General features: G+C 51.0%; 4 protein-coding genes and 1 long non-coding RNA gene across 7 annotated transcripts; 3 read left to right on the top strand and 2 right to left on the bottom strand.

Annotated features, from left to right (window-relative positions):
* Positions 1-1,200: 1,200 nt before the first annotated feature.
* On the bottom strand, positions 1,201-19,006 carry MEIOC (meiosis specific with coiled-coil domain). Of its 2 annotated transcripts, XM_039565663.1 has the most exons (8): positions 18,926-19,006; positions 17,246-17,371; positions 12,513-12,670; positions 12,283-12,387; positions 9,031-10,870; positions 6,952-7,086; positions 4,701-4,881; positions 1,201-2,764 (listed from the first exon to the last, which is right to left on the bottom strand). In XM_039565663.1, exons 1-8 carry the CDS (start codon positions 18,929-18,931, stop codon positions 2,472-2,474), a joined length of 2,844 nt encoding a protein of 947 aa, XP_039421597.1. In that variant the 5' UTR covers positions 18,932-19,006; the 3' UTR covers positions 1,201-2,471. The 2 variants fall into 2 exon arrangements, with proteins under 2 accessions (XP_039421597.1, XP_019135492.2); XM_019279947.2 differs by lacking the exons at positions 17,246-17,371; positions 18,926-19,006 and adding an exon at positions 15,409-17,219.
* A 3,969-nt stretch (positions 19,007-22,975) lies between these two features.
* NSF (N-ethylmaleimide sensitive factor, vesicle fusing ATPase) lies at positions 22,976-97,913 on the top strand. 2 transcript variants are annotated; one of them, XM_039565666.1, is made up of 21 exons: positions 22,976-23,057; positions 35,794-35,879; positions 42,591-42,690; positions 45,496-45,535; positions 49,322-49,488; positions 50,760-50,867; positions 51,477-51,552; positions 56,074-56,229; positions 68,264-68,463; positions 70,257-70,422; positions 70,960-71,034; positions 72,784-72,971; positions 75,924-76,019; positions 76,593-76,749; positions 77,858-77,991; positions 79,407-79,473; positions 79,663-79,742; positions 87,848-87,982; positions 88,796-88,909; positions 95,803-95,858; positions 96,445-97,913. In XM_039565666.1, exons 1-21 carry the CDS (start codon positions 23,046-23,048, stop codon positions 96,497-96,499), a joined length of 2,268 nt encoding a protein of 755 aa, XP_039421600.1. In that variant the 5' UTR covers positions 22,976-23,045; the 3' UTR covers positions 96,500-97,913. The 2 variants fall into 2 exon arrangements, with proteins under 2 accessions (XP_039421600.1, XP_039421601.1); XM_039565667.1 differs by having other exon boundaries at positions 96,249-97,913.
* Positions 97,914-99,750: 1,837 nt separating this feature from the next.
* WNT3 (Wnt family member 3) lies at positions 99,751-144,135 on the bottom strand. Its single transcript, XM_039565682.1, has 4 exons — positions 143,958-144,135; positions 111,458-111,699; positions 103,908-104,173; positions 99,751-102,070 (listed from the first exon to the last, which is right to left on the bottom strand). Exons 1-4 carry the CDS (start codon positions 144,035-144,037, stop codon positions 101,591-101,593), a joined length of 1,068 nt encoding a protein of 355 aa, XP_039421616.1. The 5' UTR covers positions 144,038-144,135; the 3' UTR covers positions 99,751-101,590.
* Positions 144,136-144,416: 281 nt separating this feature from the next.
* LOC104698516 lies at positions 144,417-149,348 on the top strand. The gene is made up of 2 exons (XR_753332.2): positions 144,417-144,566; positions 147,987-149,348. It is a non-coding gene; the product is annotated as an uncharacterized LOC104698516 (long non-coding RNA).
* Positions 149,349-165,795: 16,447 nt separating this feature from the next.
* Positions 165,796-185,760, top strand: WNT9B (Wnt family member 9B). Its single transcript, XM_039565681.1, has 4 exons — positions 165,796-165,886; positions 174,350-174,606; positions 180,215-180,480; positions 181,364-185,760. Exons 1-4 carry the CDS (start codon positions 165,807-165,809, stop codon positions 181,838-181,840), a joined length of 1,080 nt encoding a protein of 359 aa, XP_039421615.1. The 5' UTR covers positions 165,796-165,806; the 3' UTR covers positions 181,841-185,760.
* The last annotated feature ends 27,196 nt before the right edge of the window (positions 185,761-212,956 follow it).

Here is a 212,956-nt window from a genome sequence, read left to right as displayed (position 1 = left end):
AGTGCCCTGGAGCCCTTTGCACCAGCCCTGGGCTGGGGCTGGGCAAGGCACTGGCTCTGCCTGGGCCCAAGGCAGCCCTGGCCACCCACAGGGCTCAGGAGGCTGGCGTGGGCGATCTCACCTCCCGCTGGCACCCCACTTGCTCTGGCAGCAGCTGCTGCCCATCCTTGTCAGCTGATGTGGCTTTTCCCGGAGCTCTGTGACTGCCCAGCCCTTGGCTTCCAAGGAAAATGCAAGCTGAGAGCTGGAGCTGCCCACCAGCACGGGCACAGCCCACCTCAGCCTGTCACGGCTTCCTGAGAGCTTTGGTTGTGAGGCTCCAGGGAAGGGCAGCATTCACCTCCTCGGGAGAGGAGGCACTGAGCCACTCTGCCCACTGCTGTGCTCCAGAGCCTGTCCAGGAACAACAGGCTACACGTGTGCACATTCCATAGGAGTCTGTATGGATGTGAGAAGGGCACAGTCACACACACAGACGGTGGCAACTGGCTCCCACAGCCCTGCGGATCCCTCTGCAGGTGCCACTGTCCCCTGCACTCCCAGCCAGGCACAGGGCTGGGCTGTTGTGTTTGTCTGGCCAAACCTTGCTCTGCCACTGGGAAAGGCCCTGTCAGGAGCAAGGGAAGTCCAGCCCTTTGGCTTCCAGTAGCTGTCCTGGGGCAGAGTGGAACCATGGCCACAAGCAGCACCATAGCAGCAGCCAGTGGTGCTGTACACCTGAAGTGAGCTGATGCTTCCCAGCCCATGAGGCTGCAGGGCTGTGCCCACCCCACAGTACTGCCCCTGACCCCAGGACTGTGGGCCCACCCCTTCCCATGCCAGTAGTTTGTGCCATGGATCAGGTGCTCAGGCAGGCAGCAACTCGGCCTCTGGAGCTCCAAGCGCTGCCGCTCCATTCAGGACAGTTATTTACAGAGCAGGAATACTCTGAACTCACCTCTAAGATTCCCAGAATTGCTGCATCAGCCTTCCCTGGCAATGCAGAGCTTGGAGACAATGAGACATTTGCAGGGAAGAAACATTTCCTACTCTGGCTCCCCTTGGTGTGTCTGATGTTACGGTCATGGCTCTCTCCAGAGGGATTTCAGGATCCCCTTTGCTTTATCCTGAACACAATTCCTTCATGGACTGAACGCCTCCCCCCGGTACTGGCTGAGGCTCGAGGAGCCCAGCCTGGAAACACACTTGCAGAACAAAAGCTCTTCAACAAAAATGAATTTATTTCTTATAGACAACTCCAGTCAGCAGTCAGTTTTGCTTTAACATCAACACAGCCTGGGTCAAACTGAACAACCCCCAGTGCAGTGACTCTTATGAAGCTGTGCTCGTTCTGCCCCGCTCACCCGGCAGCGCTTCTGCCATTGCCGTGATCACACCCCACCTTCTGCTGAGCCTTCCCCAGCCCTTTCCGCACATCATCTAACGACAATTTATCTGATGCCATCACCCCTTCTGCACATCAGCATTCCCAGCAGCAGGAGGAACAGAGCCATGTCAGTACCACGGTGTGCAGGCATGGTCAGCTCAGTAACTTTAACCCACTGGTTGTGGGTTTCCCAGGGTCACTCTGTCCCAAGCACCAGCACCGGGTGCTGGTGAATCCATCACTCCTGCTCCTAAAGACTGAGAGCTGCAAGCAAACACCAGTGCTGGGAGCTGCCCAAATGCAGAAGGGAACTAAGAAGTCTAGAAGTCGACAATCAAATTTCAAACCAAACTAGTAACTTTAAGAGAATCCAAATTTCAGAACTTGGCACTACCTTTTCTGAAGTTAAATTAAAAACAATGCTCATTATTGAAGCTCCTTCACAGCTCTGCAGGACAATCCTGTCTGCCTGTCGTAGTTTGATTATGCTTAAATACTTTACAACAGTAGTTCCTTTGTTCCCAAGAGCATTCCAAATATCTGAACACATTCACTAAATTCATGGTTTCACACAGCAATTCTGCTCTACTGGTAATTTAGTGGAACCTGGTGCATATTGCCTTTCCCAAACGTAGACTTTAAAATCTCAAATTCATAAATATTTGTATTTTAAATATCTAGTTTTACATGAATATTGGGTATTCCTAGCCTTTTCTCTTCTTGTTTCCAGGTTTTAGTTCAATAAGGAAACCATTTTACATCACAATCTGATCTGACACCAACCTCATACCCTGTCACACCAGTCTTTAAGAATCATTATTTAAAAACTTATTTCCTAAAGCAAAACTAAAAGGAGTTGTGGGGAGAGTTGGACACCAGGCTGCACCTGCAGGAGTTAAATAATATCTTGGCTGTTAATGAATTAGTCTGATTATTTCTTTAAGTTAACATTCACCAGTTTCGCTTTACAACATTCTGACCATGCCCGTCACGTTAACAGCTTAATCTGAGAGCCCTTAAGGCAAATCCCACTTCTCATCAAGACATAGCTTTAAATATGAACTTTAGCAGTTGAAACTTTGAAGTAACTAAAAAGAACCAAAAATTATAAGGAACTCATATCTCCTTTCTCATACACACTGCGGAGCAGGTCCGTGCACGGCCCCAGGGCTCCCTCTGCACCCCCTTCCCTGGGCCCTCGTGGGGCCGCAGCTGCAGCCGGGGGGGTCTCTGCTCGTTTCTCTTCAGGCGCTGTCCCCTCCTGAGGGAGCCTCTCCCGAGCGCGTTTTCCAGCGGAGGGCTTTGGCAGGGTCACCTGGAGCGCGCACCACAGCACGGTGCGGACCTTGCGCGTGGCCAGGCACAGGGCTCGGATCGCCGCAGCCAGAGCCAGCACCACTGCGGGAGGGAGGAAAGGCCCTTTAGTCCTGGAGCACTGCCGGGGCTTCCCTCACCCCACACCTCAGGTCCCCTTAGTGTCTGACCTTGTCTGGCCCTTTACAAGTTTATAAAAGCTGGATCTGAATTTCTCTGCCCTCACACAGTGAGGCAGGTGAGTGGCTTTTAGGTTCTGAGCTTGTTACAGCAACCTTCCTGCTGCAGCTGCACACCAGGGCTAGGGTGCTCCATGCACACACGCACACACACTGATGGCACCTGGGCCCTCCCCTTCTGGGTCACAGGGGGTCCTTCACCTGTCCTGCCAAGAAATCCTTACCATGGGTGAAGAAACAGCTCGTTTGAGGCATTGGATTCAAGCACACAGGTCATGTTCTGTGAATGGCTGTTGAACCACAGAGCTGTAAAGAGTCACCAGGGCTGTGGTCCTGCTATTCTGGCACAGGGTGCCCAGAGAAGCTGTGGATGCCCATCCCTGGAAGTGTCCAAGGCCAGGCTGGACGTGGCTTGGAGCAGCCTGGGACAGTGGAAGGTCCCTGCCCATGGCAGGGGTGGAACTGGATGGGCTTTAAGGTCCCTTCCCACCCAAACTATCCTGTGATTCTGTAACAGATGCTTAATATCAGATCAGATGGAATAGAAAGGTGCTGTGGAAACAGGGTTGGGCTAGGGAAGACCTGCTCCCAAAAAACCCAAACAGCTTCAGGCCTTTCCCTCGAGGTTTTGCCCGACACAGCAAATACAGATACTGCCTCCAATAATTTACTGTTCAAAAAAGTCCTCCCCAGTCGCTGCTCCAGGCTCAACACCCCGAGACAGTGATGGGAGGCAGAGGACCAAGCAGAACCCTCCCAGGTAAGTAATCAGATCCCATTGTGCAGAGCCTCCTCTCCTCTGTCAGCAGCTGCACCAAGAAGCTGCATCTCCAGGTCTGACAACTCTTTCCCAGACTACTCTGTTCCAAGGACCTCACAGATCCGGTAGTGTCAGGTAAAGCCAATTATTTTCATGGGCTTCAACACCCAAAAACCCCCCTTCACCTTAACAAGTCCCATAATCTTCAGTCAAGGTAGAGAGAAACAAGAATGATGGGGAACAGGTGAAAAGAAAAAAATGCTGCAGTGTACCTTCCAAGGTAAACTTGAGAATTACAGAACTGCATGATGGGACACCCCAAAGAAGTAAAATAATCCCTGTAGTAAAATAATCAGACGTAGAAAGAAAGGCAGAAGAGATCAGAAGATTCAGAAATGTAAGACAGCTTCTGACACAAGGCAGGAGGTCAGGGAGCAGGAGTTTACCCTGACTCCCACCTCAGAGACAAGGGATCCTGCCATTCTGGCTGTGCACTGGTGAAAGATTAAGCTGAATATTTGGCTTATTTGGGACACCATTAAGAATGAAAACATTCTGCCCAATGTATTTTTGTGCATCCATCCAAAATATGATTTGTAATTGTGCCAGTCTATGACACAAGATGCTTGAAGAGGAAATCCATTTGTAACCCAAGGGCATCTCGGTCACTTTGGGCAGATTCAGCATGGAGATACCAAGGAAGTTCTAGACAAAGATAGAGTTGGAAGGTTCATAGTAACAGGAATATGAAGGACAGGGAGAAGCAAGAGGCAATACCTTAGTAACATCTTCAATCCCTGAATGTGTTATCAAAAAAACCCACTAATTTTTATATTCCTTGCTAGTTTATTAATTGAATAAACACCTCCAAATTGATTTAAGCTATTTATCTCTAAACCCCAGTTTTAGTGTCTCCTCAAACCCTCATTGAAACCCCACCCAGTCTGCATTTGGCAAAGATCTAACACTGAAAAATAAATTAAAACTTGAATTACAACCCCCCTCACTTATTTTGTACAGCCTTGCAACACGTGTTCAACTTCCCAGCTACCTGATAAATGTACATAAGCACAGCTTGTACCTCTCTCATCCTGGCACCTGGGAGGGCCGTGCCGCTGGCGACTCGAAGCATTTACAATTTCATCCTTCCTCCGTGCCTGCACCACTTGGATCGACTCCAGGTGTTTATCCAGTGCAGTGGAGATGTTTTCGTGGAGTGGAGAACTGCACAGGCGCTCCATCTTCCCCAGTAAAGTCACAACCTAAGGAACAATTCACACCTTACAGGAGCTCACACTGTACTCATCCACACTTACAGGAAAATTAACTAACTAGGGAGAACAGATTAATGATAATCATTACTTTCTTTTGAGAACAGTCCATGAAGTTACAGCTGAGTCAGTCTTAAGTTCTTACCTGGGATTTGTTGATCTCCAAACCCAAAGCTGGGTGTGCAAAGCACAACAGCAAAGCTACAACACCCCAATAAGGACCCCCAGCTTACTGGTTAATAACAGATCTGTACAGCTTAGAGACATCCATGAACAAAAGGTGGTTCCAGGACAACGTGCATTTCCCTGAATTCAGAACACTGGGGTCCTCCCTTCTCACAGCACTGCTGCAATTTCTGGGTGAAAACCCAGACAGGCCCCTTGTGCTGTGCAGGGCAGCCTGGGCCAGTAGCAGTCACAGCTGGACTGGGAAAGGGAAAGCTGCTGTGCAATCACACATGTGGGCTGACTTTTGGGATGAACACTAAGGGAGCTGAGAATAAACATTCAGAATTAATTCAGGTTCGTTTAGTCCACTGAAAATCTGAATCTATGTTGTCTTATCTTACACCAGTCACATCCCTTGTGGGTTTCCCTGTGGTGAGGGCTTCTCAGCCACAGTCACATAATGCTGAGAACCTGGTTACTGGTCTGCAGAGAGAGAGAAAACTAAAAATCCCCAAACTGGGATGTTCCTCCAGCCATGGCTACACTTAATGTCTTAAAGTAATGCATGTGACTGTCAAGAGGATTTAACCAGGTGCTCCAACTACAAAGAGTTAATCCCAGATTCAGCCAACTCAGCTTCCACTCAAACCTTTGTACCAGGATTCCTCTCTGGCCATCCCCAACTTTCTGATGTTAGAATCCAGGTTTAACAGCCCTGCTCTGCTGTTGAACATCCTTAAAAGTACTTTTCAGTTGCTACCTAACAAGGGTTGGAAGTTCTATAACCCTGAAGTTTGGTTCCTCAAATGGCTGGAGAGGCTTAAACCCTATTTTGGACGCAGTTTTAAAGTACAGAACAAGGGCAGGCAAACCTTCTAAACATGGAAAGTAAGGCTGTTCTTTTGGGATTCATAGAGCAGTTCAAAACGTGTACAGTAAGCCCATCCACGTCTTTCAGTTCATCCCTCAGCTGGATGAACAGCACCAGGCACCTTCTGCAGACAGCTCTGTGGATTGTTCCTCCTGTGTGAGGCAGGTAGGACAGGCTGCTGCTTCCCCCTGCTGCTGAGTGGCTGGGCCCAGCACTGCTGCTGCCTCCAAACCCAACATTTCCCAGAACCCTTTCACCTCACAGCCCCTGGCAGGGACAGGTTGGTTTCTGCTTCTCCTCACCCTGCAGCACTGGCACCATGCTCTGCTCTCTGGGCCTCGGGAGGGCCACAGCAGCCCCTCACCATTCTGATGGCAGAGTTTGTGCTCTCTCCTCCTTTCAGCTGTCACCTCTCTATGGACTCTAGGGCTGCCACCAGCACTGCAGTTTGCCCACAGAGCTCAGCAGATCCCAGTTTCCCTTGCCCTACTGGTTATGGCTCTCTGGATTAAACAGCAAACTGGTAACAGAAACTCAGGCTGAAGATGTATCAAATAATCATTCTGCATTAAAACATACCAGACTCTCAAGCAAATGTATGTGTCAACAACTTCCAAACATTAACTAAACCAGTTTGTTCCACAAGTACCTCCTCCAACACCGTGTCTCCAAATCCACAGTGAACATTTCCTTGCTGAACTGCTCTGAATGCAGCACCCCTGAGAGCTGTGCACAGGCCCCAGGACTGGATGCTGCAGCACGTACACGCTCCTGCACCAGAACCACGTCCTCCTGGCACATGGGAATGTAACCGTGAGCCTCAGCCCCTCTGTGGCTCCCTGGAAACAGCACCCTGGAGCTGCAGAAGCTCTAACACAGACTGATGAAATGTTATTCCCAGCACAGCATTGAAGAACAAAGCTATTTTGGGAAAAGCTGCTCTGATCATCTTACCTATCTCACACTGTGCTCTAAGTTCTGTGGGATAAGTTTAATAGATTTTTTTTAGTCCTACAACTCACTCTGGCTTGTTCCCGTAGCTGATCCACAATTAAGCGATCAACCCTTGATGGATTTGATGTCAGCCTTGGAATTGGAATGTTGTTAGTACTGGAAACCTTCTTCCCTTGGAAATTCTTAGCAAGAGCTGATTCAGTCTGCAGGAAAACAAAAGAACAACTCCCTCAGAATGTACATGCAGAGTGTGCTTCATTACAGAAACAAGAAAAAATATCAGATTCAACTTCTTCCCATCAGGGTTTTGGAGTTTTTTAAAGGAGACAATGAGGATTCAGGCATTTGGGATTTAACCCTTTGGTGAGACAATCACCTGCTTTAAGTGAACAACTGCTTTACTCAAAGCAGTTCAACTAAAGCAATCGTGCCAACACACCGTGTTCCAGCAGTGCTATGTCTGCTCACTCTGACTACAGCCTGTACTGGTTTTGCCTGGAAATAAAATGGAGGCAAGTCAGAATTACAGGGAAAAAAAATGACCAAACAGATGTGGCTCTCACACATAAGGTTAAAATAAAACTGTTTCAGTCAGCAATTACCCTAATTTTTGTACAGATTAAACTACAGAAAGACTTCTTCCTAAGCACCCTGGTCTAGTGGAAGGTGTCCCTGCCCATGGCAGGTGGGTGGAACTGGATGGTCTTTAAGGCCCCTTCCATGGGGCCTTCCATGATTCCAAACCATTCCATGATTCTTTATTTTATTTAGCCATCAGAAAATTATTTTGAAAACTGTTTGCAAGATTCCAAATTTCCATCTCTCTCATCCGCTTGTTATGACACTCTGAAACACCCATAACAATTAGGAATTAGCGAAATCTGATTTAAAATTGCAATTCTTGGACAGTTTCATAGTGATCCACTATTAACAAGAGCACGGAGTGCCAAGACAAGGGGGAATGGCTTCACACTGAGAGAGCAGGTTTAGACTAGGTATTAGAAAGAAATTGTTCCCTGTGAGGATGGTGAGGCCCTGGCACAGGGTGCCCAGAGCAGCTGTGGCTGCCCCAGCCCTAGAAGTGTCACAGGCCAGGTTGGATAGCGTTTGGGGCAACCTGGGGATAGTGGAAGGTGTCCCTGCCCATGGCAGGGGGTGGGACTGAGTAAGCTTTAAGGTCCCTTCCAATCCAAACCATTCTGGGATTCTATGATAAAGCTGAATTTCTCCCACCGTGGCCCCTGGCCATGCACACGGCAGCTTTTTCTGTTTCACTTTCCATGCACCCCAGACACCAGCTCCCCTCCTTAAGCTGGGCTCACTCTTCCTCAACCCCTCTATTCAAAGCAACCACTGGCTTTTGTCAGGAAACACTGTCAAAAAATCCCCGTTACCTCTTCTTGGAATTGGTTTCTTTGTGGGGGCTGGCACAGGAGAACTCCCAAAGGCCCCACTATTGCCAGGTGACATTTGGCCCAGCTTCCCCCACAGAGTCCCAGGTACTGAAATTCAAACCCCATCTCAACTGGTGAAATGAAGACAGGTTTTCCTACTGACCAAAAAAGGGAACTGCTTTTAGTAAGGCTTCACACAGCACTATCTGAGCCCCTTACTGTAAGGGTTTTAATTAAATGACCCTTCCTTCAGCTTCTGTTTTTGGGGAAAAAACCAAACCCCTTCAAATACACCTCAGGTTTAAACCTTCAGGGAAACAGGAGGTAGGAATTCAATGTAGCTCCTAAAAAATTGAATTGAAAGAATTAAAGATTAGTTCCAATTCAAAATATATTTACTGGATTTGCTTTCAAAGTTCCAGTGGCACTCTATTTACTGGATTAATAAAAAAGGTATAACACATCTTTGTTCCTCATGAACACATCCTCCCCAACCCTGGGACCAGAAAAGTGCCTGAATTCCTGCTTTTAGTGCAACGTTCCATACAACATTAGTTACACTCCCAGCCAGGCTACAAATCTCCACACCTTTCATTTTCTGTCCCAAAACACACAGAGAAACAAACTTCTAAATTTGAAGTCCCATCAAGCATTTCAACTCCTAACAGCAGAAATACCCATGATCTGTGACTGCACTGAGCAGGGTGAGATCTACATCAAATCTGTGATATTATTCTAGTTTGGTTTTCTTACCTTCTTTCTTTCTTTCTCCAAAGCTCTCCACTGCTCGTAACACTCTTCCAGTCTCACATGCAGCTCGCTGGCAGGCCCACTGTGGCTTTTCACCTGCTTTTGAAATCCAAATGCTGACATGAAACCGGAAAGGGCACTGTCACCGTACATCTTCTCCGTGAAGCAGGGGTAGAGGCGTTTGAGATCATCCTGGGAGAACAAGGTGTGAGGCTCCATCAGAGGCGCCACGGAGCGGCCCAAGACATGAGGAGATCTCATGGGGAAGGTGCTGGGACCCAGCTGCCGGTTCCGCCTGAAGTCGCCCACCATGCAGTTGGGAATGCCTGGAGCCTGCAGGCAGCTCCCAGCACTGATGGCACTGGTGTCCCCGTTCCCTGTCCCGAGATGGAGCTGCCCCTGAGACTCCAGTAACTCCTGGTACATGTCCTGAAACACCCCATCTGCCTGGTTTTGCCCTTCCAGATCACAATGCTCGCTCTGTGGCTTCAGCTGGAAACGCTGTTTGTTCAGACTGTCAATGATCCCCAACTGCTGAGCCAAGTAACTGTCACAGAATCCATTTGGCTGCTTCAGCTTCTTCTCACTGAGGTACTCGATGAGGTTCTCTTCCCCACCCCTAACCAGGGCTTCCATGCACGCAGCCGTCTGAGCTCGTTCTGCAGCGCTGTAGCCAAAGTCAAGGCCGGAGAGGAATGGGTTGTCTTGACAGTACTTGTGAAGTAAATTACTATTTAAAGGCAAATTTGAAGATGGCAACTGAAAAACATCATTAGAATGACGAGAGCTTTTTGGAAAGGCAGCTGACTGATTATTCATTTTCAACAAAGGACTTGGGTTCTGGAAGGGGCCAGAAGCCGTGGGTTTGGTTTGGATGTTCATCCATCCTGGCCTGGCACTAGAGCCTGCCGAGGGGACTGCTGCATTGGGCAACAGTGGGAGTGATTTATAGAATTCAGGATTCTGAAGATCGGCCTTGGAAAACTGCTGCTTTTCCACACCATTATTCCGTGCACAAGCTCCAAAAGATTTCAGTCCATATTCAAATTTTTGCCCAAAATCAGTGCTGAAGGAAGATTCGTTTGCAAGTTGTTTTTCTGATACAAGTCCTACAGACTTGGGAAACGTAAAGTCATGCTGATCTGAAATTGTATCTTCAAATTTTTTCTGAGTTCCTGATTTAACTTGAAATAATTTAGCATAGGGCTCTGCATCCAGAGGCAGTGCCTCAGGGGTTCCATTTACCAGCTTTCTATTTTCTTGGAGGCTACAAGTGGTGCTCTTGTTGGGCTTTGCTTTACCAGCATGAGAATATTCAGTGTACCTGGTATAATCTGTGTTCTCATTGTATCTGTGACACTGTGGAAGGAATGTTTCTGCCCGCTTTGGGTGCACCTGTGCATCTGCTCCTTTGGGACACACCTTCTCCCTTCCATAAGAATAAGCATCAGCTCCTGAGTCTTTGATTGCTTCTGAGTACCCAGCCTGGGCTGCAAAGGTGTTTTTCAGGTAGGGGTAGTTCTGATACACAGGTGTTGTCTTCATACTCTCATTAGCCTGCAAGTTGCAGCCGTTGGCACGATCGCTCCTGGCAGAGTACAAGCTCTGCTCTTCCAGGTCCACGCTGGCAAAGCCGCGGTAACAATTGTCTGCCTTCTGCTGTGCCACCAGAGTGGGACTCTGCAGGAACTGCTTGTCAGCAGCAGGCATGGATTCACTGCTATAGAAACCCTGCTGTGGCACAGTTCCAACAACTGCCCTCCTGGTTTCTGGCAACAGGTCATGGGGGTCCATTCTGGTCGTGTTCACTGGCCACACTGACTTCAGGGGGGGAGGGCAACTCCTTGAAAAACAAGAAACATGGTTAGATACTGATCTGTGCTGCTGCTCTTCATTCCCAAACACAAAACAAGGTCTAAGAAACTAATTCTTCCCAAATGATTTCTCTCAAATGATTCCAAGATGTCTGACTTCAACTCCTACCCACTCCTGTCATCTTCAGTTTCCCTCACCTAGCTGAGAAAACCGATTCTGCCTTGTCTAAAACCACCACCACAGCTCAAGAGCTATGGACAGGCCTTCGAGCTGCAAGGGATGCGTACACACCAAATCCTGGTCCGTCAGTCCTGTCAGGAGATTTACTGTCTATCACCACTGAAATACTCCTGGTTCAACACCAAATTCAGGCACCCAGACTGCCCTCAGTCTTCCAAAGCCATGTCCCAGCACTCCAGAGAAAATGCTTCTCTCTCACCTCACTGGTGCCTTACACTGCTTCCTGCAGGTAAAGCCAGAGGCAGCATCCCAGCACACCTAGTTTCCTTCCACTAAGCAGCATGACTTAACACAGGACAATCGATCCCTGACTGCCAAGAAAAACTGTAAACAGACTAAGTAAACAGGAAATTGTGCTTGGAAGTGATTGCAGGCCAGATCTGGGAGTACTGAACCAGCCCTGCCTGTCCAAAGCAAAGGAATTACTGAGTTATCTTGTGGTATCAAAATCGACTCTGAAGTTTTCCCTCATTTCAGCCACATAACTCAGCACACATATAGAAATCACTGGAATTGTTTGGGAAGACAGAAAGGAAAAGCAGTGCCTGGCTTGGGAACCTGAGAGCTGGGCTCCCTGTCTTGTCTTAGACCTGGAAAAGGAAAAGACAGAGAGCTCTGTAAGTATCTCAGGGATGCTGGACCTGCACCCTTCTGTGCCATGTTATGACTATGGAATTGTCTCTTCTGGTGCAGGAACGTAGGCAAAATAAACCTGACATTTAGATACACGAATATTGCTAGGGTAGCACTAACAGCAAGAAACGTTAATTTTGCATGGAATTTTCTCCTTCCAGTTCAGGCAAATGTGAAGGAGTCTGTACTTTGTGTATTCTTTCTGTGAATTGACATTAATTAAGAAAGAAACCTGAAGTCTGAATTCAGTCTTGACTAAAATAAAAAAACAGACCAAGACATACAGCCAGGGGATTTATCTGAATACAGCATGTCCACAACACTTGTTAAGATCTTATTTAAAAAATGCCAATTAACAAGTTCTGTAAATATCAGAGAGCCAGAAGCTGCCATGCAATCTAGGTGCCTTGAGAAAAGCTTCCAAGTATCCCAAGCAAAATGTTGGAAGATCAGGGGAAGGGAGGGAAAGCTCAACAGAGCAGGAGGCCTGGCCAGAAGCAGACAAAGCTGACTCAGGAGCACAGCGAGATTAGAGAGGGGAGTTTCTGTCTCCTGCACCTCACTCACCCCTCAGCAAAGGACGGCTGTGGTTTGTCTTGTTCTTCCAAGATGTCTGACACGAGTCCATATAAATCAGTTTCACTGCCATAATCGTTCCTTTCGGGCTGAACCCTGAAAACCAATTGTGTATTAATAAAAACAATTCCTTCATTCAAAGTAATTCCTACGTTAAATTAAACAAAAATATATAACCCATCTACTCCTACACGCACACACTCCCTGTCAAGGATGACTACCTGGACTTCAGGTTAACCTGAGGAGCAGCAGGCTGCTTGGTGTCATCTGTACATGTAGACCAAGGGGGGTACAAAAGGGAAGGGTCCACGGGTGCAGAGTACTCTGATGTTGAAAGGGAAGAACTGTAGGCCTGAGGTAACTCCACATTTTCTTCATTCTGCATTTAATGTACAATAAAAACATTCATTTAATATGAAACACATCAAATTGTCATTTTGTCATTCTACATGGTCGTAACTGAGTTCTCTCTCAGAGGAACCAGCATATGAGAAGCAAGCAAGCCACACACTTGGAATACAACAATTTCAGGCCACGTTAATGTCTTTAAGAAGAATTCTCTAAATTTTTAAGCAGAATTCTCTGTCCCTTCCCTTGCTCTCTGTTGCAGATGGAAGCTGATGGTATCATTTTCACCTTTCATCCCTCTTTTGAATACAAACAGATGCTCTCAGGTGTGTTAAACAGGTGTTGCTTAAGGCTTATGGAAAGCTTTTGTATTTTTCATCCTGCTTGGCAATTGTTTTAAGAAGAAGGTGCTGGAGCTGCACATCACAATTTCTTTGTCACACAGCCTCGTGTTCTGTGCATCCTAAGCTGACCTTTGGTGGAAACTGAGTAGGAGGCACCTCCCCAACCACCCACCAGTGATCACCAGAGACCCCCCAAAAAGGCCTAGGCAGGCATAGTAACAAGTACTGGTATTAGACTTGTAAGATGCTTTCTTTCGTATCCACTGGACACCAAAGTCAGAAACTGCATTTGAATGAGAGAATCCACAAATGGGGTGAAAGACTCAATTATGCTGGACTGTTTTACCACAGGGATTTAAGAAGAGCACAACGATTTTTGGAAAACAATGTAAAACTGTGTATCCTTGGAACTGGAATGGGAGGCATCACAAAAAGCATAGTGAAGAGATGTGAACCACAGTGTGCATTGACAGATCCAGCCTCAGCCTCCCCCAGGATAAGCCAAAAAAGGAACACACCAGGAAATTATTGGCAAATAGATTTCTCTCCATTGCCATGGCAGAATGCATATCAATACTTATTGGTAATAGTGGATACATTTCCTGGGGGCCTGAAGTTTTTCCCTGTCAAACCAACCAGGCTGAGGAGGTAGGTGAGGTACTACTGAAAGATCATTTATAGGCACAGGATACCCACAGGTGTGTCAGAAAACTGTCCTGGTTCTGGCCAGGACAGGGTTAATTTTTTGCACTAGGAAGGGGCACAGCCAGCACCCAGAAGTTATTTTACACCACCCAACCTCATTGCCTGGGGTGGGGGAAAGGGACTCTTCCAGGGAGAAGGGGATCTTTCCAGTGGAGAAAATGTGCTGGAGGGAGCCATCCAGTATTATTGGGAAATTTTTCCATGTGAATCATTTCTTGTACCCTCTATCATTAGTGTTGTTGCAGTTACCATTCCTTTTTTTCTCTCATTGCTGCTCCCAGTAATTTGCTCTTATCTCAACCTGTGATCTTTGCCTTCAGTGCCTCCAATTCTCCTCACCACTCTGCCACAGCAGGGAGGGGAAGGGGAAAGCAGGGGAGTGAGAGATGAGGGTGTTGTTTGAGAGTCTCAGAGGGAGAAGTGAATTGGGAAGTGCCATACCCAAACCATGACAGCCTTAGTGGCACCCAATAAACAAGTGTTGAGTTAACAACAGATCTGCCCAGAGTGGGCTGGAAACAAATCTGATCCAAGCATTTGTTGTATTGGGTATGGAGCACCAGGATCTGGGAAGACTGAACAGTACAGTGGACTGTTAAAAACCACACTGAAGCAGTAGGTGGTGGGACCTTCAAACATTGGGATCTACATTTAGCAAAGGCCACCTGGTTAGTGAGCACCTGAGGCTCCACCAGTCGAGCTGGCCCTGCCCAGTCAAAACCTTCACGTACCACAGAATGAATAAAGGACAAAACAGTAAGCCTGGCATGTTGCCACCAGCACTACTGAGGGTCAGAATAACACCTAGATCCAGAGATAAGATCAGTCCTTCTGAAATCTATACAGGAGACCGTATCAGGGAGTCTCTTACAAACCACATTCCATGAATATCTGGGCCAAGAAACTAGTGTAATTATGTTACCTCTCCAGGGAAAGTTTTGTCCTCTATCAACAAGTACCTTCAATGCAGAAATCTGATTGAACTGGACCTTTCTGTTCATGACATCCAGGCAGCAGATTGGGTCTATCTAAGATCATGGAACACTGACCCACCAAAGGAACAGCGGAAAGGACCATACCAGGTTCATTTCACAACATACCCAGCCGTGAAACCTCAAGGACTAGAGCCATGGAACTTCAGGACTGAAGAAAACTACAGGACCAGATAAGTGAGAAACCACCTCCTCTGGACCTTTGAGACTGAAAAAACTAAAAAGTAACTTCATGAACTGTGCCTGGGAAGAAGGCCTGTCTTACATAGAACTTGAATGCCTTCAAGGGGTAGCAGCAATTCTAACTGCAGTAATTATTTTAGACAAACACAATTGCACAGACCAGGATTGCCAAGACAGTGCCAGATGTCAAACTTGCCACAATGTGGGTATAATTTTACATTGGTTAGGACTGTTACTGTGACATGTTTCCCTGAATTGCCTTAACCTTTCTGAATATGAAACTTATATAGGTAATCCTCTTGTTCTTTCTTGCCCAGTCAAAGACTGTAACAAGAAACCAATTGTACAATGGTTTAAGGAGGATGAAAGAGAATTTAAATTATTAATGAATGTTACAACTAGATGGAAATCTGACAACACACACTCTCTAAAATTTCCTTTGATGCTTAAGGAGGATGAAGGTAAATATCATTGCTGAGCTATAGGAGATAAAGTAGTAGCAGGCGGCCACTGGACACAAGTAAAGGTAAAAGGAAACCCCTTACCATTAACACCTCCCAAAGCGTCTCAAACGTGGGAAATCAGCCCGTGCGTAGTGAAGGAGGTAGGGAAACAACAATTACTACTTAACATTGATTATACCTAAAACTATAGTACATGACAGTCATGCTGTTATTGCTCTAGACCTGATCAATAATGGAACCCCAATGTATCCAACAGGACAGAGAGTAGAGGCCCATTAAGAAAGAAGCAGATGACAAACCACAGGTGTCAGCACCTGCATAGCACAGAAACAACAACAGTTGAAGGAAATACAATTGAAATTCAAGATTTTTGCCTAGGTATGGAATAGAACATCTGTAATTTTGAAATTCCACCAGTGATTAATATAAAAACGATACTTAGATACATGGGTAAAAGGTAGGTATGCTTTAGTACTCCTTGTGAAGACCTAGAAATAGATAATCAATTAAATCACATTCTAATTTTTGTGTTTGTAAATTTACCCAGATCACAGGCTGTGATTTTAACTATTCAACCCAGTAGGTTCCTTTGAACTAATAAAAACCCACTACAGCTTAATTTCAACTATACAACCTACCCCTATGAGTATGAGCCCTATGCTAGTAGGGAAATTGCTACAGTGTAAAAATTTGCAAGGGCTGTTAAAAGAAGCTAAAAAGAGTAGCAGAAACACTTTATTACTACCCATCATGACACCAAAGAAACCCATCAGGTAATGGAACGAGCGAAGAAAGATGGAGATCACCACAGGTGGGATATTTTATTTAAGGCTGCATAAGCTCAGTGAGTGCATTAGGCAGGCAGGAACGGTGGATTAGACAGGCAGGTTTATGCAAACTTTAGTGTCTAAATTCTCTCGCTTTTTACTCCTTGGTGTGCTTGATTTGCGGAAAACTTCCCCCTTGCACCCTGCACAGAATAAACAATGTCTCCTTTCTCAACCTGACCTTTTGTATATGTTTAGAGAGCTCTTAAAACCGGCAACAATGTTAGCCTAAAACACCTGCTCCAGTTTCTACTGGTTGATCCCTGACAGGAGTTAGGAGTTAGAGCCCCTTTCTCCCCATCATTACAGGGTATTAAGGTACTGAAGAAGACTTACAGCCAATTCTTTTCTCGAGAAAAGGCATTATATCCTGATTAAGTGAAAAGGAACATCTCCCTGTTTGGTTTAAACCCAATATGCCCTCTTAGTGCTTAGTAAGTGAAACAATAAATGGTGTTTTTGCAGGGTTAAATGTTAAAGACACACAATACACTCCTCTGTGGAGCAGAGTAGTCTGACAAAATACCAAGTCCTGGATGGAGGAAGTAGCAAGGCTGGTCTTGAAGGTACTGGGAATGAATTTTCATTTGAGTCTTTTACCTCAGTGAAAGTTTATGGCTATGATAGGCAAAAATTCCAAGAGAGCTGACATATTTAACTGTCCTGGCACTTTTTGTTGATCAGACTAAGAACTGGTTCATGTGAACGCTTGGACTACAGAAATATCTGAGGCAATAGCTAAGGTTCTCCTTCTTACCCACTTTCCAGTTTTCCTAAAAGAGTTGTTTGCTCTTCACTTTGCCTACAATTGTTTATGCCAACAGAACAGCTACCATGAACATTTCACCAGAATAATGGTGAAATACCATTTTAACAAACACCCCCTACAGCTTCATCAGTGACTGCATTAGAAAAGCCACTGTCCTCTCTGATGAAAGTTACAGCAATGAAGATTTATTACAGTTAAATCAAACACTGGGATTTATGTTCACCAGTATAAGCAATCACTTCAGAAACATGTTCTGACCATTTTGTTCACAAGCAACCCGAACTCTTACAGAGCTATAAAAATAATTGAAAACCAACTGAACCTGTGATTTGTAGCAGCCATAGAGCAAGGAAGAGCCCGGCAGGGTGGTGCTGAACACGTCCGTGGGCCTCCCACCCGCTTCCGCACTGCCCCAGCCGTGGCCACCGCCTCGGAACGCCACGTTGGGCTGTGGGGACACGGAAAACGACAGGGACATCGTTACACACAGTCATAATTACACACAGAGACATAATTATAAACAGAGCTGACAGTTGTGGATTTTATACCAATGTTAACTTCTTCAACACTTCTAACTTACTGGTGGATTCTGTTCCATCTGAGTTGTCAAGGATTTGGTTCTATATATAGATGTAAAACACTTTCATATTTACCCTTAAGGAAAAGCTGAACCTACCAAAGCACAAGAAACTCCAAAGGTGTTCAGAGACAGAGGAGGTGCAGACCAAGAGGAAACCTGCACTCTCCCTCTTTCCACCAGCTGAGCTTCCCAACATCAGAGCCACCACAGAGAAACATCAAACACAGAAGCAGAAGAATGCTCACAGAATCATGGCATGGTTTGGATGAGACCTTAAAGCTCATCCAGTTCCAAACCCTGCCATGGGCAGGGAACCCTTCCTCCAACAGCAGAAGAGGAGTTATTCAGCCTTCCACACATTCCTGGACACCCCTTGTCCTTCCATCACTGCTCCCACTACGCTGTTTAAGTTACATGAAGGCATGGATGTGCATTTCCAGACGTCAGGAGCTGGAAATTTCCTACAATACACACCCTGGGAGCTGTGGTGGAAATCTGCTCTGCTCTGTAACTATGGGAGAAACATCTCCAACTGGAGAGACGCTCCTCCAAGTGCCAGAAATCAGAGACCAGCAGGAGTAAGGAATGAGAACAAACAAAAACTGAGGGCTCTTCTCCTCTTCTCCCAAGGATGAGGCACACAAGGAAAAACTAAACTGGCTAGCTAAAAACCCCTTTAGCCAACAAACAGAAAAGTGAAGTTATTGGCATAATATTACCATAGCAGGTCATTTGGAATTATGAGTAACTTCAGAAAGGTCAATCCCAGGATTAGGGTTCTGAATAAGCTCTGTCCTCTAAAAACACATCCTTCTACAGTTCCCTGAGGATGCACCAAACCTATGCAACCTATAGCGTGATCTTCATTGTAGCTCACACCACTGTTACACCCAAGTATTTTTCAGGTACATTTTCCAAATAAGTGAACACACTGAGTTATTGTGGAGCTCAGCTCTATGTCCTAAGCTTATTGCGCCATGTTTTCCCCTCAGAGATCGCCGTTCACAGGGACACTGACACTCACATAGTTTGTGATCCCACAGAACAAGGGTGAACCTGTAGGGCCCGAGGCAGCCCTAAGACACCTCCAAACCCACACTTTTCACCATTTTCCCCAAACAAGTGTTTTTCTGGACGCTGAGGGATATTTTCCCCACAGGCCTGAGGTCCATATCTGCTCCCACACGGGAGGGCGCCGGGGCCCGGAGGGGGTAGCGGGGCTCGGACAGCCGCCGGGAGTAGGCGCGATGCTGGCCGGGCCTCGATGCCCCCTCAGCGCCGACGGGGCCAAGCCCGAGACAGCTGCGGCGGCTCGCCGGCTGCGTGGCGGGCGGAGGCCCACAGGCGGCCCCTGTACCCACCGCGGTCGCGGTCCCGGTCGCGGTCCCGGTCCCGCTCCCGGTCCCGCTCCCGTCCCCTCACCTCCATGGCTCCCGGGCTGCTCTCGGCGCGGGCGCGCGCGGCACCGCCTGAGGCGAATTCCAGCCGTTGCCCTCGCGCCGGCCCAACGGCCGCCCCACCCCGCGCGCCCCCGCCCATTGGCCAGTGCCCGTGGAGCTCGGCCAATCAGCGCTCGCGCGGCCGCCTCGCGTCTCCCCGCGCAACGTGAGCGGCTGTGTTCGCCACGCGGCGACCGCCGCCGGGCGAACAAAGCACCGCGCCGTGATTGGGCCCGCCCGCCGGCGCGCAGCCAATCGGAAACCAGCACGCTCGTGCCTGCCGCCAATGAGCGGCCGCGGAGCCGCCGCTCGCCCGGAGACAGCGGCCCCGAGCGGCCCCTGCGGGCCCCGTCACCCCCCCGTCCCCGTCACCATCCGACCCTGTCACCATCCGACCCTGTCACCCTCCCCCCCCCCGGTCACCCCCCGACCCCGTCACCCCCGGTCCCCGTCACCCCCCCGTCCATGTCACCCCCCCGTCCCCGTCACCCCCCGACCCTCACCCCTCCTCACTTTGTCACCCCACTCACACCCCATCGCTGCCCCGGGCCCTGTCATCCCTCCAGATCCTTCCACCTCCACACCCTGTCACCCCTCCCGACCCTGTCGCCCCCGGCCCCGTCTCGAGGCTGCCCTCAGCTGCTGCCCTCCCCAGCCCTGACAGCGAATCCATTCAGCCGAGCCGTGGAGCTGCAGGATGAGCTCTGGAGGAGCCTGAGGTCTCGGAAAGCCTTTGCACAACAAAGGGCCCCGGGGACCTGTGGCCCAGTCAGGGGACTGGACACTCAGGACACAGCAGGAGCTGATGACCCCAGACTCTCCTGCACACAGACTGTAAGGGTATATAAGCCCAGGGTTTCCTTTGTTTGGGATCCCTCCTCAGAGGCACCAGCTTGAGCTGTTATTTTGCTATTTAATTATTGCACCAAGATTAGACAATCTCAAGGATTGGGATGGCCGAGACTCTGCTGTGGGAAGCCCGGTCTGCCTGTGATTGTGTGGGGGGTGCAGCTGCCAGGGGGCTTCGGTGCCAGCTCAGGTGGTGACAGTGACTGCCAGAGTGGCTCCTGCATGGTCGGACAGCAGCCCTGAACCAAGTCCCAGCTATCCCAAAGTCTCCAGTCCTGCTCATCTCCCACAGGAGCAAGAGGAGCCCTCTGCCACCCGTCACTGGTGACAGAGCTGTCACCAAGTGCCTGTGGCAGGGTCTGTGTCCTGCTGGGGAGTCCCAGATCCCAAGGGCTGCTTGGCTGGAAGAGAAGCCACGGGGGAGCTGGGACAAGCAGGGGGTCACAGCCTGTGTTTGTTTATACTTTTCATTGTTGCTGCTGCTTTAGATACTCTGCCAGTGCATGAGTATCACTGTTCTCACTGAAAATGACTAAGGAAAACCCAAAAGCTCTGAAGCCAAACCATACTTGTTTTCACTTCTAAAGATAATTTGTTTTGCACTCCTTGAGCTGTTTTTAAGGCATCTGGAGACAGCATTTTTGCTGCCACCCCTATCTGGGCCACTCAGGGCAGTAGGTGCCCACAGAAGCAGATGTTATTTTATGAATTGTGGTCTTTTGTGCTGCAATACATTTCTCACTTCCTCAGTGTGTGCTGCCAGCCCGCAGGATCATGGGGAGGGCAGTGGGGTGAGCCTGGGGGCCCAGGTCTGCCCAGCCCCTTCCTAAACCCACCCAGGGACTCCAGACAAAGATGTGTCTGCTGGAAGCCGGAGGATTCACTCCAGGAGAGGAGGGGGTCATCAGGAGAGTGTGTCCCAGACCCCAGATCCATCCCCTGCTCCCTGCCCCAGGGAAGGGCTGTGGAGCAGAGCTGTGGGACAGGGATTTGGGGTTGGCTCAGGAGCAGCCACGTGTGGGCTGTGGTTCCCCTTAGTTCTGGATCTGCAGAGAAGCTGATGTGACCTTTGTGCTTGGTTTGGGGGAGCTTTGCTTTGTTTTTCTCCCCCTTTTGAAATGGTGAAAAGTGGGGAAGCACGGCCACTGCCTCACTGTCCCCCTCAGCTATTCCCTACAATTTAATACGTTGCGTTTCCTGCGTTTCTTGCTGCAAGAGACTCCTTCAAGGCCACAGAGCAGAGATTTGGGAAGCTGAGAGCAGTGAGAATCCCCCAGAAAACTCATCATTCAGCCAGAGCTCACTGCTGCGGTGCAGCAGCAGCCTCTGCCAGGGCCTGGCTGGACAGCTTCCAGCTGCGCAGGAGAACGGTGTCAGCACACACAGGCTGTCACCTGTCGGGGTCTGGCCGCTGCCAGCCCGGAGCACAGGGCTTGTTTGCAATATTTAACAACCACCTCCCAGAGCTGCGTTGCTGGCACAGTGATTTCTGTCAAGGGACAGTGAAACTGCTCAGCTGCGGGCAGGGGAAACAGGGTGTCACTGCAGGAAACAGAATCCTTGCACTGCTGGGATCAGCCCACGGCAGATTTAGGCAGTGACCCCATTTCTTCTTCTCCCCAGGGCTGTGCTGTGCACTGAGGTACATCCACCGTCTGGGGTGCTGACCACTGGCCACTGTGGTAAAGTCTCCTCAGTGCCAGTTTTCCATGGACCTGGCATTCCCCTCTGGGTCCCAGCTGACTCTGGTACTTGTTCAAGGCAGTAACCAGCGGTTACAATCAGTATTAATATTTTATTATGCTGTCAAACCCCATGCAGGAAGCTGCTGGGACAGGTTGCTAATGCGTTAAAGCTCCCTGGGTTGACTCCCAGGATGCTGGGGTTGGCTTTGCAGACACCACTGAGCTGTGGGGTTGGAGTGTTTGCCACCGCCTCACTCAGAACACAAACCACAGAGTGCAACTGGGATTTCATCTCTGGCTGAACATCACACAGAGGGATGAGCTCTGTGAAGAAGCCATTGTCACCTCTCAGCACCCTTCCTCCAATGTGATCTGCTTCTCCAGAGCAAAGCACTATTTCAAGCGAATCCCATACAGATCCACATCCCGAAATCTGGCTGGAAGCTGTCAGTGCTGAGACAAGACCCAGCTGTGCAGGAGCAGACACCGTGCATGAGTGATGGGCTGGGGATGGGCTGGAGGAGCCCTGAGCGTCCTCCCCCAGGAACGAGTCACATCTGGGTGTGACACCTGCGAGGGGCTCGGTGGCAGCTCTGAGCTCCCTTTATCGGCTCTCAGGCACACACACACCTGGAATTCTTATCACAAATATATAAATAGCCATTAGTGTCAGCCAGATGGTGCTGAACAGGAAGTCCTGTCAGGCAAACAGTTAAGCCATTGGATGTCATCAAAGGAGACCACGATGCCTGGTTTTACAACAGCTGCTGTGCAGCCTCTTTGGAGCAGGAACAGAACCAAAACCAGATTAAAAATTAAATTAAAGCAGAATTAAATTTTTAAAAAATATGTAAAAATTTAAAAAAGATTATTAAATTAATATTATTTTTATATAACATATAAAATTATATCATCATGTATTAATACTACATTATAACATACTATATGCTATACAATATATAATATTATCATTAAAATCACTGCAAAATCATTAACAATTACTATAAAAATTACTAACATTTAATCAAAACTACATTAAGATCGAAATAAATAATTTAAAAGAATTAAAGCAGGGATCGCCTGGCGGCCCGGCCCTGCTCACCCTCACACCGCGGCGCTCGGCCCATCCCGCTGCACCGCGGGACCGGGACCGGGACCGGGACCGGGACCAGCTGAGCCCCGCCGGGCCCCCTCCAGGTTGCCATCGCGTTCCCGGCCGGGCACCGCCCGTGTCCCACCCTGACCCCGCGCACGGCGCCCTCAGAGCCCCGGCAGCACCGGGGGCCGCCCGGGGCCCTCGGCCCCGCCCACCCCGCCTCACCGACCAATCCCCGCAGCGCTCCCGAAGACTGACAGCACAACGCCCCGCCCCTCACCGCCGGGCCGCAGGGCGGGCGGTTCCGTGACGCGACCGTCAGTGCCTTGAGCGGCGGGCAGAGCGGCCAATGGGAAGCCCCAGTCGCGCACGGGGCGTGGCCTCCGAGGCCCCGCCCCGGCGCTCCGCGGCGCCTGCGCTGCGCCGCCCCCTGGCGGCCGTGGGGAGGGCCCGTCGGTCGGCGCTGCGGCAACATGGCGGGGCGGGTAAGTGGGGGGGACGCGGACCGGCCGCTATCGCCCATCCCCTGCCCCCTCCTCCGCTCCTGCTCCTCCCTGCGCGGCCGGGCCTTTGGGAGCTTCTCGCAGCCCCGCTGCCAGGAGGCCGTTCAGTCCTGGGGGGTCCCTCGGGAGTGCTGTGAGGCTGTGGTGACCCCCTCACCCCCAGCGGTGTGGCTGTTCCTGAGGGTCCTGCGAGGCTGTGGAGATCCCCCAGTGGTGTTGGGGACTCCGGGGTGATCCCTCTCTCTGTGTTCCCCAGAGGTTTCGAGAGGCTGAGGTGGCCCCTTGCTGATGTGGCATGTGGGACAGGACTGGGGTTCCTTCAGGAGCCGGGGCAAGGGTGACCCGTCTCCCTGTGGGGCAGGATTTTAGGGTCCCCCAGGAGTGCTGTGAGACCCGGGTGGGACAGGACTGGGGGTTCCCTCAGGAGCACTGTGAGTCCAGGGTCACCCCTCTCCATGCGAGTGTGAGGCAGGTTTTAGGGTTCCCTAAGGGTGCTGTGAGGTTGCAGTGGCCTTGTGGGGTGCAGAGCTGTGTTTGGCGTATACTGGGGGTGCTCTGAGGCTGTGGTGACCCCTCGGTGCTGTGGGATGAGCGTCTAGGGCTCCTTCAGGAGTTGGGGTGCCCCCTCTCCCTGTGGTATGGGGTAGGATTGTGGGGCCCCTGAGGGTGCAGTGAAGCCCAGGGATGTCTTGGTGCTGCTGTCAGGATTTAGGGTGTCCCGGGGTGCTGTGAGACTCTGGTCATCCCACAGTCCTGTGGGGTCAACCCTGTGGGCTGTGGGGCAGGGACCTTTAGGGATGCTGTGACAGGGGGTGATGCCTTGGTGCTCTGGGATGTGGGGCAGAATTTTGGGATGTGGGGCCTCCGTGGGGCTGGGGTGCCCCTGTCTCCATGGGGTGTGCAGCACGGTTTTAGGGTCCCATAAAGGTGCTGTGAGGCCCTGGTGACCCCTTGGTATTGTGGGATAGAGGGAGATTTTTCTCCTGTGGAAACCAGCCAGGTGCTGTTTTATAATGTGGATCCACCTTTTGTTGCGTGGAAACACCTTAAGTGTTGTGCGGTGGTTTTATTCTGTATTAATTAAAAAAATAAAAAAAATCCCTTTTTAGTGATAGATCACATCAGCAAGTGGCCAGGAAGGCTTTAATATGTGAAGAAACAGCCTCGTCTGTGAAATCCCTTCTTGTGGTGCCTGTATATCCCCTCTTTTCAGGTGTCCAGGTGCTGCAGGATGTGTTTGGATTGCTCTGCTCTTTGCCAGGAGCTCAGTCATGCTTTGCTGGGTAGCAGCCTGAGAAAGTCACATTTTTCATTAGTGCTTGCCTTTGGCTGGAATCTTGTCTCTAGGCCAAGTGATTCAGTGTTTGAAATCCTGGGGAATTGGTTTTCCAAGTGTTTTTTGTGTTGTGCTGGGCTGGTGGATGGAGGGCACCTGGTGCAGTGCTGTGGTGCAGAGCAGGGGTGAGGAATGTGGCCTGTGACGTGCTGTGCATCGCAGGTGCTCCAGTGCCACCCCTGAAATGTGCTGAGTAATTGAGAAAAACCCCATGTTTTATGGTCTGTTTCTCGTTAAGAGCTTTTCCTCTGTCCCTGCTCCAGATTCTTGGTCTCACCTCCTTCCTTGCACCTTTTTTCTTCATCTCACCCTTTGCAATAACCCAGGGAGATCTGTGAGCCTTGACTGGCTTTTTTCAGCTTTCTGTTGCCCAGAACAGGAGCCCAGTGCTCTGGCCAGTGGTAAGATTGTTTTACCCACACTGGATGTGGTTCTGAAACTCCCTGGGCCTAAATCAACCCAGCTGCAGTGGTCCTGCCTTGCCCCCTGCTCCCCTGAACCCTCCCAGCTGTGTCCTCAGGGAACACCCTCATGCATGCTCTGAGTGCTGGGACTGGGGTGACTGGGGATGTGGGGAGGAAGGAGAAGGATCAACTTCAACTTTGTTCTTCTGCTTTAAGCTTTTCTGCTACTAAAAACCTGAGAAAATGTGCCTTTATTTGACCAGCTTGGAAGCCTGGTGGAGGAAAAGGGGATTTATGTGAGTTTAAAGGAAAGATTGATGCTTAGTTGCCTCGTAATCTGGCAGTTGGATGGGTGATGCTCTCCTTGGGTTACCAGGAAGCTTCTTAGTATTCAGTGTTTTCATGATTTGCCTACAAATGCAGTTGTTGCAGAGTTATCAGGTTATTTAATGCTGTGAAGAGAGTCCTTAAGCTGAGTGTTCCATCTCCCTCCCCAAGCTGGATCTGATCCTTCGAATGCTTTCCATGTGAGTTACCAAGGGAGCTGCCTGCTCCTTCCAGCTGGCCCGTGGGACAGCAGCAGTGCTGGGGAGGATGGGGAGCAGGGAGAGCAGGCAGCAGCATCCGCTCGGGCTGCGACACCGGAGCTGTGTCGGTGTAAATACGGAGCAGATGGTGGGAGGATGGAGGTGTGTGATATCTCCAGGCGCAACAGGTGAGTCTGATGCTGGAACACTGGTGCTGCTCTGTTGTCGGCGTTTTTAACGGGTGCTTCAACCTGGAGGATGGGAAGAGGAGCTTCAGTGACTCCTCCTGCCCTGAAAATCTGTCCTGCGATGCCATTTAGAGCTTAATCTCTTTTATTGGACTCATGTGATTCGATTTGTGCGTGTGCAGTCTCACAGGGAGAAATGAAGGGCTGTCCTGGTTTACAAGAGAAACAAAATATTTAAACTTCCAGTAACATTTTGAATAATTCAGGTGAATGATAAGCCAAATCTGATTAATTGTGAGATGCTGTTTCAGGTGTGTTACTCTGCTCCCCTAATTGCACTGGGTCTCTCCATGGCAAGGAAGAGACGGTGATTAGTGGTGATTGAGGTTTACAGGAAAAACAGTTTATGATGATTTGGAATAATGACTGTTTCTGTAATGATTTATTCTGTATCTCTGCATGGGAATCATTAGGCACGCAGGCAGAGCAGTGAGGCATCTGCAGGAGAGGGAATGGTGGGAAGCTGCTGTGTCTGTGCCTGGTTATGGATTCCTTGTACCAAGTGGACCCCTGGAAGTTCACTGGCACTGTCTGTAACTAATTGATTTGAGCTACATCAGGAATTAGTTCCCAAAGGGATCTAGAAAGGCCAGATAATTTCTGTGCCTTGTTCCAGTGAGTGTGAAGCTGTAGATTCAGCACAAGCTGCATTTCTGCCTGTGTCTGCACAGGCTGGAGAGCTCCATGGGACTGGGGTGGGATAGGGAGCAGGTCAGGGTGCTGCTGGCTCCTCTGGCAGCAGGGCTGCTGCTCCCCAGGGCAGCTGTGTGGGTAGGGTGCTCATATGGATGTTGGTGAGGATCCCCCAGCAGAGACATTGCTGTGCTTTTCTTTAAGGAATATGAGATTTGTGATGGCTGAACTTGTTAGAAATAATGGCTGTTTCAGGGGGTGTTACTGGTGTAACAGATCCATTTTTGTTCATCTGCTGTTTGGGGCTCCTTTAGGGTGGTATTGCCTTTAGCCCAGTGAGAGCAGACTCTGCCCTGTTGGCTCCTCAGAGGAGACTCCCCTTGTGTTGGGTTGGAAATGGTTTTGGATTCACTCAGGTACTGGATGGTGCCTGACCCTGCAGAGTGGTGCTGTCACTCCTGTCGAGAGCCTGAGACTGAGCACAGGGTCCTGCTGGCATCTGGTGACACCAAGTGTCCAATCCAGAGGTGCAGCAGGAGTGGGAAGGTGGGGAAGGAGAGAGTCCCTTGGTGTTCTGTGCTGCCAAAGGCATTGCTGGCCTAACCCTGCTCTCTTGTGCTTCTTGCAGCCATCACAGAATCGTGGAATGGTTTGGGTTGGAAGGACCTTGAAGTCCACTCAGTGCTATCCCCTGCCACAAGCAGGGACACCTTCCACTATCCCAGGCTGCTCCAAGCCCCATCCAGCCTGGCCTTGGATGCTTCCAGGGATGGGGCAGCCACAGCTGCTCTGGGTACCCTGTGCCGGGGCCTCCCCACCCTCACAGGGAAGAATTCCTTCCTAATATTTAATCTATATAATATACTTGAAACAGCACTTTCAATGAATAACATTTGGCTTATTATTTGCTTGAATTATTTACAAATACTTAAAATCTAGACAGAGTGGTTTTAGGTTGGATAGTTTGGTAGGGACTTTGAAATAATGGGGGCTGGGCTTTATGTTTATGGGTTAAAGCTGTAAGGTGATTTCTGATAACATATGGAACCAGCCTTCAGAGATGCAGGCGTTGTCAGGCAACTAAAGAAACGTTTGTGAATCAACTTAGTTCCTTCTTGCAGCCTGGTACTGATCCTGCTGTCGTCACTTAGTTTTTTTTTAGTATTTCCTAATGCGTAATACGAAGAAATGGGTTTTTAGCAATGTTTCAGGGAAATGGGAGAAAACTCAATCTGAATCTCTGTTTCTCTGATCACTTCTGCAACCTCGTAACTGTCCTGTGAAATCATCACAAATCAACTTGTGGCCTGCTTTCAGGACTTCTGCCTTGCTGAATTATTTAAAATAAAGCCACATAGTTTGTTAAAAACTCTAAAATTGTTTAGAATAAAATTCTAATGGCCATGTGAATGTTTGTGGGCATGGGATATCTGGCCCTGTCATCTTTGATTAATTTGTTGCTTGGCTCAGTGCTGCAGAAGCAGTGTGTCCTAAGCTTGTGCTTAAAGAGTCACTGCCAAAGGGAGATGTCAGTGCTGCCTCTCCATCTCCAGTTTTTGGGGTGCTGGTGTGCCACACCTCTTCTATTATGTGGACCTGCCAGAATAATTAAACTTAGTTAATAGTGGTTTCTTTAGTAGAAAAAAGTATTTTTAAAAAGTCAGAGAATCTTTTTTAGGATCATTTAAATTGTGAATTTCTTAAGTTTTGCTTTTAAATTTTTTTTTCCCCAGAGCACAGCAAGATCTTCTCTTTTCCCCTCCTGTTCTGGGTTCTCTGTCTCAGAGCACAGAGGTCATTCAGGAGGCTCAGGAAAAACCCTGACTGAATTTGGAAGAAGTTCTGTCATTAAATCAGATCTGCTTGAGTCCACAGAAAAGCAGTCCCTAGAAAGTAGTGGCACTTCTGTTTTGCTGAATTACCCACCAGGCAGAACGTGGTTTCAGTGCAATGAAATCACCACTGATTCCTTTTTTTACATGAAAACAACTAAAATGTAGGTCCCCATGTCATGGAGTGATCTTTTTTTGATCCAGGGTTGGTGGACATGTCCAGGTGCCCTTACAAGTGCAGGAGGGGATGAGCTTTAGGGAGAGCTGGTGCAGTGACACCCCTGAGCAGTGGGACAGAGATCTTGGTAACTGCAGTGGCTTTTGGAAGGGATGAGGTTGAGCCTGGGGGCTCTGCAGGATGTGTTCAGGATGCTGTCTCACATCAGGGAGGCTCTCTGGCATAGACCAGAGTTTTGTGATGAAATTCCCATATTGACCATCTCTAGAAGGTTTTGGACCCCCCAGAAATTAGAGAGCTGTGTTGGAGAGGGTCTGTGAACAGAAAAAGCCAAACAAGAAACCCAGTTGCTAAAATTAATGGAAGAGCTTCCGGCGCAGTGCCCTGGAACTGTGTCTGAGCCAGCTGATTGTGCTGCTGCTCATAAACCAAGGCTGGATATCCAGTTCCTCAGGCACTCCTGCCCTGCTGCTCTGCTCCTTCCTGTGCAGGCAGATCCTGCCCTCAGGGAGGTCAGAGGTTTGCAGTATGAAAAGATTTAACACTTTTCTCTGCTCTCCTGGGACACAGTAAAGCAATGACCTTCTATCAAAAAATCTGGAATAATTGATGCCCTGGAGTTGGGTCATGTGCTCTTTCTGTCAAAAATAGAGCAATATTTGCAAGCTGCTGCATCTTAAGCTGCTGGTGACTGGGTGCTGTTTGGTACATCAGAGTCAGGGGAAGTTCAGTGCCGGGTGCTGCCTATGTCAGTGCTGGTGTGAGTTGTAAATCCTCAGGGACAGCAGCATCCTGGGCTTTCACTGGGCAGATTCCAAGGGGGATGTTTTTAACATTGACATATATTCACATTGTCCCTGTTGCCGTTGGGTAACTTTTCTAAATAAATGGATGAAATCTGCATCCGTGAGGTGTCCTCACTGCTCATGTGGCAAAATTCTGTGACCTGCATCCCAGGCCCACAACTTATTCTGGTGGGGTGGTGGTTCATTCCCTTGGCATTTTTTAAAGATGTTTAGATGAAACACAACAAACAACAATTCCCTGTAATTAAATTGGTGATCATCCTGGCTTGAGGAAGGAATGTGAGGCAACATCCACTCAAAAAATGGATGTATTAATTACAAATGCACATATCCTGGGTCATTATTGCTTAATGGGAAGGCGGAGCTGCTGTTCCCACTGAACAGTCAGAGAGCAGCTCCCTGGTTCTGAGGCACAGCAGCTCAGGTACAGGTGTATTTCCTAAAATCTCTTACTGATCATGTTGTAAAGAGCTGATCTGGAGAAGGACATCTTTGGGCAGAGCAACCCGTGCAATTCGGCTGTAGATGCTCTGCTTGAAGAAGCTCTCCTTTAGCACTCCTGATTTTTCTGCTCTGGTGGATCAGGCAAACCCTTGGAACTCTTTGTTCTTGGGACTGTAAATTGTCTTTTTCCTGATGTTGGCAAATATTGGCAATAGCAGAGCCAGATTCCCAAAGCTGTGAGCACCTCCTTAACCGCAGGTGAACAGCGTTGGAGTGACGGAGCTGCCCTTGCAGATCTGAGTTCATCTGAACTTTGCAAACAAAGGGAAGCAGCAGTAAAACCCAGTAATAATTTAATTGTGGGAGACACCCTTCTGCCCTGATAAAGTGGCTCTGGAGTGCCAGGATGGGCAGTAATTTCCGGACTCAGGCCCAGGGAGCACAGGGCTGATCTCAGAGAGAGAAACTGGGAGATGCGTTGAGTGTCTGATAAAGGGTGCCCAGTGAAGAGTGTCTGGTGTCTCCTGCTGCCCGTCTGTGCTGGGGCAGAGCTCTCCTGCCAGGTGAGGACAACACAGGGAAAACATTCCCTGTTTCATTTCCAGCCCTGGGTGATGCAGGAGGTGCTGATGGGAGCTCTTCCCTCTCTCCTCTGAGCTGTTTGGGTTTCTGCGTTGCAGGGGTGGCCGTGGCACAGCACGATCACGATCACGGGAGGTGATTCACAGCGTGGGAGTGGCTCGGGGGGCGTGGGAAGGAGGGATCCATCTCATCCAGAGTTCTCTGGACTCTGCAGTAAAGCTGCCTTGGTGGTGGCTCACTCAGTGTTCCCAGGCTTTGTCAAAAATGTGAATATTAGTTCTGAGATTTTAGCTTCCCAATGTGTTCCTCTTTATTAGGAGAAGAAAAATGATGTTTCTGAGTTTGTTATCGAGAGAGAATGCAGCTCCTTCCTGAGGAGAGTAAAAGCTTCCAGCAAACAAATAGAGGTCAAGTGGAGCAGGTGGAATGGCCAGGCCTGAGCAGGGAGTCAGGGCTGTGTGTTCCAGGGACAGCAGCTTATCCTGCCAGCACAGCCGCTGCAGGTCTGGAAAGGCCTGTCTGGCCAGCCCTGCTGGTCCAAAAAGTTCCTTGTAGGTTGATTTCCTCTTGTGGCTGCAGAAATATGGAAGCTTTATTCAGTATTTTTTGACATGTGCAGGAAAGCCCTGTGCAAGCTACTAAATGTCCTTAGTTAATTTAAAAAATTGTTTAGAACCACAGCATTTAGGACAACTTGTGTTCCTGAGTCTGGTCCCTGATGGTGACAGCATGTTGTCATTCCTTTTACAAATATTACTGAATTGTTCTTTCGAGGAGCCTTGGTTTTGTCTTTACTGTTGCCCTCTGTGACAGAGCCAGCTTCCCCTCCAGGTCAGAAATCCATTCTTACCTGCCAGCCAGGAGCTCTGCTGGTGTTGCTGTTTTATGCCCATTTTTTCTGTCCTTCAGTGTTGAGTTGTTGCTCAGCTCCATGGTGTGTGTGTGGATGTAGAGAGCAGACTCAGTCCTTGGGCTTCCCTGTGCTGGGAGCTTGGTTGGTCTCCTTCTCGCAGGCTGGTGCTGAGCCAGCTCTGCAGCTCCTCCTCCTGCTGCAGCTGCTGGTTGTCACCTGTGTGCAGCCAGAGGTGTTAATGTCCATCTGGGATCTTGGTGTCCCCTGGATCTGTAGATAAAGGCAAAAGGCAGGGCTTTGTGTGTGTCTGGTTTCTGTCAGGAGCTTACTCCTGGATAATGTGTAGGATCTATGATTCATCATCTCAGTTCCCTGTTTATTGTCAGAGCTCCTCTGACATCATAATTCTTCCTGTCAGTATTTATACTTCATTTTATTTGAGACTCGTAGTGGTGAGTGAGTGTTTGACTTGGAGGCAGCCGTGGTTCCTGCAGAGTCGCCTCTGCTCGGGCTCTAGGGAGTGTGGGCTAAACTGCTTCCCAGGAATTACACCTGCACAGGTGGTTCTCTGCCCTCTTTGGGTGATGAGGCTCTGGGCTTGGAGAGACTTTGGTGCCCAACAGCTGTTACAGGAAAGCTTGGGTGCTTTTTGGAGCGGGAGCCCCATCTCAGTGCAGCTGGCAGTGGGCTCTGCTGGGGAAATGGAAATGTCTGGTACCCAGAGTTGTCACATTTCCTAACACTCCTCTGCCAACACCTGTGTGCCAGAAATTCCATCTCTGTGCACCTGCATATACATGGGATTTGTATCTGTGTCTGTTTTACCCAAAGGAGAATTTAAAACATACAATACTTGAACAATATTTGTTCTGTACAAACCATGTGAAAACAGGGCACAGAACAAAACCAGCCTCAGCTTTAGAGGCTGTTTCATAATCTCTTGCTCAGCATTAGGAAATGAAATGAGTTCAGATGTCCTGGATGAGGAGCATCTCCACCTTGGCACTTAATGTTTCAGCTCTTCTCAGTACCAGCTGACAGCAGAGCACTTCAGTCATTGCCACCACCTTATCTCTGTGGGGAGAAACATGTTTTTCCTTGGCTTCCTCTGCCATCAGCCTTCATGATTCACAAGAGGTGAATTGACAAAACACAACAAGTGTGGTTTATGTCTGTATGAAAATATCCAAATAGCAGCACCACTTTCTGGGCTTTGGCAGGGGCTTGGACTGAATGATCTCCAGAGGGTCCTTCCAACCCCAACTATTCTGTGGTTTTGTGAACAAGTGAGTTTCTTATTTTCGGTGGAGGAAAAGGAGTCCTTGCGGCTTTGGAAAAAAAATCTCTGAAAGATCAGATGTTATGGTGATTGTTTCTATTATGTAGCTGTTTGTTCTTCAGGGCAACTTTTCTTTGTAAAAATAAAATATGCCAATGTCATTGAGCCTCCTGGGTTTTGAGGCAATGTTACTGCTTTGTCACAAACCCAGAGGTGGGGTCCTTCACGTTTGTCTCTGAGTGAGATTTATCAGTGTATCGTATGGTCTTGTTTTTCTCTTGGCAAACAGAAGGGATGATGGAGCAGGCCTCTGCCCAGACCTGGGTTTAATAGCAGGTGCTGCCTGGCTGATGCTGGATGATGGATGCTGTAGCTGGGAATGCTTCAGCAGTGTGCAGTCACCTCCTTAGGACTTCACTGTCCTTGGAGTCTCCTCTTTGCGTAAACCAGAACAATACCTGCAGGCAGGGAAGTTCTTTTGCCTAATTTAACCCTAATTTACCTTCTTTAGGCCAAATGTATCTATGTTGTGGACGTGGGTGTAACAGTAACCTGTGAGGGTGTGTGGGTCACCTCCAGCCTGGCAGCGCCAGGGGGTGACTGCGGCACGTCACCCTGCTGTCACCTGCAGGAGCTGCTCTCTGGCTTGTTAGAGCTGTGTCTTGTCTGGTTGCCAGCAGTAATCTGCCAGTTTGCTAAGAATTAGTTTGTGTAAACCTACTTTGAGATTCCTAGGAACACTCACAAGGATTTTTCTGCCCCTGATGTGGTGTGTAAGTGGCGGCAGTGGCGTGGGGTGGCAGAGAAGGGAGAGGGGCAGGTTCTGGGACTCCTTGTGCTGCTGTCCTGGGAAGCTGCAACCCAAAATGCAAGAGCTTGAAGTGTTCCTGACAGTAGCACCACTGCCATATGCCAGCCATGTGTTCCAGCCCTGCACTGCTGCATTTATGCCAGGAAAGCTTCCTCAGGAGCAGCCTGTGCCCCTGTCCTGGCTGTGACAGCTCAGCTGCTTGACAGAGACAGGGATCCATCCCTGTGAGCAGCAGCGCTGGGATATGAGCTCTGTGGGGAGGGCAGGTAAGAGGAAGCCCCTGCAGCTCCCCACAACAGTGTGTTCCTCCTGGGTGATTTCCAGTTTAATCATCACCTCTTCTGTGACCAGATTCCCTCAAGCTGTCCCTTGCACCCCTGTGGAGCTCCATGCCCGGGAGTGACACCCCTGTCTTGCAGCTGTGTGATGTTAAAACTTTTTCAGAATATAGATAATGTTCTGAAGAGCTGCAAAATCTTGGAGCTTGAGGACGGTGTGTACTGGAGGGCTGGGAGCAGAGATGTTGCCTGAAATGTTGGTCATTGCCAGGGAGAAATGGGCTCCTGCCAGACAGCCCAGGAGGAGGAGCTGGGCTCTGGGATGGCTGGCATGGTTGGTGCTGCTGCTGCAACAGCCACGTTATTTCACGTGTCAGACACCCAAGGGTGTTTTGCCATCATCTCTCCTCTGCTGCAGAGCTTGCAAAGGGAGCAGTTGTTGCTGGATTTGGAATGCATTCCTTGCTATTCCTGCATTTCCTAAAGCACAGTGTTCCAAGTGCAGACAGCAACGGCGGCTTGGCCGGGCGCTCGCTGCGTGTAGGAAGCAGTTTGTCACTGAGGATTAAAAATGCAGCTGAGGACTAGTGCTGTAAAAAGGCTTAATCCAGGAGCTCCATGTCCACTTTTCTCCAGAAATATCCCCTGTAATGCGTTTTATCAGGGCGCGTCCTTCCCAAAACCGTGCCCTGCAGATGGGAGAAGTGATAAAATGGTGAATGTTTGCTGTGAAGTGCCCCAGGCCAAGGGGCCTCAGCAGACAGATTGTGTATCTCATAAATCCACCGATGTCATACATTTTATTACAGGAACATTTGAGTCTTTTATCACACTCAGCATTCAGGTAGATAAATCTGCTTCTGGTCTGAAAATGGAATCTTTTTTGGTTGTCACATATGTCAAGGGCAATTGAGCATTATTCAGTAAAAGTAATGAATTGGTCCTTTTCTAGATAGCAAGTACTTGAGACAAATCACATTGTGCCATAAAAGTTGATCTGAGCTTTAGAGCAGGCTGGCTGCAGGGCACACCGGGGGGAATTTCTCTGACTCTTGTCCCAGAGGGGCTGGGGGAGGAAGGCTGAGCAGGACAATAACTCCTGGGAAATGATTTAACTGTGTGTGTTGGGATCAGTGCGTTTCCTGTGCTTGCTGTTGGGATTTAAGGGTGTCTTAAGAGAAAATCCATCCTGAATTGCTTTTAGCAATAGGCTGACAGTGTCAAATAGTTTCTGTTGCGCTACCTGCAAATTTGTATCTGACCGAGGTGGCTGTGCTTTGATTCTGAAAATGACACCTTGGGGGGCAAGTTAAGCTTTTCCCCAAATGAAATTTCTTCAGTCCATAGCTAATGATAGAAACATCCTGCCTTTTCCATCCCTTTCTCCACTTCTGGAGGCATTTTGATCCCAATTTTCATCGTTCAGCCATTGTTTTGTGGTATAATTCTGCAGGAGCAGGTGGGGTGAGGGTGTAGCATGGGGCTGAGGTCCCTCTGCTGTGCTTCCCCCGTGCTCCATCCTGCCTCGTGATGGGGATGGGCAGCCTGGGCTGGGAGTGCTGCTATTTCAGTTTTTAATTGCTGATTGATGAGTAACAGTAGAAGGGACAAAAATGAACAGATACTCTTGAAATAAGATTGGTCCTCTGACATTAGAAAATAGAGGGGGAGAACTCCCCCACAAAATTTGTTGCAGTATTTTTTTTCATAGTGATAGGCTGGAATTAACTATTTTACCTAATTTTCTTCTCTGTGTTACGGATCTGGGATGTTTCCTACAGAGTAGAAAATATTCACATGTGATATTTCTTTTGAGAAGTGGTACAAAGGGGTTGTGGGGTTGGATAGCAGCTGGCTGAGGTTAAACCTTCCTGTGGACTCTTAGTGCTGCCCTGCACTGCACTGGGTGAAGGGGTTTATGCAGAACGGATATGCTGAAATTTCAGTTTTCTGAGTGATGTTCAGGGAACAGGGAAGGTCACGTCTTTATCCCACCCTTTCTCCCTTCATGGTCTCTGACCCCGCCCAGCACGATGAAACAGGGTTACCCAGGGCTGCAGGGGAACTGCTGCTTTCCCTTAGCAGCTTTCAGAATATCCCAGTGTCCTGTCACTGGGCAGGAAATACCTTCCAGGGAATGCAGGTTACTGCTGCCTTGTGGCAACATTCAGGGAAGCTTCAGAGTGCCAGGGTTCACTTGCAAGTTAACAGTGTTTGCCTTGCAAGCTTCCTCCCAGGTAATTTTAACGGATTTATGTAGGTAGGGTGGAAAATACAAAGTACATGATAGGCCCAAAATGCTGAGCTTTAGGATACACGTACCTGTGACCCATGGAAGTGTTTGGAGAAACCTGGAAGAGGAGCTGGTTGATCCCAGTGGGCTCTCAGAGTGTGCCAGGACTCACAAGACCTGTTTTGTGCTTTGTGGTTTTGCAGAAGACTTGAGGCTTGGCTTAGTAAAGGAAAATCAGAATTTTATTTGACTTTTTCCCTCCTCTTTCTTGTAGCCTATGCAAGCAGCGAGATGTCCCACGGATGAGCTGTCCTTAACCAACTGTGCTGTGGTGAACGAGAAGGACTTCCAGTCTGGGCAGTAAGTGTGCACTGTTGCTCTTTCAGCTTTTAACCAAAAAGGAATTGTTTTCAAAATTCGGATGGAGGGGGAATGACATTTCAGGTTTGGAAAGCTGAACACAGCAGTTTGATTAAGAAAACTTGTGTCTTTAGAGATCAGAACTTTAAATGTGGCTCTTTCTGGAAATAGGAGGTGCTGGAAGAAGGGTGACAGTTTCTCTGTAGCGTTTCTTTCTCGGGAACTGCATCTGCTTAACTAATAGAATCATTTTAGTTAAGGACTGCCTGTGATCATTTTTGTTTGTTTTGGTTTTGCTTTTGTTCCTGTTACATAGTGAGAATATTTGAACTATTTCAAAAACGTTTTTATCATTTTGTTGCATTACTCAGGGCATCTTCTCACTTCCACATGATATGGGAGTGCTGAGCAGAGCCAGGAGGACTCTCTCTTGTTCTCGGGGTTTTCATGCACAAGAACAAAAGGGAGAAGCAGCCAGAGTGTGGGCACAACAAGTTGGATTCTTTAATTGCAGTTCTGGGGTGGCTTATAGAACCTGACTCTGGGATTTACTTCTGTTAGGTGGAAAACACATGAATTTTTCAGCTCAGCCCACACAGAAGGGTTTTATATTACAAGAAGCCAATTCACATACTCAGTTTCCTTGCTTTGCTGCAGCTTTAGGGAAGCTCTGGCAGATTTTAGTATGTAGGTTGTAGACAGAAGTCATTAATTTCAGCTGAAAGGGAATATCATGTGCAGCACAAAGCTGAAGGGCTTGGGTTTGAAAAATGGGAAAAAATGTTCAAGGAGATACTGAATCATATGCCCAGGCCTTAGATAAAAATACCTGCCCCAGGTGAACTCTGCTAAGGATGGAGAACACAGTGGTGCTGAACTGCAGGGATGCAGGGATGTGTTTAAGATTTGCCTCTCTGTGCTGTCAGTTAGCTCTGCTGCCCTGGGACCTGTCCTGGCCCTGCAGCGATGAACTGAACTGAGATTTTATGAGCCTAACCTGAGTATAAAATGCCAAAACCAAACAAAACCACCCCCCAGCAAGCAGAACTTTTACGCTCAGAAGCAGGCAAAAGTGTCTGCTTGGTCTTTTTTTGAAAAGACACTGGTCTTTTCAAAGGATGGTTTTCCCCAGGTAGATTTTTTCCCTAAGTAATTGAGTTACAAAAATACCTGAACTGAGCACTGTACCTCATGCATTATAAAAACTTTAATTTCCTCCGGTATGGATGTCCTGGAGGGACCCAGCTGCCAGACCTGCAGCCGGCTGTGTTCCTTTCGCTTCCAGAACCCTCTCTCCTGGCATTTGTGGCAGCTTGCAGGAAGCAATGCCCCGGGATGTGGTTCTGGCTGTTCCCATTCTCCTGGGAGCTGTTTAGTTCTAGCAGTTGGTGCTCACACACCAGCAGCGTGTGTTTGGTTGGGAGCAGATGCTGCAGATGGCTTTGCAGTGTCAGATGGAGCACAGGGAAGCTCCCGGTGTTCGGCAGTGCTGGGCTGGAGTCGGTGCTGCATTGCAGATCCCTGGAGCCCTCCCTGGCTGCAGCTCCTGCCCCTGCCTCGGGTCCCTCACCACGGCTGCCTGCTCAGGGGGGCTTTTGATCACACCTCCACAAAGGGCTCTGCTTTGCCCTTGCATCAAGGAGATGATTTAGCCCCAGGGTGCTGCTGAACATCTTCTCATGCTTCGCTTTCTGCACCCCGTGAGCTGGGCAGGGATGAGTCAGTGCTTGGTGCCGCAGGAGTTCACAGGAGGCCACGCGCTGTGTGATCCCAGTGTATGCTGTGTCGTGGTTTGGGGAGCGGCACCATCTTGAGGTCCTGTGTCCTGCTTCTACCTTGAGGAGGCCCAGTGCAGTTGGGAGAGAGAAACCAGTTCTGAACGCAGCCAGGCTGTGAGGGCACAGCAGTCAGGGCAGGCTGTCTGAATGGCAGGTTTGTGTTCGTGTTAAGAACTGGTTGTGCTTATCTTTCTCATGGGAAGCCCATCCCTCCTAGGCCAGTTTAGTTTCCTGAGGAGCCCTTGCTGAATGATTGCTGTGGATTCCCCAACATGCACTGTATGGGATGAGATCCCTGCTGGCACCTCCGCACAGGTACCTGAGTCATCCCCTCCCTCACAGGAGCCCCGCTCCTGCTTCAGCAACATAAAAACTGATGCACTCGCAGGTTAATTCATGTCTGGTGGAGTTTCTCTTAGTTTGCTCAGCCTGGCCAGCAAACTTACCAGCGGTTTACTGGGCCCAGTTTCCTGGAGCCCCTCCTAAGAGCTGGCATCACACGCATTGGATCTGACAGTTCCAGGCGAGGATTTACACGTGGAGTAGAGCAGCAATTCCGCCTGGGAGAGCTCTGGGAGCTGTCAGGCCCTGGTGATTCGTTGTTCCTTTTGTTCGTGTATAAGCTGAAGCTCTTAATGAGGTTGAGATTTCCCCCATGTGTCTCCATGAGCTCTCTGAGCTCATTCCTGGTGAACATCAGTGTAGGAAAATGCATTTAGTTTTTCTGCTATTGCCTTATTTTGAGCATTTGTGGTACTTAGGTTGCTTACAGCCTGTTGGAAGCTGCCTGCTCCTGCTGTCTTTGAGAAGAGACATGGTTGTCCCTGTGCTTTATGCAGATTTTTCTCACAGAACCTGTCAGGATTTGACCTTTCCTAGTATTTTCTTTCAGAAAGCTGATTTTTTTTTTCATTTTTCCTCTTTGCTTTTTCTTCCTGGCATCTCTTTGTCTGTTGTCAAGCTCTGCTGTCTTTCTGCTTTGCTGGAGATGTTTTTGGTGAATGGAATACTCCAGCACAGTAATTGGTATGAAGTCTTTGTGGATACTCCTCCCCAGTATTTTTACCAAGTATTATCATTTTCCTGCATTTTGGGTCTTTGAAGTGAAGCCCAGCAGTGGTGGAGTTTGTTCTTCCTGCAGAGATGCTGAATCTTTACATGTTGAAGTCACCGTTGTGTGCGCTGGGGCTTTAAAAAGCTTTAATTTTGGGTCTTTTCCTGTCTCATGAGCTGCTTCCTGTCAGGTGTTAGTTCTCATCAAGTGCATTTTGTGATGAAGTATTCCAGAATTGTAGCTGGAACTTGTGTGTTGCCTCCAGGTGTGTTTCTCTCTTGCTCTGCAGTGTCACACCTTCCTTTCCAGTTTGTTGTGTGTCGATACTAATTTGGATTTCTCAGGGTGATTCTGTGCTGGAAAACTCCTGATTTCAGTCCTGGCCTCCTGGACAGTTCTCTGCTTTATCTCTCTCTTTCTCTCAGTTTGAAATGAGCTGTCCTTGGAGCAGTGTTCCATCTGGGGAGGATCACTGCTCGTCCCTGCTGCTGGTGCTCTCCCAAATCATGGAATCATACAATGGTTTGGGCTGCAAGGGGACCTTGAAGACCATCCAGTGCCACCCCCTGCCATGGGCAGGGACACCTTCTACTGTCTCAGGATACTCCAAGTCCCATCCAACCTGGCCTTGGACACTTCCCAGGGATGTGGCAGCCACAGTTTCTGTGGGCAGCCTGTGCCAGTGCAGCCTGTTCCTGGCTAATGCACCTCGAGGGGATGTTACCCACCTTTGCTGCTGGGATGTGTTGCTGGCTCCTGTTGAGCTCATTGTCCACCTGGATTCCAGGGCTTCTTAGCCCCCAGTTGGCCCCCAACCTGCACTGGTGCATGGGATTGTTCCCCTGTGTGGAGGACTTCGCATTTTCCCTTATTGAGCTTGATGGGATCTGTCAAGGTCCCTCTGAGCAGCAGCACACCCAGGTGTGTCCCGTGTGGGCTGGCTGAGGAGCTCTGTCCCTTCAGCTGCTCAGGAATGAAGGGGTTAAATAGTTTTGGCCCCATGTGGACACATGTGTGGTGAGCACAGGCCAGTGCTCTCCAGCAGTGGGATTTGCACACCCAGTGCTCTCCAGCAGTGGGATTTGCACACCCAGTGTTCTCCTGCAGTGGGATTTGCACACCCAGTGTTCTCCTGCAGTGGGATTTGCACACCCAGTGTTCTCCAGCAGTGGGATTTGCACACCCAGTGATCTCCTGCAGTGGGATTTGCACACCCAGTGTTCTCCAGCAGTGGGATTTGCACACCCAGTGTTCTCCTGCAGTGGGATTTGCACACCCAGTGTTCTCCTGCAGTGGGATTTGCACACCCAGTGTTCTCCAGCAGTGGGATTTGGTGCCGTTGGCCGCAGCCCCAAGTGCAGCAGTTCAGCCTCCAGCCCCCCTCCCTGCCCAGTCTGTATCACAGCAGTGTCTGAGGATGGTTGTGCCAGGAGTGTGGAAAGTTTGCTAATGCTGGGATAAATCCAGCTCTCCCTTCAGCCCCAGAGCTCACCATTTCATTGGAGAAAGCCGTTGTGCTGGTCAGGATGGATTTTCCTTTGTAAATCCACGCTGACCACTCCTAAATCCATGCTCAGAGTGACTCCCAGTCACTTTCTTGTGCTTTAATATGCTTGGCTTCCTGGATTAGTTGCTCTGTCACTTCCCTAGGGTGTAAGGTGAGGCTGACCAGCCTGTAATTCCTTGGATCCTCCTACCTGAAGGCAGGAGTGACATCTGCTGTCTTTCAATCTCCATAAATCTTCCCTGGCTGCCATGCAGCACTAATAAATGCCTTGTTCTCCCCTGTAACATTTGTATGGAACTTCACCACCTATACCAGTTTCCTGGATTTATGCCTGGGGCAGAAGGAGGAGGAGAGGGAGGGGTGTCCTGGCAGCTGATGGGTGATTTTGGGTCAGAATCAGTGAGGACTCAGCTCAGTGTCTGCCTGAGCTGGGAGCTCTGTTGTCACTTTGGTGTGTTGAAAATGCTTCTGTCCCTGCCAGGCCACCAAGTGCCAGCAGTGCCTGGGAAGGATTTGCAGGTGGCAGTTGGCCATGGCTCCTGGTTTGGGCTGCCATGGCTCCTGGTTTGGGCTACATTTCCTCTTGTCTCCAAGGGCCATAAGTTCCTTCCTGCCTGTGACTGCAGCTGTTCTGCTCACAGGATGGAGCCAGTGCAGATCCTCACTTGGATGGTGCTGGCTTGGCTGTGCAAATGAAAGTACAGGGAGCATATGTGCACGGAAAACATGGACTGCAGGGAGGGAGGAGGGCCAGGAGTGTGGGCCTTGGCTGCCAGCACAGCTCATCCTGCCCTTCCTGACTGTGGGGTTGGTGAGGGGTAAAATCCCATGGAGCTGGTGCCTTGTGTACCCCAGTGTGTGACAGTGCCAGCAGTGGGAGAGGAAGATGAGGTGAACCCTGATTCCACCATCACCCTGCTGCCAGAGCACACAAATCCCAGCCTCCTTTGGTTTTGCTTTCTCGAGCCAGCAAGCTGTCTGCCTATCACATGATAAGAGCTATCAGGCATAGTCTGAGGAGAGCTAGAAGCAGCTTTTGAGTATCTTTGTTGCTGACAGCTTCAATTCTGAGTGTGACAGACAGGCACATGCCGTGGCTGCTGCTGTGTCTGCTCCTGACTGCTTGTATTGCTCTGGTTTTATAACTGTTCTATAATGGAATCTTAGAATCATTGAGGAAAAGGCCTCCCAGATCATCGAGTCAAGTCTGTGGCCAATCCCCACCTTGTCACCCAGCCCAGAGCACTGAGTGCCATGTCCAGGCATTCCTTGGACCCCTCCAGGGATGGGCACTCCACCACCTCCCCGGGCAGCCCCTTCCATGATGTTCTTCCTGATGTTCAATCCAAACCTCCCCTGGCACAGCTTGAGGCCATTTCCTCTTGTCCTGTCCCTTGTTCCCTGGGAGCAGAGGCCAACCCCGCCCCCAGCTGCTCCCTCCTGTCAGGGAGTTGTGGAGAGTGAGAAGGCTGAGCCCCCCCAGCTCCCTCCTGGTGCTCCAGACCCTTCCACAGCTCCGTTCCCTTCCCTGGACAGGCTCCAGCCCCTCAATGTCTTCCTTGCAGTGAGGAGCCAGAACTGACCCGAGTGCTCAAGGTGTGGCCTCACCACTGCCCAGCACAGGGAACGGTCACTGCCCTGGGCCTGCTGACCACACTCTTTCTGATACAGGCCAGGTGCCCTTGGCCTTTTTGCCCACCTGGGCACACGCCAGCTCCTGTTCAGCTGCTGTCGATCAGCACCCCCAGGTCCTTTCCCACTGGCCCTCCTTCCAACACTGTGATGCTGTTTTTCCAGCCACTCGGATGCTGTCTGAGTTCAAGATCAGTTGGTCACTTGTGCCAGGAGGAACAGCTGCAGGGCCTGTGTGATTTTACTTTTTGTACAGAAATTCCTCCCATTATTTCCTGCTGTCAAACTTCTAAACAATACACTCAGATCCCTGTATGGGCTTTGCATCTACTTCTTGTTGGCATCACAGCTGGGGACAGTGCTTGTTGGGGGTAAGATACTGATGCTTCGGTGTTAATGCTTGAGATGTGAAACCGGTGTTGATTTTTAGCTGTAGCAGCCTCAGTTTGTGGTTGTGGTTTGGTTCTCTCATTTCTACAGTGCAGTCCTGAAGTTAAGGGCTACTGGGGGGGATGTAAATAGTAATTTTTGGTGCAAAGTCTTGCAGTTGGGCTTTGAGATGCCACTGTACCAGCGAGGGTGATGGGCTCTGTCACCCTGCTGCGCGCCTGCGTCGGGCTGTGGTTTTCCTGTGCAGCCCCAGAGATAAGCTGGGTGTTTCTTTTGAGCTCTCACAGCACTGTGAACAATGCAAAACCCTCCTGGTACACACCAGAGTAAAATACTGATCTCTTTTCTAGGCATGTTGTGGTGAAGACCTCTCCCAACCACAAATACATCTTCACACTGAGAACCCACCCCTCGGTCATCCCTGGCAGCATCGCCTTCAGCTTGCCCCAGGTACGGCGTGGTTGGACTTTCTACTCTTCTACAGAATAAGCAAAATCTCTTTTGGGATCAGGATTGAAGATAAGTTCTCTAGTTGGAGTAAATGTATGCTGCAAATTTGATTTCTGCCAGCAAAAGTTCAAGAAGACTTGTACTACAACTGAAGTGACTGTGCTTACATTACTTTGATATATTTTTAGTGCATGGTGGGATAAAGATACCTGAAAAGGTGTAATTTAACCTTTTAAAAATCCACCAGAAATAAACGATTTGAAAAGAAAAGCTGAAGCAATATCTGCCCTTCCCTGTGAATCTTTATTGTTCCCTGTTTTCCCTTGGCTTTACAGGGTTTCTTTGCTGTGTTTTTTAAGACCTGCCAGAAGTTTTATTGACTACATTCAGTCATTGGTAGTGTTTTTAGATGAAAAGTGCAAGGAAATGCATAAAAGAACCTCAAAACCCCTTTGTCTTGGCTTTCTTAATTAAGTCATCATCAGATGTTAAGTGATGGTTAGAATAAATAATGAATATAATTAACTTCTAAATCAAAAAATGAAGCTTGTAGCTTTTAAGTCTCAGCCTGAGTGTCATCCCATGAACCTGCAGCAATCATTGTCTCTGACTCAGTGCTTTCATATCTCCCTGCCACTGACTGCTCCAAAGCCCAGTCTCTGTGCTGCAAATGCAGGAAGGTTTTTTTTTCCTCAGCACGTCTTGGCACAAGCCCCCAGATGACATTTTGCCTTTTGATGTGCTGTTGGAACTGGGTCGGTCTGGAGGAGTGGGTAGGGGATGTTATGTTGACCAGTGTCTGGCTGTGGTTTGTGATGCCCAAACTGCCCAGCAGTGACCTGAGTGCACTGACTTTAACAGCATAAGCATCTCCTGCTGGTCACTGTGTTGATTTTTATATGTTGCAGTTGTTGTTGTGCAGCCAGGAAAGCCCCTCTGCCAAGGGGTGAGGCCTGGTGCTCCCTGTGGAGAAGGGGCTGTGTAGGGAATGTTGCAGTTTTTGGGAGGTGAGTGCTTGATTTGTAGGATTATAGAGCTGTTTGGGTTCGACAGGGCCTTTAAAGGCTGAACGAACAGGGACGTTTCCCACTAGACCAGTTTGTTCACAGCCCTTGTCCAATATGACCTTGAATGTTCCCTGGAACCTCTCTGGGCAACCTGGCCCAGGGTTTTACCATTTTCACCATATGAAATGTCTGAATTCACCCTTTTAGTTTAAAGCCACTTCCCCTTGTACTATTGCTGCAGTCCCTACTTAAAAGTCTGTCCCCAGGTTTAAGTCCTCTTTAGGTATCAAAAGGCCACAATGAGATCCCCCCAGAGCCTTCTCCAGGCTGAACAACCCCCATTCCCTCAGCCTGTCTCCATAGCAGAGCTGTTCCAGCCCTCTGAGCACTGGGGTGTTCCTCATGCTGGGTGTTAATTCCCAGGGTTTCCCAGAGCCTTGGATGGTTGCAGTCAGTCTCACACCAAGCACGTGTTCACTGTTCCTGTTCAGGGATGGTGATGTCTGTGCTCTGAGGCCTCCAGAACATCTGCTTGTTGTTCATTCACTATTCTTGTGGAGTTCTTGACCATCTTTGCTCTGTGGTAATCTTTGGTGTGACAAATTTTGTATCCTGAGAGCTTAAAATCTGAGCTGCTGCACAGTGATGAGAAACCTTTAGCAGAAACCAGCCAAGTGAACATGGGAGTTGAGCTGTATCTCTTGCCTCAGAGAAGATCCTCACTAATCTTCCCCCAGAGGGTGCTGGGCACTGCCCAGGCTCCCCAGGGAATGGTCCCAGCCCCGAGGCTGCCAGAGCTGCAGGAGCATTGGGACAGTGCTGCCAGGGATGCCCAGGGTGGGGCTGTTGGGGTGTCTGTGCAGGGCAGGAGTTGGACTCAATGATCCTTTGTGGTTCCTTCCAACTCAGGAGATTCTGTGGACATTGGAGAGGGTGTAAAGGGGGAAATGTTCACTTTGTGAACAAAGTCATTGTGTTCCTTCTCCCAGACAAAAAGGCAAATACAAATGACCATAAATTACAACTTTTCAAATGTGAGCTCCCTGGAGCTGTGTGTAATGACACCTACACGTGTCCGTGACTGGTGCCCCTATTTGATATCTGAGGGACTGTGAGCGTGGCATAGCCTGTGATGAGGGCTGTGAACACACTGCAGCCAATCTGTAATGCAGCAGCAGCCACTGGGAAAACCCCATTTTTGCAATCATCAAGCCAGAACTGGTGGAATTGTAAAGGTTATAGATTTTTTGTGTCACATAATTTGTAAACCATTTCCCACTTCTGCAGTTCCGTACAGCACGAATCTTTTTAAAGGAATTTGAAGGGACCTAAAGGATTTGAACAGTTTCATTCTTACTGGTTTTCTTGGTTCAGGTAATATTGTAGCTTGGAGCACATTAGAACAAGCTTTTAAAATGCCCACGGGGTGTGTAACAGCCATTCTGGCACCTGTGGAGTGCTCAGAACCTGGGCTTTGCTAGGAAATTAGCAGAAGGACAAAAAGCCCTGTCCAGCAGCACAACTTCTGCCTCCAGGATGGTGGGGAGACCAGTAACCTGAAGGAGGTTGGGCAGAACAACCTTCTGAGGTCACAAGATAGAATTATTTAAAGGGATTATTCAATGTTTTTGACTTGTTTCCTGTTAATTTGGGGGTGTTTGGGATATTCCATTCTGCCCCTTTTTTCTGCTGCTGAAGGTTTTCCCAGGAATCCTGCTCCTCTGGGTGAGGAGGCTGCCTTTGAGAGGACAGATGTTCTGCAGGACAGGTGTTCTGACATTTTTGTCTTGTTTTACAGAGAAAATGGGCCGGCCTTTCCATCGGACAGGAGATCGATGGTGAGTGGACCAGCAGAGGGATTGTGATGTGTTTATAAAGCTGAATTCATGTTTCTATCCTGAGGGGAAACTGAATTGGGAACTCTCAGATCTCCAGCCCTTCTCCAGGTGATGTGAGGCCCTTGTTAGTGAAGGAACTGCTCTCCTCTCTGCAGCCTTTCTGCATTTAATGTTTTCCAGACCTGGAGGACTTTTGGCGGTTTCTCCAGACACCTGTTGGTATCTCAGCCTGGCTCTGTGTCCACATATCAGTGTCCACATGCAGATATGAACATTGAACATGTCCTGGACAGCCTGTTCCTGGGTCTCTGGAGAACACTCCCACTAACTCTTGTCCTTGGGGAACTTCTTGGCATCAGCACTGGAATGAATAAGGACATTTTAGTGCCAGGAGCTGCCAGGAGCAGCAGTGTTCCCTGCAGTGCTGAGCTCTGGGAGCAGCACTGGTGTTTGCACTGATAACTGACCAGAACATTCTGCAGCCAGGTGAGGGGTTGAGGTGAATTTCCTATTTCACGTCTTCCTCGAGCCTTGGCCAATGTTTGGAGGAGACCAGTTGGCTCTTTTGTGACTTGGTGCTGTATGTCACTGTTCCCTCTGCTTTGGATCACTGTCAGGTACAGGTGCAGCTGCTGAACCTGTCTGTAGCTGCTGGAATGTTGACCAGACTCCTGGCAGCAGCTTCTTACAGGAGGGTCTCTGTGTTCTTTGTTACAGCAGGTCCAGGTAATGGATCAGGTTTGTTCTTTGGACCATCAGAAGTCACCTCTGTGCTCCTGGGGAGGGCAGCTCATCCTCTCCCTTGCTGTGACCTGCTCTGTGCTTGGCTGGCTCGTGCTCTCTGCACTGGAGCACGCTGCTCATGAGGCCGCTGCTTTGCCTCTGGAGCTGCTTCCAGTGATTCCAGGGAATTCAATTCCTCCTTGGGGATTGTGGGCAGAGCTGATGGCTGCATCCTGTGTCAGAATGAGGAGGACTGATCCTGGGAAGCGGTGCAGCTGTGGGTGTGAGGTGCTCCTGGGGAGGCTCCCTTCTGGCTGTTTGTTTTCCCAGCGCCTGTGGTCTCTGCAGGTCCATGAGCATGGATCAGTACTCAGATGTGAAGTCTGCTGTGTTTGTAGGGACAGGCTGGAGTGGGTGTCTCTGCCTCTCTGCACAACTGGATATTTCACAGACCTTGCTTGAAAGCCAGGATTTTAACCTGGACACTGAGGGCAGACCTTCCTACTCCATACAATGACCTGGAAGGAGCTTGGTCTCTTCTCCCGGGGAACAAGGGACAGGATGAAAGGAAACAGCCTCAAGTTGTGCCAGAGGAGGTGCAGGTTGGATATTAGGGAAAATTTCTTCACAGAATGGGTTGTAAAGGCTTGGAACAGGCTGCCCAGGGCAGTGGTGGAGTCACCATCCCTGGAAATATTCGAAGAACCAGTGGATGTGGTACTTGAGGACATGGTTTAGTGGTGACCATGGTGGTGGTGCTGGGTTGATGGTTGGACTTGGTGATCTTTGGGGCCTTTTCCAACCTTGGTGATTCTGTTAACCTGTGACTTTTTTGCTAGCTGGTCTTGTTTTAACTGAAAAATGACCTATAATGGGGGGAGACCCCTAAATTAATTTGTTTCTCACCCTTGTTTGCCTGCTGATCGTGTGCCAACTCACTTATAGATCAGTACTCAGGTCTTTTGGGGAAAGAAGCACCAATATTCTGTGTGATCAGCTCTTAGAGCAGTCTGTGGCTGTCCTTGTCCTGGGCTTTACTGTAAACCTCCCAGCTACGTGGGAGCCTGTGTTAACAAAAATAATGCAGTGATTCTGTGCAGAGTGACTAAATGTCATCTGACTCCCTGCTGGGTGGAAGGGATTTGTAAAGGCATTCTGCAGGTAGGGAGAAGTGCTCACAAACGCAGTGATTTACCGGGGTTCGTGCTTTGTCCTGGTCCCCTGATAATGTGGAAGCTGCATTTTAAATATCAGCTGTAACTGCAGCCCACTGCGGAGCAGTGATGTGAGTCCTGCTGAGCCCCTGATGATACACTAAGGGTTTTCCATGTGAGTGGTTTTCCTGGTGGGAAGGGAGAGTGCCCTGGGTGGATGTGTCTGTCCTGCCTTAATGCAGCTCAGCTGCACCAGCTCCGTGTTCCATTAGAGATGCACAACTGGAGCCAGGCGGGCTGTCTCAGGTGCCTTCCCATCCCAGGGAGGTCCCTGCTGCCCTCCTGGAGCCAGGAGGTTCCTGCTGCGTTCCTGGCCTCTCTCTGGGACATTCCAGGCTCTTGGAGCTGGTGCTGTGCACTGCTGGCTGGGCTGCAGCCCCACGCTGGGGGTTCCCCTCTGTCCTGGATGTAAGAGCTGCTCGTGTGCAGCTGACACCTCAGGCCTGTGATGTGACCAAATCCAGACACTGATATTGCAGAAGCTTTTATTTGACAAAGCCGTGAGGTTCAGCAAGAAAAAGGAAACTGCCCAGCGGTGACCTGTAAGGTGAGAGGAGCTCCTGGTGTTTGCTTGCAAGACCAAAGGGATAACCCTGCTGCCACATCCCTTTTGAAAGAACTGGCAGTAGATCAGGAAGTAGTTTGGAGTTTTCATCTTCATCCCTGTTTCCTGGAAGATCTGTCCTTGGCAGCTCATCCCAGGAAGGATGTTTGGTGTGTGTGCTGTGTCTTCTGGTAACTCCTTCAGCAAGAGACAGGCTCTCCTTGGTCCCTTCACGTGAACAAGTCCTGCAGCAGACCATGCTGGGGGCTTGTTCTGCCCTCACACCTTCTCAGCATCTGCAGGTTTATTCTGGAACAGTTCTGCTGCCAAGGGCTGGACAGGAAATCACAGATTGAGTGGAGCACCTTCCCCACATTCCCCTCCTGCTGCTTCATCCTTAGCCATGACCTCTGTAGCAGAGCAGAGCAAACCTTTAATGTTCCTCAGTCTTCTGGAGAGTCACTGGCTTCTGCTGCAGCCTGGTTTGTGGATTGCTGGGCCTGCCTGTTTGTGGGGTCCTGCCCTCTGGTCCCCCATGCTGAGCAGTGTCCCTGGAGTTGTGGATTTTGTTGCTCTTCCCTTTCCATCCTCTTCCCCTCTTTCCACTCCTGTTTCTGACGTGCTGTACCTGTGGGATCAGGTTGGCAGTGACTGTTCAGTGCCTTCCCTGCCCCTTGGCTTTCTGTTCAGGTGATTCTGCATCACTGAAGGTAACCTGGAAATGTCAGGATAGGCCCAAGGGCACCTCTGGGGTGGGGGCTGTTTCCTCAGTGTCAGGGATGAGGGGCAGTTGATGATGTGCTTTGTTTTGGGCTGACAGATTGCATTGCTGCACTTGAATGTGCAGTAATTCACTTTCTGCTGCCTCACCTGGAGAAAAGCTCGGCAGCCTGCTGCCACAGAAGACCAGTGATGGCCTCTTGTCACTGCTTTTGGGCAAGACTACCCTTAATGCTGCTTTTGGGCTTCCCAGAGATGTGTCCAAACCCTTGGGTGGAGATACAGATGCGTGGGACCACAGCATGTCTGGATTTGCTTTCATTGTCCTCATCCCCCAAAGTCTGTGTGGTGTTTTAAAGGTTTATTAAGAGTTTTTATAGCAATGCAGGGATTTTCAGTGGAAAATCTCCTGTATTTTTTACCTTGTAGTTGAACATGGATATAAGAGAAATAAGGGTCTCTATCAGAAATAATATATTCAGTTTTACTCACTCTCAAGGGAAGGATGTGTATTGCCAGACGTGTTTCATACACTGTGGGGACCTTGCTGTCCTGAAGTGTGCTGTTTCTTGTTTTTTCCCACAGTTTCGCTGTACACTTTCGACAAGACCAAGCAGTGCATTGGCACCATGACCATCGAGATTGACTTCCTGCAGAAGAAGAACATCGACTCCAACCCCTACGACACAGATAAGATGGCTGCAGAGTTCATCCAGCAGTTCAACAGCCAGGCCTTCTCCGTGGGCCAGCAGGTGGGCTTTGCTCTGGGGCTTTGAGGCTGAACTGGGCTAAAACACCACGTGTGGGCTTGAGGGGGATATTTGAGGGTGCCAAGGGCTCTGCAAAGGCCGGGTCAGGGGCAGGAATTGTTCTTTGTGTGAAGGGTGTCTTAGTGAAAAGTCAAACCATTGTGATCTGAGAGCATGGGCAGAGGGGTTTAGAATCTGCCCTATCCTAAATCTGTGAGGAAAATCCCAGGGCTTGGGAGAGCTCAGGTCTCTCTTCATTGTGGCCTGGTTGGATGTGGGCATGGCAACTCCTGGAATCTTTTGGGGAGTCACTTTTGCCTCCTTCTCTATAAGATCAAGACAAACACCTTTGATTAATTCTCAGTGGCACCTCCCAAGTACAGGGTATTTTCTTGTTCTGGAAGTGTCCAAGGCCAGGTTGGATGGGGCTGGGAGCAGCCTGGTGTGGTGGAAGGTGTCCCTGCCCATGGCAGAGGTGGAACCTGATGAGCTTTAGGGTCCTTTCCAACCCAAACTGTTCTGGGATTCTCTGATTTATTGCTACTGTATGGACTTAAATAGTGAAACAGGGATGAAGTATTTTCCTTGGGGACCTTGGAAAGCTGATGTCCCTGTGATTGAGCCTGCAGAGGTCTGCAGCACATGGGCTTCAGCCCCTGCAAAGCCCTGTGTGATAACCTCTGCTTTGCCTTGTTCTCAAAACAGGTGGAGGGTGGTCTCTCACAGTATTTACAACTTGCAGGGTCTGAATCTTAAGGCAGTTGGAAATACAAACTCAAGGAAAGGAATTGTGCAGACCCAGCTTGGTTTTCTGTGGATTGGACCCTACCCCTCGTTGCATTCATTCTCTCTCTCGTTAGCACTATTCCTAAAGTGTCCTTGTCAAACTGAAATGCAGAAGGCCTGAAAGTTTTGAGCTAAATTGTTCTCTATGACTAGCACCAATTATTGAAGTGAGAGGAAAATGTCATGAGATGATACAGAACATTGAGCTGGGGAGAAGGGGGAGGGGAAATTGGTGCTTTTCTTGGAAGGAAATTTTTTCTTTGAGTTTCTTCAGCTGACTTCATGTTCTGCAACTTTAGGTCTGTTACTTTTACATTGGGGCAGGGAAAGCACAAGGTCAGCACCCCAGAGCTTTACAGGGAAAAAACTCCAGGGGAGTTGCTGGGTGGTTAACTCAGTCTTCAGGCCTCTTTTCCTTCAAATCTTGGAAGTCTTGTCAGAATCCTTTTTAGCTTTTTTTAATGAGATGTTTTTTCCTCTTTCCACAGCTGGTGTTCAGCTTTAATGACAAGCTTTTTGGGCTCTTGGTGAAGGACATGGAAGCCATGGACCCCAGCATTCTCAAAGGGGAGTCTGGAACAAGCAAAAAGCAGAAGGTGGGCTCCCAGGAACTCCTGTCCATTCCTTGGGGACTGCAGAGCTTCAAGTCTTGACCAGATCATGTACCAGGAGCAGTTTAGGTGTTCTGCCTTTGGAGGAGTCACACATCTGGCTCATCTGGCTGTGTCTGCTGTGTCAGAGAAGACAAAGAGCATCGTTTGCAGTTCAGTGCAGTCTCCACTAAACTACAGAGCTGGGGAGGATGCAAGGAGTAGCTTTTGATCTCTAAGTACTAATTCATGGAAACTGCCTCTCTTGAGCTTTTTTGTCTTCCAGATATGTCCAGTTTTGACTTTCCCTTCTGTAGAAAGGACATGATTTTATTTTCTCCTTTACTTGCTAGATGTTGCTGAAATAAAATACTTGGGTTTGAACTACACCAGTAACTTTTAAAAGCCAGGTTGTTGTACCTGGTGAGCTTCTGCATTCAATGATGTTTGTTTTAGAGGAGGGGTTGGTATTTTTCATTCTTCACAGTGACTTTTGAAGTAGAGCTTTTGCTGCTTTTTCCTGCCTTCTGAGATGTGCTTGGGGCACATCTGGAGCAATCTGAAGCTGAGTCTGATAGTAATTAATGTAATTATTTCTTTGCCTTCCCTTTGCAGATCGAGGTTGGTTTGGTTCTCGGAAACAGTCAAGTTGCCTTTGAGAAAGCTGAGAACTCCTCTCTCAATCTGATTGGTGAGTTCCTGCACCCAAACAGAGAAATAATGCTTGAGATCTGCTGCTTTTCAGGCCTGGGAGACTTCATTGCCTCAAGGTTGTTTCTTTTTTTCTTCACTCCCAGGCTTAGATTAGCAAGGCCAAATGGACCAGCAGACAGCAGCTGGTTGAAATATTTTAACTCTTCAAACATCAGAGAATGACGTTTTCAGAGACAGTAACAAGCCAACAGCTCTCCCATTAAATTTAATTAAAAGAGAAGAGATTAGGAAATGGAGAGCTTTTCTAAATGTGTAGTCAGAATGTCAAAGTCCTGCTCTTGGGAAGGCCATGGTAGCTGCAGAACAGCACAGGGGGCACTGTGTGTGTAACTGCTCACACGAGTTTGTTCGCACAACTGGGAACTTTGATTTGAAGAGACACTTTCTGAAACCTCAACAAAACAAATCTCTATGTACAATATCACACTTGGCTATCAACGAAATTGGGGAATAATTGGCGTGTCCTCCACACATTCCTTTGGAAAGAAAGTGGTGTGGGGGTCGGGCTGGATCTGGAGTGTACCCACAGAGCCACCAGTTTGAATGGTGGGACCTGGGCCCCAGAGTGGGCACTGAAGCCCTTCCCTGCAGTGGCTCTGTGTGCCCTGGGACTGTGGGGGCTTCCTGGGGAGCAGGGACTGTGCTGAATTCTGGGGATCAGGGACACCTGCTATTCCTTTGGCTGTTCCTTTGCTTACCAGTGGGATGAGGTGGGTGACTCTTTCCAAGCTCCAGCTGCAGATCCTTCCCTTGCTGGTGGTGTGGCTCTGGCTGTTCTTTCCTGCCTGTGATTCAAGGCTGAACAGACACTTTTATTTTTCTTTTTTCTTGTTTCTCTTCCCTGTTTTGTTCCTTCCTCCCAGAGTCCATGAGCTAAGGAAGCTCCTCCTTTTGCTGCTGCTCTTGCACAGATCAGGAGTGGCTGGGGCAGCTGCTGGGTGGGGGCTCAGGGAGCCACGAGGTTTATTTTTGCGGGAGGCTTCAAAGCCCAGCTCTGCTTGGCTGGGAGTGCTCAGTGCTGTGAGTACTTCTTACAGGAAAAAACCATCTGAGGGTAGCAGCCACTTAGGAAAGGAGAATTCAGCTCATGCAGCACTGCAGGAGCTTGTGGCAGGGGCTGAGGTCTGGTGCTGCCCTGTAGGGCCACATTCCCTCCCGTGTGGGGCTGGGTCTTTGTGCCACAGTCACTCCAGAGAGAGGGAAGATGTGAGGCTGTTGTGTAACCACACCTTGCACCTCATCAGAGTTTTGATCTGAACACTCAGCCTGTGCTGAAACCCCAACACAGTTCTGTAGGCTGGGTTGTAGATGGCTGTAATTAAGCATCTTAATGAGGATACAGCTGTTAATAGCACCAAATGAAACTTGCAGGGGCAGGGCAGTGAGTTCCCAGCTGTGACTGGGGGATTACACCCGTTCAGGACAGCTGGGGGTGTGTTAAATAACCCTGCTCACTGAGTCACAGCAGCAGGGGGATTGTACCTGGTTAATATTCAGAGTCATACAATGACCTGTGATCTCCCTCCTGGCACGTGTGGGTGTGAGGAGTGGTCCTGTGGGAGAGCTGGTGGGTTGGGAATAGGGGCCCTTCCCCAGGATTTGGTTTCATTGTCTGCAGATAAGACAAAAGAGCTTCTTGTGCCTCGATTTACTTCTGTCAAATTGGTACTTCATTTAATCTCATTGATCTGAGGCAGAGCTGCTTAATGTGCTTTGTTGTCTCTGGGGAATTGTAAAGTTCTGAATAATTGAATTGTGAGAGAGGAGATGAAAGTGAAGTGAGTGTCACTGAGCTCTGCCTTCAGTAAAGGGCCTGCATTGTTTCAATGGAGAAGAATTGTAATAATTTTTTTTAAAAGCCAATTCTGTTTCTTCTGTTTAGCATAAAATTGTGTTATGAAACCAGTGGATGAGGTTTTAATCCAAGCTGCAAGAATTTTACCGTGCTGAGGTGCAGCCAGAAGGGGGGAGTGTAGGCCAAGCTCTGTGGGAGCAGGAACAGCCCTGGCTGAGGGGTCTGACCTAAAAGCTGGAGTGCAGCACTGGGATGATAAACACAGGGGAATTGTGGATTCCCTGCAGGGCTGTAGGCGCTCTGTGTCCCAGGTGCTGCTGGGCTGTCCCTGGCGTGTTACCCAGAGGCACGTTCCTGTTTGTTTGTTTTGCTGCCCTTGGAATTGAAATATTGATTCCAGATGTGTTTAGACCAGCATTAAAGAGTCTGGCTGAGCTCACACAGAGCTGCTGTTTGCTGTGCTTCCTGGACTCTTGGTGCTCATTCATTATCTGGCTGAACTTGAAGCACCTCTTAGAAGAGCTTGTGGAACAGAGCAGCAAAATGCACACTTGTTGTTTGCAGGATTGGGTATTGGGAAGAAATTCCTCCCTGGGAGGGTGGGCAGGCCCTGGCACAGGGTGCCCAGAGCAGCTGGGGCTGCCCCTGGATCCCTGGCAGTGTCCAAGGCCAGGTTGGACAGGGCTTGGAGCAACTTGGGATAGTGGGAGGTGTCCCTGCCATGGCAGGGGGTGGCACTGGGTGACCTTCACCACAGGAGCCTGTGGCTCTGTAATCTCTGTGGTTCTGTGGTGTTCTAGGATGGGAATGGCCCCCACTGGGGAAACCATTAAGGGGCAACCCTTAAAGCACTGGAATTCTAAGGAAACATCCTATTTCTGCAGGAGTTAAAGATACTTGTCAGTGCCTTTGCTTTTTCCCTGGGTTGTCAGATCTCTGTGTGTTTCCCTGGTAGCTGAGGATGCTGGAAGCCCTGTGGAAGGTTGATCTAACTGACAGAAGTGCTTGTTTGTAGGCTCCCTTGAATAAACCCAAGGTGAGACTCCGTGGATTTGCCAGCATCCTTCCAGGAGCATTTGTGTTTGTCTTCTGCTTCCTGAACACTCTGAGTACTTCCAAGCTCCTCTGCAGAGGGAGTGAGGAGCTCTGTGAGGCTGTAACGCCAGTGGCTTGTCAGCAACAGGGAAAGGAGGTGGTTAAAGGGCTGCAAACCTGTGCTCAGGGGTCTGGCTGCACTTGGAGTGCCTCTGGAAGAGGTTATGGAACAGACAGGGAACCGTGGTGGTTTGCCAGGGCTAGCCTTTGTTCTTCTGAGTTGTAAAGTAATTATTTCGTGTAACTTTCCTGCAAATTGCTCCAGTATCTGGGGACCAAGAGTAGTGAGTGTGCTGTTCCTTTCCAAAGGATTCTGGAAAAGGTCTGGAGAGGTGCCGATCTTTGAACCTGAGGTCTGTACAGAAGAAATCAACAGAAACTATAATAAACCATTAAATTAGAGTATACCTTAATGAAAGTGATACACTGGGAAGGGGCAGCCTGTCTTGTCTAAGGGCAGTCCTGCCTCATGATCCCACTGGAGTTCATTACAGGAATCAGAAAGCACTGGCACAGGGGCTGACGTGGGCTGGTGGTTTGTCAAAGCTCCTCCAGCAAAGTTCTTTGTCAAAGTTTCTTAAAAAAGAATCAAAACAGATCGATGAGAGAGAAGGTCCTTGCATGAGTCAGTGAGGGATGAAAGGGAAGGAGGAAATAGCTGATGTCAGTGGAGTTCAGTGGGAATCTCCTCTGGGCCTTTGCTGCTCGCTGTAATTACTGAATAAACGGGGAAAAGCCGGAGCAATGAGGTGCCCAAGCTGGCTCTGGCTGAGCTCAGTGACTGAGGCAGGAAATGGCAGAGGAGATTCAATACAAGTAACTGTGAATGATGTGTGGGAGGAAGAGCTCTCCTGACCTCAGTAAAACTGATGGCTGTGGTGGGCCCAGATCCCAGGTAGGATCAAGGGAATGCTGGACCCAGCTCGTGCAGCCTGGGCCCTGTTAGGAATTGATAAATGTGGCTGTTAAGAGTGATCACATATTGTTATAGAGGGATATGAACAAAGCAGAGCATCCGTCATTCTGTGCCTGTACTGAAGGTACAACCAAGCTGCAGCACCTGCAGGTCCATCTGCCCATCAGAGGGTGTGGGAGGAAGAGAGAAGACAGAGAGGAACAAGGGCTCCAGTGTGGAGCTGCTGCTGTGCAAGGAAGAACAGGTGGGGCCTGGAAAAGGCAGGACTGAGGAGGATGCAGGACAAACCTGTTCTCATCCCAGGTGGCCTGGAAAAGGGTGGATGCTGGTTCTGGGAGCAGCCATGGGAGCTGGGTGCTGAGGGCACTCTTGGTGCTGGGGTTACGTGGGTCCAGGGGCACCTGGGTGAATCTGTGGCAGAGAAATCTACTGTGGATTCTTCAGTACAGGGGAGCAGCAGCTGGCTGGAGAAACCCCTGAAATGGGCTGTTGGAAGGCTGGGATAATCAGTTACTAAGCTGTGTCTCTGGTGTCCTGTCCTCGTGTCCTTGTCACAGTGTGTCCTCCTGGCCAACATTTGGAACTGAGCACGGAGTTCATGGGCTGGGGTCTGACCTGCAGAGCTGTTCTGGTGTCTGTGTGTGCTGGGATTCTGCTGGGCTGTGTTTGAAACCTTTTCTTGGGTTTTGCAGGTAAATCAAAGACCAAGGAGAACCGGCAGTCAATCATCAACCCAGACTGGAATTTTGAGAAAATGGGCATTGGAGGCCTGGACAAAGAATTCTCAGATATTTTCCGAAGAGCTTTTGCTTCCCGGGTTTTCCCACCTGAAATTGTGGAGCAAATGGGTGAGTGTAACCTGGAGAAGTGTGGCTGGGCCACAGGGTGCAGGCCTGGCCCTGGCATGTGAGGGCTGGACACAGCTGACACCCTTGTGGTGCTGCAGTTTCTGGGGGATCCAACAGAGTCTCCTCTTCCCCTGGTGCTCCCAAATGTATTTTGAACTCTTGTCACTTGGCTGGGGAAGGGGGACAAATCCAACAGAAACACTCAACCCTGCACATGGAATGTCTGAAGGAATGGGACACGTGGTTTAACTGGATACTGTTCTGGTGGTGCTGAAACTGGGGCTCTGAGCAGCCTGGTCTGGTGGAAGGTGTCCCTGCTCATGGCAGGGGGTTGGAATGAGATGAGCTTTAAGGTCCCTTCCAACCCAAACCATTCCATGATTCTGTGAAACGCTCCCTCCTTGAATGCTTCATTTACCCCTAGCAGTGACACTGCTCCTCTTCCTGACTGCCTGGCCATGATCGGTCCATACAGCTCAGAGGAAATTCTGTCTTAATGCTCCTGCCATCATCTCTTTTACCTCCCAGTTCTCCTGGCAGCTGCACCATGAGCCCTGTCCTCCCCCAGCCTGAGCCCAGTAAACCCAGCATAGGGTATGAGTTCTGCTGGTCAGGTTGGAAATGCTGGGGAGGATGCACAGGCCGTGGCACGTCCTGGAGTCTGGGAAATAAAAGCACAGATCCTAAATATAACTTCTCTTTTTGGGTCGAGGGAAGGAAAGGCAGTCCTAGTACTTGGCAAACATGTGCTGGCAGGCAGATAAATGGTGCAGGGTTTAATTTTTAGTAAGCAGTGTGCAGCTGCAGGTGTCTGATTCTGTCACAGAACGTGGCTGGGGATGTTCTGGCTGCTCCTTGTTCTCGGAATATAATCTCTGTGGGTTCATATTTGAACTTGAAATCCATAGCTGTATAATTTCTGTATGTTTATGTTTCTGATCCACCTTCCCTCTCCCCACAAATGAAGCAATCAAGATTTTGATTACAAAACAGATTTCCATCAGGAGATACATCCTGTTTGTGCGGGGGTGTGTGGAGCGTGTCTGCTTCCAGGGCCTGTGCAATTGATGCAAAGTAAACTTCCCTGGGATGTGCCTTCAGTCTTGTCTTGGGGACTTGGACACGTATGGAGGAACTGTGGAGAAACCCCAGGGCTGGCTCCAGCCTGTGCCTGATTCTCTCTCTCCTGCCTTTCAATTCCTGTTGATCTGAGAGCTGAGGCCTTTTGGGGGGATGCTCTTGGGTCCTGTGGGTTTTGTGGCTGTGAGCGAGATACAGCTTCTCTGCTTCTGCTCGGGAACATAAAATGCTTAAATTTGTTAAATATTTAATTGCTCTGCAGAGAGGAGAAGTCAGAGAAATGGTGCTGGCTGTGGAAAGAACAGCTTTTACCCAGAGGCACTGGTGTCCAGCTCAGCACTGTTGCTGACAGCCAGCCTCTTGTACTTGAAATATTTTTACCTTTTGAAGCAACTATTGTGTGTATTCATGAAATCTTCCCGTGGAGACAGGCTGGGAGAGCTGGGGCTGTTCAGCCTGGAGAAGAGAAGGCTCTGGGAAGATCTTAGAGCCCCTTCCAGTGCCTAAGGGGGCTTTTATAAAACAGAGGAGAATGATTTTTTTACATGGACAGATAATGATAGAACAAGAATGGGAATGGTTTTAAACTAAAAGAGGAGAGATTTGGGTTAGATATCAGGAAGAAATTCTTCCCTGGGAGGGTGGGGAGGCCCTGGCACAGGGTGCCCAGAGAAGCTGTAGCTGCCCCTGGATCCCTGGCAGTGTCCCAGGCCAGATTGGATGGGGTTTGGGGAAACTTGGGGACAGTGGGAGGTGTCCCTGCCCATGGCAGGGGTGGCACTGGGTGGGCTTTGAGATTCCTTCCAACCCAAACATGGTTCTCTGATTCTGTGGCTGCAGTACAGAGTCCTTGGCTGTTACCACATGTGAAGGTAAAAGATAATTGGTGTTGCTTAATAAAGAAAGACAAAGATTCTGTGAAGGACCAGTGGTATTTGGATTAGCTTGGGCAATGAATTAAAGGTGTGCCCCATTAAATTGCATTAAATATAAATACCCTTACTGTGCATGTTTACACCCAGGCTGCACACAGAGACATTTTTCAAGGAAGAAGTTGGGCTGGGAGCAAGTGCTCCCGAGCTCTGATTAACCCCAGGGCTAAAGAGCTTATCTGAAATTTGAAAAAACAAAAACTTTCTGACATTCATTTTCTTTGCCTTAGTTATAACTTGCTCTTAACTATATTTCAGATCTGAAATGTCAGTGTGACAGCTGTTCACCTTGGTGAATAATTTATTGGGAAAGGAAAAGAAGGAATTTGCTTGCTCCCTGGTGCTGCAGTGCTCACCCAGTTGAGTTCTTTGCCCAGTGCTCCCAGACTGCAGCTTCCACGCCAAACGCAATAAATATTTCTGTCCATAACTACACAGAGCCTCTACAGACCCTTCCAGCATTACTTGCAATTTGTGTGTGGTTTATCTAACTTCCAAGGAATGCTCTGGGTTTGGAGCACATAAATCAATGTTAGTTAACCATATCATCCAAAGGGGGAAATACTGCTCTGATGGTTCAAGCTTTGGTTTATCCAAGAGCAGAAATGTTTCATCAGCCCCAGCTGGGCACTAACCCTGCCTGAGTTCCCTCCTGGAAGGGGCAGTTGGCTTTTCCCATCTGTGGATGTCCCAGCCCTGCTGTGGTGGCTTTGGGCATGCATGGCTCTGTAGGGAGCTAATACAGTTGGAAGCAAAAAATACTATTAATAAAAACAGTTTATAGGGTCAGTATTCAGCTGGATCAGCTCCCTGGTTGGTGTGATGTGACACAGAATCCCAGACTGGTTTGGGTTGGAAGGGACCTTAAAGCCCCTCCAGCCCCACCCCCTGCCATGGGCAGGGACACCTTCCACTGTCCCAGGTTGGTCCAAACCCCATCCAGCCTGGCCTTGGGCACTGCCAGGGATGGGGCAGCCCCAGCTGCTCTGGGCACCCTGTGCCAGGGCCTGCCCACCCTCCCAGGGAAGGTTGACTAATGCCTGACTCCTGATAATCTTGTGGCTGCCAAATGGAATTAAATCCTCACCTGGATGAGGCTTGAGGAAGATCTGTGGAAACATTTTGGTGCCTCACTCGTAGGAATGACACTTCTGAGGAGGGAACTTCACACCTGGGGGCACTGGTGGAGGGAGATACCAGGCACGTTCTCCCTGAGGGACAGCCCTCCAAAGCCCTGTTTCCAGGGAATCCTCCTCCTTTCCAAGCCCTTTCAGGATGCCTGTGCCATCCAGCTGTGTCACTCTGGTCTGAAGGGAGTCTGGCTTTGGTTACTCTCTGCTGCAGTTCAGAGCAGCCTCTTGCTCCAGCTAAAGCTCTTCTGTTTATTTGACAAATGTTGTGTTTTCTTCCCATCCATGGTAAATGCTGGTTTTTCTGCTGAGACTTCAAATCCAGCTCATTCAGCACCTCGTGCTCTTGCCTAGAACAGTGTTCTCTCTTCTTGTTTTTTTTTCTTTCCCCCTCACTCCAACTGGTATTTAGTCACTTGGAGCAATGTTTTTGATATTTGGTGCCTGGAGCTGTAACTTGTAACAAAACTGTGAAGTCCCTTCTCAGACTTGAAAAGAAAACACTCCTGCTGACCTTCTTTTCCTTCACTTTGGTGTCCCCAAGCTTTGAAGCAGAGTCGTGACTTGCAGCAGGGAGGGGATTTCTCTAACTCCTGTGGCACATTATTTGTTGTAGAGGCCTCAAAGAGCAAATTCTGTATGGACACGTTGTTATGGTTTAATAACAGATACAGAAATGTTTGGTGTTACAGGTCACGTTCCTTCTAAGACACTGAGATGGAACCCAAATTTCCCACCCTCTCCTGCTACCACAAATAAACTAAATCAGATTTTTTTGCAGGTGGTTTCTGTTTCCTGGGAACCATCTTAACCTGTGCTCTTGACCTGCCCTCTCGGGATCAGTTGGTCTCAGAGCTCTGTTATTTTGAAGTACAGCTCATGATGGAGGAGTGAAGTATCAACAGAAGACAAAGGGACCACTGAAATGAGCAGACACTCAGATTATTTTGTTCCTCAGATTCTGTCTGAAGTGGAGGCTTGTCTGTTAAGCTGCCTTAAAAAATTAATGCATTAATGTTCTCAAAGTACTCAGATACTGTAAGAGAAGAGTAATGATGGAAATGATCCAGCTGTTCTGAGAATAGGGTAATTTTAATGAAAAATCAATGTCAGGTATGTCTCACCTTACCTGGGGTGCAGGGAATGCCCGGCCCTGCTGGGCAGCGTGTCCCAGTGCTGGGTGCTGCTCTCAGCCTTTGCATCCAGTCTGGTCCTGTCTCTCCAGCATTCTCCAGGCCAGCTCTGGGATTCTGAGGCCATTTCCCATAACCTCTACGTCACTCATCATTATTTCTCCTCCCTTGGCCTCCCGTCCCTGCTCAGGACCGTGGTGACCCACCCCGGAATGGATCCATTCTGGATCAGCCGGCAGGCTCTGGCTGTGCCTTGCGGTCTGGGCCTGCCTGGAATCCTTGCTGGGATGATCTTTTGTGTTTTGCAACATGCAGTTCATTATTCCTCCCCAGTTTAGAAACTTGTGCATCAGGTTGCATAGATTTCAGATGAATTTGATCCTGCCTGTCAGTGTGTTTGTAGCTCTTGGCTTTGCAGTGTGCAGATTTAATTGGAGCATTCTGTTCTGTTCCATCTCCCAGGCACCACATGCCACTAAATTCAGGATGGATCATTTCTTGCTGTGCTTTAAAGTTTGTGGGGTTTAATCTACTTTTCATTCACCTCTAACTTCATTCAGGCTGTGCTTTTCCTGCATGTCTAGGAGGATGTCTAACACCTATTTATAGCTTCAGGAAAGTCTAAAGGTTCCTCTCTTGCTTTCTTTGTTTCCTCAAACTCTCTGTGTGGGACCCCCACGTTTACCTTGAGGGAAGTTGTCTCAGACTGATCTAATAAAGTTGTTCTGGCTACTTCTTGTATTTCTTGTTTTCTTCTACCTACTTAAAAAGACCAGAATTACACCAGAATTTTCAATTTTCCAGCAATCAGGTTAGTGCTAGGTCTGTATCACACCATCAGAAAACAGCTGAGGTTGAAAGGGACCTCTCAATTTAGTACAACCCCACAGTTCCCTCCCTTTTCTGTTTATAACATCAGGGATGACATTCTCCATCTTCACCCACCCTGTTCAGGTTCTCACTGACTCTGAGATGATTTCATGCACCCTGAGTTCCCTTGGGTGAAGTCCATGTCCACGTGATCTGCTGCTATCCAACAGTTGTGGGCTCTTGTGTCCCTTGTTCTTTTTCTGCTTCTGTTTCCTGTTCCTGCCCGTTTGTCACTTCTATTGACATCAGCTGTCACATAGAATGTCAAATCTTCACTGGTGTAAAAAGGTATTTAACAGCTTGAACTCAGCATTTGCTGTTGTTAACTCTTCCTCCTTGCTGAGAATGGACCAGTGCTTTCCTGGTCTTCTCCTCCTGATGGGATTTAACACAAAGTGCTCTGCTCACCCTGAGGCACCTGGATCCGGGGCCAGCCAGGCTGAGTCTGGGCACTGAACTCTTCCTGCACACGTCTAAGGGCTCTGTGCCCTTCCTTTGGGGAGGACAGCGAAGAAGTCCCTGACATCTGTCACTTCTCTCCCCTTCTTAGAACCAGAGATTGACTTAGACCCCCCAGGTGTCCCCCAGGGATGGGGAAGGAAGTGAAGGAGCTGATGTGCAATTTGTTTGTGTGTTGGGTTGCTGGATGCAGCCTTTGTATCAAAAGGGATGCAGTAAAGCTGGAAAAGCTTCCGAGGAGGGCATCAGGGTGGTGAGAAAGGAAAGCTTCTGGACACAGAGGGAACTGCCTTGAAGGACTTCAGTCTTGGGAGGGGTGTGAGAGAGGGGGCTTCTAAATTCTTCTGCCAAAGAAATTGACTCCCTTTTAACACAGGGATGTGGAAATAGGAATGTGGCAGCTGGTTTGGAGGGAAGGGAAGGGGCTCTACACCAAACGTGCAGCAAGGGATTTCTGCAGGGATGGCCAGAGCCATCACTGTGTACTGGGAGGGCTTTGCTCCTGCTCTGGGTGGCTGCAGGGCTGTTGGTTGGTGGCACCACCATGGCCTGGCATCCCCAGTTTCTGTCCAGCTGGGAGCCCGGAGCTGTCCCCGTGCCCCAGGGTGTCCATACATGTTCACAAGGCAGGAAGTGATTCCCAAATGCCATTCCCAAATGCCAGTGTGTTGGCTTTCTAAGCAGGTGGAAATGATCCAGCTTTGTCCCAGAAAGTAGGGAATGCTGGTGGGACTTGTGTTACTGGCATCCAAGAGGGATGGGGCTGTGAACATCCTGGCTGTGCTCAGCCATCCCCCTGGCTTCCCACAGACCCTGCCTCTGGAATTAGGGATGTTTCTGCAGCTCTGTTAGGAGACTTTTACTCTTTGCTACTGTGCTGGCTCCCCTTAGTGCTTGGTTTTGTTTGTTTATACTCTTACCAAAATCCCTTTTCCTGAGTGTCCTGATTCTGTTTTTGTAGCCAAAGGCATTCCGTTGGGAGCATCTCTCAAGCTGATTTATTTTCATTTCTAGCACATCCCCTCAGAAATGGATAAATGCCCTTGTCATAAATCCCATTATTGCCTCCTGATAGATGTGTGCACTGAACTCCTCAGAGCCAGTGGGATGTGATGAGGAATCAGTTTCCAAAGGTCCATGGAGAACTTTACTTTGTTTTCTCTTTCCAGAGGCAAAGGATTTGACAAATCAAAACTCTGGCCATTGAGAAAATAAAAATTCGGTTCAGATGTGACCCTTTCCCTGCCCCAGCTGTGAATTCAGAGCAGACACCAGTTCCTTCAGTCTCACTCCGTGTTGGATTGTCAATCCCATGGGAGGATTAATGGGATGCTGGAGTAACTCTGGGCTTGCAGCATGAGAGGAGAGGGAAATTCCACCCAGCTCTACTTTCAGGGAAATTTTGCCTGTGTGGCAGGTGAAGTCTGGGAACCCTGAACTTCTGTAACCTGCCCCAAGATGAATGTGCAGAGATAAACATCTCCCTGCTGTGCTGGGGCCTTACCATCTATGCAGGTTCCTGGTGGTGCATCTGAGTGATCCAATCACACCAGAATGCTTTGATTTTAATTAAAAGGGGAATTACACTCCCAAGTAGAAAATCCCTGTTACACAAAATCAGTTCTTCCGATCTCTCCAATAAATTGAAGAGGGAGAATTGAACAAATAAACTTTATCTTGTCTTTGGGCAGGTGATGTTCTGGGTCAAAACAGAGTTTGACTTCCATTGGTAACGCCAGTAACTCTCCCATTCTCACCAGTTTTTATGAATTTTCCCTCATATTTTGTTTCCCATATTTGTATGTTTGAGTTCCTGTTAATGTCCCTATTCAGCCTCTAACTGTCATTGAATGGCATAATTTAAGGATCAGGTTACAGCAATGACCTTTTTTTGGAGCCCTAATGATAAGATGAACTGGCTGGAGATGTCTGCACTGCTGTAATTTGTGTTTAGAAAGATTCTCATAAGAGTATTGACATTTGGGCCACATTGGTGAAATCAGCAGAGGGGAGATAAACTTAATCAAAATTCCTGTGTGGTGCAGAGGATCCCACTGTGATTTGAGAGGTAACATTTGTGATTTGTCATCACCTGTCTATTTTAATAAAGTCCTGCTTATGCTTAAAACTTTGATTTTAGCCAGCTGAACGTGGCTGTAAAGGGAAATGTCTGCTGGAGTCGCTTGTGGCAGTTTTATTTGAAGAGAAACTAATTGCTTTGGGTTCAGGAATGTTCTGCCACCTGACTCTCACCCTGCTCTCAATGTTGCCCATTCAGTGGCAACCAAGTCTTGCAGCAGGTGATCAGTGATGGGTTCAGGGAGGGGGAGCACGGATTGTCCAGCACGGGCTGAGCTCATCTGGGTGAGGCTGGGGAATTGTCTCAGGGAACCTGCTGGGCCCAGGGCTGGGATTTCTCTTAGGAAGACTCCAGGACCCGAGGGAGCAGCTGGGGCTGTGCCAGGGCAGGGTTAGGTTGGATCTCAGGGAGAGGTTCTTCCCCCAGAGGGTGCTGGGCATTGCCCAGGCTCCCCAGGGAATGGTGCCGGCCCCGAGGCTGCCAGAGCTGCAGGAGCGCTGGGACAGCGCTGCCAGGGATGCCCAGGGTGGGGTTGTTGGGGTGTCTGTGCAGGGCAGGAGTTGGACTGGGTGATCCTTGTGGGTCCCTTCCCACTCAGAGTATTCTAGGATTCCTTTCCTTTTCCCTTTCCCCTTGAACAGGAAGAGGGTGAACATTCTGGGAGGTTTCTAAGCAGGTTTGTCCAGGCCAGTTTGTCTGTTGCCTTCCAAGCACTGCCACTCTCACTGGGGAGATGAGATTCTGGGTGTGGGGTGTTACAGGCTGAGCCTCTGCTCTGGCTGAGGCAGCTCATGCAGAAGAGGGGAATGTTTGTGCTTTTCAAGAAGTTCAAATATTTTGGGCTGTAGAAGAGAAGCTTCTGGGGGATATAACTCAGTTGTACTCCTTCTGGGAGAGAGATTGGGAATTGCAGGAATCCCAGATTCATTAAGATTGGAAAAGCCCTCCAAGATCCTTGAGTCCAACCTGCTCCCGGTCTCCACCTCTGTCACCAGCCCAGAGCCCTGAGTGCCCCATCTGGGCATTCCTTGGACACCTCCAGGGATGGGGACTCCACCACCTCCCTGGGCAGCCCCTGCCAAGGCCTGACCACCCTTTCCATGGAGAAATTCCTCCTGATGTCCAACCTGACCCTCCCCTGGTACAGCTTGAGGCCGTTCCTCCTTGTCCTGTCCCTGTTCCCTGGGATCAGAGCCCAATTTGTCCCTGGTTGTCCCCTCTTGTCAGGGAGTTGTGGAGAGCCAGGAGGACCCCCTGAGCCTCCTTTGCTCCAGCTGAGCCTCCCCAGCTCCCTCAGACACTTCTCATAGGACTTAGGAGGAAAACAGAAGAACAAACCAGGCCTAGACCATTGGTGCTTGTGTTGTGAACACCCTGGCACAGCCACTCCCTGCGGTACCACAGCCCTGCCTCGCTGGGCTGGGAACAGAGCCCTGACCTGCCAGAGCCCTTTGGTGCCTCTGTAGCCTTGGTGGCCTTGTGCTGGAGCCCAGGAACTGTTGAAGCATTGTTGTGCTGGGGTTTCCCTGCAGAGTTCCCTTGTCAGCACCATCGTGCCTGGTGCTGTTTGGTTACAGAGGGGATCGTGTTCCCCCACGGTAACAATGCCCTCGTGACAGGGATGTGACAGGAAGAGCTTTTAATTTTAATATCTGTGCCTCGCTCCCTCCCTGTGAGATTTGTCTTCACTGACACTTTATATTGTTTATGCTTTTGACTCGCAGATGCCTCAATGCTGACTCGTGAGTTCTTAGCTGCAGCTCTTGATTTCTGTAGTAAGTTTTTTATCTGCACAGAAGCCCAGCAGGATCTCTCAGCTCTACTGCTGTGCTCACCCAGTGCAGCTCGCCAGGGTTTGGGAGGGATCAGCTGCTCCTCGTGGCAGTGTCCTCCTGGAACTTCATTGCAGTGAATGAACAGCCAGAGAGAGAGGGAACAGATCTTGTGGGGTCACAGGAATTAAGTTGTATTGAGCAGTTCTTCAGATTGAAATAAATTCTTTATTGCCATAACATTCAGGAGTAAATGAAATCACAGCAGAGTGTTGGGAAGGTGATAAGGGAGAAGTGTTCGTCCTTTACAGGCAGAATTGCCCTGAGGTCTGAGTGGCCCTGAGGGCTCTGTGGGATGGGGTGAGGTCACCAAGGAGCTGAGACAAGACAGAAACCAGGAGGGGAGTCATCCTGTGGGGTGACAGACAACTCCATGTGCTCAAGCGTCTTAAGCTTAGCGGAAACTGAGCTCAGGTCTCCTCAGTCTGAGCTTAGGGCCATCAGTCTACTACTTGTTTTGGTTTTGCTTTTAATGTGCATCCTGAGCACTGCAGGGCTCGTGTTGGGTGGGTCGCATTCTTGAAGAAGTCAAACTGTAAGAATGGAGTAAAAAATTTTCATCGATCCATTAAAAAATGGAAAAAACCCCCTAAGGTTGAGTCCCACCGTTCCTCCAGCACTCCTGAGGCCACACTAACCTGTGTCCCCTCTCTCCTTCTCTGAGGCTTTCCCTGGGCCTGGTGCTCAGTGTTTAGAACCTGGTGCTGGTACCTGATCTCTGCTCTCCTACTGCAGAGTTTTCCAACAGCAGCTTCCAGGCCAAAGGTTTAAGTCTTGGTGCAGTTCCTTTTCCTCCTGGCCAGATCTGGTCCAAGTGCTGACAGTCCCATTAAAGGAACAAACCAAACCTGATTGTGGACAGGGGCTGGTCCCACAACCTCTCTTGGCACAGTGTGAGGCAGAGCATGGGAAGTTTGGGCATAAGGATATCCAGAGACAGCATATTGATCAAACATGGGTGGGACTCACAAGCTGGATATCCAAAATTCCACGAATCCTTCAGGGAAACTCTTCTTGTTCACACCTGGAGCCTCTCCCAGGAGCTGTGAGCACACCTGGGACACGTGTGCCTGTCACTGACTGGGATGTGTCCAGCCTCAGCAGCAATTGCATCCTCTCTTTCCCTGCAGGAGAGAATTTTGAGTGCTGGTGCTCACACACAGGGTCCAAAGTCCCGTTATTTGAACAAATTAGAGTATTTCAGGTCTTTCTAATTACAGGTCAAGGATTTTGGGCTTGGAAGCTTTTTTGAGTTTTCTCAATATTTACGCTATGAACTTGCAGCCAGAACTGTGTTGCAATGACCGCCACTGACCACTGCCCAGGCTAGCTCCTGTGGTGTGTGACAGGAGTGGGGAGCAGCTGGAGGCTCTCGGCTTTAAAGCTGCTCCTCAGGAGCTCAGCTCTGCCCAGGGGAGCTGAAGCTCCAGGCACGGTGGATGTCAGCAGTCCGGACGAGGGAGAGGATAAAAAGTAGCAAGGAGGCTTGCCACACGGGATAATCCAAGTTTATTGGAGGCAACTCCCAGGAGACAGGCCTCCAGCAGCTCCAGGGAACCCCTTATAAAGGGAGGTGGTACAATGGGGATGGCTTAACTGGGGACCAATAGAAATCTCTAAGGGAGGGATGTGGACGAGGATAGACATTTCCTTGGGCCAATAGCCCCAAGGGGAGGAGGGGAAAGGGATCACATGCTCCAATGGGGCATCGAGGTTTAGGGGATTTCCAAAGGGGGAGGTGTCTAGAGGGGTAGGGTCTCGGGGGATTGATGGGGACCATATAAGGGTAAATTGGGAGGTTTCACATGATGGACACTGGACCTTGGGGAACAACAGGAGGGGTTTGGGTGATTGATAGGGAAAGAGCTAGAACAAGGGGAGGAGAACAACCATGTAGGGAGCAGCAGGGGAGAGGCTTGGCTCTGGGGGAAACCAACTGGGAATAGGAGTGGGGAAGGTAGGGATGAACCTTTGGGGTACAGAAAACTTATATAAACATACAATAAAGGTATTGCATCACCACAAACTGGATGTGTGATATGGGACTCACTAAAGCCCAGTACAGGGGTAAAAAGTTTGGTGTTATCACATGCTATTCCTCATTTTCTCTCTCAAGAACCAGATGAGTGTGTCTGACCTGCGACTGCTTGGTGTGCAGGGTGTGAAAAAGAGGATCTGCAGCCCCTCTCTACCTGGGGATGAGCAGCATCCCCAGGACCTCCTCTTGGTGAGAAGTATATTATTTCCACATTGCCCAAGAGATTTCTGGTGCTCTGTGTTCCTGACCAGGAGTTACAGCTCGGTGTGGCTGATGGATGGAGAGCACTTGTGCTGTTCCAGGGGTTGTTTTTCCTTGGCACATCGTTGGGATGACACAGATCCAATCTGTGTTCGAATTTCTCTGACAGAGGCACCGAGCAGAGCTCAGGCCCATCTCTGCCAGCTCCCTGCAGAAGGGCCTCCCTCAGTGCTCCCTGGCTGTCCCCATCCTCTCTGAGCCTGTTCCCTCTCCTTGCAGGCTGCAAGCACGTGAAGGGCATCCTCCTGTACGGGCCCCCGGGCTGTGGGAAGACTCTGATGGCCCGGCAGATCGGGAAGATGCTCAATGCCAGGGAGCCAAAGGTGGTCAACGGGCCCGAAATCCTCAACAAATACGTGGGAGAGTCCGAGGCCAACATCCGGAAGCTGTTTGCTGATGCAGAGGAGGAGCAGAGGAGGGTAAGGACACACAGGAACGGGGGGGGGGTGGTGGGAATGTGCCTGGGAGAGTCTGGAAAGGGTCTGGAATCTGAAAATTACTGCTCGCATTAAAGGCAGAGTCACTGCTTGGCTTTGGGTTATGGTTATTCCTGGTGAGCCGTGGAATATTGGTGTTGTACAGGCTCACACAATCTCAGTTGTGAAAACAGTCTTGGAAGCTGGAAAGGCAGCTGGGCTCCAGCCAGCTCTGCAGACAGGGACAGTGTGCTGGAATTCCATGCAGTTACTTGGGAGTAATACAGCAGTGCCCACCCTGCTTGTTTTGGGTCATGTGCTGTCACCTGCTCCAAAAGTCCTTAAAAGTCAGACTGTACAAATTTTGCTCTGTTTTTAGTTTCTTTTTTGTTTTTGGTGGGAGAGACATAATTGATCTGTTTGGAGTTTTCTTACTAAATGAAGCTGGCACATAACATAGTACAAATTCCAAATAAGCTTTCAGGATTGCACATGTTTGGGTTGCAGACATATTGGTGTGTTATAGCACTCTAAGTGTTATAATCAATACATGGTTAATTTTTCTCAGTAGAAAACTAATGGATGAGAATAATGTCTCGGAACTAGAGATCTTTGAAAGTGGAAGTGGAGATAAAGGTTCTGGTTTTTTATCCATTGCTTTAGCTGGCTATCAAAACCTCAGTCTTGAGTTTCAAGGTATAAGTACTTATTTCATGTGTGCTGTGGTAATTCTTCTCTGCTGTGGATCACTTGATCTTGACAGATTTTCTGGTAAAGAAAACCACATCAGGCTAAATACAGGGAAGTCTTTTAAGAAGTCATTAGCAAATGATCCCTTAATTTTATTCAGCTCACAAGATGCAGATTTTGGTGGTGGCTTGAAATAATTTCATTTCTTCAGCAGAAGGTTTATTAGTCAGTCAATCAGCTTTGTGGGGTAACACAGCCCCACGTGAGCAATCTCCTGCTCCCTGGTGGTTGCAGTACCTCTGGGAGCTGCTTTCCCTTGGCAATAACACACCTGTTAAAATACACTCGATATTGGCTGCAGGGGCTGGGCCTGATGACAGCTGGGAGATTAAAAAGGTCTCCGAAAGGTTGGCATTGTGCTGCCTGTGTCTGGGGCAGATTGCCAGGGCCAGCACATTCACCCAGTGATAACGTGGTCTGCACTGGCCACAAAAGATGGTTTAGAGGTGGAATTTGAAGGGAAAAAGCTTCATAATGCAGTCACAAAAAGTATCCTGTTCTCTTACCAGCTGCAACTGCCTCAGCCCTGAGTGAACCTGGAAATGGCAGTTCTGGGGCTGACTGGCATGGAGAGGCTGGGCTCCTAAAAAATATTAACAACAAAGCTGCTCTGGCAAGCTGTGTATTTTCTAACTTCAGTGCAGCCTGGGGTGTTCCCACCCTGGAGCATCCCTCCCTCCACAGAGAAGCCTTGTTCCCTGTCCCTGGAGAGCTTTCCCAGGTACCAAGTGCTGGGACCCTTTGAGCTGTGTGTTCCAGCTCTGGGCTTTGCTTTGCTTGCTCAGCCTCGTGCTCTTCCCCAGAACCTGTGTAGCTGCAAAGTCCTGAGTTTGGGCAGAGCCCCCCAAAGCCCCTGGTTTGGAGGGGGGCAGGATGTTCCCCTGGAAAGGGCTGAGATCCGCGCACACACACACACACAAGTGTGATCCTGAGCACACAGGGAGTATCAGCGGTGTGTCTGTGTGGCTGAGCTTGGTCACTGTTGAGTCTGGACTGCTCTCAGCAGTCAGACCGGTGACATTCCTGACACGTCCTCTCTCCCACAGCTCGGAGCCAACAGTGGGGTGCACATCATCATTTTTGATGAGATTGATGCCATTTGCAAGCAGAGGGGCAGCATGGCCGGCAGCACCGGCGTGCACGACACCGTGGTGAACCAGCTGCTCTCCAAAATCGATGGCGTGGAGCAGCTCAACAACATCCTGGTCATCGGTAGGTGGGGCTGCCTTGCTCTGTCCTGGGGGCTGGGTGAACTCTGCTGGTGTTTTCCTCACTGCAGGTCAGCTGAGGAACCATTCCGTAGGGAATGGCTGCTGTTGGAGCAGCATCAGCAGCAGGTTTAAAGGGACATGCTGCTGTGGTTGGCAGATCCTTCTGCTTTCAGCAATTTCCTTTTTGAGTTTTTGATAAGGAGCGTTTCATAGTTAGAGAAAACCTGCAAGGACTGATAGAACTGAGGTATGAGCCTGTGGGGGAGTGGGGCTGCTCCAGCCGTGCTGTGTTGTCCTGCTGCAGGAGCCCTGCAGGTGCAGCACCAGACAGGTAGATACAGCCACAGGCACGGGTTTGATCCCTGTTGCCCTGACTCTCCCTCAGGGCATGGCTTTCCCAACATTCCAGAAGATGAGTATCTTCTGTCTGTTTTCTTGGGACTCTGAGTATCTCCCTGGCTCTGTGCGCTGTATCAGGGGCTGGAAGCCCACTCAGGAAGCTCAGATAACACTTGTTTTGTTTCAACTTTGACTTTAGGAATGACCAACAGACCTGACCTGATTGATGAGGCCCTGCTGAGGCCAGGGAGGCTGGAGGTGAAGATGGAGATTGGTAAGCACGCTGCAGATCCCAGTTCCTCAGCTCCATGAACCTACAGCAGCAAAGCAAATGCAGATCATAAGTGTATAAATGTGAGCAACCCCCAGGATGGCTCAGGTGCTGAACTTCATGCAGCTCCCTCCAGAATATAAATTAAATCAGACCAATAAAATCCCACCTTGGACTTTCCTACTCTGCTAAACCTGATCTCAGTTTCTGCCCAGCAGAGTGGGCAGGGATGGGCAGGCTGGAGCCTGAATCTCTTGTGTGAAGGAAAGGAGGCAAATAATGGTACCAGGTCATTCCTGGGTGCAAATTGCAGGGAGGGCAGGCAAGAGCAGTGGGTGAGCTAAAAGTGGGCTAAGAGCTTGGTTTGCCATTTCATCTGGCAATGGAGAAGCAGCTGTCTGCCAGCAACTAGAAAGGGACCTTTGTAACTGTGCACATCTGCCTCACCCCAATGCAGGGTAAATTAGAGAATATCTGAGCATGTAGGCTTTATTAAGAAATTAAGCCCAGATCATCTCAGATTCGTGAGAACAAATCACTGACTTTGCATTTGAGATCAGAATTTGGTCAGTGAAGATCATGGTGGAGCCTAAAGGGTGGCTGGCCTGGGGGCTCAGTGCTGAGGTAACAATTCACTGAAGAAAGCTGGAATAGAGAACAGCCTGGGACTGGTGAAAAGCTCAGTGATCCTGGAATAAATTATCAGGTGACAGAGGGTGGATTCTCCTGGGAGCTGTGCATGTTTTAAAATGTCTTTTCACATCCCCTCAGCACAAACAGGAGTCAGTGCAAATATCAGATCCTTGGAGTAGAGGCTGGGGTGGCAGGCTGGAAGGAGCTGAGCACAGTGGGGCTTTGCCAGGATGATGTGCCAGACTGACAGGTTACACTTTGTTTTAAGACAAGAATTTCCTGTATCAGCCATTGTGTGTTTCAGAAGGGACTTGCTAAGGTGCAGGCTGGGAAATGATCACCTCAGTCAGTCAAAAGAAAAGACATATATGGGAATGATATGGGCCATGTGAAGAGGGAAAGCTCTGGATTTTGAGAGAGTAAAATTTCAGTTGATTCAGTAATTAGTGGATGTGACCCCCAGGGATAAAGGAGCAGAATGGACTTTACCAGGGCCTGTAGTGACAGGACAAGGAGCAGAGACTTTTAATGGACACAGGACAGGGTCAGATGGGATATAAGGAAGAAATCTGTTATGGAAAGGGTTGGTGGTGAGGCCTTGGCACAGGGTGCCCAGAGCAGCTGTGGCTGCCCCTGGATCCCTGGCAGTGTCCAAGGCCAGGCTGGATGGGGCTTGGAGCACTTTGGGATAGTGGAAGGTGTCCCTGCCCATGGCAGGGAGTGGAACTGGAGGGGCTTTAAGGTCCCTTCCAACCGAAATCATTCCATGATAATTGCAAGGGGGGAGCTGGACTGAGGGATGCCAGGGGACTGCCCAGGTTGTCATTGTGTAATGAGAATTCCTGGGGATGGAAGTCTGAGAGCAACTGACTTGGAAGAACCCTGAGGAAAGAAACTCAGCCTTGTGCTTTTCTCTCTGGTTTGGTGGTGACACTGCTCAGTTTAATGTTAATGAGTTGATGTAACTGAATGTTCTCAGTGAAAAGCATCGTCAAATACCCTCACTGTAAGTGCAAAGTGCTCCTGGTGAGAAGGGGCAGGAAGGGACGCTGAGGGGAGGCACAGGGGATTTGCAGGGCTGTGCTGAGGGGGTTGGGTGTGCTCTGTTCCCCATCCCAGGCCTGCCGGATGAGAAGGGCCGGTTCCAGATCCTGCACATCCACACGGTGAGGATGAGGGAGCACCAGCTGCTCGCTGAGGACGTGGACATTGCAGAGCTGGCAGTGGAGACCAAAAACTTCAGTGGTGCTGAGCTGGAAGGTTTGGTTCGAGCTGCTCAGTCCACTGCCATGAACAGACACATTAAGGTCAGTCCTGTTGTCTCCTACTGGGGTAAAAAAGGGAAAATAATAAAGTTTGGAATCTTGAATGTTTACTTCCAAATGGAAAGTGGCCTATCAGTGTAACTTAGATGAAATTCATGTGGGCATCACCTTTTCCCTGTGCTTTTCCTTTGTTCTGAATTCCCTCTTCCCTTTCCTGCCCTCCAAGTGCCTCTTGCACAGCTTGGTGGGCTGGAAGGAGATGATTTGTGAGGGTGTTTTGATAAAAACTGAAAGTCTTGAGCACAGTTTGTGCATTGGAGCCAGGAGACAAGGTGGGAATCAGAACAGGCAGTTATAGGGAGGCTCTGCTGGAGCCTGTGCAGCTCAGTGTGTTCATAAATGATCTGTAAGGAGGGAAGGTTGCAATCTCAGAGCTGGTTTGGGGGCATAAAGACAAAGGTCACCAGTGGAGATCTGCAGGGGGCATTTGAAATGATGCGAGTGCACAAGATGCCAGTGAATTTTAGGTGTCCACTGGGAGAGAGAATTCAAACAGGTAGAGACAGGATGGGGTCAAGTTCTTGGAGTTGGAGTGGTCTGGAAATCCCAGCTCAGTCCTTGTCAGTAAAAACAGCACAATAACAAGGTTAGAATTTACCAGGAGAGGTAAACAGCAAAAGTGGAGCTGTGATTCCATCATGGATAAAATCCTTGGTGTACTTGGATCGTGCTAGAACCAGGGTATGGAATGGCAGCAGGGGGTCAGAGGTACACAGGAGGGTTTTCTTTGAAACAATGATTAAACTGGGATTCCTCAGCCTGAAGAAAGCATGGTGAAGGGTTATGAAAAGTGTGAGTGTGCTGGGATCAGGGAATGGGGGTGGCTGTTCACTGTTTCCTAATGGAAGAACCCAGAACGGCAGAGGAGATGTGCTTGGTGTGGAGGAGTGTTTCAGCCATGGAAGGAATCCTTGCCTCCAAATCTTGGTTGGGTTCAGAGGGGTTTGTACAAAGCCTTCCATTGCAAATAAGTGCTTACGTGGTGATCACCCCATGTCCACTGCTTCAGGCAACATTCCCAGCTCCCTCTGTTCTCCAGGAACATTTCCTTGCCTTCCCAGCCCCGCTGGCTGGGGGGGTCAGTGTGTCTTCAGGAGGGAGTTCAGGGCCCCGAAATGTCAGGGGGTGTGAAGGCAGATGCAAAGCTCAGTATTCAGTGGTGTTGAAATACGAGATGATGAGGTGGTGAGGAAGGAGCCTGAGGCACAGCCCCTGCTCCCCTGGCCAGGACTGGGGGCAGCTCCTGCAGGGAAAAGCCCTGGACATCAATCCCATAGCACAGGGACTGTAAAAATCTGCTCAGCCTCGAATGTGAGGAGAGCAAATCACACTTCCATTTAAGTGAGAAATCATTTGCTGCTTAGACATTTGTATCTCCTGGGAGTGCTCTTTCTAAAGGAAAAATTACTCTTTCTGCTAATTAGTCTTGTATAACCATAACACTTGACAAGTTATTGTTTCATATAGCAAAAAACCACAAACATCATCACTTCCTCATTTTCTTGTGCTCTGTCTAAAAAAATAATCAGCACCTCTGGAAGTATTTTCATCCCTTTGCAGGCAAAACATTTTCCTTAAATAATTAATTTTGCTTGTAGTTGCTGTTTTCCCAGTGCTTGAGTTTTGGGCGAATTTGGGGAGCGTTGGCGTTTTGATCTATTCCCTGTTGTGCCAGGAAGTCACGTGGGAAAAGGGGAGATGGCAATGTGCAAATGTGAAAGAGCAGTCCCCTCCTCTGGGGTGGTTTGTGATCCACAGCTCAGTGATGTATGGATGTGCTTTCCACATGGGAAGTGGCCACGCATTGTTTTGCTTTTCAGACACTTTGATTTTGGGTAATATTCTTTATTCTGCAGTTGTTTTCAGCCAAAATATGCAGTAAAGTACTTTATTCTTTCTTCCAAGTACTGAAAATTTAAAATATACATCATAGGCCTGACCTAGTTTTCAGAAGCACCTGTGAGAAGCAAGAGCACGAATGGAAAATGAAGGGGCATTGTCTTCTGAGTTGTTTAAACTCTTGTGATTCTCTCTCAAACTGTGTGTGTGAAAAATTAAAACATGAACTCATTAAAGGCTGGGGAGGTAAGAGCCCCCTGGTTTTGAGTGTAAACACAACTTCAGGAGTAAATGAAGTGTTTCAGGTACCTTCACCTGCCTCTGTGGGTAGAAAACTGATCACCTGTACTAAAGATCCCTTCAGTTGTGTATTTGGCATCTGTGTTTCTGCTTGGTGGGTGTTTTTGGGAGAAGGAACTCTCATTTCAGCCATGCTCTGGCTGTAGGTGTGTGCTTGGCACAGGAGGACTGGCCAGGCTGGGTTCCTGTGGTTGCTGTTTAGGGCCTGCATTTGCTGCTCTTCAAGACAAGCACCATGTCATTGTTTTTATTATTTTTCCTTCCCATGCTCAGGTGCACTCCGTTCTTGCAGGTCATCCTGTGGGAGGGGAAGGGCTGAGACACATCTTTGAGGGTTAAAAGTAGTTGATTTGTCTTAGTTCCCAGCTCCAAAGGGTACCTATATAATCCCAGTAAGTTCTAGAAATTTAAACTGGGTCGAGATCAGTCCCACACTGGCACCGGTCTGAACCTCGCTGACACTTGGTTTGCAGCACAGCAGCAGCAGCAGGGATGGGCCAGAGCTTCAGTCCTGTTCTGAGCTGGGGTGGCTTTTCTGAAATGGGGGTCACAGACATCCTCTGCACTTCAGCATCCCCCAGGGGGGTGGGACAGCTGTCCTGAATGGCTCTGTGGGGCTGGGATGTGGCCGTGGCTCTTGGAGGTGGCGATGGCTCCAGTGGTACCCAGCAAATGCCCTGGCAGGAGCATTTTTCTTCCTGACACAGACCAGCCACAGGCCTGGGGCTGTGGAGGGAAGGTGGGGAGGAGCTGTGTGGGACTGCTGGACCTCAGTGTCTTTTATTGCCTTTCTAGGCCAGCAACAAAGTGGAGGTGGACATGGAGAAGGCAGAGAGCCTGCGTGTGACCAGAGGAGACTTCTTTGCATCCTTGGAGAACGATATCAAACCGGTAAGTGGGCACTGTGGGACTCCAGGAACAGCCACCCAGTGCAGCCCAGCTTCCTGCTGGGATCACACACCAGTGGTGCCCCATGGGCAGACATGTCCTGTGCTGTGAAAGTGGGGAGCTCTGAGCTCTCTGTGTGCCTGTGGCTGCCTGGAGAGTCACAAAGAGAATAGAACAGGTAAAGAACAGCTGGAGGTTTCTTCCCCTTGTCACGTCTCTCCCTTGTAGGCCACTTCAGTGCCTGGGTGACAGCTTTACCATGGGCTGTAGGAGGAGGTTTAAGCCTCCTTTTTGAGAATTGTCTCCACTCCACAGTGTGGAGTCAGAACCCACTGGCAACTTGCACTGACTAGAACTGGTTATGAGGGCGTATGAAAAGATGTTTCTGAACGTGCCTGGTCTCCAGCTGTGTTCAGCCCTCTGAGCTGGAATGCTGTGAGTCACCAGGGGGTGTGACTGTCTCACTCCAGCATCTTCCAGAGCGTGGCTCCTGGTCATTTCTGTTTAATTGTTTCATGGTTTTTCTGATGGGATGAAAAATCTTTTGGTAAAAGAAGTTTTCCTTCTTTTCTACAGGCATTTGGAACCAACCAGGAAGACTATGCCAGCTACATCATGAATGGGATCATTAAGTGGGGAGACCCAGTAACGAGGGTGTTGGATGATGGGGAGCTGCTGGTCCAGCAGACCAAGAACAGTGACCGCACTCCCCTGGTCAGCGTCCTGCTGGAAGGTACAGCTCAGGGAAAACATGTGGGAAATCCCCTTCTGGAGACTGCTCCTGTCAGCTGCCCACCTGCTCACCTCTGACATCCTGCACCTGTAGGAAATATGTGGGGGGAGAGCTGGAATTGGGCTCTTTCAGTTTGCTTGGGTGAAATTGCTTTGGATATTAGAACTGCCTCCTCAGCCAGAGGGAATCCTGTGCTTAGAACAAGGGAGAAGGGAATGTACCCAGTTAATAACCAAAATGTACCCAGTTAATAACCTGAATTTGGCTGGTTTACAGTGGAGATGGCTCTAGCTGAGTCAGTTGTCTAATTTCTCCTTGAAGTCACCGGGGAGCTCATCAGTGCAACTAGCTGAGTTCAAACAGCCACATTCAGGTGTCTCTGTCAGGGAAAGGTGGATTTCCCTCTATCCAGACTGCTACTGACTGAGGAGAGTTTCCAGATATTGGAAACTGGTTCCAGTATCTGCATTACAGGTATTGGAGTGGAATTTGTTATATTGGAGTGGAATTTGTTATTTATCTCTTCCCTTTATTTTTTCCCAGAGTTAAAGATGGGTTACCACTATTGCTTGTGGTCTGTAGCTTTGGATTTAACCCTGAATAATTCTGTATTAGTGCCCAGCAATTCCTTCTGTCCCTCCAGACTGATTCATGTTGGGTGCATGGATTCAGGTGTGTCTTTGGTCTCCAAATTATCCTGGTGTGAATTCAGGCCAAAACAAATTGTCTTTGCCAGTGTTTCCCTGGTGTTCCTGCTGCTGACTTGTTTGCCAGGGTACCAGCAGAGATCATTCTGAGATGGGACATAAGCTCAAGAAATTGATCCAAAACACAAACTCACACATTTTGGTGCTGTGGCTGCTCCTACAGAGTATGTAATGTCCTCTTTTGTGTCATGGCAAATCATTCTGCATGTGCTCAAGTAGTTCCATCAATTGCCTTCATGTGGAGGATTGGGTTGCACCAGGAGTTAGTGTGTTCCTTCTGCAGGCTCATTTCACACTGCAGATACCTCTGGATGGAATTCTAAACATACCTCAGTATCCACACAGAGCATTGTCAGAGCTGTTTTCTCCCTTGTTTATTCCTTGTTTGTCCTTTGCTCCAGGTCCCCCCCACAGTGGGAAGACTGCTTTAGCAGCAAAAATAGCTGAAGAATCCAACTTCCCCTTTATCAAGATCTGTTCTCCTGATAAGATGATTGGGTTTTCTGAAACAGCTAAGTGCCAGGCCATGAAGAAGGTACGTGTGTGTCCTCCCCTTTGCCTGCTGACAGCCCAGTTCTGAGTTCTCCTGTGGAGGGAAAGGTGAATTACCCTTGGGATGGTGTTTTCTGCTCTCTCTAGGTCGGGAATTCCTGCATATATTCGTTTATAAAGTTGGGTGTATCACAGCATTGTAGAATGGTTTGGGTTGGAAGGGACCTTAAAGCCCATCCAGTGCCACCCCTGCCATGGGCAGGGACACCTCCCACTATCCCAGGAAGCTCCAAGCCCCGTCCAGCCCAGCTGCTCTGGGCACCCTGTGCCAGGGCCTCCCCACCCTCACAGGGAGGAATTCCTTCCTAATATCCCATCTAACCCTGCCCCCTGTCAGTTTGAAGCCATTCCCTCCTGTCCTGTCACTCCAGACTCTTGTCACAGTGTTTTTGTGGCACTGGCACTGAGGGACTCGGGGGAGGTTTCAAGGCTCCATCCCGGTTGGGTCTGGTGTGTGATCCTGGCAGACAGTGGGGCAGAGCAGAGCTGGGATGAGCAGGGCTGGAGCTCTGCCTGTGGAGGTGGAGGCAGGAAGGGCTTAGGGCTGCCCTTGGGGAGAACAGATCCTGCCTGAGTGGGACTAGGACCAGTTCTGAGGTGGGGTGTTTGGCTAAACAAGAGCTTTAACAGCATGGGGAGCCGAGGAATGTGGACGAGTTGAACATTGTCATTTCCTGAAGCAGCCCAGCTCTTACTCTTCAGGGTGAATGGTACTGAATGGGGCATGGGAGTGGATGTTACTCTGATCAGCTTGGTGCAGGGTTGTAGAGTTTCTAAGGGAGGGAAGGTGCTTAGGAGAAGCAATGCGCTCGTGACTGGGGGTCCAGTTTGTGGCTTGGATTCCAAAAGGAGCCTTTTGGATTCACTGGAATCAGGGTTTGCTGGAGGCAGGGCCACCACTGCTCACACCCAGAGCTGTGCAGGATGCTCTGTGCTGCTCCAGGAATGGTGACTGGAGCTGAGATCCAGACCTGAGTCAGTCCCTTCTCCCTGCAGGGTGCTGTTCTGGACAGTATCCAGTATCCAGCCTGAGGAGAAAAGCTCACAGCTGTGTTACAGTTGTGGAGGTTCTCTGTATGTGTGTATCACATTCTCAGTGTTGCCCCAGCTCCAAAAACAGAGGAATGGTGCTGGTTTGTCCTTGGCTTACAGTGAACCTCAGGGCAGCTGTTTGTTGCTAAGGGTGGGGGGGTAAATGAACCAATAAACTGAGTTTGTGGAGATGGCGGTGTTTTATTGCCTGCAGGGAGCCTGATCTCTCAGTACCTGCCCGTTTCATTCTCAGTTTATTCCTCTCAGTGCTGCTGTGTTCAGCTGAACCCACATCAGCAGGCCCAGCTGTGGCTGTTGTAGTCCTGTGGCTGAGGTTTAACACTGAGATATTTTGCTGTTTTCCAGATCTTTGATGATGCCTACAAGTCCCAGCTCAGCTGTGTTGTCGTGGACGACATTGAGCGACTTTTAGGTGAGTCAGGAAGAGGGAGAGCTGTGCTGGCTGCTGCAGAAATATTGATGTATTTGCAATGCTGAAACATTGCAAACTGGAAATTATCTGGACCCATTTACTTCAGGAGCATTGAGCTGGTTTGGATACAGTGAAGTGGCTTAAGTGTGCATCTGCTCCATGGGTGTTAAAATGCTTTTTTCCTTTCAGATTATGTCCCAATTGGACCTCGGTTCTCCAATCTGGTCTTGCAAGCCCTTCTGGTGCTGCTGAAGAAAGCCCCCCCTCAGGTAAGGCAGGGATGCCCTGTTCCTGCAGGAATTGGGACAGTGGGAGCTTTGTGTCTGGCTGAGAGCTGCCAGGGGTATCGATGCTTTTGTCTGAGTCAGCCACGTTAATCCCAGCCTGCTGCTCTTCATTCACTTGGACATTTCTGGGATAACCACAAGGGATTCAACTTGAAATATCTAATTACTGGGGCCTGAATCTTCTGCAGTTAGTCCTAAAAATACTGGCTAAGGAAACCAGTTTAACCTTCACCATGTAAAGCTGAATTGTGCCAGCTGCCTGCCCTCTGAGGAGCTGTTCAGGCCAGATCCACCCCTGGCTCAGCCACGTGCTCCCTCCCTATTTATAAATCAATTTCTGTGTAATCTGTGATTGTGGCTGTCAGGGGTTTAATTTGTTCTTGACTTGAAATGATCAGGTGTTAATTACAGTGACTGAGGGAAGCTTAAGATCTTGCCTCTCGTGCTGATCCTGTCTGTTTGCACTTTGTGGCTCGATGAGATTTAAGAACATCACAAGTGCTGAGGGTTCTGCAGCTCGTGCTGAGTGAGACAGGCAGGCAGGGACTCCTTTCTTGTTTGGCATTTTCCTGTCGTTCACTGCGTTTCTGCTCCGTGTGTGAGAGTATCTGCATGAATAAATAACATCAGAACAGGAACACCTTGAAAGTTGGTGTCAGGAAAAAGCAGAGAAGCACAGTCTGGGCGGAGTCAGTTTTTTGTCATGTTTAATATCCTGGCCCAGGAGCGTGTGCGTGAGTGTTGTTTTCATTAGAGAGTTTGGTGAAAAGACCTTTCAAATCCAGGACTTTGAACTAAATTGTAATGCTACAGGCCCTGAGTTCCCCGTGTGACTGTCAGCCTAGAGAACAAAGATTTTCCCAGTGAGCTTTCTAGGCCACGTGAAGTCTGTAACACAACAGCATCCAAGTTTTATCACATGCTTGGAACACAACAGCTCCTGTGTGGAGCAGCCCAGCCATTCCTGGTCACATCATCTCCTGTAATCACTGACCTATTGCAGGCTGCTCCACAGTGCCAGGACATGGTTGTTCCCATAAATCAGTAGGGAAAATAGAACTCGATTTGGTTCGGCTTTCAAAGGAACTTAAAGTGTTAAATTGTCCTTTTGCCCATTGCATCCTGAATGTGGGCTGCTGCTGGGCTGCCCTTTGGGTGGCACCTGGGGCTCCCAAGAGCAGGACACGGGCTGGAGCTCACAGATATTTGCCAAGTTTGTGCTTGTTGCAGAGATTTGTACTCAGCAGGGTTTGAAATGCCCTGGGGGCTGGGAGACTCTGGCTTGACAGCCAATATTATGGTGACTTAAGCCATAAATTGTTGGAGGGTAGAGAGTGAGTTTGCTGAGGAAATGTCACTGGTTGATTGATCATGTGGGGTTTTTTTCTTTTTTTTTCTAAGTGTCCACTGTTGGCTGTGTGGGAATCAGGACGTGGGGTGAGCTGGGCCCTTTGGGCTGCCCTGCTGTGGCAGTTCTGGGGACAGGGCTCTTCCTGGTGTGTTTGTAGTGAGTTCCCTGGGATAGCCATGGCGTGTGGGGATCTTTTGCATTTAAAAAACCAAAGCTGTGTGTAAGAAGTAGAGTTGTGCAGGAAAAGGCCTTTTCTGCTGTGACTGTTTACTGTGAAAAAGGTTGGGTTTGGGCACAGAGACTTGGGGTTTTTGAACTCAAGTGAGGAACCCACAATGGGGATAATCCTGAGGGTTAATCAACACCTTCCGAGTTCCCTCTGAGATTACAAATTCCCTCGAGGAGCAGTTTCTTTGGAAGGAATGGTTGATCTCATGCTGTAATTTGAGGTGCAGATACAGGCCCTAAACGCATGAGCAGCATCAGTGGCACTGACCTTCTCCATGGGGTCAAAGCACCATGGAGTTCTGTGGGACTGGGATCATGGTTTAGCATCATTCCTTGTAAAAATGGGATGTCCTGGGACATCCCTGTGCTGAGAGGAGTTCTTGGCAGGATGCTGGGGAGGCAGTACTTGTTCCCCTTTGCTTCAGCGTTTCACTCGTGGGGGGGGCCCTGAAATACTGAGCTGATTTCAAAGAATCATGGGATGGTTTGGGTTGGAAGGGACCTTAAAGCCCATCTCATTCCACCCCTTGCCATGGGCAGGGACACCTTCCACTCTCCCAGGTTGCTCCAAACCCCATCCAGCCTGGCCTTGGACACTTCCAGGGATCCAGGGACAGCCACAGCTTCTCTGGGCACCCTGTGCCAGGGCCTCCCCACCTTCACAGGGAGGTATTTCCTCACAATATCCCATCTGTCCCTGCCCTCTGCCAGTGGGAAGCCATTCCCCCTTGTCCTGTCACTGTATTATCCCCTTGTCCCAAGGCCCTCTCCAGCTCCCTTGGAGACTGGCAGGGCTCAGCGCAGGGAATGACGGAGCAGTGGGAGCGGGGGGGCGGATGCAGCGCGGCCGCTCCCATTGCTGTGGCCCAGATTATGAATTCCCTGGGGTGTCACATCACTTGCAGGGATATTCTTGATGTGCAAGCAGCTTCCTGCAGTCACTGTAGGCTCCGTGTGGAAGAGAAGCGTTTCTGGGATGAAATGTTATTAATTATGCATCGAGGTGCGTGTCTCTCTTGAATTGGCGTAGGGAAGCTGCCTCGCAGGCTCCCCTCTTCCGAGGGAGGCTGGATTATTGGAACGTGGTGTGGGAAGGACAAACACTTGAAGGTTCTGGTTTTCTTTTGAGAGTAAACACTTTAGACTTTAAATAAACTAGAAACCTCTCTGAGCTCGCTTTAAATTGCCAGTCACAGCTCCTGCTTGTGGTTCCACTCAGCAGTGTTAAATAGTGCTATCTGTTACTGTTGCTTCAAGAGGACTGAAAACCATTGCATTTTGTTTAGCATCTTTTTTTTTTTTTAAACCAATTAAAAATCTTTTCTGAAATGCCTTGAAGAGAAGAAAATAAACCATGTTCTCTTGGGTCTTTAATTCAATCAAGTTTGCCTGTGTTGTGCAGGAGCAGGGACTGGGGGATGGAAAGGCTGAAAAGGGCTGTCTCAGCAGGGAGCCGAGCGGGAGAAAAGGACTTCCCTGAGAACTGAGCAGCAGCAGCTCCCAAAGCCGGGGCTGCTTCATCTACATGCAGAGTCACACAGGGCCTGGAGGCGCTCCCCAGCCCCACAGAGGTTCACATGTGCTTCCCTGCTGCTTCCCAACAATCGGCTGGGCGGGAGGGACCCTCGGCATCCCCACGTGGAGCCAGAGCCGGGCACGGGCTGGGCAGGGTCAGGGAATGTCTGCCTGAGCAAGGTGCTCTCCAAGGGACACCCACTCCTGGGGCTGCCCTTCCACGGCTCCCAGAGCTCCCAGCCCCACTTTCAAAGTGAGATTCATGCCTGGGGATGCCCTTCCACTGCTCCCAGAGCCCTCAGCCCCTTTTCTCACTGGGATACCCACTCCTGGGGATGCCCTTCCATGGCTCCCAGAGCCCCCAGCCCCTTTTCTCACTGGGACACCCACTCCTGGGGATGCCCTTCCACAGCTCCCAGAGCCCCCAGCTCCTTTTCTCACTGGGACACTGGAGGCTTTTGCCACTTGATGAAAGTTAAGGGGGAATAATCTCCTTGTTTGATATAATCCCGGATGCATTCCTGATTCCACATCCCTTGGTGTGAACTGGAAGCAATTCCAGTCACCAGTGTTGCTACCTCTGTGTGCATAAACCTGGGGAACTGTGTTTCTCCCTTCACATGTGAGGAATTCCCAAGTCCCCCCACACAAGGATAATGGTGTCCAAGGCTCCTGAGCCCAGTGAGCAACTGGTGAGTGATGGAGGCACCTCAGTGCCACCAGTGCCTGGCTCCAGCAGAGCTCAGGCTTCCCTTGCCTGGGGCTGGCTGCATTTGCTGAAATTCCGTAATTGGAGACTGCACTGATGTGTTGAGGCTCCAGTTACTCACAGCAGAGTCTGTAACTGTGGCATGTTCTAGTTCCCCCTGGGCAGTGATGTGGTGCCTGCTGTGGCAGAGGAATCCATCCCGGTGCTGGAAAATTTGCTTGGTTCAAACGGCTTCTTCAAGTCCCACAGTTCTGTGCATGGCAACATCCTTCAGTCAGGTAAAATCCCTGCAGCAGAGGGGTCAGCTCTGGGGTCATCCCTCTTCTAGAAGGCAGCAGGGCAGGACACACACCTCTGTACTGTCCCTCTGTCAGCACAGAGGGATCTTGGGCTCCAAATTGGGGCACTTTGCCTAAAAATGGACAGGATGAATCCAGGCCTGAGGCTGTGCCTGTGTCTGATCTCTGGTGATGGAAGAACTGGGCTGGGACTGCCCTGGTCATGCATCCGACACCAAATGGTCTTAGGCTGTTCCTCCTTCCTTGGTAATGTACTCGCATGTTCTGCCTGATTTTTGGAAGTTCAGCTTGAATCCTGAGTTTCTATGGGCTGACCATGTGGCTCGTTGCCTTCACTGTGACTGCTGTAGAAGTTAAGGATCAAAAAAGTGCATTTTTCTGAAAATTTGGCCGCTTCAGCAGTACCTGGAACCCTGTGCCATGTGCTCTGGGATGACCCTGCTGGAGCAGGGAGTTGCACCGTGGCCCCTTCCAGCCTGAGCCATTCTGGGATCCTGGGACAAGAACAAATCCCAGGATCTCCTGTGGTGTGTGTCAGTGCAGAGGAGCTGGGTGAGGGCAGCTCTTCCAGTTTGCCTTGATGGCTTTTCCTGCTGCCTTGATAATTCCTGGGCAAACAATGCTGCCCTGGGGGTTCCCATTTGTTTGTTGAGTTCCCTGAAAGTTGGAGGAGCTCAAGGGACTCCTGCCCTGTCGGTGCTGGGGGGTCACAGTGGCTGCTTTCCAGGGGTCAGGTTTAAAGGCAGGGAGTTGAAGGCATGGCTTCTTCTGAGGAAAGCAGGGAAAAATCAGGATCTTTTGGGTGGAGCTGTTAAAAATTTGAAGCACTTTTGCAGAGTAGCCATCTGTTCTGAGGAGCTCCCAACCACGTCAGTGGTTCAGGGACCTGGGAATAGATTTTAACAGAGATATCTAAAAATTCCTGATGGATCTGCCCTCTGGGAACTCATCCTGGTGCTTTTCAACCTTGTTAAGCCTTTCCTTTCTTAGCGCTGTCTTTGCCTGAGTCCAGCCGAGCTGTTGGTGAGAGCAAACCCCCTTTAGTTGAGTTTATCTGATGTTTGATAATTCCATCTTGTGCTCCCTGGTTTCTGTAATGACAAGCAGCAGTTTCCCCCTCATCTCCTCTACACCACCTATGATTTTACAAACCTCTCTGTTTTTACCAAGGATCTATTTAGGGAAGTTATTCCATATTTCTGACCATCCCCAGTGCTTTCTCTGACTTCTCCAACTAAACAGAATCCTAGAATCATGGAATGGGGTTTGGGTTGGAAGGGACCTTAAAGCCCCTCCAGTTCCACCCCTGCCATGGGCAGGGACACCTTTCACTGTCCCAGGGTGCTCCAAGTCCCATCCAACCTGGCCTGGGACACTTCCAGGGCTGGGACAGCCACAGCTGCTCTGGGCACCCTGTGCCAGGGCCTCCCCACCCTCACAGGGAGGAATTCCTTCTTAATACCCAAACTAACCCTCCCCTCTGGCAGTGTGAATCCATTACCCCTTGTCCCAAGTCCCTCCCCAGCTCTCCTGGAGCCCCTTTAGGCACTGGAAGGGGCTCTAAGGTTTCCCCAAACTCTCCTCTTCTCCAAGCTGGACACCACCAGCTCAGAAATGATGGATTTGGAGTTATATTTGAAACAGGAAGGAGCTCCTGGGTTCGCGTGGCAGAATGATGATCCTGCTTTGCTCTTTTCCCATTCCAAAACTGTCCCAGTGGTCACACACTGAGTGAGATTGAGCTGGTGTTCCCACAGAATTCCCACAGGGACCGGTGCCAGTGGTTTTCCTCAGTGGTCACAGGGCTTTGGAGCCATTTCTGTGTGTGCAGCAATCGCCCACTGCCCTGATGAGCAGCGGGTTTGGGTCCAGCTGACTCAGTGTGGCACTGGGTGGGTTTGCCACGACTGACCTGGTCCTTTAGGGAATGTTTGCTGGATGAGTCCACAGCGTGGGCAGCTTTCCTGGGAGGAGGAATGTGTCATCTGGACTCTAATAACTGAGAAGGAAAGGCCGAGAGCAAGATCAGTTGTGGACACCTGAAGTGCCAGGAGGTAAAACTCCCCTCACTGGTGACATTCCTGTGCTGCCTGTGTCCTTTCCTGATGAAACTCCAAGCTAGATTCCATTTTTATTGAAATCAGGCACAGACTTCATTAATGTACGAGGGCAGCATCCCTCAAGCAGCCACTCTGAGGCAGTTATCCCCTTGATTGATGCCTGATCAGTGTGCCAGGCACTGTACACATGCTGGGAGCTATATTTGGGGAACAGACACTGCTTGGGTGCAGCTGAGCAGTTTTTCCCCTCTAAAATGCTCATAGTTCATGGGAAACTGTTATTAACACAGCCCCTTGCCCAAGCTGTTCAGGATTTTGAGAGTTCCATGCAGTAATGAACACGTTTTTAGGAGAATCACTTGTGAAGCAGATGGGTCTGGGTGGTACAGCACTTGCAGGAGGGGTTGTTCTGTGTTTTAGAGGTCTCAGTTCTGGGCAGGGGTTTGTCCTTGGCTTCCTCTGTGCTGTGGTGCCTCCTGAGCTGCAGATGGGGATTCACGCAGGAGGGGCAGCACAGTGTGGCACCCGTGACCTGGGACACGCTCTGGTTCTGCCTGCCAGGTGTTGCTTTTGCTCTCTTGGGCTAAAGCCAAACTTGGAGTGAGCACTTGAGCTCATTCCCAGTTCAGGATCTTTCTCAGTGTCCAGCACCTGGAGCAGGAGCAGAATCTGTTCAGTGAGTGCAGGGGAAGAACAGAGCCCGTGAAGAGGCACTGTCTGCATCAAAGATGTGTTTAAAGAGTTTTCATCCTCTGTCAAGGGAATGCAAAGTAGTTACAGGATTCATTCTGGGAATCATTTTTAGGGTTTTGTTCTGTTTCTATAATGATGAAGTTTTGCATCATGAAGTTGAAATACAGAACTTGCACAGAATCACAGAATATCCTGAGTGGGAAGGGACCCCCAAGGACCATCAAATCCAGCTCCTGGCCCTGCACAAACACCCCAACAATCCCACCGTGTGCCTGGGAGTGTTGTCCAGACTCTGCTGGAGCTCTGGCAGCCTTGGGGCCGTGCCCGTTCCCTGGGGAGCCTGGGCAGTGCCCAGCAGCCTCTAGGTGGGACCTGGAAATTCACTTCACTCTTGGAGCCTCAGCCAAACTTCTTGTACAGCAAAAGAGGAGGGTCCTTGGCCAGCCAGGCCTCTCCCAGCCCATTTGCTCCCTGTGTACTGGGACAGAAGAGGGACTGATAATCCTGCCTGATAATCCCAGCAGCTCCTTCCATCAGCTGGTGTTGATCAGTGTCCAAACCCCTCACAGGGAAATTCAAACAGCAGTGGAAAGGGCTCTGCAAGGTGAACAAACAGCAGTGGATTTGCATTTGCAGCTGATGTTTTCCACAACTTGCTCTATTATTCATAAGCCCTGTTACTGCCTGGGCTGACTTGGGGTTGGTCTGGGCACTCTGGATTGGGAGTTGGAGGCTGCTGGAGTGGGGCTGTCCTGTACAGCTGCAGGGGGAACTCAGGGACTCACAGCAGCCTCTGCTCAAAAGCCTGAGCTGGAAATCCACTGTGCAGGAGCAGGGAATTCACTGTACCCACAGGTTCCTAAAGACAGTCTGCTCCCCTGAGAAGTCATTTGTAATTCAGCTTTTGGGAGTGGGAGTTTGCTCAGGCTTTTAAATTTAATGAGGATCCTGCTATTTATGATGCTGGGTTCAGAAGGAGCTGTGAGTGTGGTGGGGCTTTGTGCACTGCAATTCTTGGACCCTGTTGGTGGCATCGCTCCGAGATCTGATCCTGGTCTCCTGTGGCTGCTGTTGGCTACTTCAATTACTGACAGATTTAATCCTATTAATTTTGTTTGAAGTGGCTTTTTAAATGGCCATTTCCCACTTACCATTTGTAGCTGGCTGAACCTTCCCCAGGCTGGCTCTCTCTAGTTTTTCCTTTCCTGACTCTCGCTCCTTTGCCTGGACAGGGCCGCAAGCTCCTGATCATCGGCACCACGAGCCGCAAAGATGTCCTGCAGGAGATGGAGATGCTGAATGCCTTCAGCACCACCATCCATGTGCCCAACATTGCCACGAGGGAGCAGCTCATGGAGGCTTTAGAGGTGAGGAAAAGTTCAAGGATGACAGAAGACTCAAAATTTGCTGGAAATGAGGGGTTTTGCAGTAGCTGTGTCTGGTAACACCATCCCACTTGACATCATGTCATAACAAAGCAGTTCTGAGGCTTTTCAATTTGCTTTTTCATGAATTAAATTAAGGCAAAATTAGAGAACTGGAGGTCTGGGGAAAGGTTTGTGGTGTGGATTGGAACATTCCAAGGGCATGGAAGTGGGTAGTGAATATAATTGGGACACTTAAACTGAATTTGCCTGGAGGGTGCCGAGCTCTGGTGAATTGGAACAGCATCAGCTGACGGTGTTTGGTGCTGAGGAATTATAAGTTCCTTATAAATTCCTGCCTTTAGTGTCTCCTGATTCTGTGCCTCAGTGGGAATTGTAGTGAGAACTGAAGGCTGTTAACGCAAACTGAACAGGCAAATCTGTGGTGCCATAGGTAAACTTGTCCCAGTGATGGTGTCACCAAAGCCTGAGAGACAGAGATACTCCTGCAACAGGCTTGGAAACTTCCTGTGGCTTGAGCCATTGTTTTGTTGCAGACCCTGATCTGGAGAAAATCTGGAGTGCAGCATAAAAGCACAGCACTAACTGTTGGATAAGGGATGTTATAGAAAAAACCATTATGGAATTCAAGAAATTTTTGTTTTTGTTTTGCCTTGTCCAAGATACATTGGAACAAATCTTCCTTCTCAGCTAGTAAATGCTTCTAGCTTCCCATTCCCTTTCTCCCAAGGTAGGGACCATTATTCCTACTGACAGGCTCCTGTTGTTGACTTTTTAAAATGATTTCCCCCCCAGCTCCTGGGTAACTTCAAAGACAAGGAGCGCAGCACGATCGCACAGAACGTCAAAGGGATGCCTGTCTGGATTGGGATCAAGAAGCTGCTGATGCTGATAGAAATGTCATTACAGGTAGGAATGGTTCTGGGGAGGAAGGACTGGGGTCCTAGAGCAGTCCTGGAGGCTCCCTTCTCTGCAGACCCCTGCTGTCGGTGGGAGCTTTGCAGTGGTTTAATTGGGAAAAGAGCTGCAGTGAGGGGAAATTTTCAGAACAAAGAAATTACCACATCTTGGTCCACAGAGATCTTTAAATTTCCCCCCCCACCCTGCCCCGTGCCCATGGGCTGTTCGGAGCTGCACTTCAGAGCATCTGGCTACGGGAGGGGTTGGATTAACTCACCTTTCATGGAATTTCTTCTCTCCACCCAGCATGTTAAGATTGCAGATAGCAATCACCTCGGGTTTTTTTTAAAGAAGGTGCCTGTGCAGGTGTATGTGCTCTTTCCCTGAAGAAGATAAATCTGTCAGGCTGTTCAGCTGCTCTTCTCTTTATTTTCCACTTTCAGCACTTTAAAGAAAATAATTGCAGAGGGTAGAACTATGCAGCTCTGAGCCCTCCCCCGCAGCAGCACCCATGCCTGGAGCCAGCCAGCAAGCTCGTGCTCATGCTGACACGGGCTGAGGGTGCAGCCCTAATCCTCCCCTGACATCCCAGTGCTCCCCCAGCCCCCCCTCTGCTCACATCAAATGGATTTAGTGCAGCTGAGTGAACTGTCCTCAGATCTTCCTTGCAGAGGCAGGGCAGAAGTGAAGAGACTTGTAGTTCAGTGCAGACAAGTCATGTACCCCTCTGTTCACTCTTCACAATTCTGTTAAAACTTGCTCAGCGCTAAGGATATGCTCTGACTGGATGTCACCTCAGGGAATAAAGTCATTTATCTAGATTACTTTTCCTCTTCTTCCTTGGCTTTTAATTCCATACCTACAGGCAAGTCAGTAAGTCATTGCTCACACGTATTAAATGGATTTAAGGGGTGCTGGCCTTCGGGGACTGCCGGGCTCTGCCACGCTCCTGTTCCCTGAGCCCTGACAATGGGTCCCTTCTTCTGACCCAGGACGTGTTCTTGTGCTGCTTTCACCTGAAGTGCTGCTTGTTTTCAAAGCTGAAGGTGGAGGTTCTGTAAATCCTGGGCAGTTCTGAGTTGGGAGATGGGTGGGAATGCTGACCCCAGCCCTGTTCCCAGCCTGGCCCCTGTGCCCGTTCCACTCCCTGGGGGCAGTTCTGGGCACCACAATATCACAGGGATAGAAAGGAATTAGAGAGTGTCCAACAGAGGGACCTGAAATGGTGAAGGGTGTGGAGGTGAAGCCCTAGGAGGAGCAGCAGAGGTCACTTGTTCAGCTGGAGCAGAGCAGACTGAGGGCAGATCTCAGTGGGGGCTGCAGCTCCTCCCGAGGGGCAGCTCCAATCTCTGCTCCCTGTGAGCAGGAACAGGACCCAGGGAACAGCTGGAGCTGTGTCAGGGGGATTTGGGATGGAGATCAGGGAAAAGTTCTTCCTGCAGTGGGTGTTTGGACATTGCCCAGGCTCCCCAGGGAATGGTCCCAGCCCCGAGGCTGCCAGAGCTGCAGGAGCGCTGGGACAGCGCTGCCAGGGATGCCCAGGGTGGGGCTGTTGGGGGGTCTGTGCCCGGAGTTGGACTGGGTGATCCCTGTGGGTCCCTTCCCACTCCATGATTCCCACTCCATGAGCAGTGATGCTGTGGACAGAGTCCTCACCCCCTGGGCAGGCAAACTGCTCTTGGGCATTGGTTTTGACCATTGCTGTGGTGGTGAGCCCAGGAGCAGCCGGGCTGGGAGGGGACAGGCAGAGCTGGGACTGTGCCCTTTGTGACACACTGAACACAAACTGCTGCCACTGTCCTGAGAGCCACTGAGGGTGTCCCTTTGCTGCTCGTGGAGGGTTGGCAGCAGGGGGGTTCCTGCTCTGGCACTGGGTTCAGGTGGTTGTGTAATAGCAGAGGTAACAGCATATGGCAGCTAAATATGAACCAGCTCTGTTCCAAAAGGTCTGAGGTGTTTCCATGACTCCATCTGCTGAACTGCTATAAATACAGGAGAGCAGTGCAGGCTCTCACTGATCAGAGCTGGGATCTGGTGCACTGGAACCCAGTGAGCTCGGATCTGCCAGGCTCTTAGAGGAAAGCACAGTTGCACCAGATAAGGAGTCCAGCACTGGATCTTGTTTTCACTGAGTTGTACCACAGCTTTATAGAAGGAGATTTCAATCTGAAATCACTTAAGAATTCCAAGTGATGGATGAAATTTCTCAGAACTCAGCTGATTGGATGCCAGGTGAATGAATTCTTTATAAAAAACGTGCACAGTGTCTTCCTCTGAATCTAATGGTGGGTTTTGTTTTGTTAAAGCAGTGACCCCACTCTCTGCTCTCTGCAGGGATTCCTGAGCTGGTCAAATGACTTCCAGTGTGTTTCAGACAAAAGTCACACTGAACCAGACCCTCCATATCAAAATCCTTTCTTGGGGTACCTGAACTGCTCTGGTGCCCTGGGTGAATTGTCACCTTGTTTATGAGCTGTGTAACCCCACATGTTCTGGCAGCCTAATTTCCCCCAAACTCTGTTTATTGCTCTTCCTGGCCTGCTTTAATGCCAGCTGCTGGTGTTTGGTGTTACATACTTTGGTCATTTGTGTACACTGAGTATCCTGGAATATGATTCTGTTCTTGTTCAAATGAAGCCTTTGATCGCTGGATGCACTCAGGATTTGCCATGTGAATCCACAAGTGTTTGCAGTGGCCTTGGCTGCAGTACAGGGCCACCTCCAGGGCTCTTGGGTCCCATGCTGGTTTCACCCTGCCCTGGGTACTGCTGGATACCTGAACCTTCCCTTTCCATGGCTGGGGGCTGGTTCCTCCTGTTTCCTCTCCCTGCCTGTCTTTTTGCTCTTGTACCTTGCTGGCAGCACTCCCAAAGCCAAGGTCTCTCCTCCTTGGAGCAGGAGCCTGGATGAGCCAGGCAGTGTTCCAGAAAGCCCCTTCTGGCACCTCCAGGGTTTCCTGATTTGGTAACTTCTGTTTAGCATAAATAATCAGCATAAATAAAACTTAATCTAAGGTGCTTGTGTTCAATGTATCTTAACTTCCATTGGAACTTATTTTGAAAGATCACCCCACGATCCTGCCTGCTTTATTTTAAACCAAACACTGCACCTGGACATGCTGAGGGTTTGGGTTCATGGCAGGCTTTTGGGAGCACTGAGGGCTTGTCACATCGTGGTGGAGGATCTCCTTCTCTGGACTGGAGATTAACGACCTCCCTTCGGTTCCTTTGTTTCCTGAGGGGTCCTGGATGTCCTGAGGATGCTGCACTAGCCAGGAAGGAACATCCATGTTCCTGCCATCCCTCTGAGCTCTGTCACAGAGTGAGTCCCCATGCTGCTGTTCCAGAAAATCTTCCCCCCAGTTTGGCAGCAACACTTCCCATTTCACAGAGCACCAGAGGGTCTGTCCAGGAGTCCTGAACCTGCTTCCTCTGTGCTCCACTGACTCCATCTTCTGCTCCTTCCCGGGCAGATCAGCTTCTGGGGTTTGTGCCTGCATTTTCAATAAGCAATTTGATCAAGTTTGAGTCTTTGTGGCCTTTCAGCTGCCAGCTGTGGTCTTTTGGACAAGGTGCTGCGTGTGCAGGTAAATGCTGCTCCTCCCCAGGAGCCAGTGCAGGTTATGGACTCGGTGTCCAGGTGGAGAGGGGTAGGAGGCAGTATCTTCCATTTGGGAAGCAGAGCACTGGCCTTGGCAAGTTTGAATTCCAGCTGGTGGCTTTAGAACAGCTTTTCTAAGGACGAAGAGATTTGTTTGTATAAAACTGTCAGATCATGTTGGGTTTTTAGCAGAACTCCCTGGCTGAACCTTTGTTATTTCCCAGTTGGGATGGGTTCCCATGGTTTCCTAAGGTTTCATCTCAGCATCTGCTCTGAAGAAGCCCTTTCAGAAGCAGACACGTTGAGTGTACCTACAAACACACCCTCTGACTGTCTGAGGAGTCCCTTTCCAGGCAGCTGTCTGTACTGGTGGTGGGGCTGTCCCTGCCCAGGTGGAGGAGCCGGCATTTCCCTTGTTGAACTGCATGAGGTGTGTGTGGGGCTGGTCTCCCTCCAGCCGAGGCTGGCTGAGTGGCAGCACCACCAGCGGGTGCAGGACTCCCCTCTCCTGATCCCGTGTCCCCTGCAGGCTCAGGGTGTGCCTGGCCCCAGCCCCGCTGGTTGCTCAGGAGGTTAAGGACTGTTGGCTCCCAGGGGGATGCCTGGCACATGGGCACACGTGGACTTCTGCCCCTGAGCCCAGCTCCTGGGGCCCAGCTGCTTGACTGGTGTTCAGTCCATTGTGTTTGGCCTGGAAATGACACTTTGTTCATGGACCCACCTGGAGCTGGGGTCGGGCTTTATCCAGCACTTGCCATTCCAGGAACATTCAGAAATTCAGAAAGGGAGCTGGAGGTGTCACAGGACTGCAGGATAAACGAGGTCAGAATGCACCTAAAGGTCTCATCTGTTGGCTGTCGGGAAAGGAGGGGAGGGTGTCAGGCACTGCCCAGGCTCCCCAGGGAATGGGCACAGCCCCGAGGCTGCCAGAGCTCCCAGGGATGCACAGGGAGGGATTGTTGGGGTGTCTGTGCAGAGCCAGGAGTTGGACTCCATGATCCTTCCCCATGGGTCCCTTCCCACTCAGGGTGTTCTCTGATCCAGTCCAACCTCCTGCTGCAGCAGGATCAGCCACGGGGGCAGAGCAGAGCCCTTTGGTGGGGAAGGCTCGGGACCCTCTGCCAGGTGAGGGTCCCGTGCTGGGTCTGGTGGTGTGGATTGTACCTGTGGATGCCCCCAGAGAAAGGGGATGTCCAGGTAGTCAGAGCTCAGGGTTCATGTGCATGTGCTCCTGTCCCAGCTGCCTTCAGCGTTTCTGACAGAACCACAGAGTCACTGAGGTGGGGAAAGCCCCCTGAGTGTTCCCTCAGCGCTGCCAAGGCCACCACTGACCATGTCCCCAAGTGCCACATCCCCCACAGAAACGGGAGAGCTGGCACAGTGACAGAGGAGCTTTTCCTGATAGCCAGGTGTCAACTGGGAGAGGTTGTGGAGAAGATTTAGGCTGGAGGGACCCTGCAGAGACCCTCTCTCTGGTCTCCTGTTTGGTGGTACCACAGCCCCTCTCAGTCCCTGGGTATTTCACATTCCAAACTCTGTAGGAGGGGGGTGTTGACCTTTCTTCTCTTCCTGGACCCTGACTATTGCCAGTGTTCTTTGCTGCTTCAACCCCAAATGAAATGCTCAGCGAGTCTCAGGAAGTTCCTCTAAATCTTCTTGTTTCAGTGAATTTATTTTTCTGATCTAAAAGTAGCTCAGCAGTTGGTACTGAGGAACTGGCCTTGCTCTCCTATCTCACAGCCATGGGAAGTTTTACATTTTGAGGCTTTTCTTAGCACAAAGGAGAAATTCTTGCTGGCTCTTTCTCCCCCACATTGCTGGGGACACTGTTGTTGGTTTAGGATTTATTTTCTTCTGAGCTGTTTTTGAAGGCATTTGTGTTGCCCTCTGTTTCAGCAGTCAGAGTTTTAAATAGATGGCTTCTTCACATCTGGAATGGGAAGAAATTTTTCTTTAGGGATGTTAAATGTGAAGGAGGAAATCCAGAGCCCACGTTCAGCCTGGCTGGTGGGAGGCCAGGGCAAAGGCTGACACTGCTTCCCCCCTCCAAGGATGAGTCTCAGGTTTATGTTTTAAGTAGAGACTTGCCTCTATTGCCAAGTGGGTGATGGAGCTGGAAGTTGACTTCATAGATTGATGTACTGGGTGTTCCCAGAATGGACCCCCTCTATTGTCACAGTGAGGTGAAGGTATGGGACGGTGGTGGAGACTGCGGAGGGAACCCAGGTGGGAGCTTCTAGGACACAAGAGCTGTTGGAATACATGACAAAGACTCTGACAACCAGCAGCCTCTGATTTCCAAATGTTTCTAGTCCTCACTCACTGTATTTTGGTGCAAATCTAAGGAAGATTTCCCTGGAGTCATTCCATGAGAGGATCAGCAATGCCATGCACCAGCACAGGGCACAGATCCAGCTACACCTGGTGTCCTCCAGTGGCAGCTTGAGTCTCTCCTGAGCAGCCCTTCCTCCAGCTTCCCTGCTATCCCTGTCCCCTGTCCTGGGGGAGGCAGGGCTGCTCCCTGGGGGCTGTTCCTGGTTGATGGATCCCCAGCACTCGTTGGTGCTGCTCGTTCTGGAGCCTTGTGCTGGCTCAGCTTTGTGCTGCCCCTGCCCTGCCCTGGTGCTGCAGCTCTGGGGGAAAGGAGCACCCAGAACATCCTCAGTGCCTTTTCTCCTGTTCAATTTGCTGCCCCAGTTCTGGGAAGGGGCAGATGGAAGCAGACTGGGAGTGGGCCTGGCTGGAATTGGCAGCAGGGTGTGGGTGTGAGGTGCCATGGAAACAGTGCCTGTGTGTGCTCCCATCTCCTGCCCTGTGAGCACACACAGCTTGTGCCAGTCACCTTTTCTCGTGGTGCAGGGCTGTGCCTGCCCTGGCAGCTCCAGAACGCCTGCAGAGCCAGGCTGGTCCCTGCCCAGCAAAGCAAACACAGCTCCAGCAGCCTTTGTGGCCCCAGTGCTGCTCTCTGTGACAGGGACAGCACCCAGGGAGCAGCTGGGGCTGTGCCAGGGCAGGGTTAGGGTGGATCTCAGGGAGAGGTTCTTCCCCCAGAGGGTGCTGGGCACTGCCCAGGCTCCCCAGGGAATGGTCCCGGCCCCGAGGCTGCCAGAGCTGCAGGAGCGCTGGGACAGCGCTGCCAGGGATGCCCAGGGTGGGGTTGTTGGGGTGTCTGTGCAGGGCAGGAGTTGGACTGGGTGATCCCTGTGGGTCCCTTCCAGCTCAGGATATTCCAGGATTCTGTGCTTTCCTTTTGGGCTGCTTGCAGGATTGCACTAATGGGGCTCTGTTTGTTTGGTGTTTAGATGGATCCTGAGTATCGAGTGAAAAAGTTCTTGGCTCTTCTGAGAGAAGAAGGAACGTAAGTACTTTTATTTTAAAGCAGTGTTTAAATTCTCCTTTCTGCTCAGAAACGAGCTGCTCTGAGGGGAACCTGCAGTGGGGTGTGTCTGCTCTCATTGTTGGCCCCTCTGTATTGTCAGAGCTGCACCAGATCAGTTCTTAACAGGAATTTGGGAGGGAGGAGGTTCTGAAAGTTTGGGAGCCTGCATGCCTGAATTCTCTGCTTTTCTGAATTTACCCTTAACTTTAAAGTGTCCGTGAGATAATGGGCCAAAATTTACCTTTCTTTAACTAAAGTAAATCAAAAGAGATTCTGCTTGAGTTAAAATCCAGCTGTTTATCTGAAATCTGGAATTTGATTTCTTGTGTCTCCTGTCTGAGAGAAGGATGTCCTACTCTTTCCCCATAGGTGCTACAGGGAGTAGTTGAGCCCAGTGGGACAGTGGCATTTCCTAGAGAATGATGTACATGTAGGGCAGTACCTGTGCTGGGGAAACTCACACCACTATCTATCCTGGCTACATGTGAGTGGGTTCCAGTGTGTGCTTGATGCTTTATACATGTGCATGATGCTTTCCTGATGGATTTGGCTTCTTTTGCAAAAGTCCCTACCCTAGACTGACGGTGGACCAAGTGCAAGATCAACAGCTGGAAAAGTGACCAACCTGGAGAACAAACACTGGGATCTTTACTCTTCTGTGCTCAACACACTGGACAAAGTGAAACGCTCCCCTGTTCCCCAGAGCCCCACGTGGAACCTGCATGTGTAGTGCAATAGAGTATCTTTATTCTTTGTCTTTAATATTCTGATGTCATGTGGAAGTGTCTCCTAGAACACTGTGCTTCTGTCTCTGTGCAGCCAGGCTGCATTTTGGGGTGAGCGGGGGGAATGTCCTGTGAGGTCTGGGGCTGACCCTCACTTGTGTCCAGCATTCCTGCGGTCAGAGAGAGATCCTGGCTTCCACTAACCTGCTGGTCTGGTGGAGGGATGTTGAAGCACTGCTCTGTCTTACCCTGGTCAGGTGGAGGCTTTCTTGTGGTGTCATCGCAGCCCTCACTGAGCTCTGAGCCAGACCCACACCCCACAGACAGTGCCCACAGGAGTCCAGCTCCAGGGCTGCTTGGATGCTGCGTCCACTTTATTTATATCCAGGTATTTTGGAGCCTGATGGGACACTGCTGGTGGCACTGGGCACTGGAAGAGGGCAGGGAAGTGTTGATCAGAGTAGAGGAAGTTTCCAAATCCAGTATTTAAGGCATCAAATCTTGTTAATTCAACAACAGTTTTCGAGATGCTGGTTCCAGCCTCCAGCTCTTCCTGAGTTCCTGTAGTTGGCAGCTCTGGTATCCTCCAGCCTCGTTTTATCCCTTTTTCCTGCCATGTTACCAAAGGTTGAAACTCCTCCTTAGAGACAGAGAGGAAGCCAAGCTCTGCAGGTGCACGAGATGTGTGTTGCCATGTTTTTGCACTGAAATAAAGGAATGTATCAAACCTTGCTCCACGGCCCTTCCCAGCTCCCGTGGCCTCAGGGAGACGCTGTCCTGAGGCTGCTCCCCCTGGGCTCCACTCCTTCCATAAAGTTCCTGGAACATACCTCAGTGTGGTGGGGCATGAAATCAAAGCCATTTAGCAGATCTTAGTCAGTGTAGCTTCCTAAACTTGACCAGACCCACTGTAAGGGCTAGCAGTGGTATCCAGAGGGGTGTTCCCAGGGAAGGAGGCTGCCCCACGTCCTTCCAGGCCGAGGTGGAGGTACTGTTGTCCTCAGTGTGTGCTCACAGCAGTCGGAGTGTTTCAGCCACTCCACTCTGCTCCTCTGGCAGTGCTGTTGTGTTGTGATGCTGTTGTGAGTCCCAGTGGTGGTTCCCTCTCATTTTGTGTATGATCTTGTGAATTTATTTGTTCCTCCCTTCCCTCTGCCAGTCCTAGTGACAGCAGCACACAGTAACTTATATTTCAGAGTAAATGATGTAAACCTGATTGTGTCTGTGTCCAGAACTATATTGATGAATAAATATCTGGTTTAATTGCACATTCAATGGATTCAATAAAAAGCACAACTCCTTGTGATGACCTGGGTGCCATCTGTGTCTGGTGCTGGTGTGTGTGAGGAGCAGAGCTGCTCCTGGGCTGCTGCTGCCACAGGGGTGCTCAGTGTGTGCCTGAGCATGGATGGGTTGAATTTACCCCAGCCTGGATAGCTGGCCCCTCTTACTCTTAAAGAAGTTGGTGAGAGGACTCTGGTCCAGCCCCTTCTGGAGCTTTGTGGGCCCTGCAGTGCTGAGGAGGCCCCACGTGTGTCTGTGTGTGGGCATCCCACACCTGGGGAAGGCTGGAAAACCAGGGTGGGCTGCTGGGTGTGCCATCCCACCCATTCCAACCTCTGTTCTAAGATCTCCATCCGAGATATTTCCTGCAGGTGGCACAAGGGAAGGGCAGCACCTTCCCACCGCCTGTGTGCTCTCCATGGCTCCTCCTGGCAGAGTGGCTGTAAACGGATAATAAATGCACAATATTGCTTTCAATGTAAGGGCCAAACTCTTCACCCCCTTCCTTGCCCTGTTTCATCTTGAACCTTCCAGAAACGTGTCCCTGAAATACAGTTGTTGGCCAGAGACAGATTTGAAAGGGTTTTGATGGGGGCACAGTGTGGGGTCAGGAAGGTTTGGGGCAGGTGGGCAGACAGGGAGAGCTTCACCCCGGAGCTGTGAAGCCCAGAGCCCTCCATGGGTCAGGTTCTCTGGTTAGTTGTCAGTGGTGGTGGCACCAGCAGAGACACCCTGTCCGTGCACATGGATCCGTGGGATGGCTTTGCATGTAAATTGGGGATCAGGGCAAGAATCCTGAGTGACTTTGTATTTTATTTTGCCCTTCAGACAGGCATATTTGAGGCCAGTGCAGTGGAAAATCGTGTGCACATAAAAGCATTGCTAATGTGAGGGAGATGCTGCAGAAACACGCTGAGAATTACTCATGGACAGGAGAAGAGGTTTTTATATGAGAAAATTTGGGCCTTGGTCTGTCCAAAGCACTGGAAGGTGATGCAGTGGCAGCCTGTGAGTGCCTGTGGGCAGTGTACCAAGCCTAAAGCCTGCTCTGATCCATTGCTTAATTTGATCTTCTCACCCTCCACAGCTCCCTGACGGGAGGGGGCAGCCGGGGGGGTCGGGCTCTGCTGCCAGGGAACAGGGACAGGAGGAGAGGGAACGGCCTCAGCCGGGGCCAGGGGAGGTTTAGGTTGGGGAATAGGGAAATTTCTTCATGGAAAAGTTGTCCAGCCCTGGCACAGCTGCCCAGGGCAGGGGTGGAGTCCCCATCCCTGGAGGGGTTTAAGAGCGTGTGGATGTGGCACCTGGGGACAGGGGCCAGTGGTGGCCTCGGCAGTGCCGGGAATGGTTGGACTCGATGATCTTAAAGGTCTTTTCCAGCCCCAAGGGTTCCATGATTCTGTGCTGAATCTCAGTTGTGCACACTGTGCTCTGGCACTCCCTCAATCAAAATCTCAGCATTCAGCTGTAAAATATCTTCTTTTTGCCATCACTGTCTTGATTCCTGTAACAGATATCCCTGCCCATGCCCGGGGGTTGGAACTATGTGATCCTTAAGGTCCTTTCCAACCCAAACCATTCCAGGATTCCATGATTCCATGGCTGTCCCTGTCCATAAACAGCTGGATCATGGCCTCTGTAGACGTTCAGCAGCACCCTCAGAGCCAAACCACACAAGCTGGCAAGTGCATATTTTTGAATTTTTACCTTTTCTTTAATGATGTACCACAAAAAATGGAAGTTGAAATATATTTTTCTCCAAATATATATATTTATATAATATATAATCTTAGTTAACTCAAGTATATACATTGTATAATAAATAATGCTTATAAAAAGAGAAATTTTCTGAATATAAAATAAAAAAAAATCGACCTCTACAACTTTATACAAAACTTTGGATACAGCAGATTGATGGAAAAAGATCTTCCCATTCAGTGCTAGAATACCTGGCTACAGTAAAATAATTACAAGGCAATAAATGTTCTATTTAATATTAAATACCTTTTCTTGATTAAAAAACAAACAAACAAAGAAGGGATTTTGTTTAAAGTCGGGTTCTGGGAGTCTTTCCAGACACGGGGTTTAATACATACTTTAAATAGATGCATATCAGAGGACGGCGTGGCTCCGGCCGGGGGAGGCTTTTGGAGCTCTCTGGGATTTCAATTTTCGGGAGCAAGGAGGGTCTGGAGCTCGTCCTGATGCTCTGCCCGGGAGGGCCCCGGGGTTCTGCTCTCACTGAGGGCCCTCCCGTGCTCCCTGCGAGGGGTCTCACCCCTTTATTGCTCTGTGCAGCTCCAGGGGCTGCTCATTCCCTGGGGAAAGGAGTGAGTGGAGCAGCAGCCACAGCCCGAGTGGCCACGGTTCCCTGGAATTCACTGACTGGGGTGTGTTTGAAGGGGGCTGTTGGTCCTGCAGCCCACCAGGACAGGGGGAGTATTTATTTTTTAATTTCACGGGTCAGTAGTCCTGGACAAGGTAAAACCCAGGGAGAGGGGATGTGCTCAGGGAGGCCTGGGGAGCAGGTGGGGGACAAGCACTGGTTCTGCTGCTCTGGGATGGGCTGTGGGATGTGGGGGGGGCCCAAATCCCTGCTCATGGCATGGAGCCTCCGTGCTTGGGGGGACTTCCTGAATGATTGCTGCCAGCTCAGTAAACCCCATGGGAGGGGAAGGGCCTGCCTGGGGTTGTGCTGTGGGACCACAACTGTCTGGTGGGAGGGAGGCTGGGACAGAGATTTCCGCTCTCCCTGGAATCTCTGACATTCAGAGCTGGTGCAGCAGCTCACCTGGCAGGTAACCCATCCCCAGAGAGATCCCTGAGCTCCCTCTGGGGTGTAAAGTCCTGTTAGGGAATGCTTAGTCAATAGGTACTGCCCTGATCCTTCAAGTCCTCTCCTGGGCAGCCGCACAGTGAGGAGGTGGCTGGGGCGATGCTGTGTCCCCTGTAAGAGGTGGCAGCAGTGCCCTGTGCCCTGCTCTTGTCCTGGGCCAGGGCCAGAGGGTCAGCTCTGGGCTCTGGCTTCCTGACGTCCTCCTCAGGGCATTATAGGAGATGTGGGGCTGTGGGGAGCAGAGAGGGAGGGGGAAGGAGAGCCCACCCGTGGGCTCTGTTCGTGTGCCCAGGCAGGTTTGATTCTCCAGCATCACCTCGGAGCAGGAAGGAGGGAGCTGGGCTGGCGTGGGGGCTCCTTTCCTCTCCCCACCACATCTGCTGAGAGCAGGACAGCAGCAGCTGGGGGAGCCCGTGTTTGCCCAGCTTTCACTCTGAAAAATCCATTTCCACCTGACCCTCTGTGCTGGTGCCCGCAGGGGCTGGACCTGTGGTGCAGGACAGAGCTGGGAGCTCGGGGGGCTGCTGTGGCAGCGGCTCTGCCTCGTGTGGCTGTGCCTCGCTGGGACTTTGCTGTCTCTGGTCTCTGCTGTCACCTGGGCAGCCTGTCCTGTCCCTGCTCTCCCTGTCCTGTCCCTGCTCTCCCTGTCCTGCCCCTGCCCGAGGGATCAGCAGTCACACCTTGCGTGGGTGAGGTGCCCAGAGCCTTCCCCGTGCCCTGGGTGTGGCTGCGTGCCCTGGCCGGGGCCATCAGGAGTTTTGTGCCGTCCTCTGCACTGTGAGGCCGCGTGTGGGGCTGACCACGGGGCTGCTGGACCCCTGGGCCCTGCTCTGGAGCCACCTCCACCAGTGCAGACCCACCTGTGCTTACTTGCAGGTGTGGACGTCGTAGACCCGCGTGCACTCCTGGCAGCTGACGTAGCAGCACCAGTGGAAGATGCAGTGACACTTCTCCTTGCGTTTCTCAGTCCGGGTGTTGTGGCCTCGCCCGCAGCACAGGAGGTCGCAGCCGTCGATGCCGTGGGAGGTGACGTTGCACGTTCTGTCCCTCGTCCCAAAGGAGCCCGTCTCCGGGTTGGGCTCACAGAAATTGGGGGAGTTCTCGTAGTAGACCAGGTCCCGCTCTGTGGGCGGCTTGAAAAGCGCGTACTTGGCCCTGAGAGTTTCTACCCAGCCCCGGGACTCCCGGTGCTTTTCCACCACCATCTCCGAGGCGCTGTCGTATTTATCCTTCAGGTAGTCCCCGATGGCCCGGAAATCGGGCTGGGCCCACCAGCAGGTCTTGACCTCGCAGCTCCCCGAGAGCCCGTGGCACTTGCACTTGAGGTGCATGTGATCCAGGATGGTCTGTGCGGGGAAAACAGGGAGTCAGCAGGGTGGAACTCAGTGTTTGCTTTCCATCACCTGCCTGGGCCACCCAGGTTTAAATCAAAGCTCAGGCTGGGAAGCCTCACCTTGAGTTTTGGGGGTAGTTTTAAATTATATTAAAAATACTATTAATTAATATTAAAATAATTTTGAAAGGTAATATTAAAAAGGCATTAAGCCATTAGAGAGTGTCCAAAGGAGGCTGCAAGGATGGGGAAAGGTCTGGAGGGGTCTTATGAGGGCACTTGGTTTGTTCAGCTGGAGAAGAGACTGAGGTCAGACCTCATTGAGGTCTTCAGCATCCTCATGAGGGGCACCAGAGGGTACCAATCTCTTCACTCTCATGACCAGTGACAGGACCCAGGGAATGGCTGGAGCTGTGTCAGGGGAGGTTTAGGCTGGATCTCAAGGAAAGGTTCTTTCCCCAGAGGGTGCTGGACACTGCCCAGGCTCCCCAGGGAATGGTCCCGGCCCCGAGGCTGCCAGAGCTGCAGGAGCGCTGGGACAGCGCTGCCAGGTTTGCCCAGGGTGGGGTTGTTGGGGTCTCTGTGCAGGGCCAGGGGCTGGACTTGATGAGTCTGATGGGTCCCTTCCAGCTCAGCCTGTTTTATGGTTCTGTGATTCTGTGAGCATGGGCCGGTTGGAGATGCTGAGGAGCTTTAATGATCTCCAGACAGAGACATCACACTAGAAAAGCACGGCTGAGGTGGGCAGCTGCTCTGATCATCTACCCCATCTAATCCAATCCAGTCTAATCTAATCCAATCCAGCCCAATCCAGTCCAATCTATTCTAATCCAGTCTAATGTAATCCCAAGGTTTGGTCCTTTTGTGGGGGTCCTTCCTGTGCTGTGTGTGGACAGTCAGAGCCCAGAGGAGCCGAGGGCTGGAGATGTCTCTGAGCCCTGTGGAGGGAGACAGATCCCTGTCCTCTCCTTGCTAATGACCCTTCATTTATGTCCCAAGCCCAACAGTTTGTACTAAAAAGTGTGGGAATTTGGGAATCTACACACAGAACTCTTCACCAAAATCTCCTTTGTGCGGAGCAAAATAATCAGATTTTGAATAAAGTCTGGAGTTTGGTGGGGGTTTTTTGTACTGGAAGCTGCCAGGTTTCTCTCCTTCCACCTCTACCTGCTGTGGTGTGGAAAACCTGTCTCAGTGTTTGCTTCGGGCACTGCTGGAAAGGTCGCACTGGGTTTGCAAATGACCCAGGGCAGGCAGAGGCCCAGATACCTGCTGACTGCAGGAATGGAATGGAATGGAATGGAATGGAATGGAATGGAATATTCCAGTTGGACGGGGCTGCAACTATCATCCACTCCAAGGAATCACAGGGTGGGATAATGTTATAGCAGGGAACATGCAGGAAGGAGGCACTGGGAGGAAAGTCCTCTTCATCCGGTGCTGACCTGGGCTGGGTTCTGTGCCCAGGCTTGGAAGGTGCTCAGGGTGCCCAGAGCAGCTGTGGCTGCCCCTGGATCGCTGGCAGTGTCCAAGGCCAGGTTGGATGGGGCTTGGAGCAGCCTGGGACAGTGGGAGGTGTCCCTGCCCATGGCAGGGGGTGGCACTGGATAGGCTTTAAGGTCCCTCCAACCCAAACCATTCAGGAATTCTGTTTGCACTGGAATTAGGGGGTGTTTCAGCTCTTCTTAACCCCACCTGTCCATTTGGAGGGAGAGGAAATGCCGTGCCCTGGAAAATAATCCTAGAAAGCCCCAGCCTGGGAGTTCCTGTGGTCCTGCTCCATCAGGAGGAGCCGCACTGGGCCATCTATGCAGGACTGGACACTCAGCCTGTCCCCACTGGACACTCACCGTCCGGCCGGCCTCGTTGTTGTGCCTGTTCATGGCCGAGCGCGCGTCCGGCCGGTTCTCCCGCGCGTCTGCGAATTCCCGGGACACCAGAACCCCGAAGTCGGCGTCCTCGCTGCACCCCCCCCATTTCCAGCCGTCCCCCGGGGGTCCCTTGTGGTGGGAGTCACAGCCACAGATGGTGGAGGTGCCCTCGGCGCAGGAGCGGGTGACAGCGAAGGCCACCCCGGCCGAGGCGATGGCGTGGACGAAGGCGGATTCTCGTGTGGCTGTGGAGACACCGAGCCCAGGGGTCACTGGTCAGTGCAACACTGGTGTTTTCCTTCCCAACCCCCCCCAGCAGCACCTAAACCTCACTGAAAAGCAAGAAGTTATTTTAGTAATTTGTTAATGAAGGTTTCCTGGAGCGGGAGTTGCCGACATCGCCCTTGGGTGGAAGGAGGTGGGGCAGGGGGGAGACTCCAGCTCTGGGGGTCACACGTGCAGCATTTCCCAAACACAGGATCCAGGATTTGACCCAGCATGGGTGCTCAGGGGTGAACATGGCATCAGCAGGAGCTTGAGGGGCCTCAGGAGAGAGTTACTGGAGTAATTCCTGGCCTGGGAACACAGAGAGGGGCTCCATGCCAGGGGTTAGAGGGGGAGAAGCTCAGTGGCCTGGGGAGAGGTTCCAGGTGATGCAGGACACACTGTGGGAGAACAGGCCTTTGACCCTTGGCCTCGGGGGCTGTGCTGACCCACGCTCTCCCAAGCACAGTCGCTGTCTCAGAACCCTGGGGTCTCCCTGGGGACACCTTTTGGCTCAGAGCTCTGCACAAGTGCAGCTCCCTGGGCAGTGGCACCGGGGCGCTTCAGCCCGGCTGTAAGGATGGAGATTTTAGGTCTCTAAATCCAGAGCAGATGTTGGAGTCAATCCAACCTCGTGCTGATGTGCAGGAGACTGGCAGGGGCTGGAGGCCGGAGCTCAGGGCTGTGGTGCCTGGACTGGAGGGTTCCAGCTGCCTCGTGGGTGTAGCGTGATCGGATCATCAGGACAATTGTCAGTGAATGTGGGATGAAGCCAGGAATTTCTGCTGAGAAAATCACCTTGGAGCCAGTCCCCTCCTTCCAGAGCAGGAGCCATTAACTATCTCAGCTGTCCCCTGCAGCCCTGCCCTGCTCTCGCCTCGTGTCCCCAGCCTCAGTCTCTCTGCAGAGCTGGGTCTGGCTCCCAAAAGCCAGGCTTTCCAAGCTGAGCTGATGTCAGCCCGTGCAGGCGCTCAGGGGAGGTGGCTGTGGGTGGGTGCCAGCTGCGGGAATGTGCCCGGGGAACTCCCAAGTGGGATCCCCGACCACGGCTGCTCAGTCCTGGCTGTGCCGGCAGCACCCCGCTGAGGTTCGCATCTCCTTTCAGTTCAAACTCTTCCCTCCTTGCCCTTCCCATCTCCTATGAGCCAGCAGGGATCCACTCTCTACCTACCGAGCTTTTCCTTGGGGATCTTTCACCAGCTGTTTTTACTGGGAGCACTGCGGGCTGCGGGCACCGGTTGAAGGTCCCGGCTCGCAGTGAGGTGTTCCAGGCTGACAAAGGCTCTTTGGGTGGCCCGTGATCCAAAGCAGATCAGATTAGAGGAGCCAGCGAGCCCTCCTGGCCCCAGCCCAGGACAGCCCGGGGACAGGGGGAGGACACGAGCCGCTCTCGGGACCGATGTGGCTCCGCTTTCCGCGGGGGTGTGGATGGGCACGGGGAGCAGGGTCACTGCGGGGCCGGGGCCGGGCTGGGACCGAGCCGGGGCTGGCAGTGCCCGCCGGGCAGGGCCGCGATGGACACGGCTCCCGCAGCTGCCCCGTGTCCCTCCCGTGTCCCCCGTGTCCCTCCCGTGTCCCCCCCGTGCCCCCCGTGTCCCCCCGCACGGTGCCGGCGCGGGGGGAGCGAGCTACGGACAAACCCCTCGCCTTGAAATTCTCGCCCGGGTCCGGGCGAGGAGCTGGGAGAATTTCCCAGAGATGAAATGCGGGAGCAGCGTTCCCAGAACCAGGGGAGGGGCTGGCGAGGGAGGATTAGAGCCGCCTTGACAGTGCACCACTGCGACTGTCTCCCAGCCAGGCCCGTTACCTGCTGGGACACTCAATTTGCCATTGTTCCCGCGGTGTCACACTGTATTACCAGCATAATGCGGAATGTTTCCGCCGGCCAGCGTACCCACGGCACAGAGCACTGGCATTCCCCAGGAGCACCTCGTAGCAACGGGGCAATGTTCCCCTGTCCTGCCGTCACCCTCCAATCCCGCCAGCCCGGCTGGGAAATCCCTATTGATGGCGCTCCCCAGCCCCCCAGAATGGCTAAAGGGCGTGTGAATGCGGCAGCGATTTGAAACGACTGCGGCGCTGCGATGGTATCGCTCGCCCTGCCTCACAGTAGGGGAGGAAGCTTAGCTCTTTCTCATCGGTATAAGCTTATTTTTCTCTCTCCCTCTCTCCTTTCCCTCCCCCTCCCTTTAAGCTGCTGAGTTTATATCAAGACGGCCCCTGATCCCACACACCCCTGTTTAGATGCAAATGACTGCGAGTGTCATGGCTGAGAAAAGCCATGGGTTATCGTGGTGCGGGTCTGCCTTTTCACAGCTCGTGGCAGGGGCTTAGCCGAGCTCGCAGGGACCCCCGAAGGCAGCCCGGGCCCAGCTGCCTCCCCTGCACCTGCCCCGGCACGGGATGCGCTGCCCGGGCTCGGGGAGCATCTTCCCGGAGCATCGGCGGCGTCTCCGCGGAGCAGGAGAGGAGCGAAGGGCAGCGCGGGCGGAGGGAACAGGAGCACAGGGAGTGGGGAAAGGTGCGAGCTTGCCAAGGCTCCTGCCAAGCTCCGGCAGATCCAGCCCTGGCTGCAGCTCTGAGACCTCTTCCCCGCGCCAGGAATCGCTCTCCCGATGCCTGCGGGGCCTTCCTGCCTCGTGCACTCACCAACAGCTCTCTCTGGGTGCCAGCTTTGACCAAAATCATGGATTTTATCAGCACCCCAGAGCAGTGTGTGGCTGCTGGCTCAGCCCTGGTTTTGGGCAGGGCGTGGCTGGAGGAGCCACTGGCTTTAGATAAGAGCTGACCTTATTTTACAGAGAAAATGGAAAGGAGGCAGGGGGAAGACAGATTTTTCTTCCCTCCTTATCCCGGTCTGCACACCTGCAGTATAAATCATCTCAGGGAATTTGCTTGTAAAAACATGATCTTACCCCACATTCGGGGGGTGGTTATTGTTGTTTTTTTTTTTTTTTTTTTTCTATGGCCCAGATTAGAAAATGAGACATGGAAAAAAGAAAATGTAGAATCATAGAACTACAGAACAGTTTGGGTTGGGAGGGGCCTTAAAGCCCATCCAGTGCCACCCCTGCCATGGGCAGGGACACCTCCCACTGTCCCAGGATGCTCCAAGCCCCGTCCAGCCTGGCCTGGGCACTGCCAGGGATCCAGGGGCAGCCCCAGCTGCTCTGGGCACCCTGTGCCAGGGCCTCCCCACCCTCACAGGGAGGAATTCCTTCCCAATATCCCATCCATCCCTGCCCTCTGGCACTGGGAAGCCATTCCCCCTTGTCCTGTCACTCTTAGATTCTTGTTCCAAGTCCCTCTCCAGCTCTCTTGGTGATCATTTAGGCACTGGAAGGGGCTCTAAGGTCTCCCTGAAGCCTTCTCCTCTACACGTGAGCACCCCCAGCTCTCCCTTCCTTGCAGGAAGATCATCAGTGGCCTTAGGAAACCAAAGCCTGGGCAGGTACAGCAGCCAAACCCTCGTGAGTCTGAATTTGGAGTGGGAAATATGGAGGAACTGAGGACAGAGCCTCTCCTGGGTCGTTGTTCAGCAGCTCCCAGGTGGGTTCAGTGCCTGGGGTTTCCCTGAGCTGCCCTTGCTGTTCACTGCCCTGCCAGGGGCTGCAGGAGGAGAGGTTGGAGCTGTAGGTGACCCTGGGGAGGGAAGAGATGTGGAGATGGGAGGGGAGGCTGGAGGCAGGAATCCCTTGGGCATTTCAGGGAGGGAAGCCCTGTGCTCCCACAGTGGCACCAGGGCTCACAGCCTGGAGGATGTGCCCAGAAAGAGCAGCCCAGGAGGGCTTGGGCACGTGTGCCATGGCAGGGGCTGCTCAGCTGAGCCCTCCCACGCTGTGCTGCTCTGCAGACTGAGCTCTCCTTCAGTGGAAGTGACCAGGATTAACATTTGCGCAGCTCCTTTAAAATGAAATTACCCTCAGTTTCTTTTCAGGCTCTATTAGAAATGATTTTGTTGTGAGAACTGCACCTTTGAAGCTTTTCCAGAATAGCCTCAATCTACCTGAGGGAGCAGCAGCTGGGATTAACCAGGTTAATACTGAGGGGTGATTTCATCCAGGTGTTTGTCAGAGGGGAAACCCCGACCCTTTGTTGGCCAAATGCAGCATGTGAGCTGTGACAGGGATTGTCTTGGTTTGGGTTTGGGTTTTGGTTTGTAGGGCTGCACCCCTGGGTGTGCTGGAAATCAGGAAAAAGGGAACGTGGCCATGGTGGCCACAGGATCCAGATTATGGGCTCAAAACTCTTGATTTGAGGACCACCTAAAGGGCTCCAAGACAGCTGGAGAGGGGGTTAGGACAAGAGTCTGGAGTGACAGGACACAGGGAATGGCTTCCCAGTGCCAGAGGGCAGGGATGGATGGGATATTGGGAAGGAATTCCTCCCTGGGAGGGTGGGCAGGCCCTGGCACAGGGTGCCCAGAGCAGCTGTGGCTGCCCCTGGATCCCTGGCAGTGTCCCAGGCCAGGCTGGACAGGGCTTGGAGCACCCTGGACAGTGGGAGGTGTCCCTGCCCATGGCAGGGGTGGCACTGGAGGGGCTTTAAGGTCCCTCCAGCCCAAACCAGTCTGTGACTCTTGTTGCTGCATCTAAGGAAGATGCTGAGTTGAACAAGATGATCTTTAAAAGGTCCCTTCCACCTCAAACTATTCCATGATCCTCTGAAGGCCCAGGAGTGTCCAGCAACCCTTGTCAGTGATGAGCAGGGCTGGTCCCAGACCCCTCACAGCTGACAGGATCTCTCAGCTTTATCACCAACGTTATCTCTTCCCTCAGCCGAGGAAGCTGTGGCAGGAAAGGTTCTGGTTTGCTCTGAGACTTTTCTGCTGCAAACTCCAGGAATCTCAAAGGTTCCCTGTGTTACTCAGTGCCACACTTTGACACCAGTCCTATCCTGAATCCACTCGTTAATTTTGAAGGCAGCAGGGAAAAGACACGAGCACAGTTCAAAAATGTGAATAATACCCACGATCAGAGGGGCTGGGCTCTGATGTGTCCTTCTTTGCAGATGATGCTGTTTATTTTTAACTGCTCCACTTTCAGGTTAGTGAGACACCAGGATAAATTCACTCTGGGAGCCTGGCAGTGCTGTCTGGAGATGCGTCACAGTGGCACTGGCAAAGCTGAATCTCCAACGTGCTCACTCCTTTTTCTCCATCTGTCAGAAGAGTTTCAGAGCTCTGGGTGATATTTTACCTTGTCAGCTCGGGGTGCGTGGAGATGCTGAGGCAAGTCCACACACGAGGCTTTGCTCGAGTCCCTGCAGCCGAAAGAATCTTAAAATATTCTCCATAAATTCAAAGTTCAGTTTGCTCATTACAGGGAGGATGGTTCAAATCCAATCTTTAAGTGCTTTCCCGCTGACAGAAATGGTGGTGAGAGATTTTCAGTGGCTCAATGCTTGAACAGTTCTTTCATAACGTGTTTAGAATTTTTATGACAGATTTTTAATGATAGTTTTTAAAGAAACTTTAAACTTTCTGATCTTTTAAGTGCTGAAATTTAGGACAGGCTTTTATTAGGCAGCAAATTAGAGTGTGTTGAGCCCTGCTGACAAGTTATTTGGTGGCAAATACAGCAGTTACCCCAAAATACACCCTGACAAAACAGAGGGGAAATGAATCTCATGGTCCCTATTAGTGCTCTAATAAGACTTTACAATCCTGGTTCCTGCAAAGAATCCCACGTTAACACAAAGGAATGATTTTCACTGAAATATTCGCCTGACATTTCGGGGATCTGAAATGATACCAACCCTTACTGGGAGGCTGAAACCTGGAAAAAATGGTTTCATGAACTGCTTCTCTGCAGAATATTGCAGCTGTGTAAGAAAGATTCACCAGAAGCCCTGCCCTCCCCAGGGGACTGTTGGGAAATAGTCCAAAGTCCTGCTCTCACCCCAATTTCTCCAGTTTCTTGAAGTCTGCACCATAAAATTCCCATTTCCAAAGCATCACTGGAAACAATAATTTCTGTTCAATAAAGAGACTTTGGGCTGCAGGGACCCAGTGATGTCAACACCCAGGAGGATGAGGGGGAAATGTTTTTGGTTGTGTTTATGAAGCTGTGAAACCAAGATATTACCTGTGGCTGTCCCTTGTGCTAAACGTGGCACAGAGTGAACAGAATCCACGGGACAGGATGGAGAAACCGGAGATTTTTATCCACTGGGAGTTTTTAATCCACCATTAAGTTCAGTTTCGTGGGAATCCCTTTTAATCTGGGGTCTGAGACATCTGAGGTGTGGGACAGGTTATCAAGGAGCTGCGTCAGGGGAGGGTTAGGCTGGATCTCAAGGAAAGGTTCTTCCCCAGAGGGTGCTGGGCACTGCCCAGGCTCCCCAGGGAATGGTCCCAGCCCTGAGGCTGCCAGAGCTGCAGGAGCGCTGGGACAGCACTGCCAGGGATGCCCAGGGTGGGGTTGTTGGGGGTGTCTGTGCCTGGGGCTGGAATCCATGATCCCTGTGGGTCCCTTCCAGCTCAAGGTGTTCTGTGATTCTATGATTTGCCCCTCCAGCACCTCCCTCCACGGTGTTTTGGGGCCCTTTCTCCCTTTTTCCAGTGTAATGCCCCACAACTCACAGGGAATCCCAACTTTATGGTGCCTCATCAACATTCCAGTGTGCCTGATCCGTGCCAGTGGGTCTGGAAAGGCAGCTTTCCAGGAGCAGGGGATGGAGAGGAGTTTGGAGAGAGGAGAAGGAAAATGAATTTATAATCTCTCTTTGTGCCCTGCTTTTTGGGCTCATTTGTGAAAAGACTCATTGAAATCCCAACTAAGCCTGATCAGGACCATGGATTTCAACCATGGTTCCTCACTGGTGGGGAAACTTGAGCCCAGGGACCTCCTGGGGTTGGCAGCTTGTGCTTCAGTGGCCCTGCCTTGATCCCAAAGAACTCAGCCAGGTCCCCCCTCCTTGGCTTTTCCCACGGGTCTGCTGGCCCCAGTTGTTTGGAAGGGAGGTGGAGCCCATGATTCCAGAACATGTGAGTGTGCTTGGGGCTAAACCTTCCCCCTCCTGTACTTTATATCCTCCCTGGCCCTTCTGAGCTCCTGGCATGGGAACGGACCCTTCCCTCGTTACTCCTTGTGATGGAACACACCAAAAACTTGGGAAAAAAAGCAATTGGAGAAATCAGGGTTGAAAGCTGGGACATCAGACCCTTTTCCTGACGTGCTCCCAGCGGGACAGTCCTGGTGTATCCAGAGCCCCGTGGAGCTGTGCCAGCTCTGCCCCCCAGCCCAGCTGCCCCCAGGGGTTACCTTTGTCCAGGACGGGCCCGAAGATGGCCAGGCTGTCGTCGATGGTGGTGCAGTTCCAGCGGCGGCCCCGGAACTGGTGCTGGCACTCCTGGATGCCCAACTTCACCCCCTCGGCCACGCTGGGCATGATCTCGATGTAGTTGCGGCAGAAGCGGAGCTGCTTCGGGACGAGGCCGGGGATGGAGCCGCAGAGGATGGGCTGGGACCCCAGGGAGCTGTACTGCTGACCCAGGGCGAGGGACCTGCAGGGGACAGGGCACAGCGTCAGGGCTGGGGAACACCCTCATGCTGACCATGCCTGGTCCTGGTGCCACCAATGACCCCAACCCTGCCCCCACCATCCCCAGGGGGAGTTTGGTGAGCTGAGAGTTCAGGGGGGCAAAGTTCTGACACCGAGGGATTTCCTAAGAGAACAAGAGAAGTGCTGCTGGTAGCTCTGGTGTGAGGACTTTCACACCTGGGGACATCCCGGGCCTTTGGGGGCACAGAGGGACTCAGCTCTGCATGGAGCCAATCCGGGTACTCCAAAGCTCCTGAGACCTCCCCAAGGGGCTGGAGGATCTGACAGGACCTGCCAGGGGCTGGATCCAGGGCAGCAACACCTGGAGGCTGGGGAGCACCCTGGGATCTCTCAGCTGTCAGGAGAACTGATGTGAGAGCTCCTGAACTGTGGCCAAGGTGGAAAGTGCCCTGTCCGATGCCAAGTTCATCAGCAGAGGGATCAGCATTCCTGGGAAGGGGCTGCTTTGGGGTCGGGTGTGTCAGTGCCACTGTCCCAGGCTGGCTGGACACCTGTGCAGGTGGCTCCGGCAGAGACTGAACCACCACAGTTCCACCTGGATGGGCACCAGGCTCAAGGAGCAGCTCTGGGCTGGGAAAGGTGCAAGACAGGTTTGAGAGGATCCTTTCTACTGCTCCGAGGAGCTGCCCAGCATCAAATCGTGGGAACAGTGGGTCAAACTGCTTATTTGGCCAGAAATTGTCACTGAAGGGTGAAGACACAGAGCTTAAAGAAGCACTGAGACACCTGAGACCCTGAGACACATTGCACAGGAGCAGGGACAGCCTGGCCCAGGCTCCAGCCCAGCCAGAGCTGCCCCTGCAGAGGGGGCTCAGACGTGTGAGCAGCAGTTCCGTGCCAGAGTGACCATCATGAACTCAGAGCACAGACCTCACACTGCAGGTACCACTGGGGGCACGTAAGAAAGAGTTTGGACTTAATCCACTCTCAGGCCCATGGTGGGATTGTTGGGGTGTCATGAGCAGGGCCAGGAGCTGGCCTGGATGATCCTTGTTGGGTCCCTTCCAACTCAGGAGGTTCTGTGATCCTTTGATTCAGTTTCTCTTGTACTGCGAGTCCACAGGTGGAGAGAGGAGTTGAGCTGAGGCCCCAGCAGTGGAGAAGGATCTCCTCCCTCCCTGCTGTCCCTCGGGCAGCCCTGGTCACTCTGTGTCCCACGGCTGCTCCACACTCAGGTTTTGGTCCAGCAGCACGCCCAGGTCTTGCTCCACACTCTTTGCTGCTTTGCCCCCGGCCTTCACAGGTGCCCAGGGTTGTTTCTTCCCCGGGTGGTTTTTCCCCTTGGTTGGAGTTTATCACATTCCTGTCTGTCCATTGCAGCACATCCCAACCACCTGTGGTACCAACCACTCCTGCCACTGCATTTCTGTTTCTCCCTCAAGCACCTGGAGACTGTGTGGGAATAAAACAATCATTTGTCGTTTCCAGGCTGGGAGAGCCCTCAGGAGGGCTCAGAGCAGGGCCAGTTTCCAGGTTACATTTGGTTTCTCAGGGCCTTGTCCTTCCACAATTTGAACTCCTCCAAGGACAGAGGCCATGGCTTTGTGGGGGACTGTCCTTACCCCGAGCTGCTCTTCCAGCCTGGAGTCTCAGGCTGGGTGCTGAGCTGGCACCAGCTGGTTGATTTAATTACCCACTAACGGTTTTAAGGATGTAAAGGGAATCCCAGGGTGCCTGCTCAGCAGAAATGTATCTGCTGGATGAGAGGACCTGACTCCCACTCCTGCCCCAGTGCTGTCTTCTGCCACAGTTCCTGCTCCCTGTTTCTCCTGCCCCTCTCTGCCCTCTGGAGCACCTGCCTGAGGCTTCAGGCAATGTTTGGGCCCCACATCTCCCACCCTTGATGGGTCACAGAGGGGCAGCCAGATGTGGCTGGGAGGCAGCAGCACAACGAGCAGTGCACTGGGACTGGCTCCCAGAGCTGCTCTGCGCTTCCAGCTCCTCCCAGTCCCACGGGATGGGGAGCTCAGCACTGCTGGGATGGGTGGTGAGCTCCAAGAACAGCCTCTGCCCCCAGTGATGCAGGGAACAGGCAGCACCTCCTCTCCAGCCAGCACCTCATTTTCATTTCCCTTCTCATGTCAGTGAACCTGTGATCTCCCCACTGCAACTTAGACAGTCATAAAAACTTCATTCCTCCTGTCCCATCATCCGGATCTCCCCAGGAGCGCTGGGAAGACACAGGGGGCAGGAGCTGAGGCCGAGGGGTCCCATGGGCCAGTGGTTTCCCTGTAGAGTGGCTGAGATGTGAAGATGAAACCAAACCTCTTTGAAATCCAGATCTGGGATCCCAAATCTTGTGTCTTACACACGATGTTCAATCTAAAATCTCAATCACAGGAGTTAAATCTCAATCACGAGAGTTCATGGGGATGAAGGAAACACATCAGGGGAGGAAGTGTCACAGGGTGAATTTGAGAGAGAGGGAGGACAAGGACAATTTTTAAGGCAAAACCACAACTCCAAGGCTGGCACCTGCAGGGGTGATAGAGCCCACGCTTCTCTCTCTTGCTCTCAGTGCCCGTCCTGGCTGCCTGAGCCCACATTGCTCTGGCTCCCATCGTGTGAGGGGACAGATGTGCACAGAAGGGTTGGCTTCGTGTGTGTGGGAGAGCAGGGCACAGCACGAGGAGCAGGAGAGCCTGTGGCAGTCGCACGGGAAATCCCTTTGCTCTTCCTCTGCTTGATCCCGAAAGTCTCTCAGGAGTCCTGACACTCTCTCAGGCCAGGGACTCCTCTCGTTCCCCCCGATGGTGCCAGACCCAGCAGGGCCGTGGCTCCAGCAGCTGTGAGCGACTCTCTGTGGCTCCCATGGTCTGGGATGAGCTCTCGAAGCCCTGGCAGTGATGGTCTCGTGCAGCTCCTCTGTCCGTGGCTGCTCGTGGGTGCATCCTTCCATCCTTGCAGAGGTCACTCTGTCTCCTGTTCCTCAGCGTGGAAAGAGCTGTGCCCACGCCCATCTTTATCCTCCCTGCAGAGCTGGCCAGAAACTCATCTTCCATTTGGCCACCTTGTACCCAGAGGGATTGGACGCAGCAGTGTGTGGAAACAGCAGGATTTGGCCAGATCAGAACTGTTCCTGGACGTGTGAAAAGCAGCATTTAGGGCAGGTTTCCTGCCAGGGAGCTCAAAAGGTTCTGGGACATTTCTTCCTCCCTCCCTGGAGGCTGCAGTGCTCAGGGCACTCAGGACTGGACTCGCTGTGTGCCACGGGCTGGGATTTACCGGCCAAAGACAAACCCTGGTGAGCTGCTCCTGCATGGAGCAGGGCTCCAAACCCCCCTGGGGTGATGCCCTGCTCGGCCGCTGCCCTCCAGGACAGCAGCTCCTTGGGAAGGTGTGTGTCCGGTCTCTGCTGTGTGTGCAGGGCGTGGTGAGGGCTGGCCCTCGGGGTGTGCTCACACGAGCTTCACACTCCAGTTCCAGGACAAAAGATGAGGGCCAGGAGGGAGCCCTGCATCCCGGTGGGGTCACCCCTTCTCTTTCTTCTGCAACCCCATAACCTGCTGCTGTCTTTAATGAGCCCTGGGAGCTCTTGGAGTCCTGGAGATGGACAGGAATGTGCTCAGCCCTGGACAATATTGACATTTGTGTGAGGAGTGTGGAACAGCCTCCGTGAGCTCCAGCGTGGGACAGCACCTGAGCTCGGTGCTGCAGCTTTTACTCGAAATGCAGGGAGAACCTTTCTGGGATGTGCTGCTCTGGGAAGGTTTTCTGGCTCTGAACCCAGCAGCTGGAAGCAGATGAATTTGAAGAACCTCCCCACAGCAGGATAGCCCCAGCCCTGTCGCAGGAAGGCTCTGGGCTGCCGGGCTCTGTCACCAAGGGCACATCCCATCCCATGGAGCACTCCCTGCACTGCAGCTCTCCCTTGCCACTCCTGAGGGATCTCCCACGTAAAAGCAAACAAGCTACAGGGATCCTGGGCCCCTCTGTGCCGCCTGCCCTGACAAAGGTGTTAGAATGATTTTACATTTTCCTTGCCAGAGCCTCCAGCACACTTGGAGATTCACGGCCGAGTGTTGCAGAGAGGATGCTGCTGGTCATGGTGGCTCCTGCTCTTCCTCAATTCTTCCAGAGCCACAGCCAGCAGCTCCTCCAGGGCTCCCAGGAACTCCAGTGAAGCTCTTGGAAACCACGATCACAGAATCCCAGCATGGTTTGGGCTGGAGGGACCTTAAAGCCCATCCAGCTCCACCCCCTGCTGTGGGCAGGGATACCTCCCACTATCCCAGGGTGCTCCAAGTCCCGTCCAGCCTGGCCTTGGACACTGCCAGGGATCCAGGGCAGCCACAGCTGCTCTGGACAGGAGGTGTTTCCTCCCACAGCAGCTCAGGTCCCTGGAGCACAAAGTTACAAGGCAAACATTGTCCTGCTTGGCTCCCTAACATTGATCAATGCCTCAGATTGATCCCTGAGCTTCTTATAAAGCACTGGGAAAGTTGGGAACCAGCAGGAAAAAAACCTGCTCACAGCTGGGACCTTATTTGCCACCTGCTGCCTTTGGGAAAACCTGTCTCTGCCTGGAGGGGCTTTTATTGTACAGTTTGAGATGTATTTGGTGTTTTCCAATTCTGGTCAATGTTTGTGCTTCAAGCAGTGGCACTGGTGCCTCCTGGCAGTGCTGGCCTGGGGACACCGTGGTGGGAGCAGCAGTTTCCATCCAGGCTCTTTCTCTGTCTCACAGCTGCTGTAATATTCACCGGTTTTAGCTCTGGCACTGTGCTGAGTGCAGCCCTTCGTGAGCAGAGGAACACACAAACTCTTGGGTTTGCCCAAAGATCAAGAGCAGCAGCAGGAAAAGTTTTGCAAGTCAAAGCATGCTCACATCTGAGTGGGGAAATGCCAGGTCCTGACTGAATGTGGAGAACAGACAAAACATGACAGAATTCCAATGAGGAGAGGGACTGGAAACCAGCTTTTCACTCAGGAATCACCCTCTGAGCGTGTCTGGAGGTTTGAGCTTTTCCATAGAGGTGGCACTTGTGTCACCACAGACTCCCCACCCAACCCTGCAGTCCTTGGGGGGCAATAAAACAGACTGGAAATGCATTTTTTAAAAGGAGGTTCAGCTGCCTGAGCATTGGAGGCCGATGCCCCAGCCAAGGGTAAGCCCCAGGGCAGGAATGGGATGTGGGGTTTTGATGTTTAACTGTCCTGGAAGGTCTCCATAGATTTTACACTCCAGTGTGACCCCTTGAGCCAGAGAGCTCTTTCTGCAGCTGCTGTGTTTGAAAATGACCTCGTTAAGAGTGTCTGTGAATTGTATGATCTGAACAACATTCAGCACCCACAAGGCCAGATTCTGTCCCATTAAAATTCTCCCTTAATGTTGTCACCATAAGGGGCAGAATCCTTTTAAAAGGCAAAAGTCCATCTAGAAATCACTCCCAAACCTGTGGCTGCTTGGAAGTAGTTCAGTCATCACTCTGAGAACTCTCTCAGCTCAGGGTATTTAAATTCCTCTGGGTCCTGGATGGTTTTGGTTTATTGTCCCTGCACATGGTGGTGCCTCTCCAGTGCCACAGGGGGACATTCCCAGGATCCTGCCACGACCAGGGATGGTTGGCCCGTGTTGTTCAGGGGCACACAGCACCAGCTGTGTCAGAAATTTGGCAACCTTGCTCCATTTGCAGAGGAATGTTGGTTATTTCCAGAAGGAAACAAGGAGCAAGCACTTGATGCGATGACGCCCTGAGCAGAACACGAGGGCCGGACATTCGTGCCCTGCCTGCGGTCCCAGAGGAGGGAGGGGTGCTACTGATGCCCCTCTGGTGCTTTTGCTCTGAGGTAGCAGAGTGATGATGGCCCAGGAGTTGCTAAAAAATGAATGTTACAAAGGAGAGCTGAAGAGAGGCAGCTCCAGGCCTGAGGAATTAGAGGCAGGGGCTGGTGCTGTTTTATTTCAGTCTCCAATCAACAGTGATGTTGAACAGCGACTGAAACACAGCCCAGGCTAAATCTGCACCAAGGCAGAGCCCCTTATCTGCACGCAGTTCTTAGTAAAACCAAGATTCTTTTCATGTTGGCAGCGTCCCAAATGCTCTGCCTGTTCCTGAGGGAGCATCTCTGTCCCTGTCACCTGTCCCCCCCTGCACTGCAGGTGCAGAGGCACAAAGAGCAGCAAAGCCACTCTACCATGGGATGGAGCACGACCAGAGGAACCCCTGGGGAGGGGCACTGGGTCAGGGGCTCTCAGATTGGGGCAGTGCAGGACTGTGTCACTCAGGAAGGAATTTTTAGGAGCTCTCTGCGGATCCTGCAGGACGTGAGCGAGTTGGTGCCGCAGTTGATCCACGCCGGGCTCTCCTGGGCTGGCTGTGACTGCTTCCCATCCTCCCCACCCACCGGCTGGCCTGGGAATGGTGTCAAACAATGAAATGTCTTCTGCCAGAGGTGGGGGTTTGGGTGCTGGAGAACTGTCAGGTCCCAGAGAGGCAGCAGTGACTCGTCACCTGCTGATGTTCCGTGGGCAGCTGGAGCTGGGAGAGCCTGGGCTGCAGGACACCAGCCCAGCCCTGGGGTCTGCTGCTGGGGACAGAGGAGGACAAACTCGCTCTGCAGCCTGGGCTGGGTGCTGGGAGTGACCACCACATCTTGGGAAGGGGAGCTGTGTGTAATGGGTGGGAAAAGGGGGTTTGTGAGCAATGCCAGTGTCACAAAAATTGCCTCAAGGTCACCTGAGCCTGGCAGGGCAAGCAGATAAGAAGAGATCAGGACTGGGGAGGGCAGCAAAGGGAGCTGGGGTGTGGGATCTCTGGGATCAGCCCCAGGGTGTGCCTGGCTGCGGGGGCTCGGTGCTGGGCCCACTGCAGAGGGGCCGAGTCGGGGCAGGCAGGTTGCCCTGCCACCCTCAGCTGGGGCGTTTGCAGCTCCCCACGGTGCTGTGGGGCCTTCTGGAAAGCTCCCACTGAATTGTCTGCTCAGATCTGCTGGAAAAAATCAAGGAGTGAGGCTGTCCCAGAGGCCCTGAGCTGGGGAGTGCTCACGGTCCCACAGCTCCGTCGCTGGGGCCGAGGCCAGGACTGTCCAGGCCACCCTCGGGGAGCAGAGACCAACCTCCCCTGATGTCCCCGAGGTGGGGACCCCCCTCCTGTTCCCTGGTGGGTCAACAAACCCCATCCCAGGTTGTTGCTGTCTGGGCACTGGCACAGGGTGTGAGTCCTGCAGAGACACTGCCACAGGGAGCTGAAGCGACAACAAGGGATGGAGGGATGGAGGATTGGAAGGAGGGGTGGAGGGAGGCAGGAAGAGGCTCTCCCTGTAGACAGACTGGCAAGGGATGGATTATGCTCACTCTGAGGGTCTAATCCCAGGGAGACTGACTGGGAAGGAGGTTCAGGGGTGCAGTGATCCAGCAGAAAGGGAAAGCCAGAACAGGGAAAATCCAGGGTGAGGCTCATGGAAGCATCAAGGTGAGTGTTGGGAGGAGGCTGCCCTGCTCAGTGTGAGTGTTTACACTCAGGGAATATTAACATCATTTTATGTCTCATTCTGCTCTATCAATCTTTACAAAAATTGCTGAAGGACACGCATAAGGACAGCTCATCCTGCTAAAGAGGAGCATCCTGGTTGTGCTTTATCTCCTTCCTGCCCTCTAGAAGAACTCACTGCTGTCAGTGGGATGGGGTTTCCCTGGTTCCCTTTGAAAATGCCCCCAGATCCTTCAGATTTAATGAAACTTAGGGGCAAAGAGGGGCACAGGGGAGAGGCATCACTCAAACCCCAAACATTTGTTCAGGGCTTGTATCATCAGGTGGTTTCTCAACTGAAAGTGGAGTCACATGTGGATGGTTGGGGCAGATTTTTGTGTCCAAACCCCAAATGTGTTTTTTTCAGTCTCCCAGTGACCTGCCCAATAATTGGTGTCACTTTTGCCACCTCCAAGGCCTGAGTGCTGCTGATAATCACTGCTGCTCACATGGTAGGAGGGTGCTAAAACCCCCCCAAATCCATCTGCTGGACTGAGTCTCATGTTGAGCAGCCCCAGGACCCTCCAGCACCGAGCACATTTGGGTTGGGATGAGCTCAGGGCACGTGAGAGGTGAGTGCAGCCTGGCTGAATCCCACCTGTGCCAAGGACAGGCAGACAAGGGAGATGTCCTGGGGTGGGACAGTAATTCTGGGGCAGGGCAGTCTCCTGAAGTTGCTGCCAAGCACGGAGGCTTTGGGAGCCAGGGGTTTTCCCCACTGAAGGCTGGTCTGCTCTGCCTGTGGGATGAGGGTTCCTGTTCACACTCACATTCCCTCTCTCAGGTTCAGGACCCATCTTCTGTAAGAAGAACTAACTCCAGAATCTCCATCGAGATCACCCCCAAATCTGGGGCTGGCCCTTGGCGAGCAGTGGCCTGTGTGGCTCCTGGATTTGGAGAACCATTCCCTGGGGTCTGGGCAGAGCAGAAAGTGCTGTGGGAATCCCTGTGCTCAGAAAGAGGCAGGAAGGGATCCCTGAATTCTCGGAGCTCAGCACCCTGGGATCCCCCTCTGCTGTGTCCCAGAGCAGGCAGTGCCTAAAATCCACCTGAGCAGAGAGAGGCTGAGCTCTCCCTCAAAGGCTCGAGGAGTTTTGGGGTTTAGAAGAAGAGCAAATGCAGGAAAGGAGGTGAAGGTGTGGGGCTGCAAGGAGCGTGTTCATCACTGTGGTGAAAATGACTCTGCTCTCGCAGGGTTAAACCCCGCACACGTGCTGCTGTTTCTGGTCCCACAGCCATTCCTGATCCACACAAATCCAAACCCAGCAGCTTTCCATGCCAGTGTGATGCTGCCCAGGAAGTGCCCCCTCCACCTGGCTGTGCTGAGCACGGCTCACTGCAGCCTCCTCAGCGTGTCCCCAACCCAGCCCCACTGACAGCCCCAGCCTTGCCCCACTGACAGCTTTCCTACACCTTTGATCAAATTATGTGAATTTTGGGGGGCTCATTTGTTTCCTCTCACAACCTTCACTCACAGCTCCTATGAGTGAAGGGGCTGGAGGTGCCAAGTTTGAACCCAGATCAGTTTGAAGCCTCCCAACATCACCTCATGGGGCTGGGTCAGTGTGGGGTCAGGGCATCCAGGGATGTCATTGGGAATGCTGCATCCAGAGGGATGTGTAGGAAGGGGACATTATCCAAGAGCTGTGCTCGGGGTTGGGTGGCTGAGGGGTCCCAGGAGAGGAGGAGGGGCTGGGCTGGGTCAGTGGGCAGGAAAGGAGGCTGAGGGGGTCCAACAACAGCCCACAGCCACTTGTGGGGCAGTTCCAGCTGTGGTGGAGCCAAACTCTTCCCAGGAGTGCCAGATGACAGGGGAAACAACTGGAAGTGCAGCCTGGAAATTTAGGTTGGGCATTAGGAAAAATTCCCTTTCCAGGTGCCCAGCAAAGCAGGGGGGGCTCATCCATTGGAGTTTAGCTTGGACACAGCCCCTGCTGCCCTGGGATGGTGCTGGGGATGTCTCTGCCCCAGGGGAGGTTGGACTACAGACCCTAAGGATCCCTTCCCACCAGCACTGCTGTCACTTGGGGTAATGGGCTCTGATTTTAGGGCAGAAGGAGCAGCACCTGACCCTTGGTGGCACGACTGTCACCTCTGGCATCCTGGCACTGAGGAGGAGGCGGAGAAGGGTGGAGGCTGCAGCGCCTGTCCCTCAGCAGAGACAGACAGGAGCTGGGGGATGACTCTGAGACAATCCTGGCACAATCCGTGGGTCAGCACCTGCTGTGCCCCCTGGTCTCTGCCAAGGCAAGGAGCAAACTGCATTCCAGCCCGGAGACGACAGCCCCAGGGTCACTCGCTCAGGGGCTGCTGCTGTTGGACACTGAGGATCCCCACTCTGGCCTGCCTGCAGAGACAGGTTCACACCTGGTGTGCTCCGAGGGGCTGCAGCTGGCTCCTGTCACCTGTGAGAAGCATCTTCCTTCCTTCAGGACCATGGAAAACCCACACCCAGCTCGGAAACGGCCAAATGGTTCAATTAACCTGAGTGTGGCTGAATTCCAGTGCTGCTGTTTGAGTGCTGCTCCTGCCTGGCAGGGACAGCGAGGTCTGCGGGCCCTGGGAGGGATCGGTGCCACCAGAGGAGCTGAAGTTCTTTGACGTGGAAGATTTCAGGGAAATGCAAATGTTGCCAGTGCAAACAGGTGCAGAAGAGTCTTTGTCGGGTGAAGGTTTGTCTGGGGGGTGAAATGGGTGCCAGGACGTGTTGGGTGCATCACGGTTTCAGAGAGCACAGATTTTCTTTCCTCCCAAGCTGACACTGAGCTGAAGGGAGCTCCTGTCCTCCTGTCACTGGGACAGGGTTCATTTCTCTGCATTAAACTCCAGGTGCTGTAACCCAGAGAAAGTTCCCGAGCCACTGGTGGAGAGAAGGAGGCAGCGAGGGGGCTCAGGTAATCTGCTCCCTGCAGAGTTATTGCAGAGGGAGGTGTCACCTTCCAGAAAAGCTCCTCTGACCCCACAGAGAATTAGGGAAGGACTTCTCAGATTAGGTCAGCTGAACCTGCCCTCGAGTCCTGGACAGTGCAGTGCCCATGGGCCTTACTGGGTGAAGGATGACCAAGGACTGACCCCCAGAACATCTGTGGTGAGATTTTTGCCACGTGAACTGAAACAAATCTTGTTGTTTTATTCCATTTTTTCCCTTACCTCCTTTTGCCCTGTAGACATGGCATGAGCTGCTCTCCTGTGAGTGAACCCCCACCCATCACCCATCATCCACATCTCACACATTATTGTGTGGTTTTGCGGTGCAGGGGGAAGCTGGGCTGCAATAAATGAAAATAAAAGAGGCTGTCTCACAAGACCCACGTGTTCCCCTGCCTCTGACTCTGGGCTTGGGGTTGCTGAGTCAGAGTTCTGATGATTTGGGAAGTCAAAGGGATTTTTCCTTTGATTCAAGGAGGTCCCAGAAGCACAGGATGGTTTGGCTTGGAAGGCACCTTAAAGATCATCTGGTTCCCACCTCCTGCCGTGGGAAGGGATGTCACCCATCAGACCTGGTCACCCAGGGCCCCATCCAGCCCGACCTTGAACACTTCCAGGGATGGAGCACCCAGGTGCCGTTCCTGACTCCAGCGAGTGGGTGGGGAATGCTTGGCAGGGAGAACCAAAGGGAGGAGAGCTGGAGCTGCAGCAGTGAGCCCTCCTGAGAGGGTGAATTGTTACCCTGACCTTGCTGCATCAAATCCCTTCTGGGTGCAAATCAGCTGAGTTTGGCTGAAGAAATGTAAAACCCCCAGAGGGCACCTGAACTGCAGAGTTCATCTCTTGGTACTGGAACTGTGCTTGGGACATGGGAAGCTCAGAAATCCCTATGGAAAGGGCAAGAGGAATGGAGGGTGCCAGAGGATGAAGTCCTTCAGGAATGCTCTCCTGCTGGTGTACATGTGGTCTGGGCTCCCCCAGGCCAGGGCAGGACCTCTCTTCTCCCCCAGCACAGGGGCAGGATGAGCTGAGGGGGAAGTGACCAGCTCCGAGATGAGCTGCCAGCCAGAAAAAGCCACTGTGACCCCCTGGCACTGAGCAAAGCCCAGGAAACGCTGACAGAGCTGGGGCCACCTCACCAGAGCACCCTGCTGAGGTGTCTGAGGGTGTGAGCGCAGCCTCTCAGGGCTGCAGCGTCACAGCCTGGGCACAAATGTCACCTCTGAGAGCAGCCAGGACAATGTCACCTCTCAGAGCACACAGGACGTGTCACAGCCCTGGAGCTGGTGCAGGTTGAGTCCCCGCCACCCATCTCCAGGAGAATGCAGCCACCCCTTCACATCCAGCAAAGGCAAGTGAGACATCCAAGGGGCAGGAGGACAGCGTGGTGTTTATGAAATGGGGTTACTCAGCCCTGGGGTTTGCCCACAGCTTCCCTCATGGACGTGTTCAGGACGGTTCTGTCCTTCTGTTTCCCTCATGGAGCTCTGGCTGAGGCTGCGCTGTCTCACCCAGGCAGGAGCTCGGGATGCTGCAGGAACTGGAGTGGTTTAAGCCTCCTCCTTGTTGTAAATGGGATGTTAAACATGGGAAGGGGACAAAGGAGCAATAGCAGCGAGCCGAGGCAGTGGCTTATGCTGACAGTTTGATCAGTCTATTGGAAAGACTTCTGAGAGATTATTTAGTTACAGTGAGAAGAAGGGGAAGATTAAGACTTTCTGTCCAGCAGAAGAGGGCAGGACAATGGCTGTGAGTGGGAATTCGGAGCAGTGGAGTGCAAAGCCTCAAATCTCAAAGCAAAGGACCAATGCCCAACACTTGTTGCAGATCCTCTAACACTGAGTGTCTTCAAATCCAGCCTGTGCCTTTCTGAAAAGAGCTGTTTGAGGCAGGACAAATGAATTCCTCACCCGTGGGGTGAAGGGATTGCACTCGGTGCTCACACAGCCCTGCCTGGCTTTGCAAGGAGGAGTTTTTTCCTGTCCCCTGGGCCCATGAGGAGGGAGAGCCCACTCAGAGGGTGTTGTGCTGCACTGGCAGAGGCAGCAGGGGAGGATGGCACAGGAGCTGGGATCCAGCTGTTGTGTAGGGGAGGATCAATATTATCAATATTCCTGAACATACCAATATTCTCTAACCAAGGCTGAAGCCCTCCAGCAGCATTTGGTGAAATGCCCGAGGTCTCCAGGTGGGGCCCATGGCAGGGCACAGCAGTTCTGCTCTTGATGAGCCTAAGGCAGCTCAGCAATTTCAAACAACACCGTGGTGACTGCAGAGCACACAGGGATCCCAGGCCCCTCGTGCAGGGATGGAGGACAGACAGAGGGTTCCCAGATGGGCTGTGCTGACCCCTCCTGTGCAATGGCTCATGGTGCTGCAGTGTTCCTTGAACCCACAGGCACTGGGGAAAGTTCCTCTGTCTCCTGCTGATTTTTTTCCCCTACTGCTCTCTCTGCTCCTTTGTGACCCAAACAAGCTTTGTAAAGAAATCAGCTTTAAACATTTCCCACGTGCTCTGTCTGCAGCTCACACTGCAGAAACATCCAGAGTCTGCAAACACCAAAACCCTGGGAGCTGCTCCAACCCCCCCAGGTGGGGCTGGTCCCCTCCTCTACCCTGCCCTGTCCATCTTCTTGGCACCTTTTTCAGTCTCTCCTGGGTTTTGAGTCCCGATGGCTCAGGAGCAGAAACAAATTCTGCCCCAGGGCCCAGAGCCCTCCTGTACATCAGAGTGGGCCAGTGTCATCCTCAGAACTCCAAGTTCAGTGTCCCTGGGCCAAACCTGGGTCATTTTTTGATCTTTCACAGGGTTCCTGCCCACCCTTCGCCTCCCTCGGTTCCCCATCCCTACCAGAGGAATTTGCTCTGCAGACACAACCCTGGTTTGGCCTTCCCAGAGCTGTTTTAGAGAATCATGGAATCACAGGATGGTTTGGGCTGGAAAGGAACATTAAAGATCATCTCATCCCACCCCTGCCATGGGCAGGGACACCTCCCACTGTCCCAGGCTGCTCCAAGCCCCAATGTCCAGCCTGGCCTGGGACACTGCCAGGGATCCAGGGGCAGCCACAGCTGCTCTGGGCACCCTGTGCCAGGGCCTGCTCGCCCTCACAGGGAACAATTCCTTCCCAAAATCCGATCAAGCCGTTCCCCTGTCCTGTCACTCCATGCCAGCTGGAGCTTGCCCTGCACACTCTGCTTGCCCTCCTGCTTTCAGATTTTTCCCAGCTGGGCAAAGCCCTTTGAGGAGGTTCGGTGTCTCAGATCAGGACCTTGGTTGTCTCCTTTTGTTTCACACAGCCCGTGAGGAGCCAGGAGTGCTGGCTGAGAATGGCCTTGGCTCCTGTCAGAGCTGTCCAGGCATCTGTGTGTGCTGGAACTCAGCACAGCCCTGCTCTGGTGTAGATCTGAGGAGGATCCATGGATTTTTTGTATTTTTTCTCCTGTCAGAGAAGCTGACACTCATTGCTCACAGGCAGATGGAGATCTCTGGGCACAACAATCGAGAAAGGACTGGGACAAAATTACACCCTTGGCAGGGAACCTGTGCTAAATCCCTGTGGCTTTTTTTTTTTTTTTTTTTTTTTGCATGAGGAGAGCCTTAACTAAAAGAAAATAAATGCCAGATCCTCAGGAATGTTCCTTGTTGCACAAAGAAAAGTCTTTCTCCAGTCACACAGAGTGACTCAGTGGCCAACATCACCCCAGTTTCTCAAGAGTGTGCTGCTTCTTGCAGGGACCTGGCACCAAGGAGCACAAGAGGTGGTCTGGTTGTGGCTGGAAAATGAAGTTGGGTCTCAAAGTCCTGACAGTTAAAGAAATAATGAAATTCAGAGGCTTGCGTGGAGCACAGAAGGAAGAGACAGAAGGAAGATCAAGATATTGGCTGGTTGGTAAATGAGTTGAGCACAGGAATTTCAGTCACAGTGTAATTAGGAGATAATCCCCTCCCCTCCCTGCCAGCAGCTCGCTTTAGAGGCAGAATGAGGATCATGGAACCACAGACTGGCCTGGGTTGGAAAGGACTGTTGAGATCATCTTGTTCTGCCCCCTGACACGGGCAGGGACACCTTCCACTGGACCAGGTGGCTCCAAGTCCCATCCAGCCTGGCCCTCCATGAACCCCATGAACCTCAAGAAAAGCAAAATCAAGGCCTTGAGCCGGGGCTGGGACAGCCCCATGCTGCAGCACAGGCTGGGGCCTGGCTCACTTTGCAGAAAAGGACCTGAGGATCCTGATGGGCAACAGCTGGAACAGGAATCTGTTGTGTCCATGCAGGAAGAAAAGGCCAGCTGCATCCTGAGGCTGCATTGGCAGGATTGGAAAATCAAGGGGTGTGATTTTCCCCCTCTACTTGGCACTTGTGAGACCACAGGTGGAATCCCATGTCCTGTTTGGGGCTCCCTAGGATGGGCAAGACATGGACATAGAGGTGCGAGTCCAGTGGAGGCCACCACGGTGGTCAGGGGGCTGCTCCTCGTGGTAAGAGAGCAGCAGATGATCCTGTCAACCTAAATCATTGCTGTGTGCCACCACATTTCAGTGAGCAGCGGCCCAGAGTGGGGCTGTGTGCTCAGAGGTGGAGGCTTTACTGCAGACTCTGCTCCCTGGGTGTGCTGGCTCCTCCTCCAGCCAGCAGAGCACAGGCACATTCAGGAGGTCACTTCCCATTTTTCCATGGGAAATACTTGAGCCTGGAGGTCACCCACCCACATCAGTGCCTCATTGGCACTGGAAGGGGCTCAGGGAACTCCCCTTTGGGTGTCCCCGTTCTGGTCACCTCCCCCTGAGCTCATCTCCCAGGCTCCCCTTGTAACAAATGGAGAAAATTGGCACTTTCAGGACACGATCCAGTGCCCTGTTCCACCTGTTCCCTCTGAGGGGGTTCTTGCACTGCACTCTGGACATGTGGGCTGGGCACTGGGTGTTTCATTGTCCCCGATGGCACTTCCTGACTGTGCATCCCCACCGGAGCGGGATGAGGCTGCAAGCACCAACCATGGAGCTGCATCACCTTTTGAACAGGGAAACAGGAAAAGCCACAGGGATGTTTCTCCCACAAGCTGGCACAGGAACATGGCCCTCACCCACAGCAGTGCCTGTGAGAGCCTGGAACCTGCCTGGCATTCCCAGAACGTTCCAGAGGAGCTGTTTTGGAAGTTTTGGATGTCATGGCCTGTGCTGGGGTTTGATTCTAACAGAAATGAGGATGCTCAGGGAACAGAGTCCCCAGGGATGGGCTGGGTCTCACTGGCAGTGGTACCACCCTCAGTCCCCCCAGCACCTCCTTCTCTGCACACCCAAACACCGGTGCAGGTGAACTGCGCAGGTAAATGCAGTGGGGTTTACCCTTCTGGGGGCTTTTCTTCTTGGACAGGAGCAGATTCAGAGGATGAGACTGGAGAGAGTGGAGCTGAAGGAGTGCACCAGGTGAGCATTTAGCCCTGCCTTGCAGTCCTGGGTATTGTGGGGCCAGGTAAGAGCCCTAAAGAGCATTGAAATTATCACTCCAGTGGCCTGTGGGGCTGTGAGAGGCTCCACCCCTGCACAGATGGTGGAGGAGCAAAGGTGTTTTGGGGTTTGAGACATACAAGAGGCTGGGAGAGCTGGGACTGTGCAGCCAGGAGAAAAGAAACCCATGGAGAGACCTTGTCAGTGTGCGGAAATAACTGGTGGGGAGGGTGGAGAAGCTGCAGCCAAACTCCTCTGACAGGACAAGGGACAATGAGAACAAACTGAAAACCATGGAATTCTCTCCGAGCGTGTGAAAACTCTTCACTGTGAGGGTCACAGAACAGGTGACCTCGAGAGCCTGTGGAGATTCCATCCTTGGCAATAAAACCCAGCTGGACCCAGCCCCGGGCACCCTGCTCTGTCTGTCCCTGCTTTGAGTGGGGTTGAGCTCCATGATCTCCAGATGTCACTTCCAACCCCGACTGTCCCTTGATTCTGTGATTAAAATTCAGTTCTTTGGCAACACCCCGTGGATTTGATGCTGAAGGACCCAAAGCATTTCTGTGGGGCTTTTAGGACAGATCTGATGATACCATTCTGGGATCCATCACGTTAGGAGGAGAGGATGGAGACACGTGGCAGGGTGGTGGTGGGAAGAGTGGAGAGAGAAAAGGGATGTCCTAGGTGGGTTCAGTGCCACTGTCAAAAAGACAAGGGTTGAAAACACTCCAATCTTTCTGCCTGGTTGAGCCTCCTGGGACAGCTGGGAGCTGGAATTCCCATGACTCTGTCCGGAGCCTGTGTCAGTGCTCGGGCAGCTCCTCTTCCTCCCCTCCCCATCTCTCCTTTCTCCTCTTTCTCTCTTGTGTCCTCCCCGGTCAACACTGAGATGGGAATGATCCCAAATCTCAAACTTCCCAATCTCCTGCTTTTTTAACACCTGGCCCCGAAAGCCTCTCATTTGCAATTTGGGTTCTAACACCAAACATCACTTGTCAAAAATCCCACTCTAAAAGCCATTATCTTTCTGATGGGAGAAAGTCTCACCCCAAAACCATTCACGGCCCCTTTGCTCAGTCACAAATTTCTTTCTCCATAAATCTCCCACCCCTGGATTTTTCTGCTCCACTTTGTTCTGTTGCTCATTGCAACCCTCTCGCCTCATGCTGTAATCTCAACCACCCCTCCTCGTGTCACCCTCGCCTCTGCCCTTCTGTTACCAACCAGCCCCACGGAGCTCCAGGAGTGTTTGGACACGGCTCCCAGGGATGCCCAGGGTGGGATTGTTGGGTGTCTGTGCAGGGCCAGGGGTGGCACTGGATGATCCTGGGTGTCCCTTCCAGCTCAGGACATTCTGTGATTCCCTGGAGTGGGGCAGGACAGGAGGGTGACAGAGAGGGGTCAGTGCTGCAGTGCCGATGGCATTGGAGCCTGGTGGTGACATGAGTGATTGCTGGGGAGGAATTGGGGCCCAAATGCTCCTCAGGTCAGACTGGGTGTGAAGAACAGCCCAGCTGAGATTTTGAGGCCTCAAGTGGCCGTGTGGAGAAGTCAGAAGTCGGCCCAGACAGCAACGGGAGCTCTGTCAAATCCCCTTCCTGCCCAGTTTGTGGCAGTTCGGGGTCAGTCAGAGCTGCCCCAAGCTCTAGCACGGAACCCCTTTGCCTGAGGAGGCCCCACCACAAAGGGCCCCGGGGCAGGGCACGCAGATCCCCGCAGACGAGAGCGATCCGCCCTGCCTGAGCACTGCGGGCTGCATCCCTCGCATTCTCCATCCCTCTGCCCACCGGCGGGTGGATTAGTGTTGCTGCAGCAACAGCACTTTTGTAAGGCGAGCCCATTCTGGGCGCGCTGCTCCGCTTCGGGTGACTCAGGGCTCTGTCATGGGCTTGAAAGTGATTTTGGCATCTGCTGCCAGCGCTTTGTCTGGCACGGCCCGCGGCTGGGCTCGGGGTGATGTGCCAGGAGGGCCGGCAGGATGGGGGCAGGGAGGCAGCGCTGGCCCGGGGCTGCTGCTCGCCACAGCCCAATGGAGCCGCTGACAAGGGACGGGCTGTGCCCGGAGCCGGCTCCCGCATTGTTCCCCGCACCAGAGAGAAATGTTGGTTCGGCAGCGCCTGCTCAAAGCGGTGCCGCTCTCAGCTCGGGAAGCACAATCAACTGATTTGCCATGGGAGAGGATCTATTCTGCGGGGGCGGTGATAATATTATTCGACCCCGAATTTACATAAACGCATATGATTTGCATATGCAAATGTAGGCTTCCAGGCTGTGGCCGCAATAAACACAGCGAGATTTTCAGCGCTGTAAAACCTTTCCTCCAAAGAGAGACGCTGGGATTTGTTTGGGTCCTGGCAGGGCTGACCCTCTGTGTGTGCCCCAGGTCCTGGCAGGGCTGTCCCTCTGTGTGTGCCCCAGGTCCTGGCAGGGCTGACCCTCTGTGTGTGCCCCAGGTCCTGGCAGGGCTGACCCTCTGTGTGTGCACCGGCTGTGAGTGAGGCCATGCCACCTCCCAGGGCTGCTGTCCCCTCTCCTGCCACTGCCAGCCCAGCCTGCCAGCCTTTCCCACCACGACTCACCCTCCTTTCCTGCCTCCTGCCCCAAAGCGGCCACCGGGGGAGGGAAATGTGTCCTGCCAGGGACAAGGGGACAGGACACTCGGACCAGAAAGAGCATCACAGAAATCCAGGGAAGGAAGGGACACATCTCCACTCAGGCCAGTGACGGTGCTGGACATCTCCCACTGGTCAGCCAAGCCCTCTCCACATGCCTCCAGTCTGGGGAGTCCCTTTGGGGAGGCCGTGGTGGTGGGTGGCCTCAAGAAGCGCTTGGTGCCAACTGCCTGGAAATCACCCACGGTGAATCACAGCCTTTGGCACTGGAAAGAGGCTTCCCAATGCTCAGATGTCACGGAAAACACCCCGTGGAGGGGAATTACCACATCCACTCAGCTGTCCCACAGTTCGGGGTGGGATCTAAGGGGGATGCCTGGGCTGCCTCTCTTTGGAGAGTCCTTCCCTGCGCCCTAAGCCCAGGACTGAAGCCCCCAGGCTGGTTCTGCTCCTACAAACAGCCTGAGGTTACCCCAGGAAGGAGGAGCCCTGGCCTAGGAGGGGACAGAGGGTCAGTGGTCACTGGGGGCAGTGGTCAGCTGGGCTGCCCATCCTGGGCACTGTGGCTGAGACGGAGGCACCGGTTCTGTCTCAGCTGGAGGAACTGGATCTTAAAATGTCTTGTGTCAGATCCAACATGGAAAAACCAAATTGAATCATGTGGAAATCAGATCTAGAATTAGTCCTGGTGGTTTCTTGTGGTGAGAAGTGAGGCTGCTTTAGTCCTGGGTAATGCTATTCTCTTTCCATGGAGAGCAGAGCACTTGGAGTGGAGGGTTCTGGGCTCTGGAAAGGTGTGAGGCACAACCTGCCATGAATATTGCAGGAAAGACTGAACCGTGTGCCACTGGCTCTGCTCCAAAGCAGAGAGCTGGTGCTCAGTGCAGCTGGTGCTCTGCCTCCTTCCCAGGGAATCTCAGCTCTGTTGGGAAGCACCACGAGGAGCAAGGCACGGGTAAAAGTTGGCTCTGCCCAGTTCACACAGGTCCCAGCAGGGATGGGATGTGGGCTGGCCTGAGCTGAAGGCTGGCTCTGGACTGTTGTGCTTTAGGACTGCGAGTGAAGTGATGCTGAGGGATTTTCCCAGGCCAGGGTTTGTGTACCCCCACAGGCCTTCCTGGGAACACGTCCCACAATCTAATTACACACTTGTCTCAGTTAATTTTAATCCCAGAGGTCCAATAATTTCACCAGGCAGCAACAATAAGTCTTTGAATAAATGAAATGGTGGCTTTTGGGCCAGTCCAGACAGGACAAGGTGTGAGAAATGTGCTTTACACCCTCCAAATGGGAAAGGGATACCAGCAGCATCCGAGGGGTTTGAGACACTGCAGAAGGGGTTGGTCCTGGAGCACAGCTCCTCTGGGCACCTCGATCCATGTGCTGGGCTGGATGTTGGAGGGGAGGGGAATATTTGGGACCATCACCAGGGGAGGTGACTCGTGCTAAAGAGGCTCCTGGGTGATAAATTTCCATCTAACCAAAAATCTGGGGAAGAAGGAGGAGGGGGGGGATGTTTGGAGTTGTGGAATTTGCCTTCCCAGGTAACCCCCATGGGTGATGGAGCTCTGGAGGAGGCTGAACCCCTGCCTGGGATGGGAAGGACTAAAGGAGCTCCTCACTTGGCTTTGCTTGTGTGTGCAGCAGCTTTTCTTTCCCTATTAAACTGCCTTCAGCTCAAGCCATGAGTTTTTACACTTCCACCCTTCTGATTCTTTTCCCCATCCCCCTGGCAGGGAAAAGCAGCCCCTGTGTGGGGCTTGGGTGCCCGCCTGACCTGACCCACAGCAGGTTCTTCTGGCTGAGCAATGAACTCCTGTTCCTCACCACACTCTTGCCATCATTTGTGATCTGCAGGATCTGTTTTGTATTCACCTGGAACTGCCTCTGTCCAAGCAGCAAATCCAAATATTGTGTCCTCACCTGAAGGAATTCAGCCCTTCCAGTCCCTTGCTGGGTTTTTGGTGTGCTTTCCTCATTTTATAGGAAATGCAAAGATCAGGCTGCAAACAGAGCCTGGGGTGCAATAATGAGATAAATAATGACTGAAATATTGTCATGTTGGTATTTTCTGTTCTGAGAGCAAATCCAACAACAGCTCCTAAGAGGCCTTTCCTATCACCCATCAACCAACACGGCCCCAAAAATCTGGGCAAGAGGAGGAACAGCGAAGTGAATTCCTGTAGATTTTGGACAGCTTCACTTCTGGATTAGTGAGCACTGGAGCACCGACTGCAGAGACCATTCCATAACAATGTCTGTCAAAGTGGCCCTAACAGAAAACCTGACCTGTATCGGTGCTGTGCAGATTTGGGGGCCCTTTCCCAATTTGCATTATTTCATGGCCATTTGCAATTAATTTTATCATCCACTGAGTGCCATCCACTCCTGTCTTCTGTGGCTTCCTTTGTGCTTTACCACCCTGAGCAGTGTGGTCATGATCAAACTTCATCATGGAATCCTCACAAAACCATGGAATGGTCTGAGTTGAAGGGACCTTAAAGCTGATCCCATCCCTACCCCCTACCAATGGCAGGGACACCTTCCCCCAGCCCAGGTTTGTCCACATCACTGATCTCTGCTCCCCCACCCCAGCCCTTCTCAGTGTTGGACATTCCTTGCAAAACTCTGCTGTTGACTCCTCACCCAGGTGAAAAATCCCCTTTTTTGTGTTTTGTAACAAATAATCTGATCTGGAGTTATGGGAAATATCCTTTACTCCCAGAGTTTTTGGTCAGGGATAGAGATGAATCGATCTGAAAACTGAAATCTTTTCTTACAGGTTTATCATTGCTGAGACATTTCTTCTTTTTAATCATGGGGGATATGGCTTTTTTTTTCCTGCCCCATACCAGCTACAGTAAAGTTTAACTGAGTTCAAAGCTGGGGAGTTGGGTGAAGGGATGGGGACCCTCTCGTAGGTGATATTGGGTGTAAGGCCAGGGAACTGAGGAGTTACTGGAGCCTGATCTGACTCAAGGAACTGAAATCCCAACCCCAAAGCAAATGTTCTTTGAGTATCTACACCCTTTCCTACAGAACACTTGTCTAATGTAATTCATTCCAGCACCCAGGGGAGGATTTTTACACCCAGTTGTTCATTCCTCAGGTGTTACCAGCAACCCTTGAATTCACAGCCTTCAGAACCACACCAGAAATCTGATTTTCCAGTTTGTGTGTGGTTTCCACCCAAGCACAGAAGTCAATGCACACCTTGAGCCAGGGTCTCGAGGCTTGAGGTGGAACCCAAGTGTTTCCTCCTCCAAGCCCTGATCCATGGACCAGCCCCAGGAGCTTCTCTGGCTGCTGCATTCCAGGGCTGAGGGGATTGAGGGGGAAGCACAGCTGAACCTCAGGCTGGGTTGGACACCAAAGACCAAGACTCCTGTCCCACGAGGACCATGGACACTGTCAGGACTGAAACTACAACCCCTTGAGCCAGGACTCCTGGGCTGGGCTGGACAAAGGCAGCTCCTGCAGAGCAGGGCTGTGGTGGGAGGCACATTGGCCTCAGCCTGGAAATATCTGCACTCGGTGGGGTCACAGCATTTCTGAGCAGCTGGGAGGACTCATCTGAGTCCTCTGGGCACCAAAGGCTGATTTTCAACAACTTCAAGAGCCTCTGAGTGTGTCCATGGTGGTGCTGTCACCAGGGTGTCCCTCTTGTCCGGCTCTTCCCAATCCTCCTGGCAGTGCCTTTGGGCAGAGGTTGGATAAGGGATGTCACAAAGGTGTCACTGTTCCCAAAAGTATGTGACAATAACAGCCCCAGCCCCAGTGCACAAGGGGAGGGTCTCCCTTGGGGGTTTGGGTAGAGCTTCAGCCTCCAAAACTGTGATCCTGAGCATTGCACCACAGCTTGAGGCAAAGAGTCTCTTTTATATCAACTCCCAACTCCTTTTAAGTTCTCACTTAGGAGCAGCAGCCTATGCCCCACCAAACCCACAAACAGGGACTTTGTTTCCAGAGATCTTATATTCAGATTTATAGGGGAAAAATGAGCAAACTGAAATGAAAAGTAAAAATACAGAGACAGCCACGTTCTGCATAAACCCCTTGTCAAACAGACAGCTGGTGGAGTTCATTAAAAACTCATTAAAGGGGAGTTGGTTGTTACCAAACCTAATCAGGCCAGAGCAGATAACAGGCAATAATCAGAACTTAAAAAGACAATTGAAATACATTGCAACAATTAAAAAAACCCACAAAAAACCAACAAGAAACACCCCCCCCCCCAAAAAAAAAATCCAAGAGACCTCTGCAGGTAAAACCTGCCCTGCAAATGTATCCCTGGCAGCAAGAAACTCCCAAAGTCCATGGGAGGAAGAAGCAAGGAGTAAAGAGCTGAGTGGCACTTGTTAGGACTCCACCAGCGCTGTGAAAAGCTCCTGTGACATTTTTCAAGGACCACTGCAAATTTCTTAGTTATAAATCTCCACAATTTCTAGAAAGTAACTGCAGGAAAATCGGGTGACTCTGCGACACAGAAATGGGATCAGAATAAAAAACCCCTCGAGATTTCATCGCCCAACACCAACCCCTCCTGCCTCAAACAGGGGCTGTTTGTTGAGAAGGTGGAGGAAGATCTGGAGCCTGAGCCAGGGTGGTGCTAGAGGGCAGCAGGGAAAGTGCTTCTCATTCAAAAGTGTGAGGACTGGGAAAGGTGCCAGTTAGACTTGATTAGATTTGTAAGATTAATTAAAAGCAGACAGGTTCAGTGAATTGTGAAAAAGACAAATTAGCAAATTAGCAAATCAGGAAAGCTATCTTCAGAAAAGGAATTAGAGACTTCGGCTCCTTTATCAGGGCAAATTTGCTCTTCAAAGCGTGGTTCTTTCATCTTCCAGGGGTGGCAAAGCAGCTCCACTGACAGTCCTGGGGATCAACAGGCACTTCCCAGGCCTGGCAGTGAAGCCCTTCCAGCCAAGGCTCCCAGTTCCTTGCTCAGGTGGCCGTGGATGTTTGGTTGCCTCAGCAGCAGCCTCTGTGTCTGCCGATGTGTGACTGGAGAGGGGAATCCCAGGGAATCCCCTGGCCAGGGCACAGTCAGACAGGGCAGGTGAGGAGCGCTTGTAAAGGACCCCCTGCTTTGCAAACACCTGTTTTGGGGTTAGTTTGGGATTTCTGAGGAGGCCTGGATATGGTCCCAGGGATAGGGAAGAGAGGGTTCCTGGCGTGGGAGAGCTGGGGGTCTCGAGACACCTCTGTCCTAAGGAAAAGCTTATCCCAGGAAAAGCTGCAAATCAACAGTCAGGGCACGGGTGGTGTTAAAGGGCACCGAGTGTTAATCACAGCACGACCAACACAGAAATCTCAGCCTGTGTCCCATCCAGACATTGCCTTTATCCTGAAAACTTCACCCCAACTACCTTAAAAGATACAGCCTGATATGGAAAACTTCTCACCACATCCAGCATCGCTGGGACTTTTCTACAAACTTCAGGATCATTGAACCCTTTCCATTTGTACATACAAAAGGGACCTCAGATCAGGTCAGCAAAAATGAGATTGCACTGCCAACAGGAGGCTAAAACTCAGCTTCAGGTAAGTGAAGGAGCATGAGCTGTAACTGTGTAAATGATATGTAAATTTTATAGCTGAGCTCCTGACAAATCCTCCCCATTTCAGGTCCTTTAGGAAAATCCCTGATAGATGCACTGAGGGGTGTTGGGAACTGGATGAGGCTGTGGGCATGAGCAGGACATCAAATTTATCTTGTCCCAGCAACAGCCAGTGAAAAACAGGTGTCGAGTCTGGAGCCACTGGGCTGCTCCATCTGCCAGCAAAGGAGAGACCAGGAGGCTCCATCCCTCCCAAGATCAGGGCTGGGAACAGAATTTCTGGACCTTCCAGAGGGGCAGCAGCAGCAGCAGAGGGTGCCTCGGTGACTTCACAGAGCACAGTTGGGTCAGACATCCCACCACAATTCCCTTGCTGTAGATCAGTATCCTGAGGTGCAGCTCAGAGCTCTTTAGAGAACAATTCCATCCCAAGCTCCATTTAGAGCTGCTGCCTTCAGGGAACTGAGAGGAGGAGTGGGATTAAGCACAGAAGGGGTGTCAGACCACTGGATTTGAGTCTGCAGGTTCCAGTCTATCTGCTGGGACATGATCACAACCATATGGACACAAAGATAATCCACAAATCCACCTTCAAGAGGCCTTTGGAATGAGCTCCATAATGTTGTAAAAATGATAATGACTACTCAGTGTTTATGGAATGACTTTCATCCAGGACCGTGATGTGTCCACACTGGGAATGGTTGGGCTCTGAATCCAGAGTTCTTTCTACCTTAATGCTCACAAATGTTCCATATTTGATAGGGTGTCTCATGTTGAACCAGCCAGACCCCAGTTCGTGAGACCAGTTAGTTTCAGCAGCTGCTTAAAACTCCTGCTAGACAAGCCAAGGATGCTTCACTGAGGCCTGGCACAAATCAGAGGACAGGCTCAGGCTGAGCAAGATTGCCACAGACACAACTTTGGCTCAAGGCAAGGCTGACAATGGCAGGGAGGGTCAGCAGTGGGGCAGAGCTGCAAACTCCAGTGGCCCAGCCCAGCAGCACTGCCAGATGTACTGGGGGTGCTGAGCTGCTGCTCACACCGAGGGTTCTGTCACCAGCAGCCCCTGTGCCTGAGCAGCACCCCAGGGGTATTTCTAGAGGGCTGCCCGAGGTGATGCTGAGCCTTGGAAACTGAGATGGGAAGGGCAGGGCAGATGAACCTCAGTTAAACCATAAAGTGCTGTGCCTTACACCTGCATGTTTTAACAGGCAGCTCAATTGTTCAGTCTTTATTATTTCCTAGTTAAGGTTTGGAGATTTTTTATTTCAAACTGGCTGCTTGGGCATTTTCCTGCCTTTCCATGTAAAATCCAGCGACGTTGAACTGTTTGACCTGGCAGTGGAAGGGTCTGATGAGCATCACTGGGACTTGTATCACCAATGTTGGGGGAAGAGAACCTTCTCCTGCTGCCTACCGCCCTGCTACCCACGGAGAGAATGTCCCTTTGTCCTCCAGGACAGCAGCAGAAATCGGGTGCCCCCTGAGTGCTAGCTAAGGGACGAAGGTGAAATTCAAAGGTCAGGAGAGATTTAGTGACTCAGAGCCCTGTCCCTGGGGCTCAGGCTGCCCTCAGGGAGGGAGGACAGGTTGGAGACACCTCCCCTGGGCTCACACACCCCTCTGAGAGGGATAAGTGAGAACATGAGCTAAAAACCTGTCCTGACCTGGTTGGGGTGGCAGTGCCTCGTACCTGGACACAGAAGTGTTGTGTAGAGCAGGGGGCACAGGAGGGGCCACCAGGTTAGTCCTGTGGATGTGGGGCCACTGGAACACGTGGGTTGGGGTTGCTCAGTTGTGCTGGGGGTCCTGGTGAAGGCACCACCCCCCATTAAATGCGCACTGGGAATGGACTGACCCAGGACCTGTCTGCCAGAAGGAACCTCAAAGATCACCTGTGGCAGCCCTGGCCTCAGCCAAGGCTGCCACAGTCACGGGAGGGGTGCCTGAGAACATCCCTGGAGGTGTCTAGTCCAAGCTCCAGCTCAGAGTGCGACACTCCCAGCTTCAGGCAGGGTGGTGCAGTCTGATACTACAAATATCCCAGGACAGTCCCTCCTCACCTCCCTGAGGCTCAGAGCCTCAGCTCCCCGCAGCGAGGAGGATCCCAATGAATGAACCTTTGGCATTTGGTGGTTGCCCTTTTTTGGATTGCACTGGAGAGGAAAGGTCAGCCCTGTCCTGTTTGTAAGAGCCCTCCACGCAGGCACAGCCTGCACTGAGCAGCCCTCGCCTCCCCCTGGCCACCCTGCACCAGCCCAGCTCCTCCCTTTCCTGGTGATCCTTTCCACCTTCCAGCACCCCCTGGCCGCACTCCAGTTTCTCTCCATCCCTCCTGAGCTGTCACTGGGGTGGGAACTTCTGCCTGACCCCATCAAGGTGAGAGCTGGGGCTGTGGGTCAGCAGGGAGGACAGCTGGCATGGGTCATTTCCAACATTTCCAGCTACAAGGGTCAGGTGGCCAGAAACACCCCCTGAATTCCCAGGGCTCTTCCATGGGGACCCTTCAGCAAGAGCTTCACTTTGGCCAGTGCTGTTTTTAGTGAAGGAGTCAATCAAGGACCAACTGGTTTGCAATTAAACTGCCTCTTGAAAGCTCTTTGTGGCCACTTAAATTTCCTTCCAAGTTCAGTTACAAGACTGGTAACAGAGATTTGTGTCTTACGGGCAGAAATACTCTGGAGTGGGTCAGAGCCCTTCTCCCTGGGCTCCTGTGGCTCCAGGCTGTGCTGGCCCTGCAGGCCAGGGTGGGTCCTGGGGCTGGGGCACTCCAGGAGACAGGAGGGATTCATTTCTGAGGGAATGAAGCTTCCTGATATTCAGGAATGTGGCACTGCTTATTGCTCTGTACTGTCCTGCTCTGGGAGCATTTGGAAGCTGCTGCTGAAGTCAGGACTCCACTGCCCTGTGCCATGGCAGGGCTGGAACAAAACGGCTTCAGGGCTGCTTCCAACCCAAACCACTCTGGGATTCTGTGCAGGGGAGGGAGAAAACCAACAAAAGATGCCACCTGGAACACTCTGCCAAGTCCTGGGGCGTGCTGAGGCTCACGAGGCTGTGCATCCTTGGAAGATCTGCTCTGGCAATGGCTGGGACTGCCCGCGGTCCTGCTGGTCAGGACTCGGGATGAACCCCAATTCCAGCTCCAAAAGCCCTGGTTTTCATGGCATGGATTGACCCACTTGGCAGGGTGGGGATAGGGATTCCCACGGGCTACACCTGGCTGGGAAAAATGCTGAAGAAACCCTGTAAGCCCACAAAGCCCTTCAGAACCGCAAGATCCCAAACACCTGTGGCCAGTGAGGCGCTGGTGGCTGTTTTCATGAACAGCCACAGGTCAGCCCAGCTTTGCCCCTCACTGCCCCAGCCCAGCTTCACTCCTGCCCAGCACCACCCCAGCCCCCCCTGCCCTCCCCAGCAGATGCTCCTGCAGCCCTGGACAATGAGCTGTGACTCTCTGAGGGTCCCCACCAGTTGTGTTCACACTCCTCCAGCAGCACCAGCAGGAGGGGACCTGTGGTTGGTGCATCAGCTCTTACAGCTGGTGGGGCTGCTCTGGTTTGGGGTGCCAGAGCTGCACTCCTGGCCTCCATCACTGACCACCTCCATCATTCCCTCAGTCATTTCCATGGAATATCCTGAGCTGGAGGGACCTCACAGGGATCATTGAGTGATGCTGCACTCAATTTTACTCCTTCAGAATAAAGCTGCAAGGGCCACGTGCCTCTAACAGGACATGGGCTATGGGATAAAAATGTTTTGAATCTTCAGAGGAGGAAAAACTCAGGATTTCCAAGAGCATGAAGTTCCCATTTGTCCCAGCAAGGTGAGGCCCTGACAGTTGAAGGGGACCAGGTAAATGTCACCTCTGGCTTCATCTACATAAAAAGGTTCTCACAGGTTTTTCCTCAGGAGGAAGCTGCTGTGGGATGAGTGAGAAGATGTTTTGAAGTTTCTCTCTGCCTCTTCCTAAGGGCCCAAGGCCACTGGGATCCTCAGCCAGCTGCCAGCATTTCCTGCTTCCTCCCAAAACATTTCTGAGGGGTAGACATAAAATTTAATAACTTTTGATGGACAGAGCCATTCTTGCAGTTGCCAAATCATCTCCTTAGAGACGAGGGAATGCTGGATGGGGAGAGGCACCTGGTGACAGTCACAGTTATGGGCACTGACTCATCACTACCAGATCTTGAGGGATGATGAGATGAGTGAGGCTGAATTTTTTACACCAATGACCCCAAAGCTGACTCCTTTCTCCAGGCTAGTGACACACCAGAGGTTTTCAAGGCTTCTTGGGGAACGCTGCCTATGGAAGAGGAGAGCTTTTGATGTTTCCCTGCAGTTCATGGGTGGAAATGTCTCTCTGATTGAGTTCCTCAGCCCCTGCACATACACTACATCCTGGGAGTGATTCCTGCTTGTTTCCTGGGACACAATCTCTCTGGTGGCCTGCACTGATGCAGCTCTGGCCAGGGGCTGGATTTCCAGCTAAATTCTCCCAGGACAGTACCACAAAGCTCTGGGCCCACCCATCCATCTCCACACTCTGCATGGACCTGTCTTCCATACCTTGATACCCCCAACCCCAATGGCTCAGACATGTCCTGCCATCCGTGGTATTATCCATGCCATCAGGGTATTTGGGATTAAAAAAATGACTGGAGGTGTCTTTGGTGTCACTACCACCCCTTTTGCTTGGCCCTAAAAGGCCTTGGCACGTCCCATGACTGCTGCCCATGGGGCTGGGAATGGCCACAGCCCCGCTGCCCCCTCTGCTCCCATCCACTCATGAAGGGTCAGGAGGAGCAGCAGCCTGGTCTCCATGGCCTCATCGCAGCTCCCCATCTCCTCCTTCTCTTTTAGCAGCAGTAACCAGACAGCCCAAGTGTTGGACACGTCTCTGAGGGAGCTTTGTTGCTCTCAGCTCCTCCTGTCAGCACTCACAGGCAGCATTTCGCTGACCTTTTCCCATCTGTGCCCCATTTGTTCCCTTGCACGGCTGTAATAGGATGGGAGCATGTGAAGAAGGGTTGGACCTGTGTCAAAATCCCTCCCCTGCTTGCTGGAGGTTCCATCCACAGTCTGAGCCACCCCTGGACCTCACTCAGAGCTGCCTGGCTGGGGACAGGGCGATGTCAGGGAGTTTCCAACAACCCAGCTGGGCTGAAACCCCCTCTTGGCTCCTCCATCCTGCTGCCATCAGCGAGCCTGGGCACCGAGCGCTGGGTTTGCAGCTCAGGGACCTTCCCTGTGCTGTGCACTGTGCCCGTGCCCAGAGCTGGGCCAGGACCCCCCCGCAGAGCTCCGGGGCTGCACTTGGGCTCTCCTCTCTCTGGACAATGTGACCTGATGGCCACGTCCTTCTCTGGCCCCTCAGCAAAGCACAACCCACAAACCCTCAGCAGCTCCATCCCTCTGCCTTTATCCCCTGCGCTGTCACTGCTGCCGGGTGCCTGGCATTGTCTGGCTGCACCGTGGAGCAGCAGGATTATTGCAGCCGCCCCCAAACCCATTTCCAAGGTGATCAGACCCTGTTCTCATCACCCTTCTATCCCCTGGGCACATCCAGACCCTTCCTCCGCACCACAGGAATAAACATTGTTCTCCTTTCTGTCCCACAGCAGAAAGGATCCGTTGTGACGCTGCTGCCAAGGCATTCCCTATCCAGCAGGAAAACACCCAGGAAGGTTGTCCCAGCAGCACAGGGGCCCTGCCACATGAACTGTACCCCTGAAAGTCTCGTATTTAGCAGAGATGGCTTTGGCTGGGGATAAGGAAGCCCAGGGGAGCCCTGGTCCAGCCTGGCCTGGGGGTGCAGGACACCAGCACAGGGGACCAGGCTGGGGCTGTGCCCCACCTTTGCTTCCCTTGCCCTGTTTTGGGGTGTGCTGAGCCCTGCAAGTGGGGCTCATCCACCAAAGCCTGCTCTGTGCCTGCCTAAAGATCAGAGGGTCAGGAAGAAAATTGGAAAATGATGTTTTTTTAAGAGCATAGATAATGCCATGCCACTGCATAAACCTCATCTCCACAGAGCAGATACTGAAAGCCTTCAGTGGGACCAAAGGAGACCTCAGTTTGTGTGCTCTGGGAGCATTGTCTGTGCCTGAGCAGCCAGGGAGCCCTGGCCCAGATATTTCTGCCCTCCTGCTCCCTCAGCCTTCAAGAAACCTCTAAAACCCCACAGCATTTGCAGCCTCAACCCTACATGGGGCACCTCCTCACGTCCCTCCAGCACAGCAGAGACTCTCTGGCACTTTGGCATTGCCAGAATCTACAAAAAATATGCAAAACCTGGATCTATGGATGAAATTCCGTGGAGAGTGTGTTCGACTCCCTCCTTTCCCAGGGATGCTGCTTGCCATGCCCCTGGTGTCTGTGCCCTACATCCTCTGTATTGTTCCTCTGGGGTGAACTTGGAGGGGTTTGGGAGAAGGGAGTGGGGCAGATACCTGTCTGCAGCATTTGCTCCTGAAAACAGGGACAGAAGACATTTTGCTCACGGGGACATTTTTGCTTCACAGGGGAAGACGAGACCTTTTTGTCGAGAAGGTTTCGGTTCCTCGCTCTGAGAGTTGAAACCCTCCTTGATTTGGGCATTGAATCCTGATTTATATCAAAGCCTGAGGCAGGTCAGGAGCTGGTGGGATGCTGAGAGCTGATGTCATGGCCAGGTGTCCCTGCCCCATGCAGCTCCTGCCTTCAGATCCAGCCCTGGCATCCTGACCTGTTCCAGCGCCCGCCGCGCGCCCCGTGCCCACACAGCGGTGCCCAGATGGGGGAGAGAAGGGAGGGAAGGAATCAAAGTGCTGCTGTCTGTATTTCAGGAGGCTCCCCTGCCCCGGGCTGAGGGCCTGAAGTTCGGCAGGCACGCTCAGGGCGAGGAAATAATTTAATTCTCCAGGAAAACCTGCTGTGATTTAGCCATTTCATGAACCTTTGAAACGCTTCCTGCGCGGGGACTTCTCATTGTATTCTCAGTCTTTCTCCTCTGGAATGGCACATTCTCATTCCCAAAGTCCACAGTAATAAATGGATTATTAAAAAAAAAAATTGTCTTTTCCCTTCTGAATTGTAAATATTCCCAGACATGGCAGTCCATTCCCAAGTTCACTCCCACCTACTTCTTGCCATCTCCATGTTGGCACTGAAAGGATCTAATTCAGTAATAAAAAAAAAGAGACTTTTCTGGAAAGGCGAGAATAACCCAAGAATCTCAGTAGCACCAAATTCCACCATCTCCCTCTTTTCCCTACGGATCATCAGGCTCACAGCCCCTACCTGGCACATACAGAAACTTAACAAGAGATATTCCAACAAGAAATCCTACATAAAGACAGAAATAAACGGAAATTTTCTGTTATGCAACTCGCTGTCCACTGGATTTAAATGACCTGGAATATTTAATTCTGTGTTTCTTGTTCTAAAGGGCTTCCAATTGCATTTTGTAACTGTATTTATTTGTATAGTGTTAGATTTATTTAAAATAAGTAACTCAGGTTACTTATCAGCCTCATTATAAGATACAACCAATCCTTTTAAAAATTATTTTTCTCGTTGGTGCAAGGAAATTAGTGACATTTCCATAATTAAAATGACCAAAATCCACCTCTGAGCAATTTTACTAACGAATGTTTTCTCAGGTGCCATTTGCGTTATTTGCCGGACTAAATTCACGACAGAATACAACAAAAGAAGGGAAAGAAGTCCAAAAAATGCAGCAACCAAACAGAAAATAGAATTAATTTTTTTTTTGTTTTTTAAAGGATCAATCGCAGTTTCGTGGAAAGGAAGAAAATCCCTGTGGCAGAGTCATGCGAGAGACAAAATTCCCATTGCACAAGGAAATAAAACCGCATCCTTTCACATCTGAACCAAGAGCCCATCGCTACAGTGCCGAAAATGGAGAAATTAAGAGTGGTGGGGAAGCCTCCATTTGCGCAAAGGGAAACCCAGGCATGGCCCTTTCAAAATAACCCCCAAACTTTTCATTGATTTCATTAATTACAGGTCAAATCTGACGAAATTACGCTTCGACTCCACCATGCAGCCGTGGGCAGCTCCGCAGGGCGAGGGGTGAAAAGGAAGGAACACACAGCTCCCATGGCTAATAATTAATGAATTCATTAATCAATCATAGGGAGAGGAAGGGCGAGGGGAGGAAGGAATCTTACCACCAAATTGGGTAACCGGCTAAGACCTTTGTGCCATTGAAGAGAAAAGACAGAATTAGTCCAAGCAGGTGGTAATCCATTAGTCCAGGCTGGTGCAAGGGGAAAATCGCTGCGAAGTTTTCAGAAAAACATGAAGTGCCAAAATGAAGAATCCCCCTCCTCCCAGGAAAAAAAAAAAAAAAAAAAAAAAAAAAAGGAGGGGGGGGGGCAAAAAGAGTGAAACCAAGTCCCTCGTGGCTCGGGTGACTTTCTGGCTTGTCAGAAACACACCTCTCCAAGCCTTTCCCCCGTAGATCATCCAAAAGCGTCTATTAAAAAGTGCAGGGCTCGGGGATGTCAGCAGGCGGCCAATCAGACCGCATGGCCCAAGGTGAGGGATGAGGCTCAGCCCAGGGCTGTCAATCACCCTCTCCTCCCCCTCCACCCCACAACTTTGTTCCGAGCCCTCGCTGCCACGGACAAACCCTCTGTGCACCACACTGCACTGGGGCACTGGGATCTGGGGGGGGAGGATTTTCAATTAAAAATTTCTTTTTTCCATTTTTCTTTTCCCCCCAATTTCACTTGGAGCCCAGGATGTGCTGCCCCTGAACGCCAGGACTCGGCAAGGTAAGGATGAAGGGTGGCTGTGCTGAGGGGTGGCTGTGATCGAGCTTAATCTCACAGCGGGAGTGAGACAGAACTTGTTCTTCAGATGGAGAGGAATGGGGGCACCAAGGGGCAGAAACCCCTCTGGATGTGTTGGTGTGGGCAAAACTGGTGACAAACTTGGAACGAAACCTGCAGTGCCCAGGTTTTCAGAGTGTGGGGGTGATGGATGGAGGGGGGAGCAGAGGCAGCCTGGGCTTCTATTAAGAAAAAAATGCCATGTCATGGTGACAGGGGAGCAGGCAGATGGGGACGTGTCCCACGAATGGATTGCTTGTGAAGTGCATCTCTGGATGCAGGAAGATGAAAATATCAAAACCCCACACATGTAACAAAAAAATCCCCTAATCACTTTCATGATTTGCACATAGACCCAACAAAGATTTTCCATAAAAATCCTTGTTATTGGGTAGAGAGCCTGTTTTAACTGGAGCTGTTGTGCAGTCAGAGGGGATGACTCGACAGAACAGGACAAAGAAATGGGAGAAGCCAAACAAGTTGCTTTTGCTCCTAAAGCATCTCAGCGACCACAGCTCTGGTGCTGCCCTGATGCCTGGGGTGGAACCAGCTTGAGATCAGGTACTTTAGGAGCAGCCAACAAACCAGTTTATTTCAGAGCCATGGCAGTAGTGGAGATTCCAGGTCCTGTCTTGGGCAGCTCAATGCATCTCATGGTTTGAAAGCTCTAGACCTTCTCCTGATCTTAAGGCTCTGGGCTCAGACAAATTCCTTGTTGTTGTTTGATTCCACACTGGCACAGGGTGCCCAGAGCAGCTGTGGCTGCCCCTGGATCCCTGGCACTGTCCCAGGCCAGGCTGGATGGGGCTTGGAGCAGCCTGGGACAGTGGGAGGTGTCCCTGCCCATGGCAGGGGTGGAATGAGATGATCCCTTCCAACCCAAACCATTCCATGATGCTGTGATGCATCTGCCTCTTGCTTCTGCCGTTCTTGATTCCCAGTTCTCACTGATTTTGGTGTGTTTGGATGCTGAGTTAGGGCAGGGCTGCTCTCAGGAGTGTGCTGGTTGTGTCCTGGCCATCCACACCCAAGGGAGGACACTCAGCAGCTACTCACACTTCCCCTCTCCATCACTCCCTGTGCCTGCTGCAAGGACTGGGAGGCCAAATTTCTCCAGGCTTACTCCGATGGGTTTTCCAGCTGACTGTGGATCCCCATAGATATTAAATATTCTTGTTCTCTTGTGGGATTTCAAATCCCAAAGGGGATGTTGGGTGTAGTCTGTCCTGGTGAATCTTCCTGGAACCCAGATGGGTTTTATTGAACTCAGTTGCCTGGATCCAAGAAAGCAGCAATTGTCAAATGACGTTTGGGGACACGTGGATTTAATCTGCTCCAGTAAATTAAACACTATCAATAAATCTTTCCCAGATCTCAAAATTTACTGCCCATGTTTTTAACCACGAAGATGGACCCTGGTGTGGAGCTGGCCCAGACAATTTACCCAGCCCTGAAGAGATTTTAGTCCCAGTTTGGGGTTAGTGTGGGGCAGGAACTATTCCTAGTAACCCCTTAAGATATGACTCACCTGTTCTAGAGCTGAAGGGAGTTCAGCAGGATGGATGAAGGTGCCCCTGTCTGTGTCATTCCAGGGCCAGGGAATGGTCACAGGCAGTCTTCCCTTGCTGCCCAGACAGCCCTGGGCTGTGTGAAACACACTGAGGGGCCTGGGAGCTGCTCTGGCCAAAGCAGAACTGAAGGGCTGCCTAGGTTTGTATTGGTGGATGTTTGGAAGCTGCACAAACAGAATAAGGATTAAAAGTACCAAGGGACAGAATTTCTCTCATTAAAGTGTCACTGCTAGAGAGGCAGCAAACGGAGAGCCTGAAGTGAGATGTCTCAGGTGATGCTGCAGGTGGCTGAGCCCAGGGGAGAGGACAAAAACCTCAGGCACTGTGGAAATCCAGCCGGGGAAAGCTTTTGAAATCTGAATTGAGCTGCTGGTTGGAGACCATCATCAAGGTCTTGGTGGACCTGGCAGTGCTGGGTTAATAGTTGAGCCTGATGTTCTTTAAGGTTTTTTCCAACCTTCATGATTCTGTGGTGGCTGAGATGTCCCTGTCCATTGGACACTGGGGAACACAAAAGGCTCTTTTATCCAATTCTTGGTGCTGGGATTTATAAACCAAGCCAATAATGAGGTACAAAGGGCTTTGTCTGCAGGAACCAGGAGGGAAAGTGACCCCAGACCCAAACTCAGAGGCTTTATTTGCTGTTGTGGTTGGGAAGGGATCTCAGTGTGCCCCGGGAAGGGCTGTGTTACAACAAGGGCGGAGATACAAAGCTCCCACTCCACCCCTGTGCCCACCCAGCACCCAACAGACATGGCCACAGGCAGGCTTTCAAAGATGCACAGTGAAGGGTTGATCCCAAGCACACTGAATTCATGGGAATGCTCTCCATGGCTCCAACAGGTGTCTGAGGGTGTTTCTGGAGTTACTCATCCCCCCACTCCTTTAACTTCTCCATTCCACTGCTCTCTCTGCTCTGAGCATCTGTTTGTCCCAGCATCATTTGTGTTGTCCCACCTTTTGTGAGGAGACTGTGTTTGGAGTGTGTCTGGGGTTGCTTTGGACTGGAGATCGTGGGGGCAGAAGGTCCTTCCCATCCCTAACCTAACTACAAGAGACTCCTGGCTCCGAGTTTCTCCCAGAGAAATGAGCAGAAAAATGAGCAGAAAAACAATGGCAGTTCTCAGCTGTGGCTTTGGTTGTAGCAGCCTTGATCCCCAAAGCCTTGGGATGGCAGGCATGGCTCCCCAGGGAGGAGGACCTGTCTCCCATGGATGAAGACTCCATTGTCTGTGAGGGGAACAGACTCACTTTGAGTCTTCTCTGCTGTGAAACGAAAATCTGATGCGTACATGCTAAAATTATCCTGGGCATATTTCATGCTAGCCTGAACAAATATTTATAAGTTCTACAGCAAACATTAATTTAAAATGTAATTTCTAAGAGCAAATGACAGTTACCCAAAAGAGTACAATTTCAAAATTTCACTCATAGATACCTCCTTGTGCTGCTGAGTGACAGTTTTATTAACTGAGGGTCTTTTCAATCACATCACTCTGTCTAGTTTGGCAATATTGACTCTCATAGTCCAGTTTCAATATGCCCAGAAATGAAAGGAATTGAGGAAGTCAGAGGTTTGGCTGCTCAAGAAAAGCCCTGCTGCCTTTACAATGCCAGCACAGAGGTCCTCGTGTGTTGTGGGACATTGTGGCACTGCAGACTCGGCCAAGGCATCCAAAGGGATCCTTTGGTTTATTCCAACAGCACTCCAGCAAAGGAGCATTGTGATCCTGTTGGAAACGTGCCTCCCCTTGCCCTTGGGCTCTAACTTTGCAACTTTGCCTTCTTTTAGCTTCTCTTCCTTTCTCCATCTGAATCTACAAGCAGCAAGAAACCCAAGTGCCTGGGAAGGTGATGGGACCGTGGAGTCTCCTGGATTTGTTCTCAGCGTGGATTTCAATGTGTGGAACCCCCGAGGAGTGTGAGACTCTGGGAGCTCAGATCCCTCCTGGCAGAGTCAGGCTGATGTGAAGAGGACAAGGCACACCTCACAGCCATGGGCAGGAGATGAGTGACTGGGATGAGCTCTCAGAGGGGGTTTAGACCCCTGGCTCGGAGTTTTGGGGATGGCAGGGGATGTGCAAGGCCTGTGGTGCAGCACTAAGTGGTGAGAGGGTTCAGAGGGCTTCACCTGCAGGTCCACCCCAGGTCACAGGTGAAGGGTGGCATCAGTGGGTGCTAAAAGTGGAATTTCACTTCTGGGCATCGGCAGGAGCAGGAACTGGAGGTGGATCTCTTGGCCAATGGCCTTTAAAGGGGTTTCAAGTCCTAAAACAAGCTGGGTTTGTTGGTTTGAAGACCTAAATTTTGGTCTTAAAGTCTAAAGTGGAGGTAAAATAGGACATTAGTACTCTGATGGCTCTAGTCATCAGTCCTAAAGTAAATAATTACAGAAAATCTGTAAAGAGCTGAGGAAATCCTTCCTCAAAGCTGATGAACTGTCTGACTCCTTCCACCTTAAACTACTGAAATCCTGAGTGTTTCTGGGGGCTCTGTTTGCTGCTAACCTGTGACAGGTAACATTAACATTCCCTCTGAACTTCCCTATTCCTCATTTTTCTCGGCCAAACCTCTCTCCTGGATCCTTGTGTTCCCTCTGGCTCTTGCAGGCTTTGCTCCTCTGCTGTTCCTGGCTCTTCACCTCTGGTGGGGATGCTGTGAGTTGGTGCCTCCTGGGCTCACCCAGGTTCTACCTGGACAGAGCCATCCTGTGATAACACCAGAGCAGGGCGGCCTCAGGAGGGTTCTTGGGGGGTGTTCCTCCCTTTGGACAGGGACACTGTTGTGTGTTCCCATGGATCTTCTCCCTGTTCTCCACACCAGTGGCCATCCCACACCCCACATTCCTCACCCCCCAGTTTGCCCCAGCACAGCTTCAGTGCCACGTCCCAGTGAGCCCAGAGCAGGGTGGGGCCAAGGCTGCCTTTCACCTGTGCCTGCCTGCAGATGATGTGTGGAGTTCTCAGTGCCCACAGGGAAAAGCACCCACAGCTGTAGGGAGCTGAGCACCAGGATGCAGCTTCTACTTTATGGTTTCTTCCCGAAGTTTTCCTTTGCCAAAGATGTGGCTGGAAAGCAGAGGGAAGTCAGGCTTTAAAGGAAGGTCTGGTGGCTGTTGAGGTGATGGCAATAAAAACCTCTGAGTTTAGCAAAACCCTTTGCCACTGCTTTTACTGTTTTAGCAATAACTTTATGGCTCTTTTTTTCTGTAAATAGCCTTTACCTCACTCCATTTATTTACAAACTGTTCTAAGCTGATGACATAGAATTCCTCCACTTGGGATATTTTTTCTTTTCCAGTGATGGTAGAAATTCTTTTCAGCCAATTTCCTGCAATATCCCAGTCTTGTAGCCAAGACACTGGGATTTCTGGTTTGTTTTTTTTTTTTCCTTTAAAAAGGAAATTAAAACAGATAAGTTTTTGTTCAAAATTTGATTTTCTTCAAAAACAAAAGGTATATTTTTATTCAAACCCAAAGGTTGCATTTTAGAAGATCAGCAGTGTAACCTGCTGTAGTACCTGTTCTGAGATCCAAATCAAGAAACTTGTGTTGTGTTCTCAACTTTTCCCAAGAACGCCTCATGGGATTTTGCTGGCCCAGGTTCTTTACCTGTCCCTGGATTTCTTTCTTGTAAACCTGGGGAAATGACGTTTCCTGTGTGTATCCCATTAGCTCCTCCAGGAAGGAGCTGTCTCCCCCTCCGTGCAGCCCTGAGCTGGAACATCAAGGGACAGCCGTGAATCACAGGCTTCATAAATATTGAGAGGAGCAGAACTGGAATCCCAGATTTTGTATTTGAAGGGCAGAAGGAGGATAAATGGTGCTGCCCGAGGTTCAGTTGTTCTCCTCCTTTCTAGTCACAAATATCCTGCTCTGTGGCTGGGGAATCACAGGCAATGAGTGAGATGGAAGCGCTGGCTCCTCCAGCACTGCCAGAAATCCTCCAAGGACACTTCCCCTCAGTGCCTGGGTGCCCATGAACTGGAGCAGTTACAGACTGTCAATAAAAACATCTTTCTTTCACTGTCATCTCCTTCAATTCCTTCTGCTCCTCACACTTCAAACTCCATTCGGTTTTCAGATCTTTCCTCTATTTTGCCAAGGAGAGGTTCAGAAAAAAAAAAAAAAATTCCCTAATGAAGGCCTAACACATGGGTTTTAGTGGCTATGGCAACGTGGAGCACAGAGAGCGAGCAACGAAACCCATCCCAAACTTCAGTAAGTAGAAGGAGTTTATTATGTTGGACTGGCACAGATTTACCTGAAATAGGGTTGGCATCATGTGGGGTCACTGCTCTGGGCTTACAGAGCTCGGGACACAGCTTTGAAATGTTCTCTGTTCACCTTCTGCTCTTCTGTCCATGTCACCCCTGCTCCAAGTCATCCCCACTCTCTTCCGAAGGAAAGGAAAATCCAAGTCTGGTGCAGTAGGACACTTTGCCCATCAGCCATGAGCTCTTAGTGGGAAAATTATTTCCAGATGCCATTTAGGGCTCTGTTCAGTCTTCACCTGAGCCACTTAGGGCGGTCTAAGGTCTCAGAAGGTTTTCTTGCACAAGGATGTGATTTTTTAATCAATTTCAAGCAGTAGCTGGGGATACAGGGGAGGCGTGAGTGGGATGGGCAGAGCCCCAGCTGCCAGGGTGTGTGTGAGGGGTCTGTGGGTGAATGGGATGGAGCAGGGCTGGGTGAGGGTGGGTGAGGATGTGCCAGAGCTGTGGAAGGTCTGGCTGGTGGGGGAGCAGCCTCAGGGATCTCCTGGGAGCAGCTCCATCACACAAAGCACTGTAAGGCCAGTTTGTGTTGTCCCTCTCGAGCTGGAAGTGAAGTTTTCACCTCATGTTTGGGGCAGCCTGGATCCACGGGAGAGGCTGAGCTGCCTCTCAGGGCTGCAGTAAATCTGGCTAATTGGACGAGCTGAGCACATGAAGAAACTACGCCCCAGGTCCTGGGCTTGTTTGAGGCAGCTCTGTCTACCTTGACATCTGCAGGAATGCATCCCAGGGATGGGGGAGGGATGGAGAGCAGACAGAGCAGAGTCATTCCTCCCCTTCCTTCTCTCCTTCCCCAGGACTCCAGCCCAGCAGTATCTGGGAGATTGGTAAAAGAATGAGACCAGCTATTTTTTGCTGCAGGCTGTGATTTTCCACGATGTTGTAGCTGGAAATCGTGAGGCCCTCTGATGTGAGTGAGTGCCTGTGCTGCTGGAGGAAAAGGAGCTTCATGGATTTCCGTCAGTGCCGTGCTTTCCCTGGGCTGTGGCTGGGTGTGAGTGCCCTGCAGCACTGTGAGCGTTGGAGACCTTCTCCCTGCTGGGCCCCTGGCCCTGCCCTGGCTGCTGTGCCCATAGGAAATGTTTCCCTCTGGAATCACAGGATGAGACTCAAAGAATGTCCTGAGCTGGACAGGATCCCCAAGGATCACCCAGTCCAGCTCACAGCCCACCCAGACACCCCCAACAACCCCACCCTGGGCATCCCTGGCAGCGCTGTCCCAGCGCTCCTGCAGCTCTGGCAGCCTCGGGGCCGGGACCATTCCCTGGGGAGCCTGGGCAGTGCCCAGCACCCTCTGGGGGAAGAAGCTTTCCTGATCTCCGTCCTAAATACCCCTGGCCCAGCTCCAGCCATTCCCTGGGTCCTGTCCCTGGTCACAGGGAGCAGAGATGGAGCCTCACACCCCAGAGTCCAGATCTGCTCCCACCCCAGCCCTGGCTGTGCCCCTGGGGAGGTGTCACAGCCTGGCACAGGCAGCACAGCACAGGAGCAGCTCTAATCCATGGTGTTTGCTGGGCTCCAAGCCGCTGCTCTCCTCATGCCACCGGCGCTGCCAGGGAGGGATGGGTGACACAGATCACAGATCTCACATCCTGGGCTGTCCCCTGCTCTCACAGAGGGTGTGAGGTGCTGGATCTGGCATTGCTGTGCTTGCCCAGGACTGGCTGTCCAAGGCAGGGGCTCTGCAGGTCCCCAGCAGCCCCTTCTGTGCCCGAGCACTCGGTGCACGAGGGGCTCTGCTCAGCCCTGGGGCTGCAGAATGGGGGTGCCAGGGCTGGACTGCCCCATGCCCCTCGTGAGACAGCCCAGCCTGAAGGGACTGGAGAATCCCCAGTCTTGTCTGAGCACTCTGAGGATGTTGGGCTGAACTGGAAGAAGCTAAAATACCGTGTGGGGACAACGTGGGACAGGAAAAATATCCCGATGGGAAGCTGAGCTGGGGCTGAGTTTGGACTGGGCTTTGCTGGGCTGGGGCTGAACTTTGCTGGTGTAGGGGATGAGAAAAGGCAAGGGCAGCTGGCTGGAGGCAGGCAGGAGGTCTGGAGAGGGGCCTTCGGAGCAGCCTGGTGGGGATTCAATCCGGGAAGTTTTAATGACACAACAACAACAACAACAAAAGAGGAAGGAGGGGAAAGGAAGAAAAGGCTCCTGCAGGGCTGGTTGCCACGGAGACCCCAAGGAAGTTTGAACCAGTCCTGCTCTTTTCACAGCCGCCTTTGAGCCAAGGAGGGAATTATGGCTGGCGATAAAAGGGGACATGTGGCCCTTTGCTCACAGGGACCGGCCTCTGCAGTTACGAGTCTTCAGTTCATTTTTGCTCTTGTCCCCTCCTGCAATTATACATTCGGATCTCAGAAAGAAAAAAAAGGGGGGAAAAAAAAAATCTAGGACAAGCTGTGCATCCTTTGCCCTGGGAACCCATCCCCACAGGGCAGATCGCTGCCTCTTCCAGCCCATTATTCCCCCCAGCACAACCCTCCCCCCCGGATCCTCTGCACTTGGGGAATGTTTCTGTGTTCGGAGCTGACAAACAGCTCACACTGTCTGTCCTCACACCCTCACCTCCACCCAAACAGGAGCCACGAGGAAGGAGCTGAACGCCTCTTCCAGGGAAGCTGGACAGAGTTTTCTTGCTTGTCACAGCTCTTGGGTTTTCCAGAGGGATCTGCCTGACCAGGTGCCAGGAATTGAAGTGAAAGGGATAAATTCAGCTCTGTGCTGCCTCCCCCGATTTCTCCAGTGACAGTTGCATAACTCAAGGCCCGAAGTTGTGTGGTAGAGCTCAGATTGTGCTCTTGGGTCCTCCTCACCTCGGGGTTCGAGCTGGGGGCTCACACCTGCAGTGGATGTGCTGCAGGAAGTCCTGCTCAGGCCCAGGGGGTGTCACACACGAGGGACACCCAGGCAGAGGGAAGGACGAGGTGCCAGCGAGGGAAATGAGTCTCCTGCAGGGGTAGGACAGCACTGGGAGCACAGCACAGCACCACTTGCCCCAGCCCTGGCCAGCTGGGCTCAGCTGGGTCAGCAGAGCCCAGTTCTCCTTTTCCTGGGTCGTTGGGGGTATTCAGGCCTTCCTGGACCTTTGGTGCTGGGAGGGTTGTGGTGAGCTGTGAGAGAGCACAGCTGGGATGCGGGGTGGTGACCGAGGCGGGGACCTGCCCCCACTCCCTGCCCTCAGGACTTGGCTCCAGAGCCCCTGTCCCTCCTTGTGCTGAGCTCAGGTGTTGGATGCTGTGACCTGAACGTGGCAGAGGGACAGAGGGGGAGGCCAGGCCAGGGACCTGCTCTGGCTCTCACTGCCTGCTGCTGGGAGCAGAGCCAGGTGCTGAGCGGGGCTGGAGGGTCTGAGTGCCAGTGTAGGGTACGACTGTGCAGATCTCAGTTTGTTCCCATCAGCTTCTTGAGTTTCGTTTTAAACCCAGAGCTATGTTTGAAGGGTTCTTGTTACCCAGAGGGTCTGTGGGATCTCCATCCTTGCAGGTTCTGGAGACTTGGGCAGACCAAACCATGGGAACCTTCCAGCCTTAGTCTTGCTTTGATGGATTAGAGACCTCCAAAGGCTCCTTCCCACCAGCACTTCCATGAGAAGAAGATGCTGTATTACTTTATAAGTGTTGATTTAGTCCAGTTTTTGTGTGTGATAACAACACAAAACATGAAAATAGTCCTGAACACCTTCACAGGAATACTCTTCCTGCAAAGCCAGGATCCTGCTCCATCCTCCTCCCGGGCTCCACACAGAGGGTGAGGCAGTGACAGACTGTGCATGGGGCAAGCAGAATTACACCCTCTGAAAAGCTGTCCTGAACGTGGGCACAGCCCTGGCATCCCAGCAGAAATGCAGACACGGACCCTGCCAGCTCAGCAGGAGCTGAATGATGCCCATCAGCCACCCCATTCCCGGTGGAGAACCTCTCTGCTCAGGAAGAACTGACCTTTAATGAAGGCAGGTTAATACCTCTAAATGAAGAGCAGCTGCCTCAATTGACACTCAGTTGGACAAGTGTTTGCAGACAGGTTTTTGCTGCCTTTGACAGATTTCCATGTTCTGGGCAGCTGGATTTCCCGTTCCCACTGTGCTCCGCGGACACACAACCCTGCATCCCACCCTGCCCCCACCCAAACAGCCCTCATTCCTCAGCTCCTGCCACGGTCCTGCTTTGCAGAGCAGCTGATCCTTTCCAGGCTCTGTGCTGGGCACTTCTGCAGGGATTTGCCTGCTGTCTTCAGACAAAAATAAAAGAAACCTGCACCCCTCAGAGTGTCTGAGCATCATCCTGCCCGTCATGTAGCCTGACAAGTGTGCCACCCTTGGAGGACTCATTGCAGGGGGAGCTGGAACTTCGTGGAGCTAAAAAGATACCAGAGCTTCACTTCTGATCCCTGTAAATCCACTTCTGTTCCATAAGAAGGCAAAAAAGCCAACTGGAGCATGCCCCAGTCAGTGTGGTCCTCTCTGTGCCCATCCCAGTGTTCCCAGTGCAGAGAGAGGAGAGGGTTCCTCAGGGGAGGGCTCCTCAGGCTCTCCTTGGTCACTGCTCTGGCTTAAATTTCCCTGTCCTTGTGTCATCACAGCCACATGTCCCCCCCTGGGGTTGCCCCCTCAGCTACCCTGGTGTCCTGTTTGTGGGGCTGAGTGGTGAATCACAGCTGTAAAAATAACCTTTATTGGGGGGAAATCTCTAGTTACATCAGTGCCACCTTTATCTACTGCTCCATTTGTTTTGTCATCACATTTTTGATGGAAAATGTGTTCAGAGGAGAGAGTTCCTATGTGTCGGAGCAGAATCCATGTCTCTGTGATCACAACAGTGTGTGTTTGTGATTCAGAACTGGCACGGGCAGCATCTTGTGTCCTGCTCACACTTTTGCAACCGGTGGCTGACTCACGATCACCTGAGTTTCTCAAAGACCATCTTTATTTGACAGGAAGACTCTCCTAAAACGCGGTGAGGGTGGTGCAGTCCCTCCTGCTGAGCTGCCTCCCACCTGAGCTCCCTGGCCCGGGGAATAAGCTCGGCTGGAGGGGGGCCTTGCCAGGAGAGCTCGGAGAGTGGGACACAAGTGCCATCCAGTGGGCCTGCGACAGCTGCCCCGGCACCACAGAGTCACAGACCCTACAGACCATCCCATCCCACCCCTGCCATGGGCAGGGACACCTTCCATTATCCCAGGTTGCTCCAAGCCCCAACGTCCAACCTGGCCTTGGACATTTCCAGGGATCCAGGGGCAGCCACAGCTGCTTTGGGCAGCCTGTTCTGTGTCCATTTGTGGTGTGGGTTGAAGCCCTGGGTCACTGATTCTCCCCATAGACAAACCTGGGCTGTCCAGCAAAGCACAGGCACAGGTTCTGTCCCCAAAAACACCTTCCCCAAGGCCTTGGGCTCCCGGCAGTGCCCATCACTGGGGTGTCCCAGCTCTGAGGATGCAGGAGGACAGTCAGTCTGGGAGAGCCACACCTGAAGGACAATCCCATTGCGAGCCACCTTCCCCAGCTCTGTGGGATGGAAGTGCTGCAGGTGCCGCGGGGGGAAGCAGAATCCAGCTCACCTGTCAGGTGTGCGCTCAGTGTCACTGCGGAGTGAGGGGGTCCCCGAGAGCAGACCCTCCTCACCTCGGGGATCAGGGTGCCTCGGGCAGAACAGGGTGCTGGGGTGAGTCGGGAAGAGCAGCAAACACCTTTCCCGAGCGTTTGGAAGGATTTCTCCCGGAGAAGCCGGCGATCCTCGGGGGCACAGTACCATCTGCTGGCAGCGCAGCGGCAGCGGAGCCGGGGGTGGGCGCGGGGCAGCCCAGCCCGGCTCTCGGCTTCACCCAGAGTCAGAGCAGGACCCACGTTTGCTGTTAATTCAGGCCAATTTAACACCCTTCGGCTGCAAATTTAGACCTCAAATTCGACGCATCCCTGCAAGGGGGAGATTTCCCTCTCGGGCAGTCGGAGTGGCAAATTCAGGCTGTGATGTTTCTCCATCTGCAGAAGGAAGGAAAGAAAATCCCCAAACAGAGCCCACTTTGCCAAATCTGTGTGGAAGGTTTATAATAATGTTTTCCTCTGTTTCTTACTAATCTGCACCTCAAATATTAATGTCTTCAGCCCCTAACCTCTTCTTTACCGGGTGTGCATTACATCAGCACTCCCTGCTTATTCCTGTTCTGTCCTTTCCTTTTCCTCCCAGTGCTGTGTTTCGCCTCCGAGTCTCCCAGGCTCTACCCCACTTCCATTTATTTGCCGAAGCAATAGCAGATGATCGATTTGAGGCTGTTTGTAGTTCATTCCCGCTCTCAGAACCCTCCAGTCTGGCATCCACATCCACTTGGTTTCCTCTTAATCACTTCCCTGCTCCTGAGTGAGGCTGTTTGTCCTCTCCGTGGCTGTTTCACAGAGCAGTGTCTGGAGGGTGCAGCTCACTGAAGAGGAAGCTCAGAGCACGTAGCCACTGGCCCACACACTGTGGCCAGGAAACTGTGGTTGACAGCAAACCCAGAGGACTCAAAACACAGCTCCCGAAAGCATTTGTGAAGTGATGTGGGTACAAAAATGATCCAGGACTCGGTCCCACTCTTGGAATGTGGCCCCACTGGTTGAGGATGGAGAAGGGGCAAGACAGGCCCTGCCTGGCTGCACTCCCTGGGTTTTGTTCTCCTAAACCTGACTCATCTACCAAAATGCACCTGACTGAGGAGGTGTGTGTTCAGTGCTTTGGAAATCACAGTTTGCTCCTCCCTGCAAAGCGATCAGCTCATCCCAGGGCAGCACCTGGAGCCACAGGCCCAGCTGGGTTCACTGGGGAAAGGACCCAGCTGGAGACCCTGGGGCTGAGCTGGAGACGCTTTGGGTGAGCTCAGCTGAGGGCCTGGCTGGCAGGGCAGGGCTCAGGCTGAGGGGGTTCTCATGCCCAGTCCCTGCTGTGGCTCAGGCTTTGGCCACCAGGACACTTTTGGGACACGATGTCCTCAGGGGAAGCTCCTGAGCTGGTGGGAGCTCAGCTCCAGCCCAGCAGGGGCAGAAGGAGGGGCTGCTCCCCACGTCTCCTCTGCCTCTCCACCAAAGGCTGGGTATCCACCCAAACATCCCACCTGGAACCAGCTGGGGGCCCACAGAGCTCTCCATGGACTAGTTCAGATCCCTGATTATGCAGAATTATGCAGAATATGGTGTGAAACAGTGGTCAGGACTGCAGATGGGAGCAGAGGGGATGAAGAAAGGAGGGGGAGAGCGATTCCTCTTTAGGCAGCACTGAGCTCTTAGACTGGCTCAGTTTGTCATTGATTCTCTTCTTGCAGCCCAGCAGCTCCACGTGGACTGATTGAGTATTAATTGTGATCAACAGTCCCTCTCCATCCAGCCAAGAGACCTCCGTGGAGGCCTCTCTGAGCTGTTGGCCTTTTCCTGACCAGGATGGGTGAGCTCCTCTCTGTTCTCCTGTTTTCTCCAGGGTGAAAGGACTATCCTGACCCTGCTCCTCAATCCTGTCCTGAGCAGTCACTTGAGAGTGGTTTGTGTTGGGAAGAACCTTTAAAGACCATCTATTTTCAACCTCCTGCCACGGGCAGGGTCATCTTCAACAAAACCAGGGTGCTCCAACCCTCATCTGACCTGGCCTTGGACACTTCCAGGGATGGGGCAGCCACAGCTTCTCTGGGGAGCCTGTGTCAGGGCCTTACCATCCTTATTTTTTTCTTTAGATCTGAATGTCCCCTCTTTTGGTTTAAACCCATCACCCCTTTGATCACAACAGGCCCTACTGAGATGCAGCTCTGCAGTCTCTGCTGCCTCCTCATTTTGGCTCTTCATCATAGGACCAGAGAACGGTTTGGGCTGAAGGGGGCCTTGAAGATCATCAAGTTCCAGCCCCATGCTGTGGGCAGGGACCTGTTCATGCCTCACTGTCAGGCTGCAGCCTCACCAACCTTCCTGGGTGGCCCAAGACACCTTTTTATGAGGACAAGTGACACCACCATGGCTCACTTCAAAATATCCTGAGGAGCATCTGATCCCTCCATCTCCCTGTCCTGCCTTGCTGCACAGGCAGGGACCTTTCACTGCCAAAGGAAGTTGGAAACCCAGGATTTCAATTTCTTTCCAGTCCTGACTGGGTTTAGGTTGGAAGCCCCCCTGCAGCATGGTGCAGGTGTGCCCAGTGCAGTTCATGGCACCCCTCACTCAGCTTCTGTTTGTGGTGAGAGGCACACCTTGGGGAACATGTGTAGACTCTCAGTCTTGGACTTCAGGTCCTCTGGAGACTCCTGATGCTTCTCCTTTCATCTCTGTCCACCTCACCTGAGGGCCCTGGGACTCCTCAGCAGCATCCCCTGCCCTGGCTGAGCTGCTCCCCATGGCACAGACAGGAACATGGGGCTACTTCCCACCCCCACTGGAGGCTGTGGACCCAACCCTGACCTGTTGCATCTCCAGACAAAGCTACAACACCAGGAAATCCCCATCAGGCACTTGGATGCTGTCAGGAGCAATGGGCTTTTCCAGAGGAGTCTCATCATGTTCCTTCTGCCTTTCATCTTCCCGAGGTTTGCATGTTTCTGATCCATGACATGTCCCCTGCTTTCATTTTCGCCACCTTTGTAATTTGATTTTTCTTTTGATCTGTTTCACAATTTCCCCAATTTTCTGTTTAGATTTTGAAATTTGGCTCCAGCCCAGCAGCAACACTGTGCAAAAGCAGATTCCTTGGGAAAATCACAGGAACAGAATGTGCACGTAACGAGACTTCTCCTGAAAAATTTCCCAGACAGCAAGAATTTGCAGCTTAGGGACTTCCCCAGCCCAAGGTAGTGTTGATGGCTTTAGTAACAGTGGGGGTTTTTCCTTCCATAAATCTACCTGGTTTCTCCTTCAGCTGCATGTGAACATTTGGCTTCTGTGACTTGGTGTCACCTGCAGTCCCAGAGCTCCTGGTGACAATATCCTGGCTGTGTGAAGGACAGCATCCAGTGGGGGGTTTTATTTACAACACTATCAGTTGGCTTAACTTGATGTCAAAATAATTATAAATTCCTGTTCAGTCTCGATCAGAGTGAGAGGTCTGGACGAGCTCTGTTGTCTCTCATCCAAACGGAGGGATCCCAGCCCTGCAGCTCCTTCTCCAGATCTCTGACCCTGTTGCTGGCTCTCCACATCTTGCCCTGTTCCACAGCACCCCTAGCTAGGTGGGAGGGGGCCCGAGCTGTGCCTGGATCTCCATTAAAGCATCATGAAATCAGGCTGCTCATAGGCAGCAGCTGCTTGCCATTCCCACTGGGATGAGCTGAGGAAAACCCCAAACCGTCTGGGTACAGGGTCACTGAGTGCTGGGGAAGGTGCAGAGCAGAGCTTGGGTGGAGAAGCAGCATTGCTCCAGAGCATTCCCTGTGATGAGCTGAGGGTTGATTCCCTCCCCAGCCTAAGCTGGTGGAATGAGCACCACTGTCACAGGGTAAGGCAGCACAGTGGGACACGGGAGGAGGGATCTGTCTCATGCCTGTGATGGGAACGTTGACATTTGAGCTAATTCATCATCTCTTTATGGACAATGAGTTTCCAACATACAAGAAGTGCTTAAGTAAGCACAGCCTTCTACAAAAACATCATCTCAAACCTCCTGGATGGTCATCAAGGAGAACAGGATATCAGGAGACCAAAACAGGAAAAATAGAGGGAATATCTGCCATTGTGTTCTCCTCATTGCCAATGAAGCCCCAGGAGAACCAGGGCAGGTGCTGGGAACTGTGGTGAAGGGAACCAAAGGTACTGAGTGATGGGATGGCTGAAAGGGGGCTGGGGCCCCAGATGGGGTCTCTCAAAAGGATGAATGCAATTCTTTCTTGGGCTGGCTGTAATTCCTGACAGCCTTGGGAAGGATTCTCCCAGCCTGGGCACTCCAGGCACATTCATGGCACCCCATGGCCTGGAGCCACACTCTGGGGCAGTCCAGGTGTGTCTCTCACACTGCTGGGAGAGAGAATGAGCTCAGCAGAAGCAAGAGGATCATGTCCTGGCCAGAGGTAGCTCAGGAGAAGTCTTTGGGATCAGGCAATGCCATGTGACACCCCAGAGTCTGAGGGTGTTGGGATACCTTAGGCCTTGCTCCTGACTTTTGGTTTTTGTTGCTATGCATGCCCTGTGTGGTGCCTGTGAAGGGCAGTGCCCGGGCAGGGCTGCTGGCATGAGCTGCAGTGGCAGGAAGGAGATTATGAACCACTGCAGCAGATGTGCCCTGTCCCTTGGGATGGACAACTTCTATGAGCATGACAGAAACGTGGAATATTCCTTAGTTCTTGGGGATGGGACCTGTCAGCTCTGTGCTCCACAGGAGCCAAAAGGAAACTGCGTCTGAATTAGAGAGGACAGCTGGATGGTGGTGTCACTTCCCTGTCACCTCCTCCTCTCTGCTCTCTCGTTGGGCAGTCCCTGAGGAAGGGGCTGGAAAGCCTTTTGCTGCCCATCCCAAAGCTTTCCTCTCCTGAGAAGGGAAGGGGCTTTCTTTTTGTGGGCTGTACAAGCCCTGGTGATTCCATGGGGTCCTGGACGCCCTCTCTGGAGCGTGGGACCTGCTGCCCAGCTCTCTGAGCAGGACAGGGCTGTATGGACCAATTCACAACTCAGATCAGGGGAGAGGGGTGGGTTTTGCAAAGCCCTGGGTGGGAACATGTGAGTATTGTGCCCAATACATTTAATCAATACACAAGTATCAGAAATTCCTGTGAAGTCAAATCCAGCATAAAATAAACATTGAGTGGGAAATTTTCTTGGATTTGCATGAATCCCATAAAATGCCTTTTCTCCAAAATCTCACAATATTTGCCTCTTTGTGGTGAATCAAATGAAGCCAGGTGGCAACTGAAATTGGATTAAAATGTCCTTGAAATGCCCTAGATAAAACCCTATGTGAACTGTAGAAATCAATGCTGATACAGGTACCTGCCCAGATGGCCATGGGACAGTGAAGAGAGCAGCAAGCAGCTGGCTCAGAAATGATCTGCTTTAGAGGAAACATGGCCATTGTGCCTTGGGAAATGCTTCTAAAACTGCTTTCAAACCAGCACAGATCAAATCAGCTCTGAAATAAAATAACTGAGCTGGAGATGCATCCACAATGACAAGCCCTGGGGCATGACCCCAGGAACTGAGATGTAGGAACTTGCCAGGACAGAAGACAACTGCTCTTCCTCCAGCCTCTCACGGGTTTTACTGGCTTGGGAGCTCCATGGCAAAGCCTGAGCCTTGGCCTTGCACTGGGCAGTGGAACAGTGAGAGCAGCCTCCCCCATTCGGGGGGACCCCCTCAGGTACCCGGGTTCTTGGGTACTCCTGCTGCCTTCCTATTTTTGTCAGTTTTCCTTTCTCCTGATACTATTACAGCCTTCTTCTGCAGAGTCCTCAGCCCTGCCTCTGGCAAAGCCTTTTCCTTTCGTGCTGTTGGAACGAAGTCCTGAGCCAGCACAGAGCCACTCACATTCCTGCTCTTGGACTTGCTTCATGCCCAGCTCCACCGCCTTGTCCTCCTCCAGCTCTGTCCGGTGTCTCTCCTGGCACCTTCTTTTCTTCAGACACCAACTCATCTTCCCTTCATCCTCCTTCTGACCCAGCTCTTCAGTGGCCAGCCAAACTCCTGAGGTTCATTGCATTTTCCCCAAGAGCAGCTCCAGGACTGTGCTCCTCCCTCCTTGCTCGGACACCTCCCCTCCAACGCTGGGCTCTCTCACACCTCGTGCCAGGCAGGACTTACAGGGACAGGCCCTGCTACAGCAGCTGCCCAATAACCCAAGAAGGAAGAGAGGTCTGGGAACAAGAAGAGCACTCACATTGTCCCACACGCTGTCCCTTGGACACCTCCTGCTGAAGACTTGTCTCCATTGTCCTGCCATGAGCAGAGCAGAAGGCACAGTCAGGGCTGTCCTTCCTCAGCCCAACGCCTCTCCCAGGCTCCCCTTTTCTGGCAGAAGGAACCAGCACCAAGAAGGGCAGGTCACAGACCCCCTCCATGGCCTCAGGGTGTGCTCAGCTTGCCCAGCAGCTCAGCCCCTTCTTCTGGCAGCTCTTCAGTGTAGACACTGCCTGATGGGCACAGCCAGCCCCAGCTGTAACACCAGGGAGTGTGGCTGCTCCTCCACCTGCCCTATAGCTCCCACCTCTACCCAGACACTTCCACACCGTTTGGAATTCCCTCCCTCACCCCAGCCAGAAGGGAAAACGTGTCCTGCCAACCATAACTCTTCGGATATAAACAGATACTGCCAGAGGTGTGAAAATGTGCCCTCCAAACTGGATGGGAAGGCACCTTCCTCACATCAGAGACACTTCCCAGGAGGCACCACAGAGGTGTCCGGGCCCTCTGCCCCACCCCTGCTGAACTGCCTGCCTCAGCAGCCCCCGGTGAGCTGCTCTGTCCTTGGAATTCCCTTTCTGGGACTGAAGGGTTGAAACATCAGCACAAGATTATCCTCTGTGGTCACTTCACCACCTGGGCCCTGGCCAGTCCCTTCCTCAGCAGGTCTGGGTGGAGCTGCACAGCCCTGTGGGGTCCAGTGCTCTTTCCTTCCTCTACGAGGCTTCATGGCTCTCCTGGGAACCTGCCCACCTGAGTTGGGCAGAGCAGCACTGGACTTCCAAGAATTTCCAGAACTACTGGAAGCCCCTCACCTGCCACAGCTTTGCCCAGGAGCCACCACCCCTCCCATTCCCTCTGGTCCCTTGGCAGAGGTGCTGTGGGAACTCTGCCCTGCCCAGCAGTGCTCCCTTCCCCAGGCAGGATGGGGAAAACACATCCAGGCAGCTCCCTGACACACTGAGGTGCTGAGTACCCAGGAGGGGCTTAAGGAAGTCACAGCTTCTCCCAGAGTCTGAGAAAAGGGACCTGGGCTGCTCTAGAACCCGAAGGACTGGGGCTGTGGTGCACCAGAGCATGTGAGTCAGGAGAGCAAGTCCCAGCAGAACTGCAGAGGTGGCACTGTGACCTTCCTTGCCAAAGACACCAAAGCCTGGATGTGACACTGGGGACCATGGCATGGTGCTCTCCACGTGGTTCTACTCTCAGAGCTGGGGGCAGGGGGCTGCACTCTTCCTGAGCTGCTCCCAGGATCTGGCTGGGGACATCTTGGCACTGGGGCTGAAAAATATTCCCTGACGTGCTCTCAGAAAATGCTGATGTCCATAATTCCTTGATGCTCAGGCTTGTATCCTCTGCATAATGCTGTGGATGCAGGAAGTGAGTCAAAAAATGAGAGGGTTATCAAAAACAACCCCCTCTCCCAGTCATTCCTATACAATTTGTGAGGAAATGTGGATGTTTCATCCCTGGAAGTGTCCAAGGCCAGGTTGGACAGGGCTTAGAGCACCCTGGGATAGTGGAAGGTGTCCCTGCATGGATGAGGTGGTCTGTAAGGTCCTTTTCAACCCAAACCATTCTGTGATTCTTTGGAAAATAGCCATAAAAGCATTTCCTGTGCAAACACCTCTGAACAGGGGTGACAAAATCAGCGAGTCTCCGTCTCATCTGATTAGCCCTGCCAAGAGCAGGAAAGAAGAGCTTTTCAGAGGGGCAGGGAGATGGAACTTTGCTGCTCCTTGAATATTTGGGCAACAAGGTTGAGCTGAGGCTGCAGCTGAGCAGTTCATGGGGAGTCAGCAGGGTCCTAGGACAGCACTGGGTGCTGGGGAGCTCTGAAAGGGCTGAAACAGTTACATCGCCCTTCTTCACCCCATTTTCCATGGTATCTGATGCTCCCATCTCACCCCCTTCATGAAGCCACAGACGTCTGTGACACTCAGCCACACACCTTCCTCTGCTTCCCTTCCCAAACCACAGCCCTGCTCAACCTCCTGTGCCACCAGGGCCGGGGGGCATAGCCCAGTTTAGGACAGGGCACGGGAGGAGAGCAGGGCTTCCTCTTCTCGCTGTAGTAGGACTGGTGTGAGATGGCAACTGCTCCTGTCATCCCTACTGAGCTCAATCCCTCTCCTGAAACCACCAGTCCCTGACAGCCCATCTCTGCCAGCCGGGCAGGGACAGAGCTGAGGGATGCTCTGCCCTGGGGAGAAGGGAAACAAAAAGGACAAGCCCAGGTACAGACTGGAGAACAGCACTGGTCCCAGTAGCAGAGAGCAGGCCTTTACCCTCCCCATCCTGAGGCACCTGAGGATCCTGCTGGGATTCTTTGTCTCTAGGAAGTGCTGGGTTTCTCAGCCTCACACACACCTCTGTGCTGTTTGCAAAGCACCTCCAAAGGCATTTGGAGGAGGGTGGGACGTGCATCAGGGCACCTCCAGCTCGGCACAGAGCCCTTCATTCATTGCCTGGGGGGGCTGGTTTCATGTGCCTGTCCAGACCCTTCTACACGTGTGGCTCCACAGTCCTGGGAGTGTTCTCAGAGGGCAGGCATTGCACCTTTGTCCCCATGGCCACTCCTGGGTTCTGGAAATTTGCTTCTGAGCTCCTCTGTGAAAGTTTGTGTGATTGCACTTGGGAGGGTCAGGCTGGGTGTTAAACCCCCTTTCCCTGGAGGGATGTGCATCTGTAGGATGAGTGCCTGGAGAGGTGTGGGACAGGCCAAAGACACAGCCGTCCTTGTCTAGATCTGACAGCAGCCTGTCTTGGGACAGGAGGTTGGGCTGGACACCTCCAAAGGGTCCTTCCCCCCAGCATTTCTGGGAGATGTCACCTGTGCAGTGCATGTTTGGTTACACGTGTCTGTGGGAGCTGCTCCGTGCTCCGGGACATCCATGAACAGCAGAGCAGTGAGCCCGAGCAGGAGGAGGGATGTGCTGGGGCTGCTGGGTGCCCCAGCAGGTGCCTCTTCACCTCTTCTCTGATTCTTCCCTGCCCAAACAACTGCCCGAAGGCAGTGCTGAGGCTTGGAAACGATAGGTTCCCCTGCTGCACCCACAGCTATCGTTCCACGGGGCACTGCCGGGCATCCCGGAGCCTGGCGCTGAGCCCCGCTGTGTCCCGCCGCGGTCTGGGAGCGCAGAGCCCCGGGGGTCGCCTTGGGATCCCGCGGGGAAGGAGGCAGCGGGTGGGGATGGAGGGATCCCACGGGGATGGAGGGATCCCACGGGGACAGAGAGGCCCAGCGGGGATGAAGGGATCCCGCCGGGACTGAAGATCTCCGAGGGGATGGAGGGATCCGGCGGGGATGGAGGGACCCGGCGGGGCGCGACTCGGCGCGGTGTCCCCGAGGGCTGGGGGGCGGCGGGTCCCCAGGGAGCCCCGGGGGTGTCCGGCGGCGGTGGGACGGGACGGGACGGGACGGGACGGGACGGGACGGGGCCGCCCCGCCTCCCGCTTAAAGAGCCGCGGCGCCGGGCGGCCCGCAGCGAGCTGGGACCGGCACCGCCCGCACCATGCGCTCCGCCGCCAAACTCAGCCGCATCCTCCTCCTCCTCCTCCTCCTGCCGCCGCCGCCCGCCGCCGCCTACTTCGGGTCAGCACCGCCCGCGGGGTCCGGCCCCGGCGCTGCCTCCGCGCCGGGACCCGGGGGGAGCTCGAGGGTCCGTGGGGCAGCTCGGGGTGTCCGTGGGGCAGTTCGGAGTGTCCGTGGGGCAGCACCGGGACCAGGGGACGAGCGCGAGTGTCCGCAGGCAGCTCGGAGCGTCCCTGGGACAGCGCCGGCACCGTGCGAGCGCCGTTCCCCGCGGATGCTCTGCGGAGGGGCCGCGGGGGCTCCGCGGGGCTGCTCGGTCCCCGGGCACGTCCCCGTGGCTGCGAGGGGGTCCCGGCCGAGCCGCGCACCTGCAGCGCCCCGCGCATCCCCCGCACTGCCCCGGGCAGCGCTGGCGCCGAGGGGACCGTGCCGGCGGGGCGATGCGGGGCAGGGGGTGAGGGAAGGGGACGCCCTGTGCTGGGGTCGCAGGAGCCCCCGCGGGATAGAGGGGACCAGGGGACGATCAACCGTGCAAGAGCGGGATGTGGAAATGGGTGGGAGATTCTGTTGGCTGGGAGCAAGAGGGAGGAAAACTGGATTTATACTCCTGAAGTGTGCTCCGGGTCTCTCGGGGTGCGAATTAGCTCCGGCAGCGGCTGGCATTGATCCCTCCCTGCAGGCTGCTTCCCTGGGGGGACAAGGTGGGAGGACGGGGCTGACACAGGGAGCCAGGGCTCAGCAGGCAGGGATGGGGACAGGAAGGTGCTGCGGGGCTCCATGGCTTAAAGCCAGTCCAGGAACAGAGGGTGTGCTCGGGCACAGAGAGGCAGAGCTGCTGCTCCAGCCCGGGGGGCAGGATCAGGATCACTTGGGCACAGCTGTCCCTGGGTGTGTGTCTTCCCCTCGCGTTTTAGTTTGCTTGGGATAAAGGCAAAGATGGGTTTGGAACAGGTTGGGTCAACGCAGAATTTCCCATGCGGTGTTCTGGGGGTTTCTGTCTGGTTTTCTGTGTGAGCTGCTCCTCAGGAAGGATTTTCAGACCCTTATGGTAACCAGAGCTGTTGGTGCCCATATTAGTGAGGGTAGAACAGACACAAGCATTTGTAAATCAGTGGTTGTAGCACTCAGGACTGGTCTGGGCTGCCTTACCCACGTGGAGGGTCTTGTCCCCTCTCCACTGATCCTTCCACCACATGCCAGATGCTTCTTCCTATGTTTGCTGGGAAGTGTCTGCTGGCTTGCCACTTCTCACCTAGGACATGACTGGTATTTCATTTCTGCTGCGAAGCTTCCTTCAATCATCTGGATTTTAAATTCAGCCTAATTCAGTATCATTCAGCCTAATCCACACCTAAGCCCGTGCTGGGCGGGGGCTCCCCTTTCTCAGTCACTCAGAGCCTGTGTCAGCAGTCACTCCATGAAGGGGCTGGGCTGCACGGACAGTTTGGCTTTCCAGCCACAGGGATGTGCACGTGGCTGTGCCAGGGGAAGTGAATGAATTTGTGCTGCCCTTCCAGATAACAACACAGAGCTGTCACTGACCATTGCTCAAGCTGGACTCTGTTAAAGCGACCTGGGTGATCCTTTGCTCCGTGTCAATGATCTAAGTGGTACGAGCAGCTTTCTGGGCACATGAAATCTGTGTGTGCTGCCTCTGGACCTTGCCCAGCTCAGGATCTCAGGCTGTAGGTTCAGTTTTCAGTGTGGTATTTTTCCTCGAGGGGTCTGACACAGGTGTGTCCTGCGTATTCTCACCTCTTCATCTGAAAGTCAAAAGAAGAAACCCAAGCCTAAGAACTCAGGGAGTTTGGTGGTGATGAGCAGTGTGATACATGGGTGCTTTCAGATACAAAATTGAGTTGATAGACTTGGGAGGAACTTGAATATTTTAGAAGTGAATGTGGTCTGATGTGGCTTGGTTTGGGAGAAAAGCAATCTCACACCTAAATTATTACTGAACTGGAAGGGACTGGGGACCCTGGATCAGTGGTCTAAGTTTAGCCAAATAGGAGAGGCTTAGGCACGAGAGCCAAATCTTGGCTTTCCAAACACTTAATGGAGAAAACCTGCAAAGATGCAAAAAAAAGTGAAGGAGGCTTTTGGGTGGCAACCTGAGCCCTTTCTGCTGTGGAAGTGGCAGAGGTGAATTATTGCTGGTTCAAAGGGTGAAGGAAATGCCAAGTTTGATTCCATCAGGACAAAGGTAAAGCATGAAGTGTATGGGATAGTCCAGCAAAAATGGTCCAAGGGCCTGGCAAAGACGCAGCTCACCTTTAAATACAGAAAACAAAGTTTTGCCAGAGTGAAGACAGCATTACAATGGACAAATTCAGAGAAACCTAGAATGGGCTGGGTTGGAAGGGACCTTTAAAGATCACCCAGTCCCACCCCCTGCAATGGGCAGGGACATCTTCCACTCGACCAGGTTGCTCCAAGCCCTGTCCAGCAGAGCTCTGACCCCATTCCCAGTACCTGGAGCTGTTGGCTCACTGGTGTCTGTGCACTGGCTGTGCTTGAGCAGATCCTGAACTCCTGGTGCTGGGTCCACAGGGGGTAAATTAAAACTTGCTTTTAGGAGAGGCAGCGAAAACAAGCTCTGTGTGAAACGTGGCCTGGCTGTTGTTGGGACTGTGTTGGGCTTGCCTGGCTCTCTGGATGCAGGAATCCAGGAGTGTCCAGTCCTCACCTCCTGACTCCCTTTGTGCTGGTTTTGCTTCCACCTTTGCTTCAATCCTCCCCCACCCTGCAGCCTCCTGTAAAGCTTCCCCTCCTTTTCGTGTTTTTCCTCTCAGGATGTTCTGCTCCTCAGGTGGTGGGAATGTCTCCAGACCTCATTAAAAGCTCTAAGCCTCCTGTTGTCTTCTTGTTCGTGTTTCACAAGGTGAAAAGTCATTTAGGATGTGCTGGAGGGCAAAGAGCTTCTCCCGGGGCAGAATCCAGAACAGACCCACCCCAGGTAGGAGGTCGGTGGGAAGGTGGAAGCACCAAACCTGATCAAAGCCTTCTCCTGGCTTTGTGGAACATGCTGGGACATGTCTCATCCATGGGCCAGGCTGGCCCCTGCTCCATGACTGGGGCTGGTCCCTGCTCCTCATAACTCATCCTGAAATGCCTCTGGTGGCTGCAGAGGTGCCTGGGATCCCACAGGATGTTGCTGGCTGGGCTCACAGCTGCTCTTGATTCAGCCCTACCTGTGCCCTCTGTCTTTAGTGCTGGTTCTGCTCCATCAAAGCCAGAGCCACGATTGTTCATTTTCTCATGGAAGGATTTTTTTGGGGCTGTTAGAGAGTAAAAACAGCATGTGACTTGCAGGGCTATTGAACCTGGGCTTTGCACAGGTTTGGAAACAGAATAATGTGTTAAATGATACCTTAAAGTAAATATGATCATCGTTAAAAAGCTGTCCTCACATCCCCTGTATCCTTCTGGAGAAGTCCAGCAAGCCCAGTTACCCACATTCCATTGCTTTCTTTGGCACTGTTTTATTGCAGCATTTCCCTGATACATCTAATGGACCAAATGCACCTCAAATAGCAACTCTGCTGTCCAGTTCTGAGTGCACCTGGAAAGGTTTCTGAGGATATTTCTCTTCCTGTTGAGCCGATAATTAAATGCTGATATTATTTACAGGCTGCATCGTTGTTCCTCAAAGGACAAATCCTCTTTCAGGAGGGTTTGTTACAGCATCATTTTTGTCATTGTTGGTCACACAGAATACTGGGGTATTAAAAAAGAGAGAGAAAGAGCAGAAATGGAGAGGGAAGGAAACTTTCAGCTGAGATTTGGGAAGACTGAGGATGGAGTCTGTGGTGAAACAGCAGAGGGGCTGTGGGGCTGCAGACGCATTGCAGAGGGAAAAGCTTTTCATGGATGCTTTTTGATTCTCTTCAGCTCCCAGAATCTCTTCAGTCACTATCTCAGTGTATCACAGGTTCTAAAAACCCATCCCACTGGGTGTTGAGTGTTTCATGCCAGGAAGGTTCTGGGGAATGTGGCCAGTCCAGAGTTAGACTGAAAATCTGCTCTCCCCTGTAACAACTGCCCTGTTGCTGCCCTGGGCTGGGGACTTGTCAGCCCTGGAACTGCCCTGGAGTCGGGATCCACATGGAGATATTTCATGTGGTTGAGCTGGGAGGTGGAAGGAGCCAAACCAAGGATGTCCAGACTGTGGGAGCCCAGAGCAGGTGAGGATGGAGAACCCTGTGCAGAAGCCTGACCTGGTTACTGCCTCTCCTCCCAAACTGGCAGCTCTTGTGATGAAGGAATTTTATATCCTGTTCTCTGTGGAGCTTTGTGAGAATTCTTTTTAAAAAATGAGTCTGGATCTGGACACATCATCTGTTACTGCTCCCAGGCAGGGCTGGCAGCAAACAGCAAACAATCCATCTCAAAGGATTCTGACTCACAATGTCATGTGAACTCACCTGAGGTTTTAATTCAAGCTTTTTCTCTTTGTGAGGAGCAGAAACTTGATAGAAAACCTGGAGGATAGCAGGTAGAGAGACACCTGCCCAAGGGGCTGAAATGACAACTCTGATGGAGGAAAGTAAAAAGCTTTGATATCAACTGCTAAATCTCAATATTGATTCTTGAGATTTATAGTTCAGATGTTCTGGGGATTTCTGGCACCTCCTTTGCAGGCAGTGGGGGTACAAAGCAGAGGAACCATCCTGATAAGTCACAACAGCACAGCACTCACAGGCCATCCTTTCATCCAGGGACAAATGGGGAGGATTAAACTGTGCTGTTTGTGAAAGGATGAAAACTCTGTTTCACAGAGCTGCCGGGGACAGAGGAGAGCTGGGGACCTTTGTGCCCTGCACAGGCCTTGGTTCCATCTGTCGTGTCCCACATTCTCTCAGCCTTTCCTGAAGGCTTCTTGCAGCTCTCCGTGGGGTGTAGATATTCCTGTGGAACATGAAAGGCGCCTGAAATCAGATATGGAGTCCTGTTGTGGGCTGCTTTGATTTTTCTCCTTACTTGGGAGAGGTAGGAAAGGCATATTTTTACTGGTTTTTAAGACCTTTCAGATCCAGAGGACATTGGGCATTGCACAGGAACAGGCTCTCATTAAAAGTCTCTTAAGCAGCTGGAATGTGGCTGGAAGGAGATTAAAGGAAATAGATGAATTTAGCAAAGTGCTTAGACAGAAAAGGAGAGAGAAATAAAGTTGGAGATCCTTATTGTTCTTTCAGATTGCGAGCAGGTGTGCATTAATTCAAAGAGTTCACTTTCTTTGCTGTATGATCTGTAGATAATAAACTCTAAATCATCTAAAACGATGCAGTTTGCCTGACTGCAGATATCTGCATATTTATATTTAATCTTGTACAAATGTTTGCGTACTCTGATCTTGATCAGATCCTGTGTTGGCTCTGCCCTGATAAAACACAGTTGTGGTGGGAGCCTGCAGAGCCTCCACTCACACGGGCAATCGCTGTGGCTGTCCTGGCTCAGAGAGTGGCTCCTGCTCCCAGCTGTGCCACTGTCACCTGCATGGCCTTGGGCACCTCCTTGAATTCCTTTCTGCTTGTCTAAATTGAAAGTTGTGTGAGAGAGGAGTTTTGGGAGCTGTGTCTGTGCTCTGACTGTGTGACTCCTGATCCTGGGAGCCTCAAACACAGTGGTGGAATTATTTACATAATTTATGTCATTTATATAATTATTTCCTGCTGACATTGCCCTGCCTCAGGTGACAAGTGTGAGAGTTTGCACGAGGGAGACTATCACAGACAGCTGTGTTCTGGGTACCTTTAGTCACTCGGATTAACCTTGGATTAATTGACTGCTTACTTCATTAACTTTGTTCTCTCCAACTGGTTATTTCTGCCCTCCATTTCTAGAGAAAAAGCAAGATACTCCATATGTTGCAACTTCAGAAATTCAACAACAACAACAGCAATAATAATAAAAATAATAATAAATATTAAGTAAGTTTGCCTGTGCAACCAACTATCTGTGCAGGGTGCTGCATTACCTCTTTCAGAATTTAAAGTGTTGCTGGATCCAGTTTTAGGAAGTGTTTTTCCTGTGAAGCTTTTGCTTTGAATGGTGAAAATGATGAATTAGACTCGGTATCTCTGTGTGTGGTCCCAGGCTGTATTTACACTATTGAGATTGCTCTGGAAGTGGAATCAAATTCTTCAGGGGTTTTTTTGGTGCCTTTCTTCCACAAATATCAACACCCAACATCCTTCAGAGCCTGGAGAATGGCAAAGCCACCTTCTCCCAATTCCCACTGGCCACTGCTGGGCCAAAGGACATCCTTGAGATAATCCCTGTCCAGGACCGTAGAACTCAGGGTTTATGTGGCTTCACCACCTTCACCAGCCCTGGATAATAACAAACGCCAAGGCAAAAGCATAAACAGGAGTAGGGTGGCAGACCAAGATGCTCCCTCAGAATCTTTTCCAGCTTCTGGCAGTCTGCACATCCAGAATTTCCTTTGGCAAAGTATCTTTGTGTTTAATGGTCCCCTTATGACTTGTCTTCCATGGTTTGTATGAATATATGGATATTTTAGCATTCCTGGTGCTCTGCATTGAGAAGGGCTGCAAGTTTAACTACAGCCTCATTTATTTTAAGTCTATCAATTAATAAATTATTGTCATTTCCCCTGGTTCTTTTATAATAGAGGTTGGAATAATCTTTACTCACTTGGAGGCCAGTCCCGCTTCCACAGCCCTGTGTTCTCCTGGTATCCCTTCTTCTCCTGGTGGGAACTGTGGAAGGTATCCAGCCTATGTTCTTAAACAAGCAATTTTGGAAATCTGTCACCTGTACCTGTCCAAGCAGACAGTAACATCTGGCTTGTCCTTGGTCTGCCTGTTCAGTGACTCCTTCAGGTTTAAGAGGCCTGACCACCTTCCACAGAAGTTGTGTTGACTCTTCTCCACAGTTCTGTATTTAACCTTTGCCCACCAATTCCACTCTGGTTTTAGAGTTCCTCTGAGCTTGCCCAGGACAGCTCTTCCCTGGGTCGTGTCATTCATCACATCTCTTGTAAATCTTGAAGATCCCTTTGCCACCTTTTCTCCCTTTCACACAGGTTTCAGCAACACCTTTGCACCACATTCTCCTTCCTGAGTCAGCACCTGGATGTGAATCAGACACCCCTGGGCTACAAAAGAGCTTCACAGTCTTGGCTTTACAGCTGCCACTTGAAATTCATCAACCCCCCCAACAAATCTGGGGGAGCTCAACAGCCTTTAGTGAAACTGTGTCTGCTCAAGGGCTGAATTTCTGACTTCAGTGTTCACCCTACGGCTCCTGCTTTGCTGTTTGCCACTGGACTAAAGCACTGCCTGCTCTCTCTGTCCCCCAGGAGAAGGGATTCATGGATTTTTGGCCAATATCCTGTGCCCTTGGGATATGGAATTGTAACGGCAAGAACAAACAGAGAGCAGTTATCTTGCAGTTCTCTGTTTTTTCCCAGTTGAGGTCATACCCTGGGACTCCTCTGGAGTCAGAGCCAGCGAGCCTCTGCACTGAGCTCCTGCTGCTTCTGAACCCTTGTGAAAGGGAAGGGCTCAGAGCTGATCACACCTTTCCTAGGAAGGAGATGATTGGTCTAAATAGTGAGTGAAGCCACTGCTGCTGTCTCAAATATCTGACAAGGGATGAATGATGGTTTAGCTGGGATGGAGGGCACTAAAATGAGGATGGAGCCTGGAAGGAAGGGATTTTGGGGAGGTAGGATGCCTGGCATGGGTGGCAGGTCTGTTGGCACGTGGACAGTCAGTAGTTTGGTACATGAGTTTGGGAATGTTGCAGTTGTGCTTTCAGTGAGTGATTGGTGTTATTACATCAGGCTCTTAAACTCTTCAGTGCCAGCTCCCACTTCCTTATTTCCTCTCTCTGAGCCAGGAGCTTGGGAAACTTTGGTGCCTGGGAGCACAGACACTGCATGGCAAAGGGAGAGGAATCACATTTCCTGGGATGTCAGTGCTGGAATCCCACTGCCAGGCAAAGTCCAGGTTCTGGGTGAGGGTTGTTATTCTGACATAACAGCAACACTGACCACTGACATAACCAGCACTGTCCCACTGAGCTGGGTGCAGTCTGAACTTCCCTAAGCCAGACTTTTGCTGACCTCTGAGCCACGAATGAGTGTTGTCATGTTCTCTCCATGGAGCCAAGAGAAATTCCCACGGTGCTGCTGATGACAACAGACGTGGGTTTCTCCTCCTCCCCATGGCATCAGTCTGGGACTTTGCCCTGGTGGGTGATGGGAATAGGATACCAGATCTAACCAATCTGTATTGATTAATCTTCTGAGCTGCTAAAATGCCCCGACCTGCAGCTTCCTAAATATCCTTCCCTTCTTCACCTTTTCCATGACTCTGATCTCAGAATCATCACAGAATCCCAAACTGCTGTGGGTTGGAATGGACCTTTAAAGACCACCCTGTGCCATGGGCAGGGACACCTCAGGGTGGCTCAGAGCTCCTGTCCAACGTGACCTTGAATGATCCCAGGGATCTCTTCCATAACTCACCGCTTCTCCTGCTTCTCTCCTTCCAGCTTGACCGGGAAAGAAGCTCTGACCCACTTCCCCTCGCTGGGCGCCCCGGGGGGCTCTGCTCCGGGGAAGGGGCACGTGAAGCAGTGCGAGCTGCTCCAGCTGTCCCGCAAGCAGAAGCGGCTGTGCCGGAGGGAGCCGGGGCTGGCGGAGACGCTGCGGGACGCGATCCGCCTCGGGATCCTGGAGTGCCAGTTCCAGTTCCGCAGCGAGCGCTGGAACTGCAGCCTGGAGGGCCGGCCCAGCCTGCTCAAGAGAGGTACAAGGTAGTTGGTTTGAGGGGAAACTCTCGCTGCAGCCCCCGGGATGTCCCAAATTAAACCTCACGTGGAGCAAAGAGAGGCGGCGAACGGGGAGTGCCGAGATCTCTGTTTCACCCAGCAGTGGGAGCTGGGCAGTTTGGGCTCCTTTACCACAAAATAAGCTTTGTCCTCATCTTCCCAGCACGGTTTGTCACGGATTGGAAAGCGGGAGGAGGGTTTGGAAGGTTGGGAGGAGGTTCACATCCTTGGCTGGTGGCTTCTTCTCTGAGAGCAGAGTTCCTTACCCTGAGCACCCTCCTCAGCTGGGGTGATGCTGTGGGAAAGCAGGGTCAGTGCTTGATGTCAGGGGGCAGCCTAAGAAAGGAATCCTTTTAGTTCCTTGGGTATTCGTGTATGTAAACCTCTGTAATTCTCAAATCCAAAATCTAAACCTATTTACTGTTTGAAAAAGCTATTTATCTGCATGCAGACATCTCAGTGCACGTTGACGAATCTCTCCTCTTTTACATAAATTTGGAGACATTTGGGCAGAGTGGACAGAACACCCACTGGTTTCTTGTTTCCCAAAATGCTTTAGATGAAAGAATTGTCCCATAAGGTCTGGCTTTGAGGTAGAAGGGAACATAATAAATCCTTCCAATGCTTGAGAAAAATACAATGAAGATGGACACCGAAATTATTTCTTAATAAAAGTTCCCAGAGAGTGCATATAGGGTTTGCCAAGCCTGTCCTGCTCCAACCAAAGCCTGACTGTTACAGAGTTTCAGCCCTTCAATAACTTCTATTAGCACTTGCTAAACTTCAGACTTCAGATTTATTGAGTTTCAGTCCTTTGATAATACTTAGCAACTTAATGTTTTTTAAAAAAAGGGCCTGAAGAAGCCAATATTAATTTTGATGAAAATCAATGCTAATTTTAACTAACATTGGGATCGAAACTTTTTAATGTTTCCTTTAAAAATTATCAATTTTATTACATTAAATACCAGCTTAATATTTTATTAAGTCAGCACATACAAGATCAGATTTTCTTCATTGCAAGGCTCAACTGTGAGTTTTTAGCAGGTGGTGGAAGGAGCTGTTCACGATCATTCTGAGTGTCTTTCTGACATCTGCACCTTCATCAACCTCAAAGAACTTGAAAATGACAATTGAATAATCCTCATCTTCAAATAGCTGGAAAACATTTAATTATCTGGCAGTGGCATGCCTTAGCATTTCCATGGGCTCCTGACTGACAAAATAAAATATCACCTGTAATTTCAAACCTGTTTTGGCAGATGGGGATAAGTGTTTGAAAACTTTTATTACAGAATCTTAAGGATCAAGTGATGATTTAATACAGCCAGGTATGCTGTGTGCAGCCCCTGTGTGACAGGACACTTGGCTGGGAGCAATTATCAGTTCTCATTTTCCTTTAGCTTGCAAAGGGGTTTATTTCTTTCATAAAGAACACAAACGCTTTCAGCTGCCACTTTTGATCTGTTTGTGACATTTCTTGGAATTTTCTTGGAGATTGTTGGTCATGCAACTCTCCCCTGTCACCCAGGTAGCGACGAAGCGTTTTCGAAACGTTTAAATCATTTGCTATCTCCATGCTCTGAGAGAAACCATAAAGAAAAATACCCATTTTTAGCAGTCCTAAACGGTCTTAAGAGTGCAAGAGAGCGAAAAAGATCCTTCCCAGTGGGATGGGGCATTTTTGTAAGAGGTGAAAAGCCACACTCAATTTGCAATCACCACTGACAAACTGCTGTGACTGATCTGGATCATCAGTGCTTTTCCTGCTTCTAGAGATGCCAAACAAACAAACAAAAAATGAGCCAAGGGTTTTCTGGTTCTTGAAATGCCAGATTTATTTTACCAGTCTGCACCGTTTGATGCTCTTGATACTTCTCTGGGTACAACTGGGAAACTCCTTTTGCATAACCTGCAACCTTTCTGTGGCCATTGTCACTTATGACAGCTACTACTCCTCAGTGATCCATGCAAAATCCTCCTGCATTCCTTCTCCACGCAAAGTCCTCCTGCATTCCTTCTCCACTTCTTTAAAGATCCATGGAAAGGGTTAGATTTTAAATGATTTCAAGCCACCTTGTTACATGGGGGCACTTGGTGTCTTTATAAAAACATGCAAAGCAGTGATGGCCTTTTGGTGTCCTGGGTGTGCCATTAAGGGCTGCTGGAAGTCAGGTAAAGCAGGATTTCACCCAGCACTCAGTGATCTGGGGAAATAAATACCTTTAGTGAAGAGGTCAGAGCCAGCCACTCTCAAAATGCTTCTTGAGAAATGAGCTCTCTGCTCATTTCCTGCTCAATCCTTCCACCCCGTAATCCATTTCTTTGCCTCCTGCTGGTTGGACTCTGACCTTCCAGCAGTGGTTTCACTGATGTCACGAGGAATCCAGGAATGGTACAACAGAGGAGTGGTGACTCACAGACATGGAATTTCCATGATGGGAGATTTGGAGAAGTCAGTTGGACAAAGCCCTGGGCAGCTGGCATTGGAGCCAGCCCTGCTTTGAGCAGGAGTTTGTTCTAAAGACCTTGGGAGTCCTTCCACCCTAAATCTTTCTATACTTCTATAGCTTTTTTTGGTTGGTTGGTTTTGCTGTTGTTGTTTCCAGAGAGATGCCTCCTCCACCTGCTCTGAAATGCTCACACTCCTTCACTACAGCGTTGAAAAGCCTCTGACCCTGAGCACCTTTCCTTTGGCAGAGTCACCCCATAGCCAAACTCCTCCTGTTACAATTCTCCCTGTGGTCTGGAGCACACCACAGCACACAACAGTGCTGCCATCACAGCTAAAGTCCTCCTGTATTTATAGGCTGCTGAGCTAAGAAATGCTTCTGGAGAGCTCAGGGCAAGGCTTGGACACATAGAAGGTCCTACCAGCAGGAGCTGCTTTGCTGCAGCCTCCTGAAATTCATCTCTGTGCTGGATGTTTGCAGCCAAACTGCCCAGCAGAGACATCTGCACTCAGATGTTCCCCTTGCACTGAGTTTCAGATTCCATTTTGTTCCTCACAACACACTCAGTGGGGTCAGGGGAGTGACCCATCCCCAACCTGGGCCCTGAGAGCCGGGAATCGGCTCCAGGCCTCCCTGCCTGTGGTGATAGGAGCTCTGCTGTCACTGTGGGAGGAGAGATACCAGGGCACAGGGAGAAACCTCTGTTCAGATCCCAAATTGTGCTCCTTGGAGCTGATTGCTGCCATCTGTGGTGTGTCCTCCTGAAAATCCAGCTCCAGCAGCTGCTCTGCCCCACATTCCACAAAGGCTGAAGGACAGCTTTAACTTCCCTCACTTGTTTTGTGAATTAACAATGAAATGGTGATTGAGTCCTCATGATGAAGTAGAGGGAATCATCTTAGACTTTTCAGACAAGCATTTGGCAGCCTGGCGATGTTGAAGCTTTGTTTGAAGGAGAAGGAGACGTTTCAAAGTCTGCTGGGTCTCTGCAGTTGCTGCTGTCTGCAGTGGCCTGACCACAGCAGCGGCCTCCGATTTCCAGTGGGCTGAAAACTGGCCAGGACTTACATGGGGAAACCAAAGCATCAGAAATAGCAGGAGCAGTGTGGTGATCCACAGAGTCAGATTTAGCAGGGGCTGTGGAGCCGCCGGGGCCTGCTGGCTCCTCATGGCATGGGAAAGGGCCTCCGGAATGCCCTCCTCTCTTCTGGGATCAGTGTGTCAGAGGGGATGTTGGGAATCTGGTGAGCATCTGGAGATTGGCTGCTGGAATGATTTAGCAGATTTAGGATCTCAAGTATCAGTTACCCTCTCTTAGCTCCTTTGGAGTAGGTTAGACACTGTTTGAAAATGTGAGCATCGTGCTGCCACCACAGTCTGCACTGACCACGTCCCATACCAGCTTTTACAAAACTTTTGGTGGATTTGGTGATATTCTTCCATTATTTTTAGAGTACCCTGAGAAATTTTATTGAGGATCATCAACCGGAGAGATGAATTGCAAATTATTGCCCCAGTGGTTACAGCAACCAAAATGGTGAGGCAGGAAGCAGTCTGTTGGTCGACCTCCTTGATCCCCTCCATGTTTTCCTGACTCTCCCCTCATGTCCATGCTGCTGGTAGATCTTTACCTAAAATTCTGCAATTCCAAAGAGCTCCTGTGAAGTCTGTTGAAGTTGCTAATGAAGCCTCTCCATTATGTTCATGATTAGTCACATTTTTTGTTCTTCTTGCTGGCAGCCATCAGGAGAACTCTTTGTCCTGCTCTCTGGTCATGTTTATGGTGGACATCACTCAGATCTCAGCACTCAGTGTTGTGGTCTATTATTACAGCTGGATGGGAGTTCTCTGAGGGAACAGAATGATGGAGAGATTTGAGGTTGGACTTGGTGAATTCTAGAGGTGGCTTCCAACCTCTGCTCCAGGCAGGGCTTAGAGCAAATCTAGATCAAGTCTCTCTGGTTGTCTCTTCTGTTACTGGGGGAAACAGATTTTCCTTCTCATGTGGAAGGACATTTGGAATTTTCGCATGTGGAATATTTGTTTGCTTCATTGTGTTTTCTTCCATGCAATGTATAAGTGCTCTCTCTTTCATAAACCAAATTTTTTCTATTTTGGCCAGTCTTGCCCATTCCTGCCCTCAGAGCTATTGATCAGTCACCTGTCCCTCTCTTCCTTGCACTAATTCCTAAATTGTGGACTTGTTAAGCAATTTCCCATTAGTAGTTTGTGTTTTTTTTTCTGCAAATGAACTCTAGAGGAAATATTAAGATTTTCCCCAGGATTGAATAGGAGAGGAGGTAAATATAAATAAATTAAAAAAATATTTTGTGGTTTGGGTCAGGTTTGTGTCAATCAGAGTTTCTGAAACTTCTGTGAATCTCGTGGGTATCAATATTCCTATTCCTGTGTGATCTCATGTCTCCACACTGAATTTTCATTCAGTCACTGTACTTTGTTTCCTGGTTAAAGTGTCAGAGTCACACCATGACCTCAGGGATTGTAGCCAAGCTGGGAATCCTGCTTTGGGGAGGAGAACAGCTTCAGAACACACCCCCACAGTCCCTGGGAGTAGACAATTTCCAGGGAATTCAGAAAACCCACACACATGTGTGAGCTTTCCTTCTTGCCAAGATGTCCTTCAACATGGAACCCTTCCCATTCCAACTACATGTGGTCTTTTCATAGAAAATACTAGTACAGCCCCAATTAAAAACATTTTTAAATAACACCTTGGATTTTAAGACACTTTTTTTGAGTCTCTACTACAGACTTCCTGATTTTATGCCACAACATGATTTCAATGATGGTCTCTAATTGCACCAATCAGCTCCGTGCCAGGCACAAACAGCTTGGTGGCAATCACTTTTTGCAGTTGGGTGTTTTCCCAGGACTGTTTGTCTGTTGCCACCCCCCCTTGTCCATACTGAACCAGTCATGGGTGAGACTGGGGTGTCACTACACCGGTCACTTCAATCTGTGTTCCTCTGCTGGGGATGGTGCGGGAACACCAGAGGAATTTTGTCTCTTTGTACTTCTAATTATTGTGCTTGGGTTTGGTCCATGGGCAGGCAGGAGGGCCAGGGAGGTGCCTTTCCTGCTCCTCCCATCTCCCAATCCTTCTCCTGCGCAGGTTTTAAGGAAACAGCCTTCCTGTACGCCGTGTCCTCGGCCGCGCTGACACACTCCCTGGCGCGGGCGTGCAGCGCGGGGCGCATGGAGCGCTGCACCTGCGACGACTCCCCGGGCCTGGAGAACCGCAAGGCCTGGCAGTGGGGCGTCTGCGGGGACAACCTCAAGTACAGCACCAAGTTCCTGAAAAAGTTCCTGGGGCAGAAGAGGATCGGCAAAGACCTGCGGGCCAAGGTGGACATCCACAACACCAACGTGGGCATCAAGGTAGGAGCTGCACTGGCAGGCTTGGGATGAACTTTGGACTCAGTGCAAGTCTTCCAACCCATCCTGGGTGTGAGAAGGGATTCGCTGCCCTGCTCACAAACCAGACCTGTTCACCTGTGTGTCCTCGGCCTTGTGGCGCTGAGAGTCTCTGGGAAGTCTCCTGAGCTCTGGTGTGAGGAGTTGTGTGTTGAGTGGCAGAGGAGCATCCTGTGTCCTCCAGTGGTCCCAGGGTGGGTGCCAGGGACACACGGCACAGTGATAGCTGTGAAACTCCACAGCTGAATGACTCCAGGGGTTACGCCAGGGCCACAGGGGGTTCTCAAAACAGCTGGAGCTTAGAGCTGGTGGCATGTGTGAAGCAGATTATGGACTGAAACTCTTGAGATCAGTTATGAGTCTGCTGGTGACCTGCTATGGAACGAGTCATGTCACAGCTTTGGGTCAGGGAGACCATCAGATTGAGCATTACATAGCCTGTAGGTTACAGGCTACTGACTTACATTGTCTCCCATTTACTGAGTCCGATTACTGTTTAATTAGAGCACTGTCTTCCTTTGAATATACCAAAAGGAGTCCACCATGCTGGAGATACTCGGTTTTATGGCTGACTGCTCCTACTATGCCAAATAGAATTAATAAGAACTTATTTAAGAACTTACTTGGTGTTCAGCTGGTTATCCTCAGGCTATTCACTCCCTGGCTCACCAGTCAACTCTGTAGCCATTCCTCTGTTTTTTTAAAAATTATTAACACTTTTCCCTCCATGGAATAGAAATAATGCCAATAAAACTGAAGTGCTTGCAGCTGTCTGCGACCTGAGCTGTTGCCTCTACCAGAACTAGGTCCTGGCAGGTAAATAACCACCACTCCTCTTCCTCATCAGGCGGTGAAGAACGGCCTCAAAACCACGTGCAAGTGCCACGGCGTGTCCGGCTCCTGCGCCGTCCGGACGTGCTGGAAGCAGCTCTCGCCTTTCCACGAGATCGGGCGGCTCCTGAAGCTGCGCTACGACGACGCCGTCAAGGTCTTCAGCACCAGCAACGACGCCGTGGGACACTCGGAGCTGGCGGGGCCGCACAGGCACGGCCACTCCGCCAAGCACCCCGCCCTGCCCCGCCCCACGGACCTGGTGTACGTGGAGGACTCCCCCAGCTTCTGCCGGCCCAGCAAATACTCCCTGGGCACCGCGGGGAGGACCTGCTCCCGGGAGGGCAACTGCGACAGCATGTGCTGCGGGAGGGGCTACAACACCCAGAGCCGGCTGGTGACCTTCTCGTGCCACTGCCAGGTGCAGTGGTGCTGCTACGTGGAGTGCCAGCAGTGCATGCAGGAGGAGGTGGTCTACAGCTGCAAGCAGTAGGGACAGCGCCCGAGGGGCGAGGCAAGTGCAGGGAAGCAGCAGGGGGACAGGGACACGACTCTCTGCTGCGGGGAGAGGGCAAAGGCCAGCACCAAACGCGTGCTGTGCTCCTCTCGCCTCGCTGTTGAGATGCTCCAGCCTGGGGAGAGCCCCTGCGTGAGGGGGGAAAAGCAGAGGCTTTGTGGGGTATCGGGTCAGGAAGGAGGGACAGAGAGCAGGGGGAATGTGGGGACAGCAGAAACCCTGATGCAGCCACAAATATCCCTCAAGTTCAAACTTGTACTCACCTCTACAGCAGTATCCTCCTCCTCCATCCCTCAGGTGCAGTCCTGGAAATGCATCAGGGTGGTGACATTGGGAATCTGAGGGCTTGTGCCCTGGCTCCTGGAGAGAAGAGAATTGAGGGACTGGGGAGGCCACAACCAGAGAGAGACTGGCTCCAGACGTAGCAGGGACAGCCGTGCTCCTGCACCAAGGCACAGAAGGACTCTGGCAGTGGGGGATTCCCAGCGCCATTCCCTGGGAGCTGTGAGCTCACAGACACACTGCCGAATAATCTCATTTTGACACAGAAATTGTGCCTCAGAAGTACCAGTTTACAAACAAAGGGAGCTCACGTCCATCACCTCCCAGGTCTGTAGTTCGGATGTTGGACTCCAGGTGCATTTTCACCACGTTTTAACCTTGCTGTGCCAGGTCACATGGAACAGCCTGTTTGAGCCGCAGGAACTCAGCTGAGGGCTGTGAAGTCACCCCTCTGCAGCACGTGGCCTCACAGAGGGGTATTTATGGGTGGTGATCCAGAGTGATGGTGCCAGTTATGCATCTCTCTCCCTCCTTTCCCCCAGTCAATCAATCAATCAATCAATCAATCACCTTTTTGTCCTATGTGCAGCATATTCTACCTGGTGCCCTAGGTGTGTGACATCCCACATCCTGCCCTGTGCCAGTGATAGGTAAAGCTTCTGAAAGGGAATTAAGAACCACGGGAACTGGGCTGTCTGAAATATGTGCAGGTCATGAGTGACAGTCCCTGCCCTGAGGAGCTGGGTATAAGCAGCCCCTGCAGGAGTGAGGGAAGGTCACCTGGGGAAAGAGCACAGGCCACTTTGGAGTCATGAGCCCCTGACTTTGAGCCTTGTTTTTCCAGTGGACTTTTAGCTGAACACGCCAGACACAGCCTGTTTAGTTCCTCTGGCTGTGATTTAGAGAGCAGTTTTGGGAATGGCAGTGAGGCATCCCCTGACCTGGCCACCAGGTAAATGCAGGTGTGTGTGGCACAACCTCTGTGGGTGTTCAGCTCACAGTGTATATGTGACAGTGTATTTTCCTGCTCCAGGGGTTTTCTTGGTTAATCCTGCAGCAGCTCTGGATCGTCCCTGAGGTAAAAAATCTGCTGTATTTACTCAGTCTTGGCAATGGGCACAAACCAGCCAGTGTGGAGATGGGCTGGTGCTGCAAAGAATATGGGAATCCTTAAGCTCAATTCAAAATTCAGTGGCAAGGTACGGGGTGAAGATGCTGGTTTGGGTTGCTAGACAGGCTCATCCACAGGCGGAATTGTGCTGAATTCCAATGGGATGGAGTTCTCCTCAGAGGTGTGGGATGTGCCCTGTGTGCTCAGCTCTGCAGTGTGGATCTGCTGGAGCTGGGCAGCTCAGCCGCTCCTTTCCATCTGCTCCGAGCAATTCCCCCGCAGTGAGGAGTGTCAGCTCATGCTCTCTTTACCCTGACTTTGTTGCCCTTTTGGTTTTTACAACTATTTTTGACTCTTGCTCCCTCCAGGGCTGGCACAGAACAGTCTCAGAGCAGATCAAGCCATTAACTGGCTGTTTGGAGGCCACTCAGAGCTTCCCTCTCACCAGCTACAGGTCTTTTAAAGGGCTTATTCCTTTTCATCCCTTTTCTGGCTCAAATTGACTTGAACTGAATTAAAGAGTTTATGACAGACATAATACTGCAAATAGGCTTAATTAGCCTTATTTTTTTTACCTCCTAAATACCCAAGAGGAGACCATTATTTTTATGTTGCTTCTAATCCTTTTGGAGTTGAAATCTTCCCACGAGTCTCAATTTTGAGCTCTCAATGAAAAAGCTTCCAAATAAGCTAAAATTGGCATCGTGGGTGAAGTGAGCAGGGAACTCACTCTGGCTGAACTATTGATCCCAAAACCTCTGCCCCACTGACCTCCAGCCTTGTCTAGCATCAGAGGGGAAGGGAATACCCCATCCCAGGAGGGTCCTTTGGGTCCCATCCAATTACATGGATCATTCCCATTTAAACAGGGACTGGGGCTCTGTGGAAGGAGGTGGGAGCACAGCTGGATCCCATTCCTTGGGAAGCAAGTGGAGAAGACACCACTGTGTCCTCTTGCTTTTATCAAAGCTGCAGAGGAATTGCTGAATAAGAACTGGACAAAACTGTATTTCAGGGAAAATTAAGTTTCTTCAGGTACCAAAGGGAACTTCTAGAAATCCTTTGTCCTGTGTGGCTCAGAGCTGCTGGAGAAGATCTGAGGAAGGGATGGTTCATTCTCTGGTACCCTGGGGTGGGTTTGGGCTCGGTGGGATGTGGAGGTTTGGCATCGGGCTGGAGTGAATTTGGGTTGTTCACTGTTAAGCCAGGTCTGGACAAGGACATCTGATGTCCCCCAGCTTTGCTCTGGTTAACTCAGAGCCCTTTTCTGCCCCTCCTGACACCACTGCAAACCTTCCTGTCCAACCCCTGCCAGGCAGCACAGCCTCAGGCACTGGAAGCCAAATGATGAACATTGATGGGAAAGAAGTAATTTCAAATGTCTGATTTGAGGACTGGGGGGAAAGACTTGAGCGTAGTTTGAGTTTGAGGCAACACTGATGACAGTCCTTTTGGTGTCCTTCAGCGCCAAGGTTTTTAGAGGTGGTGCTATGGATAAGGGAGGGACAAAGTTTGCTTGGGAGAGATACCTTGGTGGCTTTGGGGTTTTTTTTTCATTCAGTTGCCCAGGGGGGTTTTATTGGGTTGATATTCCAAAATGGGATTTAATTCAACTGACAGCAGTGGGAGCAGGGAGCAAAACCTGTGTTTGGCCCTTGATATTCTTAGGCTTGAATTGTATTTTCCTCTGAACCAAGACCAAGCATCATCTTGAGCAAAGCTCTTCTGCCACCTCCTGGAGATCTGGGCTGTGAGGACCTGGGAGTCCATTTGGACCTGGGAGAGCTTTTTAGTCGTGCCACACATCTTACAATGTACTATAAATCCTGTGGGTTTGGTTAGATGTGTAAATTACTGGAATGACAGGCTGGAGATACAAGGAGATCACATTTAAGTCTTGACAAAGAAATCTTCTCGGCAGCAAAGTTGAAAGCTCATACCCTGCCTATTAAAAAAAACATTTTCCAAGCGCAAATGTACCTCAGTGGCTACTGATGGTCAAAGTCTGAGCTGCACAGGCTTTGCTGGGAGTGGTTTGGTTTGGACTGAATCTTTTCCTCTGCACCTAAAATTCAAATAACCTGGGAATAGCCATAGCTCCAATACCCCTAACCAGGGTCCTCACTGCCCACAGAGGGGCTACAGTGCTCACACAGGTCAGTCCCTGGCCCAGGCCCTGTCCTGCTGTGGACTTCCTAGTCCAGCTTTTATTACCTTTCCTGGTGTGCTGTGGTGCTGGGCTTGGTAGTCATGGGTCCAGCATGCTTGTTGCAGGGGGGAAATAGAAATCCATCATCCATCCATCCATCCATCCATCCATCCATCCATCCATCCATTCATCCATCCATCCTTCCATCCTTCCCTTTTGACAAGGGCATGGAGTGACAGGACAAGGAGGAATGGCTTCCCAGCACCAGAGAGCAAGGTCAGATGGAATACTGGGAAGGAATTCCTCCCTGTGAGGGCGGGGAGGCCCTGGCACAGGGTGCCCAGAGCAGCTCTGGCTGCCCCATCCCTGGGAGTGTCCAAGGCCAGGCTGGATGGGGCTTGGAGCAGCCTGGGATAGTGGAAGGTGTCCCTGCCCATGGCAGGGGGTGGCACTGGATGGGCTTTATGGTCCCTTCCCAGCCAAACCATTCTGGGATTCTAGAAAAAGTTTTACTGAACCATTTCTGATGTTTATGGATCCCACCATCCCTAAGAGAGGAGCTGAACCTGCTTGGGAAGGAATCTCATCTCGGGAGGCTGCCCCATCTAATGGTTATACCCCAGCAATTCCTGGAGGCTGATCCAGGGATCCGTGCAGCTGCTGCTCTGCTGGAAGGGCAGGGCAGGGCAGGGGGGGGGCTTTGTTAGATCAACAAAAAGAGCCATGTAAACCAAAACCCACCAATGAGGGGGGTGACAAACCCCACTCTGCAAGAGTCACTCTACACCCCGTGTCAGACCTGGAGGCCAATTTGCAGCAATATAATAAAGATGTCACTTGGAAAAAAAGTCTGTGCTTTAAGGGAAACAAAACTTTTGTCTACCTCAAGATGTACAATTTGTGTGACAAGAAGTATGGATGTTATTTATATTTCTTGTATTTCCTCTAGAAAGAAAATGGTGCTACGGGGTTTAAGTTGCATTGCAGTCCTGCTTGTACCTTGTGTTAATTTTTAGATATTCCTTTTTATAATGTGCATATTTGTGTTGTCCAGTGTTGCACAAGTGTCTGCTTTGCTGTGTTCTTGTCAGGCAATAAATACCAGCAAAAAACCCATTTTTTTTTCTGCCTTTCAAGGAACACCCCTGGGACATACCTTTGAATAACCCCGTTCCTCCACAGTCACAGTGATGTCATTCCTGTAGTTCTCCTTTCCCCACACCCTGTGCAGGAGATAACTGGGAATGCCCATTCCTGCCCACCCAACCGTAAGGGCTGCCCAGGCAGGCTGAGCTCAGGTGTGTTTGCCCTGAGGAAATGTGACTCCAGTGAACCAAACCTCATCCAGGACATGTCAGTGGCACCTTTCCTGGAGCAGCAAAACAAATGAGGCACCTTTGCCTGGTGACTCTGTGCCACATGTTTGGATGTGACAACTTGTGCAACTTGGGAACTGGGCTGATGGAACTGGGGCAGATTTGTTGAGCCTCAGAGACATGACTGCAAGGTGCCCCGTGCTCTGCAGGGTCTCCCTGGGGAGGTTGGCTCAGGGAAGCTGTGGAGCCCCAGTTCGGTCTTTGCAGGGAGGGATGATGGGCTGGCCTCGTGCTGCAGTGACCATGCCAGACCAGTGGCTCCTTGCCCTTCATCTTGGGCACTCAGGAGCTGCTGGCTCCGGCCGCGGCTGAGAATGACTTTAACCAGGTGGTCCCAAATAGCTCCTCCAGACCTTGGTTTGGCACCAGGCCACCATGGCATGGTGACATCTCACACTGTGGTGCTCAACATCACCACAAGGCCAGAGGAAGGGCCTTGGCCACGGCTGTGGCCGATGCCCAGGCGCAGCTCAGCGTGGTTAAGGGCACATCCACAGCCAACGTGTGCCAGGCCCAGAGCTGCCAATCGCGGCCACACCAGAGCCACTTCACACTGTGGTTTTCCTTCTGGTTGGGATCCTGTTACTCCGTCCCTCTTTCCCCACCACCAGTTGGATCCTCTGCACAGAATTTCACTTCTGGCCTGTTAGAAGGGTGTTGCCAGCCCTAAATGTCAGCACGTGGCTGTCCAGCTCTTTGGCCTGTACTGAGTGAAGTGTGTCAGAATTACCCCTCCAAGTGGTTGGGTTCTCCTGGCTAAAGCATCCCAGTGAACTGGGCATGATCAATATTTCAAAACACGCACAGGTCCTCTCTAACCCTCTTCCCACACCTGACTCTTGAGGCTCTACTCTACTTTTCCCTGTTGTTTTCTAAGGTCTGCCCAGCTTGTCCCCCAGAGTGGTGCAGTTCGTGAAACATCTGCTTCCCTGGTAAGCTAAAGCAGCAGTAGAACTCTCTGGACAGGCTAAGCTGGGTCAGTGGCATTTTCTTGGGGACTGGATGAGGCCAAGGGGAGCAGACCTTGCAGTGTGTGTCTGTCACAGGCACCAGGAATGTTGTCTGTCACAGGCACCAGCACAGCTCAGGCTTGGGTCAGCCTGGGGTCCCCAGGACTGTCCCTTCTCCCCCAAACCATCACAACTGAAATGGGGTCACCTCCATCCCTGGAGGTTCAGGGAAGCCACACAGGTCCTGGGTAACAGTCTCTTCAGCTGCTTCATGGATGAGCATTGGGCTTTTTTTGTATCTTCAGTTATCCCCAGTCAATGCTTCTCCTGCCCCAGTGTGTCAGCGGTACCTACAGGACCTCCTGGGTGGAGGAAGGGTGCTGACTGGGGTGCTTTTTGGGGACAAATGGTGCCAGGGTGCATTAAGAGCCCCCACCCAGCCTGGGTCTGCTGCCCTGGGAAGCAGCAGTGGCTCCAGGCTCTCCTGGGTGTCAGGGCACAGCACGAGGCAAACATGAGCTGGGCTTTGGAGGGACAGGCTTTACTTCCCTGCTTGGGCCCAACTGTCCCAGTGTCACCTTCAGCACAACCTCCCAGGCTATTTTTGCCTCTCAGCTCTTCCAGGGCACCAAAAGGCAGCAGTACTTTAGGTCCAAGGACTAAACAGAAAAGTCAGGTCTTGCTGTGAGAGGGAAAGGTCCTGGAATGAAAGGTGGGGACCTGGGTGGTAGAACATGGGGAGGTGTCCCACCCTTCCTCAGCAGTGCCACAACACAGAGCCTGGGCACACAAGGGGCCAGCCCAGTGTTAGCAGGGGGATAGCTTTCCTGAGATCATCTGTTCCTGGGAGAATGGTGATGTGAGGAATTTGTTTTCTTCACGGTGTTGAGTGGAGGGGTGGTGTGAGCGCTGGGTGGGTGCAGTGAAACCTCCTCGTGCTGCTTGTTACTGTCACAGTGGGATTAAAATGTCATGGGAAAGAGCTCCTGGCAAAGCAGGCCAGTGGGATCCCTGCTCCTTTGTGCGGCCATGCTGAAAATCCCTGGCCTGGCTGGGTGCAGACCTTCAGGTTCGGGTCCTGTGCTGGGCTGGGGCAGACATGCTGTGGCAGCTCCCAGCCATTCCTGGGCAGTGGTGACTCCAGGAAGGTCTTTGAAGTCACAGGAGAGCAGCAGGATCCTGGACACAAAAAGGGTTTTAAGGTCCCTTCCAACCAAAACATTCCTGTGATCCTGTGAGAAAACACAGGGTAGTTTGCAAGTCACACCTTAAATATAGGAAATGCTGGAAATAGCTTTTGTTGACACATCAGTGTCTTCCCAGCCAGGTTCCTTCTCTAAGCAGCATCATGGATGACCAAAGTACCATTGCTTTGGGAGCAAGCAGCTCAATGGAAACATTTAATAAATAGCACAGGTCACAATCCTGTTTATTGTCCAGGGTGGTACCATCACTGGGGACCTCTGGCAATTCCCAGTCAAGCAATTTTCCCCTCTCCTCCACAATTGCATCTAAACAATTGTGTAAATCCAACATCCCCTACAGAGACAGCAGCAAAGTGTGAGCTCTGTGTCCTTCACATGGACTCACCACTGTCCCCATTCTCAACCTGGCTGCTGAAACCCCACCCAAGGCTGTTCAGGGCCAGCGTTTGCTCTGACCCGTGGGGGTGATGGCTGGCTGAGATCCCTGTGCCCACTCAGAGCCTTTGCTCCCTGTACTGCTCCTGCAGAACCTCTTTCTGTGCCCTGGTTTGTGCAGTGGCAAAGCCAGGACATGTCCCTGGCCACGTGTCTGTGTGTGCTCCAGGCTCTACTTTTCTAAAACTGATCACGTCAGTGGCTTCCAGCCTAACTTTGCCTGTCTCAAACTCAAGCTGAAAATCTGAGTGAGTCCAGAAAAAGAAGGAGGCATCTCCCAAGCAGGGCATCTCTGTTAAAGGTTTAGGACAAGTGAACTCCACTCTACTTTTCCCAGCTTATACAGGTTTTAAATCCCACAGCCATGCCTGGGACAGTGGCCTCTGCAGCCTGTGCTGTGTTTGCTAGTGCCTTTCTTTTGCACTTGTCTGAAAGGCTTTGGGGAAAAGTTTCTGCCAGGCCTCATTTTTGAAATGCATGAGACCTTCTGCCAGCTTTGCTGGGCCTGGCCTAGCTCTGACTTCCAGCATGGACCTTGTCCCAAGGTTTGATCAGAGACCTGGGACGTGTGTTTGCAGGGATCACCTCTGCCAGCTCCCAGCCAAATGATCTGTTCCTGTCAGCATCCCCCATGACACAGGAATCTGAACTATTAATGGCTACAGACAAGGCATCTTGGCAGCCACACTAGACAGAAACTACCCATCAAAATATAAATTGCTGAAATCTTTGTATCCCTTTTGTCCACGGATAGAGGCATATCCCAAGATTTCTGTACTTACTGATAATCTTCATTTCCTAGTAAGGTATTTTCCCACTGAAATGACATTTCTCTGCTCTTTTTTAAACCCAGGGTTGCAAATGTTTTCCAGAGAATTTTGGAGATTCTTCTCCCTTTTGTCTTGGTTAGTAGATATCAGGTCTGTAGAATCTGATGCCTTGGATCTACCAGATCTTGATGATGTTGTCAGTACCTGTTGGTGAAATATTTTGGATGCAGAAATAATTCCCAAGACTCCATGGGAAAGGTCCCAAATGGCACATTAGAAGTGCTCAGCCCTGGCCCTGTTCAGAGCCCTTGCAGATATTCTCCTACAGGGATGCTTTTAGCTGAATGTACAACACGGTCCTTAGATTTTGTCACCTTTGCTCCATCTGCTGCCAACTGCTTTCCTGCAGCCCTACAAGCAGCTGGGAATGGATTTTGGCTGTTGGATCCCAGGCCCAGCATGTGCTGAGCCAGAAGACATTTGCTGCAGCACCAGGTGCAGTATCATGTGCTGGGGAATGAGAGTTCTCACATTTCCGCTGCTTGGCACCTCGATAGACCTGTGCTTATGGAGAGAAATTGTAGATGGCTGTGCAGAACTCTGCTGAACAGCTCCGCTGTGTCTCCCCCATCCCACCCCACACCTCCCCAGCTGCATCCACTGCTCCAGGTGTTTCCTCTGCAGAGTTCTCCACCCAACCCTGGTTGGTCTGGAGACACAACTCCATGGATGGGCAGGATGGAGAATTGGGCAAGGCAACCATACGCTGCTGAAATGTCTCCATAAAGAGATCTTGGATTCAGCTCTTGCTCGCTAAATCAGTTATTCTGAGTCACCTGTTGGCCCTTGGAAGGCTCTGCTGGGGATCTGATCCTGCCTGATCCTGTTGTAGAGACACAAATCCATGCCCTGGAGTTGCCTCAATACCACTTTCTCCTTGCCTGCTGCCTGGCCTGATTTGGCTTTCCTCCAATGTCTTTTACCACCCTTTGTTTTTTATCCAGTTTCTGTTCCCTCCCCCACCCCTGACTCAACCCAAATTCTTTATCTTTCCCTCTGTGCTGCTCTTGCCAAAACCCACCTGCCTCTTCCATTTCTCCATCCCCTCTTGCTTTTAGCAGGGAAGTTATTCATGGCATTGCACTGCCCCAGGCAAAATCCAGCACAAAAATACCTTGGGAGCACGGGGGCATGGCTGGGGTGAGCAGGGCAGGCAGGGCCACAGCCAGACCTTGCACACAGGCGGCTGGAAAAAGGCCTCGTGTGGAGACAGAGGACTGCTGGGGGTCTGCCAGCTCCTGGTGTGGCCATACCTATGGTTCACACTCATCTGCAGGGCCCTTCTCTCCATGTTTTGGGACTTGTGCTTGTCGTGAGAAGAGCTGTCAGCAGGGCTGGTGTCAGTACTCACACAGGCACTCTTGTTCCCACCAGAGTCACCTGGTGTCAGAGCTGGGAGATGGAAACAGGTACTTGTCCCCTTCTGAGTATCTCAGCTGCAGTCCAAAATCAAGCTTGTTTTGGTTTTCCTCTCTTTCAGTTCTGGGACAAGTTCTCCTGGTGTTTAATCCACTCCCTGAATACTGCTGGTCATGAGATGGAGAGAAGGAAACAGAGGAAAAGAAAAAGAGCAGCAAGTTCCTCTTGGCTAAGGAACTGCAGCATCACCCAGCTAAGGAGACAAAAGATCCACAGGGAGAGCAGGAGCCAGGGCACAAGTGCAGGTGAGGTGGGAAAGCCTTTCCCAACCACATTTGCCAGGACAGGCTTGCCTGTTTCCCTGGACAAGCCCAGCAGCATGGAAGACACGGAAATAAAGATCAGTAGCTTGTACTGATCCAGGCTGTGACTTTTGTGTTACTGACTTGGAAGAGGGGGAGAAGGATCCCCTGCCTGCTATCCAAAACCACCCTGAGGTCACCTGAAACCAGCACATTTTCTTTTTTTTAAAACCCTCCTTAAGCGCATTTCCCTCCCCTGTGCTGAGCTGCTTCCCACGAGTGCCCAGGGGCTCCGGGAGCCGCAGCCCGCGCAGGTGTTGGGAGGACGGAGGGCTCTGCTCCCAGCCCGGCTCCTGGAGGGATGGGGGGGCTGCTGGAGGGGGTGACACATGTCAGGAACCGGAGCTGCCAGCGCCAGGTCTCACGTTTCGGCTGTGGAGGGAGCTGGGTCAGGTTTGAACAGGAGGTTTAGTCTGGGGCTCGTAGCCCAAGGTCAAATGAGATTTCTGTGAGACAGACAGTGACATGTCCCACCTTTGGACTGCTTTGACAGAGATAGCCCAACGCCCTCCCCGAGCCTCAGCCCCCGGCACCCAAGCAGAGGTTTTGGGGATGGGCAGGATGGGCCACCCTCATGTCCTCTGAGGCAAAACTCCAATGTCACCTCCCCAGCTCTGCTGTTGATGTGTCTGAGACCGCGGGCAGCTCCTCCAGGCCCTGCTGTGTTTTGGGCAGTGCAGCACAAAGGTGTCCCGGCTCATAGGAGGCCTCCAGATGCTCACATAACACAGATATCAATTGCCTTTAGCATTAATAAGTGAGGGCATGTGCATTCCTGTGGAAGTTTTGGAGGATAAGTCTGAATTCCAGCTGAAGGAGTGATGTTGTCCCAGTCTACATCTGTGTGCAGGTGGAATTCAGTTTGGCCTAAGAGCACCCTGGGGCTTGGGAAGGGTAATGAACACTGTAGGAGCACTTGATGCTGGGCTGTCTACAATTGCCATGGAGTGTTTTCCATAATTTCAGTAAGAATTCATGTAAACCTCAAAAAAGCTCAACTTCCACAGTGACTGAAGGGATTCTGAAGGGAAAGGAGACCACCCTCATTGCCTCACCCATCAGCTGTCACTGTGCTCTGAGCCAGCGCCTCAGCTGTGAACCAGGCACAACTTTCCAACCTCATTTGGCCTGGAAGTTTAACTCTGGCTGGTCTGGCTTGGCTGCAGGGCCCACCATGTCATGTCCCCATGGTCCTCCAAGGCAGCCCCTGAGAAGGTAAAACCTGTCACACAGTCGCTTACAGACTGCTCAGGTAACCACCCTGTCCACATCACTCATCCCAAGGGATGAATTTGGTCATTTAAAAAGCAATCAAGTGCAAAAAAAGAAAAACAGAGGTTCTAAAGCACAAGAACAAAGAGGTTTGTAGTGACTGGAAGCAGCTCCTTAATTGTCCTGTACTTAATTTTCTGCTTCTGTGATATGAAGAGAAGTAAATGTAGAGTGACTCTTTTCTCAATTGAAATAACTCCCTGCTAATAATGGAAATACAATAACTTGACAGCCTTCTCTGAGGCCAGAGTTGCAACCAGTGATGTGAAGGTGCAGTTGCCTTCATCTGCAACACCCAGCTCCTCCCAGTCCCTTTGGGCTGCACACAAGATCTCCTGTCTTTTTGTAGTGACTGGGTCAAGTAATTTGCTGCTGTGAAGTTGAAAGGAGATGTCTGGGAAGCTTGGGGTCATTAGCAATGATGTTTAACAAACCTTGGGTTACTGGAAAAGTGGGGAGGAGGGGAAAAGGTCCTGTGGAATCGTGGGCTGGTTTCACTGATGCCCAGGAGATGATTGAAAAGCTGACAGGAGATAGAATATAAATCTGTGTAGCCTCAGCTGCAAACTGCTACCTCACATCGTCCATTCCCTGTTAGAATAAACAGATCTCAGAAGTCTCTTTCTTCCAGGTCTGCCATTTATCTCCCTCTTTGATCAATTCAGAAGGATATGCTGCTTTTTTCTAGGTATGAAGGATACTTTCTGTCATTCATTTGATGAAGTGACAGAATATATTCTGTTTTAAAAATCCAAAACAAAGATTGCCCATTCTGAATCAATATACATGAGACTGATAAAGGAATTGCAAAGGAATTACTTTCTAATAGGGACATTCATGGCAGGGTTTGTTCCTACTGGTGATCGGACTGGTGTAAATTATTATCAGCAAAAGTTGCAGAAGATCCAAATAATCTTGTGTAATTAAATGTGTAATTAAAACTAGAAGCCAGTTTGGATTACATCACAACCAAATTATTTGAATAGCATGGTTGGGGACCATCCATGTCATGCCAGAACCCTGCAGACCCTTCAACATGAGCTTCTTCACCAGGTCCCCAACCAGCACCTCTTGAATGCCACTCCCTTATTTCTCCATCACCTGTAACAAGTATTTAGGAGTGGGTTTTATCCAAGTGCTTGGGCGTGTGGAGTGTGAAGGGTGAGTCCATGCAGTGGACAGTGTTTATCCCCTTCCCATCTGTGGATTCAGCACAGCTCAGCCCAGCTCCCAGAGGGAGCATGACCCACTTGATGCAGTGATGGCACAACCTGCACCCAGATCCTAAACCTGCACACAGGAGAGCGCTGAGCACCGTCAGGAAAAGGGCCCTGTGCTGGTAAAAATCCCACAAAGACATTCTGAAAGGAGTGCCTGCCCCCCTTTTCCCCCTGATCAAAGCGAGAGCACTCAGAGCAGGCTCTGAAGGAAAGCAGATGTGGGACTGGGTGCACTTCAGCCCTGTGTGGTCTCCTATCTCTGTTCCTACCACCGCCTTTGGGGACTGCTGTGTGTCCTCTGGGTGAGAGGCTCTGCAGCCCATCCACAGTGCCCAGAACTACCTGGGAGCCCCCTCCCAACACAATGCCATTTCTTAGATCTCTGAGCAATCTGCTCTGCTCAACCTCTTCTTCCCCAATTAATAACGTTGCTGTCAGGTTGGATTACAGCCCTCTGCCTTCTTTGTCTCAGCTTAAAATACTTGTGGTTTCATATTCTGTCAGAAGAGATATATAAGAGAAGAGCTTTGCTCAAAGTGCAGATGATGATGGAAAAGGAATGTGTTGCTACAGATTCCTGCAGGAGCCTTTATTGGATTCCTGAGGACATAGTGAAAAGCACAAATATAGGGAGGGAGTGAACAGTATGGGGGGAACAGGGAGCTCATAGGAGCTGCGTAGTGTGGTATTGTGGGAGAGATAAGACAAGCCTGTGGCTTGAGCAGAGATAACAGTGAAAGAGTTTCTACGGTTATCTAGGCAATTTCTGTCATTCCAGTTAGAGAAAAGAACCCCCACCCAACACCTAAAACAGAACTGAATGTCCTGCTGAAATTGCTTTATGGAAATGCAAGTCCCTTGCCTCTCACTCTCTTTGTGAGAGGAAGAAATTTCCTGTGATGGGGTGACTGGACATGGGAACAGAAATCCTGATTGACTTCTGCTGGAGGAACACATTTGCTTCTGCCCTGACTTCACAATATCAGCTGCCACTGCAACTCCTGCAGCTCAGAAGCTAATTTCTGAAGAATATAAGACCCCAAACTTGTCTCAACTTGGAGCAGAAGCAGTTGTAAATCATGTATCTGGAGAAGCACCCACGCCACATTTATCTCATGGGATTTATACCTTCTGGCTTTCCTGTGGGAGACAACATGGATGTGGCATTTACTTTGTTAAAACCTCATTTCCTGATTATTTAAAATATTATTTCTGTGTCTCAGACATATTTTCATGTGAAGTGTTGTCTTTCCCTCTAGATGTGTGTTCCCTGTAAATGAGGGGTGTTGGTTGTAACTCCATTTGGGTTTGCTTTGCTGACTGAGACAACAATTGTTCCACTTCTCAGCCTCAGATTTTGATACTGGATTAGGCTGAGCACCTGCATTTTACAGAGCAAGCCCACTCCTGATTTAAGTTGATATCTCTGCATTAATTCTGTTGCAGTCTCTGTGCACTGGAGATTCATTTCTAACTGGGAATTTGACAAGTTGGTAATTCTTTAAAGAAGTTTCAAAAAATTTAGAAGTGTTACATCTAGTAAGGATGAAATACGAAATGTGGATTTGAAGGTGATTGAAGTAGTAGTGGGGTATAAAAGTATCCATCATTGTCCTCAGCAATGCTGGGATGGAGTGAATATCTCCTGCCAAAGCAGGACATACCCAGAGAGAAATGGAGGTGGCCATGAATAGAAGTCCCAGTTCTGGGAAGAAGGGTAAACCACACCAATAAAATCCACAGCTGATTTCAGACTTGATGATGTGAAAATGGTTTTTGGTGCTCCACCCTAAGAGTGCATTTATTGAAAACAGTTTCCTCCCAGTAGATAAACCAAAGTGCAGGGAATCCTTTTGAGCTAAAGCCCAGGGTGACTCGGACAAATGTCAAAACACGCAAGAGATGGAAGAGAAAGTTGGGAGATTCTTGTGTGAACTGCATGGTTGGAAGAGATGGTCAGGTAAAGGAGGATAAAATAATGGATAATTACATCATCTGGACAAGCAGGTGGGGAGAAAAAGAGAATTCCTTGTTGGGGAACAGCCTGGGGCCATGGGCGATGTGGACATCAAGGTATCAGTCCTTCGATCTTCTCTCAGCTGCAGCTGAGCCTCTGCCCTTGCTCCTCCTCACTCCATTGTCTGCATTATTCACATCCTGGAGGGAATTATGGAGCTGTGCTGGTTTGTCGGTGATTGAATGACGGACCCAGACCGGCAGGGAAACGGAATCGTTTATTCCAAGGAGTGAGTTGGTTTTATACACTTCTCCAAGGCACAGTATTGTTCTGTATGGTGTTCTATGTGTTCTATACATCAGCAACACACATTCCAAATGTCCTTCTATGGGATGATCCCTCGCTGTTCACCCGTCCATCAGCTCCCGGCAGGCTCCTCTCCATAGGGGTCTGCCCTGTGACACCTCCTCCCCTCAGGGTCCGGTGGAGACAAGCTTCTCTGTGCCACCATGTGCTCCTTTGTGCTGCCATGTGCCTCTGCAGGCAGGTTTTACAGCTCACAACCCAATTCTATCTTATAATTCCCCATACTGGTTGTCCTACATCAGGCAAACTCTGGGTGGTTGTATCACACTGCCATTCAGCTCCTATCAAAGTGTCCTGCATGCCTTGAGAGGATCGGTGCCTTGGGATAAAAACGAAGAGAAGAAACATGATGTGAGTGGCTGTAGGTTTGGATATTTGATCTCTGTATTTAAGCAAAGGATTTTGATGGAATAGGTCAGTGAAGAAGTGGAATTGGGCTAAAACTGATTTGTAGAAGGACAATTGTCATAGACGAATCAAAGTCTTAGATAAAGCAACTTTTTTCCTAAAAACCCTGAATTCCAAACTAATTTGAAATGAATTTGACCTCTTCTCTTTTAACATGGAGAAGAAGACCCCTTGGCTTCCATCACTTACCGATTCAGAAAAGGAATTCTTTATCTGAGGATCCTAATGATTAACTTGTTCAAATTCTCATAATACCAGAACATGAGGGATGGTGCATGAAGATTTGTAATGAAGCTTCATAATCACTCCCTTGTGATACCTATCAGAGGTAACCTATGTTTTTCTAACCTACTTCAGTCACTCAAGTGAGAACCAGATCTATAAATCCACTTGCTTCTCTCACAGTCACCAGGTAAGAGAGGTAACAAAACCCTCACCCTGGAGCTGAGCAGTTTCGGTGGGATCGCTTCTTGAAAAATCCACGTAGGCTGTATCTTTATATGAATCGCCCAAAGCTGGGAGGCATTGCCAAGACAGAAGCAATAGTGATATCCTGGGGCATCTCTCCATGTCCCTGACAGCGTGTAATAGCAAAGAGCTGTAATTCTGGAGTAGAGGATGCATGATGCACCTTTACAAGCTCCTAACACCCCATTCCGCTGTAAATTTGGAGTCTGTGTCTGGAAAGCATCGGGGGGAAGAAAAGCTTATGAGTCTAGTGAGCTACTGAACAGATCATGCTGCAGCCATGAAATCCAGAAGGGAGATTTTCAGAGGGTGGGAAGAGTAGGGGAGGAGAAAGAAGAGAGGAACCGCACAGATGTAGAAGTTTTGTCACCGTCAGGGTGCTCCAGTCTGGCTGTGCCTTGTGGTCAGTAAGTTTGTTGTCCTTGGTGGGACTGAGGAGGGTAATTTCTTATGTTCTCTGTACAAGGAGAGGACTATAACCCTGAAGGAAGTTTTCTGAACACACTGCTGATAAATATTTTCAATCAAGCATGGCTGACCCTTGGTAATTCTCTGTGTGTTGCTGGATGACAAATAAGGGCCCAGCCATCCCCAGCCATCCTTTTTCACACAGAGGAGGAACAGAGGAGCAGGTGTGACATTGATCTGACCAGAAGCGAGTGTGGAGAACCCCAAGATTATAGAGTAAATCAGAGGCCATGCCCTGCATATCCTCAGGGGCTCAGTCACTGCCCTGGGATGGGCACCCAGCTCGTAGGACATGTCCTCTCCTGGGTCTGACACCTGCTGGAAACGTCCCCCTCCCCATGCCAGGCCTGTCTGCCTGAGGCTGCTTTGGGCAGGACCATTTCCAGGTATTCATTTCTCTTTCAGCAGCCAATTAATTGATTCATGTGTTACTTATCTTGGTTCTGCCGCACACGACTTCAGTAAATCTCTCACAACAAAGTCCCTGTTCCTCCAGGCTCCTGCACTGGAATTTGGAATGATATTTTCAGTTGGGGAATTTCTTCCTGCCATGTTAGTCTATTCTCATATCACCACTGAGGCGTGATCCCTACCCAGAGCAGTACCCCCAGATGGACCCTGGGTAGAGCCTGCACAAAACACATTCTCAGTATTGCTTAACCAGTTGCTTTCCCTCAGGGAAATTATTTCCCTTAGGGGAATTTGCCTTTAACATATTTAGGATGTCATTTAAAAATATAAATTATTTAATATTATAAATAATAATTATTTATTATTATAAAACTTTTTTTTTCAATTATCTAAGGATGAACGAAAAAAAGGGGAAGCCTTTGCCCTGTTGGTGTCCAGCCCATGGAACATGATCACAGTGGAGTTATCCAGTTATCTTTAAGCTCCCTCATCTCTTAATTTTCTTTCTACTTCCTTCTTCTACAGTTGGGTTCTCAATCCCTTCTCTTGTTGTCCCAAATGTTCCTTTTATTCACTGGTAGAAGTTCCCTTATTTCATGTGTTGGCCATAACATCTGTTACTTTTTCTATTTTCTGTTGCCTTTTTTGATTTGAGTTCCCTTACTGTCGTTGTCAACCCCACCTTTTGTCATATATAATGATGCTTGACCTTAGATCTTGGGTTTCTCCAGTTTCGGAGAACTTCCTCTTTGGTGGGGCCATGCCTCTCCTGATCCTTTTCCCTCCCTGTGTGTGTTTCCATTCCAGCACCAAAGCTGAGTGCAGATAGCAGGGGTTGGGTAGTGCAGTGGTCTCCAGGAATCCCTGAGGTGTGGTCCCCACGACAGACCCGCTGTCGATGGGACAGTTCCATCTGTGCTGGCTCCCCTCGGCACAGGACGGGTGGCACAGGGAGAGCAGGACACAGGGACTCATCGCAGGGGCTGCGTGCAGGGCACTCTCCCCAATCCCTCCCCCATCCCTTACTCCAGCAGACACCTCGGAACAGTCCAGCTGAGAGTCAGGGCAGCAGGAACAGGTAGGACGGGTCTGCCGTGCCTGTGGCTTTTCCGTGTGCCTGCACCCAGCAGAGTGAGAGGCACCGCAGGCCCCTCCATTGGGAGCTGCCACTAATGATTCCTCCTGCCCGGAGGACACGGCCGGGATCGATGGAGGGTCAGCAGCATTTCCCAGTGCCCAGCACAGCCCAGGGGTCAGCAGCTAATCATCACTGCTATCTCGCTGTGCTGTCCAGCCCAGGGCGACTGGAGGTGCATTAAAGATTAAACAAGAGCTGGGGGGTCTAGGGAGTGTGCTGGAGTCATTCCAGGGTGGGTGGGCAGTGGTTGGCCCAAGCAAGTGGATTTCTGCTGCAGCGGCCCCGACTTTAGATCTTTCAGCCGAACAAACTGGCGGCATCTCTGTTGAGACAAAAAATGCCTCTAGCTAAAATTCCACTATCTGACCTCAGAAGGGCTCCAGCTGCTTCTGCCACCAACGGAGCAGCTCGAAGAAGTGTTTTTCAGAGGTTGGCCATGCTGAAAGAGAAGCCCATTTCTTCAAAGGGCCTGGCAGGACAGAGCCTTCTTCTTCCTCGCTCCCCCTTCAGCCTAAGTGCTCACACAGTGTGGCAGAGTGTTGGCTCTGTCCCAGGAGTGCCTGTTACCTGCCAGCACCAGGCCACGGAGTTTTACTGTAGGACCTGGACACCTCTTCCAAGATGGGAGGATTAAATGGTCCCCTTGCTTGCCGTGCTCATTCCTAATGTCTCCAGCCTCTAAAATCAGTACACTGCAACTCTGGTCCTCACTGGAATACAAATGGAGTACAGTGCTAGATCAGAGTTACAGCCATGAAGCAAAGGTGGCACTCCCCATTCCTTCTGGTAATAACTTCAAGGATCATCCATTTCAAGACTTGCCATTTAGTCGGGGATCCTTCCCGAGGAGTCCTGACATGAAGCTGTGCCAGGGCAGGCTTAGGCTGGATATCAGGGAAAGGTTCTTCCCCCAGAGGGTGCTGGGCACTGCCCAGGCTCCCCAGGGAATGGTCCCGGCCCCGAGGCTGCCAGAGCTGCAGGAGCGCTGGGACAGCGCTGCCAGGGATGCCCAGGGTGGGGTTGTTGGGGTGTCTGTGCCAGGAGTTGGACTGGATGATCCTTGTGGATCCTGTCCAACTCAGGACATTCTGTGTTTCTGTGATTGTATGACAGAGTGAGGGTTCTTAATCAGAGCTTCCTCAGCTCATTCAATGCCCCACCTGAGCTCTGCGCTCCCTTTCTGGCCAGTGGAAGAATCAGGCCCACAAAGGAGGAACACTCTCTAAGAAGGGCCACATGAGTTGCCCTAAGCCTTTTTCCTTCTCTGAGCATGAGCAGCCAGGTGGCTGGCTGATCCTTGACTTCCAAGCTCCAGAAAGGAGCTGAATCCCATCCACGCAGTGTCAGGCCCTGGACACTCACCTGCACCCTTCCCTTGCTACTGGGGATGGTGTTTTCAATGGCAAGAATGACATTAATTGAAACAATTTTTAGCTCTGCTGATCATCTAGGATTGCTTTGGATCACGAGACTTCTTACTCCTCATCTGGACTGATTGTGAAGCTTCCTCTCAACAGGCTCCCACCCAAGTTTGCCAGAAAAGCTGCTCAGAACATGGGCTGCCGTTGCTATTTTTATCAACTGAGCATTATGTATTTTGTGTGATACAAGGGAAGTGTTATTCATTTACTGGAATTATCCTTTTATCAAGTCAGTTTCCTATTGCATTTCACCCTTCAGTGCACTGGCAGTTCATTCTTTTAACAAGGCTGTTTCTATTCTTGAAAGTATATTTAAGAGGTTTTGTAATTTCACTGTGAGATACAGAGCATTTCCTTTTCTTCTAAGGAATGCGTTCCAAGCATCCTTAAATCCTGGAGAACTTGGAGCAACAATGAACAAACGTATCAAGAAATTAAAAGATAACAACCTCATGAAAACTTTCCCTAAATTATCTTTGTAAAGAATCTGCTATTGTATGTTAATTTTAAGCGCTTTTTACTTGCCAGATTTTGTTTTCTGCTTCCTGTTGTAGTCTTTGTTTCCTCCAGTCCTGACTTGTGCTGGAAATCCACTCATGGGTCTTTTTATAAACTTCTGGTGAGATTTGTGAGGGGTTCAAGCAGTGGTGACCGAACTGTGCAATGTGTGATTTGGGGTTTTCCGTCACTCACAATCCCAAATCCAGCATTTTCGAGGAGTTACCCACAAAACAGGATATCGTGGGGTGATGAATCAGGCAATGGTAGGGCAAAGAAGTGAGGCTGAATTCTGTCTCTGTGGGGTCACAGGCCGTGGGGCCAGCACTGAAACCATGAGCCAAGTTGGGACAGGAATTGGGAAGGGGGTTGAAAGCCAAGAGTGAAACCACAAATTGTCTCAGCATTTCCCAGTAGGTTGTTGTGAATTAGCAGCAGAAATGGCCCTGCAGCAGGCATCCATTTATCAGTGAGGAGATGGAGCGGCACAAAGGGCAGAGTTGTGCCCCGTACAACCCTGAGCCCTCAGAAGCTCCACTGGCTCTGCTGGGACCCTCTGAGAGCCTCAGAGTGAAGATGTGGAAGGGCCACACATGTGGGGAGATTCTTCCATCACATCTGCACCCAGCTCTTCCACAGGGGCTTGAATGGCCACTTCTGACTCTGGGCTCATCCTGCTCAATCACACACTGTCATTTGTGTAATTTTTTTTCTCAGGTCAATCAAAAGAGTTCTTCCAAGGCTGGATCACTCAGAGGTCTGGGTGGGGGAGTCAGTTGTGTGGGCCAAGGCTTACCATGGGAGGTTTGAACAATTCAATTTAGGTACATCTTCCTGGAGGAATCAAGGGTGAGAGGTTCTTTTTTAACCTAAAATTTTATGATGGATCTACATGGTGGAGAGTAGCCTATTGGAGCTTTTGGGAGTGAACTTCAGTTCTGGCAGTCAAACCATAATAAATGCTGTGGATCTCAATCTATGTATTTTTTGCAGCCCTGCCTGGCCCATGTCTGAGTTCCCCCAGCCTCCTCAAACACTTCATCACATAAGCAGAAGCACGAAAGCTTGCCTTAGAACATTGGAACCCACAGGTAAAACTTGCACTTGAAATAAAACCTGGTTTGCCACACAGAGGAATGCACTTATAAAAAAATCCAGCTAGAACTCAACTAAGAATTCAATCTGTGACATTCTTTAATTAACCCAATTTACAATGATTCTGCATGGGATGATGAGATACAGACAAATTTTTCCCCAAGGACTAAAAACAACCTGTACATGTGCTTGTCAGAATAAGTTTTGTGAGTTAACCAAGCAGACAAGGGCCTAACAGTTATATTGGACTGAAAGAACACCTGAAGATTTCAGGAATGAATATGTGAGCAGGGCAAGTAGGTAGGAGACTGCCACAGGTTGATCTTCCAGTCTCCACAACTTCCAGTTGAGGAGCTCAAGGAGGAAAACATTTCTGGAGTAACTGAAACCTTGTCATTTAAGAGTAAAAATAGATCACAACAATCAGACATGGGCAGGTAGGGTGAAACCGCCTGTGAAGGTTAATGTTAAGGACTGAATTATTCATTGGTGGTGGTCAGGGTGGCTGTGGAGGAGGGCACAGTGGAGATGGTTTGTAGCAAGTTGTTCTGCACTTGTAGAAGCAGAGGAGAAGGGCAGGCCTGGGTCACTGGAGTTGTGTCACCGGGCAGGCTTTGGGTGGGACTGAAGGGTTGGATCAGGGCAGTCACGACACCGTGGCTTCATTCTTGAGGTGGCAGCTGCCAGAGCAGCTCCCCATCCTGAACCTCCACCACACCGAGGTGCCTCACCAGGAGACTGTCTCAGCACAGAGGGATTGTCCTTCCTGGAAAGAGCCGCATGAAAATGTGGGAGAGACTCATGGTATGGCCACAGGGACTTCAATCTCAGTGCGGCCATCCGGCTCTCACTGTTAATTCAAACAGGACTGTAAGCACTGCCCAGAGGGCACTGGGCTGTATCCCACACCCACACACGGTGGGGCGTGGTTCACACCACAGGGATTGACAGTTCTTCCACGTGGGTGTTTCTGGAGGGATGAGGTGCTGCCATCAGGGTCAGGTCTCTGCTGACACCTGGGGCCCTGTTCTGCACTGGTCCTTTCTCAGTTACACACTCACTGCATTTATGGAGGCACCAAACCTACAGGTCCTCCTGGTTTCAGCTGTGATGGATTTGATTCTCCCCTTAGTGCTGTGTTTGGGATTTGCTGTGAGAGCAATGTTCATTACACACCGATGTTTGAGCTGTTCCTGAGCAGTGCTTACGTTAAATCAAAGTCTTTTCTGTTTCCCAGGCTCTGCCAGCAAGAAGGTGCTAAGAAACTGGGAAGGAGCGGAGCTGGGACAGGTGACCTGAACTGGCCAAAGGGATATTCCACACCACAGAATGCCATTCCCAGGATATAAACTGGGGGAGCTGCCCAGGAGCTGATGATTGCTGTGGGTGACGGGCTGGGCAGTGGGTAGCAGGTGATGAGTAATGTGTTGTGCATCACTGGTTTTTCTTGGGTTTTATACCTTTGTCCCCTTTTCATTACTATTATTGTTATCATCATCATTTTGTTTCAGTTATTAATCTGTTCTTATCTCAACCCATGAGTTTTACTTTTTTCGATTCTCCTGCCCTCTGGGGGTGTGTGTGGGGTGAGCGGGAGGCTCTGGGGTGTTTATTTGCTGTCTGGGGTTAAAGCACAACACAGGTACCTCCTGCTACTTAAGCGCCCTGGCACTTCTTTGACTGGGCTTCATTCTCTAATCAACTTGCTCCTGTCACCTTCCTTAGGGATTTCACCTGGGCACAGCCAGGGACACAGCACTGAGCTAAAAGGATCTTGTGCTTGATTTAGATTTGACAATCCTATGTCCTCATGTCTAAACCAGGAGGGCTCTGTACACGCTGTGCATCTCTCAGCTATATTTAGGTGTAATGTACACACTTCCATGTAATTCTGGGAAAAACCAGGCAGCTGTCATGCTGCTCAGGATTGAATGAAATAGGTTTTAAAAACATCTAATTTGTGATGTAGTTCAGCGAACAAAACCAGTGACCAGATGAAATATATTCTCCTGTGCCTAAATGAGAGTGAATGGCTTAGTTGGGAGTGAGATCGAAAGAGTCCTTCTATTGAATTGTATAAAGACATAAGAGCTAAAGGGAAAGTAGGTTCTTAGCAAGACAAATTGAAGCTCCCACATCTACATTTCAAAGCCTTCATTGTCCCAGGGCAAGACAAACAAAGTGGCATTTGCATATTCACTGTCACTGGAGCAGTGTCCAAAGGCATCAGCCGAATGGAAGAAACTGAGAGGAGGGAGGTGAAATTACCATACAATGATTTCCCTCAAATCGAAAAATGAGATAGAAGGAGTAGGAGGGGAAGCTCCTAAGAGAGTCCTTTGATGCTTGTTTTTTCTGAAAGGAAGGCGTACATGGGAGGTTGTGATTTACAACTGCAGTTCAGTGATAGCTAAATCTGACTTGAGGGCTCTCCGTGATCCAGCCTCCCGACTCAGGGAGCTGAGCTGGAATAAACTTCTCGTGCCAGCTCCGTTTTGCTCAAATAGGGCTGATTGGCTAACTTTGTGCCAGCCTGTTTCATGTCAGACGTGCCATCAGCATGCAAAGAGAAGCAGAGTTTTGTTGAACCTTGCTTGGCCTGTCTGGGGGTCTTTCCATCAGCCCTTGGTGCTCTCCTCCCACCCACAGAGCTTTCAAGTCGCTGCCTCCACACATCATCACACCCCCCCAGATGCAGATCACAGCCTTCTGTGTTTCTTTCCACTTTGCATATTCAACATCTTGTCATGGACCTTCCTTGTCCTTGTCATGGACCTTCACACTGGCCTTGCCTGCCTTGGTGCTCCCGCATCACCTCCACTGTCACAACAACACCGACCTTCCCACACCATGTCCTCCCCAAGCCAGATTCCCAGCCACAGTGAGTCCCACTGTGAGCAAAACATCTTTCACCTCCTGCAGACAGGATTCTGCTCACTGATGACATCCAGGCAGAGTCTCATGTGTGGGTGCTGCTGTGGGGCCACATTGGAGAAGTGTAGGACCAAGGTGAAACCCCTGGGAAAAGCCTATAGGAAGGACAAGGATACTGGTGGCCCCTCATTACTGTCTGCACAACAAGGATCTTAGATGGAATTTGTGACAGGCTTGCATGGAGAGTGTGTGGGAAGCCTTTCAAGAGTGTTAACAGAACTCCTTCCCCTCTGTGAAAGAGTGGCAGCCTGGGGAGGAGTGTGCATCCATGGGAAAGCAACTCTCAAAGAAACTGAGCCATAGGAATCAAAACAGTGCTGGTGGAAAGAGACCCTTGGAAGTCTCCAGCCCAGCCTTCCCTGGAGCAGGATGAGCCCAGGACCAGATCAGGATAACCAGGGCTTTGTGCAGCTGAACCCTGTAAACGCCAGGGGATAAAGACTCTCCTGGCAATGGGCTCAAGGCTGCACCACCCTCCTGGACAGTGAGTGTTTCCTAATGCCTAACCTGAACCTCCTAAGCTCCAGTTTGTGTTTGTTGACCCTTCCTATACTGTCTGGCATCAGTGACAAGAGTTTGGCTCTGTCATCCTTGTATATTGGCCTTTCAAAAGGTCCCAGGCTGCTCTAAGATATTCTCAGTCTCCTTTCACCCAGCAGTAGAGGTGAGACCTTCCCTCCACCTCTCTGCCAAAGCAGCCTCTGCCTCCACCTCTGTGGGCAGACCATGTGCCCCAGGCTTTGACCATCTTGGTTGCCTTGCCTGGTCCCTCTCCAGTTTCTCCCTATTGTTTCTGAACTGGCAGCTCCCAACTGAACACAGTGTTCCAGGGGCACTGAGCACTGACAAGGACTTCCTCCTGCTTTCAGCTGTTCTCCACACAGACTCCAGTAGGCAGCTTGTCTTGTTTGCAGTGAGTGACTGCCAGCTCATCTTCACGCTGGCATCCACCATCGCCAGCAGCCTTTGGCAGCAGGATTGCAGCTCAGCCAGTCTGCTCCAGGTTCAGCTGAGTTTTCTGCTTTTCCTGCCCAGATTTTCCCAGCCTGCCACCGACACTGTTGGGAATGATGATGCAAAAGTCTCTTTAGTTGTTCCCAGCCAGATGTGTTCTCCTGTTTCATCATTCTGCAAGCACTTTCCAGATCTTTGTGTGCTTTGCTGCTCCCAGGGCTTGTGTCAGGCTGGAGACTGGGCTTCTGCTCCTGTCCAGGCTTTGGTTAGGGCTGTGACACATCCCACTGCCTCCCACCACAGTGAGCAATTCCCAACTGAGAGCACCGAGACCTCTGCCGGGAGCTTTACTTTTCACCCTTTTCCCAGAAAAGCTTCTCCTTTCTTGTCCAAAATGTGCCCATCAATGCCTATGCACAGATGTAGGCACAGCCACACACACACACACTCACACATGTGTCTGCACACGTATTTACACACACACACCCCACACACCTGCACATGTGCAGTCACTCACACACACAGGCACAGGCACGTATCACACCATAGAATGGTTTGGGTGGGAAGGGACCTTAAAGGTCATCTCACTCCAACCCCCATTCCATGGGCAGGGACACCTTCCACTGTCCCAGGTTGTTCCAAGCCCCATCCAGCCTGGCCTTGGACACTCCCAGGGATGGGGCAGCCACAGCTGCTCTGGGCACCCTGTGCCAGGGCCTCCCCACCCTCACAGGGAAGAGTTTCTTCCTAATATCCCACCTAACCCTGCTATCTGTCAGTGGGAAGCCATACACCTTTGTCCTGTCCCTGTCCAAATTCCTTCTCCAGCTCCCGTGGAGCCCCTTTAGGCACTGGAAGGAGCTCTAAGGTCTCCCTGGATCCTTCTCTTGCCTAAAAGAAACCCAAACCAGCTGTGAAGTGTCCAGCAGCAATGCCCAGGAGCAATGCCCACAGGATTCCTGGGACAAGACATATTCTTATACTTGTCATCTATTCACCATGCTGGAGGTTAGTTTGGACCAGAGCCATGGCATCCAGCCCCTGGGGCTCCCTGAGCAGCAGAGGTGTCAGGGCAGGGCCGTGGGTGTGTGGTGACATCTGAGTCCCACCAAGGATCCATCCTAGCACTCACCCTGCAAGCACAGGTCCGAGGTCCAGGCCAGGTACAGACTTTCCCATATGTGACCAAAGTTTACTCATTTCAGGGACATCCAAATAGGACCTGCTACCACCATAGCTGGAAACAGAACAAAGAAGGTCATGATGAGAGATCTGTTGACTACCTGGAGGAAAGATTCATTTCCCAAGCTATGAAGACTCTGGTGACCACTTTCATTCTCTTGCTAAAGATCAGTGACACCTGTGGCTGGACTCCTGGAGATAGGGATGCACTGTCCCAGAGTGGATGCACAGCCTGTGTGGAGAACCTCTGGAGTAAGGAAGAAGCTACCTGTGATGGCGAGTCCATGGGAAGGGGAGGCTATGCCCTTCTGGAAAGGTGAAGCATTTCAGAGCTGTTTGAATCAGACTCAGCTTGGCCTCTGACTGTGATACAGCCTGATATGGGGTATTTCCATAGGACCATCACCCCTCCCATCATGTGCCTTCTACAGTCAGATCTGGCTTGGGCTCAGAAAACAAAGTCAACCACCACAAAGCTCTGTGCATTCATGGCAGTGACTCTTGCAGAGTGACCCTTCAGGCTCTTTTCTCCCCTCCAGTCAACTTCTGGGCATAGCTTTGGTTCTAGCACTGCCATGACAGAAAATACTTCCATTCCCATGAGAATTAAGATTATTTCTGTGACTGGGATTTGAAAAGTCACAAGGACTTGGTTGGCAGAACCTGCAGGGTTGATCCAGGGGCCTGCAGGGGAAAATGGCACCTGACAATAAGAAATGTAGCAAAATCACAAGTTTACTGTTTCTGTTCGCTCCATGCAAAATGTCAGGCTATGGCAGCATTCATCAGGGTGTCTCTGTAAATCAGTCATGATGATTTTCCTTCCCTGTTCTCAAACCAGGGTCACTCAACAATAGCTCGTGTAGTTGCTGGGAGTTTTGGGTGAGCTCCCTGACCCTAATCCAGCCTCTTCTTTTTGCTCCCATGGTGGTACTTCAGAAGACGCACAGAGTCTCTCTCCTATTCCCAAGGCAACAGGACCATGGAAAACTGGCAACAGGATCATGAACCCACACAATGATCTGTAACCACAGAGAGAGGGCAAATCCAGGATTTGCTTCAAGGGGCTCTTGAGGAACTGGCCCAAGGCCTGAAGCCTTGGTTCTGCTGTTTCATATTCATTTTAATCACATTTCCTCCACAATACATCATCATGGAATATGGTGCCTTCTTTCCCACTCATTCCTAATGAGCCAGTCACAACTCCCTTTCTGGGAAATATTTTCCCCTGAAAGTCCCAGTGGAAGACACTGGGCAGAAAGTCATGGAAGCTGCTGTCCTGCCAGTCCTCACAGCCACAGGATTACAACTGGAGCCCTTCTTGCCCTGTGGACACTGCTCAGCAGTGGGGATGAGGACACTCATTTTGCATCAATAGCTTTGCCCCAGATCATCCAAATGATTTTTGCCAAGCTGAAAGTCTCTTGAAAGAGTTTAAAATTTTAAAGAGGGAAAAATTGAAATGTCTGACATGGAAAAGTAGTGAAGAGAGCACCGAGATAGGGCTACTGTGAGTAATGTCCTACTCGGGGGGTCCAGGAGTTTCCAGTTTGACAAAAAAATGGTTGTGGGAATTTCTGCAGAGAATACTGTGAATATTTTCGGGGAATGCTGAACATCCTAAAGTGTGAGATTCTCAGGGGAATTTGAGCCCAGTGGTGTATGCTAAGGACATGGAAAGCAAAATGTCTTCTTTCTTGCCTTCCTCAGAACGACCCAGTTGGGATCCAAGTCCTCCACACTCACTGCTTTCTTATCTTTGCCAGAGCAGATGAAGCTACTAACAATGTCCAGGGCTGAAACAAATTTGGATGCTTTGAAGAATAAGGTAAAAAGAATTTTTGGAGGCATCTGAAGGTATTCCTGCATCTTCTCCAACTCAGCATGGTGCTCTGGGCTGGTTTGATGGTTGTACAGAACAAGGGCAACACAAAGCCAGGTCTCACCCCCTCGATACCTGTTCAGGGAGCACCTGAGGGGCAGGAGGGCCCAGGGAGGGGGTTTAGCAGGAGGTTTGACAGTTATTGTTCATTAAAGTGAGCAGCCCGGCCTAATGCGGGTCATTCATTCCCCACTCCTGCCCGGTCAGCTGCAGTATTAGCGCTGGTCAAAGGTCTCCCCAAACATTTACCATCCATTAAAAGCTAACCTTTCCACGGGATGTTTGAGCTTTGAGTCCCTGGATAGCTGCAGGCGATGCACAGGGCTCGCTGCCTCTCCGGGGGTCTCTCGATGTCCAACCCCGCTCCGCCCGTGCCGGGAGGGCGGCATTCCAGGAGTGGATGCTCCCTCCGCCTCCCATCACTCGTCCAGCAGCCTGAGAGCCGTGAACAGCTTGCTGGCAGCTGGACATTCCTTGTGGGCACTGTCAAGTTTGCTGGTCTTCTCCCTCCAAAAATAAGCAGCAAAATGTATTTGAGATTAGAGCTTAGTAGGAAATAGTTTTAAATGGTTTTCTTTCATTTGAGAGGCAGGTTTTCAAAGATTTGGAATTTTTCCCATCATATATTGTGATCAAAGCTGAAATCGTGGAGTGTCAGTTTGATTTTTCAGGGGGGTCTATCAGATTTGTCATTTAAATCTAACTTGGTGGATGGTAAGCACATCAGGACAGTGCTTTATGTCCGGCAGGGAGAAAGAGAGAAAAGGAAAATGCTTGTGAGAAAGATCCTAAAGGATTTGACAAAGCTGCAGAGAGCTCAGGGAAAGCTTTGCCTCACTCGAGACTGAACAAGAAGCTCAAGATCTGACTCAGTAACGGAGTTAAACGTTTAAGATTAGGCTTATGGCTCCATTAAAGCCTTTTACTGTACGGGACTGGATATGGCAACAAAGCAGAGGCTTCACTTTAAGGCCTGAAGAGAGGCAGAAAAACAATAACAATATAAACAACAATTTGTTGCTATGATTGTTATTAATGTTATTGTGATTATTATTGTATATCAGTGGAAATAGGCACATAGTTGAATTAAAATACATGCTAATCTCTAACCTGTAAAAACAAAGAAACCTTGTGGACAGCCAGAATTAAGAATTTAACACTGAATTGGATCCAATTCCAACATTTTAACTGGAATGATAACAACTTCTTCTCAAAACCTGGGGAGATGTTGCTCTAAGGACAGTGATTTTATCACAGCTTGTGCCATCTACACTCTCAGATGACCCTTGGCTGTCAGTGTTGGGTTCCAGAGCTAAGAATCCTCCTCCTTTTCCCCAACCCCGAAGTTTACAGTGCAGAAGCAGCAGCCCTGGTTCACTCTCTCATGCTCTCAGCTTTGCTTTGTTTTTTAAGTCCCATGTGTAAAGGCACACTGCTCCCTTTCGCTTCACAAAAGGGATTTCTTACGTTTCCCCCTTCCTCTCCTTTCTCCCCTGTTTTCCAGTTTTCCCACCTTTAACCACCTCTGTCCTACCTCAAGGTTTGAGAGATGCTCCTGGCAGACACCTGATGAGTCTCGCTTTGCTGGCAGCCCTGGCCACCTCTGATTTCATGGCTCCTACTTTGGAACCAGTTTGCATTCGTGATTTTGGCTTGAAGTGTTGCCAAAATGAGCCAGCATCTGCCTGAAAATAAAGCATAATATGTCCTTAGGAGTGTTTGCATTGGAGAAAAGGGATTTTTTTTCCTGACATTTAGGAGTGCTCAAATTCTGGCTGCTTTTGGAGGAACCAGGGTACTGTGCATTCCCACTGTCTGATGTGCAATGGTTTTCTTATTTAGGTCCTCAGGCTCTCAGATCTGGTGGGTTTGGGTCTGAAACTTTGAGCTGATTACTGTCTGGATTTCAAAACTTTTGGACTTGAAATGAAGCACTTACATGTGTGAATAGGTACAAAAGGAATGAATTTGGGTTTAAAGTTGCTGAAGGACTGCTCCTCACACTGCTGCTGCTGCTGTTATCCTCACAAGGAGAGAAGACAAATCTGCATTCCAAATTCTTTGTACAGCTTTCTGTTACTATTGCTCTGGATGAAGTGAGCTCTATGGAGTTTAAAAGAGGATGAACATGGGAAATGGAAACTGAGAGGGGCAGAAAGCTTTTTCCTGTTGAGGAAGGCTCTTCCAGGGGATCAGCACCTCCTGGATAAGGAGGTGTCAGCCAGCACGAGCATCTCAGAGCTCTGGCCAGGAGAGATCAGCAGAGCTTGACTGCAGGGACAACTGAGACAGCCCCGGCATTAAATCAGCCTCACAAAACAAGTAGAAACTGCCTCAGAATGTCCCCATCAAAGCCTAATTATCTGCTGACTTCTTAGACATGAGAGAATTTTCTTTGTCTATTTAATTTCATGCTTATCATCAAACTAGTCATTAAATAGCTGAGTATTAGGGGAAAAATGCAAAGCTTTCTGGTCTGTCTTGTTTAATCCTTCGGCCCCTCCCTTCCCTCCTCCCTGTCCCACTTTCTCTCTGGCACAGTCAGGAAGAGGGGAGAGCAGGCAGGGTGTCCTGCTGGGCACTGTGGCACTCTCTGGGTCCTGGTCTCCAGGTGGGCAGGATGTGGGAGTTCTGGGAAAGGCAGGGATGGAAAATTCCCCAGTTCTATGCCAGAGCACAGCTCTGGCTGCTGGAAGTTTGGACTTGGCATCCCATGGGACGTAGCAGAGGTGCAGAAGCCACTAAGAGTGGGATGAGACCTGGAGGTCTGATCATTACAAGGAAAATGAATTGTCTGTGAGTCAGGTGAATCATTTAAAACAGAATCAAAATGATTGAACAGCAAATGGTGCTGGGCTTTCCTGTCTCATAACATATTAGTGAGGGACATTACATGAAATTGGAAAATAAAAAATTGTCAGTCACTGGAAGGCTTTTGTATGTAGGATGAATTGAGAATGTGGAATTGCTGCTTTGGGGTATATTTGAAATCAGGAACATTGAAACATTTAAGCAGAGATTGGCTACTTAAACTGATGCCAACCCTGTTCCACTGGGATGAGTTCCTGCTTTAGGTCTCGGCTGCTCTTCAGCTGGGCTGTGTGGAGGGAACAGGGCAGGACTGAGCCTGCAGCAGCTTCCTGCAGCCTGCCTGAAAAACCTTGTTCTGGCCATGGGAGGATTTTGGCTTAGCTAACCCAGGATACACCCAGGGAGGCAATTCCCAGCTTCACAAAGATTTGTGGCAATGTCCTGTCTGCTTCTCCAGTGCAATGTCTCTCCTTCTGAGGGGACATCACTGTCCAATCAGCCTATACAGCAAGACAATCTCATCCAAAAGACCCCTGATTAAGTGTTTT

The sequence above is a fragment of the Corvus cornix genome, chromosome 27 (genome assembly GCF_000738735.6).
Source record: "Corvus cornix cornix isolate S_Up_H32 chromosome 27, ASM73873v5, whole genome shotgun sequence".
Classification (NCBI taxonomy): domain Eukaryota; kingdom Metazoa; phylum Chordata; class Aves; order Passeriformes; family Corvidae; genus Corvus; species Corvus cornix.
This window is presented reverse-complemented; position numbering and strand designations above follow the sequence as displayed.

Bases quoted from the DNA above. Each gene is read 5' to 3' on its own strand.
- MEIOC (XM_039565663.1), bottom strand. The intron at 12,388-12,512 runs GTAGTCATCCTT...ATTGGTTTTCAG, and splicing joins CAGGTTAACCTGAAGTCCAG to GGTTCAGCCCGAAAGGAACG. The intron at 10,871-12,282 runs GTGAGTGAGGTG...TTGTTTTTCAAG, and splicing joins CAGCCGTCCTTTGCTGAGGG to GAGTTGCCCTCCCCCCCTGA.
- NSF (XM_039565666.1), top strand. The intron at 70,423-70,959 runs GTAGGTGGGGCT...CTTTGACTTTAG, and splicing joins CAACAACATCCTGGTCATCG to GAATGACCAACAGACCTGAC. The intron at 77,992-79,406 runs GTACGTGTGTGT...GCTGTTTTCCAG, and splicing joins AGTGCCAGGCCATGAAGAAG to ATCTTTGATGATGCCTACAA.
- WNT3 (XM_039565682.1), bottom strand. From the start codon at position 144,037: ATGGATTACCACCTGCTTGGACTAATTCTGTCTTTTCTCTTCAATGGC. The intron at 104,174-111,457 runs GTAACCCCTGGG...GTGTCTCCACAG, and splicing joins CGGGCCCGTCCTGGACAAAG to CCACACGAGAATCCGCCTTC. The intron at 102,071-103,907 runs GTGAGTGTCCAG...TTCCCCGCACAG, and splicing joins ACAACGAGGCCGGCCGGACG to ACCATCCTGGATCACATGCA.
- WNT9B (XM_039565681.1), top strand. From the start codon at position 165,807: ATGCGCTCCGCCGCCAAACTCAGCCGCATCCTCCTCCTCCTCCTCCTC. The intron at 174,607-180,214 runs GTACAAGGTAGT...TCTCCTGCGCAG, and splicing joins GCCCAGCCTGCTCAAGAGAG to GTTTTAAGGAAACAGCCTTC. The intron at 180,481-181,363 runs GTAGGAGCTGCA...CTTCCTCATCAG, and splicing joins ACACCAACGTGGGCATCAAG to GCGGTGAAGAACGGCCTCAA.